The sequence below is a fragment of the Coregonus clupeaformis genome, chromosome 5 (assembly GCF_020615455.1).
Source record: "Coregonus clupeaformis isolate EN_2021a chromosome 5, ASM2061545v1, whole genome shotgun sequence".
NCBI classification, from domain to species: Eukaryota; Metazoa; Chordata; class Actinopteri; order Salmoniformes; family Salmonidae; genus Coregonus; species Coregonus clupeaformis.
The window spans coordinates 14,201,888-14,490,245 of record NC_059196.1 but is presented as its reverse complement, the minus strand read 5'-3'; the positions used below and the strand labels follow the sequence as shown (position 1 = coordinate 14,490,245).

The 288,358-nt window shown below is 43.9% G+C and overlaps 11 protein-coding genes, 1 long non-coding RNA gene and 1 pseudogene across 22 annotated transcripts in view; 8 read left to right on the top strand and 5 right to left on the bottom strand.

The window, feature by feature from the left end:
• The window catches only part of LOC121562633 (forkhead box protein A2-like), an 8,288-nt gene extending 83 nt beyond the window's left edge, over positions 1-8,205 (top strand). The window contains exons 1-2 of the mRNA XM_041874856.2: positions 1-4,478; positions 5,438-8,205. The exon at positions 1-4,478 is cut by the window's left edge and continues 83 nt beyond it. Of these exons, the coding sequence (XP_041730790.2) occupies positions 4,407-4,478; positions 5,438-6,697 (1,332 nt within the window). The 5' untranslated portion in view covers positions 1-4,406 and the 3' untranslated portion in view covers positions 6,698-8,205. The remainder of the gene's footprint in view (positions 4,479-5,437) is intronic.
• Positions 8,206-48,227: 40,022 nt separating this feature from the next.
• LOC121562616 (5'-3' exonuclease PLD3) lies at positions 48,228-58,340 on the top strand. Of its 2 annotated transcripts, none has more exons than XM_041874850.1 (12): positions 48,228-48,327; positions 53,371-53,470; positions 53,560-53,610; positions 54,606-54,763; positions 54,975-55,155; positions 55,244-55,361; positions 55,507-55,634; positions 55,907-56,107; positions 56,280-56,419; positions 56,546-56,711; positions 56,821-56,920; positions 57,099-58,340. In XM_041874850.1, the coding sequence occupies exons 2-12, from the start codon at positions 53,444-53,446 to the stop codon at positions 57,284-57,286; spliced, it is 1,458 nt and encodes a 485-aa protein (XP_041730784.1). In that variant the 5' UTR covers positions 48,228-48,327; positions 53,371-53,443; the 3' UTR covers positions 57,287-58,340. The 2 variants fall into 2 exon arrangements, with proteins under 2 accessions (XP_041730784.1, XP_041730781.1); XM_041874847.2 differs by lacking the exon at positions 48,228-48,327 and adding an exon at positions 48,391-48,833.
• LOC121562612 (homeodomain-interacting protein kinase 4) lies at positions 58,226-61,087 on the bottom strand. Its single transcript, XM_041874837.2, has 3 exons — positions 60,534-61,087; positions 59,049-60,354; positions 58,226-58,910 (listed from the first exon to the last, which is right to left on the bottom strand). The coding sequence occupies exons 1-3, from the start codon at positions 61,067-61,069 to the stop codon at positions 58,755-58,757; spliced, it is 1,998 nt and encodes a 665-aa protein (XP_041730771.2). The 5' UTR covers positions 61,070-61,087; the 3' UTR covers positions 58,226-58,754.
• A 10,385-nt stretch (positions 61,088-71,472) lies between these two features.
• On the top strand, positions 71,473-94,983 carry prx (periaxin). Of its 2 annotated transcripts, XM_041874818.2 has the most exons (7): positions 71,473-71,704; positions 80,120-80,175; positions 80,295-80,402; positions 81,583-81,705; positions 81,881-82,037; positions 82,506-82,699; positions 82,791-94,983. In XM_041874818.2, the coding sequence occupies exons 1-7, from the start codon at positions 71,647-71,649 to the stop codon at positions 94,293-94,295; spliced, it is 12,201 nt and encodes a 4,066-aa protein (XP_041730752.2). In that variant the 5' UTR covers positions 71,473-71,646; the 3' UTR covers positions 94,296-94,983. The 2 variants fall into 2 exon arrangements, with proteins under 2 accessions (XP_041730752.2, XP_041730760.1); XM_041874826.1 differs by lacking the exons at positions 82,506-82,699; positions 82,791-94,983 and having other exon boundaries at positions 71,479-71,704; positions 81,881-82,365.
• Positions 94,984-105,399: 10,416 nt separating this feature from the next.
• LOC121562586 lies at positions 105,400-113,927 on the top strand. Its single transcript, XM_041874812.1, has 6 exons — positions 105,400-105,820; positions 106,503-108,936; positions 109,858-110,057; positions 110,220-110,344; positions 112,410-112,524; positions 112,828-113,927. The coding sequence occupies exons 2-6, from the start codon at positions 106,749-106,751 to the stop codon at positions 112,954-112,956; spliced, it is 2,757 nt and encodes a 918-aa protein (XP_041730746.1). The 5' UTR covers positions 105,400-105,820; positions 106,503-106,748; the 3' UTR covers positions 112,957-113,927.
• Positions 113,928-115,531: 1,604 nt separating this feature from the next.
• LOC121562575 (potassium channel subfamily K member 6) lies at positions 115,532-139,160 on the top strand. Its single transcript, XM_041874803.2, has 3 exons — positions 115,532-116,024; positions 134,675-135,070; positions 136,912-139,160. The coding sequence occupies exons 1-3, from the start codon at positions 115,709-115,711 to the stop codon at positions 137,142-137,144; spliced, it is 945 nt and encodes a 314-aa protein (XP_041730737.1). The 5' UTR covers positions 115,532-115,708; the 3' UTR covers positions 137,145-139,160.
• A 7,087-nt stretch (positions 139,161-146,247) lies between these two features.
• LOC121562545 (SERTA domain-containing protein 3) lies at positions 146,248-148,979 on the bottom strand. Of its 3 annotated transcripts, none has more exons than XM_041874785.1 (2): positions 148,819-148,979; positions 146,248-148,288 (listed from the first exon to the last, which is right to left on the bottom strand). In XM_041874785.1, the coding sequence occupies exon 2, from the start codon at positions 148,266-148,268 to the stop codon at positions 147,528-147,530; it is 741 nt and encodes a 246-aa protein (XP_041730719.1). In that variant the 5' UTR covers positions 148,269-148,288; positions 148,819-148,979; the 3' UTR covers positions 146,248-147,527. The 3 variants fall into 3 exon arrangements, with proteins under 3 accessions (XP_041730719.1, XP_041730721.1, XP_041730714.1); XM_041874787.1 differs by lacking the exon at positions 148,819-148,979 and adding an exon at positions 148,542-148,812; XM_041874780.2 differs by lacking the exon at positions 148,819-148,979 and adding an exon at positions 148,528-148,812 and having other exon boundaries at positions 146,249-148,288.
• Positions 148,980-149,779: 800 nt separating this feature from the next.
• Positions 149,780-152,602, bottom strand: LOC121562566 (flavin reductase (NADPH)). The gene is made up of 5 exons (XM_041874794.1): positions 152,427-152,602; positions 151,476-151,637; positions 151,065-151,154; positions 150,828-150,959; positions 149,780-150,460 (listed from the first exon to the last, which is right to left on the bottom strand). Exons 1-5 carry the CDS (start codon positions 152,509-152,511, stop codon positions 150,306-150,308), a joined length of 624 nt encoding a protein of 207 aa, XP_041730728.1. The 5' UTR covers positions 152,512-152,602; the 3' UTR covers positions 149,780-150,305.
• A 2,720-nt stretch (positions 152,603-155,322) lies between these two features.
• Positions 155,323-229,455, top strand: LOC121562502 (spectrin beta chain, non-erythrocytic 4). Of its 6 annotated transcripts, none has more exons than XM_041874764.2 (37): positions 155,323-155,679; positions 167,760-167,933; positions 168,587-168,738; positions 169,200-169,373; positions 172,171-172,262; positions 174,026-174,106; positions 174,199-174,314; positions 174,547-174,659; positions 174,957-175,144; positions 176,349-176,466; positions 176,676-176,834; positions 177,129-177,431; positions 177,682-177,832; positions 178,363-179,233; positions 179,463-179,600; positions 182,947-183,703; positions 185,523-185,725; positions 186,443-186,533; positions 190,929-191,075; positions 211,882-212,145; positions 218,610-218,834; positions 219,140-219,229; positions 219,329-219,607; positions 220,005-220,135; positions 220,876-221,080; positions 221,508-221,753; positions 221,846-221,980; positions 222,190-222,434; positions 223,171-223,309; positions 223,427-223,511; positions 223,696-223,892; positions 224,092-225,191; positions 225,272-225,341; positions 225,476-225,762; positions 226,960-227,130; positions 227,246-227,288; positions 227,479-229,455. In XM_041874764.2, exons 2-37 carry the CDS (start codon positions 167,783-167,785, stop codon positions 227,731-227,733), a joined length of 8,172 nt encoding a protein of 2,723 aa, XP_041730698.2. In that variant the 5' UTR covers positions 155,323-155,679; positions 167,760-167,782; the 3' UTR covers positions 227,734-229,455. The 6 variants fall into 6 exon arrangements, with proteins under 6 accessions (XP_041730698.2, XP_041730707.2, XP_041730689.2 ...); XM_041874773.2 differs by having other exon boundaries at positions 155,324-155,679; positions 226,963-227,130; XM_041874755.2 differs by having other exon boundaries at positions 155,324-155,679; positions 223,123-223,309; positions 226,963-227,130.
• On the top strand, positions 161,635-162,220 carry LOC121557064 (annotated as a pseudogene).
• A 3,765-nt stretch (positions 229,456-233,220) lies between the features above and the next one.
• Positions 233,221-249,426, top strand: LOC121562483 (SH3KBP1-binding protein 1). 2 transcript variants are annotated; one of them, XM_041874738.2, is made up of 17 exons: positions 233,221-233,399; positions 233,760-233,813; positions 233,991-234,036; positions 234,161-234,234; positions 234,350-234,408; positions 234,514-234,594; positions 234,688-234,858; positions 236,460-236,550; positions 236,661-236,851; positions 237,028-237,143; positions 237,362-237,449; positions 237,622-237,738; positions 238,177-238,347; positions 238,631-238,786; positions 238,913-239,194; positions 239,309-239,441; positions 248,414-249,426. In XM_041874738.2, exons 1-17 carry the CDS (start codon positions 233,353-233,355, stop codon positions 249,072-249,074), a joined length of 2,538 nt encoding a protein of 845 aa, XP_041730672.2. In that variant the 5' UTR covers positions 233,221-233,352; the 3' UTR covers positions 249,075-249,426. The 2 variants fall into 2 exon arrangements, with proteins under 2 accessions (XP_041730672.2, XP_041730667.2); XM_041874733.2 differs by having other exon boundaries at positions 238,159-238,347.
• Positions 249,427-252,659: 3,233 nt separating this feature from the next.
• Positions 252,660-259,330, bottom strand: LOC121562472 (estrogen-related receptor gamma-like). Its single transcript, XM_041874729.2, has 7 exons — positions 259,179-259,330; positions 258,358-258,779; positions 256,874-256,990; positions 256,192-256,302; positions 255,919-256,080; positions 255,474-255,743; positions 252,660-254,004 (listed from the first exon to the last, which is right to left on the bottom strand). Exons 1-7 carry the CDS (start codon positions 259,235-259,237, stop codon positions 253,760-253,762), a joined length of 1,386 nt encoding a protein of 461 aa, XP_041730663.1. The 5' UTR covers positions 259,238-259,330; the 3' UTR covers positions 252,660-253,759.
• A 4,121-nt stretch (positions 259,331-263,451) lies between these two features.
• On the bottom strand, positions 263,452-266,748 carry LOC121567088. The gene is made up of 4 exons (XR_006001046.1): positions 266,633-266,748; positions 266,349-266,495; positions 265,228-265,379; positions 263,452-264,879 (listed from the first exon to the last, which is right to left on the bottom strand). It is a non-coding gene; the product is annotated as an uncharacterized LOC121567088 (long non-coding RNA).
• Between the last annotated feature and the right edge of the window lie 21,610 nt (positions 266,749-288,358).

Below are 288,358 nucleotides of genomic sequence, written 5' to 3'. Positions count from 1 at the left end.
TTTCACAGTGCCCACCAAAGATGCTTTATCCAGCATGTATGAAATGGGATGGATACCTCTCTATTTTATACTGAATGTACAATGTAAGACCATCTCTCTCGATGGTAATAGATGTGCAATTTATAGTTTTGATACAATACAGCTTGTGGTGTGTACCACTGAGTAACCTATACACGTGCATAGAAACCAAAGATTCATGCTAAAGTAGACATACAGTGCCTATAGAAAGTTTATACCCCCATGACATTTTTTATCGCATTTTGTTGCGTTACAAAGTAGGATTGTAATAGATGTAATTGTAATTTTTTTGCCATCGATCTACACAAAGATACTCCATAATGTCAAAGTGAAAAGAACATTCTAAAAATGTTAACAAATTAATACAAATTAAATAACAAAAATATAGTTGTTGTATAAGTATTCACCCCTTTTATTTAGGTAAACTTAAATTGACAATTAAATCAATTTTAATCTCACTTTGTAACGTAACAAAATGTGAAAAAAAGTTCAAGGGGGTGTAGACTTTCTATAGGCCCTGTATATTTCAATACTGTCATCTTATTCTTTTTGTGTTAAATCTTTATTATTTCAATATGTGCCAGGGAAATAGTGGGTGAAATGGTTCTTGTTAGGATAGTTATAGGTTATCTGTTAACTGAAGTTGTAGAGGGTGTAGAGATTGAACTAATATTGTGTACTTTAAGATGTTTAATTTAAAGGAATTTCTATATTGACTGAAATTCAAGTTGTTTCCCATGATCCACATGAAATTGTGATTTAAAAAAAGTATATAATATCCCTATCGTATGCTCTGTTCTACGTATGAACTTAACTCTTTGAAATGTTTAAAAGATAATATATACATGTAAATCAAAATACTTCTCTGTCAGGTTTTCCTTAACCTTTTATGTTTGTCAGCAAAATTAATATATTAATTTAATTACCAATTTGCAAAGCTGGTGCCAATCAATACCTTACCATGTGCATGTGTTAATATGAAATTGAATGAGGACAATACATCAAGCCATTGCCGATCACATGGGCATGAATGTATACTGTATAAACATGCATATTGTACACGAATAGCTGTATCTGGAAGTGTATGTAGTACTAAAAATAGGCCTAGGCCTATTACTTATCTAAAATAGGATACTGTAAGTCAAATGTAGCTCGTACAACAAAAAAGGAATTTCCAACAAAAGCACTGATATGTTCATGCAACTTTCCTCAAGTGCCTTTAATGGCATCCTCTGTCTGAAAGCACTTTGAAAAAATCCATATAAAAGTAGAAGTCTATGGACTTTTGTATTTGGCCCCTAAAATAGTAAGGATTGTTTTGGATTGTCTTGTGCCGACCTTTCTATCATTCTGGTCCTATATGGTCCTGTCTGCCATGGACTCCTGTTGAGTTGTTTTTGTAGTTGCTTATCCCAACACAGTTCAAGGTTAAAGCTTGTATTCCAACTGTATTTCTACATGTTTTCCCACACTAGTCTATTTCTGTCTTTTTTTTTTCTTTTTTTTTTACATTTTCCTGAAATAGACACCTACTCTGAATGTCAGCTATAGGATTGGATGTCCCTTTTAATTGTTCATGCAACTTTCAGTTTCGTTTCATATAATTTGTTTTGTTCATTGGATGTAAATGTAACTTTTTATTTGTTATTTTTCATGAAGCGTCTACGTAATTTACCAAAAAATTGAAGCATACATACATAAAAATAATAATACTACCACGGTTATATGCTGTGTTGCAATGAAACGCTCAATGGTCATTGTCTTGCTATGTCCAGTAGATGGCGCACTTTAACCTGTGCAGAGCTTGACTTGAGAGATGTTGTGAACTATAGTCCACTGTTTTCTTGTAGCCTACCAGGAGGGCAGTTCATTTTCCAAATTTTTTTCTAGGCGGTTGTCTATATTGGAGGGAAATGGCAAAGTTACCGATTCATCAATTAGATGGCGTCGTATTTGACATTGGCCATAATTTCACTTAGATAATGTGTTCTGTTATGTGATGATCGAGACATTTGTTTCTCAATGTATTTTACTGTAGGCATACACTTCTTAAAACCCACAAAGGTTAGCCTAATTGTACAACGCCGATATTGTAGAGGGCGAATCTCAATCATAACTCCCCCCACTAGAAAGCATATTGAAATCTCTGGCTTCCTCTATTAGTGTCAACTCATTAAAGCTATTGTTAGCTAATTATTGGGGTGTTAATGAACGATCTACTGTCACATTGGCATTAGAAGCGGCCGACCTGCAGAAGGATGTAGGGATGTGTGTTGGGGGAATAGACCATTTAAAGGCAAAGTATTAATGAGGAAGTAGTTCTGTCTGCGCATTACGTTTCAGCGCGCGTAGCATGTTCCTCCAAAGCTCTCCATATTGTAGAATCATTGGACGGGTTATCTATGTCTATCGAAATAGCTGGCTTTCGATTCAATACAATAGAGCCTAGCAATGTGTATTTGGCCTTGGGAACAGTTCAATCAAATGTTGGCCCCTGCCTGAATGTAATTGTTCAAAGCAGTGCTAAAATGTGTTGCTTATAGCCTACTTGAATCATGTAGGTATATACTTGGTTAGGAAAGCATTGTTCTATAAAGCATAATTACTATCATTACAGACAGCCATGTGTTATCCCATTGAATGTGGTAATCGACCTGACAACGTTTTGCAAATAGGCGCAAATCGTTGGAAGTGTTAAGACCAATAGGCCAATTCGGGATCATGCTTTGCTATAGTCCTCATGGTATTACTGTGAAATCAAAAGATCACTAAATAAACGAATTAGGTTGTTTTGAAACTTTTTATTAATTATGTTGTTTTTCATACATTCAAATTTTTTTTTTACCAAAGTGTCCCGGAGTAAGCTATTTCTGCGTATTGCGCTGAACGCGACGTCTCCTTCCTGCGTATTTCCTTAGCGCTTTTCTCAGTTAATCCTGTCGACCACCTATGCGCATCATTACAGCTCCATTCATTGGCAAGTAGGAAATGCATTGACATCCAGATTTTACTGTCTGCGCTTGACAACGAGGTGTGTATTCTGTATCAGGCCAAGGATAGACCAACATTACACATTGGATTAGGTCTACATTATTTATTGTTTTTCATTTTTTCATTTTGCCAATATATTCATCACTTAATTTACCTTAAAATGTAAGCCTGTATTGCACACGTATAATTCAATGTTTCGTCCATGTGGCGTTCAATTGGACTAAAACTGTGCAGGTCTATAACGAGGAAGATTGTAGGCTATGGGAGTTGGGAACCAACGTGTTTCTGAGAAGTCAAGTTCCCAAGCCGTTAGCGCTCCAGAGAAGTGATAGTCGGGGGAATTAACACCTCTCACACTGGTCAGTCACATCAGGCTCCCCTATCAGACCTCCCACTGATGAGCTTAACCCGTGAGAAGGTTATACCCCTGACCACATCAAGACCTCATCAAGGCCTGCAATAATCCTTCTTCATTTCAGATCTTGACCTATTGAGCTGATATTTTCTTTGGTCAAGTGTTTTAAAATGAGAGCCAAATAAAGGTCTTTAATTTCCATTGAGTTACAGATTGATCATCAGTTTGACTGCGAATTGAAGTCAATCGGAAGACGACTCAGTTTGAAGCAATATTTTTTTTTAAGAAGAAAAAAGCAATATAAATTCATATTCTAATAATTGAAAGCCATAAATGAGTTTTGTGGTTATAATTGTGGTGTAAAATAAATGATGAAAATAGCCTACAATCAGTGGCATGTCTGCATCCAGAGACGGTTAAGCAGCAGTTTGTAGACAAGAAGTGGAGGATGCATGCTGCAATAGAGATGGATGTGTCTGTCCCGTGCCAATATACACCCTCACCAGGGGGCAAGAGAGGTCTTTTTACGATATTCAAATTGCCTTGGACAATATTCAAATTCGCTTATGGGGCGGGACCTTACCTGAGTTTTTAAGAAGGCACGTCCAACTTTTACTGTACTTGCCCATAGCACATTGACTCACTCACACGGACCGGGGCTTGCACGGGAGCATTCTGCGGACTTCATACGGATCTAGCGTTCCCCAAAGAGCAAGTCTGCTTTAGATAAATAACCTGTTACTCTTGATTATGAAACGATGGATGATTGATAAATCGACGAATAAATATTGACATTTCACTAAAGACCCACTCATAGCCCGAGGAAGATTTATTTTTATTTTTGTCAGTTCTTGTTTATTTTTTTTATTATAGTCTTCTATCTAGTCAGCGGAACTCTTTCGTTATCTTGGATTTTAATTTTACCCCTTTTGCTGGAGTCCTGAATTTTGAGCAGACTCAAAGCTATTATACACTCAAACAAGGATTTGCAGTCTTTCATTCGCTCAAATATATTTTCTTACTATAAAAAGTTGAATTTGGGATGTTGAGCTCAGTGAAGATGGAGTCTCATGAACTGCCAGAGTGGAATGCCTTCTACAGCGAAGCCAGTGAGGTAAAAACACTTTTTATGTATAAGTTTACCATATGGGCTATGTGTGTGCGGATGCTGGATATATGTTTGTTTAAAGTCTATTCTAGAGTTTCTTAAAAGTAAGTTATTGAATCGAAAGATCAGTATTCTACTAACACATTGGCTTGATTTTGATGTTTCACTCCATAATTGTGGCTGCAACTTCTTATCTTTAATATAGTAATGTTAGAATTTTACAATTCAACATATAATAACACTGATGTGATATTATTTGGCTCAATTTGTCTATTGTGTGACCTGTTGAAATTGTGTATGTGATATTTAGAGGCCTGTTTACATAAAATCTATCTTTAAAAAATTTTATGAATTGCCTAGTCTGTTAATACTCACACTTATGGACTATTTAAATATGCAAATTATGTGAATGATAAAGCATCTCGGAAATTAAATTAGTAGTTAATTTGATTAACGTAGGCTACCTCCGAAAGTTTAAATAAGCTATACATTTCCCCCAAGAAATTCGTGAATAAATTAAAGGCAACTGAAATCCTGTCTTGAATCAATATTATACGCTCTCAAATAAACATTAGGCTACTTGGATGATTGTGTAGTTTACGGATCTGGGATCCTTTTTATAAACGTATTAATACACTGATAGCCTATGGTCAGATATTTTGGAAAGTTTCGTAAAAAAGTTAGTTTTATTTGCTTTGGTTTTGTAGCACTTAGTAGTGCCGAATGAGAGCTACTAAATGAAAGGGAAGGAATCCATGACGCGCATGTTACGCATTTTCAAGTTTAACAATGCTATGTGAAATCCATGTCCCTTTAGCACCAATGGTATCATTGTCCATTGATGCTGTCCATTAGTACAGGCTTTTGGACACAAAAATAAATTACATTATTTATTGTCTAAACCTACAAATCTATATTTTTTGTTTTTAAATGACTAAATCAACTCTTTTCTGTTTTGTTTTCAGATGTATTCCTCTCCCAGTGCCATGAATTCAATGAGCTCAATGAGCACCATCAACAGCTACATCAACCTGAACCCAGCTGGTTCTCCAGCCACCATGAACATGGGCTATGGCAGCTCTGGGCTCAACAGTCAACTGGCCTCCATGGGCGTAGGGGCCAACCATATGAACCTGTCCCCAGTGACTTCATCCCTCAACCACAGCTCTCTCTCCCAGCTGGGCTCCCCAGCCCCTTCCCTGGGCTCCCTCTCCCACTACCAGAACATGGGCCAGCCCATGAGCCAGCTGAGCTACCCCTCTCCCACCTCCCTCAACCGGGCCAAGGAGGTGCCCAAGCCCTACCGCCGATCACTGACCCATGCCAAGCCGCCTTACTCCTACATCTCCCTCATCACCATGGCCATCCAGCAGTCCGGCAGCAAGATGCTCACCCTCAATGAGATTTACCAGTGGATCATGGACCTGTTCCCCTACTACCGCGAGAACCAGCAGCGCTGGCAGAACTCCATCCGCCACTCGCTGTCCTTCAACGACTGCTTCGTCAAGGTGGCCCGCTCGCCCGACAAGCCCGGCAAGGGCTCCTACTGGGCCCTGCACCCCAACTCAGGCAACATGTTTGAGAATGGCTGCTACCTGCGCCGCCAGAAGCGCTTCAAGATCGATCAAGAGAAGGCTGCGAAGAAGTCTGGCAAGTCCCAGGAGGGAGGCTCGGGGAAGGGGGGCCATGGAGACAGCCTGCTGGAGGAGCACAGCCCAGCGGGGGGCTCGGAGGGGGCTGACTCGGCCCACTCTGACAACTCCCACCCTGGTTCCTCCTCAGAGGAGCAGCAGCAGAGGAGCATGGTCCAGCTGGACTGCCCCACACAGCCCCAGTCCCACATCCAGAGCACCCCGGTGGCAATCCCCTCCTCCGTGCCCTCCTCCATCTCCTCCTCCGCCCCTCTCCTCCACTCCCAGGTCATGGGAGGCAGCCCTCACCTCCACCCCAGCGCCATGCATAATCTGGACCTGCAGAGCGACCCTCTCAAGGCCATGGATCCCCACTACAACTTCAACCACCCCTTCTCCATCACCAACCTCATGTCCAACGAGCAGAAGATGGATCTGAAGACCTACCAGGACCAGGTGATGGCCTACAACGGTTACGTCTCTTCCTCTCCGATAGCAGCCAAGCAGATCTACGACAGCGCGGGACCCTCGGCCATGGACTCTGGGGCCTACTACCAAACCCTCTACAGCCGCTCGGTCCTCAATGCCTCCTAACATGGAGGCCCTCTGAACCACAGCCAAGTGGTGCTGACACAGACTTTTAGCAGCCTTGAAACCCCAAAATGTAAGATGGCTGCCATTGAAGGGCTACTCACGAAGGGACCAAAGGGACCAAATAACATTTAGCAGTGCTGAATACACAGTTGATCAGCCAAACCCTGCAGTTACATGAAGTAGAAGACAAAAGTAAAACCCAGTGCTGGATAGACACCCAATCATCAGGTCTTTAAACTGATCCATTCCTAAATTCACACAGAAGGCCTTCCCCTCCTTTGCCATTTTTTTGGTCTTTTTTTTAGACTACTTCAAACTGGGTTTTGGTTTGTTCAACAGACAAGCAGGACTACTTGGGTTGTACACATTGTAAATAGATGGAGTGGGGGAGAGGACGTGCATTTATTTATGAAGGGAAGAAAATTAATATATCTTGTACAGTGCTGTATTGACAAGTTACAAAACAAATGTGACATGAAACAATTTGAGGGATTGTGGGAGTGAGAAAAGGTTCAGGTTACTGCTTCGAGCAGTTGTTACTGCATTACAGGGGATTCTTGTTGTATTTTACAACATGATGCTTCATTCCTATTTTTAATATGCTGTTTTAATCTCTTCAAATACATATCCATAAACACACATGTAGCTGCCATGGTTCATTTTCACAAGTGGTGGAAGACTGTTGTTTTTACTGATAAGAGAGACATTTCTTGTATTATTTTACCAGGTATCCATTTAAAGAAAAAATGAAGTCTGTTTAAAAAGGGATGAAACTGTGGTAAATATAATTTCAGCTTTGTTTGTCTGTTTTAAAACATGCTTTTTCTGAGGACCCTTTTATTATCAATGATGAGAGCCTGCTGTTCCACAGCTCTTCATGGCATAGGATATTTTGGAATTGCTTCACATTATATTACACACCATACCAAGGGTTAGGAGGGAGAGGAGCTATGGTATGTCAGTGACTAAGATAGGAGTTGAATGGAAATGCACTAAGAGGACCATTTACATACAGTACTTTGCACGAGAGTTCCCACCATTTTTGCACAGCTGGGGTGGCCCTGATAGTGTGTGTTACAACAATGCTATGTAATGACCTTTTTTAATGCAAATGGCAAACTAGAATTGGATCACTGTAACAATGTCAACGCAACATTGAGCTTTATGTTGCAACCCTCATCCTCAAAGTGCCTTTCAAGATGTTCTGATAATGGAGGACCAATAACTGAACGTTCACTGAAGGAAGACTTTTTGAAAGATAAACCATGAGTTTCAGGTCAGAAATACTGTTCTTATTTCTTGTATTTGAGTTTAAAAAATACTTGTTATTTAAGCTATGTTGCTTTTCAGACTTGGAAAAGTATGTTAATGTATATATTGTAAGGTTCTTGTTTATGGTTTGAATGTTGGGATTTGAATGATTCATGTTTTTCTTATTATAAAGCAAAACCTTGGGGAGAAACACGATTGTTGTCTGTTCCGTTGAAATAAATATATATGTGAAATTATCTATAAACTTGATGAAATGGGTGTATGTTATTTTACAAAATCCTTTAAAATAATTGAAAGACGTATCAAATACAAAAAAAAAAAATCAAATACCTCTCATATAAAAGTCATTTACATGTTAATTTTGTTTATATTTACAATTGGATGGTAACACAGAGGCTCTGTGATGTAGGTCTTGCTGCAGGATGGACAGGTCCAGCTGAATTGTATAGGGTTGTTGAAACAGCTCCCTACCAAATGACCCTTGTATGTGACTTTTGGGTGGGTTAGACTAAACAGTGTCGAACTCACGCTGGCCCTCTGGCCCCAACATAAACTGGGCCAGGCTTCGAGACACTACTGTATTGTGATGGCCAGTGAATAATCTCACAACAGAGTGTTTCAATTGGGATTGGGTGCCTTCACATTTTAACAAAAAGTATAACTCTAGGCATAAAAAAAACTCTAATTGCAGTTTTTTTTTGTCATGCTGTTTCAGGATATCCTACTTTTACTGTAAATAATCGTAACTCATACACTCCCCTCCATATGGACAGTCAAGCAAACTTTCTAAATTTGGCTCTGTATTCCAGCGTTTTAGATTTGAGATAATATTTCGTATTAGGCGACAGTACAGAATGTCAGCTTTTATTTTAGGGTATTTTCATACATATCTGTTTTACTGGTTACACTTTAGTGTAAATTTTTTTGATTATGTTTTGCCCAATGAATAACATGGGAGTCAATTGGTAGAGATTCAAAATACTACTAACCCTTCAAGCTAGAAACACCAAAACAATTTCAGGAAGGTAGAAACACTTCATGCATTCATATTTATTAACTTAATTAAAATTATCTTTAAGATTTGCAACTTCAAAACGTCCAGTCAAGTGTAAATTATGTTGCTTCCATTCAGATTTTTGAAATTATTTATAATTGAGAAATTACAACCATTAAACATTTGCATAATTAACATGGGAGTCAAAGGCGACCCTAAGAGCTAGATATTCTAGAAACACAAAACCAACTTCTGATGGAAACACCATGATATGACTTAATTACTGTAAACATTAACATGCATTTGTATACATGGAAAGTATTTGACAATGATTACAGATCACAGCATATTAAAATGGCAGATAGCCTACTTATAATGTTACTGAATATAGGTAATGTACTGTAAGATAGAACACCAATCCAACTCAACAGAATAGACTATTCCGACTTACAATAAACCTAGACTTTCAATTATTTTAATTTGCATGAGTTTGCATATTAGAGTAAACGCTGTAACTTTGTAACTATTGAAGTTATAAAAATAAAACTAATTTTAAAGTATTCAGGCTATCCTAACTTAGATTGTTACATATACTTCTATGTGACCTGTAATGCCACAGATTAAGCAAACACAAAAAGTTTATTCAGAAACTTTACTTTTTCTAGTTTGATAAAATGTTTCTTTCAAATGATTTTGTGTGACCAAAAGAAGAGATCTCTGCATCATATTAGACAGGAAACATTGTGTGGCTTTATTGAATGTAGCTGGCATAGGGACATGATCACAGGTCCAATGTGACAATAAATCCATTAAATGTTATGGTTGGACAACTTCCAGAAAGGATAGAATTGAGAATAAGATGATATATAGATCACAAGTGCAGCACAAATACATGTTTTGCTTAGAAACAACATTGCTTCAAGTGATCAGTTATTGTCTTTGTGATATAGCAGTTTAGTTCTCTAAAAAGTATCATTCAGTTTATGTATCAGTCAACTGAACTCATTGTCTGTGTTGTTCTTGGAGGGGTTATAACTGCATGTTATTCACTTTTTACAAGAAGGAGTCGTCCAGGGGGAGGAAAGCTTTATGTTGAGTTTCAGTAGAGACCAATAATATATACGCTGGACAGCCCTCCACAGCCTTCTTGCTCAACACTGCTCTGTGCAAAACCATTCTCCAGTATCACGTCGCAAGCTTTTGAAGCTGACCGTAGATCACGCACGCACGCACACACACACACACACACACACACACACACACACACACACACACACACACACACACACACACACACACACACACACACACACACACACACACACACACACACACACACACACACACACACACACACTCTGGTCTGAATCTTTTAATGGGAATCTATGGCCAATGGTTGTTCGTCACCTTCCACACAAAATAGTGCAGTTGGTTCGATAAGATAGGCCAGTATTTAGCTGATATGGTAGCCACAGCTACACAAAGGTGCATTGGGAACAAGGGACAGCGCCCTGCCCAGTTATGACTAACCTGCAACAAAATGTCACCCTCATATATTATCTGTGATTTGTTTTGTACTCTGTTGTGAACCATGATAACCCCATTCAAACACTTCTCAGATAGTTGAATGAACACAACACTATTGATGATCAGAATCGGTTCACTTTTGAGAATAGCATAATGAGACAAAAATGTTAGCTACAATTTGATAACTTTTTGGCAATTCAACCAACTACTACAGTCACGTCGCTAAAGTAAGATTAAATAGCAAGTCAACTATTTTGACTCAATCCAGTTTTACCCAGAGGGTATAGATTTGCATAGTATCTCAAAATGTCCTCCTCAAGAGAAACTCCACCGAAGTTTCTCCTGTTTAACGTTTCACCTGAGGCACAGGAACAGGTGATAGCAATTTATGCTCTTGTCAGGAGCACACAGGGGAAAAACATACTTTAACACTTTTGGATGTTCTGTACGCTGACAGAAAGAACAAGTGAATAATGGCTTCCGGCAAGCTGGTTGATTGTTAGGGAATATGGCTGGATATATGACACTGATAGGAAATATTTATTGTTCATCTAGATTCTAGACCATGTATCTAATGAACTATTATTTGCCCCCACCAGTTAAGTCAATGCTTAATGCACTTTGGATTTCCTGGCTTTGCAACCATCACTCATAATTTGGGAAGTTAAAAGCTGTCATAGCAGGCGGTTGATGTTGGATACTTATAACCTGGCTGTGTTTTTCTAGACATATGTACAGGTAACTGCCAAAATAAAGGAAACACCAACATAGAACGTCTTAATAGGTTGTTGTGCCAGAACAGCTTAAATGAAGCTTGGCATAGATTTTACAAGTGTCTGGAACTCTATTGGAGGGATGCGACACCATTCTTCCCAGAGAAATTCCATAATTTGGTGTTTTGTTGATGGTGGTGGAAGACACTTTCTGAGGCACCCCTCCAGAATCTCCCATAAGTGTTCAATTGGGTTGAGATCTGGTGACTGAGACGGCCATGGTATATGGTTTACATTGTTTTCATGCTCATCAAACCATTCAGTGACCACTCATTCCCTGTGGATGGGGGCATTATGATACCATTGGGGCATAGCCATGGTAGCCAAAATTATGGCCTGTCCAGCATTTTGATACACAACCCTAAGCATGATGGGATGTTAATTGCTTAATTAAGCTAGGAACTACACCTGTGTGGAAGCACCTGCTTTCAATATACTTTGTTTCCCTCATTTGCTCAATTGTTTCCATTATTTTGGCAGTTACCTGTAGACGTGACAGATAAAACTAGAGGGAAGGGTGGCTCCTGGCTCATCCCTTTAAGATGTACTATGTAAATGAGAGCCGTATCCTGGATGCAACACTGTATCCTGTTGGATGATGTGTTGACATTTCCTAAGCAGGGAAAGAAAATAAAGAAAAAGCTGAGGCTTACAGTTCAACCCTCAGGCTATTCTCTCATGTTGGATTGTTGGAGGATTTTGGGGGGGAATAATAAAAGACTTGTTGCTCAAGTGGGATGACTGCACTTTTAAATGTAGCTGCCCTTTGAAGCATATACTTCAGTTTAATCTCTTATATAATAATTACATTAGATATGAGACTACAAAAACATGGCTTGTTATATGTTTAATGTAGATAGTGTACATTAGGTATTGTGTTCATATCTTTATACACTCTTAGAAAAAAGGGTTCCAAAAGGGTTCTCCGGTTGTAGAACCCTCCGTGGACAGGGTTCTACATGGAACGCAAAAGGGTTCTACCTGGAACCAAAAAGGGTTCTTCAAAGGGTTCTCCTATGGGGACAGCCAAATAACCCTTTTAGGTTCTAGATAGCGCGTGTAGTAACGGGACACAGATATAGATATTTTATTTTAGACTGTGCTTGTTGTCACTGACTACTTCATATCCTGTTCCAGCTCTCTCCAGCCTGCTGTATGTTGTGCTGTGTGGAGGAGGCCAGTCAGCGAGTGCACACGGGAGATACAGAAGCAGAGATAATACGCTGGACTTTGCTCTTTGGGTTGTGGGTGTTGTTAAAGTGGCTCCTGATAAAGCAGGACCAGGAGACGACGAGACAGGAAAGGGGACTGATTACATTTCCCTGGGAGAAAGAAAGAATGAAAGCCATTGGATTGATCAGGGCCTGAGTGTTGAGTCAACAGACGCAGAGAGAAAAGCTCCATGGCCAGCCCAGTGTCACAGTCACACCTCTGGCTTTAACTCGGCACGTAGGAACTTATGTCTGCTCTTATGTCTTGGCTGATGTCCAACTACCACATACTGTTGGTATGGCCTGTAATAGTTGCCCTCTGTACGTCTGATACAGTTTTTGTCGCTCACACGTCCATTAACCCTCATTTGCCTCTTGGTACTAACACTGCGACAGACGAGCTGACACATTTTGACGGGGACATTCAGTCAGAGGGAGGAATGCTTATTTCTTCCTTTCCAAAAACACGCCACTCTCCGAGTCCAAACAGAGCAGTGTCTCGCTGCAGGGTAAGAGAGACAGTATGTGACAGTGTGGCCGGTGATTTACGAGGCAGTGGACAGTGGCTGTCAGACCTGGCCGTGTTGTCTTAAGGTCTAGCCGGGGCTGACACGCTCTTCCTCTGCTCCCGCTGGGCCAGGGCCGGGGCTGGCCCCCTCCTCCACATGGACCCCAGATGGCGGCAGACATTCCAGAGGCGTTCATCACCCACCCTGCTGCCCCTGGGTGAAGCCACCACCACCACCTCCACCACCTCCACCACCACAATTAAGCTTCTGTCTCTGGAGGTCCTGGAGAGTAAGGACCTGAGCAGCCACAACACATGGCCCCTATACATAGCACAAGACATGGCCGTTTTGCAAGGGGTTTTATCATCCTTACAAAAATGATGGTTGGGTGGATTTGAATGGATGATAGACCACATCAGGGCATCTGCTCAAGTACTGACACTGATACATTCGGAGAATCTGAACGTGCTCAACTGTAGACAAGATAGGATCTAGCTAGGATCTCACAGGCTTTAGGCAAAATTTAATGATCTGATGAAATCTAGATGATGAAATCTAGAGATCCTCTTTCTGTTCTCCAAGCATGTTGCTGGAGATCACTGGTAGATAACGGATGTAGGTAACAACACTTCAGGAACCCAACAAGGACTTCTGGACTTTTGACACACCCAACCTACCCGACGTCTCCAAGCAGTTATTATCAGTACTTATGAGCCGTTTGCATCACAGGTGTGTGAGTGACATACACCCGCCCCTTTACCGTTACAGCATGTGACCTCATTACTCAGTCCAATCAGATAAGCTTTTCTCTGTCTTGTCCCATATCTGATACACACTCGTTTTCCTGACCCACTGACAGATATAGTAAAGGAATAGTATTGCTATTATAACAGACCTGGACTTTTGACCAGAGGGTTAAAGGTCGTCACACGGGTGTGAGAACTTGAGCCAGACACTTAAAGTGAATGACCTCAGTGTGTATTCAGCTGTACAACTGGATAATACTGTAGCTCTATCAGTTGTTCTGTGTGGTGACTATATTGCCCTGGAAATGGCAATCCTCCTGAATTGACTTATCATCAATAAAACTAGCTGTATTTACTCATCACAATCATCATCATTATGATCATCATTATCACTATCATCACTTACTTGGCAAAAGTCTAGCTAAAAACACTGACACATCATCTACCACCCTTGGTTATTACATGATCATAAACATCTCACTTGAGGTGACAGTTATGGCTATATAAGAATGTTAGACATGTCAAGACCTAAAGGGAGAATGATTCATCTAAATTGAGTCAGTCTGTAAAAAGCCTCTCCCTGTGTCTGTACATCTATAAGACCCTGTGGAGTCCCTGGTTGGAGTCCCTGGTTGGAGTCCCTGTTCGCCCCCAACCCCTGGGTCCTGGCTGAGTGAGAGGTCACAGTTTGGTGGAAGCAGCCCCTGTGGCCTGTGTCCCCGCCCTGTCACGAGCCTGTTACTGGGATTATTGTTTTCATGGCCCCGCAATCACAGGTCCCCCTCGTTTGCACCAATTAGCAACGACAGGAACCCAGCTGGGCCAGATTACCGGCATGCCGCCCACCTCTTGGGTTACCAGTGCGAGGGGCTAAAAACAACATGAGGGTGCGAGAGAGATGGGAGAGAGGGCTGCCAGCAACAATCACATCATTCACCGGAGGAGCACAGGACACCGTTCCCATGGAATACAGCATGCCTGTCACACTCTCTCAGACACACACTGAGTGTCGCAACTTCATACACATATGTCAATCATTCACACTCAATCTCATTGGACCTATGCAGGCACACTCCTTCTGAGTTTCTCTCTCTCTCTCTCTCTCTCTCGCTCTTTCTCTCTCTCGCAGGATACAGTTTTAACAGTAGAGCAGCAGTTTATGCTGGATACCACTACTGGTTTGAACACCATGTGTTTGTCACAGATGTGTCCACCACGCATCCCCTGCCCTGTCCCGTCCCGCACACCTCTCCCCCCAGTTGGTTTTCGTGCTGTCGGGCACCATAAACGGCAGCGGTCGGTAGAGGGGGAGGAAGAGGAGGATGGGGCCGCAAAGGGATGAATGAGACCTATGTCCACAGGCTCCTGAGTCGACGGCTCTCTCACAAACAGGACTTCACCAAAGCCCAGAACGTCTCACGCACCATAGACAAACTCAAGGTTTTCTCCACAGGACTGGTGGAACACGTCTATTCTCTCATAGTAATAGTAATATGCCACTTAGCAGACGCTTTTATCCAAAGCGACTTACAGTCATGCGTGCATACATTTTTTTTTGTGTATGGGTGTTCCCGGGGATCGAACCCACTACCCTGGTGTTACAAGCGCCGTGCTCTACCAGCTGAGCTATCAAGTGTCAGTGAGATTTGCTTAGAGCACCTGTTCCACACACCACAATTTCCAGGAGTACTGCTTAGTCCTGATTCCATAGCTGGGACACAATGTTCAGTACCATTCCGTTTCTGGAACTGCCATGATTATCTATATTGTGTTGTGTATGTCTTTTTCCTAAAATGGCATTTCTATCAAATAAGATTTACATTTCAATATGAAATGTACTGAACTTTGGCCAATTATCATTGAATTGGCTTGATCTAATATGGACATGGACTGGTACAGTGTTATAAACCTTACAGGGCCTTCTAAGTTAGTGGAAGAGAAGGGTCCCAGGCTCTCATTATATTGAGAAACCTTGGCTCTCAGTCCACCCTCCACATTCCCTCAGGCTCTGATATTTGCATTGTAACAGCTATGAAGTGCCTGAAAACATGTCCGCCATGTTGTCCATCTCAACAGACACTCAATGGAATGTTCTTTTCAAAGTGGAATGTCCAACTCCCCCCCCCCCCCTCTGTCAAAACAAACAGATTGAGAGCAGTTTTTTATTTAGATGGTACGAACACAAGGTGTGTGCTGCTCACTTTGCAGCAGGCATTTATAAACACCTCAAAAGGTATTTTTCTTGAAAGGTATCTGACATAACTAGTGCTGGTTCTCTCTCTGCATCCTCTCTCTTGCTCTGCGTTCCTGGCAGATAGGATCCTAACCGCTGCTGGGGGAACTTTCCTGGCTCCGTGGGACCCAGGACAATCAATCCTTTCATAGCGGGCAAAAAATTCGGCCCCTGGCTCCATCCTAGCAGTTAGGCCGCAGGGAGAAGTTCTCTAACTCTCACTTTCACTCTCTCAAGCCACCTTGATTTACAAAGCTACCTTTTTACAGGTTTATATTTAGAACAGCTTATTTTTCACCGCTGACCGTTTTTTTAGCTATTGGGGTTGTCGTGGAGTAGGATTTTTAAAAAAGAAGTCTCTAAATGGCTTGCTTCGTGCAAACCAATTTGGAAAAGGTTTGGAAGCATGAGGGGGCCAGGTGTGATGGTGCCCTGTGTGTTTCCCGTAAATGAGCTGTGTGCCTTATTCAAAGAGTTGCGGTAAACGCCAAATAAAGATTAGATCAACAAAGACGCTCAGATTCAGAGGGATTCGAGATGAGTGTAGGGATTCAGTATATCTGAGGACAACCTAGCCGTGCCACATTCAGACTGGAAACAGTAAACATAATCATTGATCATCAAAACATGCATCACTACTTCACATCCTCAATGAAAGACATAGGTAAGAAAGTGATTCTTGCTTCACATAGGTAGGACACACAGACCTATCACGTCAATGATAAGCAATGCTGGATTCACTTGGGAATAAACCACAGCATAAAATGAATTCCATGCAATATTGTTTATTCAACAAGAATAGCTATCTTTGCAATGTGGTCTCAGAGCATTTCATATTATTCTGTTAGAGGTTAAGGTTAGGGTTAAGGTTAGGGTTAGGAGTTAGGTTAAATGATTAAGTTGAGGGTTAGGGGAAAGTTGAGCTAAAAGGGTTAAGGTTAGGGTTAGGGGAAGGGTTAGCTAACATGCTAAGTAGTTGCAAAGTAGCTAAAAAGTGGTAAGTAGTTGCAAAAGTTGCTAATTAGCTAAAATTGTCCATGATGTGATTTGAACACGCAACCTTTGGGTTGCTAGACGTTTGCATTATACAACCAACCACCCACATTTTGTTTTTGCCTTAAGTAACCTTCTGTCTTCTGTAACCACACCAAACGTAACATATCATACTAATTTGAGTGTCCTGGATTTACGTTTCCTAGGTTACGTCTAGTCTATGAGACCAGTCTGATCTTTGCGCTACGACCTTTTTGGTAGCTGTCATTCTCAACATTACAAATGACGTCTCAAACATCTGATCAAAACATTGAATCAAAGAGTTTGACATAGAAAAACAAATGTCAAACACAAAAAGCAGTCCTAGGGGCCAGTCTTTAGGTGAATGAGAATCCCTCTGTACACAGTAGAGGAGGCAGAAGGCCTGGGGCAGCTATAGTAGCTGGAGGCCTGGCTGCAGGCTGCAGGGACGGGTGGGTGATCCTGTTCTCAGGAGCTGTCTTGCATCCTGGTGTCACGTAAGCCTTTTTTTCTTCCAGGAACCTGCGAGGATTTTCACTGCTCTAACAATGTGTACTCATTCATGACTCACCGTCACTTATCCTTCACACAACCCACTGGCCTCTCTCTGTCTCTCTGTCTCTCTGCCTCTCTGTCTCTCTCTCTCTCTCTCTCTCTCTCTCTCTCTCTCTCTCTCTCTCTCTCTCTCTCTCTCTCTCTCTCTCTCTCTCTCTCTCTCTCTCTCTCTCTCTCTCTCTCTCTCTCTCTCTCTCTCTCTCTCTCTCGCTCTCTCTCATTCTACCACAGTAATGTGTGCTGTTAGAAAGACCTCTGTGTGCAGGCTTTTTTTCAAAGTCATCATTGTATCTCCTTATGAAGGTGTGCCCATGGTGTAACATAATCATACTGTCAAAATGAAACCCCAGATGATTATTTGATGTTACATGCATGAATCAAGTGATGCTGTTGTCCTCGTGTGTCTCTTTGGCTATACTCTGTCAATATGGGGGCCATTTTCATTGCTGTTTGAGGCTGGCTAGTGTTATTTGTTTCCTCTGTGTAAAGACTTTATTATGACCTGTCCTTCCATGTTGCACTTCTCCTTCCTGACATAGCGTTGGCCAAATGGTGGTGTCCACGTGTAAGGCAAAAAATTACAAAAATAGTTCTGGATTTTTACAAAGATTCAGTAGGTTTTATACTCACTGAGAATGATCTTCTGGTAATAGGTGAAGAGGAGAGTATTTTTCTGAATGGACTATGAGTGGCCACATCAGATTCAGGCCACTCCATCAGAAGAGGGCAATAGTCAGGGGCAAAAATTGTGGTTTTGCACATGGCTGACGAAATCCTTCATGTCCGGCAGGGCAGGGCACACAGGCTGGTTCTGTTCTGCGTTTCTTTCAGGGGTCTTTTAATTCCACAGGCAGCCGGAGGAGACGGAATTAGTTATTCGGTGGGTGATTTTTCACTGCTAAAGGTTCAGGGCTCCAAACCAAATAAATAACACAGATTCATTTACAGTTTTTTTTCCACTGGTTCACGCTAAAAAAAAACTTGAAATAAAAAAACCTTCCCCACATTCAACATATATAGAAGAATAAATAGGAAAGTATAGAGTGGCATAGAGTGGCTTAGAGTGGCAATTTAAAGGTTATGGTTGAACTTCCACAGTTCTCAGACTTTACCCAGCGCAAACACCTCAATTGACCCAATGCAACATTTCTACCTTAAATTGTTTTTTTGTGTTGTTAGGAAGGAAATCACCCTTTATTTGAAGGTAATAAATGGAGGGTAATGAATTTTACATCTCTCGCAAATTACAGCTGGATGGCCGCTGGATGGCCTTCGGACACAGGCCTAGACACAAGTCTATCAATGGGAGAATTATGTGTCCGGTTAAGGCCATACTTTCCAGTCCATTTAAATAGGAGAAATAACACGCGTCTCACCACAGTTATACTTAAGGAACCTGGGAAGCAGACCGGCACAGAAACAGCCACTGGAAGGTTCAGTTGGTGCGGCGACGTCCTTAGAAAGTTTCCTTCAAAACATCCGCTTCATGAATTAGACATCTTATTTGCAGAGTAACCCCCCCCGCCCCTACCGTCTTGACCACCTCCCTCTTCCCTCCACCTCTCTCTCTCCGCCCCACTCTCTCTCTCTCTCTCTCTCTCTCTCTCACTGTGGAATAAATACCCTGGTGTGTTTCCCTACTCAAACCTGGGTAGACTAAGCTCTTTGTACACTATACATATGCAATTCAGCTATAATTACATCTCCTTTAATTGCATCTTATATTGATTTATATGGGGAGGGGGGCAGGAGAGATGTACTGTGGACATTGACACAGTAACACATAGGGGTGTAGATATAGGTACAGACCTTATTACAGTGCACCTCCACAGTCTGTCTTTACAGGGCTGTGATCTGAACATTGTGATGAATGCAAACAAGTTCTATGATATATCCTCATAAATACAAGCATCAGATTCAAAGTCATTACTTGGTTTTGCCACAAAATAGTCCAATATCTCTTTAGAATTGAATAAGCACTTGGCAACATTGTTGGTAAGCATGACTTACTGTTATGTAACTTAGCTTTGAAATAATAGATTTGGTTCAGTCCTACTACTCTCCATTTCCTTCTCCCTCCCTCCCTCCCTCCTTCCCTCTCTCTCTCTCTCTCTCTCTCTCTCTCTCTCTCTCTCTCTCTCTCTCTCTCTCTCTCTCTCTCTCTCTCTCTCTCTCTCTCTCTCTCTCTCTCTCTCTCTCTCTCTCTCTCTCTCTCTCTCTCTCTCTCTCTCTCTCTCTCTCTCTCTCTCTCTCTCTCTCTCTCTCTCTCTCTCTCTCTCTCTCTCTCTCTCTCTCTCTCTCTCTCTCTCTCTCTCTCTCTCTCTCTCTCTCTCTCTCTCTCTCTCTCTATTGTTGCAGGTACATTCAGGTGTCCCTGCAATAGAGCACTCAGTCTGTGGTTAATGGATAGCTCACCGGGCCAAGACAGCCATGATGAAACGTTGACATTTCCCTCCGATTATTCATCCCCCTTTGTTCTGCAGGCTGGAGTGTTTGCTCACTGCCCGGGCGCTGGGCGGAGGCAGGGGGACGTACTGTATCTGAGGCACTCCCCGTTGTTTGCTTGTCCTGTTTGCTCAATATGGTGGTTGGGCAGCAGGGCCATCGGGCTGGGGATGGGGCGACCACTGGTTGGGGAGAGAGAGGGGAGACAGCCTGAGACAGTGTCAGAACAAATCCCCAGGGATAAACAAAAAAAAAACAGCAGTGCAGCAGGTTAACTGATCCTTTCCACAATAACCAAGATTTTTAGGCACAAGTTGATAGATTATTGAATGGATGTATACAGTGCTTGTCTACATCCACATTGAAGCGTATTTTAATTCTATATTTCAATGAGCGCACATTTTCTGTTGGGCCTAGATAAGGTCTTTATGACTCGTATTGAGGCGGTGCATGTAAAACAAGCCGACTGCTGGCCCTTAAAATACCCATCTGCCATAAGGAGAAGCTTCCTCTCACTCCCTTAACACAGTATGTGAAGCCAGGTGTTCTCAGACACCTTTCCTAGATGACATAAAACAGCTCTATAATAGTTTATAGTCGGCTGGCTGCTAAGAGAGGAATTAGCCTCTGGTCTGAGTGAGCCGAGCCCTCCCTTGTGTTATCACCTCTGTGAGGGGGTGGGTCCATTGCTCCAGATAACCAGTGGCAGACTCTTCAGATAATTGAACCACCTGGGCGAGTGTTGGGGGCCAGAGGGTGGGGGGCAGCGGGGGGACTAGCTCAGGTAGATCACTCACATCCAGAGCCGGGGCCAAAACAATGCCTGACTGCTTAGAGTGAGAGGAGAGTGGATGATCGGGTTGGCTGGTATTGTGTCCACTATTTGCTCATTTACTCACCTGGCAGATAGCTCTATCTGTGAATGGGTGGCTGGGATGAGGGTTTCAGCCCACTCACAATGCCTGGCTCAGGGATTAGGCAGCAGCAGGACTAGGATGCATAGTTTTAGGAGATGGAAAGGTTAATTGAAGGATATTAATAATATTGAATATATGGAATTCATTGAATATACTATTAATGGTACAGTCTTTATATTCTATGTGGTGTGTTATGTTACAGTTCAGTGACAAGATGTTCTCAAAATTGGTTTTAGATGCTTCCCTGTACCAGTTTTAGATGTATCCATTCACAATGGATTTGCCCATTTAACAACATCAGTTACACTTGACAACTTTGAGATTAAACCAGAGCTACACTCTCAGAAAAAAAGGTGCTATCTAGAACCTAAAATGGTTCTTCAGCTGTCCCCATAGGAGAACCCTTTGAATAACCCTTTTGGGTTCCATATGTAAAACCCTTTCCATAGAGGGTTCTACATGTAACTCAAAAGAGTTCTACTTGGAACCAAAAAGGACTCTACCTGGAACCAAAAAGGATTCTCCTATGGGGATAGCCAAAGAACCCTTTTGGAACCCTTTTTCTATAATAATAATAATATGCCATTTAGCAGAAGCTTTTATCCAAAGCGACTTACAGTCATGCGTGCATACATTTTTTTTTTTTGTGTATGGGTGGTCCCGGGGATCGAACCCACTACCTTGGCGTTACAAGCGCCGTGCTCTACCAGCTGAGCTACAGAGGACCACAGTGTCTAAGAGTGTAGTGTAAATTCAACAGTCAGTTGCTGTTCATATTATCACCTGATGATGGAGGTTTCCCCCCTGCCGAGACCACCAGCGCATCCTAGTGTTTGAGAGAGAGCTGTTTGTGTACACCTGGTTCTGAGAGAGGCTGGGGGAGGGACACTTGGGGAGGGGTACACTGTGGCTTTTACAACTGAGTCAACACACTGCTAATTGCTTTTAATGGGATCAGCGAGAAGTCTCTGTGTGAACCTGCCCCGGCCCAGCCCTTGTTTGGTCGTGAGGGTATCGAGTGATTGTCTTCTAGTACAGGAGTTCTCAAACTGGGGTCTGCGGACCCCTGGGGGTCTGCGGAGGTACTGAAGGGGGTCCGCGGACAGATCTCTCCCGCTCCCAAATAGTTTTTCTTTAAAAAATAGAAAGCTATTGCTAGCAACAACAGATTAAACGAATTTGGCCAAGTGGTCTGTTAAAAAGTTTTAGAGGGTGCATTACAATACAATGTAATATTATTAATCTACAATATAGGCTACCCTTAGATGCACAACAGGGCCTGGGAGGCTCACAGGGATCCACAATACTCTATCAAGGATCCAATTTTCAACTGAATACGTCTTGTATTCCCTAAAAATGTTGTTTTGCACTGTAATTTTAAGCTTTAAAACTGCAAAAGTGTCTCTCTGCCCAATGGCAAAATGTGTAGAATTGCAGGAAATGACCTTGAAAACTGCAAAATGTTATCTCCAATGCGAAGAGGGGCTTTAAAATTGTATTTTCCAGGGCCCGAGACCTGGTTAGTCCGACCATGCGCTGCAGCAGTTATAGTAAAACTCCTTGTACTCTAATTTAATGCACTCTAAAGTCAGAGTTATGCTCTGATTTGAAGGGGGTCTTTGATGAATTTGCTATCACGAAAGGGGTCCCCGGACCCAAAAAGTTTGGGAACCCCTGTTTTAGTATGTCACCCAGGACAGGGAAGGCACACACACGCGCTTGTATGCACATGCGCACACACAGACACATACAAACACTGTGTGTATGCCTCTCTGACATAATGTGAAGGCTGTCAAGATTGTGAAGGGTGCAGTGTAACGAGACAATGGCTCAGCAGGGACCATCAGGGAGAAACAATGTGCATTGTGGGAAGGATGCCCCTAAATATTAAGTAAGTCCATTGTGACCTTATATTTTAAAATTTTTAGTCATTTAGCAGACGCTCTTATCCAGAACGACTTACAGGAGCAATTAGGGTTAAGTGCCTTGCTCAAGGGCACGTCGACAGATTTTTCACCTAGTCAGCTCGGGGATTAGAACCAGCGACCTTTCGGTTACTGGCACAACGCTCTTAACCACTAAGCTACCTGCCGCCCCCCAACTGCTTGACCCACCGATCTCCAGATCTGGGTTACCCCAGTTTTTTAGCTGTATAGATGTATTTAGTAAGTTTTCAATATATTTTGAACACTTTCAGACAATTTGATTCATCATGATAAAAAAAAAAGAGTGCACTACAATTACAAAAAGTTAACTATTTAACTGTGACAGCCGTAGTTTCTACCAAAACTAAATTACAGTTTTTTCCAACTGCTTACACATGTTTTCAAAACAGTTTCCTTTTTTCAAAACTCTACACACAATTCCCAAAACTGCGCACACAAAATGCCTCACATCTCCTTCAAAATGTAACACTGCATTCAAAATGCCATAAACACATGTCAGAATGAAGCATTTGCATCAAATGGCAAACACTTCTTTCATAATAGTACATTTTTGGATATACCATGTAAACACTGTTGTTCTAAATCTAAAGCTCTTTGGTCTTTCATAGGCTTATATCTACATTTCAATACAATGTTCTACAGTGAAAGTAATCTGCTGAGAGGGGTAACAAATACACTGTAAACACCAATGCAATGTAGAAACAGAAAATATTTATTAGGCCAATCATTACTGTTGTATACAGTAGCATACAACAAAACCATAAACATATGTAAACAAAAAGTATATTCTTTAGAATACAGTAAAGAACACAATTTTGTGTGTGGGGTCCCGGGGGGGCAGTCCAGGAATTGGTAGGGGGGTCAGTCACCAGTGCTAAGCTACGCTTCATCTCTTCTCCGGGCTGGGTCTGGCCACAATACTTCGTCCACATCACAAGATACGTTTTCTCTTGCCAAACATCGAGGGAAGTATCTCCTAGCATGGCGTATCCAACCTTGGACAGAGGCAACCTCTATGTCCCCACATGCGTCCTCCATTGCCTGGAGTAGCAGCATGCGGGCATAGGGTTGGCGATCATACACTTTCCAGCGCCAGGCTGAGAAGAATTCCTCTATGGGATTTAGAAAAGGTGAATATGGGGGTAGGTACAAAACTACAAATTGTGGATGGGTGGCAAACCAGTTTTGGACCAGAACAGCCCGGTGAAAACTAACATTGTCCCATATAACCACAAATCTAGCAGGCTCCTGATCTGGATCAGGGACAAGCATTGTGTAAATTGCTTCCAGAAAAGTGAGCATATGGCTGGTGTTGTACGGACCCAGTCTGGCATTGTGATGGAGGACCCCGTTTTGAGTGATGGCAGCACACATAGTTATATTACCCCCACGCTGTCCAGGGACATTGGTAATTGCTCTGTGTCCTATTACATTTCTTCCGCGCGCCTGGTTTTGGTGAGGTTGAAGCCAACCTCATCCACATAAATAAATTCATGGCGAATTACATGGGCATCCATCTCCAATACTCTCTGTAACAGACAAAAGGATATACAGATTAGTAAATATGGTATGTCTGAAGTACTGGAAGTAGTGTTGCATACATACCTCTACAAAGTCATGTCGCAGATTCTTGACTGTCAGAGTTTCTCTCAAATGGCACCTTGTAAAGTTGTTTCATCGTCACTTGGTGCCGTTGGAGGATGCGTTGTATGGTCGACAGGCATACAGCATTGATGTTGTTAAATATGGTGTCATTATTCAAGATATGCTCTCTTATCTCTCGAATCCTAATTGCATTTTTGGCCAAAACAATATTTATAATTGCAGTCTCTTGTACATCTGTAAACAAGCGTCCTCCATGATGTCTTTGCCTTTCCACTCTGTACAGAATTCAAACACAGTATGTGTTCAGCATAGGAACTGTAAACAATGTACAAAAAAATGTAGTACAGCATGATAACCAACCTCATTCAGTGCAGTGCAGTAAATGGATGGCTTAGAGTTACAAATGTTTATGCAATACTATGCAGTCATACGTATTTTACAGTACATTACTGTAATGCTAAAATAGTAATTAGATAGTTGCATACCTGTTCTCATTTCTGAAGGTTCGAATTATGGACGCCACTGTAAATTGACTCAAGTTGGGCTGGACTCTCAGTCCAGCCTCTCTCATGGTCAAACCGTGGTTGATCACATGATCAACAAGTGTTGCCCTAATCTCATCAGAGATGGCTCTCCTTCCTTCTCTTCTTTGCCCTCGTCCTCTTCTTCCTCTTCCTCTTCCTTCTACACCTCCTCCTCCTCTTCATCTTTGAAGTTGTCCTCGTTGTTGTCCCCTGCCTCTCCCTCCTACTCCTCTTGCTCTCTGTCCATTGTTGGCATCCATTTTCAAAACAGGTAATCTGACCTTTGACCTATTTATAGGCCTATACTACAGTAAAGCAGTGATTGGTTAGTGATCAGTTAAGCAATTAGTGTTTGCACATGTGAGGAGTGTGTGTGTGACCTGGTGAATAAGTGTAGCATTTTGATTGGTTGTGTTTGGAAAAGGAAAGCAAGTCACTTCCTGTTAGATTTTTGTGTTTTAGGTAGAGAATTGTGTGTAGTGTTTTGAAAAAAGTGTTTTATGCAATTGACAACTAAGTCAAAGGCTGAGAAATAGCTTATGGTATTGGAGATTTGGTGTGTAGTTTTGCACTTTGAGTGAGAGGTTTAAAAAATCGTGTGACATGAAAAGATTTTGTGTGTAAGCAGTTGGAAAAAACTGTGATAAAGGCTACGTTCCGAATGGCACCCTATTCCCTATATAGATACGAGACGAGTAAAGAACAAAGTGTGAACCCAAAAAGGGAAAAACGTTATTCATTCAGACTATTTCCCTTCTATATTGCATTGGAATAGCATTGTAAGGAGTACTCGGGAGTTTCTGACTGCTCTCTGTCGATATAGAATGTGCTCTTCATTGAACCCAGTTTACGGTTGTGAGACTGTTTCAACAGGTGAGTGTGACTTAACCACCTCATCTATAAACAGTAAACGGTAGTGAGAGTTGGAGTTTACACTAGACCAAGATGTTTGCCAAGCAAATAATAGCACAAACAATAAAGTCATTATGATAACCATCACCATTAATGATAGCAGGTCCAATCAGAGAGCACACACAGACTGTTGAAGGTGTAATAGGTGGGGTTTATCAGTATTATTTCCATGTTATGTCCCCTTGTTATGGTGCCTTAATTAGAATACACAGGAAAGCAATCTATTCAGTGCTTGGTCTCCAATAATGTCAACTTGTGAGATAAATTTTTTTTGAAGCGTGTAGAAGCAGGTATTGTAACATACAGTGGGGGAAAAAAGTATTTAGTCAGCCACCAATTGTGCAAGTTCTCCCACTTCAAAAGATGAGAGAGGCCTGTAATTTTCATCATAGGTACACGTCAACTATGACAGACGAAATGAGGAAAAAAAATCCAGAAGATCACATTGTAGGATTTTTAATGAATTTATTTGAAAATTATGGTGGAAAATAAGTATTTGGTCAATAACAAAAGTTTCTCAATACTTTGTTATATACCCTTTGTTGGCAATGACACAGGTCAAACGTTTTCTGTAATGTAAGTCTTCACAAGGTTTTCACACACTGTTGCTGGTATTTTGGCCCATTCCTCCATGCAGATCTCCTCTAGAGCAGTGATGTTTTGGGGCTGTCGCTGGGCAACACAGACTTTCAACTCCCTCCAAAGATTTTCTATGGGGTTGAGATCTGGAGACTGGCTAGGCCACTCCAGGACCTTGAAATGCTTCTTACGAAGCCACTCCTTCGTTGCCCGGGTGGTGTGTTTGGGATCATTGTCATGCTGAAAGACCCAGCCACGTTTCATCTTCAATGCCCTTGCTGATGGAAGGAGGTTTTCACTCAAAATCTCACGATACATGGCCCCATTCATTCTTTCCTTTACACGGATCAGTCGTCCTGGTCCCTTTGCAGAAAAACAGCCCCAAAGCATGATGTTTCCACCCCCATGCTTCACAGTAGGTATGGTGTTCTTTGGATGCAACTCAGCATTCTTTGTCCTCCAAACACGACGAGTTGAGTTTTTACCAAAATGTCCTATTTTGGTTTCATCTGACCATATGACATTCTCCCAATCCTCTTCTGGATCATCCAAATGCACTCTAGCAAACTTCAGACGGGCCTGGACATGTACTGGCTTAAGCAGGGGGACACGTCTGGCACTGCAGGATTTGAGTCCCTGGCGGCGTAGTGTGTTACTGATGGTAGGCTTTGTTACTTTGGTCCCAGCTCTCTGCAGATCATTCACTAGGTCCCCCCGTGTGGTTCTGGGATTTTTGCTCACCGTTCTTGTGATCATTTTGACCCCACGGGGTGAGATCTTGCGTGGAGCCCCAGATCGAGGGAGTTTATCAGTGGTCTTGTATGTCTTCCATTTCCTAATAATTGCTCCCACAGTTGATTTCTTCAAACCAAGCTGCTTACCTATTGCAGATTCAGTCTTCCCAGCCTGGTGCAGGTCTACAATTTTGTTTCTGGTGTCCTTTGACAGCTCTTTGGTCTTGGCCATAGTGGAGTTTGGAGTGTGACTGTTTGAGGTTGTGGACAGGTGTCTTTTATACTGATAACAAGTTCAAACAGGTGCCATTAATACAGGTAACGAGTGGAGGACAGAGGAGCCTCTTAAAGAAGAAGTTACAGGTCTGTGAGAGCCAGAAATCTTGCTTGTTTGTAGGTTTCCAAATACTTATTTTCCACCATAATTTGAAAATAAATTCATAAAAAATCCTACAATGTGATTTTCTGGATTTTTCTTTCTCAATTTGTCTGTCATAGTTGACGTGTACCAATGATGAAAATTACAGGCCTCTCCCATCTTTTTAAGTGGGAGAACTTGCACAATTGGTGGCTGACTAAATACTTTTTTTCCCCACTGTAAATGAAACACCCATGAACCTTTTACTGCAGTGGGCTAAATCAGGGTCACACAGAGTGATTCTTGGTAGTCTTAAACAATTCTACTTTGAAACAAAAGTATACACCTCACACACATGGTTATGGTCTTAAAAAAAGAAGACACCTGTACCATGTCAGATATAGAGTAGAAATGTATTACATTTTGAGTTTGCATCCCAATATTACACTTTATATACATCACAGAAGACTGAAATATAACAAAACTGTTTGACATAGAAACACTGGGTTTTCAACAACAACAAATAAAGTAGATTAATTATGACATTATGAGTGGCGTAGTGGTCTAAGGCACTGTATCGCAGTGCTAGCTGTGCCACTAGAGATCCTGGTTTGAATCCAGGCTCTGTCGTAGCCGGCCGCGACCGGGAGACCCATGAGGCGACACACAATTGGCCCAGCGTTGTCCAGGGTAGGGGAGGGAATGGCCGGCAGGGATGTAGCTCAGTTGGTAGAGCTAGGGTTGTGGGTTCGATTCCCACGGGGGGCCAGTATAAAAAAATAAAATATGCACTCACTAACTGTAAGTCGCTCTGGATAAGTGCGTCTGCTAAAATGACTAAAATGTAATGATAAATATGAATAACATTCCACCCATGAGGCCACTAGGTCATTTGACTGCAGGAAAGGGCTATGATCCATTATTATTATTATTCAGACATAATGAATCATTGTGCCATAAATGACATGAGGAACTTGACACAAAATACATCATTCAGTCATACAGCTCACTAATGATCCACAGACAGTTAATTTTCCTAGGCCAAATAAAAAAAAACAATGTAATGGCTATGACCTGGCACTGGAAAAAGGTATGTAACAACAGTAATGTAATAACAGTGGTTCATTGAATAAATGTAATAACTTTTAGATTTTTTATGTAATAAAATTGGTTATAATGACGCTGGCCGTTTTACAGGCTCCTGACCAATTCTGTGTTTTTTTTGCGCTGATCTGAACTTTTTTCGCACATAATGTTTCCGCCATTGTTTCATATGACAGAATACAGCTTCTGGACATCAGAACAGCGATCACTAACCTCGATTTGGATGAAGATTTCTACTTCAACGAGTCGGCGGTGCAGGACATACTGCTCACCCCGGACCAGGCCCTAATCCCCGACACTCAGAATAGAAAGAGACGGCAATATAGAGCCCGGCGTAAATAAACCGCCATTAACCCCCAAGCCATTAGACTGCTAAATAGTGACTCGTTGTGTATCTATTATTACTTTTATTATTATGCGTTTTACTTTTCTATTATTTCTCTATTTTCTCTCTCTGCATTGTTGGGAAGGGCCCGTAAGTGAGCATTTCACTGTCAGTCTACACCTGTTGTTTATGAAGCATTTGACAAATACAATTTGATTTGATTTGATAATGTAATAACTTGCTGGTTAAAGGGGCAATCAGCAGTTGAAACAATAACAAAGCGAACTGCCCACCCCTTTATCGGTAAAAAACTCAGGGATGGGGCTAAAGAAATGTAACCACTCTCAAATGCATAGACAGAGCTATGGATGCAAGGACTAATCATCCATAATATCACAATTATAGTTTTAACCATGTTTTGAGGCTATACAGTGTTTGTTTACATTTACTTTGTTTACAAAAATTGGCGTAAAACGGCACATATTTTGGGTTCTGATGGGGTACGACAGTTGAACTAACTCCTGAGGCATATATTAGTTATAGTCTTGAAGAGACAAAGAGTAAGTATAATTAATTGAAAAGTAAAAAATGGATGTAGCAAATGTAGAGTGCCACTTCAATGTAATAAAATGTTTAGCGGTTAACGTAATAACCTTTTCCCACTAAATGTAATAAGTTATTACATTAACCGATGGTTCTTACATTAGCCGGTGAGTAATAACTTTTTGGATGAATAATGTAACAACCGATCATACAGTATAATAACATACCAAAATCAATGTTTTGATGTACTACTTCCCTCAATTTGATGCACATGCCACCACCCACAGCCAATTACAACACAAACAAACTCATGCACATCATACAGGAATACTCATACATGGAGACACTCACAAGCACACATTGAAATGCACACACACACACAGACACACACACACACGCACACACACAAACACACACACACACACACACACACACACACACACACACACACACACACACACACACACACACACACACACACACACACGTACACACCCGGGCAACACTTTACTTGATTATAGATTGGCAATCATAATAATAACACCTTTATGGAACATTCATGACATCAGTGGAATGTGATTTTCTAAATAAAAGTCTCAATAGAACACAACTTTACTTAGACTGGGATTCAATCTGATAGCGTAATAAAAAATTTAACGATTAACGTAATAATAACTTTTTCTGCTTATTATTATGTTATCCTGTGGTTATTTTGTTATAGGGCAATTGGTGTCATTATAACATGTGGAGTAACCTTGCCTGAAACCTGAAGACTTGGAATAGCTCCACAAACTAACACCTTGGCTTAAGGTCAGCAGAGGCTATCAAAGTGTTACAGGACGGGGTCGCAGTTCCGGAGCGATCCACTAGGTGTCCTCCTCCGACAACCTTAGGCACCTCCTCACTCACATTCTGGACTAATCATGATCCTATTGGTGTCACCTGTGTCTACCTGTTCACCTGTGTATTTATGCCCTCACTTCCCTGTGTTCCCTTGCTCAGTTTTCTCTGCTAGTTTCACTATGCCAAGCAGTACTAATCAGTGTCTGATCGCGAGACATATGGACAGGTACTCGAGAAGTGTTCTCCCTGTTTCTTTATTATTTCAGTCATAGTTAGTATTTCGTATTTTGCTGTCAGCCTGTTTTTGGAGTCTAATTTGCTCCGATATTATTTTTCGTGATAAGTCCGTTATTTTGTATTTTGGCTTCGGGACCACCAGTAAAGATCCTTGTTTCACCATCTCTGCCTACTGCCTACTGTATATCCTGCACCGCACCTGGGTCACACCTCACACCAACCCTTACATCAAAGTATTATGCTGCTCAGAGCTGACCAAGTCAGTAACACTAGCAGCCATCCAGCTCAATCCAACCAGATATTTCTACTATAAAATAACTTGTAATACTGTAATGAAAACAGGACTTTTGTTTCAAAGATGACATATGATTGATGTTGTATTAATGTGGTATGAAGGTTATTATGAATGATACAGCAACATTCATGAAGGGGTTATGAATGACTTCATAAAGTTGTTATGCATTATATTTACTCCTTTTCGTGTTGCCAAAATACACATACTGAGTAGTGAACTATATGTAGTTCAACTAGTAATTTAAATTCATTTTGCAGTAGCTTGGTGGTAGTTGAACTAAATTCAAATATTGGTAGTGTTTTCAGTAGTTAATTACTTTTTTGCCATGTAGTGGTGTAGCTAACTACTGGAACTACACACTACTTTTTTTGCAAAAAGAAAATAAATAATGGATGAAGTAGGCAAGAATTGTCTTTCTTTTTCGGCATCAGACCTGCCTCATTCTCACTTGAAACTGTTTTTCTGTTTAATAGGATAAATTACACATTTTGTTAAGATCTGAGTACAGAGTGACCTGTTCTTGCAATTTGTATTCTATGACATTTCAGATTTAGATATGACAATTTTTCACAAAATAGTTTGGATATAGTGAACTACTTTTTCTAAGTAACTTTAGTTAAGTAAGCTATATTTTTCTTAAGGGTAGCTTTAGTGTAGCTTAACTTCTTCCAGGGTGAAGTAATTGGTAGCTTGGTAAACTATCTTTTCAGAGTAGCTTCCCCAACGCTGCACACACATACAGACTCAACATGTATTATAAACACACGCATTCATACACACTATGGGGCGGCAGGTAGCCTGGCGGGTAGGAGTGTCCCTGAGCTGACAAGGTAAAAATCTGTCGCCCCTGAGCAAATCAAATCAAACTTTATTTGTCACATGCGCCGCATACAACAGGAGTAACCCACTGTTCCCCGGGCACCGATGACGTGGATGTCGATTAAGGCAGCCTCTCTGATTCAGAGGGGTTGGGTTAAATGCGGAAGACACAGTTCAGTTGAATGCATTCAGTTGTACAACTGACTAGGTATCTTTCTTTCCCTAACAGGAACACATACTGTAGGCATGTGACAAAATAACACATACATTTTATTTCAAAATAAAAGTATATTGTATAATGAAAACATGCCTTTAAATGCTACATAGCCGAAAAGGGGGCCATCGGATTGAATCCTGGCCTAAGTAAAGATGTTTTCTATTGCTTGTGAGCGTCTCTATGTATGAGTATTCCTGTATGATGTGCATGAGTTTGTTTGTGTTGTAATTGGCTGTGGGTGGTGGCATGTGCATCAAATTGAGGGAAGTAGTACATCAAAACATAGATTTTTGTATGTTATTACACGATTGGTTGAAGTTACTACATTATTCATCCAAAAAGTTGTTACTTACCGGTTAATGTAATAACTACCAGTTAATGTAATAACTTATTACGTTTTATTACGTTAACCGACAAGTTATTACATGAACCGGTTTTATTACATTAAAAAAATCTCAAATTGATTACATTTAGAAAAGTTATTACATTAACTGGTGTTATTACATTAACCGTTGTTACAAGGTCTTAGACCAGCACTCTGAAACAACTTTCTCTTGTCACACACACATTTCTCTTCCTGTAAAGCGTTTGTGCTACTGTATATGAATCTCTTTCACAGTGTGTGAGAGAGGAAATGTTTCAGCAGATCCATTCATTCTGTAAATTCTATATATTTTTATATAGCCCTTTCCAACTACATCTTCAGTTTGCTGGAAAGCCCTCTCCTCTCCACTATTGACGGTGCCTGTAAACCAGTGTTGGTCTGGAATGCCGTTGACTGTTGAGCGATAGGTCAGTCACCTGCCTGATGGATGTGTTCTTTTGACAGCTGAAAACTCCCAAAAGAACACAAGGTGAAAACTCCCTCAAAACCTGGCAGAGAGAGCTAAGAGTGAGAGTTTGGACGAGGATACACTGGGACAGCGAGGTGACATGGTGGAGGGTGAAGGATGGGGATTCCACAGCTCTCCGTAAACAATGGCGGCAAGCTTTTCTCCCAATTTGTCACACACATTATTGACAGGCCAACGTTTGGAATTACGGTTTCTTCCATTCTCCATTGACGGTTGGGGCCAAGGCAACTTGCCATTTTCGTATGGACTTTAATCACGTTACCAAAACAATGAAAGAGTTCAAAGCCTAACATTTAACAGTACTGGCAATATGTTCACTTCTATATAGAAGATGGAAATCACAAAGGAAGCACATCATTAAAGTAGCCTATCGAAGTAACTACAATCTGCTAGGAGGGTTTAACATAATACTAATCAACACGGTTTGTTGTGTATCAAAATGGATGAGTCAAACATTTCCTATGTTAGGGGTTGGCTGCTAGCAGATTTGCAGTGTTGTGTCCAACATGAACTGATAAGGGCCTTTATATTTATTTCAGTCCCCACACTGGCCCGGCTGCTGGCTCAGTGCCAGCTGATAAGACCGTCGCATACCACCTGTATTAATGATTGGTCAAGCCTGCCTTCTACTCCAGCAGTTACCAGAGAACACATGTCAGATTAGAAAAAAGTTGAACCCCTATGTAAAATCGTAATATTTAACTACAGACAATATGATAACTGGAGCAAAGATTTCTTCTTAAACAGAACTCAACAGTCATGAACAGCAACACCTGAGTCTTTCCTTCTGTTCTTTCAGACGATTCAACCAAACCCAACATCAAAAGAAGTTCTAACCCAACCCCTAAGAGTAGCTGCACTGGAGCCATAGCCTATATCTAAACAGGATCTTTTAACAGGACAGTACACTCCAGCTCACAGTTACTCAGTCAGTTTTAGTTTGAAATGTAAAATTCCCACCTAATTATTAGACCTCCCTCTCATGTTTTACTTGCTAACCTATGTAGCATCCATCCTCCCTCTTCAGATTACCCTAATTCTCGTATTTCATTGGAAAGAGGTTCCAGCCCAGGACCAGCTCACTCCTACACCATGTTCCCTGTGTCTCAGTTTCGCTCCCAGACCTGGCATTTGCACCGGCGCTGACCCAGGGGCCAACAGTCTGTGTGGATAAAATAAAGTCCTAGTTAATGAGTAGCCCGTGGTGCTGTGGCCTGCTGCTACAGGTGTGGGGGCCAAGGACAGCGACAGATAAGGCCAACCCAGCAGACATGGCCAGGGAGAAGAGGGAGGGGACCAACTGCAAAGAGGCTTGTGTTGGTGACACTGGAAGCCACCTATTTGAAGGTATAGTTTATGTCATAATCATCCAACTATGTGATTCCTTAGTCCATCTAAAGCTAATAGTTATCCCTGACTGTTGAGATATACTGTATTATAAGGGCCAGCCTGGGTGAGGTAGCCATTACTACTGGATTTTTCTGTCTGTGACCTCTGAACTCTCACCCAGTTGGTCCAATTCAGTCTACTTCCTGTTATTTCCTAATTTTTAAAGTACAGTATATAATATAACCACTGTGAATTTACACAACAACAAAAACTGAACAACCGTCAATTCTCGGGTGGGCAAAACACAGAATCCCAAAACTCTCAAAAAGGTTTGCTAAAGTAGCTGTTATTACAAAGCCTTACGGAACAGAAACAGGCACTTCACACTAAACCCTTGTAAGTCGAAGAGGTATCCTTTGTAATTTTCTATAAAGATGCTTACGCAAACACCTTTTGTCCAGTAAAAGAACTGCCGGAAAGCTTGGCGCAACAACTATTGGGGATTTGCATTCATTTGGATCGATATTTCAGATACTCCTCTTTCCCCACCTCTTCCCGCTCACCGTCCTTGTTCGACCAGATTGGCTAATGAGTTACCTAGGATCTCTGCCCCATCCCACTCACACCTTCCTCCCCCCTATCACTCCCACCCCACCAGCTCCCAGTCACTCTACTCATCCCGTCCATTCCTCCCCTCCTCCTCTCTGACCCCCACACCCCCATACCTTAGGCCATTATCTGCCAGCCTTCACCCGGGTGAACAAACTGTTCTATGTTCCCCTCTTGTTACCCTCTCCCTTATACACGTCCCCAGGTCACCAGGTCCAAAAAAGAGAGGGCCAACAGAAAGTTAACCCTATCCAGTGTAGACTGCCAACCTGATTATCTCTAGGGCCAAAGACTACTGTCCTCTGAGAGATTGATTGCTCTACCCTATTCTCTAGCATAGGAATTTAACTTTGTTCTGGACTTTTGGGTGTCACTTCGACTATAACTGGTAATTGACAGTTCTAAAACATTAGTGTTGGGTTGTTGAAAAACTGGTACCTATATACAAAATGAAGGATGAACCATTTTTTGAATATAATTTATGCTGCAGTTGTGCAAGTTTTCATCCAAGAGTGTCATTGTTATGGCCATAGCATAAGGCTAGGTGGGCCCAGAGCTTGTGTTTGAATAGGCGTGTCACCCAAGCTAATGGGTGCTAGCACCACTCCACCCAGTTTCACGCTCACAATGGCTACCAAGCCACAGGATTAGATCTGCACCGTTTCTTCTCCAAATCCTTAGACCGTGCAAATCACTTTCTCAAGATCCGGGTAGTATTAAATGTGTGTGCGTGTGCATGTGTGTGAGAGAGAGAGAGAGAGAGAGAGAGAGAGAGAGAGAGAGAGAGAGAGAGAGAGAGAGAGAGAGAGAGAGAGAGAGAGAGAGAGAGAGAGAGAGAGAGAGAGGGTGAGTTGTTTCTAAAGTCTCCCTTACATTGCCCTGTGTGCACACCTTCAGAAGGAAATATAAATGTACACTGAGAGCTAACATTAATAATATGCATGTCAATCTCTCCTGGCTCAAAGTAGAGGAGAGATTGACTTCATCACTACTTTTACAGTATTTGTGAGAAGTATTGACATATTGAATGAACCGAACTGTCTGTTTAAACTACTAGCACACAGCTCAGACACCCATGCATACCCCACAAGACATGTCACCAGAGGTCTCTTCACAGTCCCCAAGTCAAAAACAGACTATGTGAGGCGCACAGTACTACATAGAGCCATGACTACATGGAACTCTATTCCACACTAAGTAACTCATGCAAGCAGTAAACTCAGATTTAAAAAACAGATAAAACTACACCTAATGGAACAGCAGGGACTGTGAAGAGACACACACACACAGGCATAGACACACGCATACACACACACACATAACATATCGACTATATACACACATACATGTATTTTTTGTTGTAGATATGTGGTAGTAGAGTAGTGCCCTGAGGGCACACACTTAATGTATTGTGAAATCTGTTGTGAAATGTAATGTAATGTTTTTAATTGTATATAACTTATTTGGAGCCTTAATTTTGCCTTGGCAGCAGCTAATGGGAATCCAAAATAGATAGAAAATACAAATATTGAGTTTGAAAGGAGGCCAAAAAGGTATTTTTAACAGCACACATTACCATGGTAGAGAGAGAGTGTGTGTGTGTGAGAGAGCGAGAGAGAGAGACAGAGAGAGAGAGAGAGAGAGAGAGAGAGAGAGAGAGAGATAGAGAGAGAGAGACAGAGACAGAGACAGAGACAGAGACAGAGACAGAGACAGAGACAGAGACAGAGAGAGAGAGAGAGAGAGAGAGAGAGAGAGAGAGAGAGAGAGATGAAGCTCCTTATGGGAAATCAGGAGACACCTTTTGCTGACTTTTATAAAAATGGGAACATAAGCAACCTTATCTTCCACACAGACCATCCCCTGGCATGGCACAGTGCTATACTAGCACACTACCCCTCTGTTAAGAGGGGGGGTGTTAGCGATGGGTGGAAACTCAGGATACTAGACAGCGATATAATATAAATCTCTATAAATCTGGAACAGTTTTGGTACAGGGCAACACCAAACAGTTCCAGCTGGACTTTCACCTAATCAAAAAAATAGCTCAGCAGGAGAAGCTCTCACTTGAGAAAGATACCCCCACCCCGAGCAGGTCAGACCAGACCTCTTCATTAAATAACCCCACAGAGCAACCCCAAGCGGAAAGTCAACTTCCCAGCACAGAGTACTACTCCCTCATTGAAATGAAGGATAAATTCACCCAGCTGGAAGTAAGGCAGGTGGAGCTGGAACAGCAGGTGAACACACTCCAGTCAGCACAGACCCAGACAAAAGTCCAGCACAACAGCACCCCCTTAACTAGACCTGGAGAGCTGGAGGTAGAGAGAAACATATCTGCACTCTGGACTGTGGTGAGACAACATCAACAGGAGAAAGAGCAGGAGCAGGAGAAGAACAGAGCACTAGAGGAGAGGATCAGAGTGCTGGAGGAGAAGGTGAGAATGATGACGGGTGACAGAGAACAACCCATTAGAGAGCTGGCCACCCCCGCAGAGGAGCCAGCAGAACAGCCCACCTCAGATCCTGGCCAAAGTCTCGACACCGCAGCAGAACAGTACACCCTAAACCCTGACCATAGCCTCGACATCACAGCCAGACAAACAAATGAAGAACCCCAAGCCCTGGGGATCCCAACCCCTCTGAGCACCTCCCCTGTCAGCCACCCTGATAGCCCTCATGACGACCCCCCCCACACACCTACTGAGGACATACACAAGCCACAGATTTTACTCCTTATGGACTCAAATGGGAAATACATACAAGAAAATAAAATGTTTCCCAAACACACAGTGTTTAAACTCTGGTGTCCAAACACCCAGCGCACCCTAGACCTTCTGTCTGAGGACCAACTAGGATCACCCAGCCACATAATAATACACACAGGCACAAACGACCTGAGAACACAGCAGGAAAGGGTGGCCACAGCACTCAAGGGAGTGATAGAAAAAGCTTATTCTACTTTCCCCAATGCACAAGTGGTTATCTCAACCCTGCTACCACGAAAATACTTCCACCCTGCTACCATACAGCAGGTAAATGCAAGTATTTCCCGTGACTGTGCCTCAAAACCAAATGTCTACCTGGCTCACCTCTCCACCCTGGACGTGAACAGCCTTTATGACCAGGTCCACCTATACAAGGCAGCAGTGCCCACCTTCGCCCGGACCCTAAAGGATATCGCCCTCAACCGCAGACCCAACACCTCACACAGGAGCAACAGATCAACAGACACCCTGCCGAGACACTCTCCCAGCTGGACGTGAACAGCCTTTATGACCAGGTCCACCTATACAAGACAGCAGTGCCCACCTTCGCCCGGACACTAAAAGATATCGCCCTCAACCGCAGACCCAACACCTCACACAGGAGCAACAGATCAACAGACACCCTGCCAAGACACTCTCCCAGACCTGCGGGACCCCCCGGACCCCCGCCGAGAGGACCTACATCCAGACCACAGCACCATCAGCCACATCTACACCCCCACCCCCACCAATTAACACCCCCTCAGATCAGACCTATGCCCCTCCTACCCACCCCATGCCCCCCACTCCCACAAAGAGGGCCTCAACATGAAAGTCACACATAGACCCAGGCGGTGAGCAGGCAAACAGGCCCAACCCCCACTCTTACACTAGCCCAAGCCAATGGCATGTACCAGATGCTCAGCAGGCTCTGCTCACAATTACTGGCCTGAGGCCAAACCACACGACCAACAACATTAGACACTTTATGGAACACAAAGCCTTCACTATTTAATCCTGGAATATCCAAGGCCTGAGGTCATCTGCCTTTGGCCTAAAGAGCAGGAACCTATATAATACAGACATTGTCATCCTACAAGAAACATGGTATAGAGGAGACGGACCTACTGGTTACAGAGAGCTGGTAGTCCCATCCACCAAACTACCAGGTGTGAAACAAGGAATGGACTCAGGGCGTATGCTAATTTGGTATAGAGCAGACCTAACTCACTCTATTCAATTAATCAAAACAGGAACATTTGACATTTGGCTAGAAATTCAAAAGGAAATTATCTCAACAGAGAAAAATGTCATCCTGTGTGCTAGAATCCCCATACTTTAATGAAGACAGCTTCTCCATCCTGGAGGGGGAAATCAATAATTTCCAGACCCAGGGACATGTACTAGTCTGTGACGACCTAAATGCCAGAACTGGACAAGAACCTGACACCCTCAGCACACAGGGGGACAAAGACCTACCTGGAGGTGACAGCATTCCCTCCCCCATATGCCCCCCTAGGCACAACTATGACAACATAACCAACAAAAACGGGTCACAACTCCTGCAGCTCTGTCGCACACTGGGTATGTACATAGTCAATGGTAGGCTTCAAGGGGACTCTTATGGTAGGTACACTTATAGCTCATCTCTTGGCAGTAGTACTGTAGAGTACTTTATTACTGACCTCAACCCAGAGTCTCTCGGAGCGTTCACAGTCAGCCCACTGACACCCCTATCAGACCACAGCAAAATCACAGTCTACTTGAACAGAGCAATACTCAATCATGAGGCATCAAAGCCAAAGGAACTGAATAATATTAAGAAATGCTATGGATGGAAGGAAAGTAGTGTCGAAACCTACCAAAAAACAATTAGGCAACAACAAATTCAATCCCTTTTAGACAACTTCCTGGACAAAACGTTCCACTGTAATAGTGAAGGTGTAAATTTGGCAGTAGAAAACCTAAACAGTATATTTGACCTCTCAGCTTCCCTATCAAATCTAAAAATCTCTAACCGAAAACCGAAGAAAAGTAACAACAGTGACAAATGGTTTGATGAAGAATGCAAAAACCTTAGAAAGAAATTGAGAAACCTATCCAACCAAAAACATAGAGACCCAGAAAACCTGAGCCTACGCCTTCACTATGGGGAATCACTAAAACAATACAGAAATACACTACGGAAAAAGAAGGAACAGCATATCAGAAATCAGCTGTGTATTTGTAATTGAAGAATGTAATTGGGCGGCACACAATTGGCCCAGCGTCGTCCAGGGTAGGGGAGGAAATGGCCGGCAGGGATGTAGCTCAGTTGGTAGAGCATGGCGTTTGCAACGCCAGGGTTGTGGGTTCGATTCCCACGGGGGGCCAGTATAAAAAATTATGTATGCACTCACTAACTGTAAGTCGCTCTGGATAAGAGCGTCTGCTAAATTACTAAAATGTAAAATGTAATTGAAAAATCCATAGACTCTAACCCCTTCTGGGAAAATTGGAAAACAAACAACAACACGAAGAGCTATCTATCCAAAACTGAGATGTTCCAATCTTTTTGGCCCTATAACAAAGAACAAACAGCAAAAAAATATACATGATCAAATGCAAATCTTAGAATCAACTATTAAAGACTACCAGAACCCACTGGATTCTCCAATTACATTGAATGAACTACAGGACAAAATACAAACCCTCCAACCCAAAAAGGCCTGTGGTGTTGATGGTATCCTCAATGAAATTATAAAATATAAAGACCACAAATTCCAATTGGCTAAACTTAAACTCTTTAACATCATCCTTAGCTCTGGCATCTTCCCCAATATTTGGAACCAAAGACTGATCACCCCAATCCACAAAAGTGGAGACAAATTTGACCCCAATAACTACCGTGGGATATGCGTCAACAGCAACCTTGGGAAATTCCTCTGCATTATCATTAACAGCAGACTAGTTAATTTCCTCAGTGAAAACAATGTACTGAGCAAATGTCAAATTGGCTTTTTACCAAATTACCGTACGACAGACCACGTATTCACCCTGCACACCCTAATTGACAAACAAACAAATCAAAACAAAGGCAAAGTCTTCTCATTCTTGTTGATTTCAAAAAAGCTTTTGACTCAATTTGGCATGAGGGTCACTTAGAAGTTTCCTTGTTTTTTTTAAAGAAAAGCAATTTTTTTGTCCATTAAAATAACATCAAATTGATCAGAAATATAGTGTAGACATTGTTAATGTTGTAAATGGCTATTGTAGCTGGAAACGGCTGATTTTTTATGGAATATCTACATAGGCGTACAGAGGCCCATTATCAGCAACCATCAGTCCTGTGTTCCAATGGCACGTTGTGTTTGCTAATCCAAGTTTATCATTTTAAAAGGCTAATTGATCATTAGAAAACCCTTTTGCAATCACAGAGGTCAGAATTTTCTTGTAGTTGGCCACCAGGTTTACACACATCTCAGGAGGGATTTTGTTCCACTCCTCTTTGCAGATCTTCTCCAAGTCATTGAGGTTTCGAGGCTGACGTTTGGCAACTCGAACCTTCAGCTCCCTCCACAGATTTTCTATGGGATTAAGGTCTGGAGACTGGCTAGGCCACTCCAGGACCTTAATGTGCTTCTTCTTGAGCCACTCCTTTGTTGCTTTGGCCGTGCGTTTTGGGTCATTGTCATGCTGGAATACCAATCCACGACCCATTTTCAATGCCCTGGCTGAGGGAAGGAGGTTCTCACCCAAGATTTGACGGTACATGGCCCCGTCCATCGTCCCTTTGATGCGGTGAAGTTGTCCTGTCCCCTTAGCAGAAAAACACCCCCAAAGCATAATGTTTCCACCTCCATGTTTGACAGTGGGGATAGTGTTCTTGGGGTCATAGTCAGCATTCCTCCTCCTCCAAACACGGCGAGTTGAGTTGATGCCAAAGAGCTCGATTTTGGTCTCATCTGACCACAACACTTTCACCCAGTTCTCCTCTGAATCATTCAGATGTTCATTGGGAAACTTCAGACGGCCCCTTGTGGGCGCTGCAGGATTTCAGTCCTTCGCGGCGTAGTGTGTTACCAATTGTTTTCTTGGTGACTATGGTCCCAGCTGCCTTGAGATCATTGACAAGATCCTCCCGTGTAGTTCTGGGCTGATTCCTCACCGTTCTCATGATCATTGCATCGCCACGAGGTGAGATATTGCATGGAGCCCCAGGCCGAGGGAGATTGACAGTTCTTTTGTGTTTCTTCCATTTGCGAATAATCGCACCAACTGTTGTCACCTTCTCACCGAGCTGCTTGGCGATGGTCTTGTAGCCCATTCCAGCCTTGTGTAGGTCTACAATCTTCTCCCTGACATCCTTGGAGAGCTCTTTGGTCTTGGCCATTGTGGAGAGTTTGGAATCTGATTGATTGATTGCTTCTGTGGACAGGTGTCTTTTATACAGGTAACAAGCTGAGATTAGGAGCACTCCCTTTAAGAGTGTGCTCCTAATCTCAGCTCGTTACCTGTATAAAAGACACCTGGGAGCCAGAAATCTTTCTGATTGAGAGGGGGTCAAATAGTTATTTCCCTCATTAAAATGCAAATAAATGCATAACTTTTTGACATGCGTTTTTCTGGATTTTTGTTTTGTTTTTCTGTCTCTCACTGTTCAAATAAACCTACCATTAAAATTATAGACTGATAATTTCTTTGTCAGTTGGCAAACGTACAAAATCAGCAGGGGATCAAATACTTTTTTCCCTCACTGTAGATATTCCATTAAAAATCAGCCGTTACCAGCTACAATAGCCATTTACAACATTAACAATGTCTACACTGTATTTCTGATCAATTTTATGTTATTTTAATGGACAAAAAAAAAGCTTTTCTTTCGAAAACAAGGACATTTCTAAGTGACCCCAATCTTTTGAACGGTAGTGTATGTGTTATCAAGAATGTATTAAGAGAAACGATTACAGTTATGTTTGACTTGATACATCTGGCAAAGTGTCCTGAATTACATCAACTACAACTTCAGGCACTGTCTGTACTCATTAACCAAAACAGGAACGCCCACCAAAGGTATGAGTCCTACAGTGAGTCTCTGGTCAGGTGGTCACTGTGAGTGTGACATGATCTGCTGTGTCACAGGCTGGCTAGGCAGTTCAAAACAGAACCAGGTGTGTTTGGCATAGATAAAAACACAAGTTAAACATGTAGTATATGACTTATTTACAATGATGTTTCATTATTATAGCACGAGAAGTGTGAGAGAGAGAGAGAGAGAGAGAGAGAGAGAGAGAGAGAGAGAGAGCGATAGGCCCGGAGGGGAGAGAGAGAAAGAGGTAGGGAGGGAGAGATAGACAGCGAGAGACGGAGAGAGAGAAGAAAAGGGAGAGAGAGGAAGAATGTGAGGGAGGAATAAGAAAATGGGGAGAGAGAGCGGGAAAAGGTATAGGCTCCCTCGGCCAGGTGTGACGTCACATACAAGGAATGGACATGCATGCAGCTCCACTGAGGGGAAATGCGTCAGCTTTTATAGCCTTACGCCAGCAAGTGGGGTCTGACTCACCCTGTCATTAAAAAAAAGTATGCGATAAGGGAAGTCTCCATGGTAACCCCCCCTCCCCTCACCCACCCACCACACTCATCTGTGCCTCTGACATTCATTTATTATCACTCTGTCTGGTGACATCACCTCTGATATTCTTGGTATTTGATGTCTGGGATCTCCTGCCCTCTACTTATCAAACTCCATTTGACCCAATAGTTTGGAAATAAACATGAAGGAGAACTTGAATCTATTCCTCAAGGGCCACAGTCATTCTTCTCCTACTCTGGATAGAGAGAATAGTCAATTCAAAAAGGCAAAGGTGAGGGCTTTTGCACTGCTGATAGGTGCAACAATACCTGCCCGGCCACCAATCCTAGCCTTTTAATCACACAATGTCAACATTGACTCCAGAGTGTACTCGGTATGCTTTTCATGCTTTTCATTTGGCCTGGACAGTCACACTGGTCCCACGAACCAGCAAGCGAATTGAGCTAGCATGAGCAAAGAGGCTATTGTGATGATGTACACTTTGCAGAGGACACCAACATACACCAGGTTACATTTATCACTGTGGAACCACCAAAAGGCAAACATTTGACAGGTTTTTTCTCTCCTGATGTCGGTCAGAGATTTGTTTGAAGCAGCTTTCCAAAGAAGGGTTTATTTGCCTGTAAAGAGAGTATAATAAAGTGTCCTTTCATCTGTCAGGATATTGCATCAGTTATGGGATGAGATTGACAGTGGAGATGTCTCTTTTTAACTACACTGTTCTTGAGGAAGGTAGACTGTATGAGCCTAATGATTGAGTTTTAGTCTTCAGCCTAGATTATGGACATTTCACATTGTGAGAAGGCATCCATCAAGTGAACTTTACCTTAACAATTGGATAACCATCTCTTACAGAGAGGAACTAGTAAGCTTCAGCAAATTCACCATCTCCATCCCCCCTCTTTCAGACTTTCTGGCACCATGTGGTTACAGTAGGTAGGCCTACTGTGGAAAGCACAAACACATTTAGGGTCACATTAAGGGGTCCCACAGGGCTCTGTTCTGGGGCCACTCCTGTTCTCTATATACAGTGGGGGAAAAAAGTATTTAGTCAGCCACCAATTGTGCAAGTTCTCCCACTTAAAAAGATGAGAGAGGCCTGTAATTTTCATCATAGGTACACGTCAACTATGACAGACAAAATGAGAATTTTTTTTCCAGAAAATCACATTGTAGGATTTTTAATGAATTTATTTGCAAATTATGGTGGAAAATAAGTATTTGGTCAAAAACAAAAGTTTCTCAATACTTTGTTATATACCCTTTGTTGGCAATGACACAGGTCAAACGTTTTCTGTAAGTCTTCACAAGGTTTTCACACACTGTTGCTGGTATTTTGGCCCATTCCTCCATGCAGATCTCCTCTAGAGCAGTGATGTTTTGGGGCTGTCGCTGGGCAACACGGACTTTCAACTCCCTCCAAAGATTTTCTATGGGGTTGAGATCTGGAGACTGGCTTGGCCACTCCAGGACCTTGAAATGCTTCTTACGAAGCCACTCCTTCGTTGCCGGGCGGTGTGTTTGGGATCATTGTCATGCTGAAAGACCCAGCCACGTTTCATCTTCAATGCCCTTGCTGATGGAAGGAGGTTTTCACTCAAAATCTCACGATACATGGCCCCATTCATTCTTTCCTTTACACGGATCAGTCGTCCTGGTCCCTTTGCAGGAAAAACAGCCCAAAAGCATGATGTTTCCACCCCCATGCTTCACAGTAGGTATGGTGTTCTTTGGATGCAACTCAGCATTCTTTGTCCTCCAAACACGACGAGTTGAGTTTTTACCAAAAAGTTTTATTTTGGTTTCATCTGACCATATGACATTCTCCCAATCCTCTTCTGGATCATCCAAATGCACTCTAGCAAACTTCAGACGGGCCTGGACATGTACTGGCTTAAGCAGGGAGACACGTCTGGCACTGCAGGATTTGAGTCCCTGGCGGCGTAGTGTGTTACTGATGGTAGGCTTTGTTACTTTGGTCCCACCTCCCTGCAGGTCATTCACTAGGTCCCCCCGTGTGGTTCTGGGATTTTTGCTCACCGTTCTTGTGATCATTTTGACCCCACGGGGTGTGATCTTGCGTGGAGCCCCAGATCGAGGGAGATTATCAGTGGTCTTGTATGTCTTCCATTTCCTAATAATTGCTCCCACAGTTGATTTATTCTAACCAAGCTGCTTACCTATTGCAGATTCAGTCTTCCCAGCCTGGTGCAGGTCTACAATTTTGTTTCTGGTGTCCTTTGACAGCTCTTTGGTCTTGGCCATAGTGGAGTTTGGAGTGTGACTGTTTGAGGTTGTGGACAGGTGTCTTTTATACTGATAACAAGTTCAAACAGGTGCCATTAATACAGGTAACGAGTGGAGGACAGAGGAGCCTCTTAAAGAAGAAGTTACAGGTCTGTGAGAGCCTGAAATCTTGCTTGTTTGTAGGTGACCTAATACTTATTTTCCACCATAATTTGCAAATAAATTCATAAAAAATCCTACAATGTGATTTTCTGGATTTTTTTTCTCAATTTGTCTGTCATAGTTGACGTGTACCAATGATGAAAATTACAGGCCTCTCTCATCTTTTTAAGTGGGAGAACTTGCACAATTGGTGGCTGAAAATAAAATATTTTGGGTTATTGAAAATATAGTTCACAACGGTTTAGATGGTACAATGATTCTCTACACTATGCATTGCTTGTTTTGTCAGATAAACTGAAATTAGGCAAACTCTTAGAAGTTTTATAACCAGGAAATGGCGGAGTGATTTCGGCATATTGCGCCTTTAAAGTCTGTATTATGTATTAGTAGGTAATGGTTTGATGTATTGTGCTTGTTTGTTGCTGAATTTTGTTTGTGTTCTGTTTTCTACCTTATGCACATTGTCACGCCCTGGCTCTGGGGACTCTCATATGTTGAGCCAGGGTGTTAATTTCTAGGTTTTGTAATTCTATGTTGGCCAGGGTGGCTCCCAATCAGAGACGGCTGTAGCTCGTTGTCTCTGATTGGGAGCCATACTTAGGTAGCCGTTAGGCATTCATTTGGTGTGGTTTCTTGTTCCGTGTTGGTTGGTGTATGTAACCAGGGACGTCACGTTATGTTATCGTTTTGTTGTTTTGTTCGTGTGATCATTATTTAATAAATGTGTTCGCATTCCACGCTGCGCCTTGGTCCTCTGTTCCCGACGATCGTGACACACATTGAGTGTCGGAAATGCACATTACAAAAAAACCCAAATATTATTATTATTAAATTGATTGGAAACAATACACCTCAGGATTAATTTTATACATCATTGTTCTGATTTGTAGGTTACAATTTGTTATCTGAAAATAAACATCCCTCTGATCATAATAGGCCTTCACTTGTACAAGTTGTGTTATTCTAATGCCATGGGTCTGAATAACTGTACTGAAGGCCTACGAAATACCTTTTTGCATCAAGAAGGATTTGGATGGGTAGGCTAAGCAGGTGAAACTCCCTTTACAATAGCAGGTGTTCGATCTGGGTTAGGCTAGGCCCTGGGCTAGCCTACTTCGTAAAAAGTATGTCCTTCTAACCTGGAGTGTGTCTGGTTTGCCGTTGGCTAAACAAATGTCAGGTCAACATCAGAGGGCATGAACGGTAAGTTATATCAGAATAGATAAGTATCGTTTTTGTTTCTAAGGTGGGATAATTGTCGAGGGGGGAGTCACCGGGTTCACATGAAAGGACACACAGACACCGTCAAAACAGTAGGCACATTTTTCTGGGCCAGATGCCTGGTCTCTGGGCTGTCATGAAAAAAAAAACATCCTAAATCTTTGAATGTATGACTTTTAGCATAATTTGGTCTAATAAAATGTTAGATCTATTCTAAACCAATGATTTAAAAAATGTTCATGAATAAGTTTGCCTTGCAGTTGGCCTACAAGGAATAAAGCAAAGCAAGAAACAATAGGCTACATTATCAAACGTCACTTCCTTCACATGCAAGTGATCATTATTTACTTATGTTTATTTATTTATAAATATATTTACTTTTTCATCGCACCATTTAAAACTGGTCAGAGCACCATCGAGTATATGGACAATGTCCATACCTACAGAATAGTTCATAGGGAAAGTAGCGTTTCTTGGAATGACTCGAGGAGTTATTCACCATATCATATCCTGGATGAGCGACAGTTTCCGAGGAGTTATTCACCTGATCGTATCCTGGATGAGCGACAGTTCCCGAGGGCCTCGCCCTTCAACCGTTGGCCCCTCCCTGGGGACGTTATTACCGCTTCGTTTCCCCGCACCTTGCCTCACAGCACTGAAAGACGCAGCAAATTACACAACACTTTAGGATAAAATAAAGTAAACAGTGTGTGTGTGTGATGATGATGATATATAGATGATTGTTCTTTTTGCCATTATAAGCATAAATATGCCTATTGTTGATGATCAACATTAATCTGAACAGAGTTTTTGGCCTTTAGCGGCGCCACTATTGGGTTTGTGACTAGGCTATGTGGGGAAAAAAAACAAAAAACCTGCGGACATGACACCTTTGTTGGAGGGACTTCACTACAAAAGCGACTTCTCCATTCAGTGTAGGCCTAAGTAAGCATCACCTGCTTTTGGCATCAGTCACAGTATTTGTGGATTGTTACCATAATCAGTATAATCAGATAAAATGGGCCATCATAATAGGTACTGTATATACCTACTTCCTCCCTTAGAGAGGGTTAGGCCTAGGCTACATTGCAGTAGAACATATGTTAAAATTGTGTAAATACATTTGGTAAAAGTTATAGGCATATCCTAAGCATAGGCTACATGGCCATGATGAATAAGTAGGCCTATATTTATATTATTAGACCTAACACAATTCACTATTCCACAGTCAAGGGTTAGCCTAATCTTATTGGCGCTCTTCTTTTGACAGATAATTAAATAATGTCTGTCTGTACACAGTAGGTCTCTATTGCACTGCCATGAATAAACCCAATAGGATTTGCTATGATCTTACAGCGCCCTCATTTGGTTTTCAAAGTACATGGCGAGTACAGAAAGGGGCTTTTGGTGTGACGTACCCATAGAGTATGATAGAGGTCTCCAGTGGCCAAAAGGCCATCTTAGTATGTGGAGCGCCATTGAGGTCTTACACCATTTTAATGTAGTCAACTAGGTGGGCCTTCCAACTTCATTGGAGTCATGTCCAACTGGGTCATCAGGAGGGATCAGCCAATCATGAAGAAGAAAATGGACTACTTCAAAATGGATATTGCATCAATAGCGTTAACCATCCTGAAACAGACGCTATAATGGTACAGATACAAAGATGAGTCATCTATATCAATCTTTATGGATGTAGCCTCTGCGGTGCCTGTCGAGATGTTCCGGTTTTCAGGGGAAATGGAATGAGAGCCTGTGACACGAAAATCCGCATTTGGCGATAACAAAGCAAACAGTCCATCTTAACTCCTCCTTCACATTTAATGGATTGGTTGAACCGGCAGTTTTACTTCTTGTCAAGACCAGTATGTAGGGTATCTAGTTTCAGGCGTTAGGCGCGATGCCTCACATATGACGTTGGGTTGGATTCTCATTGGTTGTTTAGGCTTGGTCATATGACCACACGCTCAAGACGGCGTAGCCTATTTGAAACGCGTTTGCTCTGGTAGTTTCTCATTCTGGCAATTGCATTTTGTTTATACATATTTAGTTGTTAGAAACAGTAGCCGAATGTAACCGGTAAATAACATTAACGATAATTTACATTAGGTAATTTAATCCATGAAATATTTCACACGGACTGGCCGCATGATTTCAGGTATGGATATAAGGGGGGTAATTTGTTGTTTTACTACCTAATATAGCCTTTGATCGTCTAGGCACGCTCCAAACATTGTTGCAACAATGTTGTGGCTATAATGTAACCGCTGCAATAGTCATACAATATGATATCTAGTTGACTGACAAGTTCAGTAAATAATAATAATATGCCATTTAGCAGACGCTTTTATCCAAAGCGACTTACAGTCATGCGTGCATACATTTTTGTGTATGGGTGGTCCCGGGGATCGAACCCACTACCTTGGCGTTACAAGCGCCGTGCTCTACCAGCTGAGCTACAGAGGACCATAAAAACAGGCAATTGACACATAGGCCTACATTGGGTATTCCACACATAACTTTTCAATGTGCATAGGCAATTGGTGGTTACGCCACTCAATTTACTGGCAAGGGAGAAAGAGGAAACATAAACACAAAATCTGAAACTATATGTTTTATCAGTCTTCATTTCACTGTACCATGGATGTGGGGAACTACGCATAACTGTGTTTGTCCATGACTTAATGCCAATTACCATGGGGCAAGCTCCAAAAGTAGCCATTTTATCTTCCCTAATGACATGGTAGTTGAATAACCATTTCAAGGGTAAAGCTTGAAATAAATAGTATTTTCTCTAACGCTGACTCACCCCATAAGCATTCTTCCTCGTATTTCCCTACAAATGGAGTTACTCTTACGAAGAGATAAATAGACTAGGCCTGCCACAGACATGTTTTGTGTGAGGCTCCCTGTTGAATTTAGCACTAACAATATGCCATTTGTTTGACTAAAAGTACTTGTTATTTGTGTCTTTGATAACCAAAGTCATAAGCAAAGCAAACAAAATGGTCAACATTATTCTGTTAATGTTTTGCCATTAAGTTCATATAGCTTGATAGCCTATTCGTAGTCACCAGATCCATGCTCTCAGTCGAGACTTCCCACTCGTGACTTGCAGCTCTGAGACAGCTACTTTAACTTCTCCTCAGAAACTGATATGTCTAAGCATATCTAAGATGCTTCTGCTTTTCTGTAACATTTTGTCCAGAAATGGCGTAGTATCTTATTGGAGTCATGAGCATAGAAAATGCGTTCTACAAATTAAATGTCAACCCACAAAATGTGCTCTGGAGGATCTCATACTGTTTGTCAAATGATACAGTACATTCGGAAAGTATTCAGACCCCTTGACTTTTTCCACATTTTGTTATGTTAAAGCCTTATTCTAAAATGTAGTACATTAAATGCTTTCCTCAATCTACACACAATACCCCATAATAACAAAGCAAAATCAGTTTTTAGAAATGTTTGCAAATGTATAAAAAAAAAAAACTGAAATAGAACATTTACTTAAGTATTCAGACACTTTACTCAGTACTTTTTTGACGAACCTTTTACAGTGATTACAGCCTTGAGTCTTCTTGGGTATGACGCTACAAGCTTGGCACACCTGTATTTGGGGAGTTTCTCCCATTCTTCTCTGCAGATCCTTTCAAGCTCTGTCAGGTTGCACTGCTATTTTCAGGTCTGTCCAGAGATGTTCGATTGGGTTCAAGTCCAGGCTCTGGCTGGGCCACTCAAGGACATTCAGAGACTTGTCCCAAAGCCACTCCTACGTTGTCTTGGCTGTGTGCTTAGGGTCGTTGTCCTGTTAGAAGGTGAACCTTGGCCCCAGTCTGAGGTCCTGAGCGCTCTGGAGCAGATTTTCATCAAGGATCTCTCTGTACTTTGCTCCGTTAATCTTTCCCTCGATCCTGACTAGTCTCCCAGTCCCTGCCGCTGAAAAACATCCCCACAGCATGATGCTGCCACCACCATGCTTCACCGTAGGGATGGTGCCAGGTTTCCTCCAGACGTGATGCTTGGCATTCAGGCCAAAGAGTTCAATCTTGGTTTCATCAGACCAGAGAATCTTGTTTCTTATGTTCTGAGAGTCCTTTAGGTGCCTTTTGGCAAACTCAAAGTGGGCTTTCATGTGCCTTTTACTGGGGAGTGGCTTTCGTCTGGCCACTACCATAAAGACCTGATTGGTGGAGTGCTGAAGAGATGGTTGTCCTTCTGGAAAGTTCTCCCATCTCCACAGAGGAACTCTGTTGGAGTGACCATCGGGTTCTTGGTCACCTCCCTGACCAAGGCCCTTCTCCCATGATTGCTCAGTTTGGCCGGTCGGCCAGCTCTAGGAAGAGTCTTGGTGATTCCAATCTTCTTCCATTTAAGAATGATGGAGGCCACTGTGTTCTTGGGGACCTTCAATGCTGCAGAAATGTTTTGGTACCCTTCCCCAGATCTGTACCTCGACACAGTCTTGTCTCGGAGCTCTACGGACAATTCCTTCGACCTCATGGCTTGGTTTTTGCTCTGACATGCACTGTCAACTATGGGACCTTATATAGACAGGTTTGTACCTTTCCAAATCATGTCCAATCCATTGAATTTACCACAGGTGGACTCCAATCAAGTTGTAGAAACATCTCAAGGATGATCAATGGAAACAGGATGCACCTGAGCTCAATTTTGAGTCTGAATACTTACACTACCGTTAAAGTTTGGGGTCACTTAGAAATGTCCTTTTCGATAGAAAAGCATTTTTTTTGTCCATTTAAAATAACATCAAAATTCTCATTTTGTCTGTCATAGTTGACGTGTACCTATGATGAAAATTACAGGCCTCTCTCATCTTTTTAAGTGGGAGAACTTGCACAATTGGTGGCTGACTAAATACTTTTTTCCCCCACTGTATATACACTACCGTTCAAAAGTTTGGGGTCACTTAGAAATGTCCTTGTTTTTTAAAGAAAAGCAATTTTTTTGTCCATTAAAATAACATCAAATTGATCAGAAATACAGTTTAGACATTGTTAATGTTGTAAATGGCTATTGTAGCTGGAAACTGCTGATTTTTAATGGAATATCTACATAGGCGTACAGAGGCCCATTATCAGCAACCATTAGTCCTGTGTTCCAATGGCACGTTGTGTTTGCTAATCCAAGTTTATCATTTTAAAAGTCTTAATTGATCATTAGAAAACCCTTTTGCAATTATGTTAGCACAGCTGAAAACTGTTGTGCTGATTAAAGAGGCAATAAAACTGGCCTTCTTGAGACTAGTTGAGTATCTGGAGCATCAGCAATTGTGGGTTCGATTACAGGCTCAAAATGGCCAGTCGTCAGTCTATTCTTGTTCTGAGAAATGATGGCTATTCCATGCGAGAAATTGCCAAGAAACTGAAGATCTCGTACAACGCTGTGTACTACTCCCTTCACAGAACAGCGCAAACTGTCTCTAACCAGAATAGAAAGAGGAGTGGGAGGCCCCGGTGCACAACTGTGCAAGAGGACAAATACATTAGTGTCTAGTTTGAGAAACAGGTGCCTCACAGGTCCTCAACTGGCAGCTTCATTAAATAGTACCCACAAAACACCAGTCTCAACGTCAACAGGGAAGAGGCGACTCCGGGATGCTGACCTTCTAGGCAGAGTTGCAAAGAAAAAGCAATTTCTTAGACTTGCCAATAAAAAGAAAATATTAAGATGGGTAGTCTGAGATATGGCTTTTTCTTTGCAACTCTGCCTAGAAGGTCAGCATCCCGGAGTCGCCTCTTCACTGTTGACGTTGAGACTGGTGTTTTGTGGGTACTATTTAATGAAGCTGCCAGTTGAGGACCTGGAACACAGGACTGATGGTTGCTGATAATGGGCCTCTGTACGCCTATGTAGATATTCCATTAAAAATCAGCCGTTTCCAGCTACAATAGCCATTTACAACATTAACAATGTCTACACTGTATTTCTGATCAATTTGACGTTATTTTAATGGACCAAAAAATTGCTTTTCTTTCGAAAACAAGGACATTTCTAAGTGACCCCAAACCTTTGAACAGTAGTGTATGTAAATAAGGTATTTCTGTTTTAGTTTTTTAAAATAAATTAGCAGACATTTCTAAAAAAAACTGTTCGCTTTTTCATTATTGGGTATTGTGTGTAGATTGATAAAAAAAGAAGTTTTAATTCATTTTAGAATAAGGCTGTAACGTAACATAATGTGGAGGGGTCTGAATACTTTCCTAATGCACTGTATGCATAGTGTGCACCATATAGGCCTGTGCATTATCGTGAACACCTGCCTGCAAACAATCCTGGCCTGTAGCTTTGACGTCAGTCATTCTTCTATAGTGTTAATGACACCCAGAACTTTCCTATTATGAATAAGTCTTGACACGCTCCTATAGAATTGGGGGGGGCAGCAGAGGCAGTGTGGAGACAATGGTGTATCGTTGGTGGAATAACACTACTGACTGAGAGTATTGTATTCCACCATTCATTGTGATATTGGCTCAGTGAGTAAGGTCACTCATCAGTTACCATAGAGATACAGCTCAACATAATTCCTGTCACTTCAACCACAAACAGCAAGGCACTTATCCCTAATTGCTCCTGTATGTTGCTCTGGATAAGAGCATCTGCTAAATGACTAAAATGTAAAAATATAGCTTGGTCTTACATGATTTGATGTAATTTTCTTCTGTTTTGTTTAGAGCCTTTTCTGAGCTGCATTTCCTGATTAGAATCCTGAGGAACTTTGTCAAAAGAGACAATACTCTTGTAACAATGATTTCTGATATTCCCTACGAGAAGGTAAGGTTTTTGTCAGTACTGTTGTCGTAAGTTTTGATATAATTTTGTGTTTCAGTTTTCTAACTCGTTAATATCTTCTTCTGGTGCAGATGTGTGATGTGGAGTCGAGGAGAGAAGAGTCCTGCAGGAAAGCACAGATGGTATCAAATATTAATGATATTTACCAAGTAACCTAATGAAAATAGTGTAAAAAGATGATTGAAAGCTACAGTCAGACACACACTTTAGTCTGTGGCCAAGGTTGTGAGTTAAAGGGGAATTTACCCTAAATCAATTTCTAGTCAATCCAATATGCATGCGGTCTTTAAATATCATCATTTAGCATACGGTTGCATCATAGCTATCGAAACACCCCATCTGTGAAAAAGTTGCATGCCAGACTTTGCACTTCCACCCAGCTCTTCTATGCCAGGGATTATTAAAAAGCAGCACGCGTTAGCTGACTCCACCTCTTTGTTCAACCGACGTTGGGTGTGTAATTCAAATGATCTTCTGTGACCAATGTTACTAGAGCCCTGCCTGAGAACTACCCTTGCCTGCAACATCCAGGCCATACCCTACCCAGACCAGATTGCTTCTGCTCGAAACCTGAAAGAATTATTAAAAATCCATTAGCTGCTCCTCTCTTTGTGTCACACGCTCCCTGAGCGCTGCTCGCTCTGCGTGTGTCTGTGAATATCCATAGCAATGGCTCTGCTTGGGCTGCTCAATGACGAGACATGAGCGAGCACAGAGCGTAGCTGTTAGCTACTTTTCTTTACTCTAAACCAAGTTCAACCCACACACCGCCCACTCCACCCAGTTAGAGGGGAATCTTGAGTTGTAGGAACTGACTCAAACTGGCAATTGGGAACATCAGGACTGATCAGGACATTCAAAGCTACATATCTATTCAGACATAGTTTTGAAACTCCATTTTTTGTGTGAATGTGTCTACTAGGGACTACTGAAAACAATAACCACTGAATTATATGGGCAAAATAGTCCTTTAAACAGACAAGTTCTCACAGGACTTATGGTGATTCTATACAACCTCAATTCGATAACCGTTATCTCATTCCTCTTTGGTCAGGGTGATCTGGTCAGGGTCACCTCTACATGACTGTACTCCTGATCCAGCCATCTCTGTGTGTAGTATTATAGGTGTCTGCTGGGTCTCACTGGGGTGGCCACTCTGCTATTGGCTGCCCTGTTCCTCCAGACCCTGCTGCTTCCTGTGGTTAACTCCTCCCCAAACAAGCCTGGCTTCAAGCTCCCACTTCCTCTCACTGACACCTGCACCGACCCCTGCAAGTGAGTGGGCCTCTGTACAATGTCTAATTTCCCACTGTTAGTGTGCTCACTGTACAAATCGTATTCTGCTCATTCATACTCTATTATTCAGCAGCTTTAACTCCTTTGTGGTTACGTGGTTAACCACCATGGTCATGTTTTGCAGAACAGGTGCTATCATTAACTGTGCATGGATTTAGTAAAACAATGATGCTTCCTTTCTCTATTCCAGAATCGTTCTATTGGAGAGCATCCCAGAGGGGTTAGAGTTCAACTCTAGTGTCACCAACCCATCCATCTACCAGGCTTGGCTCGACCTGATTAGTGAGGCTCGCAGTAGCGTGGACATTGCGTCTTTCTATTGGACGCTCACCAACAAAGACACAGGCTCTCACGAGCCAACAGCGAATCAGGTGTTCTGTGATTGGCAGCCAATGCGATGCAGATTAAATTGTGGGTAGTTGTGGGTTATTTTAGTCTAAACAGTTGTTTCGTCTATAGGGTGAGGATGTCCTGAATAGACTAGCTCAGGTGTCTGGGAAGCTCTCTGTCCGCATCGCTGTAAATACACCAACAGAGTCCCAACATAAGGAAGACCTTAATCTATTAATAAGTTCTGGTAAGGGGTTCTCTGACCGTGCATTTATGTTTTCAATTCCATTTAATTTGCTAAAGTTAAATTGACCCCAATCAAGCTGCTAACTACAGTAAGGAAGTTTTAGTCTGTTTGCTTTTTGTGGTGATAATGGTAGCTCTTTATTTAGGTGCTGATGTAAGAGCCGTGAACATGCGGGATTTGACCACTGGAGTACTTCACACCAAGTTCTGGGTGGTGGACAAGAAGCACATCTACATTGGCAGTGCCAACATGGACTGGAGGTCCCTTACCCAGGTGAGTCTCCTCTGTGCCCTCACACTCTACCTCACCCCCATTTTTTTTTTTTAAGTTAACAGTTTTTTACATTAGAAATTTCCTTAAACCATTTGAAAAGTTATGCTTGTGGTTTTTGGAGGAAGTAATCATATTTCCTTGTTCTTTTTAAAGTGTAAACATTATATCACACGTTTGTAGCGTCGGTATTGTCTAAAATTTGCACATCAAGTGGTGGGAAAGTAGCTTTGGTTCAGTCTGTGAAACATGCCCTCTGTTGTTGTCCTGTTTAGGTGAAGGAGCTGGGGGCTGTGGTGTACAACTGCAGCTGCTTGGCTGCAGACCTGGGGAAGATCTTCGAGGCCTACTGGTACCTTGGGCAAAAAGACACACCCATCCCTTCCCCTTGGCCCAGCAGTTTCAACACTCCTTACAATAAGGACACGCCCCTGCAGCTGCCACTCAACGGCACAGCCTCCAGTGTGTATCTGTCGGTAAGAATTGACTAAAGGTGCACATTTTCAGAAAAAGTAATCCAATATTTGGATCATATAAAACAACTTGGACCGGTTTGTGAAGTCTGGTTATGGAATTCCCTGTCTTCATTTTCTCTGGTCCTATGTTAAACATACTACTATACTTTATTTGACTGTGCTGTACCCTCAGAGCTCTCCACCCTCTTTCTGTGCTGCCGGGAGGACCGGAGACCTGCAGTCTATTCTCAGTGTGATGGAGGACGCACAGGAGTTTGTCTACATCGCTGTCATGAACTACCTGCCCACCATGGAGTTCTCACGACCCAAACGGTCAGTCTTCTATGTAATGTATTAACCTCATCAAAGTTTGCGGTATGTATTCAGTTTGTGCTTTATTCATTAGACAAGGCTTAGCCCATATGACTGGCCTAACCCTCTGTGTGGCGCCCTCTGCAGGTACTGGGCAGAAATTGACACTCAGATCAGACGTGTGGCATACGAGAAGCGGGTGAAGGTGCGTCTGCTCATCAGCTGTTGGGCGAGCACTTCGCCTGTCATGATCCCCTTCCTGAAAGCCTTGGATTCAATGCAGGAACCCAAGGCCAAGCTGGATGTCCAGGTGGTGAGTAGGACCTCTCGCTACTCATGCACTTTACTTATCATCATTAGTATGGTAAGCTCCTCCAGAAGGGCAATTGTTAGATATTAAACTCTTCTTCACTGTTTTACAGAAACTCTTTGTTGTGCCAGCCAATCCCAAGCAGAAAGAAATCCCCTTTGCCAGGGTCAACCATAACAAGTACATGGTGACAGACAAGGTTGCCTACATAGGTAATTCTGCTTTCTCCTAGATAGCATATACACCAGTCATGCTACTGTATCATTCCAATCAACAAATTACAACAATGTAAAAACCAGAGGTAACTTCTCAGAAGTTACGCACAACCTACAAAATCAGATCCCATGCACTACAAAATGCAACTTTATTGTGTTTCCCATTGATCACCAGGTACCTCTAACTGGTCTGGAGACTATTTTGTGAACACTGCTGGATCGGCTTTGGTGGTGAACCAAACGGCTGCCCAGTCAGCGGAGCCTACGGTCCAGGCACAACTACAGGCCGTGTTCGAAAGGGACTGGGACTCCGCCTACAGCACCCCAATCCACCAGCACACCGACCTCAAAATGGTGTGTTAGATACAATACTACACTCTAGACCAGTGGTTCCCAACTCCAGTCCTTGAGTACCCTCAATAGCACACATTTTTGTTGTAGCCCCAGGCAAAACTTTTTTGGATTCAACTCATTGAGTGCCTGATGATTAGTTGACAAGTTGGATCCGGTGTGCTTGTCTGGGGCTACAATAAAAATGTGTGCTGTTGGAGGTGCTCGAGGACTGGCGTTGGGAACCACCGCTCTAGATTGTTACAGGGCCTGTGTCCTCCAAGCCAGCATGGGGAGGAATGAGAAGTAAGCGTGCCGATATGGCATGCCAAAACTCAATTCGTCAGAGATTCTGAATCCCAATTGGCAGTAAGCTGGTTCCTTGCCAGATATGCACATGTATTATCTCTGTCCCTGTACACTAGTTCAAATCAGCAGTTTCTGGGATGATTTCTTAAATTGCAGCACTATTTAAAAAAATAATTGCAGTAGATATGTACTGTAGCAGAAGATGGGTAAAACTATGCTGCCCTCTGCAGCGTCAATGCGTCTATCACCTCAATGATCAAAACACAAGCCTGTGCGCTAACAATAATGCCTTATCAACTTTAACGCTTTGGGAATAAATACCAGTGAATCTCAGGGAGATTGCGATATTATGTGTTGAATGTTTGGACTGATGGTTCTAGGCATGCTGGTTTGATCCTTTTGTTCTTTTTAATGTATGATTGGTATGTTGTGCCTTGTTTTTCTTTGCAGCCTAGACTAGGTTTTTAATTCAATCATTCTGAATCCTTCTTGCTTTAAAACTATTATGTTTCCCATAGAATTGTGCAGTAACTGATTTCATGTGTGCAATTATGCCCAGAAAACATTCACTATTTCTGGAATTTCAACTGCGTGGAGTGTCTAATATGAGCAGTGCCGTGGAGAATGTTATCATAGCAACTGTCCAAGTACTTAAGTGTTTAAAAGCACTGTGCTGTGTATTATTTGGCAAGCACTGTTACTGTACAATATTGATTGCATTTTGTACACACTACTTCCTTTTTGCGGTAATGTCCCTAATAAATTGAATTTACATTTACATTTTAGTCATTTAGCAGACGCTCTTATCCAGAGCGACTTACAGTTAGTGAGTGCATACATTTTTTTACAGTTGTCTTTCATTTCATTTTTAGCAGTTGTATACACAAGTGTTTAGAATAAGTAAGTATATCCTCCCTCTCTATCTTATTTCATTACCATGAATAATGCATGCAGTCTTGCAAATTATACATTTATTTATCCACTGTTTAGTCAATATGAAACTCATAACGACAACATTCTTAGAGGGCTGTTTTAAAAAGCGGGTCTACTTGTCTATTCAGGCCTGCTTTGCATTGGCAGAGTGTCTCTTTTGTGTATTGAGGAGATCACGTTGGATAAGAGGAGCTGTTGGAAGCCCTCAACTTTGGTACAGTACTGACATGTGTCTGTTGACCCCCTCCCTCCAGGAGACTCAGTAGTGGAGGTAGTGCTGCTGCGTATGGCTACAGCAGTCTGGGGGGCCGTAGCCCAGGTAGGAGGATACCTCTGGATCCGTGGTCCATGCTGGCCACCATTGGCCACAATGACAGGAGTAGCCTTCAGGTTCAAAATTGAGAAACTGGACCTCCTGTGGGAGAGTGGGACACCAAAATGGAAAATGGCAAAACCGTTCCAGAATTTGTAAACCTCACAGCATTTTATACAGTATTATGGTTCTAATCTCTACTGACAATTATTTTGTATCTCCAAAACTACATACTCTTACCTCCAAACCATAATCACAGGCTGCCTTCTTTGCCTCTGCTTGCTCCCTGGGCCCTGCAAGGGCGTGTTGTGTGGTGGAGTCCCTAGAAAAGAGACTGGAGCCTTTGGGCTCACCTGCTTTGTCCGCCTGGGGCCCAGAGGTGTAGCTCAACCCGTGGGTAGGATCGGACCGCGAGGACCTGGCCACTGGCTGCCTCAGGCGCTGGCTCTCACACAGCCTGGTGAAATAAGACAGCATGGAACCACTCTCTGGGTCATCTCTGCTGGTGGAGCCTAAGAGAGGACAGTCTAGCTCAGTCTCCTGGAAGGCACCGCTTTCACTTGGCTGGAGGCCGGCTTGGAGATCTGAAGGTATCACAGAGCTGGACAGATGGAAGGCATACTGGGCGTCCTCCTCCGCCCATACCCCCACGGTGGTCTCCAGGCTGGCCTCATCCACAATGCACAGGCTCTCCATCAGGTCTTCAATCAGTGCTGTGGGGGACTGAGGCTCACTGGGGACTGGGGTTTGCTGGGGGAGAACCCCATTGTTACCTTGGAAGCCCTCTGAGGATGGTGGGTAGCCCTCCCTGTGGTCATGGTGAATTTGACCCAGGGGACATGACTGGTGGGGCCCCTTCTCCCTGGGGTACAGGAACCACTGGCCCCCCTCTGCATTCAGATGGTGAGACCTACAGCTGTCTCCCTCTGGAGCTGTATCCTGAATCAGGGCTTCACGGATAGCCTGAGCGGACTTCTCATAGTAGCGGTTGTAGTCTGGGTACATGCGTAAGTGGTGCATGTTGATGAAAGGATGGTGTAAGGCCGCATTGGGTAGGATCCTCTGGTGGGAGTCCAAGGTTAACATCCGCTTGAGGAGTTGCACCATGCTCCGGCGGTCCACAACTTCTGCTGCCATGTCTTCGTTGCGGAGCTCTGGGTCGTGCTCTGTGAACTCCATGGTCTCCAGCTGGTCCAAAGAGGAGAGGATGTACTTCCTCCGATCCGTCGATCCCAGCTGCTTCCCCTGGGTACGGCCTTCTGTGTCTGAGGGGGGACGCCTCTTGTAGGGCTTGAGCTGCCATTTATTCTCTCCTCGACTGTTGGTGGTGAGCTTGAAGAAATTGTGAACCTTGCTGGCCATGTTGAGCAGATGGGCTTGCGGTAGTCCTTGCGTCTCGCAGATGTACCTCACTTGATCAAACTCTGAATCGCCGGGATACAGAGGCCATCCAAGGAACAACTCTGACATCACACAACCCAGAGACCACATGTCCACTTTCTCACAGAATGGAAGGCCCAGGAGGATTTCAGGAGACCTATAGAACCTGTGAGTTATTTGAAAACCATGGTAAGAGCAAATTGAAGTTTTGTTTTTCTTTCCCACATTTGTTTTGTTGTGTAAGTAGTCATTTTGGGTTCACACAGACACCCTGAATTTGTTTTAATTATCACATTCATAAATACAAGACATCACAAAGCATGTGGTGCAACATAGGCTCTCTACCTGGATTGGATGTATGGCTCCTTAACAAAATGCACTTCACTGAAAATACTTGCAGAACCAAAATCAATTAACTTTACACTGAAGGGATGGCGACAATGATCCACGACCATTATATTTTCAGGTTTCAGATCAGCATGAATGATGGCGAGTTCCTTCAGTTTGGCTAGTGCTTTTATCATCTGACACGTGATGGTCCGGATGTTGCGGACCGCCATCGGCTTGAAACCATTCTCTTTCTGAAGCTGATACAGGTTTTTCTCCAATAGTTCAAAAACCAGGTAATGATTAGTTTGGTCACGGAAGGCCTCGTGAAATTGAACTATGTGGCTTGTCTTCAAATTATTCCGGGAAAGAACACCTATAAGTTTTAATTCATTTGTTATCACTCGATTTCTGTGAACATCCATTTTCATAATTTTTACCGCCACTAATTCTCCATCACTCCCTCTCCAGCATTTTGACACTTTTCCGAAGGTGCCCTTTCCCACTACATCCAAAGTGTGGTAGACTTCAGTTTCAGAATAGATATCTCTCATTCTCAGCTTGCTTCCTGCTCTTTGTGGTGATTTTAATTTCAATTATAAACATCTTGTCAATAGTTCTAAATCCATGGAACGTTCCCTGTGCGATCTAACAATGCTACATTTACATTTACGTCATTTAGCTGACGCTCTTATCCAGAGCGACTTACAGTTAGTGCATACATTATTATTTTCATACTGGCCCCCCGTGGGAAACGAACCCACAACCCTGGCGTTGCAAACGCCATGCTCTACCAACTGAGCTACCTCCCTGCCGACCATTCCCTCCCCTACCCTGGACGACGCTGGGCCAATTGTGCGCCGCCCCATTGGTCTCCCGGTTGCGGCCGGCTACAGCAGAGCCTGGATTCGAACCAGGATCTCTAGTGGCACAGCTAGATTTTTTAGAAAATCATCATTATCGTCATCATCCTCAATCATCATCGATTATATTAGCTGGCTAATACTGATAAGACAAACAATTATAACAATCGGCCTTTATGATGATACATGATGAAAAATGTATTATTACAGTATTATTATTATTACTACTATTAAATGTATTCTTATTATTATGACAATAATACATAGGCTAAATAAATAAATACATTTGTTCACAATTTTTGTTCCTGAAAAAAATTACTAGGCCAAGCGAATGCTTGTCTATGCTTGTCTATATGCAAAATCCTTGAGACTACAATAGAATTCCGATGTACATGTCCTTCACCTATCCAACCTTTTCCACATCATCAGACGAAGGAGGGGCATAAATTATGTCAACAGTTACTTTGGGACAGGGTGAAAATGACGGTATAGGCCAATATCAAACACAATAACTTTTGCCCTGCAGTTTGTAGTTAAATATCGCAGTCGTTTATTGTTTTTCTTTTTAGGAGTGGTTGGTAGGCTATATAATTGTGCAGCTCATGCTCTATCCACGACAATTGTCCAGTTATTTAATGATGCCGGGACGCACGAACTGAGGCTTCAAAAGTTTTTACAGATTGGATTTCGAACGTCTAGGTCAGCGCCAAGTCATCCACCATAAAGATGAGGTAAGAATAAAAGTATTTCTGTTACAACTTATATTTTATTGGTGATTTGGTAGCCTACATTTTTCACTAACCTTTTTGATCTAACACACACAGTTCCCAATGCAAACCGCGTTAAGTAACGGTTCATAACGCGATTATAGGCTTTCAAATGAATGTATTAAATCATTCGAGGTGTGACACTCATTTTAATTTATAAAATAATTTTCGATTGAAACATGTAGGCTACTACAGGACTGAGTCTAAGACATAGTCATAGCCAAATTATAGGATGTGTGTGGTTTGCCTTGACTTCATTGTAGACTCTGTATAATGGTATCAGCAAAGGTGACTTTGGGGTAGCCTAACATTGGTGGAGAAAACATGCGCAGAACCAGTGTTGGGGAATAGTGAACTACATGTAGTTCAACTAGTAATTTAACTACATTTTGCAATAACTTGGTGGTAGTTAAAAATAAAATATAGGTGAAGTAGGCAATCCTTTCCTTTCTTTTCGGGATCAGACCTGCCTAATTCTCACCTGAAACAGTTTTTGTGTAGGCTAAATTTCACATTCTGTTAACATATGACCCCAAAGTGATCTGTTCTTATAATTTGTAGTCTTTGACATTTCAGATTTACATATGATAATTTTTCACAAAGTAGTATTTTCAGAGTAGCTTCCCCAACACTGCCCAGAACAAAACCTTGATAAGATTATTTGTGATCATTAATATTTGAAGATTAAAAAACAATATCCACAATACCAGAGTAGCATATTTGTCACACTTTGAACCATTTAGGACCCCAAACAAAATGAAAATAGATAAGGGCTGCATTCAATCTTATCGCAGAAGTATTCGTTATAGCTAGCTGATTGAAATTTAAAGGCAATGTACACTTAGACTGCGTTCACGGTAAACGCATATGTCTGCTCAATCGGAAATTACCTTTAAATTTGAACCCGGATCTTCAGCGATACTGATTGAATCCAGCCCTTACCGGCCATTTACACAATACAGGCGGCACTCCCCTAGCCACGCCCTCATGTGGGTGCTAACAAGCTAGCAAGTAGCTAGGTATGATACATATCAACAGCCATTGTCAGCCAATCCAGTAGGGGTTGGAAGCTATGGTGAGCTTCGATTGGTCACACACGTTGCTTTATAGCGGAGGATTTGCATAAAATTCAGTTTTCCCCAATTTTAGTACCGCCCTGTTCAGCTCCCTCGCCCATGCTCTCAACACTCAATGGACCCCCGCCCACTCGGCTTCTCTTGCTTTCCTTCGATTGAAAGTGAATGGCTTCCGATGTTTCGCCGCGTGATGCCACTTCCTGGTGTAAACTCACAATTAGTGTCGCTTTTTATTTATAATCAATCATGGCTAATCCCTTTTAATCTCTGGAAATGCTTTCCTTGCTGGTCCAGTTTAAACACCAATATTAATCCTCATCTCTCAGCGGAGCAGCTAATGGGGATCTTAATACATACTAAATACTCCCAGAATTAAAGGTATAAGGATGTATTTTTTCTCTCTGCATTTATCACTTTCATTATGTTAAACCTCCTCAAGGTCACAATAAATCATACTTTCTTTACAAGTTTATTTATGTTAACTTGAACCGTTTCATCATTCAGGTTCCTGCCTTGGGTGACTGCTCCCAGTGCCTAGAGTTGAGCATTGCCATTGCCAATTATGGGCAGTTATTGTGTGCGGGGCATTTCAGACCCCCATAAAGATATATATATATATATATTTGGTTTTTTTTCAATGCTAGTTTTATCAATTACCTGATTGGCCATTCAGTATTTATGGTTCAGATGCATTTGAATGTTAAACATTAGTTTTAGTCTGATAGTAGAGAATATTGCCACATTGCAGTAGCAGCGTTTGAGCACTGGTGGGCAGCATTAATGCAGTTTCCATAGCTGTAGTGAGGTCACATGGTGTGCAGTGCTGCTTTGCATTCTCATCATTAGCTCTAGGATAATATTTTGACAATACCTTTTCTTGCCTGTGTTAATAACCACATCATGGATGAATAACATCCATAGTCAATGCTTTGTGGATAATCTCATAGACCTATCAGTCAGTATAAGGTATGCACTGGACTATGTAGTGAACACACATGTGCTTCACTCTCTATCACGATCAGATCTCAGAACAATTTCTGTAATGCCATGTCGTCAGGTAGAGAAGTTTCCCTGTGCCAGTGCCTCCACCCAGTGGGGAAGAGGAGGGAGGGTGGAGAGGTACGTGCCTACTGCCTACAGCCAGGGTGGGCAATTGGCGGTGCTGTCCTCTATCAGGACAGGATGCCTTTCTCTGAATGTCCTGTGTTTACAGAGGAGCTGCCGCTCCGAGCACCACCCTGGACCCGCTGCCCGCCAGCCCACCCTCCTCACCCCAATCACTCAGCCTGCTCCCTTTTTTTATTTTTTATTTTTTATTTTTTAATTTAACCTTTATTTAACCAGGTAAGCCAGTTGAGAACAAGTTCTCATTTACAACGGCGACCTGGCCAAGATAAAGCAAAGCAGTGCGATAAAAACAACAACACAGAGTTACATATGGGGTAAAACAAAACATAAAGTCAAAAATACAACAGAAAATATATATACAGTGTGTTCAAATGTAGCAAGTTATGGATAAAAGCGTCTGCTAAATGGCATATTAAATATTAATGGAGGTAAGGCAATAAATAGGATATAGTGCAAAATAATTACAATTAGTATTAACACTGGAATGATAGATGTGAAAGAGATGATGTGCAAATAGAGATACTGGGGTGCAAATGAGCAAAAATAAATAACAATATGGGGATGAGGTAGTTGGGTGGGCTAATTTCAGATGGGCTGTGTACAGGTGCAGTGATCAGTAAGGTGCTCTGACAACTGATGCTTAAAGTTAGTGAGCTTCAGAGATTTTTGCAATTCGTTCCAGTCATTGGCAGCAGAGAACTGGAAGGACTGGCGGCCAAAGGAGGTGTTGGCTTTGGGGATGACCAGTGAGATATACCTGCTGGAGCGCATACTACGGGTGGGTGTTGCTATGGTGACCAATGAGCTAAGATGAGAGGGAGACAACTCTGCACTCTCCAACTTTCCCATCGAATTTGATATTGATTCTGTAGGGCTGAATACCTAAACATTGGTCTGGATGATGAGGATGTCATATGGCCTTTCCCACACAGGTGCTGGTGTTGCTGGACTCCTTAATGGAAAATAAATGCCACGAAGGTGACCTTACTTACCAGTAAGGAGGTAGGATCTTGGTTTGTGTGTAGGTACAGTAGCCAATGGGTGTTTTCCTTTGATGGAAATGTTCCTACTAAAATAACAGATGCACTTTAATTACCATCCTGTCGTGCCAGTGGACAGGTGTGGTGACGAGGGTGCATACAGTAGTCGTGGGCGTCACCCTCCACTCTGCCTGGCGCTCCCCATGCCGGACCCAGGGCCTTTGGGAACTCCACCACAACCCAGGGTGTCCACCCATCTGGGTGGTTTTATTCACCCAGGGGAGTATGGGCACGGGGTGGGTTTGGGGCGTGCTCTTTCCAAATGGTCTGGAATGAGATCTCTATCTTAATTGATGTCTAGCCATATACAGTAACATAGCATTCAGAACCCAACCCTGATCTCTCCTTTTGACAGCAATGAATGATTGCATGTCCCTCTCTATGGAAATTGTACTGAGGAGTTACTGGACTGTAGTTTTTCTCCCCATCTCTGTCTCTATTATTTTAGCTCTTGTTTTCTACCCCTCTGATCCTCTCCGATCTTCTCCCTATCCAGATTAATTAGGCTGGACCAGATGCAGACGAGGGGCATGCCTTTGCCGTGCTAGTGGGGACTGTCTGTGATGACTCCATCAGTGGTGTCTGGCTCCTCCGTGGGCAGCAGATGGCTTCAAGGTGGGTTCCTCTTCCACTATGAGTTGGCTTCCCTCTATCCCAGCCTACAGCCCAGGAACCACATTTCTCTTCCAGTTACGTCAATTAGTTCCAGTTACACAGTTTCCAATCCACACACTTAGACATGGTGGGCTACATCAAATTAAATCAAATCAAATTTTATTTGTCACATACACGTGTTTAGCAGATGTTATTGCGGGTGTAGCGAAATGCTTGTGCTTCTAGCTCCGACAGTTCAGTAATATCTAACAAGTAATATCTAACAATTTCACAACATATACCCAATACACACAAATCTAAGTAAGGAATGGAATTTAAGAATATATACATATATGGACAAGCAATGACAGAGCGGCATGGACTAAGATATAGTAGAATATTATAGAATACAGTATATACATATGAGATGAGTAGTGCAAGATATGTAAACATTATTAAAATGACTAGTGTTCCATTTCTTAAAGTGGCCAGAGATTTCAATAGGCAGCAGCAGCCTCTAATGTGCTAGTGATGGCTATTTAACAGTCTGATGGCCTTGAGATAGAAGCTGTTTTTCATTCTCTTGGTCCCAGCTTTGATGCACCTGTACTGACCTCGCCTTCTGGATGATAACGGGGTGAACAGGCAGTTGCTCGGGTGGTTGATGTCCTTGATGATCTTTTTGGCCTTCCTGTGACATCGGGTGCTGTAGGTGTCCTGGAGGGTGGGTAGTTTGCCCCCGGTAATGCGTTCGGCAGACCGCACCACCCTCTGGAGAGCCCTGTGGTTGCAGGTGGTGCAGTTGCCGTACCAGGCGGTGATACAGCTCGACAGGATGCTCTCAATTGTGCATCTGTAAAAGTTTGTGAGGGTTTTAGGTGCCAAGCCAAATTTCTTCAGCCTCCTGAGGTTGAAGAGGCTCTGTTGCACCTTCTTCACCATGCTGTCTGCGTGGGTGGACCATTTCAGTTTGTCCCCGGAGGATTCGGTTTGTAGCCACAATGGTTTCTTTCACTATGGATGAACTCTGGTCATGGTTTGCTGCTCACCATTTTCATGTTTTCCTTAGTTGTGTATTCTGAGTTGTGACTATCTAATGCCTGTTATCTCATGACTGTTGGACCAGTGGCTGGAGGATCTGCATGCAAGTGATGGCAGACGGAAACACTATCAAAGTGAGGGGTGGCATGGCATTGCAGAGGACCAGAGACCAAAGCCCTGGTCTATTGGCCAATCCTATCTAACATGATGACCAGCTCAATCCATTATTGAGATGAGTAGCTCAGCTAATACAAGTCAAAACACTATTAACAATTAATCCTGTTCATAGCAGTGAAAATGTTTACATTATTTGTTATAAACAGATTGTTTTTGATAAATTCTGACACATACAGTATTCGTCATGTTTATGGAAGTGCCTAAATGTTAGTGTCATTAGAACTATGTGTGACCCTTGGATTTGCTGCCTGCCAAGTTTGTACTACACTGATGTGGGAAATAAAGTACTGTTCTGACCCTGAACTTCTGTTCCTCGTGCTTTTGAATGATATCATCCAATTAGGATGCTTCCTTTTAACCCCTTCAAGTGTTATTGAATTGTCTGTTGGCAGTTATGAATGGTCAGCAGCACCACTTAGATTTCATCACATTAAGGGGATAGTCTAATGCTGTGGACTCTAACTCACTTGGAATTCTGATTCCACCAGGTGAAAGTTTAATTGATCTATAGCTAATCAAGTGTGGATAAAAAAAATATCTGCAATAGCCTTGTATTACTTCAAATGGATACATTTTAGGGTGTAAAAAATGTTATTACAGAATATTGGGAGGTTTATTACAGATGGTAATATACACAATTAGTGGATTCGTCTATTTCAGCCACACACGTTGCTGACAGGTGTATAAAATCGAGCACACAGCCATGCAATCTCCATAGACAAACATTGGCAGTAGAATGGCCTGTACTGAAGAGCTCAGTGACTTTCAACGTGGCAGCGTCATAGGACGCCGCCTTTCCAACAAGTCAGTTCGTCAAATTTCTGCCCTGCTAGAGCTGCCCCGGTCAACTGTAAGTGCTGTTATTGTGAAGTGGAAACATCTACGAGCAACGACGACTCAGCCGCGAAGTGGTAGGCCACACAAGCTCACAGAGCGGGACTGCAGAGTGCTGAAGCGCATAGCGCGTAAAAATCGTCTGTCCTCGGTTGCAACACTCACTACCTAGTTCCAAACTGCCTCTTGTCAGCACAAGAACTGTTCGTCGGGAGCTTCATGAAATGGGTTTCCATGGCCAAGCAGCCGCACACAAGCCTAAGATCACCATGTGCAATGCCAAGCGTCGGCTGGAGTGGTGTAAAGCTCGCCGCCATTGGACTTCTCTGGAGTGATGAATCATGCTTCACCATCTGGCGAAGTGCCAACTGTAAAGTTTGGTGGAGGAGGAATAATGGCCTGGGGCTGTTTTAATGGTTCTGGCTAGGCCCCTTAGTTCCAGTGAAGGGAAATTTTAATGCTACAGCATACAATGACATTCTAGACAATTCTGTGCTTCCAACGTTGTGGCAACAGATTGGGGAAGGCCCATTCCTGTTTCAGCATGACAATGCCCCCGTGCAAAAAGCGAGGTCCATACAGAAATGGTTTGTCAAGATCGGTGTGGAAGAAATTGACTGCCCTGCACAGAGTCCTGATCTCAACCCCATCGAACACCATTGGGATGAATTGGAATGCCGAATGCGAGCCAGGCCTAATCGTCCAACATCAGTGCTCGACCTCACTAATGCTCTTGTGGCTGAATGGAAGCAAGTCCCTGCAGCAATGTTCCAACATCTAGTGGAAAGCCTTCCCAGAAGAGTGGAAGCTGTTATAGCAGCAAAGGGGGGACCAACTCCATATTTATGCCCATGATTTTGGAATGAGATGTTGGATGAGCAGGTGTCCACATACTTTTGGTATTGTAGTGTAGTTGCCCAACAATATCTCAGCATCTCCAATTGTATGTCAGGATGTTATATTTGGATGATCAGCATCCCAAGTATATTGTGTAACTTATAAGGTCCTGTGGGAAATGGCTCACATGATTATATTCTTCCCAGCTCATGAGAAATAAAAGTACTGAGGGGTTTCCATCTGGTTGTTAGTGTCTTGAGTGGGTGTCATTGGATGGGGAGCTGCTTTGTTTGTATTCCTGGTCCTCTACTGGACCTCTTTCTCTCTGCCAGGGCAACTGCAGTCCTCTCAGCAAGGATGGATGAATCAAGTTTCCACCAACTTATGGTCATTACATTTTTGGAATAATGTGTGATGAATGTGCTTCTGTGCTTGTGTTTAAATGTCAAGCTCAGACTCAAAGTCTAAACCAGGGTTTCCCAACTGGTGGCATTCCAGGTGACTACCTCATGAAGCTGGTTGAGAGAATGCCAAGAGTGTGCAAAGCTGTCATCAAGGCAAAGGGTGGCTATTTGAAGAAATATATATATATATATATATATATATATATATATATATATATATATATATATATATATATATACACACTACCGGTCAAAAGTTTTAGAACACCCACTCATTCAAGGGTTTTTCTTTATTTTTTACTATTTTCTACATTGTAGAATAATAGTGAAGACATCAAAACAATGAAATAACACATATTAAATAATGTAGTAACCAAAAAAGTGTTAAACAAATCAAAATAGCCATGATGACAGCTTTGCACACTCTTGGCATTCTCTCAACCAGCTTCATGAGGTAGTCACCTGGAATGCATTTCAATGAACAGGGTAAAAGGGTAATTTGTGGAATTTATTTCCTTCTTAATGCATTTGAGCCAATCAGTTGTGTTGTGACAAGGTAGCGGGTGGTATACAGAAGATATCCCTATTTGGTAAAAGACCAAGTCCATATTATGGGAAGAACAGCTCAAATAAGCAAAGAGAAACGACAGTCCATCATTACTTTAAGACATGAAGGTCAGTCAATCCGGAAAATTTCAAGAACTTTGAATGTTTCTACAAGTGCAGTCGCAAAAACCATCAAGCGCTATGATGAAACTGGCTCGCATGAGGACCACCACAAGAATGGAAGATCCAGAGTTACCTCTGCTGCAGAGGATAAGTTCATTAGAGTTACCAGCCTCAAAAATTTCAGCCCAAATAAATGCTTCACAGAGTTTAAGTCATAGACACATCTCAACATCAACTGTTCAGTGGGGACTGTGTGAATCAGGCCTTCATGGTCGAATTGCTGCAAAGAAACAACTACTAAAGGACACCAATAATAAGAAGAGACCTGCTAGGTCTAAGAAACATGAACAATGGACATTAGATTGGTGGAAATGTGTCTGGAGTCCAAATTGGAGATTTTTGGTTCCAACCACCGTGTCTTTGTGAGACGCGGTGTGGCTCAACGGATTATCTCTGCACGTGTAGTTTCCACCGTAAAGCACGGAGGAGGAGGTGTTATGGTGTGGGGGTGCGTTGCTGGTGAAACTGTCTGTGATTTATTTAGAATTCAAGGCACACTTAACCAGCATGGCTACCACAGCATTCTTTAGCGATGCGCCATCCCATCTGGTTTGGGCTTAGTGGGACTATCATTTTATTTTCAACAGGACAATGACCCAACACACCTCCAGGCTATGTAAGGGCTATTTTACCAAGAAGGAGAGTGATGGAGTGCTGCATCAGATGAACTGGCCTCCACAATCCCCCGACCTCAACCCAATTGAGATGGTTTGGGATGAGTCGGACGGCAGAGTGAAGGAAAAGCAGCCAACAAGTGCTCAGCATATGTAGGAACTCCTTCAAGACTGTTGGAAAAGCATTCCAGGTGAAGCTGGTTGAGAGAATGCCAAGAGTGTGCAAAGCTGTCATCAAGGCAAAGGGTGGCTATTTGAACTGACATCTGTGCCCAGTGGGTATGCTTCAGATAACTTACATGATCAACAATTTGCTCTGGTAGTACTTCATTGCATTTATAAGGACTCTCGGTTCCTCTGAAGTAATTACATTGTTTGGAATGAAGCTTGAAAAAGATTGTTGAACTCTTTCCCCAAGTTCTCAAGTTGTCCCTCCTGCCTCATAGCTCTGTTAGTAGTGGTAGTAGTGTGTGACTGACTGTACAGTATGATAATCTTACTAAGATACCTGTTGGCCTGTTTACCACAGGCCAGGCAAGGGGAATGTGTTTTTCTTTTTATTATATTGTGGCTGATTTTGAGCTCTGTCTGACATGGTGTCCATTGTCCAGTTAACACTAAGCCTGCTCACAAGGCCGTGTTGGACCAGGGCTAAAGCCATCCCACCACCGAACAAAGAGCAGGGCTTTACCAGGGGGACACCCAAACTGCTGACTGTCAACTTGGGCTAAAGCGGCCCCATTCTGTCCCGTCTCGCTCCTGTCGGCCTCCCTCCCTCCCTCCCTACCTACCTCCCTCTCTATCTATCCCTCTCTCTCTCTCTCTCTTTCTCCCAGCCTGGGACCCTCTTTCTACACGCTAGCCCAGAAACAGCCAGGTCTTCTACCAGCCTACTGACAGACAGAGTGCTAACCTTCAGATAATTATCTATCCATCCAGTTGCACCCATCTCTCTTTTTTGTTTGTTTCTCAGTGTGTCAAGTGTGTTTGTGTGTGTGTGCTCTTTGGGTTTGTGTCTATTTGGACCATGTGTGAGTGTCTGCGTGGGATATTCAGAGTCACCTGGACACCCTCTTCCAATGCAGGTCAGTAGGGATGGGGGACGAGTGATGAGGGATCTGCTGTTCATTAGCCTTGTTGTGGTTCCTAGTGATAGACATTGCTTTGTTGAGTTGCATTCAATAGATGAGTTTCTGGTGACACAATATTGATGAGTAACAACATCATTGACTTATTCTGTCTTGAATCAAATCTATTGGCTAATCCAATCTAGTTTTATTTGGGGAAATGTGTGTTCCAAAATTGCTTTTATTTCACAGGAATGTTATTTTTTTATGAAGAGATGCAACTAAAAAAAAATCTTAGTTTTAACCATAGACTTGCTTCAATGCCGTGCTATGTGGTAGCACTAGCAACCCCTCCCACTCCAGTTGACCTCCCTTCAGAAACATCACAGCCAAATTCCATCTCTTGCTCTTGTTATTTATGTTAAAGAGTGGTTCCCCACCAAATCTCTTGACTATAAATATACCTAGACGGAGGGCCAGATCAAGGTGAAATGAGAAGAGGATATGAGCATTGTTTAGCTGACAGTTGTGTTAAGTTAGTATAACCTTATCTGGCAGACATTCCTGGTGTTATATGACGTCTGTGCTGGCTTATCTACTGAGATCTGTTTCCTGCCTGTGTCTTCCTAAATGGATGGATGTTGTTGTCCTGGTCTGAGACAGGGATCCACAGCTGGAAGGGATGCTCAGCAGATTTATGTTTTCTGGTTGCCATGTTTTTACATTTCATATTAGTTTTACCATATAAAATGTCTGGGTTTCTGCCCTCACAAAGTGCAGTCATGTTAGCTAGCTTGAAGAAATGATTTTCATCCCATCATCTATAGATGCTGGGCTTGTGTCCGCTCGGTCTCTGTTTTTTTTCAGTACACACACGCACACACACACACACACACACACACACACACACACACACACACACACACACACACACACACACACACACACACACACACACACACACACACACACACACACACACACACACACACACACACACACACACACACACACACACACAGCACACACACAGCACACACACACACACAGCACACACTGTTAAAGACCAGACAGCCATCATGAGGCCACATGTGACCAACCTCTGGAGTCAGTCAATACTATGGGCTGCAGCTGTTCCCAGAGCACAGCCCATCCCAGATCCCAGTGGGGTTGTTTTCCCCTGTAGCCCCCCGCAGCCAGCCTGCTCCGGTTTCCTGGCCCTGGCACAGCGAACCGCTGACACGAGGGGATTGCTGGGCCACTGGGACACTCTGTTCTGTGCCAAGCCAGCTGCCCACCTCACCTCACCCCCTAATGTTCCGAGCCCCCCTGTCTAAATCCTAGTTTTGTGTTAGTGGCGGAATGCAACAATGACAGCGTTAACACAATGCAAGCGGCCTGATCCCCCTGGCAACATCCAGCGGCGGGCTTGTGTCCCTGGCCAGGGTCTGGGCTCACTGGGACCACCTGTGTGGCTCACATGGGGGTCCAGCTGGCAGAATGGAGGCTATCACTCCATGTCTATGCAGGCATGGTGGTTACTAACCACCACAGCACTCACTTTGACTACCTCAGCTCTGCCAGCAGGGCAGTTTATTACAGGCCATCAATACGCACAGTACACTCAGTGTTAAAATCACAACAACAGCTGCTCTCCCCAGAAGAGTCACACTTTCTCTAAATTAAGACCCAAGGCCTGTTCTTATTTTGAGCTCTAGGAATAAAAATAGCCCCACAACAGCAGCTCCGCTATCCCAGATCAAAACAATTCCTTTTGTTATTCCTCCACTTTGTTTGACTCCTCAGGGAATTTAAATGTCACCAGCAGCCAGGCAGGCAGTTTACATGTCACTGAAGAAGAGTAGTCTCCTGTCTTTTTCTCAAATCTGCAGCAGGAGAAAGCTCATGCCAATCTGACTGAGTCCTGTCAAAGTTTTTGGCACCTTCCTCCTCCCCCTATCTTGATAGTCCTGCCCCTCACCTTCCTAATATGGGGGCATCCCTTTGCCCTTGTCCAATCAGTGCTCTCGTTACGTCCCACCTAGAGATGCCATGGGGCTTGTCCAGATTTCCCAACTGAGGTTTCAGTGAAGGGACATGCTGGCTGGTAACAGGGTGATCAGGAGAGAGTGAGTGAGAGTTTGACAGAGAACAGTGTGTGATTTCAGATCTTCTACCAGGTGAATCTCTCACCTCTACCCAGGGAGGAAGCACACTGTGACAGCAGTATCAACCAGGTAGGATTAGTCTCAATCTCACTACAGTGGAATTGTCTTAGATCTGAGAGTTTGTGGACAGTGCATATGGAAGAGGAGGATTGTTGCAGTGGGTAGGTGCCGGTGGTGCAAGTATCTCAGGTTAGGATAGTGGCAGGACTGTTTTTAACCTCTGTGTTATTGCTGTTCAACTGTTTGTACATAGTGCAGAATGGAATCAAGATTACTGGTGGTAATATACTTTAGTCTTGTTCATGTCATATTTATTCAACTAGTTATCTGTATTGTTGTTTGAGAATATTATTTCCCCCCCTTATTTTATAAAAAAGTTTGTCCAACTGTGTTGTGCAGCACAGACTGAAGTCTGGAGACTGCACATTGCTAGGTATTGAGAACATAGCTATTCTTTTTTGGATAAGTGCACAGGCCATTTAGAAGGACAAACGCCACTTGTATTGTTGATAGCATAGGGCTATGTTACCATACAATATGCTCAGCATGGTCGTTGTGGATTGCTGCTGCCTGCTGCTGTTCCCGCTTGCATAGACTACTGATGAGGTAGCAGCACGCGATTGTTTCAAACACTCCGTCTTAATTTTACACACGGGCAACAGCTGCAACCAGCCGGTCACAGGATCTGAGTGTTGCTCCCCAGCCCAACAGCTTGGTATGCCATGGCAAGGTGGGTAGAATGGTAAACACGCTATGGAGGGCAAGACCAACCCAGAGTTAAGGCTAGGTTGGAATGACAGTAACAGGCATATAAGTATTATGTAAAAGAATAAGCTTATCTAAAAGTTACTTTCAAGTTACTTTTCCTCCCTCTGGTTCTCAGGCCACTGGTGACCTTGTGCTTTGGAAAAATTTGAATGTGTTGCTCATTTTAGAGGTGTTAATGTGTGCTTTGGGAATCTTTTAATGTAGCTATTTAAAAACACTCTTCAGGTTTAAAAACCTTAACAATTTTAAGGTTACGTTTATTTTCTAAATCTATGTAAGCCAACGAATGTAACAATTTATATGGCTGCTCGTTAGGATGTTCGGTAAAAACTCCTATCTGATTTGGAACTGTGTGTGTTCCCAAAGCCCGCTCCTCCCTTTGATGGCATGTGTTGAATGTCTGTGTGAGTGATCCCCCTGCCATTCCTCTGAGGACTGGGGGGTCAAATGTGTTAATGGGACACCAGCACCATCCATGGGGGTGGGGGGACAGTCTGCTCTGGAGTTATTATCACTGCAGGGACCTGTTATGAAGGTTGTTGATATACTATAGATAGATGTTTAAGCCACTGCTAGCGGAGTGTAATGCAGGCAGATAACCCTCCCCAAATCCAGTCTGAAATAGGCTGTATCTTACCCCCTACAATGCTGTGGATTCAGCTAAGCCAGAGGCTTATAGATATATCATAAGACTGATTTTTATGTAAATATGAGCGTTTATGGGAGTTTTTATTTACTGGGAAAGTGTAGGATTCCAGGGTATAATATCACAGGAATCCTATCCTGTTTGAGCTGTATGGGAGTGTGACAGAGTTAGTATGAATTAATGTGTATAAGAAAATGAATTATGACAATTTCCTAGCGACAGGTTTCTTGAGCAGTGGGCGGGTCTGTAGTAGACCAGGAAGTAGCAGGGTCAAGAGGCGGTTGGGCGATTTGGAGGAAGCTGGGGAAACTCAGAAGGAAACACAGTTTGACACAGGGAAACTGCCATCAAAATACACAGATAAAAGCTGGATTTAAGATTAATGTCAGTGCTTTGAATACATTTATTTATCACCCAACAGTGCTGTATTTGACATTATCATGGGAAAAGGAGGGTTGTTTGTGTCTGTCCTCCTTGTTGAGTATTTATCTCACAAAGTATCCCGGTTTCCTGTTTACAAAGAGGCATTTCCTGTCCGCCTCAGGGTGTGGCTGATTTCTCCATCTGAGCTTTCAAAGGACAAGAAGACCCTCTCTATGTCTGGACTTCCATTCCCATAGTCCTCTTCAAAGACAGACATCTCTGGATGAGGAGCCTTAATAACCGTGACTGGCCAAGACAATCCCATATTCAGGTCAATGTTACATGTTAGTTTTGTATATTCAGGTTGTGCATTACCTGTATCCACCTTACAATTCTGAAGAGACTACAGACTCTGCAAAGACTCTAATGTCTGATTTATATTCAGGGAGCACATGATGCATTAGGAATCCAGGTTGGGTACTGCTATACTATACCTGTCACTAGCGTCATAGGACTGATTACCTCCATGTTTAGACCATTTTACATTTTTAGTCATTTAGCAGACACTCTTATCCAGAGCGACTTACAGTCACGTGCATACATTTTCAAACTGGCCCCCCGTGGGAATCGAACCCACAACCCTGGTGTTGCAAACGCCATGCTCTACCAACTGAGCTACAAGGAGGCCAGACATGTATGTATGTATGTATTCACAAGTCACACAGACACTGAAACCATATTCTGTCCACATGCTGACTTATTAGCAGTCCAAGGCAACTGCTAGTGAAGAATATAATACACCACAATTAATTATAGATGTCTCTTGTTTCATAATGTTCGGTTTTTAAATAGGATATTGTGTCTGAGGTATATTTTTGTACCTTATGGTATAACAGTAACACAGTGTGGTCCAAATGAACAGTTTATAGCAGGAGTGGGCAATCATTTCGGCTCGAGGGCCACATTTCAAAATTCAGCGGAGGGTTGCGCATATTTTTTTACGGACCGATTTGTTAATCAAAAGCAATTTGTGGCCCAGAAAAAGTGGTTATTTGAAAACGTATAGTTCCATTAGAATTTCTACATACTTTCGGTTTAGTTTTAGACATTCAAAAGTGTCCTGGATAGTTTTCTTTAACCAAAAATAATCTGTTTTGTTTAAAGTCTCAGACATTTCTGGGAATGCCAGCTATGCCGAGTAGGGCTTTCCCTTCACTCCCATGATAAACAGGGAATTGACAACGTCCAGCAGTGAACATTGTGTTTTGCATTTTTTCACCACAACTCAAGCTGGCATAGGTCCCCTCTACTAGAAGTAGTCCATCTTCATGGGAAGGTAGAGATCAATAACTGACGAAAACATATGGGGGCATTTGGTAACACTAAAATCTATTTGTAGCAGTTTTATGAGGTCTGTTCATGAATCATAATGTGCCATGGCAATGAACTGTTTGAATAAACTGTTTCTCCAAATTAAATTGCTTTAGAATAACTTTATCCCTGAGTCGTACACACACTAACCACTTTTTCTCTGTAAATCTTGATTCTATTTGGTTGATATATTTGCACGTCAACTTATTACAGGAATAGTATTGATTAACAGCGTACACAAAGGGTCCTTTCTCGTCATCCTGGGTCTCATGACACTCATTGAATTAACACCAATCAGGTTAGCTTTCTCCACACAGCAGGTCTGTAGCTGCTCTGTGTGTGTCTTAATACTACATACTATGGCTGTACATATGGGGTAACTGGTGGAAGACTGTCAATGTGATGGTTACTGTAGATGACTCTCTAATGTTTTCAGTCCAAGTGAAATAGATTTTCTTGCCACTATGGAGGATGCTCTTTTAGTTGCTTAGTCGCTAACCCAATTACTGCAACTTTCCAAAAGATGAAGAAAACAAACACAATTTATCCTCTGCAGAATTCCATTAGTATTTGGACATGGTGTCTAGATGACTAGCCAAATCAGTGTCCAAAGTGACTGACCTGGACGCCCCTAGGACTCAACTGCTGCTAAATATATACAGAGCAAACAAGACACACAGCGCTTCCTATCAAAGCTATGTTTACTGTATGTGGGGACATTTAAATATTCTTAAGGTGAATATATTAGGCCCATTTCCTACTACATATTAGCACACACATTGTGTATTTGTTGACACGCTGTGAGTGAAACAGCCTGGTCTCCACTGCTGAAAGCATGTCCCTGAGACCTCTCTTGATCTGGGTGTTTGTTCTATTTGCTTGTAGTTCTTTGCCTTGAACAATATTCTTATTCAGAAAGACAATTCCAGCATCAAACACTATGATGGAAAATGGTAGGTCTATGCAAAGAACTCGTTTGTGCAGGTATATTTAAAAGGGTACATTTATGAAAGCAATGCAAAGTACCATACCAATGGGAACAATAGTTGAGTTCCATGACATAAACCTGACTTCATAACCACTCCACAGTATAGCCAAATAGAAACATATTTCAATTATAATTGGATTAGATATTGCTTAATTGGAGATTAGATAACTGATTTTACTTGTATTACTCTGGCATTGTTGTTGTTGCACAATCCGGCAAAAACAAAGGCACACATCACAAGATCCCATTCTTATCCCATTCCTAACTAGTGTCCTGACTGACACCCTGCTGAGTCTGGGATCAGGCTGTTTGATGTTGGGAGAATGTTAGTGAACTGTCCTCTCCTTTCCCATATCCTAGAAGCAAATAGCTGACCCCCAAGTCAAGGTCTATTACTTCATTATCAAATCTAATAGAGGAAAACCTAATCCTGAGAACCTGTTAGATGAATTAGGTGTAAAGTCTCAATGTATAGGACCAATGAGTTTAAAAAAACATTGAGAACATTGAGGACACCAGATTTGACCAGCGAACATATCATGAGCACAAACGCACACAGACAGTACCATATCCTTCTCCAATGTTCATTTGAAACCTGTTAATTTACCACTGAACATAATTACAATCCCATAATGCGAAATTAAACAGATGGGTTGCCAGATTGGAGGTTAGGTTGTTTTTCTGTATTGGACTGTAGTCTGCAGGTCCCTCTCAGCTGAATGGAAGGGATCCATGCCATATAGGTCAGTCAGTAGTAAGCATGCAGATGTGGCTCAGAGAGAGCTGGCTCTATATAAAGAAAGTGGTCTGAGCTATGTGGAGCACTCACAGGGTAGAGCAGGGAGCACTCTGGGCCAGCTGCTTCTTTCACTCATACACAAATTATGCTAATTTAACCATTCCCCTATTTGTTTAAAATGCAGTTTGTAGCCTATTGCTACAGTGGCAAATATTAAAATAAACGCTTATTCCGAATTAAACAAACACTCCCACCTCTGTGTCATGGTTTAAAAAAATAAAATAATGTGGACAGTGCACTGTTTGACAATCAGATGAAAACATCATGACTAGTTGTGTTCATGTGTTCATGCCACATTAAAAGGTCATACATTTCTAACGTTAAAAATGTAAATGACGTCTTTACGATTAGGCCCATCAAAAAATGTCAAGCTCATGCACACATACGGTAGGAAGTCCCATGAAAAACATAAAGACCTCCCCGAATGTCACGGTATAATTTGAACTCTGCTTTACCTGGGTATTATGGACATGTGCTAAGTATTGAATGTTTTTAAATCAGCTCAAAAGTTGTTTAATTTAGCTATGTCAAGAAGTTAGATCCATTTAGCTATTTCTTGATACTGGTATTAACATTATACAGATCCTAAAAGATCAGATGCGTAACAGCCTTATTATTGCAATGTCCAGTACTCATGAAGCATTCTATCCAAGGCGGGTGTCCCTGCTTTCACAACATTTAGCTATCCTGGACAGGAGCACTCTGAATCTCTGTAATTTGTTCTCATGACCGGCTGAGATACCCGACACTCTGACACCACCCATAGAGGCATGAGAAGTATGCTGACACTGAATACTGGATCCCCTTGATAAACACACACACACACATAAACACACACGCCAAGACTGATCAAAAAGCCATCACATGAAACCAAAAGGGTAGGGCATGCATGACATTGCTGGGGACCAAACCATATAGTGGAAAAAAAGTCAAGTGCCTCCTACCTATAAGTAGAGGGGTATTGAAGGGCTAGGGTGGGTGGTGCAGGGATATGCAAAACCATGGAAATAATTCCAAGAGTGCCATAGCAATGCACCGCAGTCTGAGAGGCCGGTCACTAAATCAAATGGTTGGAAATCCATGGGAATGCCGCAATACCTGCGTCAAGCAAAAACAAATTAAATAGAGAATGTATAATCTTACATGCATGTGTGTATCCATGTACTGTATCCATGACATTATGTCATGCCAATGTAGCAGTGGGGTCAAAAAAGACAAAGTAAAGCCATTGATGATATCTATGAAGTGATATAGTCTTGTTGAGATCTCTGATTTGTCCTCTGTCCGTGCATAACACGCCAACATTGACACAATCTCCTTCTGTTTGCAGACTCTGACAGAGAATTGGAAGAAAGTCATGTATTTACCCAGGCCAGAGAACCAGCCGTGAGTAGCCACTATCTGGCTTTCACTTGTTCCAGAAATGCTATTTACCATATCTGAGGTGGTGTACTGCAGTGCCATTTACTAACCTGCTGAACTTGGTCTCTCCTCTACTGAGCCAGGTGAAAGACAAAAGGCGTTCTCCCCCTTCAGACAGGCCTCCCACTGCCCCCCACACCAACCCTCACCACAGTGCCTCCCCAGAGGACCAGGAGAGCCCAGAGAGAGTGGTGAGTGGAGACTGTTTGGATACCCTAACACACTCAAGCCAGGGAAGGTTAGGATAGGATGTACTTTAATGTCCCAGAGGGGGAAATTGTCTTAGACACACAGTACTGCTGTATACAAAATAGACACTGTACATTACACACTCAACATAATACAAACATTGCATGTTACCCCTGTCATGCACATTGTACACTTCTCAGACAGTCACATACAGAATACATATTGCACATTTCCCTTACATTCTGTCCATGGCGTACTAACCCAGCTCACTTTATGATAGACGTGGGAATGAAGGAGTGCTTAGACCTGTTCAGCTTTCATGTATGGACCCTATAGCGTCTGAGGGGAGGAGCTGGTACTCGGAATGAAGTACATGGGAGGGGTCTAAATATTAATAAGAAAATAAAACAATACACTGTGTGTTTATGGACATGCAGTCACTGGCGTATAATATTTTCATATCACTCGTATATCCTATTTTTTTAAAATGTTGAAGCATTTCAGAATTGACAACAGTATTATGCATTATAATAATGTTTACGACATATCCTCTAGTCCCCAACACCTGTGCATATTTTGAGGTGTGCAAACACAAGAGGTCAATTGTTGTTGCCACTGTGACCTGCCACCTGCTGTATGAAAACAGTGGCATCTCTGCTGAGCTTGGCTAAATGAATGGTTGTTTATGTTGAGAGAAGCGACCAGGGGAGAGAATGACTTCAGCAGGTTTTGACAGTGTCATTGTACTTCAGTCAGTGAGGTTGGGGTCAGGGCTGCAGCTAACATAGAGCTTATAGAGTATGTAATATTCCTATGTCCAAGCCCATGTGATGAGAGAAATAATGGCTCTAATCTCATAATGAGTGTGGCTATAATGAAGGTATTCTGTCAATTCCTAATGGGTATTTTCTCTCCATATCCCAAAGCATTAATTGGCTAATTCAGTTGGTGCAAGCACATACACACACACATGCATCAAGCTCATTGGGGTTCAATCCCCTATGCTTACAAGGTAATTTACCTGCCAAATACTTTTATCCAAAGGACTTACAGTTAACACACAATGACCTATATTGTATGTGGCCCATGCAGGACTTGAACCCATAATGGAACTATTGTCATTACTATTACGGTCCAATCAACTGAGCCATCAACACAGACACAATGCTTCCTTCCTTCTAGGTTCAGAAAGAGAAACTACATGCAGAGCTGAAGCAGGTGCTGAGTCTGAAGAGAAGCCACCTGAAAGAGACCTCTCATTTGGCCCAAGCAGAGATGGATTCCTCAACAGAGGCCCAAGCAGTGGTAAAGAGCCAAGAAACAACTAATACTCATGAAACAGTAACCATGTTGTTTGCTGATATCACTGTAGATATTTACACAAGCCTAGAAAACGCTCAGAATCGCATGCCATTCTACTGTTTACATTTGAAGACAAGAGAATTGTGAGGAAACCCTCTCCTCTGGTGTGTCTTTAAAGGAGGAAACTGCATCTGAGGTGGTGGAGGTTGTGGTGGAGACAGAGGCTGAGGCTGGAGCCAGCGGCTACAGTGTCACAGGTGGAGGGGAGCGAGGCATCTTCATTAAGGACGTCCTTAAAGACTCCACTGCAGCAAAGCATCTTAGCCTCCAGCAAGGTAACTGGATGGGGAAATTAGAGTTGCATGAATATAAAGCTATGAGACACAGCTGAGGTAAATGAGTTATGGTCTAGTTTAATAGATAAAATAGAAATGAGAATGTTAAACAGTAAACTATTCGAACATAAATTCATTCCATACTTAGAAATAACTGATAAAATGCAATGTTGAAACCATATTGTTTCTCCCCATTTGTATCCCTTCCTTGTATAACTTCCATTAAGTGTACTGTGTAATTTATTGTAAGTAATGTCATTGATCAATCACCTTGTTCTGACGTGCATACTGTACATTATCTTGTGCAAATAAAATGGAAACATCAAAATGCCATGTCCTTTCATATCCTTCCTTTGATTGTCAAAAGCAAACCACAACTATAAGACTTCAATATTTCCCCCTGTTCTCTTGATATCATTTGTGCTGTGTGCATATTAACTTTTGTCTGGTTGGTTGGTGTCCTTGCAGGAGATCAGTTGCTCAGTGCAAGAGTCTACTTTGACAATGTGAAGTATGAGGATGCCCTGAAGATCTTGCAGTGTGCAGAGCCTTATAAAGTCTCCTTTTTCCTGAAGAGGACCATCGCTGGCGCTGATGTCACCATGCACCCTGGCGCCACCAGCTTGGAACTGAAAGGACCCAAAACCAAGATGCAGAATATGGTACGGCTATGATAATATTTCTAATTGCCAATTTGACAATGAGATATACAACTGGGTATTCCAGATTATCATACTTGTATCTCTGTTGCAGAGTGTCAAGAGCATCAAACCTTTCAAAGTGAAGAAAAAGAGGGGAGGACGTTTTGGATTGAAAAGGCTGAAGGAGAACAAGAAAGGGAGCACTGGAGCAGAGTTGGAGATGGAGGGATCATCTTCCAAGGTGGAGCTCAACCCCGCTGACGTGGAGTTTGCCTTCCCCAAGTTCAAGTTGAGGAAGGATGGGAAGGCAGAGGGAACTGAGCAGCATGGAGGAGTGGTCGCCACTGGCAGGAAGAAGAGGATGCTAAGGTGTCCTAAGATGAAAGCAAAGGGTGCTGAGGAGGCTACAGGAGAAGTTGACATGACACAACCACAGGGACAGGCAGATGTCTCCCTGCCAGATGTGCCTGGAGCTAAAGTCAAAGTCAAAGGAAAGGGCCACAGGTTTGGAATTCATTTCCCTAAAACAAAAAAGACAAAATCGGACACTGCCTTGTCTGGAGGGTCCCTGGAGCTGAAACCTCCTGATGTCAAATTCACACCACCCTCAGTGGAATTCAGTTTGCCATCTGGAAACAAGGATGTTGACCTACCGAAACCAGAAGTGAAAGTCAAGGAGGGGTCAAAGTTTATGCACCGAGAGGTAGAGCTTTCATTAGGACTCTCCTCAGCCCGTCACTCTGATGAAATTGATGGTGAGATAAAAGCAAAAGGTTTAGCTGAAGGAGTTGAAGGGTCAACAGGCCTGTCTGGCATTAAAATGCCAGCTATTGACATCTCTGCACCCAACATCGATCTACAGCTGGACACCCGACATAGAGTGCCAGACGAGATAGAGGGACCCTTTTTTAAAGGGTCAAATATATCCATGCCCAAAATGGACATCTCATTACCAAAGATTGGCTCATCTGAAATGGATATTGAAGGTCCAGAAAAGGGTGGAAAAAGTAGCATACCAACTGTTGACATTTCACTGCCAAAGATGACATCAGGAGAAGCCAATGTTGATGTGGAAGGACACATTGGAAAGGGAGGCAAGTTCAAAATGCCAACTTTCAATGTTTCTCTTCCACAATTCAAGTCCTCAGAGGAGGACATGAATATAGAGGGGCCTGAAGTCAAAGGGGAGTTCAACATGCCAAAAGTTGACCTTTTACGCCCAAAAGGTAAAGCAGGGGGTGAGGTGGACATTGAAGGATATTTAGGAAAAGGAGGTACATTTCAGCTGCCCACATTTGACATTTCTCTACCAAAAATGAAGTCATCAGACAGAGAAATTAATGTAGAAGGACCTGAAGTGAAGGGTGGCAAAATTCAAATGCCCTCTATTGACATACCTCTCCCTAAAGGAAAAACAGAGGGGAATATTAACATTGAGGGACATTCTGGAAAAGGAGCCAAGTTCAAAATGCCCTCATGTGACATTTCTCTTCCTAAAATGAAGGGTGATGCCAGTTTAGAGGGACCTGAATTGAAAGGGGAAAAGTTTGAAATGCCCACACTTGATATTTCCCTTGCCAAAGGAAAAGCAGAGGGTGAAGTCAATATTGATGCAAATGTAGGAAAAGAAGGAACGTTCAAAATGCCCACATTTGATATCTCTCCTCCAAAAATGAGGTCGTCAGGAACAGAAGTCGATGTAGGAGGGCCTGAAGTAAAAGGAGGAAACTTCCACATGCCACAAGTAGACATTTCACTTCCCAAAGAAAATTCTGGAAAAAGAGGGACGTTTCAAATGTCCTCATTTGATGTCTCGCTTCCAAAAATAAAGTCACCAGAGGGTGACATAAAAATAGAAGGATCTGATGTGAAAGGCAGCACATTTCATATGCCCACTATAGATTGTTCACTTCCAAAAGGAAACACAGAAGGGGACATCAGTGTTGAAGGAGATGCATCTAAAGGCAGAAAGTTTCACATGCCTTCACTTGACATTTCTCCTCCAAAAGTGAAGTTACCAGAAGGTAAAGCCAAAGTAGAAGGCCCTGAAATGAAAGGTGGAAAGGTTGAGATGCCAAATATTGATGTTTCCCTTCCAAAAGGCAAAACAGCGGGAGAAGTTAACATTGAAGGCCATGTCAGTAAAGGGGGCAAGTTTAAGATGCCCAAATTCGGCATTTCTTTCCCGAAATTGAAGTCACCAGAGGGTAAGGTCAACATAGAAGGGAAGGTTCACATGCCTACAATTGACATTTCACTACCAAAAGGAAAAGCGGAAGGTGACATCAATGTTGAAAGAGATTCTGAAGCAGGAGGCAAATTTCATATGCCTACATGTGACATTTCCCTTCCAAAAATGAAGTCACCAGAATCAGATATCAGTTTAGAAGGACCAGAAGTCCAAGGAGGAAAGTTTCATATGCCAACAATTGACCTTTCCCTTCCCAAGGGAAAGGGAGAAATTGACACTGAAGGACATTCTGGAAAAGGAGGCAAGTTCCAAATGCCAGAATTCGATATATCACTTCCAAAAATGAAGACACCAGAAGCTGAAGTCAGCCTAGAAGGCCCTGAAGTCAAAGGGGAGAACATTAATATGCCAACGATGAACATTTCTCTTCCAAAAGGAAAAATGGAAGGTGAAGCTAAGGGACATGCAAGCAAAGGGGGCAAGTTTCACATGCCCTCAATTGACATTTCTCTTCCAAAAATGAAGTTGCCTGAAGGTGAAGTCAAAGTAGAAGGCCCCGAAGCCAAAGGGAGAAAGATTGTAATGCCATCGACTGATATTTCACTTCCCAAAGGAAAAATGGAGAGGGAAATTGACATTGAAGGTCATTCTGGAAAAGGAGGAAGATTTCATATGCCTACATTCGACGTTTCCCTTCCAAAGATGAAGTCACTAGAAGCAGATGTCAGTTTAGAAGGACCGGACGTCAAAGGAGGAAAGTTTCATATGCCAACAATGGACTTTTCCCTTCCCAAGGGAAAGGGTGAGATTGACACTGAAGGACATTCTGGAAAAGGAGGCAAGTTCCAAATGCCAACATTGGATATATCACTTCCAAAAATGAAGACACCAGAAGGTGAAGTCATCCTAGAAGGCCCTGAGGTAAAAAGTGGGAAGTTTGAAATGCCAAAGATTGATATTTCACTTCCAAAAGGAAAAACAGAAGGGGAAATAGACATTGAAGGGCATTTGGGGAAAAAAGGAAAGTTTCACATGCCCACATTCGACATGTCTTTACCAAAAATGAAGTCAAATGATGGTGACATCAAATTAGAGGGGCCAGAAGTGAAAGATGGTAAAATACATATGCCTGCCATTTACATTTCTCTTCCAAAGGGGAAGGCAGAAAGTGATCTTGAGGTTGAGGGGCATGGTGGCAAGGGGGGGGGGGAGTTTCACATGCCCTCACTTGACATTTCACATCCAGAAATTAAGTTACCTGAGTGTGAAGTCAAAGTAGAAGGCCCCGAAGCCAAAGGTGGAAAGTTTGAAATTCAAAAAATGGATATTTCACTTCCAAAAGGAAAAGCAGAGGGAGAAATTGACATTGAAGGATATTCTGGAAAAGGAGGACGATTTCATATGCCCAAGTTTGATGTATCGCTACCAAAAATGAAGCTCCCAGAGGGTGACGTCAAACTAGAGGGACCGGAAGGGAAAGACAGCAAAATACATATACCTAACATTGACATTTCTCTTCCCAAAGGGAAAACTGAAAGAGATCTTGAGGTTGAGGGACATGCAAGCAAAGGGGGCAAGTTTCACATGCCCTCAATTGACATTTCTCTTCCAAAAATGAAGTTGCCTGAAGGTGAAGTCAAAGTAGAAGGCCCCGAAGCCAAAGGGAGAAAGATTGAAATGCCATCGACTGATATTTCACATCCCAAAGGAAAAATTGAGAGGGAAATTGATATTGAAGGACAGTCTGGAAAAGGAGGACGATTTCATATGCCAACATTCAACGTTTCCCTTCCAAAGATTAAGTCACCAGAACCAGATGTCAGTTTAGAAGGACCAGACGTCAAAGGAGGAAAGTTTCATATACCAAAAATGGACTTTTCCCTTCCCAAGGGAAAGGGTGAGATTGACACTGAAGGACATTCTTTAAAAGGAGGCAAGTTCCAAATGCCAGCATTGGATATATCGCTTCCAAAAATGAAGACACCAGAAGGACAAGTCAGCCTAGAAGGCCCTGAGGTGAAAGGTGGAACGTTTGAAATGCCAAAGATTGATATTTCACTTCCAAAAGAAAAAACAGAAGTGGAAATAGACATTGAAGGACATTCGGGGGGAAAAGGAAAGTTTCACATGCCCACAATTGACATGTCCTTACCAAAAATGAAGTCAAAAGATGGTGACATTAAATTAGAGGGTCCAGACGTGAAAGGCAGTAAAATACATATGCCTAACATTGACATTTCTCTTCCAAAGGTGAAGGCAGAAAGTGATACTGAGGTTGAGGGGCATGGTGGGAAAGGAAGAAAGTTTCACATGCCCTCATTTGATATTTCTCTTCCAAAAATTAAGTTACCTGAGGGTGAAGTCAAAGTTGAAGGCCCTGAAGCCAAAGGTGGAACGTTTGAAATTCCAACAATTGATATTTCACTTCCAAAAGGAAAAGCAGAGGGAGAAACTGACATTGAAGGACATACTGGAAAAGGAGGAAAGTTTCATATGCCCTCATTTGATGTGTCACTACCAAAGATGAAGCACCCAGAGGGTGATGTCAAAGAAGGCCTTGAAGTCAAAGGGGGGAAGTTTGAAATGCCCAAAATTGAAGCAGAGGGTAGGAGTGGAGTCAAGTTACCAACTGTTAAACTGCCAACAGTAGACATATCTGCACCGAAGGTTGACTTAGACTTTGGGCTGTCAAAAGCTAAAGAAAATGATAGGGAAGAGATGGAGCTACTAAAAGCAGAAGGTGGTAGGCCATCCTCTGGGTCAAGTTTTGACATGCCAGATGTCTCTCTCAAAATGCCAAGATTTTCTCTCCCTAAATTTGGTAGAAAGTCTAGTGGAGATGTAAACCTAGAAGGATATGGCACAGAGGCTGATATTGATATTAGCCCCCCACGAGTGGATGGTGAGGACAGACCAGCATCAATGGAAATAGGCGGAGATGGAAAAATAAAAGGTAAACTAAAAAAGCCCAAAATGAAAATGCCAACATTTGGAATATCTAAGAAAGATGTATCAATAGCCAGCCCTGATGTAGAAATCAAGGCAAAAAAGGGGAAAGTGGACATTCCAAAGCCAGGGATCAGTGTAGAAAATCCAGAGGACAAAACAAATAGAAAATATAGACTAAAATTCCCAAAGTTTAAGAAGTCATCTCCTAAAGGTAAACTACCAGAGGGAGAGATAGATGCCTCATTGGATAGTGGAATGGAAGGGAAAGGTGGCTTTCATGCACCCGATGTTACAATCAAAATGCCCAAGTTCTCCATGCCAGGGTTTGGCTCAAAGGAGACAGACTTTGACAGGAGTGGGCCCAGTGCTGAACTAGATACCAAAGGAAAGGTCCGAATGCCATCAGTGGAGATATCCTTGCCAGCTGCCAAGACATCTGAGCGAGAAGTGTTACTCCCAAAGGCTGAGGTGGATGTATCTGAGGCTGACATCAGAGGTTATGAAGGAAACCTGAAAATCCCTAAAATGCCAACTATTGATGTATCAGCACCCAAAATTGATCTAGATGTAACTCTGCCTAAAGTCAAGCATGAAACAGAAATTGAGGGGGAGGGGGGCAAATTTAAGATGCCAAACATCAAAATGCCTGATATAGATTTATCACTTCCTAAAGGAAAAATTGGTGACATTGATGCATCCAAAGTGGAAATTGAGGGAGGGGGTGGAAAATTCAAGATGCCTGGCATTAAAATGCCAAAGGTAGACATATCACTTCCAAAAGGAAAACATAGAGAAATGGATGTATCCAAGGTGGAAATTGAAGGAGAAGGTGGAAAATTAAAGATGCCACATATGAAAATGCCAAATGTTGATATATCACTTCCCAAAGGAAAAAGTGGAGGGATTGAAGGACCAGAGATAGACATTGAAGGAGGGGGCGGAAAATTCAAAATGCCACATATGAAAATGCCAAATGTTGATGTATCACTTCCCAAAGGAAAAAGTGGAGAGATTGAAGGACCACATATGGAAATTGAAGAAGGGGGTGGAAAATGTACGATGCCACATATGAAAATGCCAAATGTTGATATATCACTTCCCAAAGGAAAAACTGGAGAGATTGAAAGCCCAGACATGGAAATTCAGGGAGAGGGAGGAAAATGTAAGATGCCACATATGAAAATACCAAAGGTAGACTTATCAATTCCGAAGGGAAGGTCTGGAGACATCAGTGCACCAGAAATTGAAATGGAAGGAGGAAAATTCAAGAGGCCACATATGAAAATGCCACATTTTCATATATCACTTCCCAAAGGAAAAAGTGGAGAAATTGAAGGACCAGAGATGGAAATTAAAGGAGGGGGAGGAGAATTCAAGATGCCACATATGAAAATGCCAAATATTGGTATATCACTTCCCAAAGGAAAAAGTGGAGACATTGAAGGACCAGACATGGAAATTGAAAGAGGTGGAAAATTCAAGATGCCACATATTAAAATGGCAAATGTAGATATATCACATCCAAAAGGAAAACCTGGAGACATCAGTGCACCAGAAATTGAAATGGAAGGAGAAGGTGGAAAATTACAGATGCCACATATGAAAATGCCAAATGTTGATATATCACTTCCAAAAGAAAAAACTGGTGATGTTAATGCACCTGAATTGGAAATTGAGGGAGAGGTAGGAAAATTCAAGATGCCACATATGAAAATGCCAAATATTGGTATATCACTTCACAAAGGAAAAAGTGGAGAGATTGAAGGACCAGACATGGAAATTGAAAGAGGAGGTGGAAAATTGAAGATGCCATATATGAAAATGCCAAATATTGATATATCACTTCCAAAAGGAAAAACAGGAGAGATTGAAGGACCAGAAATGGAAATTCATGGAGAGGGAGGAAAATTCAATATGCCACAAATTCAAATGCCAAAGGTAGACTTATCAATTCCCAAGGGAAAGTCTGGAAACATCAGTGCACCAGAAATGGAAATGGAAGGAGGAAAATTCAAGATGCCACATATTAAAATGCCAAATGTTGATATATCACTTCCAAAAGGAAAAACTGGAGACATCAATGCACCAGAAATTGAAATGGAAGGAGAAGGTGAAAAATCCAAGATGCCACATATTAAAATGCCAAATGTTGATATATCACTTCCCAAAGGAAAAAGTGGAGAGATTGAAAGACCAGACATGGAAATTCAGGGAGGGGGTGGAAAACTGAAGATGCCACATATGAAAATACCAAAGGTAGACTTATCAATTCCAAAGAGAAAGTCTGGAGACATCAGTGCACCAGAAATTGAAATTGAAGGAGAAGGAGGAACATTCAAGATGCCACATATGAAAATGCCAAATATTGGTATATCACTTCACAAAGGAAAAAGTGGAGAGATTGAAGGACCAGACATGGAAATTGAAAGAGGAGGTCGAAAATTGAAGATGCCATATATGAAAATGCCAAATATTGATATATCACTTCCAAAAGGAAAAACTGGAGAGATTGAAGGACCAGAAATGGAAATTCATGGAGAGGGAGGAAAATTCAATATGCCACAAATTCAAATGCCAAAGGTAGACTCATCAATTCCGAAGGGAAAGTCTGGAAACATCAGTGCACCAGAAATGGAAATGGAAGGAGGAAAATTCAAGATGCCACATATGAAAATGCCAAATATTGGTATATCACTTCCCAAAGGAAAAAGTGGAGACATTGAAGGACCAGACATGGAAATTGAAAGAGGAGGAGGAAAATTCAAGATGCCACATATTAAAATGCCAAATGTTGATATATCACTTCCAAAAGGAAAAACTGGAGACATCAATGCACCAGAAATTGAAATGGAAGGAGAAGGTGAAAAATCCAAGATGCCACATATTAAAATGCCAAATGTTGATATATCACTTCCCAAAGGAAAAAGTGGAGAGATTGAAAGACCAGACATGGAAATTCAGGGAGGGGGTGGAAAACTGAAGATGCCACATATGAAAATACCAAAGGTAGACTTATCAATTCCAAAGAGAAAGTCTGGAGACATCAGTGCACCAGAAATTGAAATTGAAGGAGAAGGAGGAACATTCAAGATGCCACATATGAAAATGCCAAATATTGATATATCACTTCCAAAAGGAAAAACTGGTGATGTTAATGCACCTAATTTGGAAATTGAGGGAGAGGGAGGAAAATTCAAGATGCCACATATGAAAATGCCAAACATTGATATATCACTTCCCAAAGGAAAAAGTGGAGAGATTGAAGGACCAGAGATGGAAATTGAAGGAGGGGGCGGAAAATTGAAGATGCCAAAGGTAGACATATCACTTTCGAAAGGAAAGTCTGGAGAAATTAGAGCACAAGAAATGGAAGTCGAAGGAGGAAAATTCAAGATGCCACATACGAAAGTGCCAAATATTAATATATCACTTCCCAAAGGACAAAGTGTAGAAATTGAAGGACCACATATGGAAATTGAAGGAGGAGGTGGAAAATGTAAGATGCCACATATGAAAATGCCAAATGTTGATATATCACTTCCCAAAGGAAAAAGTGTAGACATTGAAGGTCCAGACATGGAAATTCAGGGAGAGGGTGGAAAACTGAAGATGCCACATATGAAAATACCAAAGGTAGACTTATCAATTCCAAAGAGAAAGTCTGGAGACATCAGTGCACCAGAAATTGAAATGGAAGGAGAAGGAGGAATATTCAAGATGCCACATATGAAAATGCCAAATATTGATATATCATTTCCAAAAGGAAAAACTGGTGATGTTAATGCACCTAATTTGGAAATTGAGGGAGAGGGAGGAAAATTCAAGATGCCACATATGAAAATGCCAAACATTGATATATCACTTCCCAAAGGAAAAAGTGGAGAGATTGAAGGACCAGAGATGGAAATTGAAGGAGTGGGCGGAAAATTGAAGATGCCACATATGAAAATGCCAAATATTGATATATCACTTCCAAAAGGAAAAACTGGGGATGTTAATGCACCTAATTTGGAAATTGAGGGAGAGGGAGGAAAATTCAAGATGCCACATATGACAATACCAAATATTGGTATATCACTTCCAAGAGGAAAAACTGGAGAGATTGAAGCACCAGAGATGGAAATTCAGGCAGAGGGAGGAAAATTCAAAATGCCAAAGGTAGACATTTCACTTTCGAAAGGAAAGTCTGGAGAAATTAGAGCACCAGAAATGGAAGTCGAAGGAGGAAAATTCAAGATGCCACATACGAAAATGCCAAAGGTAGACATATCACTTCCAAAAGGAAAAACTGGAGATGTTAATGCACCTGAATTGGAAATTGAAGATGAGGGTGGAAGATATAAGATGCCAGAAATCATACTGCCAAAGATAGATATTACAATGCGTGGTGGAAAATCTGGTGACATTGATGCTGAAATCAAACAGCCCAACGCTGAGGCAGAAGGAAAGATTAAAATGCCTTCGATTGGTTTACCAAAGTTTACAACTCCCGACCTTGATTTGGACATGAATGTTGGAAAACCCAACCATGGAGCTGAGGTTCATGGGAAAAGTTCAGACAAAACTGGTTCACATTCAGAGGGAGACCATAAGATGAAAATTAAAATGCCAACAATAGACATAGAGTGCCCAAAAGGAGATCTGGAGCTGGATATAGGCTTCCACAAAGCTGAGGGAAAGAAGGACAGAAAAAGAATAGAGTTGCCTGACTTAGACCTTAAAACTTCTGGTACCAAAGTTAAGGGGCCAAAAGTCAAAGGCACGAAATTCAAAATTGGAATGCCAAAAATGAAGCACACTGGAGATCAAGCATTAGATGCAGCCACAAATAAAACTGGGAAAGAGAAGGAAGGGGTCAGTGGTAGATGTATGATTATGAAGACAAAGCTTGGCAAAGGTGCAGATGTGGAGGCAGATGCGGAGCCAGGTGGTTCTGTGTTGCCAAACATCTCCCTCCCAGATGTGGGCTTCTCAGTATCTAAAGGAGCCAGTCAAGAGGGTGAACTTCATGGTCCAGAGATTAGTGCTAAATTGCCCAAATTCAAACTCCCTAATGTGGAGAGCTCAGGTCCTTCAGTAACAGGCCAAGGAGGAGCACAAATCAACAGCGGACAACAAGAAGACAAAGGTGGTATCAAGTTTCAAATGCCAAAGGTTACTCTACCCTCTGTGGGGCTGAAGAGCAAACAAGACTCTGCCGAGCCCACTGGCACAGATGCCAGCATAGAGAATAGATTCACATTACCTAATCTTGGAATCAAAGCCCCCAAAATATCAGAAATAGACTTTGATATTGGAGCATCTCAAGCTGGGGACCATGGGGTAGATACAGGTACAAGACAAAAAATCAAAATACCCAGGTTTGGGGTGGCTTTACCTGCTATTTCTTCACCTGAAGCTAGAGTACATTTGAAGGACCCAGAGGTTGAGAATGAAGGCCCTAAAATGCCCAAAGTTAAAAAAGCTGTATTTGTTTTGGTGAATCCCAAAACAGACCACTCCACTATGTCCACTATATGGGAAGCAAATGTAGAGTCTGGAGAGGCAAAAATCAAAATGCCAAAGATCAAAATGAAGCCGTCGTTTGGAAAGTCAGAATCCAAGGAAAAGAGTGCTGCTTTGAGCATTGAAGGAGATGTGGATGGAGAAGACAAGTCAAAGGTTGCAAAGCTAAAAATGCCCAAAGTCACCTTCTCTCCAGGCAAAACAGGTTCATTTGATGTAACCCTAAAAGGGGAGGAGTCTAGTTCCAGCCTCAATGGTGAGAAGGATCCAACATTCCAGAATGGATCCAAGGAGGATAAAGCTAAGTTTGGGAAGCTCAAGCTTCCAAAGATAGAGTTCTCCTCACCATATTCAAAAATAGGCAGTGGAGAAGAGGACCTTGAAATGAGCACTAAGCTTGTCAAGGAGTCCTCAGGAACTGACGGAGAAACCAAGGGGGTGAAAGTGAAATCAGGCAAAATGTCCTTCTCGGGATTTAAGAAGAAGACCACAAAAGGAGAGGAGGAAATTCAAGACAATGTGGTGTCCTCTTCGGTCAGGACAGAAATGCTAGATCGGGATAGTTCAGAATCACCAACGCCCATGGTTTCCATTGGCCTTGTACCAGGAAAGTCTAGGGGGCAGGCAGAGGCTGAGAGTAGCAAGATGGAGATGGAAGGAGAGCAGTCGACCTGGTTCAAGGCCCCCAAATTCAACCTGAAACCCCACTCAACAGGAATCCTCCACATTACACCAGAAGGTTCTCCCCAGGGCAGCAGATCCTCGCTCCAGTGCCAGGGTGTAGATGAAACTGCTGGTACCTTCCGGCTCCAGATGCCTAGCATGGGGTTCTCCACCCAGGAGGTGTCTGAGGAGAATGTAACCACAACAAAGGAGGGAACCGTAACCGTGGTGACAAAGACGACAAAACATACGGTAACAGAGTCCAGAACTGGTCAAACCCACACATCGCTATCCCATTGTAATTACTGAAGTCCGAAGAGTAATATATTTTTCCTCTGTCCTGATGTGACGTTTGTTTTTGTAACTGTTCCTCCACGTTTTTTTTTCTATTTTAGTCTTTATCAACTTTGATAGTTTTACTGGTTTAAATCTGAATGTCAATTCCTTATGTGTTGTTGTTCATATCTTTTTTTTGCAAAAATACCACACATTTTAATTTCTGAAAGGAAATGTCTATTTTCAATGCCTTCCCATTTTATTTACAGACATTTACTTGGGCATGATTGTAGAATTAGACTGACAAAGAACACAAACCAATTTACCAAAAGCAATTTATATGTAAATACATTGATATGTTGCCTGCTTTCAGCAGTAACCCTTAATGAAACATGTAATTATTTTCATATTACTGATGATAGGAATAGTAATAAGGATATTAGTGATTTGTGTTAATGTATCTGAGGCTTGAGGATGGTGTGAGATTTGTGGTTTTATCATTGACTTCCTTAAGCTTGTTTTTTCTTTCTGATTTTTGTAATTATACCATACATTGAAATGTAAGATTAAAGGCTTCTACAATGCAATACATTTCAACACTCTCTATGGGAATCAAGATAAGTAGACAAAACCTAAAATAATAGGAAACTATCATCTGATATTAAGCCATGGTTTAAAGAAACAGAATGTCCTCTCTTTAATTGAAATATTTCAAAATGAATGCAAAACCTCTTGGACAAAACAATGTCTCAATGTCTCCATTGAGACTGTTTATTTTTCCTTTTCTTTTTTGGTGAGTTAGAAAGTAGCAATTCAATGCGTGTGCTAAACTGCATGTGAAGAGTCTCAGCAATCCTCTGTCAAACAAGTTTACAAGTTTTCATTAACCAGATTTAACGCCTGTTGGAGCTGAAAATTAGAAATAACAATGTAGAATGGTGCATGACAAGGAGAGAACATGTTCATGAGCAGATAACACAGTTTAACAGTATTTATATGTATAGAGAGATTTTTACAAATACCTCTTTGATTAGCTTGTTTTCAGTGCATATGGCTTCACAATAAGCAGTTTTCAAAGCAAAGTGTTATCAAGTGGCATTATAAATAATGTTGTTAAGAGATCATATTATTAATAAATCTTAATATTCTTAAGAAAAATACAAAAGTTGTATCGTCTTCCATTTTATTGTCTTTCTAGGCGAACAGCACTCTCTCCTGTCAAATACAGCAGACAATTCAAACATATTTCAACACCTTGTCACACCATTGTCATGGGCCTTTTATCAATTAGATTTTCTCACGTCCTGCATCCTCTCTCCTCAGTCCTCTCTTGCCTCCTTTTTGGAAAAAGCTCAAAGTTCAATTAGGAGAGTCAGGGAGAAGAGAAACGGATGGAAATGTCCTTGCTTGAAATGAGATGGTCCTTCTCCATCAGCCTGGTTTCATAGACTAGACGTAACATAGTAAACGTAAATCCGGTATACTTAAATTAGTATGATATGTTACGTTTGGTATGGTTATATAATACAGAAGGTTACTTAAGGCAAAAACAAAACGAGGGAGGGAGGGCGTATAACGTGAACGTCTAGCAACCAAAAGGTTGTGTGTTTGAATCTCATCACAGACAACTTTTGCATTTGAGCTAATTAGCAACTTTTGTAACTACTTACCACTTTTTAGCTACTTTGCAACGACTTAGCATGTTAGCTAACCCTTCCCCTAAGCCTAACCCTAACTGTCTTGTATTGCACACTTTGTATAAAAATAATAAATGCAGGATGACAGGATCTTTATAAAAAGTAGCTCCTTCTGCGGCGCGGACATGATACGACCAACCGTTCAGTGTCAGCTGGCTGGATGACGACTGCTGGTTTCCAGTAGCCATGCTCCTGGATTCTGATTGACTCTCCATCGTGCAGTGGTGGCAGTGGTCTAGCTGACCTGTCATAGTATCCCTTTTTCTGTTGTTGTCTCTGTGCACATTTTGCATTTACTTCCTTGTACTGTAGCTGACGACCAATGGAGGCTGCTGAGGGGAGGACGGCTCATAATAATGACTGGAACGGAACAAATGAAATGGCATCAAACATATGGAAACCATATGTTTGATGTATTTGACACCATTCCACTTATTCTGCTCCAGCCATTACCATGAGCCCATCCTCCCCAATTAAGAACCACCAACCTCCTGTGCTGACGACCTCGAGCTGCAGCTGCTGGTTGGTGTTGGGAAGGATTGAGCGAAGTCTGTGGCTCATCAACGCTGGGTTGGTGACTTGAATTTGTCAACTGGAGTGTTGTGGTACTCAAGAAGACTGAGGTAGGGGTCTCTCTTGTCTGCTTTTACTTTGTCTATGAGTGACTTAGCAATCTAAACAGATTCTTCAGCAAGGCTTTGAGGGTAATGTGGGCTTGTGGAGATGTGTATGAACTCCCATGCTTTTGAGAAGGATTCAAACTCCTTTGGATTTGTAACAATCAATTTCAATCAATCAATTTTATTTTATATAGCCCTTCTTACATCAGCTAATATCTCGAAGTGCTGTACAGAAACCCAGCCTAAAACCCCAAACAGCTAGTAATGCAGGTGTAAAAGCACGGTGGCTAGGAAAAACTCCCTAGAAAGGCGAAAACCTAGGAAGAAACCTAGAGAGGAACCAGGCTATGAGGGGTGGCCAGTCCTCTTCTGGCTGTGCCGGGTGAAGATTATAACAGAACCATGCCAAGATGTTCAAAAATGTTCATAAGTGACAAGCATGGTCAAATAATAATCAGGAATAAATCTCAGTTGGCTTTTCATAGCCGATCATTAAGAGTTGAAAACAGCAGGTCTGGGACAGGTAGGGGTTCCATAACCGCAGGCAGAGCAGTTGAAACTGGAATAGCAGCAAGGCCAGGCGGACTGGGGACAGCAAGGAGTCACCACGGCCGGTAGTCCCGACGTATGGTCCTAGGGCTCAGGTCTCTCAGTTGGCTTTTCATAGCCGATCATTAAGAGTTGAAAACAGCAGGTCTGGGACAGGTAGGGGTTTCGTAACCGCAGGCAGAACAGTTGAAACTGGAATAGCAGCAAGGCCAGGCGGACTGGGGACAGCAAGGTGTCATCATGCCCGGTAGTCCTGACGTATGGTCCTAGGGCTCAGGTTCTCAGAGAGAAAGAGAGAACGAGAGAATTAGAGAGAGCATACTTAAATTCACACAGGACACTAGATAAGACAGGAGAAGTACTCCAGGTATAACCAACTAACCCCAGCCCCCGACACATAAACTACTGCAGCATAAATACTGGAGGCTGAGACAGGAGCGGTCCGGAGACACTGTGGCCCCATCCGAAGAAACCCCGGACAGGGCCAAACAGGAAGGATATAACCCCACCCACTCTGCCAAAGCACAGCCCCCGCACCACTAGAGGGATATCCTCAACCACCAACTTACAATCCTGAGACAAGGCCGAGTATAGCCCACAGAGGTCTCCACCACAGCACAAACCAAGGGGGCGCCAACCCAGACAGGAAGATCACGTCAGTAACTCAACCCACTCAAGTGACGCACCCCTCCCAGGGACGGCATGAAAGAGCACCAGCAAGCCAGTGACTCAGCCCCTGCAACAGGGTTAGAGGCAGAGAACCCCAGTGGAGAGGGGAACCGGCCCGGCAGAGACAGCAAGGGCTGTTCGTTACTCCAGAGCCTTTCCGTTCACCTTCACACTCCTGGGCCAGACTACACTCAATCATATGACCTACTGAAGAGATAAGTCTTCAGTAAAGACTTAAAGGTTGAGACCGAGTCTGCGTCTCTCACATGGGTAGGCAGACTGTTCCATAAAAATGGAGATCTATAGGAGAAAGCCCTGCCTCCCGCTGTTTGCTTAGAAATTCTAGGGACAATTAGGAGGCCTGCGTCTTGCGACCGTAGCGTACGTATTGGTATGTACGGCAGGACCAACTCGGAAAGATAGGTAGGAGCAAGCCCATGTAACGCTTTATAGGTTAACAGTAAAACCTTGAAATCAGCCCTTGCCTTAACAGGAAGCCAGTGTAGGGAAGCTAGCACTGGAGTAATATGATCAAATTTCTTGTTTCTAGTCAGGATTCTAGCAGCCGTATTTAGCACTAACTGAAGTTTATTTAGTGCTTTATCCGGGTAGCCGGAAAATAGAGCATTGCAGTAGTCTAACCTAGAAGTAACAAATGCATGGATTAATTTTTCTGCATCATTTTTGGACAGAAAATTTCTAATTTTTGCAATGTTACGTAGATGGAAAAAAGCTGTCCTTGAAACAGTCTTGATATGTTCGTCAAAAGAGAGATCAGGGTCAAGAGTAACGCCGAGGTCCTTCACAGTTTTATTTGAGACGACTTTACAACCATCAAGATGAATTGTCAGATTTAACAGAAGATCTCTTTGTTTCTTGGGACCTAGAACAAGCATCTCTGTTTTGTCCGAGTTTAAAAGTAAAAAGTTTTCAGCCATCCACTTCCTTATGTCTGAAACACAGGCTTCTAGCGAGGGCAATTTTGGGGCTTCACCATGTTTCATTGAAATGTACAGCTGTGTGTCATCCGCATAGCAGTGAAAGTTAACATTATGTTTTCGAATAACATCCCCAAGAGGTAAAATATATAGTGAAAACAATAGTGGTCCTAAAACGGAACCTTGAGGAACACCGAAATGTACAGTTGATTTGTCGGAGGACAGACCATTTACAGAGACAAACTGATATCTTTCCGACAGGTAAGATCTAAACCAGGCCAGAACTTGTCCGTGTAGACCAATTTGGGTTTCCAGTCTCTCCAAAAGAATGTGGTGATCGATGGTGTCAAAGGCAGCACTAAGGTCTAGTAGCACGAGGACAGATGCAGAGCCTCGGTCTGACGCCATTAAAAGGTCATTTACCACCTTCACAAGTGCAGTCTCAGTGCTATGATGGGGTCTAAAAACCAGACTGAAGCATTTCGTATACATTGTTTGTCTTCAGAAAGGCAGTGAGTTGCTGCGCAACAGCTTTTCTAAAATTTTTGAGAGGAATGGAAGATTCGATATAGGCCGATAGTTTTTTATATTTTCCGGGTCAAGGTTTGGCTTTTTCAAGAGAGGCTTTATCACTGCCACTTTTAGTGAGTTTGGTACACATCCGGTGGATAGAGAGCTGTTTATTATGTTCAACATAGGAGGGCCAAGCACAGGAAGCAGCTCCTTCAGCAGTTTAGTAGGAATAGGATCCAGTATGCAGCTTGAAGGTTTAGAGGCCATGATTATTTTCATCATTGTGTCAGGAGATATAGTACTAAAACACTTAAGTGTCTCTCCCGATCCCAGGCCCTCGCAGAGTCTGTGCAGATCCAGGACAGCTAAGCCCTGGAGGAATACGCAGATTCAAAGAGGAGTCCGTAATTTGCTTTCTAATGGTCATGATCTTTTCCTCAAAGAAGTTCATGAATTTATTACTGCTGAAGTGAAAGCCATCCTCTCTTGGGGAATGCTGCTTTTTAGTTAGCTTTGCAACAGTATCAAAAAGAAATTTTGGATTATTCTTATTTTCCTCGATTAAGTTGGAAAAGTAGGATGATCGAGCAGCAGTGAGGGCTCTTCGGTACTGCACGGTACTGTCTTTCCAAGCTAGTCGGAAGACTTCCAGTTTGGTGTGGCGCCATTTCCGTTCCAATTTCCTGGAAGCTTGCTTCAAAGCTCGGGTATTTTCTGTATACCAGGGAGCTAGTTTCTTATGACAAATGTTTTTCGTTTTTAGGGGTGCAACTGCATCTAGGGTATTGCGCAAGGTTAAATTGAGTTCCTCAGTTAAGTGGTTAACTGATTTTTGTCCTCTGACGTCCTTGGGTAGGCAGAAGGAGTCTGGAAGGGCATCAAGGAATTTTTGTGTTGTCTGAGAATTTATAGCACGACTTTTGATGCTCCTTGGTTGGGGTCTGAGCAGATTATTTGTTGCGATTGTAAACGTAATAAAATGGTGGTCCGATAGTCCAGGATTTTGTGGAAAAACATTAAGATCTACAACATTTATTCCATGGGACAAAACTAGGTCCAGAGTATGACTGTGGCAGTGAGTAACAGGGGTCATTGTCAAATATTAAAGTCTCTACGATGCCATGCCTGGCAAAGGCTGCTTTCAGCTTGTGGATCACAGCTGTGGGTGTGGTGCTGTGAAGACTGCTGAGTTCAAAGTATCCTTGATGTTCCAGGTGAACAGGTCAGTTGCCACGACCTGCCAGGGTCTGTCTGGGATACGGTGAGGTATCATGGGCTCTTTATTCAAGAGAGGTTGGGCATTTTCCAACAATGTCCTCTATTTGTTTGCACATTCCAGGCCAAAACAAAATATACTGTGCTCTCTGTTTGCACTTTTCCAAGCCCATGTGTCCGGCATGGATCTTTACCAACATCTCTTCTCTGAGAGTGGCAGAAATTATGATTTTCTCTCCCTTGAAAACAATTCCATTGATCTGTGACAGTTCATCACGATGGTTCCGTTGCTGACAGGTGTATAAAATCGAGCACACAACCATGCAATCTCCATAGACAAACATTGGCAGTATAATGGCCCATGCTGACGAGCTCAGTGACTTTCAACGAGGCAGCGTCATAGGATGCCACCTTTCAAACAAGTCAGTTCATCACATTTCTGCCCTGCTAGAGCTGCCCCGGTCAACTGTAAGTGCTGTTATTGTGAAGTGGAAATGTCTAGGAGCAACAATGGCTCATCCGCAAAGTGATAGGCCACACAAGGTCACAGAACAGGACCGCCGAGTGCTGAAGCTCGTAGCGCATAAAAATCGTCTGTCCTCGGTTGCAAAACTCACTACCGAGTTCCAACCTGCCACTGGAAGCAACGTCAGCACAAGAGCTGTTCATCAGGAGCTTCATGAAATGGGTTTCCTTGGCCAAGCAGCCACACACAAGCCTAAGATAACCATGCGCAATGCCAAGCGTCGGCTGGAGTGGTGTAAAGCTCACCGCCATTAGACTCTGGAGCAGTGGAAACGTGTTCTCTGGAGTGATGAATCATGCTTCACCATCTGGCAGTCGAATCTGGGTTTGGCGGAAGCCAGGAGAACGCTACCTGCCCCAATGCATAGTGCCAACTGTGGAGGAGGAATAATGGTCTGGGGCTGTTTTAAATGGTTCAGTCTAGGCCCCTCAGTTCCAGTGAGGGGAAATATTGATGCTACAGCATACAATTACATTCTAGACGATTCTGTGCTTCCAACTTTGTGGCAACAGTTTGGGGAAGGCCCTTTACTGTTTCAGCACGACAATGCCCCCGTGCACAAGGTGAGGTCAATACAGAAATGGTTTGTCAAGATTGGTGTGGAAGAACTTGACTGGCCTGCACAGAGCCCTGACCGCAACCCCATCGAACACCTTTGGGATGAATTGGAACGCAGACTACGGGCCTAATCGCCCAACTTTAGTGCCCGACGTCACTAATGCTCTTGTGGCTGAATGGAAGCAAGTCCCCGCAGCAATGTTCCAACATCTAGTGGAAAGCCTTCCCAGAAGAGTGGAGGCTGTTATAGCAGCAAAGGGAGCACCAACTCCATATTAATGCCCATGATTTTGGAATGAGATGTCCACTTACTTTTGGCCATGAAGTGTAACATATTTTTTGCAAAATTCATAACATATTGTACGAAATGCAATTGGTAACATATTTGACAAATTGAAATTCGTAACATATCATACAAATTGTAATTCGTAACATATCATAAGGAATGGATGATGGATATCGACAAATTAATACATACCATACGAAATGTAACATATCATACTAATTGGTGTGTTCGGATTTACATTTACTATGTTACGTCTACCCCTGAGTCCAGGTTGTCTCCACTAGGGTTTCATTAGGCAAATTACGTTTACAGGGCTGGATCCCAAAATAAATGTGCAAAAAAAGTGATCAATACAAATTAAGTTAGTTGTGCAATATATTTGATAGATTTATACATTTTACAGTAAGTAGCATATTGTTTTTAAATGTGTGCATGTTTTTCTCCTCTTTTAAAACAAAAGCTGATTCAAAGGGGGTTTGGCAGATTTCAATACTCTTCCATGGTAGGATACACCTGAGTATCCTGATGAAAGGTGGCTATTGATAAGGGGGGGACAATTCGATTTGCCTACTAACGAATTGACACCATAGAGAATGATAGAGGCCTCTAGTGGCCAAAAGGCCATACAGTGCCTTCGGAAAGTATTCAGACACCTTGACTTTTTCCACATTTTGTTACGTTACAGCCTTTATTAAGTAAAATAATTTCCTTAGCATTCTACACACAATACCCCATAATGACAAAGCTAAAATAAGTTGTAAGAAATGTTTGCAAATTTATTAAAAACAAAAAAACTGAAATAACTTCTTTACATAATTATTCAGACCAATTGCTATAAGACTCGAAATTGAGCTCAGGTGCATCCTGTTTCCATTGATCATCTTTGAGATGTTTCTACAACTTGATTGGAGTCCACCTGTGGTAAATTCAATTGATTGGACATGATTTGGAAAGGCACACACCTGTCTATATAAGGTCCCACAGTTGACTGTGCATGACGAAAAAAAACATCCATGAGGTAGAAGGAATTGTCCGTAGAGCTCCGATACATGATTGTGTCCAGGCACAGATCTGGGGAAGGATACATTTCTGCAACATTGAAGGTCCCAAGAACACAGTGGCCTGTATAATTCTTAAATGGAAGAAGTTTAGAACCACCAAGACTCTTCCTAGAGCTGGCCGCCCGGCCAAACTGAGCAATCGGGGGAGAAGGGCCTTGGTCAGGGAGGTGACCAAGAACCCAATGGTCACTTTGACAGAGCTCTAGAGTCCCTCTGTCGAGATGGGAGAAACTTCAAAAGGACAACCATCTCTGCAGCACTCCACCAATTAGGCCTTTATGGTAGAGTAGCCAGACTGAAGCCACTCCTCAGTAGAAGGCACATGACAGCCCGCTTGGAGTTTTCCAAAAGGCACCTAAAGACTCTCAGACCATGAGAAACAAGATTCTCTGGTCTGATGAAACCAAGATTGAACTCTTTGGCCTGAATGCCAAGCGTCACGTCTGGCGGAAACCTGGCACCATCCCTACGGTGAAGCATGGTGGTGGCAGCATCATGCTGTGGGGATGTTTTTCAGCGACAGGGACTGGGAGACTAGTCAGGATCGAGGCAAAGATGAATGGAGCAAAGTACAGAGAGAACCTTGATAAAACCTGCTCCAGAGCGCTCAGGACCTCAGACTGGGTCGAAGGTTCACCTTCCAACAGGACAACGACCCTAAGCACACAGCCAAGACAACACAGGAGTGGCTTCGGGACAAGTCTCTGAATGTCCTTGAGTGGCCCAGCCAGAGCCCGGACTTGAATCTGATCAAAAATCTCTGGAGAGACCTGAAGATAGCTGTGCAGCAACGCTCCCCATCCAACCTGACAGAGCTTGAGAGGATCTGCAGAGAAGAATGGGAGAAACTCCCCAAAAACAGATGTGCAAAGCTTGTAGCATCATACCAAAGAAGACTCAAGGCTGTAATAGCTGCCAAAGGTGCTTCAACAAAGTACTGATTAAAGGGTCTAAATACTTATTTAAATGTGATATTTCCGTTTTTTTTTTTTATAAATTAGCAGAAATGTCTGAAAATCAGTTTTTGCTTTGTCTTAATGTAGGTTGATGAGGGAAAAAAACGATTTAATCAATTTTAGAATAAGACTGTAAGGTAATAAAATGTGGAAAAAGTCAAGGGGTCTGAATCCTTTCCGAAGGCACTGTATTAGCATGGGCAGCGCCATTGATGGCTTCCACCATTTTAATGTGGTGAACTGGGTGGGACTTCCAACTTTGTTGGCTGATCCCTCCTGGTGACCCTGTTGGAGTTATGTCCAACCGGGTCATCAGGAGGGATCAAACAATAGTGAAGATGAAAATTGACTACTTCAAATTGGAGATAGCCTCAATGGCACCCATGCTTTCACAAACGCCAGTAATGGCATGAATACAATGACGAGGCCTCTTTCCATCTTCATGATTGACACACTCCTCGACCATTCAACCACATCGATTTCCGGGTCACGTAGGAGAGAGGACGGGGGAGAGAGGACGGAGGAAAGTCTTTTGCCCTCAGATCAGCCTCAATTCGTCGGGTCATGGACTCTAAGGTGTCGAAAGTCTTCCGCAGGGATGCTGGCCCATGTTGACTCCAATGCTTCCCACAGTTGTGCCAAGTTGGCTGGATATCCGTTTGGTGGTGGACCATTCTTGATACACACAGGAAACTGTTGAGCATGAAAAACTCAGCAGTGTTGCGGTTTTTGACACAAACCGTTGCGCCTTGCACCTACTACCATACCTGTTCAAAGGCACTTAAATATTTTGTCTTGCCCATTCACCCTCTGAATGACACACATACACAATCCATGTCTCAATTGTCTCAAGGCTTAAAAATCCTTCTTTAACCTGTCTCCTCCCCTTCATCTACACTGATTGAAGCGGATTTAACAAGTGACATCAATAAGGGATCATAGCTTTGACCTGGATTCACCTGGTTAGTCCATGTCATGGAATGAGCTGGTGGGGCGGCAGGTAGCTTAGTGGTTAAGAGCGCTGTGCCAGTAACCGAAAGGTCACTGGTTCTAATCCCTGAGCTGACTAGGTGAAAAATGTGCCCTTGAGCAAGGCACTTAACCATAATTGCTTTGGATAAGAGCGTCTAAAATGTTTTGTACACTCAGTGGCCTACTTATTACAAAACATAATTTTCAAATCTATCATTCATCTAGGCTCCATATGGCACATTAGTCATTAGTGCGTAGGCATACATCCTAATGCAGTACTATGTGCTGATGTACAATCATATTCTAGTCTAGTCTATGCAATACGTGTAATTGTAATCATCATCACGTGTCGCTTTTGTGTCTACTCGATTTTATGCCGCGTTCAAGTGCTAGTCGGAACAAGGAAACTCGAACATTTTCGACTTGCTAACTGGTTGAAACGCAGCACGTGTATAACTCCCATCAGTTAGCAAGTCGAACTTTTCCGAGTTTCCGGTTGCTAACTAGTTATACATGATACTGCATTAGTTCCGACTAGCACGTGAACGCAGCACATCTCACGAGTGGGCTGCAGAGATGATGCGATGCTGCGTAGGCTACATGTGTGAGTGGGATGCAAGTATCTTGCCGCGGACATTCTGGTTGCTGGGCGCACGGACTGTAGGCTACTGCGGAAAGCATGCATCTGCTGGCTGGCTTGAATAAGCTGAGCAGAGAGACTCACAGAAAAATGTGATTTTATTTTTTAAACATCCTTTTGACTTAGATGCAGGCAGTGTGGACCTCTTCCACCTCTAAATAAATTATAGTAGATTATATAAACCCTCGTCGGCCGATGCTCAAGGAGTCGTGTTCGTGGGAGACGCATAAAAGGGTCGTATAGACCGACGCGAGTCAAATACGACAATTATCAAAGGAAGGTTGAGGTGAAGCAAACAACACGCAATCGCAATTAGATGTCTGGGAACATCTAGCTCTGAGAGTCTGAGTATGATAAGGTAAGAGAAGCAAGCAAGGACGAGTATGACTATTGAGCTGTGGTGGCTATTTAACAGCGTCCTTTTAAAATAAAAAAATATTGTGACTGTTTTGGGTACACTGATGATGATTTTATTGTGTGAATAGCCACCTTCCTTATTAAATATTCATACTGTTGGCTTTAAAACAATTGATGCATGTTGAATGCCCGTTTGCGCAGCGTAGCCGATTAAAACTCTGTTTCTGGGCTAATCATACATGCATCACCTATATAGCCTACTGTACCATATAAACCATGGTTTATATTAATAACATTGTTTGTTTGGTCAAGAACCTCCACTTCATAATATATAATGATAATGTCCACTATAACTATACATTTTATGTGAACAAATGTAAGCTCTTTGTGGTTTAAAAATTAGGCTTTCTAAAGAACAAATTAAACTTGAGCACATAAAATACGAAGAATTTGATGGAGCCCCAAAACACCAATCAAAATGGGTGGTAAATATTGTGTGAGGGTCACTACATGGTTCACACACAATGCCAGCCATTCAATCTCTCTTGTGGGCTCTTGCATGTATTGATTTGTAGCTTTATTTGATTTTGAGAGTTTTTGTACAGTAACACCCTTTAAAAAACGAGCTATTGCATAATGTTTTCAATGATATATCTCTGATCAAATGTTTGTTTCTCCTCTAGGTTGTTTATGGAGACTGAATTGGTTTACGTGTCTGACACCCTTTGATAGAAATACTCTGCATATCTGGATGGAGAACAATGTTGACAGCACTGTCACTGAATATTACTCAGAAACACACAGCGCATCATTACTTTGAGTGTATATTCTTCAGTCGTTGAAGCCTCCTTGTTAAGGTACATAGAAGTTTGAAGATTACACATTAGCTAATATTTTTATACTATCTTAATCATCTGAAGCCTGCAACAATGCTCCAGCAGAACAATAACAACAACTACCCATGCCTGGAAATGTCTGGCTCCCCCAGGGAGGTGCTGCAGAAGTGCCAAAAAAGCAATCTTCCCTTCACCAGACGCTTGGAGCTTGGGGACATGCCCTTAGTCAAGGGCCTTCGGGCCTGGGCTGCGTGCTACAAGAACCGCAGGAGGGCAGCACCTCCCCCTAGGTCCCAAGGAACGTGCCCCAGGCCTGCAGATATCTACCCAGTGGGACAGTGGGGCAGGCTGGGTTATGGTCTGGGTCTACCGCTGGACTCCAACTATGCCTCCAACCCCAGACAGACAGGCCTGGGGGCACTGGTGACTGTGGCCACATTGAAGGCCTCTGAGGGAGGTGGTCAGACTCAGACACGCTGTATGTTCCTCAAGACAGAGGGTGGAAGGTGCCTCTACTCTACGGGCAGCCCAAGGACCTGCACTCAAGGTCTGGCCCCTCAGTCCCCCTCCATGCTGGTGGGCAGCTGGCTGAGGGATAAAGTGGGGGGGGTCAGGGACTCCTCCGCCGTGGGGAAAATGGGTGTGTGGGAGATGGGAGGAGCCCCGGGGTCGTACCAGGTCAAATCGCGGTCAGCCCGGAGGTGGAGGACATCCTGCAAGCCTGTGGTTCCCATCCAGGCGAGAACACTCTTGAGCAGGGAGGAGTCGGGCGAGCACACCCTGGAAGGGAGCCAGGAAAGCAGGGACAAAGGGGAGTTTCCCACAACTGGTCCGAGTGGAAAACAAGACAGAGGGAGTACTAGAAGCCCCAAATGCAGTCACGCTCAGACGAAGACCTGCACCCAGTTTCACATGAGGAGAGGAGGGCAGGGGAGCAGTGGTGGTCAGAGGGAAGCTGCTTCTGTATGTGAGCAGGGTCAGTCGAGCTGCGGTGTGGAGGGGATTAAGGAGAAGGAGAAGGAGAAAGTGAAGGATGGGACTGGTCTCACCCGGTCTAAGCCCTGTGACTCCTGCCTGCCTCCAGACAATGCTGACCCAGAAAACTGCAGCAGTGACGTCGGGGACTGGGGAAAGCCAGACGGCCCACAAGCACGGGAGGGGCTGCATCCTGAAACCTCCCTCAACAAGGAGCACTTCCAGGACAAACTATGGGATAAAGACATCCATACTGGAGGCAAAGATGTGGCCAGTGGTATCATGAGACATGTGGAAGACTTTGATGGCATGGTGGATGCTGTGATTGGGTTTGTGGATCATATCAAGTCTGCAGAGCGTGATTCTGAGAGTCTAGGGGGGACAGGGGGGATAGCTGAGGGGGAGCTGCCCAACAGGTGGATCGATGTTCAAACCTCAGAGAGACACTGCTGCTCTGAGAGAGGCTGCATCAAAGCCTGCTCCATTCAACCACACAGCCCAGCAGGGGGAAGCATTTCTACTGCTACTGATGAGACTGGCTATGGTCAGATAAATCAGGAAACTAAATCAGATAGTCAATACAATAAGCTTTGTGAGAAATGTCTGCCAGAAGAAAAATATGTGGATAAAGAAGGGTTACAGAAATCTGTGCATGGCCTCTGTGAGGAAGAGGAGAAAGAGGGGGAGGAGGGGATCCAGTCAACAGCACCAGAAATTAGGGAGCTCTGTGGGGAGCATGGAGAGATACTGCCTGAGGTCAGGAGCACAGACGATGAGGCCAGGCTGGTGAGGGGAGACATCACATCCCAGAGAACTGAGCCTCACCTGGCAACAGAGGAGCATGAGTCCAAGGAGACATGTAGGACGGAAGAGAGGTGTTTTTCAGTTTTACCAGCTACCCTGACTGAGGAGGCCGTAGGAGGGTGGAGGGAGGCAGGGACTGGGCAGTTTAATTCTCTTTTACGAGGCTCTGCTGTTGCTTGCCCTGCTACCTCTGTCACACACTGGCCGCCTAATCCGGCCTCCTCAGGAGCCATGGCAACAGGCCTCCCTGCTCCGAATGGGGGGCAGACAAACGCTGGAGGTGGGGCTCTGGTGCCTCTGCTACTGAGCCCAGAGGAGCAGGAGTGGAAGAGGGGCCGGGACGAGAGCAAGGTGGCCGCCGACGGGGGGTTCCTGGATGGGGGGCCGGAGGCGGAGGGGGAGGATGACTTTGGGCTTTTCATGCAGGCAGAGGAGCAGCCGCCCTGGGACGACAGCTTCATTGCATCACCCCTAGTGCCTTCTGGGAAAAGTGAGAGTGTTGGTAAGTCCCTAGCTTAGATCTGTTAAAGACATCCAGACACTACACATACATAACAGAAACTTCTAATGACTATCACATGCTCCAGTTAGATTATGCAAATGTTACAGAGGCAGCAGTAACAGCAAAACATGAAAAGGTTTTTGAAAACCTCAAAGACAAGAGCTCTGATGTGAACAGTAGCGGTAACTCTCTTTGCTGTGGTTTGCACCATGCGGCAGCCAGGGCATGTAGAGGCGTTGCTCCCGTTACTAATCAGTTAGTCTGGTCTGACCTGGATTCTTGAGGGCCCTCTCCCAAACTCATGTGAAGGTATTAATTATTTAAAGCGCTGCCGGGAATGTAGTGCTAGTGCTATCGGCTTTGAGATGTAAGCCGTGTTAGCTTCAGTACATGGGGCTCCATGTTTAAAGATACAGAGACCCAGGCAGGCAGCTCCTCCGCGATTAGGAGAGACCACGCAGGGTGACAGCCCATCCATCACGTTCCATCCCCATGTAACCTCAAACATCATGAAAGACAAAACTCCCAATCATTAGTGTCTAATGGTAATAACAAAGGTCTAATCATTGTTGTTGTCATGATTATGTCATATGTCAGTTAAAGCCGTGGCACTTGCGTTGGCTTTTAACCAAGGGGTGTAAATCAGGTGTTTAAATATTGACACACTTCACAAAGTTTCAAAAACTGTTGTCAGGTTATAGATAAATAACAGGTCAGCTACCAAAACAAAGTACTTTATTTGTTGCCCGTTCAGGTCATTTGAATGAGGGCAGCATGAAAAATAGCTGTCTATTTGGAGCATACACCTGGTCCCTGCACTTTAAAGTCTACTCAGTGCATGGAATACAGATCATATAGAATCAATAGAAACTAGCTAGTGTCTAATGATTAATTTCTGATGCCCTCAATGTTCCCATGCAGCACTTGAAAACCATTCCATCACCAATGAGTCTACCCATTGGACCTCAGGTTGGATAGACAGCTCATTCCAACAATCAGAGCATGCCTGGACAGCCTTCCCAAAGGATACAGCGGGAGAGGGGCAAGACACAAGAGGACAGTGGTGGCCCACAAATGCTGTGGAGGAGACAAGGGGCAGATTCTCTGCCAAGGAAAATGTGGTAGGCCTTTAAATCTTTCCTCAGAAGTGACTACAAAAGACAAGGAGTCAACTTCTTGCATATTCCTATTTCCTATATCTCCAGGAATACATGGTCCATGGGACTGACTGTAAATTATACATACACATTATTTCTTCATCTTTCATTATTTCCATCTTTCAGAACAATGTGTTTGTGGAGGCCTTCCCGTCACTGTCTACTCCCCTGTATGATTGTGATGCTGTTCCCATGCTCAGCCAGCTTCTCAGAGGCATCTTGGATCATGAAAGCTCTGCAGAGGATCATGGGTAAGTGGGTCAAGAGATCATAATGATATTTTATAAAAATTCAGCTCAGGGAATGATTTGGAAGTTTGATCCTGTATTAGCAGAAAATCCTACTTCTATTTCTTCTCAGCTCGGATGTTAAGTCCGTTACAAGCATAATCTAGAGTCTTTACAGTTTTACAATTCATTAAATTGTAATGGTAAGGAGCATTCTGAGATGGTTGTTATATACACTGCTCAAAAAAATAAAGGGAACACTTAAACAACACAATGTAACTCCAAGTCAATCACACTTCTGTGAAATCAAACTGTCCACTTAGGAAGCAACACTGATTGACAATAAATTGCACATGCTGTTGTGCAAATGGAATAGACAACAGGTGGAAATTATAGGCAATTAGCAAGACACCCCCAATAAAGGACTGGTTTTGCAGGTGGTGACCACAGACCACTTCTCAGTTCCTATGCTTCCTGGCTGATGTTTTGGTCACTTTTGAATGCTGGCGGTGCTTTCACTCTAGTGGTAGCATGAGACGGAGTCTACAACCCACACAAGTGGCTCAGGTAGTGCAGCTCATCCAGGATGGCACGTCAATGCGAGCTGTGGCAAGAAGGTTTGCTGTGTCTGTCAGCGTAGTGTCCAGAGCATGGAGGCGCTACCAGGAGACAGGCCAGTACATCAGGAGACGTGGAGGAGGCCGTAGGAGGGCAACAACCCAGCAGCAGGACTGCTACCTCCGCCTTTTTGCAAGGAGGAGCAGGAGGAGCACTGCCAGAGCCCTGCAAAATGACCTCCAGCAGGCCACAAATGTGCATGTGTCTGCTCAAACGGTCAGAAACAGACTCCATGAGGGTGGTATGAGGGCCCGACGTCCACAGGTGGGGGGTTGTGCTTACAGCCCAACACCGTGCAGGACGTTTGGCATTTGCCAGAGAACACCAAGATTGGCAAATTTGCCACTGGTGCCCTGTGCTCTTCACAGATGAAAGCAGGTTCACACTGAGCACATGTGACAGACGTGACAGAGTCTGGAGACGCCGTGGAGAACGTTCTGCTGCCTGCAACATCCTCCAGCATGACCGGTTTGGCGGTGGGTCAGTCATGGTGTGGGGTGGCATTTCTTTGGGGGGCCGCACAGCCCTCCATGTGCTCGCCAGAGGTAGCCTGACTGCCATTAGGTACCGAGATGAGATCCTCAGACCCCTTGTGTGAGACCATATGCTGGTGCGGTTGGCCCTGGGTTCCTCCTAATGCAAGACTATGCTAGACCTCATGTGGCTGGAGTGTGTCAGCAGTTCCTGCAAGAGGAAGGCATTGATGCTATGGACTGGCCCGCCCGTTCCCCAAACCTGAATCCAATTGAGCACATCTGGGACATCATGTCTCGCTCCATCCCACCAACGCCACGTTGCACCACAGACTGTCCAGGAGTTGGCGGATGCTTTAGTCCAGGTCTGGGAGGAGATCCCTCTGGAGACCATCCGCCACCTCACCAGGAGCATGCCCAGGCGTTGTAGGGGAGGTCATACAGGCACGTGGAGGCCACACACACTACTGAGCCTCATTTTGACTTGTTTTAAGGACATTACATCAAAGTTGGATCAGCCTGTAGTGTGGTTTTCCACTTTAATTTTGAGGGTGACTCCAAATCCAGACCTCCATGGGTTGATAAATTTGATTTCCATTGATAATTTTTGTGTGATTTTGTTGTCAGCACATTCAACTATGTAAAGAAAAAAGTATTTAATAAGATTATTTCATTCATTCAGATCTAGGATGTGTTATTTTAGTGTTCCCTTTATTTTTTTGAGCAGTGTATATTGCCGTCTGGTGGAAGAAATTATGACCTTCAAGATAGCACCAGAGATAGCATAAAATGTCACCACCACCCAACAACTACCCTACTGTTTGAACCCATGACCAGAGATAAGCTGCATATCAGACAATATTTCATGCACTGAATCAGTATTGGTTTAGTGATAGATTCACAGATTCACAATGATTTAATAGGCTGTGGTGTTATTCATAACTGTGGCGCTTACTTCTTCCATTAATTTACTTTACATGTCTTTGTTTGTCTTGTAGCTTACTTGATAGGTTCCATGACCTGAACAATATATTTGGCTTGAAATATAAGAGGGCAAATGCTGTTTCCCGTGAATGTCTTCTACAGTCGCTACATTTGGGCCAGTGTAACACAGTGAGTATTTACATCTGTAGTCAGTGTAATGCATGGTTAAAAGTGATAATAGGCCTACTCTGTTTCATATTATGGGGCTGAAATTATACAGCCTAATCTTATGTTACAGCCTTATGTTAAAAAGCTATACTATCACAATGAAAAATGCTACAGCATGTTAGACCAAACTGAATGTATAATGGGTCATGCATCATAGTATGACATGGTCATTTGACCGTTATCTGCACTGGCACTCGGAAACAAGCAAATCATGACTACAGTTAATGTAAATTTAGAAGAGTCATCATTTGTTCACCTCTGCAGGAAAATATGACTGGGCACCGAGCAGCCAACTACAGTCCCTCTCTTGGCGTCCCCTTGTCCAGTCAGCATGCACAGGCCTGTGGGAAGAGACGCTTATCTCATGATGTCAACAAGAACATCATTGAATAACCAAGATTTCCACTTTCCCTGACTGTCAACAGCACATTGTCTTTACTATGCCCTTCCATGCCAAACCACATGGGTCACGGTCTTCATCTCCATGGGGAGAAATAACTAAACATTTCACAAGATTCAGAACTCAGAGGATGATCTCTCCTTGGACCGACTGGACCACCTGACTATCTGGTGACCCTTAATAATGCCCTGTTTCGCTTTACCTTCCCTGGAATTGGATCAATAGAGGCATACCTGTGACAAATTGGATAGAATGAAGCACTAATTATAATTTTTTGTCTCACAGATATTCCTAAAATACATGGAAATGTTTACATTCTTATTAATCTAATTCTTAGGGACTATAGGAAATGTTAAAGTAAGTAGTGTTTGTCAGGAGAAGTGGATGTCTATACCCCTATCCCCCTTTGTTCACTCCCACCCTCTTTCTCACACACACTGACATGGACACACACAACAAACACACACTATCCTCTCCCATCATGTGGTCTGGCTCAACTGTGCCGGTGACAACTGTGGAGCAGCATATACTGTAGGTTTAGCTAACATTGGAGCTCACATGGATCACAGCTCATTTTCTTATTATCACAGTAAACAATGACCATGTTTACTGAAATGATTACCTTCAAATTGGGGTGTTTCTGGCTGTCAGAATTACATTGTTTTGTGCTGGCAAAGAGAAAATGTGTTATTTTACCAGTACAAGCTTGTTTTAGATCACAAAAAAGCAATCATGTCATATTAAGATTCTATTTGTTTGTCTCTTGATTTTTTGTTTTGTGGGCAACCCGGGGTAACTCAGTAGGCCTACAGAAAATGTAGTGGATGTTTGTCATTTGTACATTATATGTATTCCTCAAGAAAAATACAGATTTTCTGAGTTGTTCAAACTGATAAAAATAGATTGTCAACTTGTTAATTGATGTAATAAAATGATACAGTGATTGCTGTTTTCCATCCTCAAAGCTTTTGCTAATGTTATGATATACTGTATAATTTTAAAGTACCTAAACGGTCATCTTATTTGGGTGTTTGACACAATACTCACTACAAACCAAAACAGCAACAAAAATAGTAAAATAGTACCCCACAGGCTACACGTGTCTGTCAATTAGAATGGTCTACGCCACTTCAATAAAGTATCATGGGTCAAAGGTAAACCACACTTGCAAATGACATACTTTGAATTAGCACACCATCACCACTGGCAAGACTGTGCAAAGTAAGCCTTCAAGTCATTACCTAATACTGCTAATGAGGAAAACTGACAGAGCAATGCTATTCTCAGTTTATGCCCACTCTAACCTTATGGCCAAGTATGCACCTTACCAGAATGGCAAATTTGTGACTTCTTCAATGTATGATGATGACAGGTAAGGGGCCCAAGGGGAGGTCATGTACCAGATGCTGGTCTGTGGTCAGGGCCGGATTACTGAACGGGCACGCAGGGCACGTGCCCCAGCGCCCCTGACCTCTAGTAGGCCCCCAACCCACTGGAGGAAATTTGCTTTAAAACTGCACAATTTTCTCTCAGCCTCATGCCAAAATGTGAAGAACAGCATGAGATGATCTATAAAACTGCACATTCTTCTCTCTGTCCCATGGCACAATATGTAGAATTGGAATTTAAAACTGAAAAATTACCTCTCAGCCTCATGATAGAATGTGTAGAATAGCATTATAAAACGGCCATTTTTTTTCTCTCTCTTCCCCATGGCAAAATGTGTTGAAATGCAGGAAGTTAGTTGTTTTCCCAAAAAAATCTAATGGTTTGGGGCCCCCGGAAGGTAGGTGCCCCGGGGCCCCAAAAGCAGTAGTCTGGGGCTGTCTGTGGTGCTGAATTGGTTAATAGGAACTTGCTGAGTCAGAGGATCTGTTTTCACCAGATAATGTGGCATTGATTGTGTTATTGTGAAAATATGCGAGTGGCCTTAGATGACCTTTTGGCAAGCTATCAAATTAAGTCAACAGGGTGTTTGCCTAATGGCACTATGCACATTGTCCTGCTATAATGCAGTGCATGGTTGGCAATAAGAAAAACATATCTTGGTGATGTTATTTTCTTCAGCTGCATCATGTGATCCGATGGCTCCCCTAATCACATGTATTTGTTTTACGTAAAAGCTCAAGGCGGAGCAATCTCTGTCTGCAATAACAACTATATGAAGCCATTATGGACATATGAACCTAGGAGAGTGAGGTGATATGCTCTAGTTCCTTTTTGGCCATTTGGCCCCTCCCATAGGTCCTCACTTTAGTGTTCACAGATCATCCAAGACTGGATAATTTAGTCTATAGGTTCACCTAGGGATTGCTGGAGCCTTTTCCCTATATTTTCCCTATATTTTCCCTATCCAGTCTAGTAAACACCAAAGAGAAACCCCTGGGAAAAAGGGTAATGAAAGGGGCAGAAAATAAAATGTGTTGTAGCCAACCTCACTGTTTGTGGATCAGCTCTTGGTCTATTTTCTGGGGCTTATTCAGGGGATTGAAACGTTGACATCGTTGCAGATAGAAATAAAACGTAAAACACCAAGAACATGCTGTTATCATTAGGAACAGTAGGGAGCAGTGTATTCTCAAAATGTATATCTGCAGCGTTCTAGGCGTTTGAACACACCCCTGTCAAACTTGTAACAGTGGGGTGGAGGACAGCCTAAACTTAAAACTTGAGGAGACGGAGGCAGGGAAGTAGGCTACAAAGTAACAGTTTGGCGGATGACATTGACAGCAGAAAAAAAAGGAAATGTCTTCGGGGTACAAATCTTGGATACTGCTTACAGGTTTTATACTATTCTATGTTGCTTATCTGTTGCTTGGAGCGCTCGTTTTCTCCACCATCGAACGGCCGGTGGAGGACAAACTAAAAAGTGACATACACGTCCTGAAAGAAGAGTTTCTCAACCAAAGTTGCGTCAATGCAACATCACTTGAAAACTTTTTGGAGAAAGTTTTACAAGCCAATAAGTATGGAATATCTATCCTTCCGAATTCTTCTGCGAGTTCAAATTGGGACTTGGCTTCCTCTTTGTTCTTCGCCAACACTTTAGTAACGACAGTCGGTAAGTAAATAGTTTATACTTGTCTTTGTTAGGCCTACATCGTTTCCGTTTTGTTTCGGCTGGTACGTATAACACAAATCCATATAGCAATTTCTAAACAATTTAAGTGCTAATATTGCAAAATACTCAAGGAAACACTGATTGTTTACAGATTACAATTACAGTTCCAACTGGGTATTTGTTTGTACTCAGTGACCAAAACATGCCACGCGTCAATGGGCCCGTTTGATTTTCAGGTAGCCTTGCCCCAGTATCAGTGCCTTAGAAGTCATTAGAGCAGGGATGGGCAACTGGCGGCCTCCTTTTGAAGGCCCTCAGATCAGTTTCCACTGATTCAGTCAGGTTCTCAACCTACTGTAATTTCGAAATTTGGTTGTGCATCAGCAGTTTTACTCAGTCACTGATAGTCAGTCAATTAGCCCATGTCAGCTAAAATTTTTTACATTGCTAAATCAGTTTAGCAGCCAGCTATCTAAACTTGTTATCATGGTTGAATTACTGGCCCTGGGGCCCCCATTGATTTTGTAAGTTAGTCTCACTCAAATATAATTTCTCTCCACACTATGTCTAAATGTGTAGAATTGCAGGAAATTAACTGTAAAACAGCTCATTTGACTCTCCGCCTAATGGCGAAATTAGTAGAATTGCATGAAATTTGTTTTAAAATTGCTAAATCTATTCTCCGCCCCTTGGCAAAATGTGTAGAATTGCATAAGATTAACTCTAAAACGTAAAAAAATCTCTGATAAGCAGACCTGCGAGCAACTGCGGTCTCTCATGATGAGTTCAGATTTAAGTACCTTTGAATGGGGTATGGTAGTAGGTGCCAGGCGCACTGGTTTGTGTCAAGAACTGCAACGCTGCTGGGTTTTTCACGCTCAAGTTTCCTGTGTGTATCAAGAATGGTCCACCACCCAAAGGACATCCAGCCAACTTGACACAACTGTGGGAAGCATTGGAGTCAACATGGGCCAGCATCCCTGTGGAATGGTGTTCCTAATAATTGGTATACACTGTTTATATAGTGAAAACAATAGTGGTCCTAGAACGGAACCTTGAGCAACACCGACACTTACCATTGAATTGTCAGAGGACAAACCATCCACAAAGACGAACTGATATCTTTCCAACAGATAAGATCTAAACCAGGCAAGACCTTGTCCATGTAGATCAATTAGGGTTTCCAATCTCTTCAAAATAATGTGGTGATCGATGGTGTCGAAAGCGGCATTAAGGTCTAGGAGCATGAGGACAGATGCAGAGCCTAGGTCTGACGCCATTAAAAGGTCATTTACCACCTTCATGAGTGTGGTCTCAGCACTATAATGGTGTCTAAAACCAGACTGGACGGTTTCGGATAAATGATTTGTCTTCAGGAAGGCAGTGAGTTGCTGAGCAACAGATTTTTCTAAAGTTTTTGAGAGGAATGGGAGATTCGATATAGGCCGATAAAAATTTGTTTTAATATATATATAAATATTACTGCCACTTTTAGTGAGCTTGGTATACATCCAGATGATAGGGAGACGTTTATTATGTTCAACATAGGAGGGTCAAGCACAGGAAGTAGCTCTTTCAGTAGTTTAGTTGGAATAGGGTCCAGTAGACAGCTGGAAGGTTTAGAGGCCATGACTATTTTTGGTGAATGTGTCGAGAGACAGGATAAAAAAACTAAAGTGTCTCCATTGATCTGAGGTCCTGGCAGTTCTGTGCAGACTCGGGACAACTGAGTTTTGGAGAAATACGCATATACTAAGAGGAGTCTGTAATTTGTTTTCTAATGATCATGATGTTTTCCTCGAAGTTCATGAATTTATCACTGCTGAAGTGAAGGCCATCCTCACTTGGGGAAGGAATGCTAGTTTTCAGTTAGCTTTGCGACAGTATCAAAAATAAATGTTGGATTGTTTTTATTCTCCTCAATCAGGTTGAAAAAGTAGGCTGATCGAGCAGCAGTGATGGCTTTTTGATATTGCACGGTACTGTCTTTCCAAGCTAGTTGGAAAACTTCCAATTTGGTGGCGCGCCATTTCCGTTCCAATTTTTGGAAGCTTGGTTCAGGGCTCTGGTATTTTCTGTACACCAGGGAGCTAGTTTCTTGTCAACATTTGTTTTTGTTTTTAACGGTGCGACTGCATCTAGCGGATTACGCAAGGTTAAGTTTAGATCCTCAGTTAGGTGGTTAACCCTTTAGAACCCGTAGCAGCCGTCAACTGACTTTAAAAAAATTACTATAGTGGCCGCGAACTGCATTGTTTTTCTAACAATATCTGTGTCAATATAGCAGAATTAATTTGCTAACAACCTATTGTGGTATTCTCCTGGCTGTTGTCATCAACCAGAAACAGGGTATCACTTAAAAAATCACTTAATTACTCAAAATGACGGTGCCGGCGCGTCCACAACTTTTCTTCTTCTTTTAAGTTTTATTGGCGATCACACAATTTAATGTGCATCTCGCCACCGACTATGCGGGATGGAAACAGGATTCCCCCCCAAAAACGGAACTACCAAAAAATAAATCAAATGAATAAAACAACTTTTCTGTTAAAAATAAATAAAACAGATCTGATCCCTACACGGGCTCAAGGGGACCCTTTACTGCAGCCACAATACTGTCTATTTTCTTCGACTTCTATGAGACTTGTGCTGTACAGTTTATAACTGTGGCAATGAACGCAACAAAGTCCACCTTTTTAACACACAGGGTATCTTTTGTCCGGCAGCAAACATTTACTACAGGCTGTGGTGTATCCAGTACCATCTCTTCACTAGCATCACTTGTTTTCTCAATTTTAATCGCCTCCGCATAGGAGATTCGATTGACCACTCTAACTTTTGCCAACTCAATTTCCTTCACCCTTACAGGGAACTCAGGATCATGATCCCCACCAGCCTTTGAAAGGCTGGTCATGGCTCACATCAACACCATTATCCCAGAAACCCTAGACCCACTCCAATTTGCATACCGCCCCAACAGATCCACAGATGATGCAATCTCTATTGCACTCCACACTGCCCTTTCTCACCTGGACAAGAGGAACACCTACGTGAGAATGCTATTCATTGACTACAGTTCAGCGTTCAACACCATAGTGTCCTCAAAGCTCATCACTAAGCTAAGGACCCTGGTACTATACACCTCCCTCTGCAACTGGATCCTGGACTTTCTGACGGGCCGCCCCCAGGTGGTAAGGGTAGGTAACAACACATCTGCCACACTGATCCTCAACACAGGGGCCCCTCAGGGGTGCGTGCTCAGTCCCCTCCTGTACTCCCTGTTCACCCATGACTGCATGGCCAGGCACGACTCCAGCAACATCATTAAGTTTGCCTACGACACAACAGTGGTAGGCCTGATCACCGACAACGATGAGACAGCCTATAGGGAGGAGGTCAGAGACCTGGCCGTGTGGTGCCAGGATAACAACGTCTCCCTCAACGTGATCAAGACAAAGGAGATTATTGTGGACTTACAGGAAAAGGAGGACCGAGCACGTCCCTGTTCTCATCGACGCGGCTGTAGTGGAGCAGGTTGAGAGCTTCAAGTTCCTTGGTGTCCACATCACCAACAAACGATCATGGGCCAAACACACCAAGACAGTCGTGAAGAAGCCACGACAAAGCCTATTCCCCCTCAGGAGACTGAAAAGATTTGGCATGGGTCCTCAGATCCTCAAAAAGTTCTACAGCTGCACCATCGAGAGCATCCTGACTGGTTGCATCACCGCCTGGTATGGCAACTGCTCGGCCTGCGACCGCAAGGCACTACAGAGGGTAGTGCGTAGGGCCCATTACATCACTGGGGCCAAGCTTCCTGCCATCCAGGACCTCTATACCAGGTGGTGTCAGAGGAAGGCCCTAGGAATTGTCAAAGACTCCAGCCACCCTAGTCATAGACTGTTCTCTCTGCTACCGCACGGCAAGCGGTACCGGAGCGCCAAGTCTAGGTCCAAAAGGCTTCTTAACAGCATCTACCCCCAAGCCATAAGACTCCTGAACAGCTAATCATGGCTACCCGGACTATTTGCACTGCCCCCCCACCCCACCCCATCCCCCTCTTTTACGCTGCTGCCTCTCTGTTTATTATTTATGCATAGTCACTTTAACTCTATCCACATGTACATATGACCTCCATTACCTCGACTAGCCGGTGCCCCCGTACATTGACTCTGTACCAGTACCCCCTGTATATAGCCTCCCTATTGTTATTTTATTTTACTGCTGCTCTTTAGTTATTTTTTACTTAACACTGCATTGTTGGTTAAGGGCTTGTAAGTAAGCATTTCACTGTAATGTCTACACTTGTTGTATTCGGCGCATGTGACAAATAACATTTGATTTGAATTACAACACCGTCGTCCTTCTACAAACCTTTCTTCAGTATACTCTGTTCGTCTGCACACACTTGAAACATGGCCAAATCCTTTACAATTCTTACACTGCAGTAGTTTGGGGACGAAAGCTCTTACGGCGTTTCTTACATAACCAAGCTTCACATGCGTAGGTATTGCTCTATCAAAAAACAACAGGACCGACAGACTTTCTTATTTTTCTTGATTCACCCAGCGGGTCATACGCCGGGCACCAACCACACCAGGAATTCTCTTCAGGTATTCAACCTGAACATCCGTCATCACCCCTGAGATGACTCATTTGACGTGTGTTCTACTCCAAAGTTAAAAACACAAAAATTATATTGTCCGGATTCTTTTGAGGCCCACTGCAATTTTCCTCTGCTCTTCAGAAATACAATGAATCAAAATAAGACCACTCCTGGTCACTCTGACAGACTCCACTTTTACAAGTGCATACTTCACCATTTTCGACACCTCAATCGTGTTTCCCACATACGCATCCTTACTCAACAAACGCATCCCAACAAGAAGCCATTCATTATAATTTACACACGGATCCTCCACTCCAATTTTAGACAATATCCTTTTTGTTCCAGTTTTCGATATTACTGTTGTCCATTCAGAACATTCGTCTTCACCAAATTTACTCGACGCACTGCTTAATTCGAACTCAGCATCCACTTCTGCCATCTTCCCATCTCCCAAATGTTGACTTTCTTCCCTCATTGACTTTTCACTGTGGAAAAGGTTGTATCTCTGTTGTTTGGTGATATGGATTCGAACACGTGATGTCGAGGTGAGTGAGTAAACAGCAGATATGTTTGGTGGTGTTTGATGCTGTGAAATTTGGGGAATAGCTCTCAGATTAGCAAATCCTCTCATGATCACTTGGTTGGTACAGGCGAGCACATCATCGGTGGAGCAGGAGCTCAAATGATTGCTCTCTGTCTCATGGAAATAGTTGCAGTGTTTAGCTGTATATAGTCAGCTAACTAGTTGGTTATTTTGTCTTGTTTCTACCTATGTAATTCATATGGCCCAAGCTGCTTGCTATAGCTAGCTAGCTAGTCTGTCAGGCAAGAAAAGTTGTGTGTGGCGGTAAATTTGGGCTGTGCTTGCGAAGCGTCAACCTCAGCTGTCACTTTTTTACTAGCTAGCCAGCCATGCAGACTACCAGCTAACTAGCCACCGAAGTGGAGATTAGAGTAATTTGTGTTTATCTGTTGGACTTAGGTCATGGTTTGTCATGTTTGCAAGGTACAGATATTCATAGGCTATACATTGCCTCGCTTTCCTATTATTTGACAGTTTAGCTGTCGTGTTAGGGTAGATCCCTGTGCAGTGGAGCTCATATGATATTGAGTTACAATGATATTTGTTTACATAGCCAGCTAACAAGTTGCTTGTTTTGTCCTGTTTCTACCGAAGCAATTCATTTGGAAACTGTCCCAGCTTCGTAACTAATGAGCTAACATCTGTAGTTTGTCTGTCAGGCAAGAAAATGAGAGTTGGAGGCAACATTGTGCTTCGCTCACAATGCTGTCACTTGATCGTCTCACTCCCTCCCTACAAAGACAACCAGCTAACTTTGTTTGCCCATCGAAATAGATGAGGAATTATTCTAAACCTGTTTGGCTAAATTGCACATAGTCATCTTTTATTTTACTTTCAACTTCCTAAATAAATAAACAGTAGTTGATGTGTTGAATCTGTAAACTGTTGTGCCACATACTTTGACTTCGTATCATCTATGAAAAGTAATCTGACCATGCATCTTGAAGTGTGAGTACCCTAAATAGCCTTTATGGTTATAATCTGACCCATTTATGAATGTATTTTTGTGTACTCTATCCTGTCTGATTATCCTTCATTCTGACATACTGTACATATGCACACCATTAACTCCGAAACAATCTGTCCACTAAGGGCTTCATAAAATAATTTTGGTTGATTGATTGAAAGTGCTGTATAGCATCATAATGGGTGTGGGTGGGTGGAATGGGAGGCGTGTAACATCACACAATTTATTATGGAAACCCCTAAGAGGTGATTATTAAGAAGAGAGTATGTGTATGGTTGAGAAAAAGAGAGATGGAGAGAGAGAGAGAGAGAGATGATGTTTCTGACCACAATTGTATCCTATTTGTTGCGCCGCTCCTCTCCCTCTCTTATTCTGTTTCTCTTAGGTCAGTGAAAACGAGTGAAGTGGTGAGTAGAGTCAGGGCTCAGCAGCAGAAGGCAGGGAGTAAGAGGAGTTAAAGATGATCTGAGGCCCAGCCTAGTCCTAAAGTGACAGTGGCAGGGGTTTTAGAGCTGTTTCTAAAAGTGGTAGGATTGTTTCTTTTTTTCAGATCTGTTTTTGAACACCAACCTGTCTGTCACCACATCCAATTCACTGAATTGTTGTCAAAGTAGGCTACTATTTCTACATTTTGTCAGGCGTAGTCTGTTTTAAATCTTATTGAGAGATGTTATCTACATTTTGAAATAGTGTCTGAGTAGTTATTTGCATTTTTACATTGTTACAGAAGTAAGAATGTTTGTCAATAAAATAACCTACTTTCAGAGGGAAAAAATCAATCTAATACTTGTTGCATTTACTGAATTGTTGTCAAAGTACTATTTTTATATTTTGTGCCACTTTGTAGGATGAGGCCGTGCTTCAAGAAGTGTCATGTCATGGTTGTAGGCTAAATTGTGTACGTTTTAAAAATTGTCTCTGACCAGTTGTGTTTTGTATATTCTCTCTTTATCGGTCTCTATCTAATACTTGTTGCGCTCACTGAATTGTTGTCAAGTAAGCTACTATTTCTACATTTTGTGTCAGGCCTGGTTTGTACTAAATCATATTGAGAGAGAGGTTATCTACATTTTGAAATAGTCTCTGAATAGTTGTTTGCATTTTTACATTGTCAATCAAATAGACTACTTTGTGTGGGTTTTGAAACACTTTCTGAATATTGTCCTCTGGTCACATTTTGGAATCTTTTAAAAATATTTATATGTAAATAATATTTAGGTATAATATAGTATACTTGGTACATTACATTTTGAGTGAGTAATTTAGTCAAATTTACTACAGTTGAAATACTATAGGGCTTTTTGTTGTGTCGAGTGTTAATCTTTACACAATAGAAGACAACATTTGTGTTATTCCTTTTGACATGAATGTGGTGTCATATTAAAGAAGAGGTTGTTGCTATGTCTGTTTGTTTGAAATGTGTGAGGAAAATTAGCTATATCTAGAAAATCCTCAGTAATCTACGGCAGCGTTCTAGAGTTCTATTGGGGTCTAAATGGTTAACAGATTGTTGTACTCTGACGTCCTTGGGTAGGTGGAGGGAGTCTGGAAGGGCATCTAGGAATCTTTGGATTGTTCGAGAATTTATAGCGCGGCTTTTGATAATCCTTTGTTGGGGTGTAAGTGAATAATAATCATTATTATTAATTAATTTTTTATTAAACAAAATACAAACAATACAATAATTACATTAACAAGACAATACAACCATAAGAATTTAGGATGATGTACATAACAATACTCAAGCGAATAATTTTTTGTGATTGTAAATGTAATAAGATGGTGGTCCGACAGTCCAGGATTAGGAGGAAAAACATTTAGATCCACTATCTATTCCATGGGACAAAACTAGATCCAGAGTATGATTGTGGCAATGTGTAGGGCCCCGAGACATATTGGACAAAACCCACCGAGTCTATGATTGCTCCAAAAGCCTTTTGGAGTGGGTCTGTGGACTTCTCCATGTGAATATTGAAGTCACCAAAAATGTGAATATTATATGCCATGACTACGAGTTCCAATAGGAATTAAGGGAACTCCATGAGGGATGCTGTATATGGCCCAGGAGGCTTGTAAACAGTACCTGTACAATTGATTGAGAAGGCTGCATAGATTTCATGACTAGAACCTCAAAAGAAGAAACCAGTCTTAATTTTTTTCGTAAATTTAAATTTGCTGTCATAAAGGTTAGCAACACCTCCGCCTTCACGGGATATGATCAAATCAAATTGTATTTGTCACGTGCCGAATACAACAGGTGTAGACCTTACCGTGAAATGCTTACTTACAAGCCCTTAACCAACAATGCAGTTCAAGAAAACTGTTTACTAAATAAACTAAAGTAAAAAATAAAATAAAAGTAACACAATAAAATAACAATAACGAGGCTATATACGAGGGATACTGGTTGATCACTAGTATAACCAGGAGGAAAGGCCTCATTTAACACAGTTAATTCATCAGGCTTAAGCCATGTTTCAGTCAGACCAATCACATCAAGTTTATGATCAGTGATTAGTTCATTGACTATGACTGCCCTGAAAGTGAGGGATCTAACATTTAAGTAGTCCTATTTTGAGATGTGAGGTATTATCACAATCTCTTTCAATAACGACAGGAATGGAGGAGGTCTTTATTCCAGTGAGATTGCTAAGGCGAATACCGCCATGTTTAGTTTTGCCCGACCTAGATCGAGGCACAGGCACTATCTTGATGGGGAAAACTGAGCTGACTACACTGACTGTGCAAGGGGTGGACTCTACTAAGCTGGAAGGCTGGCTAACAGGAGTTAGAGCCCTGTCTATGTTGATAGATAAGATGAGATCACCCCTCAGCTAGGATGGAGTCTGTCACTCCTCAGCAAGCCAGGCTTGGTTCTGTTTGTGGGTGAGTAGTGGTTTTAAACTACTTGAGTAAAAATAGTTTTTTAGGGTATCTGTACTTTACTATTTATAATCTTGACAACTTTTAATTCACAACATTTCTAAAGAAAATAATGTACTTTTTACTCCATACATTTTCCCTGACACCCAAAAGTACTTGTTACATGTTGAATGCTTAGCAGGACAGGAAAATTGTCCAATTCACACACTTATTAAGAGAACATCCCTGATCATCCCTACTGCCTCTGACCTGGCGGACTCACTAAACACACATGCTTTGTTTGTAAATTATGTCTGAGTGTTGGAGTGTGCCCCTGACTATCCGTAAAGAAAATGGTGCCATCTGGTTTGCTTAATATAAGGAATTTGAAATTATTTATACTTTTACTAGTGATACTTAAGTATATTTTTACTTTTAGACCTTTTACTCAAGTAGTATTTTACTGGGTGACTTTCACTTTTACTTGAGTCATTTTCTATGAAGGTATTTTTTAAAACTTTTACTCAATTGGGTACATTTTCCACCACTGCATGAGTCCCAGAAAGAGGGCCAATTATCTACAAATTCAATATTTTGGGAGGGGTAGAAAACAGTTTTCAACCCTGCCCTGAACCTTAGTCACTGTCACTAGCCGGCTACCACCCGGTACTCTACCCTGCTCCTTAGAGACTGCTGCGCTATGTATAGAGTCATTGCACACTGGTCACTTTAGTAATGTTTACATACTGTTTTACAAACTTTATATGTACAGTATATACTGTGTTCTAGTCATGGCTCATCCTATATAACTACTGCTATACACACCTTTTCTATTCACATACTGTCTATTCACACACCATTCACATACAGTGGGGAAAAAAAGTATTTAGTCAGCCACCAATTGTGCAAGTTCTCCCACTTAAAAAGATGAGAGGCCTGTAATTTTCATCATAGGTACACGTCAACTATGACAGACAAAATGAGTTTTTTTCTCTCCAGAAAATCACATTGTAGGATTTTTAATGAATTTATTTGCAAATTATGGTGGAAAATAAGTATTTGGTCAATAACAAAAGTTTCTCAATACTTTGTTATATACCCTTTGTTGGCAATGACACAGGTCAAACGTTTTCTGTAAGTCTTCACAAGGTTTTCACACACTGTTGCTGGTATTTGGCCCATTCCTCCATGCAGATCTCCTCTAGAGCAGTGATGTTTTGGGGCTGTCGCTGGGCAACTCGGACTTTCAACTCCCTCCAAAGATTTTCTATGGGGTTGAGATCTGGAGACTGGCTAGGCCACTCCAGGACCTTGAAATGCTTCTTACGAAGCCACTCCTTCGTTGCCCGGGCGGTGTGTTTGGGATCATTGTCATGCTGAAAGACCCAGCCATGTTTCATCTTCAATGCCCTTGCTGATGGAAGGAGGTTTTAACTCAAAATCTCACAATACATGGCCCCATTCATTCTTTCCTTTACACGGATCAGTCGTCCTGGTCCCTTTGCAGAAAAACAGCCCCAAAGCATGATGTTTCCACCCCCATGCTTCACAGTAGGTATGGTGTTCTTTGGATGCAACTCAGCATTCTTTGTCCTCCAAACACGACGAGTTGAGTTTTTACCAAAAAGTTCTATTTTGGTTTCATCTGACCGTATGACATTCTCCCAATCCTCTTCTGGATCATCCAAATGCACTCTAGCAAACTTCAGACGGGCCTGGACATGTACTGGCTTAAGCAGGGGGACACGTCTGGCACTGCAGGATTTGAGTCCCTGGCGGCGTAGTGTGTTACTGATGGTAGGCTTTGTTACTTTGGTCCCAGCTCTCTGCAGGTCATTCACTAGGTCCCCCAGTGTGGTTCTGGGATATTTGCTCACCGTTCTTGTGATCATTTTGACCCCACGGGGTGAGATCTTGCGTGGAGCCCCAGATCGAGGGAGATTATCAGTGGTCTTGTATGTCTTCCATTTCCTAATAATTGCTCCCACAGTTGATTTCTTCAAACCAAGCTGCTTACCTATTGCAGATTCAGTCTTCCCAGCCTGGTGCAGGTCTACAATTTTGTTTCTGGTGTCCTTTGACAGCTCTTTGGTCTTGGCCATAGTGGAGTTTGGAGGTGGACTGTTTGAGGTTGTGGACAGGTGTCTTTTATACTGATAACAAGTTCAAACAGGTGCCATTAATACAGGTAACGAGTGGAGGACAGAGGAGCCTCTTAAAGAAGAAGTTACAGGTCTGTGAGAGCCAGAAATCTTGCTTGTTTGTAGGTGACCAAATACTTATTTTCCACCATAATTTGCAAATAAATTCATATAAAATCCTACAATGTGATTTTCTGGATTTTTTTCCTCAAGTTGTCTGTCATAGTGTACCTATGATGAAAATTATAGGCCTCTCTCATCTTTTTAAGTGGGAGAACTTGCACAATTGGTGGCTGACTAAATACTTTTTCCCCCCACTGTACATATACTATTTATATTCTGGACTCAGGAAGCTAATTTCCTGCAATTCTATCCATTTTGCTATAGGGTTCAAATCAAATCAAATTGTATTTGCCACATGTGCTTAATACAACAGGTGTAGACCTTACAGTGAAATGCTTACTTACAAGCCCTTAACCAACAATGCAGTTTTAAGAAGAAAAAAAAGTGTGAAGTAAAAAATAAAAGTACTGTGTTTTGTACTGTGTATTTATATACTGTATTCCCGACCATAGCTCATTCTAATATTTCTACTACTGTACATTGCATTTTAGTTACACTGTTTATACACACCACATATTTATTGATATACTGGATTCTTGACATAGCTCACTCATAGATAATGTATATACTGCTGTACATAATTCCTAGTATATCTTGTGTAAATTCATCCAGTCTAGATGCATATAGATTACCGTTGTTAATTGGATTTGTTCCGCCATTTCTTGATATCTTGGTCTTTCTGTTTTGTTTTAAAAATTAATTTGTTTACCTGTTTGACATTTTACTGCATTGTGAGGAGCTAGTAACATTTCGCTGCAACCATTATAACATCTGCTAAACTGTATGTGACCAATAAACTTTGATTTGTATTGTGACCGTGTTTGCTTTGTCTCTGTATTGTGTTACCTACATTCCTTTGTCCCAGGGCGGTTTACTTTGTTCTTTGCATCAATTGAGCTGTTTTTGCTCTCGTTTTTAGTTTAAATATACACCGAAGTCAAATCTAATGAAAATGCAGCAAATGCTATTTTATAATTGTGAGTTTACATTTACATTTACGTCATTTAGCAGACGCTCTTATCCAGAGCGACTTACAAATTGGTGCATTCACCTTATAGCCAGTGGGATAACCACTTTACAATATGTATTATTATTATTATTTTTTTTTTTTTTTGGGGGGTGGGGTTAGGGGGGGGTAGAAGGATTACTTTATCCTATCCCAAGTATTCCTTAAAGAGGTGGGGTTTCAAGTGTCTCCGGAAGGTGGTGAGTGACTCCGCTGTCCTGGCGTCGTGAGGGAGCTTGTTCCACCATTGGGGTGCCAGAGCAGCGAACAGTTTTGACTGGGCTGAGCGGGAACTGTGCTTCCGCAGAGGTAGGGGAGCCAGCAGGCCAGAGGTGGATGAACGCAATGCCCTCGTTTGGGTGTAGGGACTGATCAGAGCCTGAAGGTACGGAGGTGCCGTTCCCCTCACAGCTCCATAGGCAAGCACCATGGTCTTGTAGCAGATGCGAGCTTCAACTGGAAGCCAGTAGAGTGTGCGGAGGAGCGGGGTGACATGAGAGAACTTGGGAAGGTTGAACACCAGACGGGCTGCGGCATTCTGGATGAGATGTAGGGGTTTAATGGCACAGGCAGGGAGCCCAGCCAACAGCGAGTTGCAGTAATCCAGACGGGAGATGACAAGTGCCTGGATTAGAACCTGTGCCGCTTCCTGTGTAAGGCAGGGTCGTACTCTCCGAATGTTGTTGAGCATGAACCTACAGGATCGGGTCACTGCCTTGATGTTAGCGGAGAACGACAGGGTGTTGTCCAGGGTCACACCAAGGCTCTTTGCACTCTGGGAGGAGGACACAACGGAGTTGTCAACCGTGATGGCGAGATCATGAAACGGGCAGTCCTTCCCCGGGAGGAAGAGCAGCTCCGTCTTGCCGAGGTTCAGCTTGAGGTGGTGATCCGTCATCCACACTGATATGTCTGCCAGACATGCAGAGATGCGATTCGCCACCTGGTTCAGAAGGGGGAAAGGAGAAGATTAGTTGTGTGTCGTCTGCGTAGCAATGATAGGAGAGGCCATGTGAGGATATGACAGAGCCAAGTGACTTGGTGTATAGCGAGAATAGGAGAGGGCCTAGAACTGAGCCCTGGGGGACACCAGTGGTGAGAGCACGTGGTGCGGAGACAGATTCTCGCCACGCCACTTGGTAGGAGCGACCGGTCAGGTAGGACTCAATCTAAGAGTGAGCCGCGCCGGAGATGCCCAGCTCGGAGAGGGTGGAGAGGAGGATCTGATGGTTCACAGTATCAAAGGCAGCAGACAGGTCTAGAAGGACAAGAGCAGAGGAGAGAGAGTTAGCTTTAGCAGTGCGGAGAGCCTCCGTGACACAGAGAAGAGCAGTCTCAGTTGAATGACCAGTCTTGAAACCTGACTGGTTTGGATCAAGAAGGTCATTCTGAGAGAGAGATAGCAAGAGAGTTGGCTAAAGACGGCACGCTCAAGAGTTTTGGAGAGAAAAGAACGAAGGGATACTGGTCTGTAGTTGTTGACATCAGAGGGATCGAGTGTTGGTTTTTTGAGAAGGGGTGCAACTCTCGCTCTCTTGAAGACGGAAGGGACATAGCCAGCGGTCAAGGATGAGTTGGAGAAGAGAGGAGGGGATAGGGTCAAGCGGGCAAGTTGTTGGGCGGCCGGCCGTCACAAGTCGCAAGATTTTATCTGGAGAGAGAGGGGAGAAAGAAGTCAAAGCATAGGGTAGGGCAGTGTGAGCAGGACCAGCAGTGTCATTTGACTTAACAAACGAGGATCGGATGTCGTCAACCTTCTTTTCAAAATGGTTGACGAAGTCATCCACAGAGAGGGATGTGGGGGGGAGGGGGAGGAGGATTCAGCAGGGAGGAGAAGGTGGCAAAGAGCTTCCTAGGGTTAGAGGCAGAGGCTTGGAATTTAGTGGTAGAAAGTGGCTTTAGCAGCAGAAACAGATGAAGAAAATGTAGAGGAGGGTGTGAAAAGATGCCAGGTCTGCAGGGAGTCTAGTTTTCCTCCATTTCCGCTCGGCTGCCCGGAGCCCTGTTCTGTGAGCTCGCAATGAGTCATCAAGCCACGGAGCAGGAGGGGAGGACCGAGCCGGCCGGGAGGAGAGGAGGGTTGAGGAGGCAGAATCAGGAGATTGGAGGGAGAAGGATTGAGCAGAGGGAAGAGATGATAGGATGGAAGAGGAGAGAGTAACGGGAGAGAGAGAGCGAAGGTTGCGACGGCGCATTACCATCTGAGTAGGGGCAGAGTGAGTAGTGTTGGAGGAGAGCGAGAGAGAAAAGGATACAAAGTAGTGGTCGGAGACATGGAGGGGAGTTTAAAATGCACTTTTCCCTGTTCATACAGGGTCATCTGTGGAAGGAATTGTTTTTGTGTAAAGTTTTATTCAGGAATATTTAGTATTGAGTAGCAAGCAATGCTCCCTTTCATCAACCTTTTTTTGATTTATTTTTATAAGTGAGTTCCTTTGTGTGTAGTGGTCTGCAGGCTATATTAGGTTAAATATGAGATTTCCTCTTACCCTCCAGGAGACTAACATAACTTTTGAGTATCTCATGAGATGAACACAGTACAAGCTTTGTCCTCCTCATAGGCCTCATTTAGAGTTGGACCTGAAAGGACAGGGCAGCTCTAACCTGAAGTAGTTTTTTGATTTTTCTTACAAATCAAATCAAAGTTCATTGGTCGTGTACACAGATTTGCAGATGTTATGCTTGTTTCTAGCTCCAACAGTGCAGCAATACATTTACATTTTAGTAATTTAGCAGACGCTCTTATCCACAGCGACTTACAGTTAGTGAGTGCATAAATTTTTTAAAATATATTGTTTTCATACTGGCCCCCCGTGGGAATCGAACCCACAACCCTGGCGTTGCAAACGCCATGCTCTACCAACTGAGCTACACAGGACAATACCTAGCAATAATAAAATAAAACACAATGCACACAATATATACTTTAAAAAGATAGCCCTATTTGATAAAATACCAAGTCCATATTATGGCAAGAACAGCTCAAATAAGCAAAGAGAAACTACAGTCCATCATTACTTTAAGACATGAAGGTCAGTCAATACGGAACATTTCAAGAACTTTGAAAGTTTCTTCAAGTGCAGTCGTAAAGACCATCAAGCGCTATGATGAAACTGGCTCTCATGAGGACCGCCACAGGAATGGAAGACCCAGAGTTACCTCTGCTGCAGAGGATAAGTTCATTAGAGTTACCAGCCTCAGAAATTGCAGCCCAAATAAAAGTCACAGACACATCTCAACATAAACTGTTCAGAAGGGACTGTGTGAATCAGGCCTTCATGGTCGAATTGCTGCAAAGAAACCACTACTAAAAGGACACAATAAGAAGTAGAGACCTGTTTGGGCAAAGAAACATGAGCAATGGACATTAGACCGGTGGAAATTTGTCCAAATTTGAGATTTTTTATTCCAACTGCTGCGTCTTTGTGAGACGCGGTGTGGGTGAACGGATGATCTCTGCATGTGTAGTTCCCACTGTAAAGCGTGGAGGTGTTATGGTGTGGGGGTGCTTTGCTGGTGACACTGTCTGTGATTTATTTAGAATTCAAGGCACACTTAACCAGCATGGCTACCACAGCATTCTGCAGTGATACGCCATCCCATCTGGTTTGCGCTTAGTGGGACTATAATTTGTTTTTCAACAGGACAATGACCCAACACACCTCCAGGCTGTGTAAGGGCTACTTGACCAAGAAGGAGAGTGATGGAGTGCTCCATCAGATGACCTGACCTCAACAATCCCCCGACCTCAAACCAATTTAGATGGTTTGGGATGAGTCAGACCGCAGAGTGAAGGAAAAGCAGCCAACAAGTGCTCAGCATATGTGGGAACTCCTTCAAGACTGTTGGAAAAGCATTCCAGGTGAAGCTGGTTGAGAGAATGCCAAGAGTGTGCAAAGCTGTCATCAACGGTGGCTATTTGAAGAATCTCAAATATAAAATATATTTTTATTTGTTTAACACCTTTTTGCTTACTACATGATTCCATATGTGTTATTTCATAGTTTTGATGTATTCACTATTATTCTACAATGTAGAACTTAGTAAAAATAAAGAAAAACCTTTGAATGAGTAGGTGTGTCCAAACTTTTGACTGGTACTGTGTGTGTGTGTATATATATGTATGGCATTTTTTTCCTATTTTCTTGCATTACAACCTGTAATTTAAATTGATTTTTATTTGGATTTCATGTAATGGCCATACACAAAATAGTCCAAATTGGTGGAGTGAAATGAAAAAAATAACTTGTTTCAAACAATTCTAAAAATTAATAACGTAGAAGTGGTGTGTGCATATGTATTCACCCCCTTTGCTATGAAGCCCCTAAAATAAGATATGGTGCAACCAATTACCTTCAGAAGTTGGTTAGATTGCACACAGGTGGACTTTATTTAAGTGTCACATGATCTCAGTATATATACACCTGTTCTGAAAGGCCCCAGAGTCTGCAACACCACTAAGCAAGGGGCACCACCAAGCAAGCGGCACCATGAAGACCAAGGAGCTCTCCAAACAGGTCAGGGACAAAGTTGTGGAGAAGTACAGATCAGGGTTGGGTTATAAACAAATATCTGAAACTTTGAACATCCCACGGAGCACCATTAAATCCATTATTTAAAAATTGAAAGAATATGGCACCACAACAAACCTGCCAAGAGAGGGCCGCCCACCAAAACTCATGGACCAGGCAAGGAGGGCATTGATCAGAGAGGCAACAAAGAGACCAAAGATAACCCTGAAGGAGCTGCAAAGCTCCACAGCGGAGATTGGAGTATCTGTCCATAGGACCACTTTAAGCCGTACACTCCACAGAGCTGGGCTTTATGAAAGAGTGGCCAGAAAAAAGCCATTGCTTAAAGAAAAAAATAAGCAAAGACATATGGTGTTCGCCAAAAGGCATGTGGGAGACTCCCCAAACATATGGAAGAAGGTACTCTGGTCAGATGAGACTAAAATTTAGCTTTTTGGCCATCAAGGAAAATGTCTGGCGCAAACCCAACACGCTCAAGTTTTCAGTTTTTTTGTCTTATTTCTTGTTTCACCCCCAAAAATATTTTGCATCTTCATAGTGGTAGGCATGTTGTGTAAATCAAATTATACAAACCCCCCAAAAATAAATTTTAATATAAATATATATACACACACACACACACACACACACACACACAGTATATGGACACCCCTTCAAATTAGTGGATTCAGATATTTCAGCCACACCCGTTGCTGACAGGTGTATAAAATCGAGCACACAGCCATGCAATCTCCGTAGACAAACATTGGCAGTAGAATGGCCTTACTGAAGAGCTCAGTGACTTTCAACGTGGCGCTGTCATAGGATGCCACCTTTCCAACAAGTCAGTTCGTAACATTTCTGCCCTGCTAGAGCTGCCCCGGTCAACTGTAAGTACTGTTATTGTTAAGTGGAAATGTCTAGGAGCAACAAGGCTCAGCCGCGAAGTGGTAGGCCACACAAGCTCACAGAACGGGACCACCAAGTGCTGAAGCGTGTAGTGCGTAAAGATCGTGTCCTTGGTTGCAACACTCACTACCGAGTTCCAAACTGCCTCTGGAGCAACGTCAGCACAAGAACTGTTCGTCGGGAGCTTCATGAAATGGGTTTCCACGGCCGAGCAGCCGCACACAAGCCTAAGATCATCATGCACAATGCCTCGGCTGGAGTGGTGTAAAGCTCGCCGCCATTGGACTCTGGAGCAGTGGAAACGCCTGTTCTGGAGTGATGAATCACGCTTCACCATCTGGCAGTCCGACGGACGAATCTGGGTTCGGCGGATGCCAGGAGAACGCTGCCATTTCAGGTTGTTAGTGATGTGCACGCCATGGAACTTGAAGCTTTTGACCCTCTCCATTGGGGCTAGGTCTGGATGGGGGCATGTTCTCTCTGCTGTTTCCTGTAGTCCACGATCAGCTCCTTTGTTTTGTTGCAGTTGAGGGAGAGGCCTTTCTAGAATTTCTATTTTTTGGTTGGAAACAGGAGGTAGCTTAGTTTATTAGTCAAATTAACTTTTGAGAGGGGTGAGTGAGTCACGCTTTTCAGACAGATTATTCAAAACAGTCTACTCTTGAAATGAAAGAAATCAGTCCTTAGGTAGCCTACTTGAAGAAAGTTTCAGCTTGTTACTGGTTCACCTTTTGATTGTTTGCTGATTCTGTCATTGATTGTGTTCACTTTCATTTTGTTCAATGATAACCTACTTGTTCCCATCATAGCTATAATTTGCTGGATGGCGAGACCACTAACCTCTCTCTGGCATCAGCATGTTATCTGCTATTGTACTGTGTGTTTGCTTGCATGGGATCCTAATAACTTCTTACCTCTCTCTCTCTCCACCCTCCCCAGGATATGGGCACACTACGCCCCTTTCGGACACGGGCAAAGCCTTCTCCATCTTCTACGCCCTGCTGGGAGTGCCCTTCACCATGCTGGTGCTCACCGCCTGCGTCCAAAGGCTCATGCACCTGGTGACCTACGGGCCCATCGGCATGTGCCGCCAGAGGATCGGCCTGGACCCTCTCGCCGCCACTGCCGTCCACTTTGCCATACTGCTGCTGTTGGTGGTGCTGGGCTTCTTCGTGGTTCCCGCCGTGGTGTTCAGCCACATCGAGGACACCTGGTCCTTCCTGGACGCCATATACTTCTGCTTCATCACGCTGTGTACCATCGGCCTGGGTGACTACGTGCCCGGCGAGAAGCCCGGACAGAAGTTCAGGTCGCTCTATAAGATCTCTGTGATGGGTGAGTCATGAACTAGTCTGTGTGTTTTGATAACAGGGCGTGGGACACTGACACTGCTCATGACACAGCTCAGACTAAATTCTGTGATACTCATTTACTCATTCAACTTAAATATTGGTGTTCATGATGTTGAGTTAGAATTTTTTGCACTGAAGTCTCTATCCTTTGACTAGAAAACAAGGAAATAATAGTGTGAACAGTGACGGAATGCATCAATGTTTTAAGCAGAGGGATGTGCATAGGTATAAGTGGACTTGACCGTTTTGACCGTGTGCAGACACTTGAGTGAAGTGAGAGACGCTCGGCCCAACACCACCTCTCCAGTACTGAGATGAGCTAGACTTTCACACCTCGGATGTGAGAAATGGTGCCTCCTGAGTGCTCCTCCTCCCCTCAAGTAGTGCATTCCGGTCAAAAGGGTCCATAACGTCCAAGGAAGCGATTTTAAGAACTACTAAATGCTGTTTGTTTTAGTTTTAAAATGTGCTTATTATAAGATATATTTGAAATACTCATCATTTGAAGATGAGAGAGGACAGAACACCTCTGCTCTACATTGTGCTCAATGTCTAGACTTCTTGTGGGCCAAATGTCAGGTGATATTAGTCAGAATGATGACTCTGCATGACTTTCCCGATAACCTGGTTCAGCCGATGAAAGAAAATGGATGCATTCCTTATCCCTGTGTTGACCCTAGACATGCAATTCTGATACTGCAAATATGAAATATGGTTTATCGTTTGAGTATATTTGTACATTTGTAGAAGTCTAAGGAGGCCCTCTTGTGGTTTTCAGGAGGAAACTAAACGGTGTCACACCACTGCCCCCTTCATGTATCTCACAATGTCTGTGGTTGGTTGGTATACTGGATGGGTGAATTTGAATTGGGCTGCTTGCAATGTGTGGTGCGATTGCTCTCAACTTAAGGGCATGTTGCAGTAGGGAGTCAAGGATACCATACCACACCGCCATCTACCCCACTTGTACTTGGAGGGATTTCATATTGTCACATGACATTTTATCTAAGTCATGCTCTTAGTTTTTAAGGTATAATTGAATTACCCTTTTATTCTCTCTCACAATAACCTGACTGTTTAGAGCCTAGTGGTGTTTGTTGTACTCTGTGGTCATTGTGGTGGCTGGCTCTGTGGCGTTGTCTCAGGGTCCGCGCTGTGCTTCAATACGCAGCATGTTGCCTTGTTTTAGGGCCCTTTGTTTTGGTTGATCATCTCACATGACCTGGATTTTAACTTTTATTTAAAGCTTGTTCATCACACTTTCCCCTTTTTCTTTTTATGTCATATGGTCCAGCACCATCCTCAGACAATTGCTTTAATTTTGGATGTAATTCTCATTAAAGGTTAAAATCTAGGTAATCTGACATGATCAACCAAAACACAGGGCCCTAACTATGTAGGCCAGATCCCCCAGATTATTAACCTGATTGGTTGTTCTCGTTTCCTAGGAGGATTAGCAACTACTGGAAAATAAGTTGTTTTGCTCATATCAGAATACACTTATCAAAAAATACCCCACAACATGGCATGACAGAATTTAAGTCACAAGGGAGGTGTAAGTCTACTCCGCTTACTGACCTCCACTGAAACAACTGTTTAAACAAATTAACCATGATATGGCATAAAAGCATAACTGTATCGTGAGGAAGCCTGTTGAATAGTTGGCCTTCTTGTCAAGCAGGAATACACCACGAGCACAACAGTGTGGTGAGTTTGTGCTTTGTGAGACAAGTGACTATGTCCATATATAATGCTTCTTCCCACAGCGTATACTTGCTCATGGAGCTGATGTTGAATTAATGTTGTGCCCTCTGTCCTCTGCAGTGTACCTGTTTGTAGGGCTGATGATGATGTACCTGGTCCTGCGTACCTTCCACCGGATGGCCGACCTGCATGGCCTGACTTCTTTCTTCCAGCTCCCCCATTGTGACGAGGATATAGAGGAGGATAAGGAGCCCATCATCGAGGCCGGCCCTGAGGACCAGCATGAGGCAGAGGCCTTGGCCAAGCCCCTGGATCCTGCCTCCCAGACCTCCTATAACACCATCAACCGATAAGGACTCATTCCACTCTGGCCCGTTCTCCTTTACATCAGTCAGGTCAAACAGCTAAACAACAGTCACTGTTTTACAGCAACACAGGGATGAGTTTAAAACCTGACCCTACATAGGCACCAAAGACTATCTTTACCGCTGTGAGGCAACTCAGGGCTCAGGTCAGACCTTCCTGCTATGACAGCTCAACTAAAATAAAAAGAAACAAAACTCTACAGATGCAACAGTGCACCCAGTTGACACTTGGCGAGGGTTGTTCGTCAAGGTGGGAAAAGGTTGTTGTTCCATAACCTGCAGAGAACACTCCTGGTTAGGACTGATGAGGATTATTTATCACTTTATGTTGTTGTTTCAGACCAAAAATATATATAAGTTTAGCATAGACCGATATTTTCTTGTGGATGTATTTTCATGTACCCTTTTGTGGTTTTAGGTCAGGGTTGATCAAGGAAGGTCATATAGAAATATCAGATATTTCAAAACTAAACAAACTCATTATAGTGGCCATCTTTGAAATAGTTAGTTGCCCCTCCCCAGTAACTAAGTGAAAAAGCCATTGCTTGAGACTTTTTCTTGAGTCATATGATGGAGCACATTCCCAGGACTAGCGTGGGCCTTCCCAGCATCGTTTGGCTTTGTTTTTGCCTGTGGTATAACATGATCATGTGTTTCAAATCAATTCTAAGTATATCATCTGAAGGATAACAATTTTAGGGAACAAAAGGATTGAAAATAAAAACCAAGTATCTGTGTTCTGATGTGTAGTTGTCTATTGTTCAATATTAGGATTTGTAGTAATCAATTGTTCAACGTTAGGAAGTGTCATTTCTGCTATGTGACAGAGCATGTATGAAGTTTGTCCATCTTCAACAATGTATGTAGCAACTGACAATGTAATAACAGCCAATAATGTAATGGCTGCTAATAATGTAATAACTTTTTCATTTATAATATAATAAATGCTGATAATGTAATAGATTGCCAATAATGTTTATAACGCTAATAACGTTTTTGTGCATAATGTAATTATTACATTATGTGTTGATTATTACATTATGAAGTGGGTAACTTTTATGAATGTAATAATTTTAACCAATGTAATAACAGAATTACTCAACTAAATTCACTATTGTTTTTTCATGCATATCAAGTGTCATGCTTCAGTAATAGTGGACTACACACCACACCACATTCCTGAATCCTTATTTGATATTACCAAGGGAATGTAATTGGACAGTATATTAAACCAGTGGACTAATGTTGCCCGTACTCATGTTTCCCAGCAGACATAAACGGGGAGATCATGGCATTTGAATTCCAACACATTTAGATATGACAACAGTTTGGGAATGTATTATTATCTGTTATATCTACACAAGAACAGAACATATGTAAAATGGCGCCATGAAGGCAACTTTGTATACTGGTTGACCTGAAAAAGAAAAGGTGTAACACTTCCATATGTGAGGCTCATGAGGACTGTGAAGGCAGATATTGAAAGTAGTGGAAAAAACAGATTTTGGCCTTGGACCAATGGGTTAAGGGTGAGTGAGTGTCTGACATGAGTCTGGTTTCATCTCTGTAAAGCAAAGTAGCCTGGTCTATCCTGAGATGAGGAGTGAAAATCCTGTTTAATATTTTTGTGATAATTACAATTTGTCTAATCGCATGACTGAAAGGTGTCTTAAAATTGAGCAGTTGTTTTTTTCCTCTCTGACGGCACTGGATGTTTGCAAGGTCAGAATGGAAGTGCAATAGTAACCCCCCTTGCAAGTCTGTTGTGGCAATGGATGCAAATGCAAAATGTTTCTTAATATGCATGCCATTAAAGAAAGAGTGATTTTAGGTTATTACATTATTGGTTTAACTTATTACACTATTGATGTCTGGAGCGTATATTGAGATATTTAATTAAATAGTGATCCATTCTGACTACTACACTGAACAAAACTATAAACGTAACATGTACCGTGTTGGACCCATGTTTCATGAGCTGAAATAAAAGATCCCAGAAATGTTCCATACGCACAAAAAGTGTATTTCTCTCAAATTTTGTGCACAAATTAGTTTACATCCCTTTTTTATTACTTTTATTTAACTTTTATTTAACTAGGCAAGTCAGTTAAGAACAAATTCTTATTTACAATGACGGCCTACCAATAGGCAAAAGGCCTCCTGCGGTCACGAGGGCTGGGATTAAAAATAAAAATCATGACAAGTGAGACCTAAGACAACAACACAGCATGGCAGCAACACAACATGACTACAACACGGTAGCAGCACAAACATGGTAAAACCTTGTTGGGCACAAACAACAGCACAAAGGTAGGGACAATATATCACGCGAAGCAGCCACAGCCATACATGTTAGTGAGCATTTCTCCTTTGCCAAAATAATCCATCCACACACAACGTGTGGCATAACAAGAAGCTGATTAAACAGCATGATCATTACACAGGTGCACCTTGTGATGGGGACAATAAAAGGCCACTAAAATGTGCAGTTTTGTCACACAACACAATGCCACAGATGTCTCAAGTTTTGAGGGAGCGTGCAGTTGGCATCCTGACTGTAGGAATGTCCACCAGAGCTGTTGCCAAAGAATTGAATGTTCAATTATCCACCATAAGCCCCTTCCAACGTCGTTTTAGATAATTTGGCAGTATGTCCAACCGGCCTCAGACCACGTGTATGACGTCATGTGGCCGAGCGGTTTGCTGATGTCAACATTGTGAACAGAGTGCCCCAGGGTGGCGGTGGGGTTATGGTATGGACAGGCATAATCTACGGAAAACGAACACAATTGCATTTTATCAATGGCAATTTGAATGCACAGAGATACCGTGACAAGATCCTGAGGCCCATTGTCGTGCCATTCATCCACTGCCATCACCGTGTTTCAGCACGATAATACACGGCCCCATGTCGCAAGGATCTGTACACAATTATTGGAAGCTGAAAATGTCCCAGTTCTCCCATGGCCTGCATATTCACCAGACATGTCACCCATTGAGCATGTTTGGGATGCTCTGGATCGACGTGTACAACAGTGTGGTACAGTTCCCGCCAATATCCAGCAACTTCGCACAGCCATTGAAGAGGAGTGGGACAACATTCCACAGGCCACAATCAACAGCCTGATCAACTCTATGCAAAGGAGATGTGTCGTGCTGCATAAGGCAAATGGTGGTCACACCAGATACTCACTGATTTTCTGATACACGCTCCTTTTTTTAAAGGTGTCTGTAACCAACAGATGCATATCTGTATTCCCAGTCATGTGAAATCCATAGATTAGGGCCTAATACATGTATTTAAATTGACTGATTTCCTTATATGAACTGTAACTCAGTAAAAATCTTTGAAATTGTTGCGACGTAGTCTACCACCAACTCGGATGAGCTCTCCGGACTCGTCAAGCTCAGGTGACAAAGTAAGTAGGCGACTGCTGGACGGGACAGGTTTACCAGCTTTCAGGAGACGGAGCTCATGCGTAGTGCCTTCTAGAAGCTCCTTCCATGTGGTACACTGGCTCACATCTGGGTCTTGGGGACCAGCAACTGCAGTGACACAACAAAAGGTGGAGTTCAGACATGTCCTCTTCAGGATGAGCGTTTGGCTTAGCTGGCCACTTGTCTGGACTTTGAAGGAGAAACGGTGGTCCTTGGCTCCATTTGTTGGGCTCCGCAAGGTCTTTCAGAGTCTTGCCTCTTGTGATGTCATCTGCGGGATTCCTCGCCGAATCTACATAGCGCCATGCACGGAGGTCTGTAAGTTCTTGAATCTCGCCACCCGGGTTTCTACAAAAACTTTGAAGCGGCAGGATTCCGACTGCAGCCACATCAGCACAGTTGTGGAATCTGTCCACAGGGTGGTCTGGTCAATCTTCAGGGTAAGCTCTTTCTCTAGCAGCTTGGCAAGCTGGCCTCCAGTTACGGCTGCACAGAGCTCCAGTCTTGGCATGGAATGTAGTCGCTTAGGAGCAACTCTGGACCTGGCCATCAGGAATGACAGGTAGGTCTTGCTGTGACTATCTTCTGTCCTCAGGTACACGACAGACCCGTAGGCCTTCTCTGATGCGTCACAGAACACATGGACCTCTCTGGTGACACTCGACTGGTAGACATCTGCAGGTACGTAGCACCTAGGCAGGGTGATGCGTGGCAGGATCTGTAGCTCTCATTCCCAATTGTTCCAAGCCTGGAGAAGATCTTGAGGGAGAAGAGGGTCATCCCAGTCCCGATGTTTATCCAAGAGGCACTGGACCAACACTTTGGCTCAGGTGGTGTACGGCAGAATGAACCCAAGGGGGTCGTACTGGCTGGCGAGAACCTTGTACACATTCCGCATGGTCGGCACTCCATAGTCCATGGCTCGATGCTTGTACCCCAAGGTGTCCGACTGGCAGTGCCAGCTGAGGCCTAGGGTAGTCTCAGGTGAATCTTCTTTCTCTTGGGCAAACCAAAGCTTGATGTTGTCTGATCTGGCCTCCTTTGGTAGGTGATTGATGATGCTTGGCATGTTGCTGGCCACTGGCGTAGCTCAAACCCGCCGGATGCCAGGATCTCTCATAGCTTGTCCACTAGCTGTCTGGCTTCTGCTGGGGTTGGCACGCTCTGAAGGCAGTTGTCAACATAGAAGCACCTCTCTATGGAGAACCGAATATCTTCGCCAGGCTTGCTGTTTTCTGTGACATGCCTCTGGAGGGGCAAAGATTGCACAGCATGGGATGCATGTGGTGCCAAAGGGAAGCACCTGCCACTCAAAGATGTCAGGGGGCTCTTCTCTCTTCATGTCGCGCCACACAAACCGTAGGAGGGGCCTATCTTCAGGCAGGAGGCGGAGCTGATGAAACATCCCCTTGATGTAGCCACTGATCCGACGGCGTGTTCGCGGAACCGCAACAGTAATCCCAGGAGTGACACACCCAAGGTAGGTCCTGGCAGCAGGGATTCATTCAGGTTGAGAGCCTGGAACTGGTAAGAGCAGTTGAATACGATGCGATTCTTGCCGTTGTGACTCACCATGTGGTGGGGGATGTACCACGATTCTTCTTCTTAACTGAGCCTGCCTGCACCAGCTTCTGTATCTCAGCACTGTAGGCTCCAGCTCTCTCTGGATCCTTAGCAAGCCGTCTCTCCGTGCTTCTAAGGCTTTGCATCACCGCTTCCTTAGGGGCTTGGAAGCAGGTCGTGTCTCTTTTGCGCAGTAGCGGGGTGGCATAGCGAAACACTCCGTCTACCTCTATGCGTGCGGTCTTGGTCTCGAGTAGGTCGACGGCTTCCTGGTCCTGCCTCGACCGGAACACCTCTTTCTCATTCTGGAACGGTAAGGTGTCAACCTGCCAGAGCTTCTCAACGCTCCTGAACAACTCAGAAGTTGGGGGGATGATGGACATCACTAAACACTGCTGTGGCCGGAGGTGTTGCTCCACCAACCTTGCCTGAAGCGTCCATCCAAGTCTGGTACAAGACCCAACCTCACTGTTTCGATGGGGGTGATCAAACAAGGATGATCTGCACCAATGAGGACTAGAGGCTTGGCGTTGATGAACGGCTGTAGGGGGAGACCAACCAAGTTCTTGTACCTCTTCAGAAGGTTGGTCACTGGATAGGAATGGTCTGCTAGTCCATTCGCGGTGAAGGCCCCTTTGTTCTGGAAACTGGTCTTGGGTTGCGAGGCAGGAGAGATGCGGAAGGTCACTGATGCACCACGGAGGGTCTGGATGTCCTGGCGAATGGTTCTGAGGGCTAGTTCTTCTGGGGTCCCCTGTAACCTTATCTGCAGCATCTGGAAGGAGCATGGTACGCTCGGACCCGTCATCCAGAATAGCGTAGGTGTCGAGGGTACGGTCTCCATGGTGTAGGAGCACCCTGATCACCTTCAGTAGGATGCTATTACAGTCAGCTGGTCTGTCTAGGTAAAGCACGTCTGTGGCTGTGATTACCAGGCAGCTCTCCTCTTTTGGTGCCTCTTTGGGGTTCTGGCATTGACCTTGTGAAGGACTTGTAGATGCGTTCCCTTGTAGAGACCGCAGGGCTTCTTGAGGGTGCACTGGGATGCCTGTTGGTCCCTTCCACAACGCCAGCACTTCTTGTTGGTCTTGATCCACTCTGTCACTTGCTCCTTGGTGAGCATCTGGATGGCTGAGCACTGGTTGAGCTAGTGCTCAGGGTTGTTGCAATAAGGACAGTATGGCTTCGCCTTGACTTTCTTCTTGCTGGCAGCCGAACTGTTGAATGCTGAGGCAGCGGCTCCACTCTCTGGGTTGTCTTTAGCTCCATGAAGGATGGATGTTGCACAAGTCTGTCCTTATGCCCTTTGATTGATGACTGGCCATCATAGTCTTGACACCAGGACTCGTACTGTAACCACTGAGAACTCCAGTAAGGTGTATATGGTACCTGGCTGATGAAACATGCGACAGCGGAAGTCTGACCTCATCTCAGGTGGTAGCTTTCTGAGTACACGTGCCACATGAGATCCACACATCAGCTCTATGTCGCCATCTGGACCCAGTGTCCGGAGCATGCCCACTAAGGACCTGTAGTGCAAATTTCTCGAAGGCAGCTGTATCTCCACGGTGTACATCGGGAGAGTCCATGACACTGGCTACCTTCTTCAGGGCGACATGATGTGGCTGTCCAAACTTCTCGTTCAGGGCTGCCATGGTGTCTGAGTAAGGCTTGGGGGAGTTGAGGTATGAATCTGCCACTAGGCAGGCTTCTTCTAGCTTTAAGTGATCCACTAGGATCTAATACTTGAAGAGCTCGTTCCCGTCAGCTGGCAGGAGGTTCCCTAGAGCGATCTTCAGGCAAGTGAACTCACTTGGGTCTCGGCTGTTGAATTTAGGGATGGTTGGCCTAGGCCCTCTGTAGGTCTGCACTTCTGCTGCGGCGGTGAAGCCTCTAGGGGGCTGCGGATGGGGTTGAGGGTCTGGCCTAGGTATCCATGGAGCCTGACCTGGTCGGCGACCTGATGGGTGCGCTGGTTGCCTTTGGCAAGCGGCTCTTTGTGGTTCATAGGCTGCTACATGAGGGTGAGCCCTAGGAGGAAAATACTGCCCGGTCACTGCACCGACGTAGCGCTGTGAAGGTGCAGCACTGGCCTGGTGAAGAAGTTGGCTATAGTCCACATCAGGGTGGTAACTTGACTCTCTGGGACACGGTGAAGGTGTAGCCTTTCTTGGAGGGTGGCCTGGAGTCTTGACTACTGATGCTGGTCTGCTCTGCTTAGTAGCTGCGGAAGTAGCCTGATCCCTCATGACTTTGAGCTCACTCATCATCTTATCCAGGTGGTCTACTAAAGTTACTTGTTCTTTCTCTGACTGCTCTGATTCTTCCTCTGTAGGCCATAGTGGTGGATCAGGCCACTCAACATCACATTCCTCTTCATCCTTATCGCACTCCTCACTGAACTCTTCCTCTAGCTCAGGTGGGGGAATGAGGTGGACTGGGAGAACCGATTCAATTCGTACAGCGAGGCCAGACTGTTGTTGAGTAGACTTTGTGGGGGTGTAGCTGGCTGCAGTTGGGATAAGGGTGGCTGGAGACTGCAGACCTTGTCCACAAGCTTCCTAATTTCCTGTTTAACTCTGTCAAACTTGGCGAATTCTCTCTGTACGGCTAGTTGAGAGATACACAGCTTCTCGTTCTCTTTCCGGATCTCCTGTAGCTCTGCTTGGTAAGCTATTGGCAGCTTCCTGTGTTCCCGGTAAGCGTAGGGTGTGGAGGCTTCTCTGCTTACTTCCATGTGCTCTCTTTTTTTCTGCAGGCTGTGGGCTAGCTGGGGTTCTGGACCATAACATCTGTGGTGATGGCTCTGATGGTCCCTCTCTGGGGCAGCATCCCATTGAACCTGGCTAGTGGATGAGGTTGCACATGATGAGGTGAAGGGGGTCATCTTGGCTGCTCCTTAATGATGAGAATACCACTCTTCTTCCTGCCCATGTACATCATACCGTGCTGTGCTATGGTGTGGTGAAGCGTGCAGTCTATGGCTCACATAGCCTACCTTGTAATCTTGTAGATGCTGTGGTGGCTGTGTCTGACACTTCGGACGAACTGCTGGCTGTGTGAAAGCTTCACTCACGTAGTAGTCTTGCATCTTGCTCCGGGAGAAAGCACTGCAGATCTTGCTTGAAGGACCACAATGTAGTTGAGGACTTGGTGGACTGTATATTCTGTAGAGTTAGGTTTTACTTAGCACTATGTGTTCTCTCCCAGGTGCTTGTAAGGGCACAGATGACAGACCGGTAGGATTCCAGTTGAGGTTGTTTAATGACGCTGATTCACAGTGCAGTAACGGCACAGCACAGCACAGTGTATGGCTTGACAATTGTGTTAACCAAGAGTTTGTGTGGTTCTGAAAAGGGCAAAATTAAATACAATAGTAAATGGCAGGTATAGGCTTAATACAACCTCCAATTACATAATATATAAATAATATGGCTACAATTGGTTATCTGCTGCACAGGGCAATACAACCTAACAACATGGCTGTAACTTCAATAATGAATGATCAGAGGAGTGCAACTACACAGCACTACTGAGCAGCACCATCATCCTCACACAACTGCATGAACTTTAATGTATAATGCATCCACAAGGCTCATTGCTAACAAAATACCCACATAATCTATACAGTATACATCCATATAACCACAGGGCATATAAGACTAGACACTGAAATGCTAAATGTCTGAAATGAGATGACAAACAACAGGGTTAGCAAGCTTACAGTTGCTAGCTCGCACGTGAATATGCATAACAAAAGAGTGAGTCCACAACACATGAATTGTAAGAAATATGAACTCACATTTCTGAAGGACACACACTAGCCTAGGCTAAAACAAAGAATGCTAACTAAAGGTAATCACAGGAGATGGCTGGAACTTATCACAGCTTGTGTACTTCCTCTAGTTACTTCCTTCTCCTCAGAGATCATCCAGCATGCTCTGCTCCACATCACCGGTAGGCGGAGCTACAGCTCTCCTATGATGAACACATATTTACTCTCAATAGTCTTTCGTACAGTATGAAACTTTTCACATGCACTTTAACAATTCAACAGCACAATTCCACCTGCACTTGCATCGTTGCGAGGCACTTGCGTTGTTCTCACACTTATGTCCACTAGAGGTCAGCACGGTACATTGAGTATTTTCTCTGGCTGCTTGCTAGTGTTCTGCAGCACAAACCCATTTAATTTCAGAATGTATAAAAAATATGAACATGGTGTTTGCATAAATTTGACAGCGCACTTACATGTCTTTCATTATAAAATGTCAGCATAATTTGCTTTTTCAGGGCATTAAGCCAAAATACATTATATAAACAAGAATAAAATAAAAAATATATAAACTGCCATTGTGGAACATAAAGATCATATTTAGCTGAACATTTTAATATGAAGTTTTCATAAATAACTCATCCTTTGAACCATTTATGACCCTGGTTAGACATTTTCTAAAAATGACACACAATAGACCGTAATTAAATCTTTAATGATGAAACTGCCACGTCCGTTTGGGATATTACAACAACCAAGTTACTGCAAGCAAACACTATTTTTCCCCCATCATTGCGAGCACGATATAACCAAACTGAGGAATTCCTCTATATTAACTTAAGCTGTTATAATCTGATATTGAACTACTGGTAAGCATCATGACATTTCACAGCCAGTTACTCGGGTTAAGGTAATATTTGTATTTCCTAATGGCTGAAGCTAGCTGTAAGCTAGTGGCACAGCTCAATATGTAGCCTAATTATGCATACTGGTTAGGCAAGGTAGGGTACTACTACAAAACATACTGACCAATTCAATACAGTATTATTGTAGTTCAGTTGTACTTTTGTGATATTAAAGGATGTGAGAATGTGTTCAGTATTGACCCTCGACTTACTGGAGTAAGACCAGTGAAGGGGATTTCTTCACAGAAGACATTTCCCCTCAAGTTAGTGTTTTTTCACATAAAAAATGTGTAATTTACCTTCAATTCAATTGATGCCTGAGGTATGTAATGATATTCCAAAATTCCAACTGTTTGAGTCAATCCTACCAACTAATTAATTTATTTGACATCAGTCTGAACTGCTTTGCTATTAGGAACATCCTACAATATCATCTATTGATATAGCTAGGCATAAGGAATATTACGTTTAACATTTAAAACACCACTACTAGAAAAAGTAGGCTAGTCTCTCATTCAGCTTTTTCTTCTTTTGTATAAAAACAGCGCATTTCAGTCATTAAACCATGTAATCAACTGGACAGAGTAAACACTCAATTTCAATGTCTTGTTCTCTTTATAATGTCTTAATTTCCTCAAAGTTCTGGTGATCAAGACTCTACCAATATTTCCATGATGTGCTCCAGCTCATTCAGGTCCCTGAAGCTCTGGGGGAGAAGGGAGAGGGTGAAGTGGACAGAACGGAGGACAGAGAGGGTAAGTACTTAAGCAGCTCGTCACTGGCTGCAGCAGAGAGTGCTTGGACCCCCATCTCCCTGTCAAACACAGACGTGTCGATGTCATGGAAAAGTTCATCCAGTTTCACATCCTGCAGGTAGCTGGAACACATTACCTCCTCCACACTACCAAAAGCCGCCCCCTCTGAGGTTCTACACCCCTCAGAGCTTCGTTTGAGCCCCAGGTCTCCAGGTAGGTTCTCAATGGACCTGAAAGGTGTCCTCTGAGGTGCCTGAGGACCTAGCCCTCCATCGACAGTCAAGTCTAGTTCTTTCAGAATGGAGGAGACAGCAGCTGACACGGAGAAGTCACTCTCTGAGGACATCCAGACATCCTCCATGTCCTCGACACCTGAGGCACTGTTTACAACACCCAGACCAGACTCCCTGTGGAGGCAGGGTTTAGATGGGACCATGGGTGGCACTGGTCCTGCCAGGTTAACTAACTCATATGGAGGCTTGTTTTCTAGGTGTATGTGCCGCAGGGTGTTGGCTATCAACACGGAGCTGCGCAAACTAGGCTCCATCAGCTCCTGCCCGCGGTGGTACTTGTCAAGGGAGATGCCGAGCACTGACTGCCGCTGGCTTTCCCAAGTGCAGCTACACATGCACCCCACGACATCATCGAGTTTGCGCTTCTGTCCCTTGGATTTCATCCTCGACCTAACGTAGTTAGCTAGATGGAGAACACAAAACTTGATAAGAATATTTAGAGATCACATCACGACACGTTAAATGGTAAGTTGACTGCAGTAATATAGCTATGTCCCGGTGATAGAAATTAATGGCTAGATAGCTAGTAGCTAGCTAACGTTGGTTAGATGACTAACTTAGTAAGCTAGCTAGTAGCCAGCTACTACAGTAGCGTTCTCTCCACTACCTACTTTGTCGCAATTTGGCAAAACAACAACAAACCTGTCGTACGCAACTGTTCGTCTGTCTTCAGTTATCTTTTCGATATACAAAAGTAATGAATGCTGTTAGGTACACTTTTTTAAATATGTTTTTGCCTAGCTCGGCGGCTCGGTACAAAACCCACCGGCAAACTAATTTAAAAAGAAAACATGTTCCCGCCCGAGATGTAAGTTTCACTAGAGATGAAGAGACGAAAGGAGAGGTTTCACTCTTGCCAAAATCTGACCAACAGACCAGGCCGGGGTTTGATAAGTCAATGAGAGAAGTGAAAAATTATTTCTTAGTTCTTACTTTTCTCGAAATCTAAAAGCACAACCTAGATTCGAGCCAATGTCTTAAGTAGTTGAACATATTGTTACTCCAACCTCGTGAAAGTAACAAACTGAAACGTTTTCATTTTCAGTCAAAAACAATTTTATATCGAAGGAGTGCCTGTGATTTGACGGCCTGCACATGCGTAGTTCGGTGCAAGACGACCGTTGGACCCGATGACGTTTTTCTACGCATGAGTTTAGCTAGCCAACGTCACCATGACATCGCCTACAAGGGTGTGTTCGTAAATTGCCTCCAGTGTTACAGAGTGAGTTCCAGGTCATTCATACATTCAGAGCGTTGTCAATATTTGGGTGTGTTTTGTATTTCAATAAAAATAAAAAACATGAGTTTATGATAAGCAAGCAACTTTCATTGGGTTTACAGTAGGCTAGGCTATTTTGACAAAGCTAACTATGGACTGTCACGAGCTACATTGCTCAAAAAGTTACTGAATGGTTTGTATACCCATGCTACTGTGATATTAGGCTACGCAAGTCATTACATGCCTACCTGTTTGTCTCTATATTTAAGCAGAAAGTTTCCAATATGTTTGTCTCATTCGCCAAATTAGATATTCAAACTCGTCAGAATTGCAGTAGATAAAGGAAATGTCATCTACAGTGTTGACAGTGGTGGGATAGTACCAGCAGTCTCTAAGCTTTTGTTTGAAGTGTTCACATAGTGTATGTGACACCTCTAGAGATGGGGAATAGTGACCCTGTATGTGAGTGTCCTACTGCCTTTGCCAAGAAGCCTTTAAGACTTTCATGGCACAGGTCAGGTGCTAGTTCACCTATAACCACAGTTTTTGGTTCAAGCTCCATTTCAGCTGTTCACCCTCAATAGCTACATAGTGCCAGCAAATACCTCTGATAAATATTGTTGACATGTTTTTCTAGAGAGTGTGACACATAAAGACTGCCACCTCACAACTATGTTGTATTAGAAAACTCTTTATTTCAAAAGCTAGCTATAAAATGATGACATCATATGTTCTTAGGAATATAAACATTTGTAGTCTACATTTGTTGGCATAGCACACGATCAGGCTACAAGTAGGCCTAGGCTATCAATAACACATAGGCCTAATTGATGACTCACTTTGCACTCATACATACTCAGTCAACATTCAATTGCTGTTGGGTTAAAATAAAATATAAAGTCAAAGTAAAATCGATATTTGAAAGATATTGGCTATGAATCAAATTAAACAGTCTGCACAAAGTATGAGACCCACACACAACTACAAAGATGTTTAACATATTACAATTTTTATACATTATAATATCCATTGTCAAGATAAACTAAATAGTTACAAAACATTAGCAAAAGCCAAAGCTGCTATTTCTTTCAAGCAAGAAAGATTGGCCTGTAGAAAGAAGATCTAAGTTGCTGTGTCTGATAGGCCAGCTGTCTTAACTGCTTTATGGAAACGGAGAAAGGAGGGCTCTGTCTTGTTAGGGTTAACTGTACTCCCCACAAATCCCAACGGTCTTCCTGTCCCAGTCAGAGATGGACAAGCACTTGACGAAGAAGTGTCCCAGGTCATATTTGGAAATGACCCGCCCTTTCAGCATGTTCTCTGTCACTGTGTACTTATCAGTCAAAGGGAGGTTATCTGTTGGGAATAGCAGTGCATTTATATTTAGCAGTGCAATATAAGGCACCTAATATTATTACATATTCAGAAAATGTTTACTCAATATGTTTGTAATGTTTAATATCAGTTGAATAACACGAATCCATCCAGTACATTCCCACTGGGCACACACTTTGAATCAACATTGTTTCCACGTAGTTTCAGTGAAATTACATTGAACCAGTGTTGAATAGACGTTGAATTTACGTCTTTGCCCAGTGGGTAGTGCGTGAGGAAGGATGATAGGCCTATCATGTCATCACTGGAACCACTTACAGTATGCGACTCTGGTAGTACAGTACTACATTTCTACTGATTCAGGAAATGGGGAAGGGGGACGACTAACCATCGATGTGAGGGGGCATGACAGCCACAAAGTCCAGCCCTGACTCCTTCAGCACCATGTACATCCTATCATGGTCCTCTGTGACTGGCAGGAGCCTGGGTGGCACTTTAGACCGGTCCCATAGGAGGAAGGCTGTGAAGCAGAGATGGGGACAATATAATAATATGGTTTCTTTATGGTAGTTTATTGGAAGTTGGAAAGATGCTGTGACCCTGACTGTCCAAGATTCCTCTGTACCTGACATGCAGCCAACTGCTTTGCGGATCCCCCGAGCTTTCATGGCGTCTAGGATGTTTCTGGTTCCTTCTGACATAATTGTTGTGGGACCTGTGGATTGCAACTGAAACATGAACATACTGACCATTATCCTGGCCTAAGCATTAAATGGTGTAGGCCTACTTCAGCAACCCTAGTGCAGTTAGTTACAGCAACTCACCCTGAACATTATTACAAAACATATTTTACCTCAAAGCAGAAAACATGTTTTAATAAGACTCCTGAACACTTCCATTTTGATTTGCACTTCAAGATAGATTTCAGCTTGTATAACGTATCTGTTATAACTTGGTTTTATTCACACAACTGCACATATGTTTTTACTAACTTAAAATTCCTATAGCCTACTAATGAAAGATTGCCTAAACTTACTGAGGTCATTCCTGGTGCCCAGAATGATGATAACAGCATCCTGACCCTCCATGGTCTTCTTCACATCCTCCTTATTGAGGACATCTCCCACCACCACCCTGCAGGCTTTGTGTTCTGCAGGCAGCCTGGCAGGGTCTCTCACCAGCACTGTCACGTTGTAACCTGTGGATAATGAAGTACAGAGAAGCATTATGAATTTATTGACTAATCTTATCATCTACCAATGATCCAGAGGGATTTGAGTCTGATGGGAATATGAAGATGAGAGGAATATGTAATGTAGGCAATCGGTTAATTTTTTATGAATGGATCTCAATTCTAGAGCATAGCCGTGGGTCTAATTGATTAGGCCATCCTAGTGTTCTGGATAAGCGCGATAAGCGCGATAAGCGGACAGCGGACTTTATCGAGTATCTGCTGCGCACTGCAATGCACTCATCCCAATCATGAGTCAGCAGAACCCTATAACGACTTGCATGACTCAACACTTTTGTCCCGTGATCTCAGAGCAAGGAAACGAAAACACTTGTTAATCAAATAAGCCAAATTATATCTGCTTATTTTAGCACTTTTGCTATTATTTTGAAACGATGTAATTAATCGAATAGAACAGATCAGATTGGAAGAGAACAGAAAACAACAACACAATATAGAATAAAATAGAAAATAATAACTTTTTTTCCCCCCAGAGGAAGGCTGTGGCAAATAGCTCAGATGACCATTGATACTTCCAATTACACTAGTATAGCATATTATAATGGCAGATGTCTGCTGTCCTATAGCATTGCATAGGAAATCAGATGAATAACGTTCAGCATAGTTTAGGAACAAGGCATAACACTCCGATCACTTTTGGACCAGGCTACACAGAAATCGCTATATGAGGGATTGTGTAAATAACCTATAATCTACAATAATTAGTAAATTCTGTCATTTAGAAACGTTGCCTACCCGCTGCAACAGCCAGTGGTAATGTCACCAGTCCGGTCATTCCCGTGGCCCCAAATATTGCAACATTCTTGATCGATTCTGACATAATAACAAATTGAGAAACTATCACTGGTCACGGAAGAATGTTACAACTTCTTGCTTCGTTGATCGTGTGCAACAATGTATCTGAAAACATACATGCAGAATGAATCTCTTTGACACTTTGAGAAACGCCCCTTTTAGATAACCAAAAAAGGCTCACTTCCGTAACAGACTCCTCCCAGCCCCATCAATTAAAGGAAACGCACACAGTCACAACGGGGCAGTAATTGTGCAGGAGTCCTGTTTGATTTTTTTGTCCGTTGATCAATCCAGATCAGCTATAGTGCACTGTTGATTTTCTTGGCAAGATATATTCCTTTTAGAGAATTTCAACTCATGTATTCTGTTTTTCTCTGTCTGGAGATCCAAAGATCTGAAAGGATGGCATTTCCCAAAACTCTGTCAAGAGACTTGCGAATCACCTTCATTACACTTCAACCTCCTCCACCTTGCGACAGCCATCCGGGTTAAGGCACCAATGTAACTGACTGGGATTCGAACCATCTCCTTTGTTCCACATTGTGAGCCACACGAATGTGGTAGCCCACTGACCTAAAGCCTGCAGGCATTAGTTCGGGGAGGTGCTATTGTAACGGAGTTAAGAACGTGCGGTAAACTCACTCAACAGCTAGCTTGAAATGTCGCTGATGGAGCTGTATAATTGGTACCTTTTGTTTAGCTCAAACGTTGTCAAGGTGGGCGGACATGTGTGTTCCAAAGCAGAGGATCACTGGTTCGAGCCCGGTATTGGGACAGTGGAGGAAGCTAAACTGTTAGCAGCACACTGACGTCCGTTTCACTATTACACATCTTCATGTCTCTGGCAAGGTTATGTGAATGTGGTTCACATAGTCTCGCTTGTTAGACTCACGGCGGGTCTGACTTAGAATATGTGGACAACTACAAATACCTAGGAGTCTGGTTAGACCGTAAACTCTCCTTCCAGACTCACATTAAGCATCTCCAATCCAAAATTAAATCTAGAATCGGCTTCCTATTTCGCAACAAAGCCTCCTTCACTCATGCTGCCAAACATGCCCTCGTAAAACTGACTATCCTACCGATCCTTGACTTCGGCGATGTCATTTACAAAATAGCCTCCAACACTCTACTCAGCAAATTGGATGTAGTCTATCACGGTACCATCCGTTTTGTCACCAAAGCCCCATATACTACCCACCATTGTGACCTGTACGCTCTCGTTGGCTGGCCCTCACTACATATTCGTCGCCAATCCCACTGGCTCCAGGTCATCTATAAATCACTGCTAGGCAAATCCCCGCTTTATCTTAGCTCATTGGTCACCATAGCAACACCCACCCGTAGTATGCGCTCCAGCAGGTATATCTCACTGGTCATCCCCAAAGCCAACACCTCCTTTGGCCTCAATTTCTTCCAGTTCACTGCTGCTAATGACTGGAACGAACTGCAAAAAGCTGGAGACTCTTATCTCCCTCACTAACTTGAAGCATCAGTTGTCAGAGCAGCTTACCGATCACTGCACCTGTACATAGCCCATCTGTAATTAGCCCACCCAACTACCTCATCCCCATATTGTTATTTATTTTGCTCATTTGCACCCCAGTATCTCTATTTGCACATCATCTTCTGTACATCTATCATTCCAGTGTTAATACTAAATTGTAATTATTTTGCACTATGGCCTATTTATTGCCTTACCTCCATAACTTACTACATTTGCACACACTGTATATATATTTTCTATTGTGTTATTGACTGAATGTTTTGTTTATCCCATGTGTAACTCTGTGTTGTTGTTGTTTTTATCGCACTGCTTTGCTTTATCTTGGCCAGGTTGCAGTTGTAAATGAGAACTTGTTCTCAACTGGCCTACCTGGTTAAATAAAGGTGAAAAAATAAAATACAAATAAATAAAAGATCAGTCCAATCAATAATAAATAAATAAAAATAAAATAAAAACGGCGATACAGTGGCTGGGGGAAGAGACGGTTCAGAGAACCACCTCTGTTACATAACATAGGCACACTTTTCCTTCATAGATGCATGCCATAAGATCTTCCCTGTATGAAATGCTCTTCATTAGGTGACATTAATGTAATTTATCGTCGACGAGAGAACAATTACTGTAGGTTGAAGTAGATACATTTTGATGTCACTTCAGGTACAAAGCTTTTATTTAGGAGAGAACAATTACTGTAGGTTGAAGTAGATACATTTTGATGTCACTTCAGGTATAAAGCTTTTATTTAGTTATCCATAGATGTTTCGGGGTGGGTGTGCTTTTTAAAAATTAATATTGTTTTTTAATTCAGATTTTTGTCAGGGGGTGCTGCAGCACCCTCAGCCCTCCTACTTCCCGCTACTATGTAGTTATCAACTGTTTATTATCAGTTTATAAACCAGTAATACAATGAGTTTATGTGGATGTACTTTTAATAATATGCCTACTTGCCAATAATTCCACTTATTTTAAGGTACTTCCCAGTATGACATGAACTAAATTCCAATAGTTTCAAACTACATGTTCTCAAATGAAAAATGTCCACGGGGAATGGAGGGGGGCATCAAAAACATTCAAACAATTTCATAGAGATAGGAAAAAAATTATAGTGCATCTCTATTTCTAAGGAAAATAATCGTAGTGCATCTCTATTTCTATCTGTAAACCCTAGACACCATTTATATTGGGTAAAGTATTACTGGAATTCATAGTTTTTGTGTGCGCGCCCCCCCACCCTCTCTCTCTCTCTCTCTCTCTCGCTATACGGAGGTGGGTTCCTTCGCCGCACTAATGCCGAATTCTCTCTAGCAGTATCACGAGTGGAGGGAGAGGGAGCGCGTAGGCTATCAAGTGGACAGGATATCCGAGCCCACCGGCTTGGACTATTTGTTCAATCATCTTTGCCTGGCTGCAAGACACCTTTCATGGCAGTCCCGTGGTCCCACTAGCCACAGCATGGAATTGACATGTATAACCGCATTATCTGCCTTTATTAGCCAGATATCTTTATACTGATCCCACAGTCCGATTGAGGATATAGGCTACTTGACTACTATGCCAGCGAAGAAACACGGCGTCGCGAGGCTCTGTTCATAATTTGCTCACTGGTTCATTGATACAGGCACCACATCGACTGATTTGACGTCTATTTCGGTGAAAAACAAACCCACATCTGGAATTGGGGTTAAGGTAAGGTCGTTGTAGCATATGCTGCATGTCTATATTTTTAAAAGCCATTTCAAAGATCATTGAGCATGAACAATTCGAGGTGCCTGTTTTCGTGGGAGATGCAGCAACACCGGCCTGCATTGGCTAAGGCTACTGCAGTGATTCAAAAGGGTCGTATTTTATGCTGTTTTATTTGATTTTGCTGGGTATTAGGCTTATGCTTTTGTTTAGATCACTTGTGTTTGCCAAACATAATAGTTAGGCTACTATTTGTGCGTAGGCTTTGAATAGCAAATATGGACAGGTTAGGATAGGCCTTATACAATATTTAATTATTTAGTATTGGTCCATGCATGTTCCTGATCATTAAACGCACAGACGTGTATTACATTTGCATGACACTTTTAGAACATTCATTGCATCTCACAATGAAGCCTTATTCTTGAAATAAGTAGCCTAAGGCGGCACTAACTAACATGCTTGTACATATAGTAGTCTATAGCCATATGGAGCTTAGGCTACGTTATTTGACTGCAACTACAGTAAAAGTAGTCCAAATGTAAATGCTATTTTATCCAACAGCAGATTAGCCATATGACAATTATAGCATAGACTATGTCGTTTTAATGCAGCCACTTTCTTGCTTAAAGTGTTAATTCAAAGAAAAGCACCATGCACTTGATATGGGATGGTGCAGGGGACGGTGATCATAGCCTACGTGCGGTATGGACCAAGGAGACAGCGGTGGTACGGATGCAGGTCGTGTGTGTCATTTTAAGGTTAAAAGCGATTGCACAAAAGGGAGTTAAGCAGCCTGACAACATGTTTACCTTTCCACGCATATTCCATAAAAAAAATATATGTCATTTATATCCTATTTTGCCCTGCCTTCTTACACGCAGGCATGCACAGAAAACTGCGTCGACACTGTAGTAGCCCACCTCACCATCACCTTGGATAGGCACCACTTGGCACTAGGCACTACTATTAATGATAGCCTAATTATGCAGGTTTTAAATGAGAAATCTTGATCTAATGTGCGGAGCTTTTGTGTGGATCAAGCCTAAATTCTGTTCACTGAACTATCGATTTTTTTGTTGACCGTATGGCTGGGCGTAGCCTGTTCTACGGATGTCAGTGTTGTTAATGTTGGTCACACACAGCTGTTTAAATTGTGAAATAACTTGAGCGATCCGTTGCAACACAGTCAGTGGCGTGCTGTGACGTCACGCTACTACCGCTGGCGCTGTCCATTGTACTGATCTGTCATTGGACGCAAAAATGTCAAATTCAGACTCTTCAGCAAAGTTTGTGGGCAAAGGCAAAAGGGATGTCAAGAAACCCTTTATTCTGAATGCAAATGAGAATTTATGGTTTAACGTTAGCATATTTTGACATCCAGTCTTATAGGCCAATGTTGCATGACTTTGAAAATAATCGTTTGACAAGGCCTGCTGTCCTAGTAGGCCTATGCTAGCCATTCAAACTGACACTGCAGGCTACATTGTCCTGTGCTGAGACAGTGATTGATACACGCCATTGATATTTTCAATATTTGCAGATAATTTTTTAGATCTGCATAGTCTACTTCTGGAAATGTGATGCAGTATAACGTCTGATAGGCTAAAGTTAAGTTGTTTCAGATAAAGGGCTTACACGAACTGGTGTTTTTTTTGTTTGTGTTCTGGGTCTTCTGTCCCTTGAACACAGTAGACTATGGGACCTATTGTCTTTACATCTAAACAAAATAAAAGGCCTGGGTCTCTACTGATACTATGGAAGTGTGCCTTCAGAAAATGACCTAGCCATAAAGCCAATCCTCCAAGTGTTCTCCATTGTACGCCAATTGACCGCAATATTGTGTGGAAAGTAAAGGTCAAAGTAAAAAATGTCCTCTGATACACACATCTGTGTAAAAGATGGATGAAAAGCTGAATGTAAAAGGAGGGGGGACCAGTAAGATGAGGAACCAGTCCCCAGCCTGAGGGGACAGAATTAAAGGTCCTCAATTCTGTGGTGTGTAATGTGGTGTGGCATCTGTCTATGCTCAGGGGAACTTCTTCCTCTCTTCTGTTCTATCCTCTTCTTTCCATAGTGGCTTAGTTTCTTTAGCCTCCTAACTCTTTACACAGTGAAGAGAGCTAGGGGTCAGGGTGTCACTCTCGTACCAGTCGGTAGAGCATGGCGCTTGCAATGCCTGGGTTGTGGGTTCGATTCCCATGGGGGACCAGTATGAAAAAGTACCAAAATGAATGCACTCACTACTGTAAGTCGCTCTGGATAAGAGCGTCTGCTAAATGACTTAAATGTAAATGTATCTATTCCTGGAACTGAAATTATTTACAAAAAAAACGAACTGCTTCACTTTGATGATTGTCAAGACGTGTTCAATTGATTGTGTACTGGAGGTGGATTTTAAGGGAGAGACATATGTTCACTTGGAATTCTTAGCAACACTACGTTTAGATTCTAAAATATTTTTAAAATGTTCTGTATATTTTACAGTATCAATGCTTTGCAAAGGGGGAACAAATGTAATTAAGACTCATGACATATTTCTGCAAAGAGGGGCTACTCAGGATAGAATCAACCCAGTCAGATAATAATTTAATACAGCAGAAAGAGATCCCTAAAATAATTCTGCATTTCCATACATCTTAAATAAAGGGCAGTTTGTGTAGCCGGACATTTCTGCAATGGTTTCCATAGCTCCTCAAAGGACCTCTGCTTCTCTCAGACAGGAAGTAGGAAGTGAGAAGGTCACAGGCAGAGCACTACTGGAGCACCTGGCTTGTTGCCAGGGAATTATTTTTGCGGTGAGGAGGTTGAGGAGGTGTTAGGTGTTGTGAATTACCGTACCAGAGCCATCCTTTCCAGAAGCATGTTTGGAGCAGTGGGAAAAGGGGATATACAGCCTGAGTCTCACTCCATGCCGGCAGGCTGGAGATTTATAGTTGTAGCCAGGTGACACAATGTATCCAAAGAGCAATAATAATGTTGAGTGCTTTGGAGGAGAATGCTGAACAAGGGCCAGAAACCATTGAAGCAACTGACTAAAACAAAGATGGTCAATCTGAATTGTGCCTATGTCACTATAGACTATTGCAGTATCTACAATTGATTGGAGCTATAAAGGGCAGAGGCAGTCTGTAAAGAACAGAAGCAGCAGAACACAGCAACACAGAAAATGATCAGGGCCAGACTAACCCATAGAGAGAATCCTGAATGTATGTTCAGACTCTTGTGGTCTGAATTGTGGCCACAGCATGGCTTATCCTGCCCTGTAGTATGCACATGGTGTAGCAAGAAACAGTAAGGACTCAGTGTTTGCTAAATTTCAATGGTTATACCCTTCCTGCCATGGTGGTTGTGTTGTCAAAGGTGCAGTTGACTGTCTGACCTTTTCCCAGCACCAGAGGGATCAAAGGGCTTAGGCATGTTGCCTTTTCGTGTCTCTTGTGGAGGTGACATGGACATGTATGCAACCCTGTGTCGTCCCTTGTTGCCAGTCAATCTGTTGCTTAATTTTAGTCTGATCATCATTGGATTCGCTGTTGAGAGCTAGCCTGATCACCACTCTAGCTGTTACCCAGCTAGATGTATGCTATGTAGGCTGCTGTTATTCATGGCAGAAACAGTCTGGCACCCCGGATAGTGAATTGTCTGTGAATTGTCCCCGTAGCAGCAGAAGCATATGTGGGCTGGATTATTGCTGGAGAGCAACAGTGTTGTTGTTTCAGTGTGGAGCGTCTTGGATATGTGAGAGGGGCCTCTGGCACGCTGAGACACTGACAGCTGTGTTTGTTTCCCAGTTAGAACCACATCACGTCAGTCAGTGGGATCCTTAAGCTAAAAGACTGTCTTATTAGGGGGACACCAGGTGGTGGGTCTAGGAAAGGCCTGCTGGGGCGACCTAAGGCTAGCAATAGCACAGGCCGATACGTTTGACAGGAATGACAGTGTGACAGTTTGGCTGGAGCCTTAATGCATTGGCGACCATTGTGGCTGTATGGTGGCCTACTGTCAGTGTGTCATCCTTCACTATACAGTACATGACCATGGAATTATAATGTGCGTGTGGTAGTATGTGACCTACCACCTGGTTTTGTGGCTCAAGGGTCTAGTAGTATCTGGTGGTATGGGATTGTAGGACACACCAGCTTCCTGAGCGGTCATGGAGATGTACTGCTGACGCCTCCGGGTGCAGTCTCTGGAGCTACTGTAGGAGGCGCTCTGGGTGTCCAGGGGACATTCTGGTGGGGAATGAGACAACCAACTGGAACGCGTTGAGCTGTGAAACATCAGACTCATGCTTCACTACACCCCCCTCTGCGTCTCCCGCACACACACACACATACATTCTCCACATCTGGAGAGGAAGGGGGCTGTGGTGTGATTGTTACAGTAGCTCTCTCTAAATCAGAATTACACTGAACATTGAATTTAGACCTAACTGAATTTCACTGAGCATAGAATTTAGGCCTATCTGAATTTCAATGAGCATTGAATTTAGGCCTAACTGAATATCACTGAGCATTGGATTTAGGCCTAACTGAATTTCACTGGGCATTGCATCGATCCTTTGACCTGATCTGAGACAAATTTGATCATATAGAAAGATGTGTAAGTATGATCTCAGTATGATGTCAGTATAATATCAATATGATCTCAGTATGCTCTCAGTATGCTCTCAGTATGATCTCAATATGATCTCAGTATGCTCTCAATATGATCTCAATATGATCTCAGTATGCTCTCAGTATGCTCTCAGTATGATCTCAGTATGCTCTCAGTATGATATCAGTAAGATCTCAGTATGATCTCAGTATGCTCTCAGCATGATCTCAGTATGCTCTCAGCATGATCTCAGTATGCTCTCGGTATGATCTCAGTATGAAATGTATTTACTGTACATTTCCAATTGATTCCTGAAATATTATATTTTTTATTTATTGATGACCTCGTTTCTGGAATTGAGAATACTCTACTGATGGGTGTGCTGCGTTTATATTTTTCAGAATGTCTGTATGTTGGGCTCATCATTCTATAGAAGCGGATAGTGGAGGTCCCTCTGGTGACATGGAAATGTCTGTGAGGCTTTTTTGACATTTTCTTTTGTGTCTCACTTGGCTGCTTAGTTGTCCAATATTTGTTGCCATTTCTTTCTGACTCAACATTTATTTCTTGATGTATTAGATGGTTGTGAATGGTTGTGTACAACAACACTTGCAATAGGAAATAAAGAGAGAGAGAGGGAGAGAGAGAGAGAGAGAGAGAGAGAGAGAGAGAGAGAAACAAAAAAGAGAGAGAAAAGAGAGAGAAAGAGAGAGAGATAATTACACTCCAATGGATCATGATCGTGATCCAGTGTGCGAATTATGGGGGGCCAAGGGGGGCTCTACCCCCGGAATCAGACGTGAGCTCCCTGAAATGCAACAGAAGTCAAACTTGGTGGGTCTTGTCTTTAATCGAACCATTATCATGTTTGTTTAAAATGAAATGTTGTACTGCTACAGTGGTAAATATGAAAATGAAAGCTTAGTTCAGGTTCTTTCAATCACATTCATCTCTCTACTCTGCCTGTCTCCTTCTCTGTCTGTCTTGAGCTTTCACTAACAAACTTGCAACATTGTATTGACTGGGTCAAGCCCACTAGCGAACTTGCAACATTGTTTCAACTGTATACTAAGTATTTTACCTTTATTTAACTAGGCAAGTCAGTTAAGAACAAATTCTTATTTACAATGACGGCCTACACTGGCCAAACCCGGACGACACTGGGCCAATTGTGTGCCGCCCTATGGGACTCCCAATCACGGCCAGTTGTGATACAGCCTGGAATCGAACCAGGGGGTCTGTAGTGACGCCTCAAGCACTGAGATGCAGTGCCTTAGACCACTGCTCCACTGGGGAGCAGCGGTCTGCAAGTGATAGCTAGCTAGCTAGTAGGAAGGCAACGATAGCTAGCTAGCTTGCTTTGAATACCTTCACTCACTGGACCTCATCTACCGAGACCTGAAGCCTGAGAACCTGCTCATTGACAACCAGGGATACATACAGGTAACAGATTTTGGTTTTGCAAAGTGAGTGAAGGGCCGGACCTGGACGCTGTGTGGCACTCCGGAGTACCTGGCCCCCGAAATCATCCTTAGCAAAGGTTATAATAAGGCAGTGGACTGGTGGGCTCTGGGCGTGCTGATTTATGAGATGGCTGCTGGCTATCCTCCTTTCTTCGCTAACCAGCCCATTCAGACCAATGAGAAGATTGTGTCAGGGAAGGTGCGCTTTCCCTCCCACTTCAGCTCGGACCTGAAGGACCTGCTGAGGAACCTGCTCCAGGTGGACCTGACCAAGCACTTCGGCAACCAGCGGAACGGAGACAACGACATCAAGAGCCACAAGTGGTTCGCCACCACTGACTGGATCGCCATTTACCAGAGGAAGGTGGAGGCACCGTTTATTCCCAAGTGCAAAGGCAACCAGCAACTTTGACCACTATGAGGAAGAGGAAATCCGAGTCTCCTTCACAGAGAAATTTGGCAAGGAGTTTGCCGAGTTCTAGGCCCAACCAGGAGTAGCGGAAAGAGACAGGGATATGGAGAGAAAAGGCGGGAACAGAAGGAACTGGGAGGAGAGAAGCTGGACAGCTAACTTGCATTTTGTAATTACGACATCAACAATGTAACCCCCCCACCCCCCAAATGAAGAGAGAGTGAAAAAGAAGAGAAAAGACCTGAAAGAGCCAGCAGTGTTGCCTTTTCTGATTGTTTCTCACCTTGTTACTTATCTTTTCCCTCTTGTGTTTGTGGCAGGGGTAGAAGGGGCAGCGGCTACACTCCTCTCTCTTCAGTTGTTTTGTATCTTGGCAGAGGCGTAGAGACACATTTTGAGCCATTGCAGGCAGATTGAGGCATTGATGTTCTGTTCTGGTACTGAATCTAGGCTCCTCCTGAGTGGGTCCTCTCTACAAGCTTCTAAATGAACGAGGGCATCTCATTCTTGTTTTGTAATCGTCCACCCACACCTATCTTGTTACCCCAGTTCCCCCCCTCTGTCTCTCCACCCTGAATCTGTCCAAGCAATACCAAGTCCAACAGATGTGCCTATCATAATGCCAACTGGTTGCAAAACCGTGTCGAAAGCATTGGTGCAGAGCTTTGGCTATTGGTGGCATCAGCCCTTGTGCCCTTTCTAGTTGAAAGGTTGACACTCTACTGCACACGCCTTCTGTCCACTCGTTGTGGCATGATTATTGGGTTCAGAGGATTCTCTCATCGCTTGCAGTTCAGGCAGTGCTGACCACTTTTGATCAGATAAACGACGATTTGTCTCTTTTCATTTAGGTCTTACTACTTTTTTTTCAGGACCTGTGAAAAATTGTGTACATGACCATTTCTAATGTTAATTAAGTCTATATTTTCCTCTTCAACTGAATTTATTAGAGCATTTTAAAACCTTTTTGAGGATAATTGTGTCCTCTTAAGTCAATCTCTGTGCTTGTGTGTTAGTGTTCAAGGGTGGGTTAAAAAGCAGTGATTTGGCAGTGACTAACATAATGATCACACACTTCTCTCACTATTGTTTATTTAAATCATAGCACATTTCTACATGTATGTTGATATATTATAGAAAAATGTGAATATCCATATTTTTTCCAAAGTTGTCTCTTAGCTGTGAAACCGAAATGAATATTTCAGAAATAAACAAGTATGAATTCTGCCAAATTCGCAAAAGTAAAGACATTGCTTACGCAAACATGTTTGTCAGTTAACTATGAAGGTGGTGGTTTTAATACGCAGGAAAAAGTAGCAAAATGTTTCAGCAAAATGATGCATGTTATTTTTGTACAATATCACTTTTAAAAGAATGATGTGATAGGACGTAAAGCTCTGGTCGTGGTGAGGTACCTGAGATTGTTCAAACTGACTCTCACCTGCCCCTTTTGTAGGATGAATCAAGGCCCACTTTGTATCTGCCAGAAATCATGTTGTCATTTCATTCAGTGTTCAGTTAGAATGGTTAATGCTGATTTAATCATGTTAATTCACCAGCTCTGTTCAACTTGCTGTTGGCCTTTTTACTCTTACATACCCTGAAATCATCATCTTCAAAAGGAAACTCAGTCACAATGTGTGACTGTTGGAAGTCAGCATGTGAATTTGTGAAATTATTTTCCTTTTCCTCATGAGAAGAAATGTATAACAATTTGATTTATGGATTTTGAAAAGCTATAGTGTGATTTTTATTTTATTTGCAATGTCATCTTTTTGAATGCAAGACAATCGCAGCCCAAATCTCACCAATGGCTGGTTTGTAGATAGAGGTGCAATGACGGAACACATTGACATGGTTTATTTGATTTTCAACGAGGCTTTGTTTTCCCCACAAGCTTTTATTTGGGGTAATAAGGTTATATTCATTTCCTATGTAAACACAATGTTGATGATTCGGACCCCCACCAGCCTTAATTAGGCACCACACATTGTGCACCTCCTGAAAATGCATTTCTTGTATTTGATAATATACAGTATTTGTCCTTCAATCAGTTTTGTCATTAAGTCTATTGTAGTATGGCTTATTTCTACCGAATGTTCACAAATCACATTTTTGAAAATGATTTGTTTGACAATCAGAAGAAAACATGACTGGTTGTGTTCATGCCTCCTTAAAAGCTAATAAATGTTTACCGTGAACCCTATCAGTCCAGAGATCCCAGCAAAAATCGTCTTTCATTCATCTGAGTTTCGTTTATCTGCATGTCCAGCCCTTATATCCAGCCTCACAATGAAGTTTTATACCATTTTCTTTTCAGGATAACCAGGGCTACAAATAGAACACAAAACAATTTGACATAAATAGTTGCATTCATGAGTTTGACTAAATTTCATTTAAAAAATAAGGTCCGCCAATGCAAAAACCTGATAAAAATGAATTTATATGAATGCTGTAAGTACAGAAATTGTTTGCTCACTGGGCAATTAATATCCAACTAGTCAGTGACAACTGTGTGGAGTTTGTAGTTTGTGACAGCAACTATGTGAGCTTATTACAGTATAGACACTATGTCCTGGGATTTCCAATGATCTTCTATGTAAAAGAACCCCTTACCTTCTAACGACTTTTGTGTAACTTGTGAGAATGGGTTGCATAGAGCAAAACATGTTACATGTCCGTGTTCGTGAGAGTATCAGCTTTTCATAGATATCTTTTCATAGATAGCTCAAACTATTCGGACTCTACAGACTTTTTTTTGTATAAAAGACCGATTTAGCTCAGCCCCCATTAATCACACAGACCTTCTAAACACACAATGTTTTAAACACACAATGTTTAAAAGGGGTAAGAAGTCCAAAATGTGCCGGCGATACGGGGGGACTCATTGGGTTAAAATACATGTCTTTACTATAGGTCATATTAGGCCCATAAAATAGGAAGTCCTGTGAAAAAGATTGAGACCCTCGAATGTTACGGTATAATTCACACTCTGCCGTGATCCCAAGCCTTCGAGTTTCAGTAACACAGACCCCTCTCAGCTTCATATTGAATGATCATCTTATTTCCATAATCCTCAGAAAAGTCGATTTACACAAGTCTAGAATATTTCAACCTTTATAATTAGTAAGAGTACTGAGCATGTATTTAGTGTTTACTCCTGCTATTCACATCTTGACTGCTTTTTCAGAGGAGGGGGCAGCTGAGCAGGAAATACATATTTATTTTGTATTGTCTTATCTGCCAATATGTCATAGTGTAATATTTTTTATATTTTGGTCCATTAAGTCTTTCACTGATGTTTAGTGTTGTTAGTATTTGTTGTGTTTTGTATTGTATTATCTATCCCATACTGGTAGTGTTTGTTTTATGTGGACTGGGGACCCATCATTAAACTGTATGGTTTTGGTGTTGGATGCTGAAAGGGAAATTTGGGGGATGGGAGGAAAACAGAGGAGCGGAATCAGGGGTTGAGGATTGGGGGAGGGGGATTTAAAAAATCTTTGTGCTTTGTGAGGTGCCTCAAGGACAATAGCTGGTATTGTAACAGAAAATAGTTCAACCTCGCTCAGTCTCCCATTGCAAAGAAAGTACATTTTACCCCTCCCAGATTCCCTCCACACTTACAGTTGAAGTCGGAAGTTTACATACACCTTAGCCAAATACATTTAAACTCAGTTTTTCACAATTCCTGACATTTAATCCTAGTAACAATTCCCTGTCTTAGGTCAGTTAGGATCACCACTTTATTTTAAGAATGTGAAATGTCAGAATAATAGAAGAGAGAATGATTTATTTAAGCTTTTATCACATTCCTAGTGGGTCAGAAGTTTACATACATTCAATTAGTATTTGGTAGCATTGTCTTTAAATTGTTTAACATGGTTAAAGGTTTCGGGTAGCCTTCCACAAGCTTCCCACAATAAGTTGGGTGAATTTTGGCCCATTCCTCCTGACAGAGCTGGTGTAACTGAGTCAGGTTTGTAGGCCTCTTTGCTCGCACAAGCTTTTTCAGTTCTGCCCACAAATTCTCTATAGGATTGAGGTCAGGGCTTTATGATGGCCACTCCAATACCTTGACTTTGTTGTCCTTAAGCCATTTTGCCACAACTCTGGAAGTATGCTTGGGGTCATTGTCCATTTGGAAGACCCATTTGCGACCAAGCTTTAACTTCCTGACTGATGTCTTGAGATGTTGCTTCAATATATCCACATAATTTTCCTTCCTCATCATGCCATCTATTTTGTGAAGTACACCACTCCCTCCTGCAGCAAAGCACCCCCACAGCATGATGCTGCCACCCCCGTGCTTCACGGTTGGGATGGTGTTCTTCGGCTTGCAAGGTACCCCCTTTTTCCTCCAAACATAATGATGGTCATTATGGCCAAACAGTTCTATTTTTGTTTCATCAGACCAGAGGACATTTCTCCAAAAAGTACAATCTTTGTCCCCATGTGCAGATGCAAACCGTAGTCTGGCATTTTATGGCAGTTTTGGAGCAGTGGCTTCTTCCTTGCTGAGCGGCCTTTCAGGTTATGTCGATATAGGACTCGTTTTACTGTGGATATAGATACTTTTGTACCTGTTTCCTCCAGCATCTTCACAAGGTCCTTTGCTGTTGTTCTGGGATTGATTTGCACTTTTCGCACCAAAGTACGTTCATCTCTAGGAGACAGAAAGCGTCTCCTTCCTGAGCGGTATGATGGCTGTGTGGTCCCATGGTGTTTATACTTGCGTACTATTGTTTGTACAGATGAATGTGGTACCTTCAGGCGTTTGGAAATTGCTCCCAAGGATGAACCAGACTTGTGGAGGTCAAACATTTTTTTTTCTGAGGTCTTGGCTGATTTCTTTTTATTTTCCCATGATGTCAAGCAAAGAGGCACTGAGTTTGAAGATAGGCGTTGAAATACATCCACAGGTTCACCTCCAATTGACTCAAATGATGTCAATTAGCCTATCAGAAGCTTCTAAAGCCATGACATCATTTTCTGGAATTTTCCAAGCTGTTTAAAGGCACAGTCAACTTGGTGTATGTAAACTTCTGACCCACTGGAATTGTGATACAGTGAATTATAAGTGAAATAATCTGTCTGTAAACAAATGTTGGAAAAAATACTTGTGTCATGCACAAAGTAGATGTCCTAACCGACTTGCCAAAACTATAGTTTGTTAACAAGAAATGTGTGGAATGGTTGGAAAACGAGTTTTAATGACTCCAACCTAAGTGTATATAAACTTCAGATTTCAACTGTATACTTGAACATGTCCATATTCATACTTACATGAGTATAACATGACAAAGAGCCAGAGGGATTGGGGATAAGGGCAGTAGCTCTCTGGTTGATTTATTGTACTGTTTACTGACGGCACTGCTCTGATCTCATCCCACTTGATGTGAAAGAGACACAATATGAGCCAGTTGTTTCAATAAAGTTATTTTTTTAAAGACATGATAAGGGAAGAAGAGTGTGCCAAACTCCCTCTGTTATGTATTTTATGCAAATGATGAGTCATGAATGAGAAATTATTATGAAGTATCATAAATGTTCTTGATAAGCAAATGGGTGAGTATTGAATGAGGAACTCTCCTACTGTGTGTCTGCAGGGTTGCTCGGGGAAATAGGCGCAATGGCCAATGCCTCCACAGACCTGGACAACGCGGAGGCCCAGCGCCAGCTCAACAACAACAACACCCGTCTGGCCGGCAGCTCGGGACACTGGGAAACCGAGGTGACCAGCTCCAAACTGTTTGAGTGTTCCCGCATCAAGGCCTTGGCAGGTGGGTGGATAGAGAGACTAGACCATACTGGACTTGAGGAGCAAGAGCACCTTCACCTGTCTCAGTCACAGCTCCATCACTCACAAAACACACAAGCTTCATAGACCCCCCCAGTATACCTGATGGAGGTTTACATTTGTGGAAGGACTTGATTCATGATCTATCATACAGGGGGCTACTGACAAGGAGGTATGGTTGATATATCAGAGCCAGTGTTGTATTACTTGAGTCCAGGACCAGTGGTGACTCGGACTTGGACTCGGACTGGACCAGTAGTGACTGGGGACATGACTCAGATATGAGGTTTAGTAACTACATCACTGATCAGAGCTCTATCCTGATGAACTAAAGAAGTAGGATCTTAATTTGATCACTCTTTTGTTGCTGAGAATTTTCCTGCACAGCAGGAAACGCAAACTTGTAGTATATTCAAGGTTAAAAAAGGATTCTAAAGTTTGTAATTTCTACTTTCAAATGTCAGACTTGATTTGCCCTAACATAAAATGGATCAACACCACACAAAAATGTCCATAAAATTCCACATGATAATTCACATTTCCTGTTGCTGCAGGTTTATTTTCCTGCTGTAGCAAACTGGCTCAAATTAAGATCCTACGTCTGTAAGCCTTGTGTGTATCTAATTTCTCCTGCAGAAGAGAGAGATGCTGTCCAGAAGAAGACCTTCACTAAGTGGGTGAACTCCCACCTGGCCAGAGTGTCCTGTCGGATCGCTGACCTCTACAACGACCTCCGAGACGGCTACATGCTCACCAGGCTGCTGGAGGTGCTGTCTGGGGAGATGCTGGTTGGTCAACCCATTCTCTGGTTCACAACCTCAGTCAACCTTTAAGTCAGTAGATGCTAGGAGAACAAACACAAACTATTCAACAAAGAGCTCTGCATTGTAGTTATTTTTGTTCCAAATATTATTAAGTCATGTCTAAATGTTTCATGAATGTTGTCAGCACTGCAGCTATATGTTATGTGTAATTGTATGAGAATAGGAGTCAGCATAATGTGGTTTGACAATTGGATGGGAACAGCATTTGCGTTCTTTGCCATTGTGTTTTTAATGAGAAAAATATTGTCTTACTATAAAGGCATTGAGATCAAAGCCAGTATTTCCCATGCAGATTGCTGTGACCAATCAAGCATTACTCCTCTCACAATTCCACTGTTGTTCCCTCTCTCATTCCCTCCTTACCTCACTGTCCTCTCACCCTTCTCTCCCTCCCTCCTCCCCTCCCCCATCCCTCCCTCCCCTAGCCGAGGCCCACGCGGGGTCGCATGCGGATCCATTGCCTGGAGAACGTGGACAAGGCCCTGCAGTTCCTCAAGGAGCAGAGAGTCCACCTGGAGAACGTCGGCTCTCATGACATCGTCGACGGCAACCACCGCCTCACCCTTGGCCTCATCTGGACCATCATCCTTCGCTTCCAGGTAGTGACCTAGCCCACACGTCCTGGTGCCTGGTGTTGTCTGTCTCTGTGGTTTCTGTTGTGGTTGTATTTTGGATGTACATTTTTTTATTTCGTCATGCAGCCAACTCCTGTGGGGCCGTTCCTGTACCCTGTTGGGATTGTCCTTAAGACCTGCTGCTAGCTTAACCTCTGCTGAGGTATTTTGGGCATCCAGTTCCTGCAGGCCTGTGTGTGGTTCATGTTGAGGACTGTATGTTTTAGTGCTGTGTAGCTCTATTCTTTCTTTGTCCCTGTGGGGTACTTTTGAACTCAGTCAGCATGTGGATGATGAACCTTATGTGGGTGTGCACCATTGTTTCTACAAACTCCTGTTTCTGACTGGTGCATGTTCTACGATATGACATAATAGACAATCTGCCCAAAGAGTCAGGAAGAGTCTGGTGGACCAACGTGTTAAACATGGCCTTCTTTAGCCAATACAGAATGACCGGCGTATAGGCATTAGCGTAATCTCCCACAAAGTACTTTACTCAGTAGGTCACTCACATATAATTCTATGGGCACTCCCACTAAGGCAGTGGTCCACAAACTTTATTTGGCCTGTGACCCCATTTTGATATTTCAAAAAATGTGCGACCCCACCATGTACAAAAAGGGATGTAATCAACAGCCAATGTTTACTTTTTTAACTGGGGCTATGACAGTCTATTACAAATCAGTCACAACAGGCATGCTGGTTTCAGCACTGTCTTAATTTAGGAGCGAAAGGGCATAAATCAGAATGATTTATAGACTGGCCAAAAGACTGTATGGAGAAGCCCTGAAACATGCCGCGTCATCACTGTGTGACGTTACTAGCAAAGCTTGAATATCACTCTGGTCCTGATCGTAGTTGGATCTCAAACAGGGACGTACTGTCTGACATCTGCCTCAGAGACATACTGTACACATACAATGGGCACAAGGCCTTACAGGACGCGATACCACAGACAAGTGACAGTCATGTAAGTAGCACAAAATCGTTTGGCTTTTGTTGTCGCTTCAGGACAGTGGTGGTCTCAGCATAAACGCATGTCTTGCATTATTCAAATCAGCGTTACTCTGTAAATATGATTCAGGGACATAGGCTAGTGGTGCCTAGGGTCTCAGGAGGAGAGGCTAACATGGCATAGCTTATCGTTCTGCCTTCTAACAGTGATTACGGGTTAGCTGGGGCACTTTTGGCCGGCATCCCATTCTACTGCACTGACTGTGGAGCCAGCGAGTCGATGGCCTCTTCAATTTTGCATGCAGTGAAAGAGGAGCGCGTTATTGGAAACTGATTTGTGCTGTAGGGAGCAAGGGGTGTTGCTCTGGGCGGGGCAAGATGCAGTCAGCGCCAATCCTCCTCCCACACCTTCCCTCCTTCTCACTCTGCCACTCCTCCTTCCTTCTCTGTCACCGATTCTGCAACCGTTTGTGGTTGTCTCATCACTCTCTCGTCACACTCCTCTTTTAGTTTACTACGTCTCTCCTCCCTTTCTGTCTCTCTCTCTCTTTCTTTCTCTCTATTCCTTTCTCTCTCCCTCTCTTCCACCTCTCCCCTACCCTTGGACTGTTTCAGTTTACTTTGCCCAGTCAGCAGGTAAGGCCTAGCCACTGCAGCAGGCAGCAGACACAGCGAGAGAAAGGGGGGAAAAGAGGCCTCCAGGAGGTAAATGATCTCCAGGAGCCGATTTGAAGGCTCTAATAAACACTTGATACCTTCATTATGTTTAGTAACTTAACTATTCCATTCTAGTTGCTTCGCTCAGTGTCGTTGTGTTTGTGCTACCTAATTGTGACCTGCGTGGTGTATGCCTCTCTGTCACTGTCAGACAGTTTGTTTCTCTCAGGGATCTTGTTTGTTGTTGGATGATATGCACTGCGAGCAAGGGTATTTCAAATCTGCCTGATCTGAAATATGAGCAGGTAAGGTACATTTTAGAGATGGAATGTCATCATTGGCTCTTGTGAAAAGTCAGTTTGGTTCTGGGCAGCAGTTCATTTGAACTATAGTTGTTCAGTTTAACATACCGGTAGTGTTATCCTATCATAATTTAATCACAAATAACCGTTCCTTGTAGGTGGAGACTAAACCGTGTATACATGCAGTATAGTCCTATAAACCTGCAGTTGCTTTCCAGTGTGAGTGAGCGTGTATGTGAGTGGATGAAGTGCGATTGGTTGAAATGGGTGATCTAGCAGATTCTAGGGTGTCAACCCCCCCATTAACATGTGTCATGTCAGGGTGACATGATTGGGCCAATGGCTGTCATAGATGATGAGGGCGCACAGTGATGTTGTCATGATTCTGTGGCCTTCCTCCCAACATGACAGGCACTGTGTGTGAGTTAGTGATGAGACATGCAATGCAGTTGTGTGACTATTGGGGTGTATTCATTACGTCTTGCAACGGAAACCGCTTACCATTTAAGAACCAAACGGAAGCAAACAGAGCAAATGGAATGAAATGGGGAGGGACTACCTGAATTTGTCCAATAGAAACTCTTGTTTTCCGTTTAGAGTGAACGGTTTCTGTTGCAAAACATTTTGAAACAGACTAAACTGTTTGCAACAGAATTGGCGTAATGAATACACTCCTGGTGTGGCTGTTGAAAGGCACTGGGTTTTGGGTTCAGAATGTTTGAAACTGACCAGCAATATGGGTGTGTTTCCTAACTGTTTTCTTCTCAACCTCATAGTAATCTGGTGATCTTACTGAACTGAGGACAGTTTTGAGGCTGGTTCCTTGACCGTGGTTGTTGGTCGTCTGCTCTCCTTCCCTGTACATACAGATCCAGGGGATTAAGATTGAGTGTGACGACAACAGGGAGACGCGGTCGGCAAAGGATGCCCTGCTACTCTGGTGCCAGATGAAAACCGCTGGGTGAGTGTCTTAATTTAACCAAAAGCCAAAATTGAACAGTTTCCACTTTCTATACATGTCTTTAAGGATGTTGAGTTGTTTTACTTCCATTGTTACATGCAATGTCTTTAGTTAGATAGCATATACAGTACCAGTCAAAATTTTGGACACACCTACTCATTCAAGGGTTTTTCTTTAGTTTTACTCTTTTCTACATTGTAGAATAATAGTGAAGACATCAAAACTATGAAATAACACATATGGAAACATGTAGTAACCAAAAAAGTGTTAATCAAATCAAAATATATTTTATATTTGAGACTCTTCAAAGTAGCCACCCTTTGCCTTGATGACAGCTTTGCACACGCTTGGCATTCTCTCAACCAGCTTCATGAGGTAGTCACCTGGAATGCATTTCAATTAAAAGGTGTGCCTTGTTAAAAGTTAATTTGTGGAATTTCTTTCCTCCTTAATGCGTATGAGCCAATCAGTTGTGTTGTGGCAAGGTAGGGGTGGTATACAGAAGATAGCCCTATTTGGTAAAATACCAAGTCCATATTATGGCAAGAACAGCTCAAATTAGCAAAGAGAAATGACAGTCCATCATTACTTTAAGACATGAAGGTCAGTCAATCCAGAAAATGTCAACAACTTTGAAAGTTTCTTCAAGTGCAGTCGCAAAAACCATCAAGCGCTATGATGAAACTGGCACTCATGAGGACCGCCACAGGAAAGGAAGACCAAGAGTTACCTCTGCTGCAGAGGATAAGTTCATTAATGTTAACAGCACCTCAGATTGCAGCCCAAATAAATGCTTCACAGAGTTCAAGTAACAGACACATCTCAACATCAACTGTTCAGAGGAGACTGTGTGAATCAGGACTTCATGGTTGAATTGCTGCAAAGAAATAAGAAGAGACATGCTTGGGCCAAGAAACATAAGCAATGGACATTAGACCGGTGGAAATGTGTCCTTTGGTCTGGAGTCCAAATTGGAGATTTTTGGTTTGTGTCTTTGTGAGACGCAGAGTAGGTGAACGGATGATCTCTGCATGTGTGGTTCCCACCGTGAAGCATGGAGGAGGTGTGATGGTGTGGGGGTGCTTTGCTGGCTTTGCTGGTGACACTGTCTGTGAAGTATTTAGAATTCAAGGCACACTTAACCAGCATGGCTACCACAGCATTCTGCAGCGATACGCCGTTCCATCTGGTTTGCGCTTAGTGGGACTAGAGTTTGTTTTTCAACAGGACAATGACCCAAAACACACCTCCAGGCTGTGTAAGGGCTTTTTGACCAAGGAGAGTGATAGAGGGCTGCATCAGATGACCTGGCCTCCACAATCCCCTGACCTCAACCCAATTGAGATGGTTTGGGATGAGTTGGACTGCAGAGTGAAGGAATAGCAGCCAACAAGTGCTCAGCATATGTGGGAACTCCTTCAAGACTGTTGGAAAAGCATTCCTCATGAAGCTGGTTGAGAGAATGCCAAGAGTGTGCAAAGCTGTCATCAAAGCAAAGGGTGGCTACTTCAAGGCAAAGGGTGGCTACTTTGAAGAATCTAAAATCTAAAATATATTTTGATTTGCTTAACCCTTTTTTGGTTACTGCATGATTCCATATATGTTATGTCATAGTTTTGATGTCTTCACTATTATTCTACAATGTAGAAAATAGTAAAAATAAAGAAAATACTTTGAATGAGTAGGTGTGTCCAAACTTCTGACTGGTACTGTATGTATTGGAACAATGGTTGTGAGTGTGTTCTGTGTCAACTGTCCCACAGGTACTCTGAGGTCAACATCCAGAACTTCACCACATGCTGGAGAGATGGTCTCGCCTTCAACGCTCTCATTCACCGACACAGGTCAGCATTGGCTAAACAAGCAAGTCTTGTTTTAAAAGATGTATTTATGTGACCATGTAGAAAGTGAACTAAGTGACCATACTTTACTACAGGCCTGATTTGATTGAATTCCATAAGCTGATCCGGTCCAATGCCACACACAACCTCCAGCAAGCCTTCAACATTGCTGAGCAGAACCTGGGGCTCACCAAACTCCTGGACCCTGAAGGTAAGACTGCACAAAGAATTGAAATAGCAGCTAGACAACCTCCTCAACAATTCATGGACATTTGGTAACATATATCTCAAACATGCAAACCATCACAGACTTTCAGCTACAGTGACCATAGTTGATATTTTACACTACTAAAATGATTTCATGTGAAGGTGTGATTATGTTATATAGTGTATGTGTGATGTCAATGTCTGTGTATTGTTGTCCCTCCTGTGTGACTCTGCAGACGTGAATACGGAGAACCCAGATGAGAAGTCGATAATAACCTATGTTGTGTCCTACTACCATTACTTCTCCAAGATGAAAGCCCTTCGAGTAGAGGGCAAGAGAGTGGGAAAGGTATGAGAATGCTGACACACACTATTTAACCCTGGATCCTGCTGTACATGGTAAAACAGTTGTCATTGGAACCTGTGTAAATATATTATACAGTATACAGTGATATACAGTATATATACAGTGATATGTACTGTATGTTATGAACACATGAGTAACATGAGCGATATGTATGTCATATGTTTTGCACACGAGTGTAGTTGTGTAGGTCAAAACAAACTGATAACGATTCAATCCATTATCAAATGCTATTAAACAAAAGTTATGAATTAAATCACTAAATGTTTATGTGTTATACAGGTCTTGGACAATGCCATTGAGGGTCAGAAGATGATCGATCGATATGAGGCTCTGGCCTCGGAGCTCCTGGAGTGGATCGAGAAGACCATAGCCATCATCAGCAACCAGAAGTTTGCCAACTCCTTAACGGGTGTTCAGCAACAGCTTCAAGCCTTCACCACCTACTGCACCATCGAGAAGCCCATCAAGTAAGTCAACACTGTGCAAATGACACATAAAAGCATAAATTATATAGCATAAATTATTTTTCTATCTAAAGTGGTCCCATTCATACACCAGAGGGTTTCAAACTTCAAACTTTTGCTTTATACAAATATCACTAAACAATTTTGGTTGCTTTAGTTTAAGGACAGGATTTAGGTTGAGTCAATAGTTTCATCCTTTTATAGTTTTAGATAGTTTTATAGTTCTTATAGCTTATAGTTTTATGTTATTTTCTCAGGTGAATGCCCCCAGACAAATGCTTTTGATTTGTCTTATTCCAATTTGATATGTGGTATATACCATAACTGTTGCAGTATTCAACTAAAACCACACATTGATGGGTGTGGGCACTTTAGTATCAGCAGGAGTATCACCATGAGGCCCCAAGCTGGTATGTCTGGCATAATTAAGCACCCAGTTAGCCGTGCCATATGACTCATGCCCTATTTGACCAAAAGGGACTGGATCTAAGTGATGTGACACCCAAATGTGTCTCCAGCCCCTTTCTCTCTGTGGCTAGAGGATAGACATCTCCTATGGTGACTAGTATCTCTGAGGCCTTACTCGGCTTCTCACCCAGCCTAGTTGCCCTGGCAGCCCTCGATGGCCAGAGGTGGTCAGCCATCATATGACTCTGAAATCTGCTCGGTGATGACTCAGCGATGACCACTTATTATTTTGAATTAGGTTACAATTAGACAGTGTGTGGAGGTAGGCCACATGTAATAATGAAGGCCTTTGATGTGAAGGTCAAGCCTGCAGGCAATGTCACAGAGAATCTATTGATGAATAGGGTAACTTATAGGGCTGGCACAATGACTGTATGATTGTGTAACCGACGATTATGGATGAAGACCGAAAATAACCGTCATAGCCGTTTGTTTTGTGTGGAACAAACAGCTGGCTGAAGACAGGGTGGCCGGGAATTCGTGCAGGATTCAAACAATTATAACGGTGACCGCGGTCATTTGGCTGACCAATAACCATCATCCAAAATTCCATGACCGTCACTACCCTAGTAACTTAATAATAGGAAAAAATACATTTCTGTTATCAATTCTGAGCAGATGATTATTTTAAGTTACAGGATCTGGGATACCTGTGATTTTAGGTTTCAAATGGAGCCCACCTTGTGCACAGTACTGTGTCTCAGGATGTTTGTGAAACACACTTTCTGTCTTGTGCTAGGTTCCAGGAGAAGGGGAACCTGGAGGTGCTCCTCTTTACTATCCAAAGCAAGCTCAGAGCTAACAACCAGAAACCATACGTGCCTCATGAAGGGAAACTCATCTCTGATATCAATAAGGTAATAAATACTGGTATAAGTGGGAAAAGGAGTGTCTCAAATACCTGAACAGATAATGCAATAACTGGACAGGTCTTGGCAAATATAAAATCCTTCTCTATCAGTATCAGGTTCTTTAAAATGTAGCAAATCAGTGAAAATGACTCCTTTTTATGTTTGTTATCATGCTGCATTGTGGGTAAATTTCCCTCTGTTTTTCATTTGGCTAGGCGTGGGAGAGGCTGGAGAAGGCGGAGCATGAGAGAGGCGTGGCCCTACGGCAGGAGCTGATTCGCCAGGAGAAGCTGGAGCTGCTGGCACAGCGGTTTGACCACAAGACCACCATGAGACAGGCATGGCTCAATGAGAACCAGCGCCTCGTGTCTCAGGTAGGGACCACAGGGCCGAAGTGACTAATGCCTCTATCATATCACACAGGGGCCATATCCTGACAGTCTTATAGCAATAGTTTTATAGCTGTGGATTGAGAATGAAATGTCTTTAGAATGTATTTTTAGAACCAATGGCAAAGTATTGTATAACATTAATTACTTTTAAATGGACATTGGTATATTAAGATTTATTTTCCTATGACTGCATTGCCCTGACTGGGTAAACCCTTACACAATCACCTGCCTGTAGTTAAGTGAACCTCTGCCTGACTGAATGTCTCGTCCCACCAGGATAACTTTGGCTACGACCTGCCAGCGGTGGAGGCCGCCATGAAGAAGCACGAGGCCATTGAGGCGGACATCTCGTCGTACGAGGAGCGCATCGGGGTGGTGGTGGAGCTGGCTGGGGAGATGGAGACGGAGGGCTACTACGACATCCGACGCATCTCGGCCCGCAAGGAGAACATCCTGGGCCAGTGGAGCCTGCTGAAGGAGCTGGTGGTGGGGAGGAAGGCCCGGCTGGAGAAGAACCTGGCCCTGCAGAAGACCTTCCAGGACATGGTCTACATGATCGACTGGATGGAGGACATGCAGGTGAGACAAGTATTTTGTCATGCATTTTACATTACATGACCACTATACTATCTCTAAGTTGTGTCGACTCAACAGCATAGACTGTGGGTTGACATTCGTGTACACATGAAATTATAATGTGGAGATACAGTACATGAAAAAACAGTGAGAAACCCTTGAGACATTGACTTTTAGGTTTTAGTACAGGCAGCCTGGTCAGTGGAAGCACTGCTGAGTGTCAGGAAGGTGACCAACGTCCCTCTCACCACAGGTCCAGCTCCTTTCTAAAGACTTCGGCAAGCATCTGCTGGAGGTGGACGACCTGCTGCAGAAACACAGCCTCCAGGAAGCTGACATCACAGTGCAGGCAGAGAGGGTGCAGACCCTTAACACAGCCGCTCTCAAATTCACCACCATCGAAGGTAAGACATCAGATGGCTATGTTCACAGATCATCTTCAGTGAGAAGTGGAATGTGCCTTGATAACAACTTGGTGATTTTGAGGGAGGAAATATTTGGATATGATAGGATTAGAAATACTGACTATTGCTGTTATGTCTCCCATGGTCCCGGAAAAATGCACAGTTAAAAAAAAAAAGAATGTTTTGTATTAAGAGTGTGTAGGATTATAGTTTACTGTACATTGAGTGGTGAAAATGGTCATGGCACTTCCAGAGAGACCCACAAGAGGGCAAGCATGACTTTCCACAACTTATCTTCTGAAGATCCATTTACAATACAGAAGTTAATTAATTTAGTTTTTTTCAATTTTGGGGATATTACCTAGTTATTTTGTAAAACTTTATGCCCATTTTATATCAGTAATAGTGTTTTGTTTACATGCAAAGTTAATTGAGTCTTTAGATACAGTCCCCCATAGACATCTCTAATAAAGACATGTACATTGAGTGCTGTCCCCTGTCCCCTTTCCCCTATTCTCGCTCCTTCCCAGGCTACCAGCCCTGTGACCCCCAGGTGATCTGCAACCGGGTCAACCACGTCAGCACCTGCCTGGAGGAGCTCAAGCAGCTGGCAGCCAAGCGGCGCTCAGAGCTGGAGGAGTCACAGCACCTCTGGGCCTTCTTCCAGGAGGTGGAGGAGTCCGAGGCCTGGATCCGCGAGAAGAGCTCCATCCTGGCCGCCCAGACCTGCGGCAAGGACCTGAGCAGCGTGCTGCGGCTGCTCCAGAAACACAAGACCCTGGCTGGGGAGCTGCTGGCCCGCCGCTCCCTCCTCCAGCAGACCATGAAGAAGGGTAAGCAGATCCTGATGGAGAAGAGCTTCGGCACGGGGAGCATCCAGGAGCGCATCATGGAGGTGAAAGGGGAGTGGAAGAGGCTGGAGGACCAGGCGGCGCAGAGACTGGGCCACCTGCAGGAGGCACTCAACTTCTTCCAGTTCAGCACGGAGACGGACGACCTGCTGGCCTGGCTGCAGGACGCCTACCGCCTAGTGTCCAGCGAGGACTTTGGCCACGACGAGTACTCCACCCAGTCGCTGCTCAAGAAGCACCGGGGTGTGCGCGAGGCCGTGGACAAGCACCGGCTGCATGTAGTAACTCTACGCAAACACATGGTGGCGCTGCCACTGCACTACCGGGAGCTGGACGAGGTGCAGTCGAGGATGGGCGAGGCAGAGCAGCTGTACGCCGAGGTGGCCGAGGTGGCCGTTCTGAGGCAGCAGTGGCTGCACGACGCGCTGGCCGTCTACCTCATGTTCAGCGAGGTCAACGCCTGCGAGGTGTGGATCGACGAGAAGGAGCAGTGGCTCAATAAGATGGAGGTTCCAGAGAGGCTGGAGGACGTGGAGGTCATAGCCCACAGGTACAGCTCCTGTCTGGGGTGGAGATCATAGGGAGAATGCTAGATTTAAGTCATGCTTCTAGGTATAAAGTTGGTCATGCATTTTTAGGGAATCCGTTACTTGAACCCTCCCTCATAAGGGCGACATAACACTGTCATAACAATGACCAAGCATATGTCATAACTAGCTGATGGCCATATTGCATTTAAAACACACATTCTCTCTACTCTCATGTCACACTCTCTGTAGGTTTGAGAGCCTGGACCAGGAGATGAACAGCCTGATGGGAAGGATCCTGGACGTGAACCAGATAGTGCAGCAGCTCCTGGACAGTGGTCACCCCAGCTCTACAGAGGTCAGAGGCTGTCAGGACCACCTCAACAGCAGGTAACCCACCCCACTGTTCTCTGACTGACCAACTCTGGGGTGTATTCACTAGGAACCAAACAGAAGCAAAAGGCTAAAACAAGGAAGGACTAACCTGAACGTTACCAATAATAATGTTTTGCTACAGTTTGCTATGGTGTGCACTAATGAATGCACCCCAGGTCTACTCCACTACAAGACATAACATAGACATACGGGTCTCTCTGTTTACCCACACAGCACCAATATGTGATGAAAATGTGACTTATCTGCATTGTGTAATAACATGGGAATTCATCAACACAGGTAATTTATTACAAAACTAAACACTACATAGGCTGCATTTATACAGGCAGCCCTATTCTGTAAAGAGCTGATCTGATTGGTCAAAAGACCAATTAGTAAAATATATATACACTACCGTTCAAAAAGTTTGGGGTCACTTAGAAATGTACTTGTTTTCCATGAAAACATACATGAAATTAGTTTGAATAGGAAATATAGCAAAATGCATAGGAAATGTAGTCATTGACAAGGTTAGAAATAATGATTTTTAATAGAAATAATAATTGTGTCCTTCAAACTTTGCTTTCGTCAAAGAATCCTCCATTTGCAGCAATTACAGCCTTGCAGACCTTTGGCATTCTAGTTGTCAATTTGTTGGATTGGCTTGATGGGCACTTCTTACGTACCATACGGTCAAGCTGCTCCCACAACAGCTCAATAGGGTTGAGATCCGGTGACTGTGCTGGCCACTCCATTATAGACAGAATACCAGCTGACTGCTTCTTCCCTAAATAGATATTGCATAGTTTGGAGCTGTGCTTTGAGTCATTGTCCTGTTGTAGGAGGAAATTGGCTCCAATCAACACAAGGTATGGCATGGTGTTGCAAAATGGAGTGATAGCCTTCCTTCTTCAAGATCCCTTTTACCCTGTACAAATCTGCCACTTTACCACCAACAAAGCACCCCCAGACCATCACATTGCCTCCACCATGCTTGACAGATGGCATCAAGCACTCCTCCAGCATCTTTTCATTTGGTCTGCGTCTCACAAATGTTCTTCTTTGTGATCCGAACACCTCAAACTTCGATTCGTCTGTCCATAACACTTTTTTCCAATCTTCCTCTGTCCAGTGTCTTTTGCCCATCTTAATCTTTTATTTTTATTGACCAGTCTGAGATATGTATTTTTCTTTGCAACTCTGCCTAGAAGGTCAGCATCCCGGAGTCACCTCTTCACTGTTGACGTTGAGACTGGTTAGAGACTGTTTGCGCTGTTCTGTGAAGGGAGTAGTACACAGCGTTGTACGAGATCTTCAGTTTCTTGGCAATTTCTCGCAAGGAATAGCCTTCATTTCTCAGAACAAGAATAGACTGACGAGTTTCAGAAGAAAGTTATTTGTTTCTGGCCATTTTGAGCCTGTAATCGAACCCACAATTGCTGATGCTCCAGATACTCAATTTGTCTCAAGAAGGCCAATTTTATTGCTTCTTTAATCAGCACAACAGTTTTCAGCTGTGCTAACATAATTGGGTTTTCTAATGATCAATTAGCCTTTTAAAATTATAAACTTGGATTAGCAAACACAACGTGCCATTGGAACACAGGACTGATTGTTGCTGATAATGGGCTTCTGTACACCTATGTAGATATTCCATTAAAAATCAGCCATTTCCAGCTACAATAGCCATTTACAACATTAACAATGTCTACACTGTATATCTGATCAATTTGATGTTATTTTAATGTACCAAAAAATTGCTTTTCTTTTGAAAACAAGGACATTTCTAAGTGACCCCAAACTTTTTAATGGTAGTGTATATATCAGAATTGGGATGCCTGTAAACGCAGCCATAGAAACACATCTGTCAATCCATGTACAGCACATGGTGCATAGTGCATTGATGATTTTTTTTTCAAAGTGGCCCAGTTACCTCATTCTTAGCTCATTTCCTGCCATATAAGGGAAGGGAGGAGGGTTGATTAGAAGAATCTGGTCCACTGTTCTTATTTGGCCCAGATCGGGAGCTACAGAAGCCATGATGATCACATGCATGCTCCCTGCTGATAGACCTGGAACCTAATTGGACCAGAGACCCTAGTGACACCATGGTGCCACAGGCAGACAGATCTAAGGCCAGGGCCAGGGTAGTGGATGATGGTTTTGGTGAAATGCTACTGTGGCCTAGTTCCTCCTGATCTTGGCATACATAGCCTATCTCAGGGTGACCATCTGTGTCGACTGCCTGCCACACCGGGTGCAAGACCAACCTGCCCAAAATGTGTTCTCTTTGGCTTTACTATATTCTCCCTCAGTCTCAAACTGTTTTAGTTATGACGAAATATAGCATTCATGGATATTGTACAGCTCTATTATATAGTTTAGGTAGACTTCGGCCTCTCTTCTTCAGGTTTGCTTAATGTTTTGACCATATCTGGTCAATGGTGCTACATGATAATGCTACCCTTTGAAGCCTCTGGCTATAGGGTTCTGGCATGACGTCATGTTGGATATGCTTCGCTAAATGAGTATAATTCATGCCTGTTCTTTTGCATGGGGACAATATTTGTTGGCCTGGAAACAGGCTAGACACAGCCTGTGTCAAGAAAAAGCCAAAACCCTTTGAGATGCAAATGACAACTAACACACTAAACCAATGTCCCTTATTAATGTATTAGATCAATTGCACTATTGATTCCATTATCTTGGGCTAAATGAAAATTGTAACAATATTTCATACTTAGTGTATGTTTTAGTATACTGACTGAATGATATGTGAATGTGAATTATAAGCAGACAGTGGTCCTCTGTAGCTCAGCTGGTAGAGCACGGCGCTTGTAACGCCAAGGTAGTGGGTTCGATCCCCGGGACCACCCATACACAAAAATGTATGCACGCATGACTGTAAGTCGCTTTGGATAAAAGCGTCTGCTAAATGGCATATTATTTATTATTATTAAACTGATGCAGACTAACCCTGCCCCATCCCCTCCCCTGTGCCCCTGTCTGACCCCCCATCCCCTCCCCTGTGCCCCTGTCTGACCCCCCATCCCCTCCCCTGTGCCCCTGTCTGACCCCCCATTCCCTCCCCTGTGCCCCTGTCTGACCCCCCATTCCCTCCCCTGTGCCCCTGTCTGACCCCCCCATCCCCACCCCTGTGCCCCTGTCTGACCCCTCCCCTGTGCCCCTGTCTGACCCCCCATCCCCACCCCTGTGCCCCTGTCTGACCCCCCCATCCCCACCCCTGTGCCCCTGTCTGACCCCCCATCCCCACCCCTGTGCCCCTGTCTGTCTGTCCCCTCCCCTGTGCCCCTGTCTGACCCCCCTTCCCCACCCCTGTGCCCCTGTTTGTCCCTTCTAGGTGGAACCGCATCGTGGAGATGGTGGAGCAGAAGAAGGACCACCTGGACTCTGTACTCCGTCTCCAGAACTACCTGCTGGAGTGTGCTGAGATCAAGTCCCAGATCCAGGAGAAGCGCAAGGCCATCGACGCCACTCAGTACGTGGGCAGTGACCTGGGCGGGGTGCTGGCCCTGCAGCGCCGACTCTCTACCATGGAGGGGGCCCTGGCTGTGCTGGAGCCCAAGCTGCTTCACCTGCAGCAGGAGGCAGAGGAGCTGGCCATCTCACACCCGGCCAAAGCCATGGAGGTCCTGGAGCCCTTCGAGGGCATCAGTGTGGAGTGGGAGGAGCTGAAGCGCACGCTGCAGGGCTGCGAGGACTCTCTGATGGTGGCGGGGCGGCTGCAGCAGTTCATCCAGGACCTGGACTCCTTCCTGACGTGGCTGGTGCAGACGCAGACGGCGGCAGCTAGCGACGAGCTGCCCAACGCGCTGGAGGAGGCTGAGAGGCTGATCAACCACCACGCGGCACTGAAGGAGGAGATCGGGAGGTATGAGGAGGACTACGAGCGGCTGCAGGCAGTCAACGAGCTGCTGGAGGCCGAGGAGGCTCCGCTACCCTATGCTGCGCTACAGCAGTGGCTCCAGAAGCTGGATGTGGGCTGGAACAAGCTGCTGGAGATGTGGGAGAGCCGGAGGGAGGTGCTGGTGCAGGCGCACATCTTCCACCTCTTCCTGAGGGACGTCAAGCAGGCCGAGGCCTTCCTCAACAACCAGGTCAGTTAGCCTCTTGTTGGACATCCCAACACCAATATATCTATTAGCAATGTCTAGTAGTTAGGCCTACATACTGTATATTATGTGGTGAGAAAACACAATGAGTCAATTAATCCCAAATCATCTTTAGCTAATCTGTGTTATTAGTCAGTAATTCATATTAAACATGAATAGCTAAAGACGGTACAATATGACTTCTGACTGTACTAGATATGGATGATGTGGAAGCACAGTGCTATTACAGTGAGGGTCAGTGCTATTACAGTGAGGGTCAGTGCTATTACAGTGAGGGTCAGTGCTATTACAGTGAGGGTCAGTGCTATTACAGTGAGGGTCAGTGCTATTACAGTGAGTGGCCAGCGTTCTATTTGCTGCTATGCTGCCAGGGAAAACCCCAGGCCTGCACTCTTAGAAAAAAGGTGGTATCTAGAACCTAAATGGGTTCTTCGGCTGTCCCCATAGGAGAACCCTTTGAATAATCATTTTTGGTTCCAGGTAGAACCCTTTTGAGTTCCATGGAGAACCCTTCTACATGGAACCCAAAAGAGTTCTACCTAGAACCAAAAAGGGTGTGGAAAGGGCATTGTGGAAATGATCAGAGGGTTGCTTTAACAGTTAAACACAGCACAGCATATGCCTGTGATCCCTAGCCTAGATGTAGAATTCATAGGTGGCTCTATAGCAGGAAATCCAAGCAAGATGTGCTATTGGATATGACAGCACCACCAATGACCAATCGTAGACCTGCAACATTGCAGACCTGCAGCAAAACTAATAACTATCTGCTTGCACACTATTATGATGAAGGCAAAGCTTTGTCAATTTGGTCGTCACTGTGCGTATTAGGGCTCACATGCTTGAGTGTCTGTATGTGGGTGTTTATACAGTACAATGCATTAGGTTAAAATGTCAACACATAGTTAATTTAACATTTTTGGCACATTGTTTTGCTTTTATATTCATGTACAGTATATCTTCCTTTATTGTGTCATGTGTACGAGTATGTACAGTATAATGGTCTATCTATAGGTTATGCTATGCATGATGGAATATATACACAACTTTATACAGTGCACTCCATTGCAGGGTCTTTGCATGCTCTATTCCAGTTGAAATGTCAAAAGGCATGCATTTCCCCCGACTTCTCTGTCTGTGTGTCAGAGCATGTCTGTTCTGGTTTGCTAACAGACCTTTACCACAGACCCAGTTCTCCCTTAGACCCTACGGGCACAAAGGCCAACGGATTTCTTTTTGAATAACTGTCAAACAGGGTGCCATGACTTGTTTTTGGTCTTTCACCCAAGTTTCTCTCAACCAGTGTAACGTGTATCTGACCAGACATGTAGGAATGTACTTACACTATCGCTTTACTTCATGTGTAATTGTGTTGAACACAACAATTCAGCAGTCACAATTCAGACATCTTGGTAGAGCTTTGTTGTATGAAATTGAACCTGAGAGGGCTGCTATTTTCATGCCATCCATTGATCAGCAAAACATTTGAGTGTTCCTTGCCAATAATGACTGAAACCTGACCTCATTATAGTCCTTAGAGATCAGTATATTTATCATTCAGCAAAATAGAATCTGCACCTTTTGCATGTACTAAATATGCTAATGTAGTTATTGGTAAAATGCCATGAGATGATACCCATGTCTGTGAGCAAGGTTTTCCCCACATACTACACAAGAGCTTACCACAGTAATATTCCCATTTTCTCTTTCAGTTTTCATTCTATTCCCTCTACTCTCTTGTACATTTATAAACTCTTCACTGACGTGTGGTTCTGACTCTGTCTATTCTCCCTGACCCCTCCAGGAGTCAGCCTTGGCTCACGTTGAGCTCCCCACCACGGTGGAGACGGTGGAGGCTGCCATCAAGAAGCACAAGGACTTTACCACCACCATGGAGCTCAACCTGCATCGCATCAAGGCTGTCATCGAGGCCGGAGAGAGCCTCATAAGCCAGAGCAACATCTACTCTAACCGCATCAAGGAACGTGTGGACACCCTCGCTAACAGGTGGGTGGCGACATAGGATTGTTCTAGTCTGACCATGCCACTGTATATCAAAGCCATTTACAATCTTTCTTAAACATCTCTGACTATGAATAGAAGAGGCATGAAAATGAAATGTGAGGCTAGTCCGACCCATATAGCAGCATGACTGAATAATCATCTGTCCTTATTTATACAAGGGAGGGTGCTGTGGTCAAGTCTGAAACACATGAGGTATAGGTAGATGTGTCACTTGTCACTTAGCAGAGGCACAATACCATATATGAATGCAATATGGATATTGAAATATAAAATGTTATATTATAGTGATAATGAACTGGTCTTGGTAGCAGCTGGGCTTCACAAACACAATGGTACACAGAGGAGACAAAGCATAAGCAACTGAAAAGAAACTCCCCTTGTTGATACTTGCCTTAACAGCATAGCATGAAATTCATACTGATTGGTGAGGCAAGGAGGGGCCTAGTTACCCTATGTTCAATTCTCCACCCCAACAATAGAATGGGGCGACCACATGTTAGGGAGATATTTAGATGAGACCGTTGGCCGACTCATGTCTTTACAATGGATTCACTGTTGTTCACTGTTGTTCGGTGTGCTGCACCAAATCCATCTACATAATAGAGTTACAGTTGCAGATACCAGTAGAGTGATTGATGCACTGTGTGAATGAATCGAGCAGTGTGTCAATGAATGGCTCTATGTTTCTCTCTTCCACAGAGGCAACCAGAACCGGGAGCTGGCCCAACAGTGGCTGGAAAGGCTCAACGGCCAGTGGGGGCTCCAGAGGTTACTACAGGACTGCCACGAGGTAGGACACAACATGAATAGTGTTGGGGGTTAGGGTTAGGGTTAGGGTTAGGGTTAGGGTTAGGGTTAGGTAGGACACAACATGAATAGTGTTGTCATAACCAACACTGGCATATCAATGGAATAACCAATGGGAGGAAGTAGGGATTAAAAAAAGGGCTTGGGTTCAGAGCTGTACTGTACTGTACATGGCTCTGCTTGGGACCACAGGGGGTCAGGCTTAAACCTCCAGATGGATATCGTGTTGCTGGATCCTTCAGTGATATACAAAAACTCTGCTTACCTGAAATTGAATGACATCTGGAAGACATGTGGTGAGGTCTATTGCTTCCTCAATCTTTATATCAGGGATGACAACATTTTCTTTTCTATGTAAGTTAAAGGATTTGAGCCAGCCGGCTGCTGTGTTAGATGCTTAACTTGGGGATGTGAGTGACAGACGAACTTGACTCATCTGAGGTTTTGATGTGATTAGATGTTGTTGACCTGCTGGTTCTTTCTGACTGCACAGTCAACTTCTGGCAAACCCCTTCAGAGAGGCGGACCTAGTTGATAGTCGGTGGATACTTGTCATTTGGTTGTAAAGGAAGATGATGCTTTGCTGTGACATGACTTTGACTGCCATGTGTAAGCTGTGCTGTGTGTCTATGGGTCAGGAGAGCCATATTCAGTGTCCAGTGCCCAACCTGGATGTATCAGCTGTTCAAAGGGTCTCATAGTCTGCCCCAGAGCTACCTTACCTAACCCAGAGCTTTATTCCATTTCTGCAACTTTCTCTCTGCGTGCCCTGCATTGATTCACTCGGTCTCCCGGTCTAAGCACTGCATCTCAGCGCTAGAGGCGTCACTGCAGACCCTGGTTTGATTCCAGGCTGTATCACAATAAAATAAAATAAAATAAAATTGTATTTGTCACATGCACCGAATACAACAGATATAGACCTTACAGTGAAATGCTTACTTACAAGCCCTTAACCAACAATGCAGTTTTAAGAAAGAATACAAAAAAAATCACACAAAAATACAATATAAAATAATTTGAAATAAAAGTAACAAATAATTAAAGAGCAGCAGTAAAAATAACAATAGTGAGGCTATATACAGGGGGTACCGGTACCGAGTCAATGTGCGGGGGCACCGGTTAGTCGAGGTAATTGAGGTAATATGTACATGTAAGTAGAGTTATTAAAATGACTATGCATACATAATAAACAGAGAGTAGCAGCAGCGTAAAAGGGGGGAGGGGGAGGGGAGGGGGGGGAGGGCAATGCAAATAGTCTGGGTAGCCATTTGATTAGATGTTCAGGAGTCTTATGGCATGGGGGTAGAAGCTGTTTAGAAGCCTCTTGGACCTAGACTTGGTGCTCCAGTACCGCTTGCCGTGCGGTAGCAGAGAGAACAGTCTACGACTAGGGTGGCTGGAGTCTTTTACAATTTTTAGGGCCTTCCTCTGACACCGCCTGGTATAGAGGTCCTGGATGGCAGGAAACTTGGGCCCAGTGATGTACTGGGCCGTACGCACTACCCTATGTAGTGCCTTGCGGTCGGAGGCCGAGCAATTGCCATACCAGGCAGTGATGCAACCAGTCAGGATGCTCTCGATGATGCAGCTGTAGAACCTTTTGAGGATCTGAGGACCCATGCCAAATTTTTTCAGTGTCCTTAGGGTGAATAGTTTTTGTCGTGCCCTCTTCAAGTCTGTCTTGGTGTGCTTGGACCATGTTAGTTTGTTGGTGATGTGGACACCAAGGAACATGAAGCTCTCAACCTGCTCCACTACAGCCCCGTCCATGAGAATGGGGGGGCGTGCTCGGTCCTCTTCTTTTTCCTGTAGTCCACAATCATCTCCTTTGTCTTGATCACGTTGAGGGAGAGGTTGTTGTTCTGGCACCACACGGCCAGGTCTCTGACCTCCTCCCTATAGGCTGTCTCGTCGTTGTCGGTGATCAGGCCTACCACTGTTGCATCATTGGCAAACTTAATGATGGTGTTGGAGTTGTGCCTGGCCTTGCAGTCATGAGTGAACAGGGTAAGATGGAGCCATGAGGAGGAGGAGGCCTGGTCACCCATTGATCTGACCTGACTGTGGACTGGAGGCAGAGGCTCATCATCTCTAATAGCAATGATACACTGGAGTCCATTTGATGAGCGCCATTCCTATATTTCCCGTAAGCTGCTGCCTCCCAGTCTCCACGTGGCCCCAATTAATTTGGAGTCCCAGGGGGGCTATCTGCCTGTTACCCCCACTGATCTCTCTGGTCAGGAGGGCAGCACCCAGGGGTGGTCCCGGCCGCCAGAGAGTAGGATGCCGAGAGGTTGAGGAGAAAAGCGGAGTTGGAGAAGAATATGCCATGGACCCTTTAAACGAAAGCAGAGCAGTTAATCTATCAAACCACAAAGAAATAATCCCTCCCTCCCGCCGTATTTCTCTGTCCCATTATCTCACCCCCTCCGCTCAGTGATGTAATTTCAAGTGCAGAGCATTCTCCCTGGTGACGCCTCACAACATTGTAGGAACTCTCTCTCTCTCTCTGCAGCTCGCCCACTCCCCCTTCCCTCCTCTCGCCCCTCCTCTCTCTCTCTCTCGCTAGCTCTCCCTCGCTGGCTCGATCCAGTGCAAGCTTTCTATTACCTCGCTCTGCTCAGCCACTGCAGCAGCAGCAGGGTCGGGGAAACTGGGGCTAGTTACAGCCCGGAATACAGCCGCGTGCAGCTGGAGGAGGCAAGGACTGCAGCAGAGGGAAAAACCGAGAGAGAGAGAGAGAGAGAGAGAGAGAGAGAGAGAGAGAGAGAGAGAGAGAGAGAGAGAGAGAGAGAGAGAGAGAGAGAGAGAGAGAGAGAGAGAGAGAGAGAGAGAGAGAGAGAGAGAGAGAGAGAGAGAGAGAGAGAGAGAGAGAGAGAGAGAGAGAGAGAGAGAGAGAGAGAGAGAGAGAGAGAGAGAGAGAGAGAGAGAGAGAGAGAGCAAAAGGGGTGGGGGTTGGGACTGGAGAAGAAAGACAATAAGAATGTTATAGAGGAGTCGTGAGGTGCTCTGAAGAGAGACGAGCGTGTCTGGATTTCTTTGGAGGAGCCAGAGGAGCAGAATCTCTCCCCTCCATCCTCCCTCCTCAACACTATCAAACGCCAGCCCCCTCTTCCCACATCCCATTCCTCCCTCCCTCTCCTCACAGCATCACTAACCACAACCACTGAGCCTCCAGGCCATCGCTGATGTTTCCAAATCCAAGGCCGTCCTCCACCAGCCTGCTCGCTGTAGGTGGGGGTTGAATGAGGGGAGGAGGGGAGGGTTCATGGGGAGGGGCAAACCTGCTCCTGGAGCCTGCCATTTTATTGTTTTGGGGAGATCTCTCTCTCTCTCGTCACTGGTCCGTCTCCTTTTTGTCTATCTCCCTCTCTCTGGATTGAACATACCAGCCACAGCAACGCACCACGGCAACACAGCAGCAGAGAGGCTAGTGCAGCCTCAGCCTCATTTTATATCAGTTTTTTGGGGGGAGGAGCAGCTTTGCCTTGCTGCTTGTTTGTTTTAATTCCTGCAGCATCTCTATCTGACTGTGGAGGATTTGTGCTTTATTTATACCTGGATGGGCAGGTCGAGGATGTGGATACATACGGCCACCCATCACAACCCTATGGGCCGTTCCTGTTAAACGCTGCCTGCCGGTAAATGGAACCAATTTCTCGTTAGATGTCAGGGGAGTAGCAGTCGAGGACAGGAGAGTCCAGAGGATGGGGGTGGAGATATGTGGGTGGCAGGCAGGAGATAGAAATATATTATTCTTTTTATATTGCTTGTGCTGATGGTGTTGAATGAGCAGGGATATTTGCAAGTCATTTTGTATGTTTGGCCTTAAATGTAGTAGTCAGCTTGCTTTTATACCTAATGTGCCAGTGGATTATGTGCTTGTGTTGAGGTGTGCTTGTGCGTGTTCTTTGTACATGTGAATGAATTCCTGTTACCATTGTGTATGCTTGTGTGTACAACACGTGTTTACATACATGTGTCTTCTGTATGTGTTTAATATGCATGTGCTTGACCTTGTGTGTGTCTCTGTGTTCATGTGTTTGGATGATTGCTTTTCTATTATTTTCTATGGGTGTTTATTTTTGACCAATTGTTTGCATTTATCTTTTAGTTTTTCACATGACTATGGTCATATGTTCAGCCTGAATACGTCTCTGTGTGTGCTTGTACAGGTATTGTGTATGTGTGTGTGTGTACGTGTGTGTGTACAGACACGTGCCTGCATATGTGTGTGTGTGTATCTATGTATGTAGGCATATATGCTACTCTGCATACATCTGTTAGTAGCCTTCATTGACCACCTAGATGACAGTACAAATGCATTGAGTGGCAAGATCATCCTGTACTGACAGCTCTGTCCCTTGTCCCTCAGCTTGGAGACTGGGTGGCAGAGAAGATGCTCATGGCTCGTGACACGTCCCGCGATGAGACGCAGAAGCTGCACAAGAAGTGGCTGAAGCACCAGGCCTTCATGGCCGAGCTGGCCCAGAACAAGGAGTGGCTGGAGAAGATTGAGAGGGTGAGTACAGTAGAGTACAGTACCACTGGGGCTCTACACAGAATCAGGGGTGGGTATCTACCATGGGCTGATGCTCAGGAATGGGGAAGGGAGGACTGAGCTAGCTGCTCTATTGGTGGTGGTGGAGTTTTGGGTGTGTGCTGGTTGGGGATGGGGGGCACGTTAGTGTCAACTCATTGTTGCTATGTCATTTGTTTTGTTTGTAGGATAAAAATACAAAGTTCCTTGTTACAATGTGATCAGACCAGCATATATACTGTAAATAATCACATAACAATATTATCTGCAATATTTGTGGTTCGTAATGATTTTATATGCTCTTATATGATTTCTTTTGCAATTCATTATTTCTAAGCCTGTTCCGAGTGTGACACAGCAACAAGCATAAACTTGACGAGAATTACCATTTGGTTTACCATTAGTTGAATAAAATCACAATCACAGGCACTGAGAGCTGATGGTTGATTGTGTCAGTGAATAGTCTCTAAGAGCTCTGATGAAACCAGAGATGCCCTGATGCTCACCACGAACAGCTTTGCCTAAAATCTCCACTGGTCACATCACCACATCATATCTGTGGGCCCTGCCTGCCCTATCAGATTGATACAAACTGTAACATCAGTGGGATTTTTTCTTTAGGCAAGTTGTACAAGTACACCCACTGGCTCGGATGTGGCTCATTATACCCTGTTATATCGAGCCAATTCCTCCTAACCGGAACAGGGTTGCACTAGATGCACATGAAGTTGAGTGGAAAAGCGAGTGTTTTCACTGAACACTGTCAGTATGTGTACACTGTGCAAATGGATTTGGGAACGTGGAGGCCATTTAGGCCTAGGTATATACAGAAGTGTAATGCAGTGACGTCATCGAGGCTGAGTCTAAGTGGTACGATACATTATGGATTAAAATGCAGGTAATCTGCATAGGTAGATACTGGAGTGTTATTGGAAAGTGCTTATTGCAGCTACTGTACAAGGGAACGATTGCTTGGAGGCACACCCATGCCCATGCCTATGATCTCAGTAGAATAATAGGCAGCATGTTGTCTGCATATAGCTCCTCTTACAGGAAAGTATTTCTAGGTACAGTATGATTAGCCACATGTCTCCCATTGATGTTGTGTACCCAAACAGAAACACAGTTTGCTCCCCCGGGGCTCCGGCATAGCGTTGGTGGGAAAACAAAATAAACACGTTGCGACAGACACCCTAAACGCACCGTAAAACACAGCTGTACTGTGTGTGTGTGTCTCATCTGAAGCCATGCCAACTGGTGGCCTGCTCTGTGTGTTTGTGTGAGAGAGTCTGCGGGTTGGAATGCCTGATATCTTGAAAATCTGAAAATTATTTAAAATATAGTATTTACAGTGCATTCGGAAAGTATTCAGAACCCTTGACCTTTTCCACATTTCGTTACATTGCAGCCTTATTCTAAAATGGATTAAAAAAAAATTAAATCCTCATTAATCTACACACAATACCCCATAATGACAAAGTGAAAACAGGTTTTTAGAAATGTTTGCAAATTTATACAAATAAATACATATATATATATATACCTTATTTACATCAGTATTCAAACCCTTTGCTATGAGACTCGAAATTTAGCTCAGATGCATCCAGTTTCCATTGATCATCCTTGAGATGTTTCTACAACTTGATTAGAGTCCACGTATGGTCAATTCAATTGATTGGACATGATTTGAACGGCACACACCTGTCTATATAAGGTCCCACAGTTGACAGTGTATGTCAGAGCAAAGACCAAGCCATGAGGTCGAAGGAATTGTCCGTAGAGCTCCAAGACAGGATTGTGTCGAGGTACAGATCTGGGGAAGGGCACCAAAACATTTCTGCAGCATTGAAGGTCCCCAAGAACACAGTGGCCTCCATCATTCTTAAATGGAAGAAGTTTGGAACCACCAAGACTCTTCCTAGAGCTGGCCGCCCGGCCAAACTGAGCAATCGGGGGAGAAGGGCCTTGGTCAGGGAGGTGACTAAGAACCCGATGGTCACTCTGACAGAGCTCCAGAGTTCCTCTGTGGTGATGGGGGAATCTTCCAGAAGGACAACCATCTCTGCAGCACTCCACCAATCAGGCCTTTATGGTAGAATAGCCAGATGGAAGCCACTCCTCAGTAAAAGGCACATGACAACCCGCTTGGAGTTTGCCAAAAGTCACCTAAAGAACTCTCAGACCATGAGAAACAAGATTCTCTGGTCTGATGAAACCAAGATTGAACTCTTTGGCCTGAATACCAACCGTCACATCTGGAGGAAACCTGGCACCATCCCTACGGTGAAGCATGGTGGTGGCAGCATCATGCTCTGGGGATGTTTTTCAGCGGCAAGGACTGGGAGACTAGTCAGGATCGAGGGAAAGATGAACAGAGAAAAGTACAGAGAGATCCTTGATGAAAACCTGCTCCAGCACGCTCAGGACCTCAGACTGGGGCGACGACCGTAAGCACACAGCCAAGACAAAGCAGGAGTGGCTTCTGGACAAGTCTCTGAATGTCCTTGAGTGGCCCAGCCAGAGCCTGGACTTTAACCCGATCGAACATCTCTGGAGAGACCTGAAAATAGCTGTGCAGTGACACTCCCCATCCAACCTGACAGAGCTTGAGAGGATCTGCAGAGAAGAATGGGAGGATCTTCCCAAATACAGGTGTGCCAAGCTTGTATCGTCATACCCAAGAAGACTTGAGGCTGTAATCGCTGTCAAAGGTGCTTCAACAGAGTACTGAGTAAAAGGTCTGAATACTGATATTTCAGTTTTTTATTTTTAATACATTTTTACAAAAATGTCTAAAAACCTGTTTTTGCTTTGTCATTATGGGGTATTGTGTGTAGATTGATGAGGGAGAAAACAATTTAATAAATTTTAGAATAAGGCTGTAACGTAGCAAAATGTGGAAAAAGTCAAGGGGTCTGAATACTTTCCGAATGCACTGTATATTATGGATGAATCTAGGTTGGAATCCAGACATGTTTAGAACCACAGTGGTTCATGAATATATCTTTGCTTGACAATTTCAAACACAGACCAACTCGAGACGTGGAGTTTTATTTATGATTCAGGATAATGACCATGGTTTTGTTCTCAGATTGAGACTTGAATATCAGATATGCCTTAGAAAGATCTCAGTATTTTAGAAAGTGTAGCCTTTATTCAGAATATTTAAACCTACACTGCATGGCTTATATTAATACTGTAGGCTATACCATCATATTGAATAACAGTGGAGAGGTTTCGCATTTGGCATTCATAATTTTTTTAATGGATGAAAACTTTCTATTGTACTTGCACAGTACACATTTTTCTATAAAACCATATCAGAATAGTTTATAATCCTGACTGTTTTCCCTGGTATTCTGTCTCATATATTTTCTCATCTGTGTTGGTCCACTCTGACCTGCCTATAGATATCCCTCTGTAACGGCAACACTGAGATCCCCGTAGGCGAACGTAGCCCTCTGTAAAGAGCAAGTTGGTGGTCTCACGTGGGTGCAAGACTATTTCATAGAGCCAATGTATAGCTAAGACTACCCAAAGATCTCCTGAGGGGACAGGCCTAGCAAGCTGTAGCTGTGATAAATCTGTTGGGTCGGCGCTAGTGTTACAACCATATTGGTTTGAGTTAGGGTAGTCCTGGGAAACATTATTTTCCCCCTCCTAGATTTTCAAGAGCTGTGTTCTCTATCGAACAATTTACCTCAAGCAAATCAGTAATATATGTGAAAGGGTCGAGGACTGTCTCCAAGGTTTTGAGTAACCGAAGTCTAAGCCTTTATAGCAGCTAGAATCTCTGGTGTTATTGAACCTCCCAGCCTTCTGATGCAGGTGAGCCTCTTACCCTGTAACTGTCAGTGTTCTAAGCTGATTGACATTTTTACGTGGTGGATTTTCTCCCCGACGTCACATGCCGGCAGCTGTTGGAAGGTGCAACTTTGCCAAGTGGACGGTTATGTGGCCGCGCTTGCAGTGGTTGCCAGGCAACAGCCTGTCCCCTCCCGGCGTACCTCATGAGAGAAGGTAATTTGTCCAGCAGGAAGTGACATATTAAAGGCTAGTGTGAAGAGTATCAGAAAATGTATGACTGTACAGATAAAGTACGAACAAGTATGAAAATGTATGCACTCACTACTGTAATTACATGGATCTGATGCAGGTGAGAAGGTTACTTGGCTACCCTTAGTGCTAGGTCTGTATATGGCATCTACAACTAGGGTTCTTGTTTCTGAATAAAATGTCACACCCATGTCCACATCCACCTTGATATTCTGAAAATCAATAAAACATAGTTGATGGACATTTTGTTACATGATGTTAAATGTGAGAATGACCGGTGTCTTTGGGAGTCTAACCTAATTTTGGATGTGCAGAATTGAAGATGCTTAAAAGAGGGGATTGTAATCATTGGATCTAGTGCTTGTCCCTGCAGTGTGTAGAAATTGTTATAAATTGGGCCTACCACTGTTTCTCTCAACGCTATTGATACCCAAAGCCCAATGACCTCTTATTTCACTTTCCTTTCCCCTCGTTTTTCAGATAATTAATTGACCTCATTATCTACATTAAGTATGTGAATCTCACCCGTCTATTTCCTGGGCCCCTCATTATTATTATTATAAGGGACCTCCGGGACAAGTTACAAAGGTGACTCTCTCTCTTTTGTTTCAGAGTGTGTGTGTAGTATGTGTGTGTGTGTGTGTGCATCGTGCATGCGTGGGTGTGTTCTGGGTTATGTATGATGTAAAGCATTCATCATTATCAGTAGCTACCCTGACACTACATTAATAGTGATGCCATAACAACAACATAAGCACTGCATTTTATAATTGGAACTCCATCTGTTAGGTCTCTGGCGTCCCGCGACTAGTATTCTACACACACGCTCACACTCTTTTTTTAACCCCTTTGGGAGTAGAGTTTGACCCCTGTGTTTTTGCAGGCGCTTTTTGTTTTTACATGGGGCGTGTGAGCCGAGAGGGAGAGTGAGCAGAGAGCAGGCAGAGAGAGAGAACAGTCAGAGCCTCCTAGACTACAGCACACGGTAGGGAGGTAGAGGGAGGCAGATAGACTATTATGTCATAGAGTTCCATGTTCAACACTGTCAGGACATTGCTAATACACAGCGATCACAGTGTCCTCATTGGAACATTGCTATAACACTGTAGCACTGATTCTTCACAATATCTTGGCAACATTTTTGCTTTTCTTAATACAGGATACTGTGCTACAATATTACAGAAAGCCAAGTGTATCATGTAGGCTTGTAAAGTTGACCAAGCGGTAGGATTTTAACAGTGAGGAGGCAATAATGCAGATCTGATTTTTCTTGCCAGATTGAAGTGAAGATTTAGCCAGCGACGGTACAACATATACAAAAATAATCCACTGGACATTGCAACACAAGGAACATAAACTAAATCAAATAGAGCTCAAACAATTGCTCAGGTTTAAATAATACCTGAAAACCCAGAAGCATGCCAACTTGACCCCTTCTCTCTCTCTAACAAGGAAATGACAGGGTTTAAATAATGTATTTGACCAATGAGAACAACCCAGTTGACATCATGATCATTATGGGTAGTGATATTTAAACCCTGTCACAAGGCATGAAATACCAAACAACATGTTCAGTTAATAAACGTATATGTATTTTCCTAGCACACACTTCAATGAAGGTGCTATTCCATGCTTTAGAGCATAAATACAATATGGGATATTAACATGTACGTCCCCCCGAGATAAGCTACTACTGCATTACCTGTACCATTAACCATGCGCTGGAGTGCGCCCATTTGCCCTGTCAATTCTCAGACCAGGAAATTAACAGAACCCGTTTCAATCAACGAGAAACACCAAGGTAATCATTTACATTTCTTTAGATTAACCTTAACGTTTCATTTGTCAAACATGCTCACATTGTAGTTATACCTTATGATCGATAAATACATGAACATAAAGGGCACTATTTTGACAAACCTAAAGTAATGGTAAATCTTAGCGCTGGCTGTAGCTTTATATGTTACAGGTTTTTGCCATTTTCACAAACAGAATTATGGCCGCAGTAGCTGGTGGTGGCGCGGAACGGTTGGGTTTTGATGAATAAACAAGTTGTGGGTTTATCGAAGCTTGGCCCCTCACTGGCCAATCAGAGCGTTGTCATCAACTCCAATTAGAATGTTAGTCCGTTATAGCCTAGTTCGTTAAATAGACCGCCCCATATTTGCTAAATATTTGTAACATGTTTGCAGTCCACATTATTCTAATTGCATTGCTTCAACATGGAAATATATTGTAAAACATTATAGTTGTGCTGGTTGGCGCGACTATAGTATGCATTGGTTGAAGCTCAATGTTAAATTCAAATCTCCCAACCATCAGTGTCGATGAAAATTTGCAAATCAACTTGTTTGGAGGTACGCAACACCATCTCCACCTCTTGTCATGCTCTGAGAACTACTATACCGGATTTCTGACAGGGTCGTTAGCATTAGGGTCATCAGACAATGTTTTGCCCAAACCTAGCTCAAATTCTAGACATTGCATTAAAACGAGGCTACATCGTCCATAAGGTGACCATTAGACTTTGAGCCATTTGGACTGAATACGTTTTTAGGTGCAACAGTTTTGATTAAATTCACAATTTACCGCTCTCACATGCACAATTCTGCCCAATATAAACCAGTGATGTGCGATCTTTTTGTAGCATTTCTGACAATGCAAACATATTTTCAGCCGAATCTCAGAGTTATAAAACCAGGTGCAACTCGGTTGCTGCGCAACAGTAGCAGCTAGCTTGTAGAAGCCTAGCAGCTGTAGCTAGCTAACTAACACCAGTTGAATGAGAAGCAAAAGGAAGGTAGCTAGCAAGATAGGTTTATTGAACTATGGGAGGTTTTTCATATGGCTGAAGTCATGTGTAATCTGCTGACCTGGACACTTGCGTGTAATCAGAGCATAAACAAATAAGCTAGCGAATGTCCTTGGCTGCTATTATAGCCAGTTCTATATCGGGGAGCTCTGCTCCTAATGGTTTACCCTCTGCCCTAAGGCAGCAGCAGCCTGAGACAAAATTATGCACACACCTACAGCCAATAGGAGTACAGGTGTCCCTATAAGAGGGGGTGCCTCCCCTCAATCAGCCTCCCTTTTTCTTCAGCGACTGGATGACTAGACTGAAGAGCCAAGAAGAGACGAAGCACGAAGACTCAGGACGAAAACGCCGTTGATATTCCAGTCATCAACGTCGTCTAAATGAGCACACCGGGAGATTTTCCACCCCCAAAAGCTCTTTTCAGAGCTCAGTGCAGATGCACTTCCATGGCGGCCGGTGACCACCACGACTTATGTTTCGTGTGTTTGGGATCCCAGCATGCCAAGGAAGGCGTCTGCAGTCCCCAGAATTGCGCCTCCTGCGCCCTCCTTTCTTTAAAGGAGAGGAAGCAGCGTTGGGTGTTTTTCAGGGAGGACATCCCCCTTGAGGATGTGTTGTCGATACTAGCCTCTGCTTCAGAGGCGTCGTCCGACGGCGCAGACTCAGGGGAAGATAGGGATTTTGAGGAAGGGTCTGGCATTCCAATGGAACAGTCGGACCCCGTCCCTCATACTTTCAAGCCCCCCTTTCCTTTGGAGAGCGAGAGGGCTTGTAGTCCCTATAGCGAAGGGGGATACGAGCTCTGAGAGATCAGAAGCTCTCTCTTTCGCTGCAGCCTCTCTGAGAGCGGATTTTCCGGGTCTCATTGAGAGAGCTGCTCAACGGCTGGCAATAAAGCTGCCCCCTCTTCCCTCCGCACCGGAGGTTGATATGATGGAGGGCGGTCCTTATTCCAGGCCAAGGAAGGCGGCAGAGCCAGTGGCTCCTGCCATGCCTTCTTTGGCTAGGTACGTGGGAGGCTCGTGGGAGGCACCTTTAGCGGCGCGTTCGCCTGTAAAAGCGTATCTCCCATTCACGAGAGTGGAAGGAAGGCTTCAGGGTCAGGGAATCCCCAGGTTAGAGAGCGCCATGGCGGCGTATCTCGTACCGGGTTCGAGCCCTTGGCCCTCTTCCAAGAAGGCCACGTTGCCATCCCAGAAGGACCGACTCACAGCGTCGCTGTTAGAGAAGTCTTTTGGGTTGGGAGCCCAAGCTGTAGCAGCAGCTAACAACATTGCCCTCTTGGCGGCCTCTCTGTCCCGTTTAACCACGGGTAAGACAGAGATGGCACCGGAGGAGGTGGAGGAGGCGTCCAGAATTTCTGGCGCCATACTCCACCTTACACAGGCGTCCGCAGTCTGCGCGGGGAGATCCATGGCCACTTCGGTGGTCGGGGAACGACACCTCTGGTTGTCTTTGACTTCCATGAAAGAGGCAGACAGGACGTCTCTCTTGAACGCCCCCCTCTCTGACGACGGCCTCTTTGAGGTCGCAGCTGGAAGAGCACGGCGCTTGTAACGCCAAGGTAGTGGGTTCGATCCCCGGGACCACCCATACACAAAAAAAAAAATGTATGCACGCATGACTGTAAGTCGCTTTGGATAAAAGCGTCTGCTAAATGGCATATTTATTTTTTTATTTAAAGAGGCGACGGAGCGTTTTTCGAAGTTGGAGGAGGAGAAGAAGCAGTTGGCCAAGCACCTGCCGTTGGCAGGACGACTCGGCCCCCCTCCTCCCCAAAGGCCATCTACCTCCGCCCCTCTAAGTAGACCGGGGTCTACGACGAGGCGGCGTAATCGGCGTCATCCGGCGGCCACGAGCAGCAAGGGAGCGGGCTCGGCCCTCCCAGCAGCTACGGTAGCCCCACTACAGCCGGCGAGGGAGGTGTTGAGGACGCCGACCTGGCCCTCCAAGGGAGGCAAGAGGAGGCGTACGTGACGGGACGCGGGGGAGAGGATGGAGGACGCATCGATGGTGTCGAACGTGCCCACTGTTCCCCCCCCACCCTTCGGTTGAAGGGACGGGTGCTGATGTAAATGCTTTTGTTGATGTGTTTAATAAAGAGTTGGCTCCACCTGACTTTGTCAAAAAAGAGCCTCTTTTCCATAATACGTCCGAGAGCGTTCAAATCTCACCCTCTCTTCCTTACCACTCTAAGAGCCGTTCAGCCCACCGAGGGTGCGTTGCTGAACAGGCACTAAGAGTAGGTATCCAGAAGACCTCAATCAGGTCGTCACATCACACTTCACGTATAAGAAGTGCTTTACATAGAAGGCAGCAGTCCCGGTCAGATTCTGACATGAGGACGCAGCCGCTATTTGGGGATTGCGCACTAGTACAGACTAAGGTCTCCACTAGTACGAGCCAGACTCATGCTGCGTTCACGGAGGGCCCGATTACCGCGGTCACCAAGGTGCCCAGAGTATCGGCGCCCCCAGGCATTGTAACACAGCAGCTATCTGGGGACGGCGCATTATCGCAGACCAAGGTCTCGGTTAATGCGATTCAGACCCATGCTACGTTCACGGAGGGCAGGATTACTAGCGTTATGGGTATAACCAAAGTATCAGCTCCCCTGACAGAACGAGCCAGTACTCACCACACTGAGCGTGAATCAACCCACCAGGGGTGCAGAGTTGAACACACACAGAAGGTGAAAGTTAAGAAGGTATCAAGGCGCCGCCGTGTTTTACCTCATAGAGACCTCATACTACAGACTTCTAGGAGTACTGTAGTGAAGGGCTCTGATAGCGAATTGCAATCACCTAAGATGACGCAATCGCTTGCTGGGAATGGTGCCCTGCCGCAGGCTGTGGCCTCGGTCAGCGCAATTCAGACCCACGATGCGTTCAAGGAGGGCAGGAATACGACGGTTACGGGTTTAACCGACGTCCCTACTCCTCTTTCTTTCTCAGAACGCATTTCCTCTCCCTTTCACGGGAGGCCCACCTTGGGCTGTTCCACCACTTCAATGTTGGGGAACAGTGGCGGTAAGGGCCATAGAGGAATACAGGTCGCGCCCAGCCACTTTCTCTGCATTGCTGGCAGTGGCGAAGAAGCTGCACCCTCTCACGCTGGCTAGAACAGACGTTGCAGAAGGGTTATGCTCTCCAATTCCACCGGACCCCACCCCCGTTCAGGGGAGTGGTGGAGACGGTGATGAAAACGCCAGACAAAGTGGCCGCTCTGATGACAGGGATTACGGAACTTTTGGCGAAGGAGGCAGTGACAGTAGTTCCCCGGGAGCAAAGGAACAAAGGGCTATATTCGCCTTATTTCCTAGTGCCCAAAAAGACGGGGGGAGTGAGGCCGATTTTGGATTTACGCATTCTCAACGAGAGCATAACCAAACGGCCCTTCCGAATGCTAACGACAAAACGTCTGCTGGAATGTGTCCAGAGAGGGGACTTTTGTACGAGCATAGACCTAAAGGACGCGTACTTTCATGTGCCGGTTCAGCCGCGTCACAGGAAGTTTCTGCGGTTCGCCTTTCAAGGGGTGGCGTACGAATACACGAGGATGCCATTTGGGTACGCCCTGGCACCTCGCACATTTTCCAAGTGTGTGGAGGCGGCATTGGAACCGTTGCGTCGTCAGGAATACGGCTACTAGCCTACCTGGACGACCTACTGGTTCTCGCCCGTCAGCAGAGCTGGCGATCACTCACACAACACAGACAGTGATGCATCTCACAAGTCTGGGGTTCGCTGTGAATTGGAAAAAGAGCGCGCCCTGGCCCACTCATCAGATTGTCTACCTGGGGATACAGCTAGACACTGTGAGGATGAGGGCTCGAATTTCGGACCCCCGAAGGGTAGCCTTGTTGCTAGCCCTAAGGAAGTGTCGTCCGAATCACACGGTGACGGCGCTGTCGATCATGTCACTTTTGGGTCTCATGTCGTCAGCCCACTCTGTGGTTCCGCTGGGACTCCTGCACATGCGCAGGACGCAGCGATGGGTCGCCCAACTAAGACTAGACCCATTGCGTCAACATCATCGGATGGTGGTGGTTCCCCTCTCGCTCAGTGCAGACCTAAACTATTGGAGAAACTCGCGCGTTCTCACGCACGGAGTCCCGATAGGAAAGGTGTCCTCTCACATCCCAGTATTCACGGATGCGTCCCTGACGGGATGGGGAGGGACATGTCAGACACAAGCGATAGGAGGTGTGTGGCCTCAATCAGGTTGTCACATCAACCTCCTGGAGTTGGAAACGGTTCGACTGGTTCTGACCCACTTCGCGTCTACCCTTCGGGGTCGCGATGTGCTGGTCTGGTCAGACAACCGGACCACAGTAGCCCACATAAATCGCCAGGGCGGAGTCAGGTCTCCTGCTCTCCATCGGGCGGCAGAGGAATTGTGGCTGTGGGCTCACGAGCACCTTCGCTCATTGAGAGCAGCACACATTCCGGGCTACTTGAACGTAGGAGCAGACCTCATGTCAAGAGGGGGTCTTCGAGACAATGAGTGGTGTCTGCATCCAGACATTGTTCTCCAGATTTGGGAATAATTCGGGAAAGCCGAGGTGGACCTATTCGCGTCACGCGTGAACGCGCAATGTCCTCTGTGGTTCTCTCTGAGGGAACAGGACGAACCGCCACTGGGAAGGGACGCCTTTGCGCACCAACCGTGGCCGAGAGTTCTCCTGTATGCATTCCCTCCGCTGTCCTGCATTCTCCCACTGCTAGCCAGGGTGAGGTCAGGGGGGCTGTCAGTGATACTGATAGCGCCCGATCGCCCGGGGGCTCCGTGGTTTGCGGAGATGAGTCAGATGTTGATTGCGCCACCTTGGCCAATTCCACATCGACGGGGACGCGTTGTCTCAGGCGGCTGGCACGATAGGGAAATTGCCCATAATCGGCCAACCACTGAAGGCCTGGCTGCTGAGAGGGACAGGCTAGAGCGCCGTGGGTTATCTGATGCAGTGATCAGGACCATACAGGGTTCACGTGCCAGTTCCACTTCTAAGATGTATGCCAGTAGATGGAACGTGTTTTCACGATGGTGTGTCACACAAGGTGTGGACCCCATGAGCTGTCAGGTGGAAAGTATTCTCTCTTTTCTGCAGCTCATGTTTGATAAGCAAAAATCGCCTGCCACGATTAGAGTGTTTGCAGCAGCGATTTCAGCTTGTCATGAGGGTTTTGGCAGAGACAATGTCTTTAGTCACCCTCTAGTGAAACGCTTCCTATTAGGAACGCGGCGACTTAGGCCAACACCTAGAGTCACGCTTCCTCAGTGGGATTTGACTTTGGTACTCGAAGCGCTATGTAAGTCGCCGTTCGAGCCATTGAATCAAATACCCCTCAAGATGCTGTCTATCAAGACAGCACTGTTGCTCGCTTTGACTACAGCTAAGCGGGTCAGTGATTTGTGTGTTCTTTCGACGAGACCTGACTGCCTGGCCATCAATGGTGACCTGAGCAGAGCAGTGTTACGTCCTAACCCGGCATTTGTGCCTAAGGTTATTAAGAGTTCATATAGGTCACAGACCGTGGAGCTGTGGGCTTTTTCTCCTCCTCATAGAGAGAGGAGTGAGGAGAAGCTCCATCGCCTGTGCCCGGTACGCGCTTTGGCGTGTTACGTCGAGCGCACAGCAGCGATTAGGTCATCGCCTCAGTTGTTTGTGTGTCACGGTGCGGCTGCACTAGGTAGACCACTTTCAAAACAGAGGCTGTCTCACTGGCTTTGTGAAGGCATTGAGACAGCTTATGAGGTAGCAGGGCGGCAATTGCCTCAGGGTATCAGAGCTCACTCCACTCGTGGAGTAGCGGCTTCTACTGCCCTTTTTAGAGGAACAGGAGTAGAGGATATCTGTAGAGCAGCATCCTGGTCGACGCCGTCTCCATTTATCCGTTTCCATTTCTTAGATATGTCTTCTAATTCTCTGGCTCGATCTGTACTCAGCGTGGCTGAAGTGAGATCTTGAGCAAGAAAGAGAGGAGAAGCAGGACTGTGGACACAGGTTTCCATCAGGTCCGCTTTGGTTAGGAAGACGTGTTTTTGACAGATGTGTTTTCTAACTCTTTGGCTCGGTCTGTACTCAGCATAGCTGAAGGGAGATCTGGAGCTAGGAAGAGAGGGAAAAGCAGGACTATGGACTGGGTTTCCATCAGGTCCGCTTTGGATAAGAAAACATATTTTGTGACATGAATCCTGACTGACAGGATCAGTACAGTAGAGGCATGCGTTGATTAACAGAATATGAGGTCATCTATCTGCTTGTTCAGTTAGTATGACTCATGTTTTTGTTCCTGCCCACTAATCTCTGGGATTCCATTGAGTGAGTGAGGCGGTCTACCGCGTTCATAATGTAGAGTGACACTTGATGTCATTCCATTAGTGGTCGGTAGTGTTTTCACAGGATATTGAGGCACATCTATCTGCTAGTACAGATTAGTATGGCTTCTATTCTGGTGATCTGCCCACTAGTCATTGGCATTGCCATTGGACTAGGTGGGGCGGGGTTTTTTAACCGATGACGCGGTATATTGTGACACCCGTGGGGTTTTTAGTTGCAGTACTGCGGGACTCGGTTGCAGCCATTGCTAGGCTTGACTTTCTCGTTTCGATGGGAAGTGTTAGGCTCGGCAGGGAGTACATTTTGGAGCGCTACGCTCTGCCTTAAACCATTAGGAGCAGAGCTCCCCTATGGGGCGGAGCTCCACGATATAGAACTATTAGTTACCGGAGTGTAACTCCAGTTCTATGAGTGGAGCGGAGCCCCATAGGACTTAAGGCCCTGCCGACCCTCTCTAGTCTCGCTGAAGAAACATATCTCGGGAGGCTGATTGAGGGGAGGCACCCCCTCTTATAGGGACACCTGTACTCCTATTGGCTGTAGGTGTGTGCATAATTTTGTCTCAGGCTGCTGCTGCCTTAGGGCAGAGGGTAAACCATTAGGAGCAGAGCTCCCCTATGGGGCTCCGCTCCACTCATAGAACTGGAGTTACACTCCGGTAACTAATCGTTAGATACACCGAACTTTGGGAAAACTGCCACGCTGCTAATTTATAATGCATGCGCACACCAGAACAGACGTGTCGCTGTTAGAAGATCCAGAGCAAATTCTATCCCTTACCTTATGCATTAATGTCAATGCAATTGTCTTCTTGTCATTATAATCCACATTTGCACTGACTGATCAACACAGTGTCAAGTTACTTTTCAATGTGTTCCCGAAAACCTGAAGTCACCATCCACAAGTAAAAAGTAGCAGGGGTGCGAAGCATCCAGGTAAAATAACAACAACATCATAATGATCATTGCTTGCTTGCCAATGCGACCTGTGCGCAGTCAAAATAAATGCTTGCCGACTTAGTTAGCTATGTGATAAGATGAAACTGTTTTAGACTTTAAACAATCAAGAGAAATAAACATTCAATCAGTACTGAGTGAATGACCAAAAACATCACATTATTGTGGAAATCCTCAGCAACCCGCCTACACATTGTTGGAAGTACAATAGACCAACATACAGTGCCTTCAGAAAGTATTCTCATCCCTTGACTTTTTCCACATTTTGTTGTGTTACAGCCTGAATTTAAAATGTATTAAATTGAGATTTTGTGTCACTGGCCTAGACACAATACACCATAATGTCAAAGTAGAATTATGTTTTTAGACATTTTTACACATTAATTAAAAATGAAAAGCTGAAATGTCTTGAGTCAATAAGTATTCAACCCCTTTTTTATGGCAAGCCTTTTGAAGGAGTCAGGCGCAGGATGGTAAATAACAGAATACAGAGTTTATTCCGGAATACAGAGTTACGTAGAAATGCGTCAAAACAGTCCAGTGCGCAAAACAGGCGCACTGGAACAAAACAGGCACACAGGGAAAATATACCCCGGCAATACAAAATACACGTAGCTCAACCGAGCTACTCTCTCCTCACATTAAACAATCACCCACAAGGACAAGGGGGCAGAGGGAACACTTATACACGTACTAATGAGGGGATATGAACCAGGTGTGTGTAATAGACAAGATAAAACAAATGGAATGATGAGATGAGGAGCGGCAGTGGCTAGAAGGCCGGTGACGACGAACGCCGAAGCCTGCCCGAACCAGGAGAGGAGGCAGCTTCGGAGGAAGTCGTGACAAGCCTAAATAAGTTCAGGAGTAGAAATATGCTTAACAAGTCACATAATAAGTTGCATGGACTCACTATGTGTGCAATAATCGCGTTTAACATGATTTTAAAATTACTACCTCATCCCTTTACCCCGCACATACTGTACAATTATCTGTAAGGTCCCTCAGTCGAGCAGAGAATTTCAAACACAGATTCAACCAAAAAGACCAGGATGGTTTTCCAATGCCTCGCAAAGAAGGGCACCTATTGGTAGATAAAAAAGCAGACATTGAATATCCCTTTGAGCATGGTGAAGTTATTAATTATACTTTGGATGGTGTATCAATACACCCAGTCACTACAAAGATACAGGCTTTCTTCCTAACTCAGTTGCCGGAGAGGAAGAAAACTTCTCAGGGATTTCACCATGAGGCCAGTGGGGACTTTAAAACAGTTACAGAGTTTAACGGCTGAGGATGGATCAACAACAGTGTAGTTTCTTCAAAATACTAACCTAAATAACAGAGTGAAAAGAAGGAAGCCTGTACAGAATATTCCAAAATATGCATCCTATTTGCAATAAGGCACTAAAGTAAAACTGCAAAAAAATGCAAAGAAATTAACTTTATGTCCTGAATACAAAGTTTTATGTTTGGGGCAAATCCAACACAACACATCACTGACTACCACTCTTCATATTTTCAAGCATGGTGGTGGCTGCATCATATTACGGATATGTTTGTCATCGGTAAAGACTAGGGAGTTTTTTTAGGATGAAAATAAATTGAATAGAGCTAAGTACAGGTAAAATCCTAGAGGAAAACCTGGTTCAGTCTGCTTTCCAACAGACACTGGGAGACAAATTCACCTTTCAACAGGACAATAACCTAAAACACAAGGCCAAATATGCACTGAAGTTTCTTGCCAAGATGGCATTGAATGTTCCTGAGTGGCCTAGTTACAGTTTTGACTTAAATTGGCATAGTAATCTATGGCAAGACTTGAAAATTGCTGTCTAGCAATGATCAACAACCAACTTGACAGAGCTTGAAGAATCTTAAAAAGAATAATGTGCAAATATTGCACAATCCAGGTGTGCAAAGCTCTTAGGTGATTCTAATATGTATTGACAAAGGGTTTTGAATACTTATGTAAATTAGATATTTCTGTATTTCATTTTCAATACATTTGCAAACATTTCTAAAAACAAGTTCTCACTTTGTCATTATGGGGTACTGTGTGTAGAGGGGTGAGAAAAAAATAAATTTCATAAATGTTGAATTCAGACTGTAACACAACAAAATGTGGACTAGGTCTAGCAGTATGAATACTTTCTGAAGGCACTGTTGCTACAGTAGTAGGTCAAAGCCGTGTGCTGGAAAACCTTGGTAGAGCATGGGTGAAGTAGGCATTGTGGTGCTCATGTGAATGTCATACATTTTTCAGCTTCAGACCAATGCCTACTTCTCACTTAAAACATATTTTTGTTTTTGTTTTTAATAGGCTATATCATCTGCATTGATATAGGGGCTAGGCCTACTGTAAATTGCAGTCTGGACATGGACATGCCAAATGTAGTCAATAAGTAAGATTAAATTCACAAAAAAAGGCAGTGTTTAATTCTAATCAATTTCTAATAAAACGAAACAAGGACTTGTTTTAAATAAATGTTTAAATACAGTTACAGTCACCATAATTGCTCCCTATGGGCGTATAATATAGACAACGCAACATAGACTATGGAGGGTTTTACACACATCCAAACTTTTCACAGGAGCTGGATAAAGATCCAATATAAAGAGAAATGGACAATGTCCACTCACCGTTATACTGCTCGCAAATGTAATGTTTTATAAACATCATGAAACCATCTTACAGATCATATTTGCACTTCAAAATTACATTCAAGCCGTGTACGTTCTCACCATTAACCCATGGACGATGAATCTTTCTAATAAGTTTGGTTTTTAATCAGATTATAAAAAACAATCAATCTGTTTTTTTTTTTTTTACCAACAACAATATTTCCAAATAGGATCGGGTCAGATGCATGATATCATAAATCGCATCTCTCGTTCCATGAGCATAAGGCAATTTGTGTACACGTAGGCCTATGGGCTCTTAGGCAGGAGTCATGGATGTTTGTCCTATCCATTCAATATAATTGATTAAATAGTATATACTAACCCTACAATAGGCGTAGTTATAACAAACATGTAGCCAATCTTTCTTTCTTTTTTGCATGGAAATATTCGTCTACACAAATTGCATTCGTATTTAGAAAATGCACTGCATGTTCGAGCCGTAGACAATTGGACATTGCCCAAACGTTCTAATAGGATTAGCCTACCATCGCCGTTGATATGGCCTGTTAGTGACTTTGCCACGTGAAAGGTAAACAAACGAACAGGCAAATAAATAGCCTACAAGCACAGCGATCGGAATGCCAGTGTTTATTTATTTATTGTCATTTTAGTAGACGCTCTTATCCAGAGCGACTTACAGTTAGTGAGTGCATACATTTTTCATACTGCCCCCCCGTGAGAAACGAACCCACAACCCTGGCGTTGCAAGCGCCATGCTCTACCAACTGAGCTACAGGGGACAGTTAGGTCTAACAGATGAAAGTGAAAGATGCCATTTAAAAAAAACAAAATGATCAAGGAAAAACAATAATAATAGTCTATTGAAATAACTTCATGTTCCTAAACAGACTTCCTACAGTCACTGACTCCTTTCATTCAATGGGCATCGCATATAGGCTTAATGAGTCCAAACTTTTCACAGTAGCTGTATGGACAAAATAATGTCCAACATAAAGACAAAACGGGAATGTCTGTTACACGACGGGCGGGCCATAGGGGTCCGCCCCCCCCCCACACTTGAGGGAATTTAGTATTAAATATACGTACTGTAGGCTAATAATAATTGTGCCCTGCCCTCCCATGCATTTCATATGCCCCCATTAAGACTGAGGTCTGGCGACGGGTCTGGTCTGTTAACTGTTTTGCTGCTCGTGATATATTAATAAAACATTGGTTATAGGCTACTTATTAGGCTACTGTGCACCTCCGCTGGGAAAATCGATGCCATAACCAATTGCATTACTGCAAAGACCAGCTTTTGGTGAGTCTTAAATATCACCAGTAGCGTTGCTTGAAATTGGCACAATGGCACACGTTTTTAGGGTCACACCTCAAATATTTCCAACCCTTCCACCTCAGCGCAAGCGAGCCGATATAAGACAGGTAAATTACCAACCCTGCCGCCAGGGTTGGAAAATAGAAGAGCACAGGCTTTTGCTTTTACATGTCAAAATTGCCAAAGAGTGCGCGTTTGACACTAGCGATGCCTTTAACGCCAGCCGAATATAGAGCCCAAAGAGTTATATACTGGCTTGGGCGACTCACAACAACAGGTTTGCACGCTCAACCAATTGTCGGCGAGCGACCACAACCTCTAACATGTTTATTTACTTCCCCAGGTGATCAACCATCAAAAGGACATCGCTATCCACACATAAATATTCCATTAATAAATGTGCTTCCCATAATCAGTTTCATAAACAATGTCTGGCTTCATTATAAGGCATGGCTTTAGATCAAGTGACGAAGGACATAGGACAATCTTCACAAGGCTTGATATTTCCTTAAAAACACTAATTGATACATGTTGGCCACTCTTGGTGCCTGCTGGCACGTACAGTATGGCCATGGCACCCCCAACAGAATCACGTGACTGTGTCTGGTCCTCCCAGGCAGATTTATGCCTCCAGGCCTTCACACATGGAGTAATATTGACACAATAGCTTCCATGGACACAACCAGCCAAACACAATTGCCACACTTTATGTAATTATCACTCAATAACAGATGTTTGATATTGCATACATGATCACATAGTGATGATTCTTTTTTTTCATTGCCATCTGTTGTTTTCGTGGTCATTATGGTAATTCTCATTTTCCCTGTCCTTTGGTTACTAATTAACTTGTTTTGAACATTATTCTGCCCATGTCTACGAGTTGGGTAAAATACCCTTGCTGCCCCACTCATCTGGAGATCAAAAAAGCAACATATGCATGATGAGATATTATGGCTCTGTTGGGAGTGTGTCCCTTCACAGTGCAGCTGTGGTGTGGTCTCCAAATGATGACATCCTTAGTGTGGGCTGATCATGAGAAGACAGATAGAGACGGATCAGAGGGAAGAGGATGATCCACTGACGGTTCAGCCGTCAAAGCAAATGTCCTCCCAACTGGAATATACAAAATAGATATTTCAATGGTTTCTTGTTCTGAGCCTTAAGCAGAAACAGTACTGTGTTTCAGAGGAACGAGACTCTGATGTTTTTAACTGAGCACAAAGTGAATTAACTAACTAGCATTTCAATCATTCCACATGAAATGCACACTTATATCCAATCAGTGAATTACATTACAGGGGCTTAAAATGCAAATAGATTTTTTTGGGGGGCCCGGTCCTATAGGCTCTTTATGGTGCCTTGGGGAAACGGTGAGAGTTCAGGCAGGCCAGACTTGTTTCATGTCCTTGAGCGTAATATCTGTGGGCTCTGCTGTGCTGACACACTCAGATGCAGCCTCTCCCCCCACACACAGCCCACCTGGCTGCTGTGTTTCCATGGCGGCGAATATTAAGTGAGATGATTGCGTAGTTTACAACCCCCAGTGCTCAGAACACTTGCGTGCACTCAGGCGCACAGGACAGAGCTGGAGAGAGATGGAGAGATGGAGAGATAGAGGATGGACTAAAGAACATATGTTGGTAGAGAGAGAGAGAGAGGTGCTGCAGAGAAAGGGAGCGAGTGTATGTCTGTCTGCCTCTCCCCTCTCTTGAGTCTGTGATGGTGTGTCACGGCAGGCAGCAACTCAGTGTGCTCTCCTCTCATTCGCTGGCTGAGTCTCTGGGGTTGCGGTTGTTATGCGATTAAGCTGGGCTTACTGGAAAGAATCATGACTAAGCAGAGAGCTCTTACATATGTATCTATTCTGAAAACACCTGAGTGTGTCATGAATGAAATCAACAAGAAATGAGTCAATCCTGAAACCTCCAAACCAAACCGATGAAGACAGACAAAGGAGAGATCCCCATACCAGATTATTCAATCAGAAAGTAAAATGATGATAAGAGAAGCGTGTTTTATCTGTGAGCTCTGACCTCTAAAGGTGAAGTGGTTTTCTGGGCTGCCAGGGCAAAGCCAGACCTCGTAACCCAATTTGATATGCACTGATGGGGCAGAGTCAGGAGCAGCTGGTCTGGAGCCCAGGCTGTAGCACTCAGGCCTCTTAAAGGTGAACCACTGAATCACAGCTCATGCTTACAAGCTAACAATGGAAGACAAATAGTACATTTTCTTTGTCATTTTATGTGGTTGCTTCGAACCCATTTTATTTACCTACCAGATTAAGGATATAGGGAAACCATAGCCAACTCCGTATCAATCAAATTTCCATCAGCAGGTGTCACAAAGTGCTTAAATGTATGTTCCGATATGGTAAACTGCCAACGTGGTGGTCACAAATTGTTGCTAGCTATGATGGAACTATTTACAGAATGATTTCAATGGATAAAATCCTATATTTATGGCAGTAGATTGTTTATGACTCCAATGTCATATATCCATAAGTGATATAAATATGACTTTATTTTCATGTTATTATAACTTCCACTCATCAATGTCTAATAACTCTAACCTATTTCCCCCCTCTCCCTTTCTCTCTGCTCCCCCCCATGCTCCCTCTCCCTTACCTAACCTTCAACCCCCCATCCTACATCCTCCAGGAGGGCCAGCAGTTGATCCAGGAGAAGCCCGAGCTGAGCCCGGTGGTGCGGAGGAAGCTGGGGGAGATCCGGGAGTGTTGGCAGGACCTGGAGAGTACCACCCAGGCCAAGGCCCGCCAGCTGTTTGAAGCCAACCGGGCCGACCTGCTGGTGCAGAGCTACACCAGCCTGGACCATCGGCTGCACCAGCTGGAGGGACAACTGTGCTACGTGGACCAGGGTCAGGACCTGACCAGCGTCAACAAGCAGCTCAAGAAGCTCCAGGTCTCTTCCTCTTCATTATATGGTCCAACTACTGTTACAGTTTTTGGTTTTGGTGATGGTTGGTTAGGAATAGTTGGGAATATCATTGGGTTTGGTGTTGCTATTGTCATACATAATGAAAATGTAGGTTAGGTTAAAGCAATTGAATATCGCAGTGTATCTCTATATATAAAAACCTAGGGTTGTTCTGTGTGAATTACTAATCCTTTGTCATCCATTTTCTCTGAATGCCATGCTGTTTTCTCTTCATTTAAGTGCCTTAAATGAGCCAGGCTGTCATAGGCTTTTGTTTAACAAAAGCAATTGGCACTCAACGTATCACCAGTAAGCTTGGCCTGCACTCCAATGGGCTGTCATTGGAGAGTCAGACCATTCCACCCAAAGCATGGCTTTACAATATATACTGGGTTAAAGTAACTGTCCAGTGTTTCCAGATTTCTATTAAATATGTCCTATAATTAATTATAATATGAGTTTAAAAATTGTGTATGTTAAAAAGCAGCTTTTCTGTGTTGGAATGGTGTGGGTGTACCCCAACAACAGAATGGTGTGGGCGTATACCGGTCAAAATAAATATTCATGCTAGTAGACCACTGATTGGCCAGCTCATCCTCCTCAGGAAATAGCAAACATTTTATAAACGGTCTGTTTGAGATACACGCTTGAGGTGGTTTTTTAAATGTATTTTTTTTATTTAATTTTTTGCTTTGGCCACAAATACGAGTATAGGATGAGTCAACAACATTATTTGGGTATGAGTTAACAGCCTATGCTACATTTTAATAAACATTAATATTGATGCTAGCCAACAATCGATACAGTAGGAGGAGGTTCATGCTTTTTACTGTCCAGTATGCTCAACCCCTGTTCTTGTCATGAGCCCTCTCACTCCACCGGGTTACCACCTTAGTTTGTTTCCACTCTGCTCACCACTCTCTCTCTACTCAGCCTAACTAGCTCCACCTGTCCCTGCTCTGCTCGGCTCTAATTACTCTGCCAGCTGCGCTGCATTACCCACTAACCTCTCCCAGTATTTATAGCCCTGTCTTTCAGCTCTCCTTTGTCAGATCGTCTGCAAAGCTCACACCCCGGAACCTGTGTGCTCGCGCTTCTGGCTCACCCTTGTTTTGTGACCCCGGACCTGCCTGATTCCTGGATACTCTTCTGCCCCAGGAAAACCAGACCTGCTTCCTGCCATTACGACTCCTGACTACTCTTCGACCCCGGTAACTCTGACCAGCCTTCTGCCTTGCTACAACGTATTTGGATTTCCCTTGAACTGTACTTCTGCCTGTTTTCATCCGCCCCGTTGTGTCTGTGTTTCCTCCCCCAGGACTTCTGGACCACCAACCACCGGCGTCATCGGGCGCATCGCTGCCACTGGGGGGAGGCACAGACCCAGCACATCGGACGGGAGAACCCCTGGAGCCTTCACTCACTCCCTACATCCCTTTCCCCTTAAGTTTAAATAAACTTTCTGGTGTGGCGCAATTGTGGTCCTCTTGTCGTCTGTCTGAACCGTGACAGTACGATCTGACCATCATGGACCCAGCGCACACTTCCCCCGACATGGAAACCGAAGAACCTGAGCAACCCACCGCCATGCTACGCCTGGAACACACTGAGAGAGAGCTAGGCCGCATGAGCGGCGACATCACCTCTCTGCTTCAGGCCGGCTACCAACAGCATCAGCAGTTCCAGCAGCACCAGCAGCAGTCCCAGCAGCAGCAACAACAACTCGCCATGATCATTCAACTCCTCACCAACCTGACCCCAGCCAGTCTGCCCACCAGCCCTGCCCCCGAGTTACCTGCCCCGGTCATTGCAGCCGCTGCTCGGAACCCAAGATTGGAAACCCCGAGCGGTTCAACGGCGATTCAACCCAGGTCCGGCCATTCCTGACTAGCTGCCGACTTCAGTTCTCCTTGCAGCCAAGGACCTTCGCCACGGAGGGGGCTAAGGTTGGGTATGCCATCACTCACCTGACGGGCCGAGCTCGACTCTGGGGAACAGCAGAGTTCGAACGTCAAACCCCCGCATGTGCAACCTTCGACCTGTTTGCTGAGGAGATGCTGAAGGTGTTTGACCTGGATTCACCAACCGCAGAGGCGTCTCGTGAACTGTTCAGTATTCGACAAGGCAGACGTACAGTCGCAGACCATTCCATCGACTTCCGAACCCTGGCTAGACGAAGTTCTTGGAACACACCATCGTTGGTGGACGCGTTCTTCCATAGTTTGGCTGACTATATCAAGGACGAGTTGGTCTCCCAGGAACTGCCTTCCACTCTTGATGAAGCCATCGCACTGACTGTCAGGATCGACAGTAGGATACAGACCCGTCGTCGTGAGAGGGGGCGCCAAGGTCCACCTACTACCGGCATTCGGAGAGATCCGACTGGGTTCCTGTCATCTACTGCCACTCACCCAGGTCAGCTTGATCAGTCTGAGCCTATGGAGATTGGGCGAGCCTCTCTCACTCCTGCAGAGCGCCAGCGACGCTTCACCTCAAACCTCTGCCTCTATTGTGGAGGTGATGGACATCGTGTGGTAACCTGCCCTTTAAAGGGCCGAAGCTCACCGGGCATAGGGGGAGTCCGGTTGAGTTCAATGACCATCCAGTCCTCCGACCGCAAACCCCTGCTGCAAGTTCACCTCCGCCTCTCTGACTCAACTCACACCCTGGCTGCTCTGGTGGATTCTGGCGCCGAAGCCAACATAATGGACATCAAGCTGGCACGCCAACTGGGACTGGAGAACCTCCGTTTGACACCTCCTATTCCTGCCCGGGCACTGGACGGACACTTACTCGGATCGGTCACTCATGTCACGGCCCTGGTCTCGATGGGTCTGTCCGGAAACCATCAAGAAACTATCCAGTTTCACCTGCTCCCCTCTCCAGGCCAACCCCTCATCCTGGGTTACCCATGGCTCCGCCCGGCACAACCCTCAGCTCGACTGGGTGACCGGGGTGATCAGGGAGTGGGGAGAGGACTGCCACCGAACCTGCCTGCTTGCTGCCGCACTACCCCCTCGGCCAGTACCTACTAACTCCGCTCCTGACCTCTCCAATGTCCCAGAATGCTACCATGGTCTCAGAGAGGTGTTTAACAAGGCTAGAGCCACACTCCTCAGATCCGTTGCCAGCTACACTACCGGGGCCAACCGTCGGAGAATTCCTGCTCCCACCTACCATGTTGGTCAAAGGGTGTGGTTGTCATCGAAGAACCTGCCACTCAGGGTGGAGTCGCAGAAGCTGGCACCTCGGTTCATTGGCCCATTCCCTATCATAAGAGTGATTAGCCCAACTGCTGTCCGGCTCCAACTGCCTAATTCCCTGAGGGTGCACCCCACTTTCCATGTGTCTGAGATTAAGCCCATCCATGAGAGTCCGCTGGTCCCTGCTGCGCCTGGTCCTCCTCCTCCACGGCTCGTCGATGGTGGTCTGGTTTACACCGTCCGCCGCCTGCTTCGGTCCAGACGGAGGGGTAGGGGTCTCCAGTACCTCATTGACTGGGAGGGCTATGGACCTGAGGAAAGGACCTGGGTGCCAGCTAGTCGGATTGTGGATAGGACTCTCATCACCGCTTTCCACCAACGGCATCCTGATCAACCTGCAATCCGTAGGGGGCCGCCCCAGAGGGATCCCTAACCGTCCTGCCCGCTCGGCTTCCTGTCCTGTGCCTGATCCTGTCTCGGGACCTGTCCCATCTCCCGACCACGGCCCTCCGGCTTCCTCCGAGGATGAGGACGTTCGCTCGGACCGTTCGGAGGAGTTCTAGCCCTCCTCCGGCTCCCCTCCTCCCGCCCGGCGTGGTGTTGCTCTTGGGACTTCTGGGGCCGTCCCCTTGGGGGGGGGGTTCTGTCATGAGCCCTCTCACTCCACCGGGTTACCACCTTAGTTTGTTTCCACTCTGCTCACCACTCTCTCTCTACTCAGCCTAACTAGCTCCACCTGTCCCTGCTCTGCTCGGCTCTAATTACTCTGCCAGCTGCGCTGCATTACCCACTAACCTCTCCCAGTATTTATAGCCCTGTCTTTCAGCTCTCCTTTGTCAGATCGTCTGCAAAGCTCACACCCCGGAACCTGTGTGCTCGCGCTTCTGGCTCACCCTTGTTTTGTGACCCCGGACCTGCCTGATTCCTGGATACTCTTCTGCCCCAGGAAAACCAGACCTGCTTCCTGCCATTACGACTCCTGACTACTCTTCGACCCCGGTAACTCTGACCAGCCTTCTGCCTTGCTACAACGTATTTGGATTTCCCTTGAACTGTACTTCTGCCTGTTTTCATCCGCCCCGTTGTGTCTGTGTTTCCTCCCCCCCCCAGGACTTCTGGACCACCAACCACCGGCGTCATCGGGCGCATCGCTGCCACTGGGGGAGGCACAGACCCAGCACATCGGACGGGAGAACCCCTGGAGCCTTCACTCACTCCCTACATCCCTTTCCCCTTAAGTTTAAATAAACTTTCTGGTGTGACGCAATTGTGGTCCTCTTGTCGTCTGTCTGAACCGTGACAGTTCTGTCACTACTACTGGGTCCACCACACAGCTTATCATTTCATCATGCATCTCTCGTTCTCCTCTCTAACAGCATGCTGCCGCTAAGGGCTGCTTACAGTTCCTTTTCAGCCTACCATTGTGCTTTGTGTACAGTACGCTCCACCACCCAACCTCCATCCAGGGGTACAGTAACCTTTTCACTTCAGTTCATTTCTCTCATGGGTACTCTAATCTTCTCCTTTCATTTCTTTCCTTCATTTCCTTTCCTTTCCTTCCTTTCCTTTCTTTCCTGTCTTTCCTTTCCTTTCCTGTCTTTCCTTTCCTTTCCTTTCCTTTCCTTTCCTTTCTTTCTTTCTTTCTTTCTTTCTTTCCCTTCCTTTCTTCCTTCCTTCATTTCCTTTCCCTTCCTTCCTTTCCTTTCCTTTCCTTTCTTCCTTCCTTCCTTCCTTCCTTCCTTCCTTCCTTCCTTCCTTCCTTCCTTCCTTCCTTCCCTTCCTTTCCTTCCTTCCTTTCCTTCCTTCCTTTCCTTCCTTTCTTTCCTTCCTTTCTTTCCTTCCTTCCTTCCTTCCTTCCTTCCTTTCTTCCTTTCTTCCTTCCTTCATTTCCTTTCCCTTCCTTCCTTCCTTCCTTCCTTTCCTTTCCTTTCCTTTCCTTCCTTTCCTTCCTTCCTTCCTTCCTTTCCTTCCTTTCTTTCCTTCCTTTCTTTCCTTCCTTCCTTCCTTCCTTCCTTCCTTCCTTCCTTCATTCCTTCCTTCCTTCCTTCCTTCCTTCCTTCCTTCCTTCCTTCCTTCCTTCCTTCCTTCCTTCCTTCCTTCCTTCCTTTCCTTCCTTTCTTTCCTTTCCTTCTTTCTTTCTTAATTTCTTTCTTTATCCCTTTCGTACTCTAGTTTTTCTTTTTTTTCTTTCTTTCTGCTTCCTTCCATCCACTACCACTCACTCATCCTGTCCTGCTGTTCACTCTGTGATCTATGGTGTGAGCAGAATCACTGTCTCATCCCTGATACTCTAAACTTTAGCTTCATATGGAAATGTATGAAAATCTCCACTCCACTGTGTGTGTTTGTGTCTGTGTCTGTGTGAGACTAAGAAATTGTTCTATCTATTAATTCAAGGACCATTTCTGTCAAAGTTAGAAATAATGTTCAATTCCCATGTTTTATCTTATTTGTGATTCAATGCATATGCATTGGGGTAACATTTGTGTATAAGCCAATAGAAAGTGTGCTTATTCTCGTGCTAATCTCTGAGAATGTCAGGGGATTCATTTAACCATATAAAGGTACTGAGGCAGCCATCCCGAATGCTCTTTTCCTCACAATTTCTAAGAATTCCCAAAGTCAAATCATCATGTGAATTCGTAAGGGATTGATCGGCCTCATTCTGCCTCCTACTCTAATTCACTTTACCATGGCACTCATGCAACATCTCTTTGTATCTGGCCCACTTTTCAAAGTAGTTAGCCTCAGTGACACTACTCCACCTCTCTGGTGATCTCAACCTGATGTTTGTGTCCCAAAATGAGTATCACTGCCTTAGTGAGAATACCCATCCCCCTCAGAATTACCTGACAGCTATATGGCCACTCTGGAGGAGTAATTGCCTTGTAGTCAATTGCAGTAGATCTAACTGCTATCATCCAAACACTTCTCATGCATTGTTAAGACAGACCAATAGAGCAACTTATCATGTACACATAGGAAAGCCATCAGTGGCTGACTCCTGAGTTGGATGTTGTCAGGATATTTTGGTGCGAGGGGATTGATACAGGAACCAATGTATCCTCTCCAAACTCACCAGGCCTCTCGCTGTCCCATGGACTTCCTCTCTCTCTCTTTATTTTCTAACCTGTCCTTCCTCCTTCCTTCACTCACCCCTCTTCAAACGCTTCAATTCCATCCCTCTTTGCTTCTATTCTATCTCCTCTCTCACTCCCTCTCCATTCCCTCGCTCCCTCTCTCCAGACGATGGAGTGTCAGATGGAGGAGTGGTATAAGGAGGTGGGGGAGCTGCAGGTGGCGGCGGCCTCCATCCCCCAGCAGGGCCAGGTCATGGACACGGTCAGTGAGCGCCAGGCTGCCGTGGAGACGCGCATCGTCCGCCTCATCGAGCCGCTCAAGGAGCGCCGGCGCATCCTTCTGGCCTCCAAGGAGGTGCACCAAGTGGGCCGGGACCTGGAGGACGAGATAGTGAGTGGCCGTCCTGATCGACCCCCATTTATACCCACGCACACTTACAGACACCCGCACACCTCCCTCAGTCTACTCGGACCACTTCACGTATACATTTGCTTCCAGAAGTGTGACTTACAAGTGCCATCGACAAGGGTAAAAGTGTTGCTTATGTTGGTGACTAACCCCCTTTTTTGTTTGTGAAAGATGTTATCTTGAAGAAAGATGTATGTAACTCTGAACTGATGCTGGTGATAACCATTGAAAAGTTACCAGTGTTTGCAGGTGCTTCTTTGATAGTTTAACATGTGATGTGTTTGCAGCTGTGGGTGCAGGAGCGGCTGCCTGCCGCCACGTCTCAGGAGCACGGCTCCAGTCTACAGGCTGTGCAGCAGCTCATGAAGAAGAACCAGGTGAGTGGCAGCTAGTTGAGGCTAACCACATCATTACAGTACATGTCTATCATACTGTAACATATCTAACTGGACATCGTCTCTCTGTTTCCCCCCCAGACTCTGCAGAGGGAGCTGCAGGGCCATCGGGCGAGGGTGGAGGACGTCCTGGAACGAGCTAATGTCATCGCCTCCATCCGCAGCCCCGAGGCTGACTGTGTGCGGGCGGGCCTGGAGCAGCTCAGCGGGCTGTGGGGCCTGCTGTGGGCCGAGACAGAGAGAAGACAGCTGGTTCTGGATGCCATGTACCAGGCCCAGCAGTACTACTTTGACACGGCCGAGGTGGAGGCCTGGCTCAGCGAACAGGAACTGCACATGATGAACGAGGAAAAGGGCAAGGTAGGAGGCTAGGAGCCAATCACCAGGCGCTGATGTACTTAATCTGCCCAGTTACCTTTTTACAGTAAGAGATGATTGGCTTTTTGGAAGAGGGAAAAGTTGTATCTGCATAGGTGTAATGCAATGTAATTGTGTCCCTCCAGACATCAGCAACTGTACATGAACACCAGTGGAGGCTGCTGAGGGGAGGACAGCTCATAATAATGGCCGGAACGGAGCAAATGGAATGGCATCAAACGTGTTTGATACCATTCCACCTATTCCGCTCCAGCCATTACCACGAGCCCATCCTCCCCAATTAAGGTGCCACCCTCCTGTGATGAACACTGCACTTGAATCGTTAGCATTTCAAAGTTTGTGAGAATGGACTGTAAGTGTGTTGTGGCCTCCCCCTCAGGATGAGCCCAGCACACTGCAGCTACTGAAGAAGCACCTGGTACTGGAGCAGACGATAGAGGACTATGCTGAGACGATAGGCCTTCTCTCCCAGCAGTGCAGACAGCTACTGGAGATGGGACATCCAGACAGGTCAGTGTTGGTGCCCCACAAACCTGTCACCACACTATTACCAAGGCTTTCGTGGGATCGAAAGTTGGTTATAGCAGCTCTAAAGTGAGTGTGCCAGGAAATACACATTTAAAATACTGCCTTAAAAGCTCAAAGGACATCCCCTATATGAGAACCAAGGATCTCAGTTTGTGACTTGATTGAAGAGGATCCAGGGCCTCTACAGTCTTTGTCTACTGGGTGCTGAGGAGTAACCCGGTAGTAAATGGCAGACTGCTTGATGACATAACCCCTGTAGATAAGGTAGGACAGTACAGTAAAGTAGGCCAGTCATAGACTCCTGTTGTTCTGTTATGGCAGCAGAGTGATTCATGGTAACAGCAGGGTCAGCACTGGGTCCGTAATACTACTCTGTCTCTGTTGACAGTGCTAACGCTAACGGTTCTATCATCTTAGCTCTTAGCTGTTAGCCAACGCTAGACCTGCATCTCTGCACTAGTAGGGTATGGTTTTTCTATGGGTTTGTCTCATGTTGTTCAGTTTGCTTTGTAAGTCTTCTCCTCCTCACATTTACTCCTTCTGGAAACTCAACACTGGAAAACCAGCTCATGGTTTTACATGTCAAAATTAGTTTCACTTCAGGATCTCAGCTCCCACGCATTCCCCCTCAATTTCACCCTGTGTTTACTATGTGTCTCAAACCCTGTATCTGGTGTGTGTTTGTGTGTGTGTGCGTGTGCTTATGTGTGTGTGTGTCTCAGTGGGCAGATCAGTAAGCGTCAGTCTCAGATGGATCGGCTGTACGTGTCTCTGAAGGACCTGGTGGAGGAGAGGAAGTCTCGTCTGGAGCAGCAGTACTGGCTCTACCAGCTCAACCGCGAGGTGGACGAGCTGGAGCAGTGGATCGCTGAGAGGGAGGTGGTGGCCAGCTCGCCAGAACTGGGACAGGACTTTGAACACGTTACGGTCAGTGGGACCCCTCTCAGAGCCTGAATGGACAAAGCATTCAACATTATGATAATCCTGGTGGTCCTCTGTAGCTGAGTTGGTAGAGCATTGGCGCTTGCAATGCCAGAATAGTGGGTTCAATTCCTGGGACCACCCATACGTAGAAAATGTATTCACGCATGACTGTAAGTCGCTTTGGATAAAAGTGTCTGCTAAATGGCATATATTGTTATAGCGTGTGTCTAAAAACTGTTGGGAAGGGGTTTAATATGGCTCAAAGAATGGCACACAGTACACCGTATTATTGCTTAGTAAGGAAGTAGTATGTATTTCAATGCAATTTGTTTCGCTAAGTAGCCTATTACTGCTTTAGCAACAGTGCTTAGCTTGGCTAAACAGATATTGATCATCCCTTCATTCCTCTCCTCCTCTCTCCTCCCTTCAGATCCTGCAGGAGAAGTTCACAGAGTTTGCATCGGAGACGGGCAGTATTGGTCAGGAGCGTGTGACGGCGGTTAACCAGATGGTGGATGAGCTGATCGACTACGGCCACGCCGACGCCGCCACCATCGCCGAGTGGAAGGACGGCGTTAACGAGGCCTGGGCCGACCTCCTGGAGCTCATGGAGACCCGGGCACAGATGCTGGCTGCCTCGCACCAGCTCCACAAGTTCTTCGCCGACTGCCGCGAGGTAGCCTTTCTACCATAAGAAGTGCTACGGGATATAGGTCTGTGTCGTGTTTTGATGTGTTTCTGTTGGTCTGTTATCACATTGTATTGCAGGTCTTGGCCCAAATCGATGATAAGCAGCGGAGGCTGCCTGAGGTGCGGGCGCGCCAGGGTGGCACTGCCAACACCAGCACCCTGCAGAGGCTCATGCACAGCTTCGAGCACGACATCCAGCTGCTCGTCACTCAGGTGAGGCCCCGCCCACTATCATTTTATTTTATCTGCACATAAGGCTAAAAAGGAAGACAGAACAAAACAATCAGTCAATGTGGTAACACTTCACATTAAGTTTCCCTCATACTTATTCAGTAACACTGTCATTACTACAGTAACTTTTACACAGTACTTTTAGTTATTCCTATGTCATTTACCACCCGTCCCGGTCTGTCTGTGTCCAGGTGAGGCAGCTCCAGGAGAGTGCGGGTCAGCTCCGGACCATCTACGCCGGTCAGAAGGCTGAGGCCATCGCCGGCCGGGAACAGGAAGTGATGCATTGCTGGAAGGAGCTCTTGACTTCCTGTGAGGAGTGCCGAGTGCAGATCACCACGGCAACAGACAAGCTGCGGTTCTTTGGGGTGGTGCGAGACCAGATCATGTGGATGGACAGCATCATCTCTCAGATCGGCACAGGGGACAATCCAAGGTATATGAGTGGACATGGTCACAATTGTATATGTATGGTTTAGGCCATACGCATTTGATTAAAGTGAGGCGAGCAAGAGAAAAAAAAGAAAGGGAAAGAAGTTGACCCTTTTGTTAAAATACTATAGGCCTAGCAACCTTAGTTCAACACCTAGCGACCTAGGTGAAGCTGAAAGACGCATAATGTACTTCAGCTGTAATCCAAAAGGAAGTTGTGTATCTCTTTACTGGAATATTGTATTTTTATTAATTTTTTTAATGTGAAGGGGGCATTCGTTAAATATTCAATTAAATGTGTTTGGCCTTATCTATATTTACAGTTTGTATGTATAGTGTATCTCATACTGCTCTATCTCATACACATGTCCATCTATTAAATGTGATTGATCTGAAAGTTCAGGGGCCTGTTTTGATTTTGTGGCATTATCATAATATAATTCAAAAAGGGAACTCATTTATGTTACGAAAATGCAAAATATGGAGAGCTGCACAGAGAGATGCAGAGAGAGCACAGACCACTGATATAAAAAATTATAATGAAAGAATGTCAAGCAATGCACTGTAAGCAAGTTTTAATATAGCAATAAACAGTGTCATTTTTAAAATGGCTGCCTGGTGGTGTATATGGGGCTGACCTGGCCCTTGTCTTCTGGGGTGTGTAACCCTGTGCTCTTCTCCCTCACTGTCAGCATTCCCCACAGCGATATAACGGGCTCTGGACTCTCTGGTCCTTTCAGGGATGTGTCCTCAGTGGAGGTACTGATGAACTACCACCAGAGCTTGAAGAGCGAGGTGGAGGCGCGCAGTAAGAGTGTGCTGCAGTGCATCGAGATGGGCAAGACGCTGCTGGCCGCGCGCAACCCTGCTGCTGAGGAGGTAACAGCACTGTTGCCAGGGTTCTGCCATAGAACATAGAGGATGGTACTGTAGTTTAGATTACATTTACAATCACTAGTTTAGATTAAACTCAATGGAAATACTATGTATTTTTAGATCAAGGAGAAGCTGGATACGGTGGTGGCCAAGCAGTACGAGCTGTCTGAGAAATGGGACAAACACTGGGAGGTCCTGCAGCACAGTGAGTCCCTCTGACTTTACCTGAATGTAACTACTCTAGTACCTGGCACCTCGAGTCTCTATTTGATATTATCCCAAGTCATTCCATAATTAATTTTGAACCACAGTAAGCTACAACTGAGCAACACTGTGTGTGAGATTTGATTCCCGTTGTTCTCAGACACTGAGTTCCTCTTTCTCCTCAGTGCTGGAGGTACACCAGTTTGCCCAGGAAGCGGTGGTGGCCGAGGCCTGGCTCACGGCCCAGGAGCCATTCATCAACAGCAAGGAGTTGGGCGCCAGCGTGGATGAGGTGGAGCAGCTCATCCGCCGCCACGAGGCCTTCCGCAAGGCCGCCGCCACCTGGGAGGAGCGCTTCAGCTCACTACGACGCCTCACTACGGTCCGTCACTATCCCTAGCTAACTAACACTCCCCTTAGCTGATGCCGTCTTTCTTCTGGTTGCTTACAAGATGTTGTAGAGCACAGATTGTTTGAAGTGACTTGTCAATTGGCTTCATGTTTACGGTATGGTTAATTTTGTTGTAGAAGAGATTCTAATATGAAGTGCTGATGTTTAGTTAACCTCGATTTGGTTCCAGGTGGAGAAGCTGAAAGCAGAGCAGAGTAAGCTCCCTCCCACCCCCCTGCTGGGTCGTAAGGTGTTCCTGGACCCCCAGGAGACGTCCCCTGCACGGAGCCAGGGCTCCCCCCTGATGAGACGGATCCTTTATGAGCAGGCTGAGCCCAGAGCCGAGAGGCCCCCCCAGGATCCCTCGCCCTCCTCCGTGGCCCACCGCCTGGGATCCACCGTGGCCAACTACACCCCCATACTGAATGGCTCCAGTAGCTACCGCAGCAGCCTGGAGGCCCGTGCCATCCCCGTGATGGGGGGAGTGGTTGGGGGTGTAGTGGGGGTGGCAGCCGGCCTGGGAACAGCCACTATGGAGGCCAGAGGGGTGGCAACAAATTTAGGGACCACTGCTGCCATGGAGGTCCGAGGGGTGGCAGCAGGGTTTGGGACTTCCACCTCGGAAGCCAGAGGGTTGGCAGCAGGATTGGTCACCCCCGCGGTCGAGGCCAAAGGGATAGCTGCAAGCTTGGTGACTGGTGCAGCTGCCGCAGTGGAGGTGAAAGCCTCGCAGTACCTCCGGCAGCCTAAGATCAAACACATGGACGACATGGTGACGCCCATGCTGGTGGCCTGTAGGCTGGAGAAGGCGAGAGAGAAGGAGGTGAGAGAGAGGGAGCAGAGAGAGAGGGAGAGAGATATTGGGTTAATGGAGCCCGCGCCGGTGATGCCGGTGATGGCCGAGGTGGTGCTCCAGGAGATGGGGATGGGCAGGGAGAGGCTGAACAGCGAGCCCAGCAGCAGAGACCACCGGGCAGGGAGCAGCCGGTCGGAGCCCCAGCAGAGAGACAGGGACAGAGACAGTAGGGACAGTAGGGACAGTCACAGGGAAGCCAGGCTGGAGCGCCAGCACTCTAGTGAGGCGCTGATGATCCAGGCGCGGCGGGATGAGCTGCCCCAGGAGGTGTGGCGGGAACGGGCCGAGCGCAAAGAGAGGAAACTGGAGAGGCAGACGTCCAGCGAGCAGGAGGGCCACGGACACGAGGGCCGGAGGAAAGACCGCCACCGGACAGAGAGACAGGAGTCCAGTGAACACGACACAGCCAAGGAGCAGTCAGACAGACGTTCTACGTGAGTACCTCATTGCTCCTTGGTGTCATTAAGTGCTGTTTGCAGAAAGGTGTATCACTTTTTGTCTTGGCTGATTACAGGGAGAAAAGGTCAGGCGGCCAGACCTTGTTTGACATAGTGGAGCAACTAAAAGAGAGAGAGGCAGCAACGGTGAGTCTTCTGTTCACCAACTATGCCGCCTTTATTACACAGATAGAGTTATCTATACACAAATAATATTGAGAGTGTTTAACGGCTACACGTTGTATTTAGTCTAAGCTCTGCCCTCTCTCTTCTTTCCTCAGGCCCGAGGGGAGGTCCCTAAAGTGCCAAACGGTGTGCCAGAGAAGTCTTCCGGACGTCCAGACCGGCCACGAGCACGGGACCGCCCCAAGCCCCGGCGGAGACCCCGGCCCAAGGACCCCTCTGCAGGAGAGGCCACCACCACCCGGCGGTCGCGCTCGGCGCCAGAGCCAGGGATGGCCCAGAGCGTGAGCCCCTCGGTCCCCCAGCCACCCAGCCACACAGCCCACCACGAGGGCTTCCTCTTCCGCAAGCTGGACATCGAGACCATGAGGAAGAGCTCTAACAGGTGGGCATCCAGGTTCCTAACGGGGGAGTCTGACAAAACAACAACCAGGCATGATCTTCTGAGCATGCTTAGCTAACAAAACAACTGACTTTACCTACGAAATGTTCAATTGGTGCATGTCACTGGCATTAACATATGTTCCAGCATCTGATTGGTGCCATAGTTCTCGGTCAACATATGCTCCAGCATCCTATTGGAGCTTTAGCACTGCTCTAACATACTGTATGTTCAGGCATTCCTATTGGAGCTTACGACCCGAGTTGACATATGTTCTTGTAACCTATTGAAAATAGAATTCTGGGTTGACATATGTTCTAGCATCCTATTTGAAAATAGCTATTTGCTTTAACATATGCTCTTCTAGCATTTTATTGGAACTTCAGATCTCTGTTTAGCCTCTGATCAGAAGTGTATCAGAATGAGAGTTTAACCAAGAGATAGCCACCAGCCATTCCACTGCTTGCAACATGCATGGTGCCTAACCAACACTGGCCCTGACGGAGAGCAGTCTGGTTGATGGATGTTGTTGCTGGGCCTAAGGTCGAACCTGGTGCTGGTTCTGGCCCATAGCCAGTACGATATGCAGCCATAGCCAGGCTACCCGCACAGGTCCCTGCAGAGACCCACACATCACTCCGCTTCCTCCCGAGAGACGTTTCGTTCAGTCGGCCATGCTTGGTGGCCTACCATGGGTCTCTGGCCCCGGAGACTGAACCGTCCGCCTCTCACTGCTGCACTGCCCCCTGGAGGCCATGGCTGACACGCAACGCAACAGACTCATCCCACAAATGAGTCCCACTGCTCACTCACCAATTGGATGAATGTTTCTGATGTACATGTAATGCTATGTACATGCCAAGGTAAAGCCTAGCTTTTTATGTGTGTTACACTCAATCGTCTTAAGAGGTGAGATGAATGTTCACTAATACCAATACTGTCATTTAACCAAATTCTCTGTTTTTTTCTCTCTCCTGTTGCTCCTTGCTGCTGGCTGTTCTTCCTACCTCTCCACAAAGGTAAGCCACGTGTATGCACCTATGCACGCTACGATCGGCGGTTCATTGTTTGTTCGGCAGTGTGTTCCCCCTCGGCCCACTGCGGCCAGTCATCTTGAACGCCCCCAGGTGAGTGAGGTTAGGTGGCATTAAGCCTGTGGTTGGTTTTTGCTGAACACGCCCCGTTTTCCCCCCACTACAGCAGATCCTGGGTCAACCTGTACTGTGTGCTCAACAAAGGAGAGATAGGCTTCTATAAGGATGCTAAGAACACCACCACACCTTACAACAACGAGCCCATGCTCAACCTCGGCCACTGCCACTGCGACGTCACCCTTGGATACAAGAAGAAGAAAAACGTCTTTACGCTTAAGTTAGTACTCTGTCTTCTAGGCACACTGTCAATCAGGGACATGTTGTTTGTCTTGTCTACTGTATAGATAGCCTTTTTGTGTGTTACCCTCAACTTCTCTGTCCTTCTGTTTCAGAACGAAAGACGGAAGTGAATTTCTGTTCCATGCAAAGGATGAGGTAAAAAGGCGTTCAAAAGTTGACTGCTCTTTCATGGAAATATAGTCATATAATAGCAATGTGATTCTGTAGTGTTTGTCCATGTGCCAAATAACTTTCTTTCTGTTTCTCGCCATTTCTCTTTCCCTTTCTTGTTCTTTATCATTCGTCCTGTCCCATGCTCTCTCTCATCTCCCTTTCTCTCTCCGAGTCACAGGATGATCTAAAGGCCTGGACCACCAACATCAACAAGAGCATCGCAGAGCATGAGGAGATTGCCAAATGGGGTCAGCCCCAGCCTACTACCTCATCCACGGACGAGGGCACGCGCCGCGACGCCAGCAAGGCCGATAACAAGTCAGACCGGGGGGAAAGGCCGCAGAGGGCCGAGCGCTCTGAGAGGTCGGATAAGGGTGAGACCAAATTGGACACCAAACGTTCAGAAAGGTCCAGCAAGAAGAAATGAGTTTGATGTTGTACGCTGGGTGGGGGAAAGGGAGAGGGGTATAAAAACTCCCAGTCAAGACCCATCCCTTTCACCTCATCCACCTGCTTCAGTTTTGTTTAGTGTCGAAAAAGACAGGAAAATCACCCTGGTGAACTGACATGAGGGATTTGAAGCACGAATATCAGTGTGCCCCTCCTCGTTGCCCTCTCTCTTTATCTCTGTTGCTCTGAGTGTGTCAGACCTGGGCACTAACACTTCTTGCCCGGCTCGTTCCACCTCTGCCCTCTGGTGGTGACATCGGTGCACTGCAGAAAGCAGATGCTCTTGTAAGAGATGAGCTGTATCTGTATGTAACTCTTGTCTGTCTATTTATGTATTGTATGTCTAGAACATCCAATCTTATACTCCCAAACAAAAGAGAATGAAATATGCCTAAATGTTTTTCAAAACTGGCCTCTTTTTGGAGAACAATTATTTTCTGTTGTTTCCTTTTTTGTATTTCTGCTCGTCCACTTTGCCATCATTCTTTTCTGGGCTCTCTTTTCTCACTTTTGGGATTTTCTTCAGTAGGAAACTGTAATATCATCAAACTCATCCAAATTGAATTTGTACAATTCAACATTGAGCCAGAGGAGAAAGAGAAGAGGCAGGTAACATCAGCCTTCACAAGCTTGTTCTGGCTTTTGGATGGATGAGCTGGAACCTTTACCCGGAGGCTGGCCCCCACGGCCATACTCCGCTATGCCTTCATCTGGGGCCCCCGAGAGGCCCCCAGGGACCCAGCAGCCATAGCCACCCAACACCAGAGGGACAGGACTGGAAGCCATCTAGCAAGACATCAAGCCTCCTCCTTCCTTCTCAAAGACCATCAGACGGTGGTAACCGCACTCCATTTACCCAGTAACATTATTTTTGTCCATTCAGAAAATATCACAATGCTTTTTATAGACAGTCAAAAAAGATAAATGAAGTTGTGTGTGTGTGTGTGTGTGTGTGTGTGTCTGTTCAGCTGCTCACCACTCCCAGGGTTTTCATAGCTCAGGTTTTTTTGTTCACATCTGCGTCCTCAGTTCTCCCTCAGTCTTCCAGGCACTGCCATTCCACAGGCCAGGCTTCTAACAGCTCAACTAACCACAAGAGTTGATGAGGACACAGCAAGGATCTAAGTTCAGGGGCCACACAGAAATGACACGGTGCCGATTGGTCACTCCAAGGCCTCAGGAGTGCAAGTCGATGTCAATTGGATGTAAAGAAAAGCTTCCTACCTTTTGGTTGAATGAATCACATGCATGTCTTGCTTGGGATAAATCTCTTATTGAGAGGCTTTGCATAACAGTCCGATCCTATGTTCCTCTCACAGTATGTAGCTATCAGCAATGATGTTCACGTTTGTTCCTCTCCATGCATCATACAATAAAATGATATGTTTGTCTTTGCACTGCAAAGCCATATTTGGTAATGGGAAGTCTTAAATTATGGAAGCTAACGGACAAATCCTTTGCCTGTTCCTTACGTCAGAGATTTGTACAGAAGTGAGAAGTGATGATGACGAGAGAGTGCAGTGCAAATATCATGAAATCTGTTCTGAGTAGCTTTTTCTACCTTGTTTTTTTAAACACATTTTATGCATCTATATAGGCGTGAATGCCAAATCAATGCAATCAATAACGCATGTTGGACACAACAAGGCAAGGATCAACAGAACTTATTTTTGAATGAACATAACTATCACATGGAATGTGAAATACAGTACAATATATGACACAGGACACAGTCAGATAGGGCACTGTGGACATCTGTGAGATTCTGTGGTGAATTCTGAGATTCGTATGACACACTTTACAGAGTAGCATACAGTACAGTTATCATAGTGTAGTGGGAGGATACTAGCAATAAACTGCTAGTATGCTGAATTCTTGCATTCAGGAGTTTCACTGTGCAGTATTCACTACTGTCTATTGTTTAGAGTATACTTATCTTGCCTGGGCAGCTCATATGGAGGATGTCTCATTCCAAAAACAATATGCTCAATAAAAACGAGTTGGTTTCAACTTGATGTACGTAATTATCTTAGTTCTGAGTTAACACTAATTTGGATGTCTCTGAATGGTATCTTTGTTTGGAAATGTTGCCTACCATTGTACTCTCTCTGAGTACTGCTGACACAGATATCATATTTGTATGCCATAGTCTCACTCTAAACAGATGGTATGCAGTCAAAGTATTATGGTGGCTTAGGGAGGTTGACAGGAACTTAGTGTTGATGCGAATAGAGAATTTATGCAACTATTCCTTTGCACTAAAACGCTCCCCCGTTGCACAGTGCGATTGCTTGAGGAGCAGTGGTGCTTAAGGGTCCAAGAGGGAAATGTGTTTATTTGATTACAGGATAATGAGGTTTGAATTATCTTCATGAATGAACATTAAGTACACTAGCCTGAAAAGTATGAGAGTATCATGTTCAACCATGATATGAAATATTTCACCTTGCAGTTTTTCATGCTTGTCTTGCTTGTTACACATTACAAACAGCTGGTATTCCAGCTACAGTGCGAGTTTCACAAATCTATCACATCCTAAAACCAAACATGCCTATACAATATTTCATCCAATTATTCATGCTAAGGTTTCATTCAGTAGCTATCTGGATACATTACCAGTAGTCATTTTCTAAATGTGGGCCAGCAAGTCTGTTGTCATGGCCAAGGGCCCGATCCATGTTATCCTGTACTTTTCTGTTTGACAGAGGGCAATTTGAGCTTATAGACTTTCAAATTACAAACCAGCTGGATGTTGTTAATACCTAGAAAGCACAATTTTATAACCTGCAGTTGATATACACACAAGCATTAACTTGTCATAGGGAGACTTGTGAGAGGAATCCCATTATTGATACAATGCCTCTGTATTAGCCATGATGTTTCAGTAATGTTAGAACATTGCGTAACTGGGCATCTGGAATGTGTGATGTGCGTTAAGTCCTGGAGTGCTTCCTTCATAAAAGCATTCACACCTCAACCGTTACAAATCAAAAGTCCAATGCTATTATAAACTCAAATCCATATTTTCTAGAATACGTTTTCTTTTTCATTTCAGGGAATAATGATTACATTGCTGTTTTCATCCAGAATGTTCCATTGCTATTTGTTGACAAAGTCCATGCTCAACACCTACCGTTCATTTCCTGACCTTTGACCCTAGAGCACCACTGCTTTTAGGGAACTACTGAATGGATGTTTTGCAAAGTTCAACAGCTTGATGACCTGTACAAAATGTAATTGCTTAAAGTATTTTCTGTAAAGAAAGAATTACATTTTTTCTTTGGTGTGAAAGGGAGAAAATGTTTGTGGGGGGTTTTCAACACATTTAAATATCCATGGGGCAAATGGTTCATTTGTACAACATCAACGGAAAACATCACAATATCAGGACAAAGAAGTTGCATGAATTACATAGTCCCTATTATGATACTGCTCTGCATGTTTTGAAGTCTCATCCCGCCACTATACAATCACTGTACAATAATGGGGTGACACACTTACGTACATGGAAAAGGTGAATGTATAAAACAGATCCAACTTAAAATCATTGACTCTGTACAGTCGTTTCTTTGAATTGAATAATACAAATTGTGATATTGAAAAAAACACTGTGTTGTTTATTTTGTTTGCATATGAAGTTCAATGCCAACGTCTTGTCAATTGGCTCTACAAATATACGCAGGCCAAAGGGCCATGTCGGACCAATACTAATTCCAGTTACATTCACTCTTCTTTGTATAATTAGAAAAAGGTGTAAAGTATTTACTGTATTTGATACAACATGTTTTAGTATTAACACTGCTCATGCATAAAACCATACATTTATGTATCACTGCTACTACAGCTAGGGACAAAATAGCAGCAAGTCCACATAATATTATTGAAGCTAACACCTACAGACCTTCAAACATCTTATCTGTTCACACAGTTTTATATGTATTGAATGAATAATGCTTTGATTAATTGTGCTAATGGTTTACAGACATGCTGAACAATGTACCTAGCAACTTGGAGCCCAGTTGTGAGGGGAACTTTCTGTTTCTACCTTCTGTCTGTTATGTCACTGTCACCTCCACCCTGAGTAGATACACTATATATACAAAAATATGTGGACACCCCTTCAAATTAGTGGATTCTGCTATTTCAGCCCCACCGGTTGCTGACAGGTGTATAAAATCGAGGGCACAGCCATGCAATCTCCATAGACAAACATTGGCAGTAGAATGGCCTTACTGAAGAGCTCAGTGACTTTCAACGTGGCACCGTCATAGGATGCCACCTTTCCAACAAGTCAGTTCGTCAAATTTCTGCCCTACTAGAGCTGCCCCGGTCAACTGTAAGTGCTGTTATTGTGAAGTGGAAATGTCTAGGAGCAACACTGGAGCATCAAAGTGGTAGGCCACACAAGCTCACAGAATGGGAATGTCGAGTGCTGAAGCGCATAGCGCGTAAAAATCGTCTGTAACACTCACTACCAAGTTCCAAATTGCCTCTGGAAGCAACGTCTGCACAAGAACTGTTCGTCGGGAGCTTCATGAAATGGGTTTCCATGGCCGAGCAGCCGCACACAACCCTAAGATCACCATTCACAATGCCAAACGTCGGCTGGAGTGGTGTAAAGCTCGCCGCCATTGTCCTCTGGAGCAGTGAAAAAACTTTCTCTGTAGTGATGAATTACACTCCACCATCTGGCAGTCCAACGGACAAATCTGTGTTTGGCGGATGCCAGGAGAATACCACCTGCCTCAATGCATAGTGCCAACTGTAAAGTTTGGTGTAGGAGGAATAATGGTCTGGGGCTGTTTTTCATGGTTCGGGCTAGGCCCCTTAGTTCCAGTGAAGGGAAATCTGAACTCTACAGCATACAATGACATACTAGTTGATTCTGTGCTTCCAGCTTTGTGGCAACAGTTTGGGGAAGGCCCTTTCCTGTTTCAGCATGACAATGCCCCCGTGCACAAAGCCAGGTCCATACAGAAATGGTTTGTCGAGATTGGTGTGGAAGAAATTGACTGGCCTGCGCAGAGCCCTGACCTCAAACCCCATCGAACACCTTTGGGATCAATTGGAACGCCGACTGCGAGCCAGGCCTAATCGCCCACATCAGTACCCTACCTCACTAATGCTTTTGTGGCTGAATGGAAGCAAGTCCCCGCAGCAATGTTCCAACATCTAGTGGAAAGCCTTACCAGAAGAGTGGAGGCTGTTATAGCAGCAAAGGGGGACCAACTCCATATTAATGCCCATGATTTTGGAATGAGATGTTAGACGAGCAGGTGTCCACATACTTTTGGTAATGTAGTGTATATACTGACCAGATCATATGCATCATGTCAAACGTTGATTGTAGCCCACAGTGAAAACAGTGATTGGGTAAACTGCGCCTGTACCTTGCACCCCAGAACACCTGGTGGCGTCGTGGCAATGACGATTTGGTTGTTGTCGACTGTCAGAAGAAGAAGGAGGTTCTGTTTCAGGAAGTTGTAGCAGGAACAATTATGTGGCTAACGTTGTCGTTGGCTAAATACTTTTTGTGATGGATTAACTCACATATTTACTTTGTGGGCAATGCATGAAGATTCCCACAGTTTAAAATATGGCAAGGACCGGAGACATTATCCATCTAAACGTTGGAGGAAAAAGGTGAGGACTGGGATTACTATGAATAGCTAGCTACCGGCAGCTAGCTATTGTTGGTGGGTGGATGCTAACTAACTATCTAACAGTTGTTGGCTGGCTAACTAGATAGCCAGATATTTTGAGTAAGAAAATACCGTTAGTAACATTGTCCTAAGTTAGCAAACTAACTACTGATAGTTAGATATTTTTCCAGCTAAACTATCTTTCTCTGACAGTAACGTTAGCTATTGACGTTACAGTGTAGCTGGAACGTGCAAAGCTAGCTAGCTAAGGTAATATTAGCTTGCTAGCTTCTTAATGGTTTTGAACTTGATCAAACTTGAGGCAGTGTGTATGCTCATTTGAGTGATCATGTTGTTTCAGGTTCAGCACCTCCAGACAGACATTGACATGGGTCCCAGACTCCTTTTTCTCAAGGTAGGTAGCTATCTATTTATTTTGAGACATAGGCCAATGCCTTTATTAAAGTCACAAGTGTCTTCATAATGACTCACTCCAACTCATTCATTAACCCGGCCATAGTGATGGCATATGGTAATTAGCTGTAACATCACTCAGTAAGGTCTAACTAGTGAGTTGTGTTGTCTCTGCCAGTCTTCTAAGTGGGAGGATCTCAACCTTGAAGGATGAAACTGGAGCGGTAAGTTGCCTGAAATCGATGGAAAAACCTAGGCTATGTGTATATAAACCTATTTGATATTGGCAACCACTTAGGCCTAATTATAACACATTTGTAATGTGCTGCTGATCTTGTTCTCCCACAGATCTTCATAGATCGGGACCCATCTCTCTTTACTCCTATACTGAACTTCCTGCGTACCAAAGAGTTGTTTCCCAGGTGCTAATTCCTTTCTTTACATTTGTTTACATTTAATAAGTAATATATATATATATATATTCAGCCTTGATGGCAAGTTGTCTTCCAAATTTGATTTCTTAACCTTTCTTTTTAGGTCCATAAATGTCCACCTGCTCATGCATGAAGCTGAGTTCTATGGAATCACTCCGTTGGGTAAGAAAGTAGCCAGTAGCTAGTCAAATACAGCAGAGAATGAGAGGCTGTCTTTCTTTGTATGTATTAGTGTCTGCACCTTGGTTACTTTTTTATCTTCCTCAGTGCGTAAGCTGCAGCTTTGTGATGAGCTGGACCGATCCTCCTGTGGAAACGTGCTCTTCAATGGTTATCTCCCACCTCCAGGTAGGCTGATCTATTCTAGATTTGAATTCACTTCAAGGACAGGCAAGGTTTGTGTTAAGTTTGATGTCCTGATCGTCTCCTCCTGTTGACCAGTGTACCCAGCGAAGCGGAGGAACCGTCATAGTGTGGCGGGGCCTCAGTATATGGGTAGCCGTGCCTTGCCCATGGAGAGAGCTCCAGTGAGACGCAGCAACACCATGCCACCCAACCTGGGCAACGCGGGCATACTGGGTAAAGCAATGATGGAGGAGAGGATAAGTGGTGGTAAGGCCTCGAATCACATACACATTTAACATACACATACACATTTTACATACACATACACATTTTACAAGCGTTTCGCTACACCTGCAATAACATCTGCTAAATAAGTGTATGTGACTAATACAATTTCATTGAAAAGATGCAACAAAATGCTAATGCTGTAGTTCCCTCAACAGTGCAGTACAATCATTATCAATAATAACAATTAAAAAGTCAAGTAAAAAATAACAAGTAATAGTAGAGGTAGTATGCATGTGACAAATGGGAAATATCGCTTAATGTTTAAACTGCAATTTGTTTGATTGTTTTTTCGGTTAAAATAAAAAAATTAATAAAATTCCACGTCAATTTACAATGCAGAATAATGGTCCTATTACGAATGTATGACCGCAAGGGCTGGGCAATGAAGTTATATCTACCGTAGTCATATACCCTTGAAAGAGCCTCGGCTACGGCATGTTTGTTTGTCTGGGTACACTACGGCTTTTTAAATGCCGACACGAAACCTTCTCTGGAGACAGTTTTGAAGCGCCGCTGAACGGGCATTTTACTTGTCTGTAAAGGAATGCCGCATCTGAAGCCGGACTAACGTCCATCACTCGGCGACCAGAACTGTCAATCAAATAATCTCGAGCTGTTTGCTCCCAGCCTTGCTGCCTGCACACACCACTCTCTCTTAAAAAATTACTTTAAAGTTTGTTAAATACCGTGACTTACCAAACCATTTAGTAGAAAGAAAACACATCTTCCTCTAGGAATCTACTCCTAAAATTCAGTATTTTTGGAACGGAGGAGCCTAATTATTAGGCTACATTAATTCAGGCTATTGTTCATTTAGACCATATTCAGGCCATATAAGTTTAAACCTGTGCTGCTGTTAAAAGTTTGAGTAGCCAATAGCCTACTAAATGAATACAGGCTATTGCAGCCTATAGCCTATTAGATTCTGGGAATTGTTTATTTAAGTTTAATTAAACTATTTGGTTATGTAAACAATATTAAATGTAACTGTATTTTGTTATGTCTGCTATAGGCTTTCATTAGGTAATTAGAAGGCTGTTTTTCATAGCAATTTGAAGTTGTCAGTGTTGCTTTGTGAAAATAAGAAGAGAGGCCTATCATTCTTAATTCATGGCATGGTTTCCTTTTATCTAAAATGGTGAATATAGATGCAGACATTCATTCCTGCAGGGAAGGGGAATGGCCTAACAGCCGATTGTGGCTCCAAAAAACTGACCCGTGCAGGTGTGTGTGTGTAAGTTTATGTGTAAGGGGTTGGATGTGTGGGGAGTCAGTGCAAACAGTCCCTTAGGTGCATATATTCTCAAGGTGCAAATAGTCTCAAAGTGCAGGTCTGTGCAGGGAGACAGCTAGGGTTAGAGTGAACCGTCCGTGGCTTGGGTGACTCGAGTCCTTGACGATCTTTCGGGTCAGTGTTTTTACATTGTATTTAGCTTCATTATTCCTATGAATATGTCTTGTCTGGTTGCACTGTATTGAAAGTAAAAGCTCTAACCTGGACCCATTCTTTGTTAAGGGAATATTATCAACAGGATTGTTCACTTTCACTAACACCTGTTCCTCTTTCCCTTCCTACACAGCTCAGGTTGCAGACCCAGGCATGGTCCGCATCATCTGTGGCCACCACAACTGGATCGCTGTGGCTTATGCCCAATTTGTTGTTTGCTACAGGTAAGGGCACAGGACTTCCATGCATGGTGTCACAGTGCCATATGAATCAGTCATTTGGTGTGTTATTAAGGACCATAGAGGGTATTAACTGTGCTGTCCTCTTACATCAGAGTGAAGGAGTCTACGGGCTGGCAGCAGGTGTTCACCAGTCCCCGTCTGGACTGGGTGATTGACAGGGTGGCGCTCAACGCCAAGGTGATGGGCGGCTCCCTGGGAGACAACGACAAGATGGTGGCCGTGGCGTCGGGCACAGAGATCATCCTCTGGACTATCTGTCCCGACGGCAACGGCAACGAGATAGGTCAGTTTGCAAACGAATGAACGCACAACTCTAAAAGGAAAGCATGATATAGTTTTTATCACTCAAAATGTTTGTTGACTTGTCATTAGTATTTTAAGAGACCACTTTATAGATAGTTCCGGGTGCTTATGTAAGGGCCGTGCTAATAGGTCTCCATTGTACATGCTTCCCTCCAGGTGTGTTCAGTCTGAATGTCCCTGTGGAGGCTCTCTTCTTTGTGGGGAACCAGCTTATTGCCACCAGCCACACAGGGAAAGTGGGAGTATGGAATGCAGTGACCAAACATTGGCAGGTAAAGTTGTGTCCGTACATTCTATAAGAACGTCATGTCAATAGAACATATAATCATATTATGTGTAGTAATAATATATGTGGTCCTGTATGGCCAGGATTGTGGGTTCGATTCCCGGGGCCACCCATATGTAAAATGTATGCACACGTGACTGTAAGTCATTATATGTGTATTGTACATCAGTTTTTCATGTTTTCCATTTCTCTTTCTCTTCTCAGAATCAAGATGTGGTTCCCATTAATAGCTATGATACTGCTGGTTCCTTCCTCATTCTAGGCTGTAACAATGGGTCCATATATTATATAGGTAAGGGAAGTCATATTTTCTAACTATGATGCAGTAAAGGAAAACTATTAAAATGAGTTTTTCTGTATAGAAAATTGCAGTCACAACGTGTTTTTGTAATACATCATTCAGTATAAGTATATGAATACACTTGCAAAATATAGACCTCTCATTGACGTGATCTTGTCAACAGATGTTCAGAAGTTTCCATTGAGGATGAAGGACAATGACCTCCTAGTGACAGAGTTGTACCGCGACCCTACGGAGGACGCCATCACTGCTCTCAGTGTCTACCTCACGCCCAAAACAAGTATGTCTGCCTGTTTCGATTTTGACCTTCACTGAAATTAATAGCTTTTTCTGCATGTTTTTAAGGATTAGCAAGTATCAATTAGTCAATCATGGTTATTCGAAATACAATCTTAATAGATGCATGGTGCAAAACAATCATTTTCTGAAAAACATTTATGGTCAGCAATAGTAATTTTATAGGCAGTATAATTTTATAGGTAGCTGGCAGATTTTGAATGGTTCCTGGTGGCGTTTCGCTAACTCTTGACCTTTACCCTAACCTCAATCCCCTAACATGAACACTAACTTAAACCAATTTCGATCCTAATGCCTCACCTTAACCTTTGGGTCTGCCGGCTGACTATCCACTTCCGTTTCTTGATATGCACGGTACATAACACAGCATGCATTGAGGCTAAAATGGTGTATGGGATAAAAGTCCCCAATGTGTCGTCAGGCGACAGCGGCAACTGGATCGAGATCGCCTACGGGACCAGCTCGGGCACGGTGCGGGTCATAGTGCAGCACCCGGAGACAGTGGGCTCTGGGCCCCAGCTCTTCCAGACCTTCTCAGTCCACCGCAGCCCCGTCACCAAGATCATGCTCTCTGAGAAACACCTCATATCAGGTGAGAATGGTTGGCCAGGAGCCTCCATGTTCTAGGGTTGATCGTACATTTGCTGTGTATTCTACTGTCTCTGCTTGCAAGCTGTTGGATATTATGCATATTATTAGCTACATTTCTCATTAGGATTGATTGTTTTGTCTTTTCCGCTGTTAGCTGACATAGCATTACGTTAAACATCGATGTTGCTGACAAAGCAGCAAACATTGGTCGTCCAAGTTCAGTGCAGAAGATGGGCCCGTCATGCAGATGTTTTTGGGCTAACCCTGTTCTGTCGTGTCGTCAGTGTGTGCAGACAACAACCACGTGCGGACCTGGACGGTGACTCGCTTCAGGGGCATGATCTCCACCCAGCCAGGCTCCACCCCCCTCACCTCCTTCAAGATCCTCTCTCTGGAGGACATCGACGGCCACGGGGGCTGTGCTGCCGGCATTGAGATAGGTGAGCAGAAAGAGGTCAGGGGTCAAAAGTGGACACTGGTTTAAATGTTCAATTGAAGTTAACATTTAGAGGTGCAATGAGAAAGGACTGTAATGGTACGTACTGAGTGTTGTTCCTCTCTAATAGGTCCGTATGGAGAGAGAGACGACCAGCAGGTATTTATCCAGAGGGTCGTCCCTGACACAGACAAACTCTACGTGCGCCTCTCGTCCAATGGAAAGAGGGTGTGTGAGGTGCGCTCTGTGGACGGCACCTCCATCACCTCCTTCATGGTCCACGAGTGTGAGGGGTCCAGCCGCATCGGCTCACGCCCCCGCCGCTACCTCTTCAGTGGCCACGCCAACGGTAGCATCCAGATGTGGGACCTGACCACCGCCATGGAGATCGCAGGGAAAGTGGACATCAGGGGTAAGACAACCCACACTCTAAACACATGGCTTTTTGTGTTGACTGGTTTTATTAAGTGATGTGTCATAGACATTGTGCTGTGTCTCTGACTGTCTCTGTCTGGTTGTCCCTCAGCGCTGGGCGGCCCTACAGAAGAGGAGCTCCTGGAGCTGTTAGACCAGTGTGACCTGGCTCTAACCCGTACACCTGACATGAGTCCTGCTGCCTCCTTCACCCACTCCTCCACCCCCCGAGCCTCCACCTGCAGGTACACCACACACCATTGCCAACTGCCCATGCAATCAGGCACGTTACATGTCCCAAACAGCTGCATTTGTTAACCCACTGATGCTATCCTTTTTGCAAGATTACATCATATTCAGGGCATAAAATTAACACCCGCCACCCACCAAATGCGGGTAGATTTAGGTATTGGAGGATAAGAATGTCTACTTCACCGGGGGGTGTTCAATTGGCAGGGCTCTACAGTGTGAGCATTACATTCACATTTGTGAATACAAATAGTCAAAAGTATGAGCATATGTGCGAGTTGCGATTTCTAGCAGAAAAAGTAGTTGTTTTCAAAGTATAGTATTTATGCTGTTTTGTTTGTATTTGTATTTTGTATTTATTATGGATCCATATTAGTTCCTGCCAAGGCAGCAGCTACTCTTCCTGGGGTCCAGCAAAATTAAGGCAGTTATACATTTTTAAAAACATTACAAAACATTCATAACAGATTTCACAACATATTAAGTGTGTGCCCTCAGGCCTCTACTCTACTACCACATATCTATAACACAAAATCCATGTGTACATGTGCGTATGTTATCGTGGGTTTGTATGCATATGCCTATGTTTGTGCTGCTTCACAGTCCCTGCTGTTCCATAAGGTGTATTTTTATCTGTTTTTTAAATCTAATTTTACTGCTGGCATGAGTTACTTGATGTGGAATAGAGTTCCATGTTGTCATGGCTCTATGTAGTACTGTGCGCCTCCCATAGTCTGTTCTTGACTTGGGGACTGTGAAGAGACCTCTGGTGGCATGTCTTGTGGGGTAGGGATGGGTGTCCGAGCTGTGTGCCAGTAGTTCAAACAGACAGCTCGGTATATTCAACATGTCAATACCTCTCACAAATACAAGTAGTGATGAAGTCAATCTCTCCTCCACTTTGAGCCAGGAGAGATTGACATGCATATTATTAATGTCCAAGGGCCAGCCGTGCTGCCCTGTTCTGAGCCAATTGCATTTTTCCTAAGTCCCTCTTTGTGGCACCTGACCACACGACTGAACAGTAGTCCAGGTGAGACAAAACTAGGGCCTGTAGGACCTGCCTTGTTGATAGTGCTGTAATGAAGAAGGTGGAATAGATGCAATGCAGTCACGACTCGGAGAATGCAGAGCAGCGCTTTATTATAGACAGACTTCTCCTCATCCTAGCTACTGTTGTATCAATATGTTTTGACCATGACAGTTTACAATCCAGGGTTACTCCAAGCAATTTAGTCTCCTCAACTTGTTAAATTTCCACATTATTCATTACAAGATTTAGTTGAGGTTTAGTGAATGATTTGTCCCAAATACAATGCTTTTAGTTTTTGAAATATTTAGGACTAACTTATTCCTTGCCACACATTCTGAAACTAACTGCAGCTCAATAAGTGTTGCTGTAATTTCAGTTGCTGTGGTAGCTGACGTGTATAGTGTTGAGTCATCCGCATACATAGACACACTGGCTTTACTCAAAGCCAGTGGCATGTCGTTAGTAAAGATTGACAAAAGTAAGGGGCCTATACAGCTGCCCTGGGGAATTCCTGATTCTACCTGGAGTTTGTTCGAGAGGCTTCCATTAAAGAAGACCCTCTGTGTTCTGTTAGACAGGTAACTCTTTATCCACAATATAGCAAAGGGTGTAAAGCAATAACACATACCTTTTTCCAGCAACAGACTATGATCGATAATGTCAAAAGCCGCACTGATGTAGCTCAGTTGGTAGAGCATGGCGTTTGCAATGCCAGGGTTGTGGGTTTGTTTCCCACGGGGGGCCAGTATGAAAAAATCAATAATAATAACAATAATAATGTATGCACTCACTAACTGTAAGTCGCTCTGGATAAGAGCGTCTGCTAAATTACTAAAATGTAAATGTAAAATGTAAAACAGCCCCCACAATCTTTTTATCATCAATTTCTCTCAGCCAATCATCAGTCATTTGTGTAAGTGCTGTGCTTTTTGAATGCCCTTCCCTATAAGTGTGCTGAAAGTCTGTTGTCAATTTGTTTACTGTAAAAGGGCATTTTATCTGGTCAATCACATTTTTTTCCAAAAGTTTACTAGGGGTTGGTAACCGGCTGATTGGTCAGCTATTTGAACCAGTTAAGGGGGCTTTACTATTCTTAGGTAGGGGAATAACTTTTGCTTCCCTCCAGGCCTGAGGGCACACACTTTCTAGTAGGCTTAAATTGAAGATATGGCAAATAGGAGTGGCAATATCGTCCGCTATTATCCTCAGTCATTTTCCATCCAAGTTGTCAGACCCCGGTGGCTTGTCATTGTTGGTCGACCATAATACTTTTTTCACCTCTTCCACACTTACTTTACGGAATTCAAAATTACAATGCTTGTCTTTCATAATTTGGGCAGATACAGTGAGGGAAAAAAGTATTTGATCCCCTGCTGATTTTGTACGTTTGCCCACTGACAAAGACATGATCAGTCTATAATTTTAATGGTAGGTTTATTTGAACAGTGAGACACAGAATAACGAAACAGAAATCCAGTAAAAACACATGTCAAAAATGTTATAAATTGATTTGCATTTTAATGAGGGAAATAAGTATTTGACCCCTCTGCAAAACATGACTTAGTACTTGGTGGCAAAACCCTTGTTGGCAATCACAGAAGTCAGACGTTTCTTGTAGTTGGCCACCAGGTTTGCACACATCTCAGGAGGGATTTTGTTCCACTCCTCTTTGCAGATCTTCTCCAAGTCATTAAGGTTTCGAGGCTGACGTTTGGCAACTCGAACCTTCAGCTCCCTCCACAGATTTTCTATGCGATTTAAGGTCTGGAGACTGGCTAGGCCACTCCAGGACGTTAATGTGCTTCTTCTTGAGCCACTCCTTTTGTTGACAGTTATTTTGTGTTTCTTCCATTTGCGAATAATCGCACCAACTGTTGTCACCTTCTCACCAAGCTGCTTGGCAATGGTCTTGTAGCCCATTCCAGCCTTGTGTAGGTCTACAATCTTGTCCCTGACATCTTTGGAGAGCTCTTTGGTCTTGGCATGGTGAAGAGTTTAGAATTACATTTACATTTACATTTACACATAGAATCTGATTGATTGATTGCTTCTGTGGACAGGTGTCTTTTATACAGGTAACAAGCTGAGATTAGGAGCACTCCCACACCTGGGAGCCAGAAATCTTTCTGATTGAGAGGGGGTCAAATACTTATTTCCCTCATTTAAAATGCAAATCAATTTATAACATTTTTGACATGCATTTTTCTGGATTTTTTAGTTGTTATTCTGTCTCTCACTGTTCAAATAAACCTACCATTTAAAATTATAGACTGATCATTTCTTTGTCAGTGGGCAAACGTACAAAATCAGCAGGGGATCAAATACTTTTTTCCCTCACTGTATACTTGGACATGTAGTGTCAGCATTTGTTGCTGGCATGTCATGCCTAAGTTTGGTAATCTTGCCAATGAAAAAATTATTAAAGTAGTTTGCAATATCAGTGGGTTTTGTGATGAATGAGCCATCTGATTCAATGAATGATGGAGAGGAGTTGGCCTTTTTGCCCAAAAGTTCATATAAGGTGCTCCAAAGCTTTTTACTATCATTCTTAATGTCATTTATCTTTGTTCCATAGTGTAGTTTCGTCTTCTTTTTATTCAGTTTAGTCACATGATTTCTCAATTTGCAGTACGTTTGCCAATCGGTTGTGCAGCCAGACCTATTTTCCATCTCTTTTGCCTCATCCCTCTCAACCATACAATTGTTCAATTCCTCATCATCCATGGGGATTTAACCGTTTTTACAGTCCTTTCTTAATGGATGCATGCTTATTAGTAACTGGGATAAGCAATTTCATAAATGTGTCAAGTGCAGCGTCTGGTTGCTCGTCATTACACACCACAGACCAACAAATATTCTTCACATCAACAACATAGGAATCACAACAAAACTTCTTGACCTCTTATACACAATATTAGGCCCAGCCTTTAGAACTTTGGATACTGCTTTCTGCAGCATTAGTAAATATATGATCAATACATGTTGATGATTTCATTCCTGTACTGTTTGTAACTACCCTGGTAGGTTGATTGATAACCTGAACCAGGTTGCAGGCACTAGTTACAGTTTGAAGCTTTCTCTTGAGTGGGCAGCCTGATGAAAGCCAGTCAATATTTAAATCACCCAGAAAGTATACCTCTCTATTGATATCACATACAGTGGGGAGAACAAGTATTTGCTACACTGCCGATTTTGCAGGTTTGCCTACTTACAAAGCATGTATAGGTACACTTCAACTGTGAGAGACGGAATCTAAAACAAAAATCCAGAAAATCACATTGTATGATTTGTAAGTAATTAATTTGCATTTTATTGCATGACATAAGTATTTGATCACCTACCAACCAGTAAGAATTCCGGCTCTCACAGACCTGTTAGTTTTTCTTTGAGAAGCCCTCCTGTTCTCCACTCATTACCTGTATTAACTGCACCTGTTTGAACTCGTTACCTGTATAAAAGACACCTGTCCACACACTCAATCAAACAGACTCCAACCTCTCCAAAATTGCCAAGACCAGAGAGCTGTGTAAGGACATCAGGGATAAAATTGTAGACCTGCACAAGGCTGGGATGGGCTACAGGACAATAGGCAAGCAGCTTGGTGAGAAGGCAACAACTGTTGGCGCAATTATTAGAAAATGGAAGAAGTTCAAGATGACGGTCAATCAACCTCGGTCTGGGGCTCCATGCAAGATCTCACCTCGTGGGGCATCAATGATCATGAGGAAGGTGAGGGATCAGCCCAGAACTACATGGCAGGACCTGGTCAATGACCTGAAGAAAGCTGGGACCACAGTCTCAAAGAAAACCATTAGTAACACACTACGCCGTCATGGATTAAAATCCTGCAGCGCACGCAAGGTCCCCCTGCTCAAGCCAGTGCATGTCCAGGCCCGTCTGAAGTTTGCCAATGACCATCTGGATGATCCAGAGGAGGAATGGGAGAAGGTCATGTGGTCTGATGAGACAAAAATCGAGCTTTTTGGTCTAAACTCCACTCGCCGTGTTTGGAGGAAGAAGAAGGATGAGTACAATCCCAAGAACACCATCCCAACCGTGAAGCATGGAGGTGGAAACACCATTCTTTGGGGATGCTTTTCTGCAAAGGGGACAGGATGACTGCACCTTATTGAGGGGAGGATGGATGGGGCCATGTATCGCGAGATCTTGGCCAACAACCTCCTTCCCTCAGTAAGAGCATTGAAGATGGGTTGTGGCTGGGTCTTCCAGCATGACAACGACCCGAAACACACAGCCAGGGCAACTAAGGAGTGGCTCCGTAAGAAGCATCTCAAGGTCCTGGAGTGGCCTAGCCAGTCTCCAGACCTGAACCCAATAGAAAATCTTTGGAGGGAGCTGAAAGTCTGTATTGCCCAGTGACAGCCCCGAAACCTGAAGGATCTGGAGAAGGTCTGTATGGAGGAGTGGGCCAAAATCCCTGCTGCAGTGTGTGCAAACCTGGTCAAGACCTACAGGAAACGTATGATCTCTGTAATTGCAAACAAAGTTTCTGTACCAAATATTAAGTTCTGCTTTTCTGATGTATCAAATACTTATGTCATGCAATAAAATGCAAATTAATTACTTAAAAATCATACAATGTGATTTTCTGGATTATTATTATTTTTTTTTTACAGACCTCTACATGTTTTGTAAGTAGGAAAACCTGCAAAATCGCCAATGTATCAAATACTTGTTCTCCCCACTGTATATTATCAAGCATTTCACACGTTATCCAGATACTGACTGTTAGCACTTGGTGGTCTATAGCAGCTTCCCACCAGAATGGGCTTTAGGTGAGGCAGGTGAACCTGTAGCCATATTACTTCAACAGTATTTAACATGAGATCCTCTCTAAGCTTTACAGGAATGTGGTTCTGAATATAGACCGCAACACTGCCTCCGTTGGCATTTCTGTCTTTTCTGTAAATGTTATAACTTTGTATTGCTACCACTGTATCATCAAAGGTATTATCTAAGTGAGTTTCAGAGATTGTCAGAATATGAATGTAATGTGTTACTAGCACATTATTGATTTCATGAACCTTGTTTCTTAAGCTACATATGTTAACGTGGGCTATTTTTAACACTTTTCTGGGATGCTTCATTATTTTTCTTGCTTTACTGGGAAGCTTAGCAGAGGTAGACATACTCGGTTTATTTTTATTAGTGCAGGGTGAGCTGCACACTGTGGACTTCCTACTAGGGCACACCACCTCAGTGCTAACAGTATTACTCTGGTTCATAGGCATGTGATTACTGCATACAGTCGTGGTCAAAAGTTTTGAGAATGACACAAGTATTGGTCTTCACAAAGTTTGCTGCTTCAGTGTTTTTAGATATTTTTGTCAGATGTTACTATGGTATACTGAAGTATAATTACAAGCATTCCATAAGTGTCAAAGGCTTTTATTGACCATTACATTAAGTTTATGCAAAGAGTCAATATTTGCAGTGTTGACCCTTCTTTTTGAAGACCTCTGCAATCCGGCCCTGGCATGCTGTCAATTAACTTCTGGGCCACATCCTGACTGATGGCAGCCCATTCTTGCATAATCAATGCTTGGAGTTTGTCAGAATTTGTGGGGTTTTGTTTGTCCACCCGCCTCTTGAGGATCGACCACAAGTTCTCAATGGGATTAAGGTCTGGGGAGTTTCCTGGCCATGGACCCAAAATGTAGATGTTTTGTTCCCCGAGCCACTTAATTATCACTTTTGCATTATGGCAAGGTGCTCCATCATGCTGGAAAAGGCATTGTTCGTCACCAAACTGTTCTTGGATGGTTGGGAGAAGTTGCTCTCGGAGGATGTGTTGGTACCATTCTTTATTCATGGCTGTGTTCTTAGGCAAAATTGTGAGTGAGCCCACTCCCTTGGCTGAGAAGCAATCCCACACATGAATGGTCTCAGAATGCTATACTGTTGGCATGACACAGGACTGATGGTGGTGCTCACCTTGTCTTCTCCGGACAAGCTTTTTTCCGGATGCCCCAAACAATCGGAAAGGGAATTCATCAGAGAAAATGACTACCCCAGTCCTCAGCAGTCCAATCCCTGTACCTTTTGCAGAATATCAGTCTGTCCCTGATGTTTTTCTTGAAGAGAAGTGGCTTCCTTGCTGCCCTTCTTGACACCAGGTCATCCTCCAAAAGTATTCGCCTCACTGTGCGTGCAGATGCACTCACACCTGCCTGCTGCCATTCCTGAGCAAGCTCTGCACTGGTGGTGCCCCGATCCCGCAGCTGAATAAACTTTAGGAGACGGTCCTGGCGCTTGCTGGACTTTCTTGGGCGCCCTAAGCCTTCTGCACAACAATTGAACCTCTCTCCTTGAAGTTCTTGATGATCCGATAAATGGTTGATTTAGGTGCAATCTTACTAGCAGCAATATCCATGCCTGTGAAGCCCTTTTTGTGCAAAGCAATGATGACGGCACGTGTTTCCTTGCAGGTAACCATGGTTAACAGAGGAAGAACAATGATTTCAAGCACCACCCTCCTTTTAAAGCTTCCAGTCTGTTATTCTAACTCAATCAGCATGACAGAGTGATCTCCAGCCTTGTCCCCGTCAACACTCTCACCTGTGTTAACGAGAGAATCACTGACATAATGTCAGCTGGTCCTTTTGTGGCAGGGCTGAAATGCAGTGGAAATGTTTTTGGGGGATTAAGTTCATTTTCATGGCAAAGAGGGACTTTGCAATTCATCTGATCACTCTTCATAACATTCTGGAGTATATGCAAATTGCCATCATAAAAAATGAGGCAGCAGACTTTGTGAAAATTAATTCACAAAACATTTGACCACGACTGTACAATAGCTGTAGGATCAGCAGAGGCATTCCGGGCAGTAAGAGGGACATAAATTAGGTTATTTACATTGTGTCTTCCAACGCCCCTAGGATAATGTACATTTGCTGAATCAATATGACGACTCAGCAACACAATGGTAGGGATTAAATGAGCTGGACTTGGGTAATTGATAAGTCATTGTCTCAACGCAGCCTTATAATGCTGTGAAAGGATCCAAGAACCCAAATGATTTGGGAGGATCCCATCCTCTTTATAATCCGAGCTTTGTTTCCAGAAGGTATCAAATTTGTCAATAAATATTACACCCACAGAGCTGCAATAGTCGCGTAGCCAGTTATGGAGGGCTAAACGTCTGCTGAACCGTTCAATGCCACGAATTAGGGAGGGCAGAGGGCCAGATATTATGGGGCGTTTGTTGGTGTCAAGTAGAGACCAATCAGTAATTTAAAATCCATCTTCATCTGTTCTGAGCTGCCCTTTCATCGCTGCTAATCGCACAAAGAAATAAGAATCCTACATCCCACCTCGCGCAACAACAGCTTCGCGCACTGTATGTGAAGCGCTGATAGATTCATTTTTTTGTATGTGAAGCGCTGATAGATTCATTTTTGGAGGCGCTGGCATAAAACTTGGTCTAATTTACTCAAAGTGAGACGTTGTCCTCGTGTTTCTTGGCTATTTACATTGTTTTGTTCACAAGCTTGGTTGTTTTTCAATGTTAGTTTGAATCTGCTGCTTCAACTGATAGAGAAGCGACGTTGTCTACTAACATCCCAAATTTTACACACTCAGGACATGACTCGATTAGCCCCGTTACCACGGTAACCTTCCGCCCTTAAAGGGGCAGCTGAACATTTTGTCTCATCTGATATTTTGGTTAAAAGAAAAATGAAATGAAATTGAGCAATATACCACATTACTTCTTACTAATACATTTCTTGTTTTAAAACATTACAAAGCATGATCATCTGTTTTTAAATGTAATTATGGAGAAACATTATTTTGGCTGGTAAACAATCTAAGTGGCTGGTTGATTTTTTTCATCTACCTGCCACAGTGGCTGGTGGAACCAAAAGTACATTTTAGGCCCTGATCATATTCTCTCTGTTTATCTTGTCTCTGCAGTTTGCAGTCCCAGCTGAGTGAGAGCTCCAGGGAGCGTGGGGCCAGAGGAGGTGTGAGCAGCTCGTGTCCCTTCTCTGGTAGCCTGCCCCGCCAGGCCCCTCCGGTGCCCCTCACCAAGCCCCGGGACATGGCTCTCTCCATGGCGGGGTTGGGCCTCCAGCCCCACCACCTAGGTCTGAGCCAGGCCTCCCTCAGCAGCAGTGGCAGCCCCCGGCCCGGCCGCACTGCCCTCCAGGACAAAGACCGGGACGGTGGCATGGGGTCTCTGCGAAGGGGCAGCTTCGTGGAGCGTTGTCAGGAGCTTGCCAAGGTCTCGGACTCTGCAGGAGGGGCTGAGGGGGGCACGCGGCGCAGCCTGGCCGTATGCTCAGAGTTGGAGGCTAGACTGGGCCTACGGACCCCCGCCTCTTTCTCCAGCCCCCCTACAGCCTCTCACGCCTCATCTTCATCACTGCGGCGGCCACAGCCCACCTCACCCAGCCCTGCCCCTGCTACAATCGTAAGTCCAACCCGCTCCCAGACCCCTGTGTCGCCTCGTCGAGCTGGCACCTCCCCTACTACAGAAGCCCCGCCCCCGGAGGCTGCAGCAGCCACTCCAGAGAGCTCCTTCCCTGTGCCCCCCACCAGTCCTAAACCCCCCATGAATGAGACCAGCTTCTGACTGGCTCTGTGATATATGAGTGAGTGGACTAACTATGGACGCTTTTGGTGTTTCTGAGCATGTGTGGTTTAGTGATGGCACGTATTGTCACATGTATGGACTTTTCCTTGTTTAGCATCAAGGATGCATATCAAATGTCATTCCTCTGTTTTCAAAAGGGTCAGCTGTGATGTAGACACGATTCATATACAACATATCCAAATTGTCAAATTGTTGGTGATACACAATGTAACTCTAGCCATGTATGAAGGTGTTCGGTTGCATTTGGTAGAGCAGTGCATTTCATTAAATTACACTGAACAAAAATATAAATGCAACAATTTCAAAGATTTTACTGAGTTACAGTTCATATGAGGAAATCAGTCAATTGAAGTAAATTCATTAGGCCCTAATCTATGGATTTCACATGACTGGGAATACAGTAGGGTCGTGGATCAGAAAACCAGTCAGTATCTGGTGTGACCACCGTTTGCCTCATGCAGCACGACACAGCTCCTTCGCGTAGATGATCAGGCTGTTGATTGTGGCCTGTGGAATGTTGTCCCACTCTTCAATGGCTGTGCGAAGTTGCTGCATATTGGCAGGAACTGGAACACGCTATCGTATACATCGATCCAGAGCATCCCAAACATGCTCCATTGGTGAGATGTCTGGTGAGTATGCAGGCCATGGAAGAACTGGGACATTTTCAGCTTCTAGGAATTGTGTACAGATCCTTGCGACATGAGGCTGTGTATTATCATGCTGAAACATGAGGTGATTGCAGCAGCTGAATGGCACGACAATGGGCCTCAGGATCTCGGCACTGTATCTTTGTGTATCAGTGGAGGCTGGTGGGAGGAGGACGGGCTCATTGTAATGGCTGGAATGGAATAAATGGAACGGTATCAAACACATCAAATAAATGGAAACCATGTTTGACTCTGTTCTATTTATTCCATTCCAGCTATTACAATGAGCCCATCCTCCTATAGCTCCTCCCACCAGCCTCCACTGCTGTGCATTGAAATTGCCATCGATAAAATGCAATTGTGTTCGTTGTCCGTAGCTTATGCCTGCCCATACCATAACCCCACCGCCACCATGGGACACTGTTCACAACGTTGACATCAGCAAACCGCTCACCCACACGACACCAAATACGCTGTCTGCCATCCTCCCAGTACAGTTGAGACCGGCATTAATCTGTGAAGCGCACACATCTCCAGCGTGCCGGTGGCCATCAAAGATTAGCATTTTCCCACTGAAGTCGGTTACAACGCCAAGCTGCAGTCAGGTTGAGACCCTGGTGAGGATGAAGTGCACGCAGATGAGCTTCCCTGAGACAGTTTCTGATAGTTTGTGCAGAAATTAAGTTATTTGGTTGTGCAAACCCACAGTTTAATCAGTTGTCCGGGTGGCTGGTCTCAGACGATTCCGCAGTTGAAGGAGCCAGATGTGGAGGTCCTGGGCTGGCATGGTTAAACGTGGTCTGCGGTTGTGAGGCCAGTTGTACGTACTGCCAAATTCTCTGAAATGACGTTAGAGGCGTCTTATGGTAGAGAAATGAGGATTCAATTTTCTGGCAATAGCTCTGGTGGATATTCCTGCTGTCAGCATGCCAATTGCACGCTCCCTCAAAACTTGAGACATCTGTGGCATTGTGTTGTGACATCTGCACATTTTATTGTCCCCAGCACAAGGTGCACCTGTGTAATGATCATGCTGTTTAATCAGCTTCTTGATATCCTACACCTGTCAGGTGGATGGATTGTCTTGTTGAAGGAGAAATGCTCACTAACAGGGATGTACACAAATTTGCGCACCAAATTGCGAGAAATAAGCTTTGCGCGTATGGAAAATTTCTGCGGTCTTTTATTTCCGCTTATGAAACATGGGAGCAACACTTTACATGTTGTGTTTATATTTTTGTTTAGTTTATAATAGTCAGCTTTACAAAAAATAAGATATTGTTCCTGGTTATTTGAATTTAAAGGGACTTTTTCAACCTCATATTCATCATATTCAGCACCAAACCAGTCTACAAATGTGAAAACGGCACGTTTCAATGAGCTGTGGTTAAAAAGATTTTTAAAAAATCTCTGTGACATCACAGTGTAAGATTTAAAGGAAAAAGTGGTGATTTTCAAAACCTGCAACGAGTTTCAAGCCCAAGGGAGGGTATTTTCTTGCTCCCCACGTCACCGCAAATCTCATAGTGTTTGAAAATCACTGTTTTTAAAATGTTTTAACTTTTGATGATGCCATCGGGTAGAACTTTCAGATGGGACATTAAACGTGTGTCCTGACTCTCTGTGGTCACTAAAGATCCCATGGCACTTATTTTAAGAGTAGGGGTGTTAATCCCTGTGTCCTGGCTAAATTCCCAGTCTGACCCTCATACCATCATGGCCACCTAATCATCCCCACCTTCCAATTGGCTTATTCATCCCCCCCTCCTCTCCCCTGTAACTATTCCCCAAGTCGCTGCTGTAAATAAGAATGTGTTCTCAGTCAACTTACATGGTAAAATAAATAAAATAAAACCTTTAACTTTATATTTATTTCTACCAAACTTAGAAATGTGCCACTGTTGACACTGGAATTGTGCTGGAGAAAAGTGGTGAAATTGCCTTTTAAGAGAAATGCAATGACATGTAATAGTCTTAACCCCACACTGGGTTCCACCATCATGGGGTTGCAGGCTGAAGTGATGTATAGGCCTACACCTCTAAAAGTTTCTGATATCCTCTACAGATTTCTCTTTCACAGTCTTCCTGCTTTGCACTACTGTTGGCTTTCTGTACCTTAAATGAGTCAACAAGCCTACTGTACACGCAGTATCAATGTGATGATTGTTGAAGAGGAAACTGATGGAGAATCTATAGATCAATGATAGACGTTTTATCATTCATATGTTTAGTTACATCTGACTAACTTACTGCCATTTTGGATCATTCTTTTTCAAGTCTTCCTCCAGATCACGACCCTGTGTTGTATATCTTCCCCAATGGGTTATGACCCTTTTACCAAAACTTTGTTGCAAGGACAAGCAACTTGATTGTGGAGGGATTGGTTAAGAGTTGTGATTGGCGTAAGACACATTTTGTTATGTTGCACTTGAGGTATGAGTGCCTTAACGTAATAAAATAATTCATACTGTTTTTATATTTTGTTCATATTAACCTGTTTTCACGTGTTTGTGTATTTAATGGTTTATGTTGCAATGTTAAAATAACCGGGCTAATTGATATGGGACTGACAACAAAGTAGTTCAGCAGTATTTCCTGTTGCACTAAAATGTCAGATGAAGATGTGTGTTCAAATTTGTCTCGTCTCTGTTTACTGTCTTGTCTAATACTTGTCACTGTTTTGTTGTCTTTCTCACTTTGGTAGCATTTGTTTTTCTCTGCAATTCCGTGTTATGTCACATAAATGAAGCAGAAAGTCATATTGTTCAAACTCTTCCAGTTATGTGTATGTTTGTGTCATTGGTTAAACTGGCACCACCTTGAATGTTTTGTGGAATTGTACGAAACCAAAGGTAGTCATTTAACCCATTATCCTATGTTGTTTTTGTACATTTTATTTCTATGCTATTTTCTGACTATCTATATATATATATATTTTTAATCATCTTAAATGGAAATATAACATTGAATGTTTTGTGTCTGTCTGTAGAAAGTACATCTGTCTGTCCATTAACTAACAATAATAATAATAATAATTTTGTCAACAGTGGGATTGCTTTGTCAGTAGCAGAATGTTACCCGAGGATGCTGCGAGTGCATTTCATATACAGTACCCTTGACTGTACTTTTCTAAACTGTTCTTCATAGATCGAATAAAACTAATTACAGTGAGCCTACTTTGTGGTTCAACATGAAACGCAATGTTCACTCTCCAACGTCTGTGACACCAAACACATGTAATTCCAAAAGCATTTTATTCAAACACATACAAACTAGTATGAAAGCAGTTCATGTCTTTGTACAGCGATCATGTAATAAATAAATACATAAATAAATAAAATACAAATGTCATGGCAAATCACCTTATTAGTACAGTATGATAAGGCAGGTAAGTCAAAAGAATGTGCTGTTTGTAATGATAGCAGTACTAATAGTTTGGTTCAGCCTGGCTAACAGTTGCAGAGGCCTTTGGCTATGTGATATCTAGTTACCAGAATGCATGATCAATAACCATAGTGCTATTATGTTTTCACATGAGTAACATCCTTTCATATTGACTGAATATCATGGCTTGAAAATCCCTATGATATAAAAAAACAATGTACATACTCTCCTCTGGAAAAAGTACCAAAATAAATGAATCTACTAGATTGCATTACAGATTGCACAATAGCAATGTAAAGGTAATTTCCGATTGAGCTGACAGGAAGGGGTTTACCATGAATGCAGTCTCCGCTAACGCGGGAACATTGTCTTTAAATTTAAATCACACTGTATAGTTGAACTTCCGTGATAGGGATTGAATAGAGCCGTTGTCTTTTACCCTAATAAGAAACAAGATCTATCACTTGTATACGTTGTTCTACTGTACGCAATTCTCATAAGTCAGTCTTGTTCCATGACACCTTGACTTGTCATAAAACTGAACCACCAAGCCCTGAACTTTTGACCCCACAGCAATGGGGCACCTGGTTACGGTTTGTGTGGGCCAATGGGAGGTTAGGTGTAGAACAGTCATATTTTAGCATCCAGCATCTCCAGGAAGAGTTTGTGCATGGGCACGCGGCCCTCCAGGTGGAGCCGGCAGAAGGTGTCCACGGCGCGGTTGGCAGTCTGCCGGAGCAGGGGAAGGGTCATGAGCAGCTTGCCTGCCCGGTGGAGCTCCGCTGGATGCTGGGAGCTCTCATACTCCTGCAGGGCCTCATGGAGTCCGTCCTGGAACTGCTGCACTGCTTCTGCACTCTCCAGGTTCTCTGCATCTGTGCGGGGAGAGACAAGGTCAAGGGAGGCCTGTGGGTGTTTGGGTGTGGGTGGAATCGGGTGTTAAACCTCCCCTTGTTTCGGCACGACAGCGTGTCAGATTCCATTGTCCACCTCATTTGTTTCTCCATTGAGGGCTAATGGACGGGCCAACGTTAAGTTGCATGCAGCCGACCTTCATTTTTCCTGAAAGGACTGTAAATGTAAAAACAAGGGCTCCCTCCTCTGATCCTTCTAGCCACCTCAGGCGGTGTGACTGCCCCGGAGTGTCAGGCTAACGCAGCCAGACTCGCCTAATGGATTTCTGAATTCCTGTGATAATTTGCAGGGTGCTGGGAGGCAGATGGATTTATTGATCAGGGCTGAGGGCAGAAGCTGCCTTCTCACTGCTAGGATATTGATCAGTTTCCACTTGCTGTGGTCTGGGGACAACAGCGGGAGCCGGGAGGGAGGGGGTGGGGGGGGGGGGGGGGGTGGTAAGAGAAGTGAGTGTTGGAGAACAGATTTGGCAGAGGTCTAGACCTCGCCTCTCTGTCATGGTGGTCTGAAGAGTGACAGTTGTACAGAGGTGATTGAATAATGATTCATCAACTAAAATGCGTAGATTTTTTTGTTTTGCACACAAGTATGTGGTATAACATGGGTGCTACCGTTCACAGAATGACCCCTTTATTTATGACTCCAATAACAAACAAAATACAACATGTTAGTCATTATATCAAATTATTAATGGTAGTTTAAAATTTTAATTTAAGTGGAGGGCTGATACTGACTCAGGTAATGCTTTGAGAATGTAATTACTAAAATACGAGACCTGTGAGGAACGTTTGCCAATATGGGGGCTCTAGCCACGCATTCATTCCCTGACAGCTAGTAGCTTTTCAAGTCATTGACCATCATTTAACAGCCTTGCCTTGCTAGGGGACCTGACCCTGGAGAAAAAGTGTGTTCAAGGACACACCCTGAGGTAAAGGCACTGTGGATCACACTTAGGGGCTCTTTTCAATTTGTATCGCTGAAGCGATTGCACGATAAAATGTAAAGGTCATTTTTGATTGAGCCGACATATGCAGCGTTTACGTGAATACAGTCTGCTAATGCGGCAACATTGCCTTTACATTTCAATCATGCTGTAACGCTGAACTTCCACGATACGGGTTGAATAGAGCCCTAACTCTCTCCACAGTCCTGAAGGAGTGGCTGTATGTAGGGCTGCCTGAGAACGGTGCAGTAGATTTTGTGCCAAGTCAGTGTATTGTAAAGCTCAATTTAACACAATTAATTATTGTAAGCAGTAGCCAGGCAGGTTAGATAGTAGTACATATTTTTGGTAGTTCTGCAATTCTTATAATGCTTTCTAATAGGGTTTGTACAAAGGTACAGCTAGGTCTCTTGAGTTTGTTTTGTCACAGCTGACAACACCGAACTACTGATAACAGATATCCAGTGCATGCCATGTATTTAGTACCTGAGTTGGCGAGGGCCATAGCCTTGAGAGTGACCACCTCCTCTTGGCTCAGGTTCATCTGCTGGTACTTGGTGGTCAGCTGTCTCAGGGCAGTGTAGAGGTCATAGAGGCCGGCCGCTTTGCACTGGGCCTGGTCCAGACGCAGGTTCCCAGCAAACACTAGCTCCTCCCCATAGCCCAGAGACTGAGACACCACTGACAGCACCAGCGTCTCCATCCAACCACTCTGCAGCAGGGCCATCTGGTCCACCAATGAAAGGGCAGAGAAGCCTGGAAGGGCAAGTATGGAAACGTAATACTCCATAAGTTCTCACAATATAAAAATAAAACTTTGTCCATTTGTGCCAGTGTAAAATGGCATGGCATAGTATTTTTATTTAACCTTTATTTAAGCAGGGAGTCATGCTTATTTAACATGACATACAAGAGCAACAGGAGTGGGTACCTGGGATATGCTTTGCCCAGCCAATCATGACCAGGAGTTCCCTGTTTAGGAGGTCACACAGCGTCAGCAGAGCTTTAAGGTTGTCATCATTGGTTGAGTTGTCAGGCGTGGCACACAGGGGGGCTGGCTCTGTCAAGAGGAGCTGGGAGATCACTTTGTTTCCTGAAAGAGGTCAAACAAATATATTAGTAATATACTCTAGTGTACTCCCCGTTTGTAACTGACAAGGCTCTTATTGGAGTGTGTGAGTGCTGCATGACAGAGGGTACTCACCGTTGGACTTGAAGGGGTGTGTGTATGGGGCCTTCATATATAGAGATAGGCCAGAGTCCCCCCTTCTCTTGTATTTCTGACGTCCTCCTCTGACTCGGTCCATGCGAACACCTGTAGTGACACAAACATGATAATCAGTGATCATCATGTTTCCTCATTGACTGATCCTCAATCCCCAAGTCAAGAACAGATTATGGGAAATGTACAGTACTACATAGAGCCATGGCTACATGTAACTCTATTCCACATCAGGTAACTGATGCAAGCAGTAAAATCAGATTTAAAAAACAGATAAAAATACACCTTATGGAACAGCGGGGACTGTGAAGAGACACACACACACAGGCACAGACACACGCTTACACATACACATGATAAGACACGCTCTCTACACATGTACACATGGATTTTGTGTTGTAGATATGTGGTAGTAGAGTAGTAGCACTTAATGTGTTGTGAAAAGTGTTATGAAATGTAATGTCATGTAATATTTTAAATTGTATATAACTGCCTTAATGTTGCTGGACCCCAGGAAGAGTAGCTGCTGCCAAGGGGATCCTTAATAAATACAACTCTAAGTCAGGCTGTATGTGTTCTGTGGGCCTGTACGCTTAAGCATTTCAGTTTATTGAGCCCAGTGATTCCATTGAGATGAGTTGATGAGTTGGTCATCAAGTCTCACCTTCCTTCATCATGCCGGCACGCAGGCACTTCTGGAAGCGGCACGCTTGGCAAGACTTCCTACGACGCTTGGTGATCTCACAATCATTCATCACAGGGCAGCTGTACTCAATGTTACCTGGAAACACAGAAAGTACAGCTCTGTTTACACCCCGCCCTCTATACTTGTGGTTACCAGTCAGCAAAGCCAATGTCTCAATAATGTAATCCAAATGGTGATACAGTATCTTTCTCACAGTGCATTTTTTATGCTTATCTTTTCAGTCAGCCTAAAGGTCAAATTGGCATGTTGTAAATCAAAGTGTATGTTTAGGGGGTGTGCCACCATGGCTAACCCTTGCCATCTGGTGGTTTACTGAGTTTCACTGTCTGTGGCACCATGACATAAGTCAATTGCCTCTGTGTTCGCTGGCACCCTGAGCTTTCACACAGCAATCAATAGAAGCCCAGACAAAATACAGATATTGATTGGCTTTTCCACACTGAGCCTAACTCCCACCACAAGTGTTACAAAGTTTGTACTCACACAAGACAAAAAGCAATTTAATAGAGTATTGACTAATTTCTCCCACCCATCTATACCCAGACAAGCGGGTCTGGATCTGGGGGTGATCTAGGGGCCAAGGGCCCGTCGATCAATGAGCTTGCCCCTCCCCTGTCCCCTGGACCCTGGACAAGAGGCTCTGAGATTAGGGCATCCAAATCACAGCTCCGAACTTTTAACAGGAGATTGGCACCTCTTCAGAGTGCCATTCACAAGAAATGTAAATGTATTGTGTGGTGTTACAGGCGCAATAACACATTTAGCTGCATGTTCATACTTTGAGATGGGCACTGTTGCTAAAAGAATGCATTATGAAAAGTCACTTTTGATAAATGAGAATAAAATAAGTAGATATAGTTATTTTCATTCAACTTCAAGCATACTTGAAATTAGGCACATATTAAAATATTGTTGAAAATCAGTCCTTAATGCATCAGGCGTCACTGGATCAATATCATACGTCAGTTATTTTAATTACTAGGCTATAGCCCTCACGGCCAATCAGTGTAATTTTGTAAATGCCGGATCTCTATTGCAAGACGCATGATTCACCAAAGTTTCGTCAAAATCGGCTCAAAGGAACGTACGAACGTACGGAGACAGATCCACAGATTTCATCGTGGGGGACAATAAATAATTTCTGGGGCCATCAACCAATATGAAGCACATTGAGTCTTCACACGAAAATCAATCCCATAGCTGAGTCTGCGGCTGACAAAACTATTGGAAATCTGTGTATGCTGCAATCAGCCTCATTTGCTCTTCCCCCTCTAATATATTATTGATTATTTTATTAATTAAGATCTAGCCCAGAACTTTGTCATGTCCTAAATGTATCACGCGTGCACGCTCGCACACAGTGCAGGCAACACACACCATCACAGACGGCTTGATTTGATGTTATATCAGGTGTTTGCAAAAACGTATACACTTTTGTTTACCTTGAATTGTTCTCTTGAAGAAAGCCTTGCATGCCTCACACGACGCTACTCCGTAGTGATATCCTGATGCAAAGTCGCCACAAACTAGGCACAGCCTTTTAGGTCCAGAGCCCAGCGACGATAGGTAGTCACATTTGAGGATGGAGTCAACGTGCGCCGAGAGCGCCAAACTGCTCTCCGAGCAAAACTGAGATGCGCCGCTAGAGTCCGGTGCTGCGCCGACAACGCTGCCGCTGCTGCTCGAACTCGGGGATTCCGGGTCCATCGAGTGACCCTGTGAGAATAAACTGTATCCACTGCTATCCGACCTGGGACTGAATGGTGTGGTGCTGTCCACGGCGAAGGTAGGGCTGGGGGGATCCGTCTTGATACATGTATAATCTGGTGAAGGAGCGTCGTCGGTGTTTGAGGAGTCCAACAGGCTGATGGCACAATTGAAATGATCATGACAAAAATATAGTCTAAATCATGCCCAATTATTTATCCTAAGAGCTGCTACAATAACAGTGTGGCATGCAGACCACAATATAGTCTGCCTAATGGGAGGACCACCTAAAGGGCCACCACCTCTATTCATGTTCCCCATGGAGGAAATCAACTTCTGCACTTATTCTACAGACAATTAATAATAACTTTTAAAATAAAAAAATAATTAAGGCTTATCTAATGCTTTAATTAAAATAAACACAAATGAACTGCACACAATTGATGACAATCAGATGCATGACCAATACAACATATCTATGATCACATTAAATTGTTCATTACTTTTATACCAAATATGAATGGCAAGAAAACCCATAAATCTGAAGAATTCTTACTGGTTGTGCTGGCTGAGGAAGTGGATGTTTTCACTCAGGCAAAAATCCTTTAGATCCATATCAAGGAAGAAAGTCTCAAGGAGATTCAATGAGAAATATAGTTGTCAAGGCAGTAATAGTATTCTAGTATTCTGGTTTGGAAGCTAAATGTAGAGAAATAGTGACAGAGTGAGGACACTGAGACAAGGGCCACAGTTATAGCTGCAGGTTTATTTAGCTGAAGCCTTGTGTCATTAGAAAGGGGCGGGGCCTGGATGTCTAATCCTGACAAGTACTAAACCTTTGTTGATGGTTTCATTCTCTTCTCACTTCTATTGTGTTGGGCATACAACATACATATTTACATATTACACACAAGGTATCATTTATACATAGTCAAAGTATGAACAAGATTTGTTAAAAGAGGATTTTCACTGTTCCCTCTTCGTGACAACGTGTTATCAAAGTGAAGTGATAACATGAAATGTTATTGCTTATGATGGAACACCATGCACTATGTCCGTTGGTTTTGCTCAGTTGTCATTAAATGCATTTTACTATTCTTTTTTCCCTTACTCATCTGTTTTCCAGACGCCACCCTTATCTCTGTCATTGTGGAACCAGGATTTCCTTCTTATACTGTTTGGTGTAAACAGAGAAAGCACTCAGACCAGACTCTTTGCATCCAGGTATTTGTTGTTCCTCACAACAAAGTCTCACTTTTAAAAGCTATGAATTGCATATTGGTGACAATAGTATTCTAGTTCCTGAACCAGAACGCTTCCCTATTATTGAAGTATGTTAATTAAGATTTTCCAGTCTCACATAGCCTCACATAGGCCTTTCTCTTAGAAGTGGGTTTGCATGGTTAATCTGTGAAAGTCAGGTAAAGTGAGCTAGAGTGAAAGTGAGAGGCAGGCAGGGGGAATTAGAACAGACCAGAAAACCAAGGGATAGAATTAGACTAGAGAAAGGGAGGGGAGAGAGGGAGTGGAAAGAGAGAGGGGACTCTTACCTGGAACTGGTCAGTAGGTCAGGTACAGGGCTTACAGCTGGTGAGAGGGGAGGGGGTGATGAGGTAGGAGGGTTAGGGTGGCTGGAGGGTGAGTATGAGGAGCCATCCGATGCCAGTGTGTTGGCAAGGGTGCTGAAGCAGCACTTTTGGACAACCCTGATGTGTGAAAACCCTGTGAGGAGCTAGAACATCCAAATCCAGTCATCAGACACCTAAGCCCCGTTTATACCTGGTGTTAACATGAGTCCTTTATTCTGATCTTGTCTGCATTCTGATTGTGCGCACATTTCCAGAAATGTGTCTACGCATGGTATTCAAATGTGTCTGTTATCTGTCTACTGTGTCTGCATTGTGACCACATTTCCTGGTCCCTTCTTTTATGCAATTTTTTTCACAGCTATTCTTTCAAAATAATATGTATTCATTTATTGTAAGACACATATTGATGTAATCATTCAATGGTGCCACCTGTCAATGATTTTAGAGGGTGGAAGAATTATGATTTAAATGATTTCTCTGTCCAGATCTGTCTACACTTGTAAGACATCCAGACACAATGTGTATCTGACTACCTCCGGAGGTGGTTAGGATGATCTGATCACAGTCAGATCACAATGAGTCTTTTGATTGTCTACACCTGTCCAAAAATGTGGGCCCAATCAGAATGTGGAAAAGATCAGGACAAAGGACACAAGTTTGAACCAGGCGTTGCTCTAGATACCTGCTTCACCTGCATTACTGGTATTAGCTGGATCCCAATAAGTGAGCTATTGCTGTCATCATCACTTTGAATTGTGTACACTGTTCCAAAATAGATTATCAAAAAAGAAAACTATTGGATTATATAGAAAAAGATTAATCAATCTTTTTGGGATATTATGTATACCAATACATTATGATGATTTTTTTTTTTTCTTCTAAATTGTGGATATTCCAAACAAATACGGTTTTGGCCAGTTCCCTGAAACGTTTACACATGGTATTCCACCATCTCAAAAATATTTGTGAAGAAAGGTTCCAACAGTGGACCACTGATTCCTTTTCTCTTTTGGCACACATTCCCTGCACTTGTCATCCCCCAGCTGTTAAATGTATTACAGCACAGCAGCACACTGACCCTGTTCTGACCACGGTAGGCCCCCAGTACAGGGAGACAGGATTACTGTCTAGTCTGACACTACCTGACACTTCTCTCATTCCTCCTCAGCCGTAATCCAACAACGGCTCCATCAGCACCCAACCCCCCCATGCTCTGTCACAGTGCAGGTCAATGGTACAGACAGGACTGAACTCTCTCTCTCTCTGTGATGGAGCTACTACTAGCCCGTCTGGTCCATTGTCATGATTCCATATCATTACATTGTAGTAATACTAATGCAGTTATTTAGGTACTCTTACTGCATTAATTGTCATTTAATAGAGGCTTCATGGTCACTACATGTTTTAAGGCTGAGTGATATACACTGAGTGTACAAAACATTAAGAACACCTGCTATTTTCATGACATAGACTGATCAGGTGAATCCAGTTGATCGCTATGATCCCTTATTGATGTCACTTGTTAAATCCACTTAAATCAGTGTAGATTAAGGGGAGGAGACAGGTTAAAGAAGGATTTGAGACATGGATTGTGTATGTGTGTCATTCCGAGGGTAAATGGGCAAGAAAACAAACTTAAGTGCCTTCAACGGGGTATGGTAGTAGGTGCCAGGCGCACCGGTTTGTATCAAGAACTGCAACACTGCTGGGTTTTTCCCGCAACTGTGGGCATTGGAGTCAACTTGGGCCAGCATCCCTGTGGAACGCTTTCGACACCTTGTAGCGTCTATGCCCCGACAAATCAATATTAGGAAGGTGTTCCTAATGTTTGGTATACTCAGTGTAATTGTAGACCCATCCAAGTGGGCTATATTTCTAATAAACAAAGGATAAACAATAACAAAGGAACAGCAAATGTGGTTGTTGCTGGTTATTGGTGAACACAGTAATAATGAGGCATTACAATTACTCTGAAGCTGCCACTTACAGTATCTGCCAGCAAGTGGTAAGTGTTAACTCAGGTCTTCCAGTCATGTGGCCCAGATTCAGGATAGGTGATAAGGAAAGAGAACAGACAGAAAAAGCCCAACAGAAAAAGCTGATATTCCGCTAACCCTTGCAATCCGCAAGAGATAATTTAGTACGAAGTGAACCTCCTTAATCAGCTTTGTAGTGTGTGGTGGAGAAGGACTGGCCTATAAAAGAGATTAGACATGGGATCCTTATAAACACTAATGGGAATTAGGGTTAGAGTAGCAGGTAAATGGATTAGAGGCCACAGACCATGAATGAGAAAGGTGGAAACTGCTGTTATGACAAGATAGGGACAGTGATAATGATACTACTCAAAATTTGCCTGGCTACCCAAACTCCTTGTTCCAGCCAAACGCTACACCATGCCCACAGACGTTAGTTTCTTCTCTTCAGTGAGTCTGGATATAAGTACCTCTGTGAGCCTTCACTCAATGGGAACACATTCAGGGCTGTCTGATTGGTCCAGAAACCAATAGGTTGAGCCAAAGCTAGAACACACATGGGTAATGCGGCGGTTTGAAAATGTGTCATTGGCTTTGATACTCTGATTGGTTAGAGACGATCCAATCGCTGATGGCTTTGTTTTGTACAACGCCCTTTGTGCCCCTCGTCACCACAAAGTATGTAGCGAACGACAGAGCAGCGGAATAATTTAGTTTGAGTCATCAGACTAAATCAAAATACTGTGTTATACCAAACCACTGGTTTACTCCCAATGCATACTGAACCAGCTTCCAATATGTTACTACTTTATAACAACTACCATGTAAAGTAAAAGTGTATACAATAAATGTGATTCTTCACAAAGAATGAGATCCAAAAGCCACTTGGCATGGAAAGTGTGCAAATATATTTTCAAATTGTTTTCATTACATTTTACATTTACATTTTAGTCATTTAGCAGACGCTCTTATCCAGAGCGATTTACAGTTAGTGAATACATATTTCTTTATACTGGCCCCCCGTGGGAATCGAACCCACAACCCTGGCGTTGCAAACGCCATGCTCTATCAACTGAGCTACATCCCTGCCGGCCATTCCCTCCCCTACCCTGGACGACGCTGGGCCAATTGTGCGCCGCCCATGAGTCTCCCGGTCGCGGCCGGCTGCGACAGAGCCTGGATTCGAACCAGGATCTAGTGGCACAGTTAGCACTGCGATGCAGTGCCTTAGACCACTGCGCCACTCAGGAGCAAAAATCATAGCAAAAATCATACAAAAATCACTGACAAAACAATTAACAAATACCAGAAACAAATAAAAAAAGTGTACAAAGTTTTGTGTAAAAAGTACACAACGGCTACGTCGTCCACAAATACAGTGCATAGTATTATACCTCTTTAGGTGCTGAAAGGAGGAAATGCTTTCAGGTTTCTTTCAGCTTGTAAACTACATCAGGAAGTAGGAACATTTACAGAGAAGGTTCTACTCACTGAAACAGATATAATTTGGTAAAAATAATAATTTCTCAATTGTAAATATGTACTTGGTATTTTATCACTGATTGTGTATTGATCACACAAACAACATTTCAAATTGTGAATACAAAGTCAACTATCATATATCAGTTTTAAAATACATTCATTCTCATCTAAAAAAAAATCCAAATTGGCTACAAAAGTCTAAAGAAATAAATGTACAGACACGTCAGTGATGTGTAGCTTCCTCTTCTGCATATACATTTCTATAAAATAATACAAGTTATTATTACATAAAGAGTAACTTAACTTTGAACAGCATAAATTAATACAAGAAGCAATCATAAACAAACATCAGTTGGGTTGTAAAATCAACAAATGGAGAGAATACAAGTCACGTTTTTTGTACATTCCAGCTAAAGAGAGCGTTCGTTAACAAAACATCCACAGACAGAGATATTGTCTTAGACAAAGGCTCTGCTCGTCTCTAGCAGTAGCCTGTAATCTTTGTCTTAGAGACTACACTGGCCCCATTCAATAGTTCCTGCCTACCTCAGGTCTAGGCACAGAACGTGGTGTGTTGATCATGATTGAGCTCAAAGTGACCAATCTCAATGGGCCGGATCCTACCTTTAGATACGTGTTCATATAGTTAGGATTTTGCACAATGTACGTTAACCTCTTTTTCACAACTATGCATTTCAACATCATCAATGGAAAGGTTGGCTAAAGGTCATATTTATTTACCTGCTATAAAATAGCAGTCTCAAGTGTATGAGTGTAGTTGAGCTCATGTGTATATATATAATGAGTTGTGTGTGCAGTATAGGACTCAAACCGTATTAATATCAGAGTTCTATGGACTCAAATCTCTCTCAGACACGATATGTCAGTACGTTGACGTTTTCTGCAGAGAACAACCCTCTCAGCTTTTCTCTCAGGTCAGAAAATGGACAGGTGCTTTAGTGAGCCCTTGACAGAGCCTGTAGAGGCCATTGGGGGGCGATGGTGATACACAACACTTCCCCAGTAGCAGATAGGACTGTTGAGTGGGGAAGACAATGTTCAAAGTAGTAGCTGTGCTATGCTGCCACACAGTGGTTGGGCCGACGGGACATGACGTAGCCTCTGTGACACACACAGCGATAGGAGCCGTCTGTGTTGATGAATAGGCCGTTCACACACACGTTGTCAGGAGCCTCACATTCATTGATGTCTGGGCATAGAAGCAGAACAAAGAAACAAGTGAAAACACATACATGTGAATCAGTGAACGTCCAAATGTATATATGTTCCGGTAGATGTGTAAAACGGTAAATCTATACATTTCCCCAGAATGTTCTAGATTCTCCATTGCACTGGTAAATCTAAAGATTTTACTGTAACATAAATGTAAATCTGAGAATAAGAGAATGGCTCTTGCTCTTTCTATGTCGAAGGACTAGTGAAAGGCGGGGAGTTTTCCGTATAGACAATTGCGATTAGTTGAAGGCGGGGAGTTTTCCGTATAGACAATTGCGATTAGTTGAAGGGTTTGTCTTGTGGATTGTGTGAGGAGGGATACCTAGCTATGCAGGCCATGGAGGTCATGTCCAGCTCGTAGCCCTCGTAGCAGTCACATGTATCCCTCTGCCACCCGGATACACCTGCCGTTCTCACAGCTATGCAGTATCCCACAGTCCTCTGTGCTCAGGCCTGCATATGGCTCATATCATCCTGGAGCAGGGAGAGGAGAAGATGGTCAGAACTATGAACAGATAGCTAATCAAACACACATTCTTCAAAGGGCCTAGGTTAAGTTTACATCTTAAAATGGGTGTGTTCGTGAATTCAATCTGGAGTGCCAGGATTGTCTGTTCGTAAATTCTGAGCGTTTCGCTGGACGCTTTGGCCTAGGAGTAGGGTTGATCCGAGCGTTCTGACCACACAACGGCAGTCAAGCACCCAAGCTAACTGGCTAGCGTTGGCTAGCTTGCTAGCTACTTCCAGACAAATGAGAGAACACCTCACTCTGACCATTTTACTCGCCCTAGCAGAGCTGGTTAGGCTGTTTTCATGTTATCAAGAGTGTTGGTGACTGTAACTGTGCTGCTGGCAGCAATTTAATTACGCTTTTTTTCCCAACTGTTGTTGAGCGTTCGTAAATTCATCAGTTACTCTGCGCTCTGACACATTCAGACAAGAATGCTCTGAAATTGGAGTAGATAGCCAGAGCAAATGTACGAACGCACCCAATGAATGTGAAATATTTTGGGTAATGCAGCAGCATTGACAAAATGGCAATAATGTAGTAAATCCAGTAATGTCCAGTAAGCGAGGGCTTACTCTCATAGACTCTCAGTGGGCCTCCACCACCACCACCTCCACCACCCACCTGGCTCCAGTCTGTAAGGGAACAGAGGGAAAGGGGGTCCCACACGCCTGGGTTCTAGCTCCTCCTCCTCCTCCTCCTCCTCCTCCTCCTCCTCCTCCTCACTGTAGGGATCACTGTCCGGGAGGGGGGCCAGACTCAGAGGGAGGCTCTTTGGGCCGCGCCCCAAAGGCAAGCTCAGAACGAGGGTCTGGGAGGGTCCGGAACAGGTGAGAGAGAGCTCACAGCTTGAGCTAATAAGTGAAATTTGAGTAGTGTGGACTCATAAGGTGAGAGTGATTGGGACTCCCGTCTCCCAGTGTGTGTAGTCTTACCCACGGTGAGGCCAGTGGAATTGACACAGCTGCGCTGAGTGTCATCCAACACAAGAGGGGGATCGCAGGTACAGAAGTATGAGCCTAATGTGTTGACACAGATTCCCCCTGGACAGCTGTCCTCCCCTGCCTCACACTCATCAACATCTACCAGAGAGAGAAGGAGAGAGAGAGAGAGAAAGATTTTAGCAACCTACCCATTATGTACATCCATTTAGTTCAATCACAATTATAAAGTCTGGGTCAAAACAGCCCAACATTACTGATAAAGATATGCCACTAACCGATGCACTCCAGAAACACATTGTCGTAGTAGTAGCCAATGGTGCAGGAGCAGGAGTAGCCAGGGATGTTGATACACACACCGCTCTTACACACCTCAGGGTGTAACAGCTTACACTCATCCACATCTGTGAGAAGAGAAGAAGGCCTGGATTATAGGTACAGTATAAGCATTAAGTATGACTACAAATTATGTGTTAAAAAAAGGTCAAATAGGAATGCTTATATTCGTCCTGTTTCACACATGTACAAGTGTGTGGTCTGAAATGGAAATGTGTTTTTTGCCCTCAGAGAGTGGGGTCACGGCGCTCTAACCAACGCTCTAACCCCTTGGCTAAATCAAATCAAATGTTATTTGCCACATGCGCCGAATACAACAGGTGTAGACATTACAGTGAAATGCTTACTTACAAGCCCTTAACCAACAATGCCTTTAAAAAAAAAATAGTAAAATAAAAAAGTGTAGCAGTAAAGTAAAATAACAGTAGGGAGGCTACATACAGGGGGGTACCGGTACAGAGTCAATGTACAGGGGCACCGGCTAGTCAAGGTAATTGAGGTAATATGTACATGTGGATAGAGTTAAAGTGACTATACATAAATAATAAACAGAGTAGCAGCTGCGTGAAAGAGGGGGATGGGGAAGGGTGGGGGGGCAGTGCAAATAGTGAATGTTGACCTGCTTAAAAGTCTTACTCACATCGGCTACGGAGAGTGTGATCACATAGTCATCCAGAACAGCTGATTCTGATGAAGCCAGTGACTGACGAGGTGTACTCCTCAATGATATCTGAAGTATCCCGGGAAATTTTTTTTTTTTGTCATTTAGCAGACGCTCTTATCCAGAGCGACTTACAGCTAGTGAGTGCATACATTTTCATACTGGCCCCCCGTGGGAATCGAACCCACAACCCTGGCGTTGCAAGCGCCATGCTTTACCAACTGAGCTACACGGGACTATATTCCAGTCTGTGCTAGCAAAACAGTCCTGTAGCTTAGCATCTGCGTCATCTGACCACTTTTTTATTAACCGAGTCACTGGTGCTTCCTGCTTTAGTTATTGCTTATAAGCAGGAATCAGGAGGATAGAGTTATGGTCAGATTTGCCAAATGGAGGGCGAGGGAGAGCTTTGTATGCGTCTCTGTATGTGGAGTAAAGGTGGTCTAGAGTTTTTTTTCCTCTGGTTGCACATTTAACATGCTGGTAGAAATTAGGTTTTCCTAGGTTTGAGCGTTTTCCTGTTTACTTATGGCCTTATACAGCTCATTGAGTGCAATCTTAGTTCCAGCATCGGTTTGTTGTGGTAGATAGACAGCTACGAAAAATATAGATGAAAACTCTCTTGGTAAATAGCGTGGTCTACAGCTTATCATGAGATACTCTACCTGCCATGTATGTAAGTAAAACAGTTGTTCCCTTTGTAGATAAATGCTACTGGCCCAGTCACGTATCCTTGTCCGCTGGGGCACAAAGCCTGGTGCTCGGCTGAACAGCACCCACAGTAAACAACAACACGACATATCAGAGATGAACACTTCACTACATCAGGGATAGCTTTTTCTGAGTGGGTTGATAGGTGGATGTGACTCCAGGATTCTACCATAGACATAGATATTGACTTTGGTCTTATACATAGTCATACCATAGACATACAGTACCAGTCCAAAGTTTGGACACACCTGCTCATTCAAGGGTCTTTATTATTGCTATTTTCTTGAAATGTTCCATACTGACTGACCTTCATGTCTTAAAGTAATGATGGACTGTCTTTCTCTTTGCTTATTTGAGCTGTTCTTGCCATAATAATTAAAAATATATATATACCTTTATTTAACTAGGCAAGTCAGTTAAGAACAAATTCTTATTTACAATGGCGGCCTACACCGGCCAAACCCGGACGACGCTGGGCCAATTGTGCGCCGCCCTATGGGACTCCCAATCACGGCCGGTTGTGATACAGCCTGGAATCAAACCAGGGGGTCTGTAGTGATGCCTCAAGCACTGAGATGCAGTGTCTTAGACCGCTGCGCCACTCGGGAGTCCATCTGATGCTCCAGATACTCAGCTAGTCTCAAGAAGGCCAGTTTTATTGGTTCTTTAATCAGCACAACAGTTTTCAGCTGTGCTAACATAATTGCAAAAGGGTTTTCTAATGATCAATTAGCCTTTTAAAATTATCAACTTGAATTAGCAAACACAACGTGCCATTGGAACACAGGACTGATGGTTGCTGATAATGGGCCTCTGTACGCTTATGTAGACATTCCATTAAAATCAGCCGTTTCCAGCTACAATAGCCATTTATAACATTAACAATGTCAACACTGTATTTCTGATCAATTTGATGTTATTTTAAAGGACAAAAAAATTGCTTTTCTTTCGAAAACAAGGACATTTCTATGTGACCCCAAACCTTTGAACGGTAGTGTACGTAAATACATTCTGTGGAGTCATCGCTCGTACCTGTGCAGGTCTTGCCTTGTAGTTTGTAACCTGTGTGGCAAACACACCTGTAGCTCCCAGGAGTGTTCTCACAACGACTGTTGGTGCAAAGGCTGCAGGGGCGACAAACCGTTAGTGCCCTCTATCAAACAACCTGTGGAAAGTTCTACTGAAACTACCTATAACGTTGGTCATTACCTCAACATTTTCAGAAGAAAGGTTATTATTTGGTTTAGTGTATGACTGCTTCAGGACAAGGGGTGTTACCTGAGCATTTTTCATTGAGCAGCCCAAACCCTGGCGGGCAAGACACACACTTGTATGATCCTGGAGAGCTGACACAGGCCTGACCAGGACACTTCAAAGGGTCCTAGTGGAGCAATGGGGGCATTGAAACGTAAAGCCTTTGGCATCTTCATGATTCATCTTCACATGTAGGTCTATATTCAATAGTTAAGTTCCAGGGAACATCCATTGATGTGCCTGCTTGGTTCAGCCTAAAATCCTCTCAGAATAGCCAGTGTATCAGTTTTGTATTGATAGGGTTTGTATTCAATGTTTACAGATAAACAACAATTCACAATTTTGGCAACCACTGTCCTGGCCCTTACAACCAATACTATTTGAGTAAGGGGGTTGATGATTAACTATTTTGGTTGAAGCCAAATGGTGGAAAGAAACAACCTGAGGAAGAGCTATAGTTTAAAAGGAGTGCATAGATATCCATTGCAGTTCAGCGCAGTTCTGTTCACTGCCAGAGAAGCACAGCTGACAGACCAAACAATTCTATAGCCAGCTTGTCTGCCTGACCCTCTCATGACAAAGGCACTCTGGGTTCATTTTATCGGGGATGGGTGGAGTCCATTGTTCTTGTGGACGAGCATCATCAGCCTCACCTGCTGCCCGGGCTACTGCTGTATTGTCCCTGAGGCGCAGCCAAGGCGAGGGCCAGTGGCCGGAGTAATTTATCACCTCCCTGCATAGTCCACCATTCCCAAAGCCTCTGAAAGGGAGAGGGAGGATAACGCTAGAGGTGAATGAGGGACCTGTCTGAATTATCTGAGGACAGCCTGGAATTAGATTATTTTATTTTAACAAGTGTTTTTTTGTTTAAAAGGTCCTTCCCTGCTTAGTGTGCCTAAGCTGTGTCTTCTCAATATTACATTTTCTCTGTGATAGAATAGGAATGATGTAGTGCTAAACATTCCTTCAATGCGGTGGTTTTGTTGTGGGTCAGGTAATGAATAATAGCCTGAATGATGAAAAAGTCCCAAAAATATGAGGACATGAGACTAGTAGACCCTTCATTGTATTCGAGTGATATCCATGGACCAAAACATGGCCCAGATGTTGCCGGAAATCTGTATCCATGAAGACTTCATTCCCTGACAGCTGATAAAACCTCTGCAATGATAATGCCGTTTTTTTCTCTCATTTGAAACAATTCCTGCAAATTAAGACTGGTTTTAAGCTTTTTGCATAATCCTCCAAATCCTGTCCATGCCCAGCAGCAGTACAGAAATCGCTGAGTGCCGTTCCAGAGGCTCGTCTCTCACTGGCTGCCCAAGTTGTCCAACCGCTGAACTACACACACCAATGCAGGAGGATTCATTCCTCCATCATGACCTCGGTCAAACAATCCAGGCTTTCTGCTGGAGCATATTCAGCAGGCTCAACATCATAACAGAACGCTCCAGATTTAACAGGAATGCATAGAAACAAAACACGGTTGTCTATTTGCCACATGACAGCCACAGAATACATTTCAATTCTAAAACTTTGCGTTTCTATCTGGAGCATTCCGAAACATTGCGCCCCCTGGGTGCAGCGCACCTTGCAGATGGTCGGGGTGAAGAGCACCCCTCCTCTCCTTCCTGCTCCTGCTGCCGTTCCTCCTCTGTGGCCAGTGGTCTGGTTGCTGGCTGGAAAGGGGAAGAAGACGAAGCAGAGGTAGAGCAGCGGTAGGAGCCTGAGCCTGTGTCTGAGCTGGAGCATGGTGCCGTCCGTTTACTGACGATGCATCCCACGGAGAAGAGACACCACAGAGATCCACGAGAAGAGCTGATGCGTACGGCACGAAGAGATGTGAGAGAAGCAGAGGGATAGCTAGGGAACTCTACGCTTACTCTTAAGCTTCGTTCAATTACACTCTCGCTCTCTCTCGCAACTTCCGCAGGACGAGGAGGGAAAGGAAGAAAGAGGGAAAAAAAGAAAAACAGACCCAACGCTTCCTTTTTTCCTAAACACACCAACCAAAGAAATGAGTAACTTTGAGGAGGGAAGCGTGTGAGTGCAATATATATTGTGGGGATCTAGATGTGATGACTAGCTTAGAAAGAATGCATTAATGATTAAACATAAAAGGTTTGTACTGTACTGATATAAATTGTTTCACATAACAAGCTGTGATTCATGTGAGGAACGTTAGGGGGTAGGATGAGATAAGACTTGTATTTCTCACAGACACGAACACTGCCTCTTTGTGATCTGTGAACCACTCAAGGACGTGTACTGCAAAAAGGTGCTGACTCTACAGGTTGTGATGATAACAACTTATGCCTGGCAACAGTGTGCAACAGTGGAGCGCCAAGGGACTGGGACCAGCCTGTGCGCCAACGGATAGGCTGAGTAAGTCTAAACCACGCTCAGTCTCTACTCTGATTGGCCAGCAGGCAGCGGGAACTATCTCTGTCAGAGTATTTTAAGAAGAACTCATAACAATGGCTTAGTTCTCTGTCTGCCCTGTGTGGTATTTCAGTGGACCCGTATATACGAACATCATATTTACCATTGAAGGTTTTGCATTAATTAAAATACTAGTCTATTTTAGAAGACGTGTATTGACCTCTTTTGTTCCTAATACCAGATTTGAATTGATGCAACTTAACAATATATTTTAAGCTTTCTTAGGAGAGAGTGCCTGTCCACTTAATTGGAAGCAGTATAGCGAGAATGCTCTGGGCGAGCCTCCAAATACAATGTTTCTAAGGGATCCAATCCATCACCCTGTACTGTTAACTCTTCACTGCAGCCCCTGACCCTGTCTCTGTGCCCTGCCATTATGCTGTAACCGTAATCTGTTTTGTTTCCCCCCTTTTCCTTGTACTCCCCCCTATAGTTTCATAACATGGACCGTTCTGTCATCTGAGGAAGAGACCACAAGGAGGGGGTGGGGGGGTGAGGCAAGGTTTGAGTTTCAGGTCCTCGCTGGCATTGTAAACTGTGGTGGTGAAGTTCTCTCTCTCTCTCTCTCTCTCTCTCTCTCTCTCTCTCTCTCTCTCTCTCTCTCTCTCTCTCTCTCTCTCTCTCTCTCTCTCTCTCTCTCTCTCTCTCTGCTCATAAGGGAGGGGGGAAGAGGAGGGAAATTATTTTCCTTTCGCTACGCATTTTCAGAGATGTCATTTCACAAGCCCCACAGGCTCTTGCATGACATACACAATGTGCATTAAACCTGTTGCGTTACTGAGCCAGCTCATTCCTGAGCAACAGGGGAAAGAAACGTGCACGTGCCATCCATGTGCATCCACGTTGCACTGGCTCACATCACTCTTACCGCTGTAAGCACTGGGACCTGTAGGCCAACTAGGGTGAAATCACATCACTTTCACTACCTGAGAAAACTATAGGAGACAAATGTTAAATAATCCTTTTATGGTCATTCATGGATATAAACCACAGAAATATCCCAAACACATTCGAAAAAGGAGGTTGATGGAAACACCTAATTATTTAGCTAGGAAAAGTAAAGAATGGAAAATATAAAACCAATTGACAAAGAGATTCATTGTAATGTTAAAGTTAGAGCTAAAACTGTATGGTTGTTAGATTTACAAACATGACTTTTTCTTTATATTCACTTATAATTAACCCCGAAACAAAGCTAAGCAGAATTTCCTTGTCGAGTTTGGAAGACAAACAGCTGCATTGGACTGGGCAATATCTCCAGTTTCTGTCACGACTTCGGCCGAGGCTGCCTCCCCTCCTTGTTCGGGCAGGCTTCGGCGTTCGTCGTCACCGGCTTACTAACCACTGCCGCCCCAATCATCATCACAATTGTCTCGTCTTGTCAATCACACACACCTGGTTCCTATCCCCTAATTAGTCTGTGTATAAGTGTTCCCCCTTGTCCTTGTGGGTGATTGTTTATTTGTGGAGGTTATTGAAGCTCGGTGGAGCTCGTGTATTTTGTATCGACAGGAGAATGTTCCCGTGTGCCTTGTATTTTCCAGTGCGCCTGTTTTGTGCCCTGGAGTGTGTTTGATGCATTTCTGCGTAAACCTGTATTTTGCGGATTAAAGCCTGTTATTCTGTGATTTACCCTCCTGCGCCTGACTCCTTCAACACCACCTCATCACAGTTTCACCATATTACTACACCAGTATAAAACCTGGAAGACAGGAATGGGAGGACAGCGAGCGAGGCACACGTCAGCCAACTTCACCAAGGCCCTAGACCACATCAAAGGCTTGGTGAGGTTAAGTGCTGAGAGAATGATGGTTTACTTGAAGCTTATATGGGTCATCAACAAATCAGGGAGAATGACCTAATATAGGTCATGGCGATTGACCAAGCTAGAACCCAGAGAGAACTGGTATCCTAGTGGTTAGAGCTTTTGGCCAGTAACTGAAAGGTTAGTGGTTTGAATCCCGAGCCGATAAGGCTCTGTCGATGTGCCCTTGAGCAAGGCACTTAACCCTAATTGCTCTTGTAAATTGCTCTGGATGAGAGCATCTGCTAAATGACTAAACATGTAAAAAAAAAAATATATATATATCTGAAAGAAACTACAGGTACACTGGTACTATGGTCAGTGGTCATCCCTTATATGAAGTGTCTGAACCACCTGTGGAGGCAGGCTCCCTGCCCCTCTGTTTGTATAAGAGCCCTTTGGCACTGCACCGCTGGTCTGATCCGCACCTGTAGCTCAACCTAGCCCAGAGTGGCGCGTCATTCTGGGCCAGGACTGGGAGGTGGAATACACTGCCAGAAAGAGAGAGGGAGGGGAGGGCCTTGGCGTAGGCTAGGACACACAGTACATTACCATGCTACCGCTGGGATGAGCTGTCTGGGTCTGGAATGTGGGTTCCTGTCTTGCTGGAGGAGGAGGTATTAGTGTCTGCTCAGGACAGGTGTTGTTCACAATGTTTTCTAGTATGGGTCAATGGGTTCACAGCCGCTTGTTTTGCCTCCTTTTTGAGTGTTTTATTAGGAATATTAGCCAATGGAAAAACTGTAGTCCAATTAGCATTCACTTATAACCTTTCAAATACTGCCATAAAAAATGCTCCAAGGTTGGGGTTATTAGCTATATTAAATAGCCAGTAAATCGTACAAATCCGAACACAAAGTTTCAACGTGGAGGAAGCAAGTCCTTTATGTTTTGGTCCTGCAGGTGCAGGATGTTTAGTGCAGCCTGGGTCTCTGTCTCAGTGCACTCAATCCCTCTGTCAGTTGTCCAGACCAGTCCAGTCCAGTCCTACTCACACACACAACCACATGTCCCCCAGATAGGATTATTATTCCAATTACAAACAGGAAGCTATGCTCCATGTACAACAGATTGCCCCTCCGTGCATGGAAGCAACAGCTACCAAAATACTATCAATCAGTCTAGTGGCTCTGTAAAGGACCAAGAATGGAACTGAAGTGTTATACTCTGTGTGTGTGTTGTTTATCTTCATGGAGGTTGAGTGTGTATAAGTATGCGTGAGCGATGGTGGCCTTTGGCAATGGCCTTTAAAGTTGGTCCTGGAGTGCCTTTATGTTTGCAGGGTTTTTCTCCAGCCTTGTTTTAATCAGGTTCAAGGCGAATCAGCAGATCAAGAGATTGGAATATTGGAAATAACTGCCCACATTACATAACAGACTTTGGCTTATGACCCTTAAATGGGGTGTGCTAATTCTTTGTTCGTTTTAAAATTAAGTTTATTTAGTGAGATTACCAAGTGTGATTGACAGGTGCGAAAACTGAAATGACAGAGAGGACAAAACGGGTCAGTATAATAATCACTTCATTGGTCAATGGCCCGGTCAAATCTTAGCCTATAGGGGATTGCAAAGGGAGGGGGAATGAATTATTTCACTTGTGCTTACAATGGCTTTATTCATACACAGCAACTGTTCGTCCACAATGCTCCTGAATGCCACTTAAGAGAGGAGAAGCACTCTCTGACTCCTGGGATGAGGGGGGGAGTACTAAAGCTATTAAACCGATGGAGAAATTTAGAGAAGGACCTTTTACGCAAACATTTGCAGGAATAAAACATCAAAGTGCTTGGGTACTTAAAGAGGTCAGGGGATACAAAAAAACTAGGACCCTCAGCCCTTGTGGAATGTTGACAGATTACTCAACATTGTCAAGGCACTGTCTCACTTCTGGAGAAAAAAAAACTGACCCTTACTCCTCGGACTTGGAAAATCAAGCATTATAGAGTCATACTCTCTCTTTCCATGCAAGACAACATGCTCCGCTCGAGTGACTTTCACCTATTGGATATTAAAAGAGAGTAGGGCATAGTAGTGGTATGTAGATTCAACTGTACAATACTTAGAATGGGCCTTACACTGTTAAAAGCAAACCAGGTTGCTGAGAGAAATATAGTGCTCTTGCTTGTGCTGTTGGGTAAGTGGAACTAATGTGCTATTTTGCTATGATATCATGTCTTGAATAGTGATAGGCCTAACATTTACACTACCCTACAAATCAGTAGTGTAAAGTTGTCAGAGCTTAGTGTCACAGCTAAAAATGAATACCACACGAGACAACTTGCAGTACATACAGTACATAAACTACAGCATGGTTCTCCATTTTATGGCAGGCAAACTAATGCCAGTTGCAAACAGGTCATTTTCTCCTATTAGACTCCACTACTACGGAGTTCAAATCTGAGCTAAAGGGACTGGAACCTCTGATAGGTCACTGGTGCCACAGACATTGTGGGAGACTGTGTCTGCCCTCGTGAAAAATATGCCTGTTTATCCCTTTAGATTAGATTGGTTCCCATCCACCACCACAGAAAGCCATTTTAACATGCCATGAGGTCTTAGGGGCAGGAGATTTGGGGGTTCCCAATAGTTAAACACCGTCCATCATCTGGGCCATTACTGTACTTATGTCAGTGGGCCAAGGAAAACAATGGCGGGATTCAGTGAGGACAGATGCTGGGAGACGAGAAGCAGGTACAGGGAGTGAATATTTAATATAAACAGACAAGAAACAAAACACGGAGAGCGTCTGGACAGGGGAAACATAACAACATTAATGCTGACACCAGGATCAAACTGGGGAACAGACAGATATAGAAGGGGCAATCAACAAAGTGAAGGAGTCCAGGTGAGTCCAATGAGCGCTGATGCGCGTAATGATGGTAACACGTGTGCATAATGATGGGCAGCCTGGCGCCCTCGAGGGCCAGGGAGGGGGAGTGGGAGCAGGCGTGACAGTACCCCCCTGCCCCTGACGTGCCGGCCGAGGCATGGGAGCCTCACGAGCCGGGTGAGGAGCGGGAACCTGTCGAGCCTGACGGGCCGGCTGAGGCATGGGAGCCTGACGAGCCGGCTGATGCGTGGAAGCCTGACGAGCCGGCTGAGGCGTGGAAGCCTGACGAGCCGGCTGAGGCGTGGGAGCCTGACGAGCCGGCTGAGGCGTGGAAGCCTGACGAGCCGGCTGAGGCGTGGAAGCCTGACGAGCCGGGCTGAGGCGTGGAAGCCTGACGAGCCGGCTGAGGCGTGGAAGCCTGACGAGCCGGCTGAGGCATGGAAGCCTGACGAGCCGGCTGAGCGTGGAAACCTGACGAGCCGGCTGAGGCGTGGAAGCCTGCCGAGCCCGCTGAGGCATGGGAGCCTGACAAGCCAGCTGAGGCATGATGTGGGATGGGAGCCTGCCGATCCAACCAAGGCAAGAAACCTCTCGAGCCAGCTAAGGCATGGAAGCCTGACGAGCCAGCTGAGGCATCCCCGGTTCCTTCGGCAACGGCACCCAGACACAACATTACCAACCCAAACAAAACAAAAAAAAACTTCCCTGACGCTTCTGATATGGGTGTCAGCATTCTGTGAGGACAGACGCTGGGACCCGGGAAGCAAGTACAGGGTGATGATTTAATAAATAAAAGACATGGAACAAAACACGGACAGCGTCTGGACAGGGGAAATGAAACAACATCACTGCAGACACTGGGATCAAACTGGGGAACAGACAGATATAGAAGGGGCAATCAACAAAGTGAAGGAGTCCAGGTGAGTCCAATGAGCACTGATGCGCGTAATGATGGTAACAGGTGTGCGTAATGATGGGCAGCCTGGCGCCCTTGAGGGCCAGGGAGGGGGAGTGGGAGCAGGCGTGACAGATCTGGTCACAATGGGTTATCAGGGTCCGTACCGGTCTGAAACTCACATCTACTCACGATAACCTTATCTTATTCCCTAAAGTGTAAACAACTAGGAAATGGGCTAAATCATTCAAAAAAAGTCAGGGTGTTTAGTTTTTAATGTGGACAATTTTCATGGCAAATTCCATGCTATGTTGATAGATGTACCTACACGATTTCCATTATAAAACGCATTACTTTGTCACCACCAGTCCACTTGAAGCAAAGCATTCCATACCAAGACCCTGTTAATCACAACAAGCAGGAACCCAACACAATATGATATTTGATAATTTGCTGCCTTGACCATTATAATATTACTCATCACAACAACCTATGTTATCAGCACATAGTGTGGTCAAAGTAACAGAGGCTGGGGGTCTAAGTGAAGGGCCTTTCTGTACTCACCTGCAGGTGGGTTCACGTGGACGGTGTACTGGCCCTTCTGGGTTTGGAAGCTCTTGACACTGGTGGTCTGGGTGTCCTGTAGGTCTGATGATGAGGCTGATTGGAGCTTCTTCCTCTCTGTCTCGATGTGTTTCATCAGGATGGTGGTCATCTTGTCGCCTCGGCCCCCACGGGCCAATGCCTTCTTTAGCAGCACTGACTGGGCAGCCTGCAGACTGATCAGGGGAAACAACAGACAGTCAGCAGACTGGGCCTCCTTCAGACTGGACAGGAGACAGAACAGACAGTCAGCAGACTGGGCCTCCTTCAGACTGGACAGGAGACAGAACAGACAGTCAGCAGACTGGGCCTCCTTCAGACTGGACAGGAGACAGAACAGACAGTCAGCAGACTGGGCCTCCTTCAGACCGGACAGGAGACAGAACAGACAGTCAGCAGACTGGGCCTCCTTCAGACTGGACAGGAGACAGAACAGACAGTCAGCAGACTGGGCCTCCTTCAGACTGGACAGGAGACAGAACAGACAGTCAGCAGACTGGGCCTTTCAGACTGGACAGGAGACAGAACAGACAGTCAAAAGACTGGGCCTCCTTCAGACTGGACAGGGGAGACTACAGACAGAACGTCAACAAGTACGGTAACTAAGAGTGTGTATCATATAACTCATTGCTGTGCGTCTGTTACTACTGACAGCGATTTATAACACTAGATTGGCAGCCAGCTAAAATCCCTGGCCTAAAGATTTACTCACTATATTATTTACATGGGGGTACATCAGACACACTATTGTAGTGTATTCTGCAAGCAACAATAGCTAGTTCATTCAATTAGAGATGTATTTGATCAGCATCAACTCTCCTACAGCATCTGCCAAGAAATGAAAGAAATCCCATGACATGTTCATCCATGTTTTTTTTATACACATTTATTAGTTTATCAGCTTGTTGGGGCAGACACACTGACTAGGCCGGGGACTTATCGGCCAGACTCCATGTCTTTCTCAAGCCCTAAGGTCTTCTTGGCCCAGGGTTGTTTGGCAATTCACAGTTTCCATGGCAAATGAATAAAACGGGGGCAGGAGTTTAGCCAATGTTGTAAGCAGGGTCTGGATTACTTTTTTGATATTGCCCAAGTAAACCTGGTATCATGCATTTACAGTACATTTGAATGTACCAACGGCACTCTCAATAGAGTACACACACACACACACACACACACACCTCACCCACCTTATTTTTACTCAATCATACAGCAATACCATTTTAGTACGCATTGTAAGCCTGCAACCGAGATTGTATTTCTCTGCAGTCATTTTTCTAACACACCCTAAAAGTCTGCTCAGACTTTATATTTTTCACACTGGATGAGTGAGTCTCAAGTGAGCCATGAGAGCAATGTGTCTGACATACTGTAGACCGTAACACAATCATAAAAACATTCACCTTAAACATTCACCTTAAAATAGTGTTTCACTGCACTAAAGCAGGAGCTGGATGTATGAAAGATAGTTTTACGGAATGGAAAGCCTGTGTAAAAGTAGGGCAATCGTGGGCAGTTGTTATTGGAGAGAGGCACTATATCAAATTAGTAATTACCAAAAAATATACAGTACCAGTCAAAAGTTTGGTCACACCTATTCAAGGGTTTTTCTTTATTTTTACTATTTTCTACATGGTAGAAAAATAGTGAAGACATCAAAACTATGAAATAACACATATGGAATCATGCAGTAACCAAAAAAGTGTTCTTCAAAGTAGCCACCCTTTGCCTTGATGACAGCTTTGTACACTCTTGTCATTCTCTCAACCAGCTTCACCTGGAATGCTTTTCCAACAGTCTTGAAGGAGTTCACACATATGCTGAGCACTTGTTGGCTGCTTTTCCTTCACTCTGTGGTCCAACTCATCCCAAACCATCTCAATTGGGTTGAGGTCGGGTGATTGTGGAGGCCAGGTCATCTGATGCAGCACTCCATCACTCTCTTTCTTGGTCAAATAGCCCTTACACAGCCTGGAGGTGTGTTGGGTCATTGTCCTGTTGAATAACAAATGATAGTCCCACTAAGCGCAAACCAGATGGGATGGCGTATCGCTGCAGAATGCTGTGGTAGCCTTGCTGGTTAAGTGTGCCTTGAATTCTAAATAAATCACAGAAAGTGTCACCAGCAAAGCACTCCCACACCATCACACCACCTCCTCCATGCTTCACGGTGGGAACCACACATACGGAGATCATCCGTTCACCTACTCTGCGTCTCACAAAGACGGCGGTTGGAACCAAAAATCTCACATTTGGACTCTTCAGACCAGGACACATTTCCACCGGTCTAATGTCCATTGCTCGTGTTTCTTGGCCCAAGCAAGTATTTTCTTCTTATTGGTGTCCTTTAGTAGTGGTTTCTTTGCAGCAATTCGACCATGAAGATCTGATTCACGCAGTCTCCTCTGAACAGTTGATGTTGAGATGTGTCTGTTACTTGAACTCTGTGAAGCATTTATTTGTGCTGCAATCTGAGGTGCAGTTAACTCTAATGAACTTATCCTCTGCAGCAGAGGTAACTCTGGGTCTTCGTTTCCTGTGGCGGTCCTCATGAGAGCCAGTTTCATCATAGCGCTTGTTGGTTTTTGCGACTGCACTTGAAGAAACTTTAAAAGTTCTTGAAATTTTCCGGATTGACTGACCTTCATGTCTTAAAGTAATGATGGACTGTCATTTCTCTTTGCTTATTTGAGCTGTTCTTGCCATAATTTGGTATTTTACCAAATAGGGATATATTCTGTATACCACCCTTACCTTCTCACAACACAACTGATTGGCTCAAACGCATTAAAAAGGAAAGAAATTCCACAAATTAACTTTTAAGAAGGCACACCTGTAAATTGAAATGCATTCCAGGTGACTACCTCATGAAGCTGGTTGAGAGAATGCCAAGAGTGTGCAAAGCTGTCATCAAGGCAAAGGGTGGCTACTTTGAAGAATCTCAAATATAAAATATATTTTGATTTGTTTAACACTTTTTTGGTTACTACATGATTCCATATGTGTTAGTTCGTAGTTTTGATGTCTTCACTATTATTCTACAATGTAGAAAATAGTAAAAATAAAGAAAAACCCTTGAATGAGTAGGGGTGTCCAAACTTTTGACTGGTACTGTATATTTGGCGCACTCTCTACTAGGGTTGGGCGGTATCCAGATTTTCATATCGTCACACCATCCTTCTCTCATCCCGGGATTTACGGTATTACCGGTTTAGTACACAAGGGGCACTAAAAACGCAAAGAAAAGTCCATTAGCCGTCTATTACCAGAATACTAACAGAATTAGCACAAATAATAGCGAATTTCCATAGAGGCTGCTAGTGAAATATTCTAACGAGTGCAAACGAAAATAAACAAATTGCAAAGACAAGAAATCCAGCTCATAATGTTAAACGTATATAGGTAGTAGCTAACAAATATCATTTTTGGTGAGTTTGGAAATGAATAAGCAAATGTGAATGAGAGACATTGTGCAAATGAACAAAGTTTTGACACATGCTTGTCTGAAGGAACAACACTGGCTCTGGAGCAGCATGTAAACAAACTGTGTCTGTGTGGAGCCTGCCTGCCTGCCTGCTCTGCTCAGAGAAGATGGGGGAGGAGCAGACTGAGGGGACGAGAAGGAGAGGAAAAAAACTCAAGGAAATCAAGATAGCCGTGGCAGCTGTACAGATGACTCATCCAAAAAGCTTTGACTTCTCAAACACAGCAGAAAGCTAACACTATATGATGCCCCGTCTCCTTATTAATTTAGCCACTTACTTAGCTAACTAGCAAGTTAAACCAAATACACAGCTGGCTCAACTGTTCTGGGGAACTACGGTAAGCCTCAATGTAAAATAATGTGACAGGTGAAATGAAGAACGCAATCTGCTTTATCTCCTAATGTATTGCACAAGTTGACTGCAGGTATTTACTTAAAAAGTAGCTACAAATATGACAATTTATTGAAAAACTTCAAAGAAATAGTCACAGGATGGAAAACCATCCCGTGGCTATTTCCAAATACCCTGGTATATGATATATATGGTATACGGCCCAAGACTACTATCTCAAGGGCTGACCCTTGAAAATTATTTGGTTTTGTAAAATTAATAACAGCACCGAAATCTTGATTTAATCCTAGTACCCAAATTAGTTTGACAAACTCCAGTGAACCAATAGATTATACATGTCCCTTTTGGAAATACATATAATAAACCAAGTATATCGCTATAATGCTGACCAAACCACTTGCGTTGCATGTGCGAGTGTTGCAAATTCAATTTACACATACATGTTATTCAATCATTTCATCCAAACTGCTCGCGGGCATCTGCGTAGCCAGGCGCTAAAATAGAACTTGAATGTTTCATGTGTGTTTTGACCTGTCCCCAAATTAATATAGTTGGTTCACAGTTGGTTTTGGTATTTTTACCTGTGTGTCATGAACCGCTCTGGTGGAGATAGACAAAATCAACAGCCATGGTCAGCCATGTACGAATATCTCGTAGCTGAGAGACACTTGAACGTTGAAGTTGGAAATGTTTTGGTGATAGCATCATTTTGATATTCCCCAGCTGAACATGTAGCCCTGACCTGCACTTCACCGACCATAACTTGTGTGTGTGGAGGGGGGGAACAGAACTTGAAACAAACATCCAAAATCAAACAGGTTCAATGGAGGTGCATCATTGGAGTAGGGATAAAGCCAGTGTTCTTCATTACAGTGAGGAGTGTGGTGACTGCAAAACCAAACAAATGGTAGGCCAGTTCATTCAAGCCTGGGAAATCATAATTGGGGTGACAGACCTCAGTCTATGTTACAGGCTCCACCATACCAAGTTAATACATGCTCCTCCCATAGTCCTTAATAAGGATATCCACCAAATCCCTATGTTTTAATGCGATCACTGTTACTTAACAAGTGGTTCAATTATCTTGAAAGATCTGGAAAGTAATCTCTCAACACATTGATAAACAACAAGTTGAGAGCATGTTGACATTTAGTGTGTCACTAGTCCATCAGCTGGACTTCAGCCTACTGTGCCTGCTGCAACGTGCTGGCATTTCAATAGTCTATTGTGTGTATGGTGTTTATCTAGGGTCGACCCCTTCCTTCCCCGGCTGAAGTCAGTGCACTGCAGCCAGGTCCACTCTGCAAGATGGCACTCCTAGATTACCGCACTGCTTTCATACACACAGCTCCGTTCTGCCTAATTGAAAACGCTCCGTCGTGTCATAGCCCACTCTGTGGGGCAGACTTCAATCCGCGCGACGCCGTTCCCAGATTACAGCACTGTTTTGTCAGACGGTTAGCGGTTCGGCCTTGTTTCAGATGCCTGTCATTCTGTGGAATTCTAACAGAGTGCACTGTGCCTGCATACAGGGTGATCTTACACAGAGTCCACCTGTGGCCGAGCCACTAGTACAGCACTGTATTGGCCTGTTAGGAGTATTTACCTACATTCCATACAGCATTTACCTTCTTATGGATACTTGTTGAGTACCATGGACGTGGTGAATCAGCGCAAAACAATGAAAATAGTTGGAGTAGAACCCCTTTTAGCGTGTTCCAGAAACCTAAATCAACTCAGAGTAACTTGAAAACCAGTTGGAGCAACGTGCCACCATAAGAGGTTTAAAAGCTTTGGACAGGGAATTCATTTACCTAAAAACATTATGAAACTATTTGGACACGTCGCTAAAATTCGATCTAATATCCTGATCCCTGGGTGTTGTTGCTGGGCAGAATGATTAAGAGACAAGGGAATAGAGATAGAGAGATAAGGAGAAGTCCAACTATGCAGAGGCACTGGGGTCATATAATAATATGCCATTTAGCAGACGCTTTTATCCAAAGCGACTTACAGTCATGTGTGCATACATTTTTATGTATGGGTGGTCCCGGGGATCGAACCCACTACCCTGGTGTTACAAGCGCCATGCTCTACCAATTGAGCTACAGAGGACCAGACTTAGGGCTTATGTCTAACAAATAGGGCTTATGTCTAACTGTCTCGGGACCAGACTAAACCCAGACGTGTGTGTGTGTATGTGATGACAGGGAGCAGGGAGCCGGCCTGGTGGTCTGAAGCATTTAACTTGACTTAGACTGGACAGCAAACAGAGCAGAGATGGATGGTCAATGGACAGTGGTTGTACCTATTCCATCAATCTGACCTACATCAGCACAGTCTAGCAGATTGCATGTAGTCCTATAGAATGGCCATAGTAATGCATAGTAATGCATAGTACATCATCAGATTGCTTTGGCTTTGGTTCACAGTAAACACAAACGTGCTCCCATTCCATGGTTTGAGTCAAAGCAGTGTACTAATGCCCCACATGGGCTGCGTCCCAAATGGCTCCCTATGTAGTGCATTACTTTTGACCAGGGTCCATAGGGCTCTCCATCCTTTCCAAGACGCATTCAATCACTCCTGGGTTTAACTTCTCCACTGTGTGTTTTTTTCCTCTCCAAAATACATGATTTCATTGTACACAGACACAAACACAAGGCTCAAATCAAACAACACTCCCTTAAATATTTTGAATGATTGCTTTGTTTGTAGTGATGCATGTGACATAGGGTGATGATGCGCTAGCTTTGGCTGGAGCAGCAAATTGGTTTGCCACAACAATACAAGACACACAATCGCCTAGTAGTCAAGAAGACATTTGTTATGTTGTAAATGTCAACAGCCTTGGTATAAAAAACTATGTTGAGGTCGCTGGTCGCCACTGCAACAACATACAATTTCACTATCAACATAATCAGAAACGATTATGGTGATTCAGTCCAAATTCCCACAGAACTGGACGCCTCAGGCCTCCAGTGGATATCTCTTTTGCAGACAGTGTTTTTGCTGCTTTTGTGAATGAGTAGCAGTGGCTGCTGGGGGTTGTAAAGGGAAACTCTGTTTTCCTCATTAGTCCTCATTGGAGACAGCCTGTACACAGCTAGGGGCAATGTTCCTCACCAATATGAAACAGCTACAGTAGACTGTAAGTGACTGGCCTCAGTTCAGTAAGTGATAATGCTATATAGATCTCTCTAGCACTACATGTCTTGCAGGATATGCTGAATCACTACACAAGGCAGTATGGTGTATACATGAAATAACTAACATTGCAGTATGGTATACATTAAATAACATTTACATTGTTGTGTTTTTAACCAACTTCAACAACGCTACAAGACGACTGCTGGCATTAAGATTGCACTGAATGAGTTGTACAAGGCCATAAATCAACAGGAAAACGCTCATCCAGATGCAGCGCTCCTAGTGGCCGGGGACTTTAATGCAGGGAAACTTAAATCCGTTCTACCTAATTTCTACCAGCATGTTATATGTGCAACCAGAGGAAAAAAAACTCTAGACCACCTTTACTCCACACACAGAGATGCATACAAAGCTCTCCCTCGCCCTCCATTTGGCAAATCTGACCATAACTCTATCCTCCTGATTCCTGCTTATAAGCAAAAACTAAAGCAGGAAGCACCAGTGACTCGGTTAATAAAAAAGTGGTCAGATGACGCAGATGCTAAGCTACAGGACTGTTTTGCTAGCACAGACTGGAACATGTTCCGGGATTCTTCAGACAGCATTGAGGAGTACACCACATCAGTCACTGGCTTCATCAATAAGTGCATCGATGATGTCGTCCCCACAGTGACCGTACGTACATACCCCAACCAGAAGCCATGGATTACAGGAAACATCCGCACTGAGCTAAAGGGTAGAGCTGCCGCGTTCAAGGAACGGGACTCTAACCCGGACGCTTATAAGAAATCCCGCTATGCCCTCCGACGAACCATCAAACAGGCAAAGAGTCAATACAGGACTAAGATTGAATCGTACTACACTGGCTCTGACGCTCGTCGGATGTGGCAGGGCTTGAAAACTATTACAGACTACAAAGGGAAGCACAGCCGCGAGCTGCCCAGTGACATAAGCCTACCAGACGAGCTAAACCACTTCTATGCTCGCCCGAGGCAAGCAACACTGAAGCATGCATGAGAGCACCAGCTGTTCCGGATGACTATGTGATCACGCTCTCCGTAGCCGATGTGAGTAAGACTTTTAAGCAGGTCAACATTCACAAGGCCGCAGGGCCAGACGGATTACCAGGACGTGTCCTCCGAGCATGTGCTGACCAACTGGCAAGTGTCTTCACTGACATTTTCAACATGTCCCTGACTGAGTCTGTAATACCAACATGTTTCAAGCAGACCACCATAGTCCCCGTGCCCAAGGACTCTAAGATAACCTGCCTAAATGACTACCGACCCGTAGCACTGACGTCTGTAGCCATGAAGTGCTTTGAAAGGCTGGTCATGGCTCACATCAACAGCATTATCCCAGAAACCCTAGACCCACTCCAATTTGCATACCGCCCCAACAGATCCACAGATGATGCAATCTCTATTGCACTCCACACTGCCCTTTCCCACCTGGACAAGAGGAACACCTACGTGAGAATGCTATTCATTGACTACAGCTCAGCATTCAACACCATAGTGCCCTCTAAGCTCATCACTAAGCTAAGGATCCTGGGACTAAACACCTCCCTCTGCAACTGGATCCTGGACTTCCTGACGGGCCGCCCCCAGGTGGTAAGGGTAGGTAACAACACATCTGCCACACTGATCCTCAACACGGGGGGCCCCTCAGGGGGTGCGTGCTCAGTCCCCCTCCTGTACTCTCTGTTCACCCATGACTGCATGGCCAGGCACGACTCCAACACCATCATTAAGTTTGCCGACGACACAACAGTGGTAGGCCTGATCACCGACAACGATGAGACAGCCTATAGAGAGGAGGTCAGAGACCTGGCCGTGTGGTGCCAGGACAACAACCTCTCACTCAACGTGACCAAGACAAAGGAGATGATTGTGGACTACAGGAAAAAAAGAGGACTGAGCACGCCCCCATTCTCATCGACGGGGCTGTAGTGGAACAGGTTGAGAGCTTTAAGTTCCTTGGTGTCCACATCACTAACGAACTATCATGGTCCAAACACACCAAGACAGTCGTGAAGAGGGCACGACAAAGCCTATTCCCCCTCAGGAGACTGAAAAGATTTGGCATGGGTCCTCAGATCCTCAAAAAATTATACAGCTGCACCATCGAGAGCATCCTGACTGGTTGCATCACCGCCTGGTATGGCAACTGCTTGGCCTCCGACCGTAAGGCACTACAGAGGGTAGTGCGTACGGCCCAGTACATCACTGGGGCCAAGCTTCCTGCCATCCAGGACCTCTATACCAGGCGGTGTCAGAGGAAGGCCCTCAAAATTGTCAAAGACTCCAGCCACCCTAGTCATAGACTGTTCTCTCTGCTACTGCACGGCAAGCGGTACCGGAGTGCCAAGTCTAGGTCCAAAAGACTTTTCAACAGCTTCTACCCCCAAGCCATAAGACTCCTGAACAGCTAATCATGGCTACCCGGACTATTTGCACTGCCCCCCACCCCATCCTTTTTACGCTGCTGCTACTCTGTTAATTATTTATGCATAGTCACTTTAACTCTACCCACATGTACATATTACCTCAACTACCTCAACTAGCCGGTGCCCCCGCACATTGACTCTGCAACGATACCCCCCTGTATATATAGCCTCCCTACTGTTATTTTATTTTACTTCTGCTCTTTTTTTTTCTCAACACTTTTTTTGATGTTGTTTTATTTTTACTTTTTTTGTTAAAAATAAATGCACTGTTGGTTAAGGGCTGTAAGTAAGCATTTCACTGTGATGTCTGCACCTGTTGTATTCGGCGCATGTGACCAATGAAATTTGATTTGATTTGATTTGACTCTTACAAGGCACATGAAGAGAATAACATTAACTATTGCAGCCTTTCTTAAACTATGGGTTGCGACCCAAAATGTCTCTAGGTCCCATGGCAAAACGTGTAGAATTTCAGGAAATTAACTTTAAAACGTTTTCTCTCCGCTGTCAACAGGGGGGCCACTAAAATATTTTGCCCACGAGGTGTGACATGTTGTTTACGGACCCCAAAAGGGGACATGTTTTCATGAGCATGGGTCCCAGGACTAATTTCTCATTTGGGTCCCAGGCTGAAAAAGTTTAAGAACCCCTGAACTATTATATGAATGATGAACATTAAAGTTTCCAACAGCAGTCATCCACCAACAACTCTAATTTTGGCAAAAGACTTATGGAGACTAAAAGCTTTATTTCAGAGCATAAATATGTATTTCTTTCACAGGCAATCCCCTTGCAAGCCTTCAAGGGCTGTTTGGTCTCTTTCCCTGACTCACTCTGACCTTTGTCTGCATAATTAACGGTTTTGAAAATAAAATGCTAGAACCACATGTAAAAACCACATCTCTTTACTATGAACAAGAACGCATGCACATACACACACACTCACACACTCGCTCCATTTGCAGTACAGTATTAGTTCCACTATGATTTACAGTAGATTTGATTTGGAGAACAGTTCCACCTGCTGCCTATCA

Coding starts and splice junctions, on each gene's coding strand:
- LOC121562616 (XM_041874850.1), top strand. CDS start 53,444: ATGATTTCTGATATTCCCTACGAGAAG. Junction 53,471..53,559: donor CTGATATTCCCTACGAGAAG/GTAAGGTTTTTG, acceptor CTTCTGGTGCAG/ATGTGTGATGTGGAGTCGAG. Junction 55,635..55,906: donor ACTGGAGGTCCCTTACCCAG/GTGAGTCTCCTC, acceptor TGTCCTGTTTAG/GTGAAGGAGCTGGGGGCTGT.
- LOC121562612 (XM_041874837.2), bottom strand. CDS start 61,069: ATGAGAGATATCTATTCTGAAACTGAAGTCTACCACACTTTGGATGTA. Junction 60,355..60,533: donor GAGCCATACATCCAATCCAG/GTAGAGAGCCTA, acceptor AATAACTCACAG/GTTCTATAGGTCTCCTGAAA. Junction 58,911..59,048: donor CCTGTGATTATGGTTTGGAG/GTAAGAGTATGT, acceptor ACTCTCCCACAG/GAGGTCCAGTTTCTCAATTT.
- prx (XM_041874818.2), top strand. CDS start 71,647: ATGTGTGAGTGTCTGCGTGGGATATTCAGAGTCACCTGGACACCCTCT. Junction 80,176..80,294: donor CCCAGGCCAGAGAACCAGCC/GTGAGTAGCCAC, acceptor CTACTGAGCCAG/GTGAAAGACAAAAGGCGTTC. Junction 82,038..82,505: donor GCATCTTAGCCTCCAGCAAG/GTAACTGGATGG, acceptor GTGTCCTTGCAG/GAGATCAGTTGCTCAGTGCA.
- LOC121562586 (XM_041874812.1), top strand. CDS start 106,749: ATGCTCCAGCAGAACAATAACAACAACTACCCATGCCTGGAAATGTCT. Junction 108,937..109,857: donor TGGGAAAAGTGAGAGTGTTG/GTAAGTCCCTAG, acceptor GTTCCCATGCAG/CACTTGAAAACCATTCCATC. Junction 112,525..112,827: donor ATTTGGGCCAGTGTAACACA/GTGAGTATTTAC, acceptor TCACCTCTGCAG/GAAAATATGACTGGGCACCG.
- LOC121562575 (XM_041874803.2), top strand. CDS start 115,709: ATGTCTTCGGGGTACAAATCTTGGATACTGCTTACAGGTTTTATACTA. Junction 116,025..134,674: donor CACTTTAGTAACGACAGTCG/GTAAGTAAATAG, acceptor CACCCTCCCCAG/GATATGGGCACACTACGCCC. Junction 135,071..136,911: donor CTATAAGATCTCTGTGATGG/GTGAGTCATGAA, acceptor TGTCCTCTGCAG/TGTACCTGTTTGTAGGGCTG.
- LOC121562545 (XM_041874785.1), bottom strand. CDS start 148,268: ATGAAATCCAAGGGACAGAAGCGCAAACTCGATGATGTCGTGGGGTGC.
- LOC121562566 (XM_041874794.1), bottom strand. CDS start 152,511: ATGTCAGAATCGATCAAGAATGTTGCAATATTTGGGGCCACGGGAATG. Junction 151,155..151,475: donor GGGCACCAGGAATGACCTCA/GTAAGTTTAGGC, acceptor TGCAATCCACAG/GTCCCACAACAATTATGTCA. Junction 150,461..150,827: donor CATGCCCCCTCACATCGATG/GTTAGTCGTCCC, acceptor TATTCCCAACAG/ATAACCTCCCTTTGACTGAT.
- LOC121562502 (XM_041874747.2), top strand. CDS start 167,783: ATGGCCAATGCCTCCACAGACCTGGACAACGCGGAGGCCCAGCGCCAG. Junction 174,660..174,956: donor AGGGCAAGAGAGTGGGAAAG/GTATGAGAATGC, acceptor TGTGTTATACAG/GTCTTGGACAATGCCATTGA. Junction 219,230..219,328: donor AGCTCATGAAGAAGAACCAG/GTGAGTGGCAGC, acceptor TTTCCCCCCCAG/ACTCTGCAGAGGGAGCTGCA.
- LOC121562483 (XM_041874733.2), top strand. CDS start 233,353: ATGGCAAGGACCGGAGACATTATCCATCTAAACGTTGGAGGAAAAAG. Junction 233,400..233,759: donor CTAAACGTTGGAGGAAAAAG/GTGAGGACTGGG, acceptor ATGTTGTTTCAG/GTTCAGCACCTCCAGACAGA. Junction 234,037..234,160: donor TGAAGGATGAAACTGGAGCG/GTAAGTTGCCTG, acceptor GTTCTCCCACAG/ATCTTCATAGATCGGGACCC.
- LOC121562472 (XM_041874729.2), bottom strand. CDS start 259,237: ATGGATCTAAAGGATTTTTGCCTGAGTGAAAACATCCACTTCCTCAGC. Junction 258,780..259,178: donor TTCCTCAGCCAGCACAACCA/GTAAGAATTCTT, acceptor TTGTGCCATCAG/CCTGTTGGACTCCTCAAACA. Junction 255,744..255,918: donor CTGGGCAAAGCATATCCCAG/GTACCCACTCCT, acceptor TTGCCCTTCCAG/GCTTCTCTGCCCTTTCATTG.